Raw genomic sequence first — 288,358 nt, 5'->3', positions numbered from 1 at the left:
CTTGGCTTATTTGCAGACAAGGCCCCCAAGTGGTTCTGATTTCAAACATCCTTCTAATATATTTCATTTTTGGGGTTTGTTTGTTTTTTTTTTTTTCTTTTTTCTTTCCCATCTCAGAATTTATCTTACTTAATTTGGGCAGTCACCTTGACTCTGTTCTCTTTGAATTACTTTTTTCCACTGTTACCTGCCCATGTCCATTAGAAAGCATTATATCCCAGTGTATCAAAGCACTGAAAATCATGAGTTGAGTCAGCTGCCGAAATAGTAGATATCAGGAGCAGAATTTTACAAACAAACTCCCATATCTTGTTTGACATTCACAGATCTTGGCAGAGTGTTTATGCACTTCAAGCCAGATGTAGGCATCATTTTTCCCAGCCATGTGGTCCGCTGTGATATGAAGTCTACAGTCTCTGTTCCCTACCCAACTTCTCTTGCCTCTGGAAAATCCTAGAGATTACATTAACACTAGCACAATCAGAAGCCTTCAGTGTTGGTAATACCCAAAAAAGCACCTTCAGGACAGTCACCATCTTTCAGCATACCAGACCACCTCACTCTGCTGTTCTTTAGACTTACCACCATTATCCACCCACCTCCCCAACAGCCATCTACTGTAGCCACAGCTAATTGACTGTCTTGTACCGAGCCGCAATCAAGAACAGGATGAATGTACGCGTACGTGGGGAAACTGGTGACTCTTACCTGTGAGAATGATTCATCCAGGAGCTAGTTTTGTAGCCCAAATCTCATGGTTTTGTATTACAACCAGAAGACTAATCTGCCAATTTTCACCTTCACAAAAATGTTTATGCATTTCATAGCTGCCTATGTGACAGATGCTGCAATTTCCCTGACTCCATCTGTTTCTGCTGCTGAGTTAGACGCCCACTAGTGATAAGAGGTGTCAGGTTTCTCATCAGAGAAGTTGTCCTTACCACAGTAGTATGCAGAAGTCAAATGGGATGAAATCATCTGAAAACTTTTTTACTCTGATGCACAGAGCAATTTTTCCAGACATGTAACAACCTTTCCTGAAGGCAAACTTCAAAATTCATTCCTTTCCTGCAGAACTGGCAGGTGGGTAATTATGCATTTTTTCTCTGTAGCCTTACTATAGCAACTGGAACCACATGTAAAACTATGTCATGGTAATTGAGTTATTCAATGCAGATCAAATAACTGATTAATTTCACCATTTTTTGCAAAATAAATTATTCAAGGGTGCATTAGACGAACAGATCTAATTTCAGCTACAAGTGTTCTATAAATTTGATTCTTTTCCCCCTTTTGAGAAGCTCACAGTCTAATAACTCCATAGTTGAAAGATAAAGGTAAATATATGACTCACACCTTAAACATCGCAATTTAAAGTCCATGGGTATATACCCAACTGACGCAAAGGACTCCTATAAAAAAAGCAGTAGGTAAAACATTTAAACTTGTCTAAATCTTTGACTGCTTAAGCGTTCTGTAGGCCTTCTGTATGCCAGACAGTATATTATTTTATTAATCATTAGCATTAATATGGGACTAGGTCCAGCAAAGGATTGAGGCACCAAATGTTGCCTAATTGCCCGCCCTTCTTCAAATGAAATAAATTGAATTTAAATAGGCAAGGTGTTACAACTAGTTGTGACCAGGAGAGAGACCATCATTCAGCCTAATCATTGTAAAAAGACAAACATACAGAAAGAAATGAATAGAAGTTTTTCTGAAGGAGGTAGAAGTATGAGGGAAGGATAATGACTGTGGAAATTGAAATTATTTGCATTCTGAATTAGTAGCCCATGTTAAGAGTATGCCTGCAGTTTGTTCAAGAAGGTTTAATCAGAAAAGCAAACTGTAAGCAACCTAACAAGGAATTTATTGCCATGTTTCCTCTAAGAATCAAAGCCTTTTGTTTATGAAACAGGTTTTAAAAAAAAAAAAGGCAAAAATCTAGATTTTAACGAAAAGAGGGACATCTGAAGTGTTGCATGTTGAGGAACAGCTAATAAAAGAGATTTAAAAAGGACTTCTGACTTGTTTTCAATTTACAAGGGAGATAACTCAATCAAGTTGTCTTGGCCTAAAATTTGTTACGTTAATTTTTCTCTTAGCTTGGGAACTTTTTATGAATTCAAATATTTAATATTCCTGTTTCAGATTGATTCAAATCAGATACTCTTTGGCAACAAAAATGCATAAATTGAATACTTCTTTATTCTACTGCCCCCATAGAAAAACTACATCACAAACATTTCAGTATTTAAAAAAAATTAAGGTAATCAATATACTCTAAAATTTGAAAATTCTAAAGAGAGTTAATTCATTACAAACAAGTTTCAATATTTAAGTAATTTTTAATCAGTTAAAAATTACTGTACATTTTAAGTTTTATACTTTTAAGTTTTGCTTCATTTTTAAGGAAGAAAGAGAATGTAAATAGGAATGAGCATTTGTGCATATGTTCACCTTTTACTTCAGTCTAAAAAGCAGCTCTTTCTTCTCATTGCGCTTTTTGATCAAACATTGTTTAGGAAGAAGAAAATACAAACTTTATTATCAACAGGAAAATAATGCACATTTCAAGAGTCTTTATAGCTTAATATCTTATTTGACAATAAGATAAAGGTTATTTCATCATGTACAAAAGAATACCCTCCCTTATTACACTTCAAATTTGAGGTAGTAGAAAGTTTTCGTACTCACAAATCAAAGGAATATTAAAGTATAAATTTGCTAGCCAGTGAAAACTGTATTAAGTATTGGGCCCTCGATGACTTTAAATGGAAATATTGGACTACAACATCACATAATACTTTTCAACTTACTTTGTGGAATAAGATTTCTGATAGATATTTTATTATGAAGTCATAAAGTTCTGTCAGTCTTCTGTCCTTTGTTGCTCTCCTGCAATGTCCCGGAAGCTAAAGATTTTGTATTTCCTCCAAACGAGTTATATTTTTGGGACCAAAATACAGACTTAAATATCCAGTGAAAGGACTTAAACATCTAGGGGAAGGTCAAAGTGCACAAACTGAAATACAGGAAATTCCACTTAAAAGAAAACAAAAAAAAAATTATTGTGAGGGTGGTCAAACACTGGAACAGGCTGCCCAGAGATGAGGTTGTGGAGTCTCCATCCTTGGAGATATATAAGCTAAATTCCCCTTGCTACTGTTCAAATCAATTTTTCACCTTTTAATCCCTGTAGACACAGAGAACAGGCTATTTCCCTAAGAAATTTTATTACATATTTGTCTGTTGTCATTCCTCCTCTCATATCAAGACTTAATGATTCACTCCTTTCAGGTTTTTTTTCCTGTACTTTGTCTTTTCTAAACTTCTGATCATGCTCACAATCCTCTGGATTGTGCCTAATTAACCATTTGTGGGCAGTGGAAGGATTATTTTATTTCTTACATATAGCTCTCCTATTTATATATCACAGAAAAATGTTGTTTTTTGCAACCATGTGACATTGTTGACTGATGATCAGTTTAAGAATTAAAGTATCTCCCAGATTACATTCTGCAGAACTATCTAAACAATGATTCCACATCTTGCAGATGGAGATTATTCTTACTAAATGTAGTACCTTGCCCTGTTTCTTACTAAGTTGTTTCCTATTTTTCAAGCATTTATACAGCTTGTCATGACCATTTTGAATTATATTCCTGCCCTCCAAAGTACTTGTAGCTTTTCCAGCTTGTTATCATTACATAAATGTACTCCCAATTATTGTTAAAAAAAGAAATGGTATCAGACCCAGAACAGATATCTTCACAACCCAGCTTCATAAAGTCTTTGATAGCGAACAGCACACAACTCTACTTTCTTTTCTGGTGCTCTGTCCACCCACTTTACAATAGCTTCATCTATACCATATTTAACCTACTTTGATTATGATGTCAACTAAAACTGTATTAGAAACCTTAGGGCAACCAAGAAAAACTACATATTTCACTTTTCTCTCTTCCACAGGAATAGTTGGAAATTTTATTGATTTGATTGTTCTTAACAAATCTATGTTGGTTATTACTTACTGCCTTATTATCTTCTAAATGCTTACAAATAGATTGTTTGATTTTTGTTCCAAAGCCTGAAATTCAGTATACACATTTCATCTTACCACCTGAGGTTAGGCACCATATCTTTTTCCAGTTCTCTGATGTTTCAGTTGTCCTTCTTCATTTCCTGAAGATGACTATTGACTAGTCTGAAACTATTTCAGCCAATTCCCTAAAGGTAAAGTCGATTCAAACTCTAGTTTATCTAAGAAGACTTTAACCTATAATTTTTCCTATTATAACTTGAATTTTCACCTTTATATGATTGGTGCCAATTGTTAGTCATATGCCACAGTTAAACTTTATAAGAGAGAAAAAATTACAAAAGACAATGGCACTTCTGTTGTTTTCAGTGTTTTTTCTTATTAGCTTTCCAATCTGCTGACTGATTGAACAATTGTTCTTACTGCTGATGTACTGACTCAAAGTATTGTATCTTCCTTTAAAATTCTGGTAACCTGTAGCTTGCAATTTCCAAGTGCATCTCCTTTTTTGATATCAGCTTTTCCTCCTCCTGGATAAAAATTTTGGATTCCACGGTTCTGTGTTGCTCCATTAAAATCAGTGAAAAGATGCAGATTTAGTCCATAACATCATATTAATCACACTTAACATTAGCTATTGAGAAAGTCAGGCTACTCTAGGATAGTTCCATATGTTTTTCCTACAATAAATGATGATAAGTAGATTGAGATAAGGAGATAATCTTATGACACATCCCATCCTAAATTTGGTCTCTGAGATAGGGAGGATAAATTGTCCTTTGGAAATGCTCATTGCTGTTGCTAGTCACAAACTGTGCTCATCACACCCACGACGTGGTTCTGAACTTCAGCAAATGTGAGGGATCCAGATCCAGTGTCTTATTTCTGTGCTAGCTGTGTAACTCTCATGAAATTATCTTAAACTGCCTTACAAATATTAGTTAACTTAGGTCACAATATCTCTGAGAAAGAAGGAAATAAAGACTGAAGAACCCATCTGTTCTCCATCATAAAACAAGCCTACTCAGCACTTTAGGACGAGAAATATTTTGCATTTAACTCAATATGTAAGCAGAATACAGAATTAGGAGAGATGGTCAGAAAATGACCTGAAATAAAATGAGAAAGGCCCGAAATCAAACGTAATTATGATTTAAACCTTAACTACTCTGTTCTGAAGAATGTAATCTGTGATTTCTAATGCAAAACTACTTCTGGGATTTTGTTTTTCTGCTGCTTCTTCAGCTAGGCAGTTCTAGCACTGTACAAGCACTTGGTATAATTTTTAAAAAGCATTTTTATTTTAATGCCTATATTTTCATAGTTACTCACTCCATGTCACTAATAAAGTAGTTAGAAATTAATTGCTTTGGTGAACCTGTCTTCTTGGTTCATGCAGTTATGGGAAGACATGTATACTATACCACCAGTATAAATTTTTGCCATGCCTGGATGACCTTTACAGAACCTTCACACTTCAGACATCACATTTTGCTTTTCAGAAACAAAGAAACATAAAAGCAAAAGATTATATATCTGTTCCCACCATTTCTGAATGTTTACCAGTAAAGATACATGACACACAATTTCCTAAACAGGTACATTACAAAGTGTGGCAGAGTACAAAATCAGTGGTTCCCAAGTATAGGACAATGTATTTACTGCTGAGCATTATGATGAAACTCCTGATACGAGGACCTAGTGTCGCTGACATAGTTGTCTTATCTAAGCTAAGGTTTTATTAAAATATGCTACTTTTGTCTGTTCTGCTGATTAATGACGCTTTTGAAGGGTTCATGCTTAGGAACTGGATATTTACAATAGACAGACATGTACATATATATTCTATAACCTATACAAGAAAGTATTTAAAATATTTAATAGAAAAGGCCTCTGGCTATGTACTCGAGACACCTTCAAATCCCTTCTTCTCCTCCAGCTACCTGAGTCCAAGGACAGCTGGTGGCAAGGTAGGGTAAGCATCTGATATTTTTGAGAGCACAACTCTGCCTGTAGGAGGTCTTAGAAAAAGAGAGGCTTGAGGCATTATGAATGATGACTCAGATCAGTCCACATGCAGATCAAATCCACTGAAATTTGTATTGTCTTCAGGAAGATGGTAAGATTAAGGAAGAGGAAAATGGTCTTGATATAATCTTCTGGACTTCATCCTCAGTTAGAAGGAGATAGAATTCTTCATATTGCCAATTTGGGGCACAATTTAGTGGAGTGGGTATCTTCCATGGTGTACAGAACAGTCCTAGTCTTTCAATTACCCATATAAGGAGACCAAATGGAGCTTACTCTAGCTTCCTCCCATCCTGCCTTGCCCAGGTACCATGGTTTTTCTTGCTGTGATTTCACGAAGGCACAAGACAGAAGCAGACACATCCAATGGCCACTGGCATTCATTGTGTGGATTCACTTGTGTATTAGTACAAATCACTGGTGAATATCCTTAACTGCTGCAGCTAAATGCACTAGAACTCATGAGTCAAAACTCTCCATTTCCACCTCTGTAAAATGAGATGATAAAACTTTTAAAGTTCTGATATGTTCTACAAGGCTCAACTGGTGTTTGCAAAATGCTTTGAGATACTATGATTTAAACAAAGATTCATATGCATTTCACTACGTGTTATTATCTCAGTGAATTTTCTTGAGTTTTATGTATGGGAATATTTTCTTACAGTCCTGGCACAAAATATATAGAAAAACCCAGATCAAATGTAATAAACTTTTAAAAATATAAACTATAGTGGGTGTTCAGAACATCAAATGATGGCAGAATTTAGAAGCTTCAGCTTGAAGCTGATAAACATATGTACAGATTTTTAGAAGGAGGCTTCATATTTCAGAAAGAAATACTTAGATATCAAACCCAAACAAGCAGAAAACACAGTTAACTGATCCGCATGCTGTAATGGTGGATCTGAAATGGTATGTGTCTGTCCACCCACTATTGTACAGGCACTCAAGATATTAGTCATGAAACTATTTTTACCATCATGAGCTTGGTCTTTTAACCACCCACATTTGTCTTTTAGGTTCTCACCTGTCAACGATGTAATTCACACCTTCACTTATAGCCCTGACCTAAAGCCAAGAATAATATGAAAGTAACAACATTTTTTTATTTCATTATTTCTCAGGATTTATTTGCCTCTATTTTTTTGAGAATATTTATGTGAATTTTTTCCTGCAACAGCATTCTTAAGAAAACCAAGATTTCTGAGAAAAAAGGAAAAATAATTTTGTTTAAAATATTCCTTAAGAAGTAAACTGAGTAAACTTTCTTTTGAGTTGCAGACTGAAAGAAAGCAGATTTTTTTTTCCTGTTTACAGCATGGTTCATACTTTGCACTGATTCTGTACGGGGACTCTTCAAGAATGAAAGTAGCTGCTTCACCCTAAAGAGTGTCCATCTACTTTTCAGTACATGATAACTATCAGGATCCTTTGTTCACTTATCCAAACTAATTTGCTTTCCAACTGATCTATTTTCCAAGTCTCTAGAGAACCTTTTATATTCTGTGTGTTCAGACATCCTTTTCATAGCTGTTCATCTATCTTTCAAGTGGATCGAATCCATTAGCTCAGGGGTAGGAACTTTTGTTAACATTTACACAAAGGGATCATTAATTAGGACAGAGTTTTCTTGGCAGAAGGCTACTTGACAACTGCCCCCTAATTATGCTCTTGAACTTTATCCTAGCCTTTCTGTCCTCAACACTGATATTCACAGATTATGATATCATAAAGAACCATTGAGATTATCCAGTCTGGCCTTAAGGTAGGGGTCTTCCATGAATTAATTTTTGAACTAGGACAGCAGGTAGTAACTGTAGTCTGAAAAGTGCTAATGGTCAACAAGGCTAAATCAGGCCATTTAAAGATGATTCTCAGACCATATACAGTATTTGCAGAAAGATAAATTTATATATAGTAACATACTGCAATAGACAAGAAACCTGTCACTTGGCTATAAAAGCTCAGAAACTTCTGAATCGCAGTTTAAAAAAAGCCTTCCTTTGAAAGTTCAGAGTCATGCAGCATCTACCATAAAACTGAGAAAGTTAGTGCACTAGTCAGTTATTCCACTGATTATTCTGCCTCTGTCACTGTTAAAAAACTTTGCCTTGTTTTTAGTTTAAATGTATGTAGTTTAAACTTCCAACCATAAGCAAAAACCCCTAGTGATTTCTAATTATGTTAAATGTAGCAATCAGCTATAAGCATGTTCTTATATCTCAAAGGAGTTAATTCAGGTGTTCAACAGAATATGTGCCTCATTTTTGCTGAGTACATGGGTAGCTTGTGTAGAACTCTTACATTTATCTCATTAATTTCTCTTATTATAAAACATTTTTAAGAGACTCCAGATTCTTTCCAGCTACTATGAAGATACAGAATTGTGACTGCTACAAACTGCTTCAGAAAAGCATATTACAGAAAAAGTTGCCGTCTGGATTAATAGTGTGCACTGTGGGTTCACAGCCTTCACAGTCGGCTGGAGGCTCCATTGCTCGGTTAAATACATGCATAGCAAACATTGCATATCTTTGCCCTCTTATCCAATGTGTGAGAGTTCTAAGGCGAATCCAAGCCATTATGACCACTTTCCACATTGTACAAGATGTCTTGTTACCACCCCTAGCCTGGGGTTGACTGACATCTATGAGAAGCAACTCTTAACTATATTACTTAGTGAGGAAACAACTCAGTTGCTATCCTGCAATTGCCAGGCACATCATAGCTTTAAGAGTGGACAGCAATATGTCATAATATTAATGCATTTCTGATAATACCTGTGCAGCCATTGAGGAGCTAAATTTACTACTAGCAGCACAAGCACTTTGTCAATCACTACATACAGAGTCATCCACAAATCTTGATGCTTCCATGTCAACAACGCTTCTTCAGAAAGGACACATAAAGATTTGCTGTCACCATAAAAACACTTTTGCATGAATTACAAGCTGTATGCTTACTTACCAGTCATTCATTGTCATCAGGTGATTTGAGAAGTCTGTCCTCTAAGTCTGACATGTGAAATATGAATATAGAAGCGAATAGTCCTAGAGAGAGCGTACAAACAACAGGAATCTCACATGCTGTGAGTCCTCTGCACGAGAGCTTGTGGTGTGGATCCATGCATGCTTATGTTAGAGATAATGTAATGCAGGTGAAATGTGATGTGTTGGATCCAGTGCCTCAGTAGTCTGATATTTTTGGCTTTCAAAAGTAAGAAGGAAGTTCAATATCCCATTGGAAAAATGAACGTTTCCACCTTTTACAACCACACAACAATCCACTTCTAACACCACAAAATGACAAGAGACTGAAATTACATTTTACTTTTTCAAAAGCCATACCTCACCTAGCACATAATCGTATTCATGTCTAAGGACAGTGCAAGCGAGTTGCAGTTAAAACCTCATGAAAATATGTCCAAATAGTATTTTAAATATGCCCACTTACTCTATAGATGGGAGCCCTAATAATATACAATTATCTAGACATATATAGTTATTTATTTTGATTTCCTCCAAGCCTATTAATTACCTCTCAGATTTCAAATGCCTCCCACGAAACCTTGCGGTCTCTCTATAGCACATTGCAACATGAATGTCTCCTTTGGCACTTTCTTCATCTTCATTCTGCAGCTCCTAGCCTGCCACTACTGAGATTTCAGCTGGAAAACACTCTTCCTTCATGGTCTGCCTCCATCAGTGACTCAGCTAAGATTTAGTTCACTGAACTTTGACTAAAGTGACATCTACTCTAACTTAATCAAAAAGGATCCTTCTAAAGTCAGTGGGTTGTGTAATCTTTCTAATTAAGACAGTGATATTAAGTCAGCTTGAACCACCTACTGGCAATGCCTCTCTATTGAGACGAGAGAGAGACTGGATGAGGAGGCTAAGACTGCACGTATATCAATAAAAAAACCAGGACATGGACTGTTTTCTGGCCTGAGCCCAACTGGTATGGCACAGGTTTGAGTCCTCCACTGAAACACAAAACCTCTTGCCTGCCAAAACAGGGAGGCTGGAGTACCAAACTGCTACTGGAATGGTACCCGGCCTAGGCTGTCCCCCAGCAGTGCCTGGTTATTGTCTGGGAAAGCAACAGTTGGCCTGGGAAAAAAATGTGCCAGGATCTGTGCTTACAGCTGGACGCTGTGGATGATTGCATGCCAGTGGTAAGGCCCACATCCTGGTCTTCTGTGGTTTACCAGTATAGGTGTAACCTAAGTACATGTAGGTATCTAACTTCTACACAGCTAAAAATGAATCAAATGAATATACATTATGGTGTTAAATATATTCTGTATTAAAAGAGTGAATTATGGTAAAGGTAGCAATTTTTTTGGCATGTAAGAAAAAGAATTATTGAAACTTCACTAACCAATTTGCCCACGGTACTAAAGACATCACTTACAGAGCATTTAGCCAAAAGCTACATATCTTGAGTACTGTCTACACCAGAAAAGCCTCTGCCACTGTAATCATGCCAGTTACCAAGACTGGCATTCTAATCGTGCCAGATACCAAGATTGGCACTGGTGCTACAGTAACTCTTTAATGTAGACCTGGCTTTACTAACAGGCAAGCACTAAAAACAAAGTTCTATATCCCAGAAAAAATTAATAAAGTTCTTCTTATAGATGATTAAACGGAAGTAGGCTGTTTGAAACTGCATAGGGATTCTTACTTGAAAATTAAAAATAAATTCTAAGATAGATTTGCATGCGAAGGGCAATCGAGATACACCAAAGTTCATTTATATATTGTAATAAAATAAATGTTTTTATTATATGATTTTAATTTTTCTCATACACACTTACTGTCTGAATCTTTTTTCTTTTCCTCTTGACACAACTATAAATCCCTTTTCTGAATAACTATTATGAAAATGATATTGTCTGATTAACAGCTGTGTAGCTTCCCAATAACCTAAGAGCTCATTCTGTAATCACAGAAATAGTTTTTCTGAGTGCAATGGGGCTATTTGCATGAATAAAGACTTGCAGCCTCAGTCCCTAAATTTGTATTTATATTATCTTTAAGTATAATAAAATTAAATTACAAATGAGTCACTGATTAAGTGTCCTTTCAAGTGCTATAAAATCTTGCATTGAGCTAGAGCTCCCTACTGTTCCTGTGATAAATAAGTGTTCAGAAAGATAACACTAGAGGGTTTGGTAGGCATTGCAGATCGTGGGATCTGCTTTATCCCAGTTTTTGACAGAAAATGGCTTTTCAGGTTTACATATCATCTGAAAAGATATCCAGGGGCACCAAACCTCATTCTAGTTCCTCTTCAGACACTGCAACTACAGCTTTGGAAATGAGGTCTGGAAGGATTTGAAGAGATCAGTTCTCCTCTGGCACGAAATAGGGGACAGCTGGCCAAGCCACAAGCCCCACAGAAACAACAGGCTCTTGTCAGGACACCTTAGTTGCAATTAGTTACAAAGAATTCTGGTGAGAAAAGAAAACTCCAAGGAGATTTGGACGCTGTTGTGAAAACATCCCAACAAAAAAAATGAGGTAGGCAGCAAGGACCATGATGTTATGCTGGAAGGGCTGCTGTCAGCAGCGGTCTTAGTTAAAGCACAGGTGCTCCTTAGTTTCCTCTTTCTCTCCTATATCAACTTTCTCCCTTCAAATATCTCTGTATTTCCTGCTCTGAAAATAGTTTCCTATCCATCCCATGTCTGAGGCACTGCCAGTCTCTCATTTCTTTTGTCCAAAATATCCAAAATATATTTCTTTTCCCTCTCACCTAGTGGAAGGTACGGAGAGATGGTTTTCCTAGCTACAACCCCCATTACCACCCAGCTTTTTTCCCTGGCCCCCAGCCGAAGCAGACTTTGGGGAGGAAGCATGCTTCAATAGAAGAAGGAATGATGTGTGTTTCATTCTTCTTACCCCCTGCTTTCTCCTGCTGGCTGAACATCTGTCCCACACTCCCTAGACAGTTCCCAGATGAGAAAACACTGGTCAGTTGTTTAAGTGGTGCTTTTTTCTGTATTTAACCAAAATGTGCAGAGTTCCAATTTTTGTAACCTTAAACTGTGGATCTGATTGGATCTTGTGTCCAAAATGTATCATGTTCAATATGAGCAAATGGAAAAATCCCAGTTGTTTAGGGTCTCAGTTTGTCCATAATAAGACCAAAAAAACCCCAAACATTTTTTCAGTGAATTATGAACAAGAAAATCAATCAGAAAAGTGGTCCTATACTAATGTTTCTCTTATTAATTGAAAAAAAAATACCAACCTGTTTCAAAGGCTGAATGTTGACAAAAATATCTGCACAATATAGAAAGGATACACAATACATGCATGGGAAACATGCATAAGTCAAGCTAGAATCTTCTTCCCCTTCTGTTTGGAATCTTACACCTTTAAAAACATAATACTAGCCTGAAATCTATAACTGGGATTTCTGGTTGGAGAGGGGGGCACTAGGCACACAAAAACTTATGAAGCTCTTTAGTAAGAATCCGATTTAAGGCCTGTCATTATCATTTCAGAGCCTGTCAGCAACTGTAGTGGTATTTAGATCATGCCACAAGAGCAGAAATACTATATTTACTTAGTTCACTTCAGAATGTTGTAGAAGATCACTCCTCGGATTGTACTAATGCTGCTAGACAAATATAGAATCATAGAATCATAGAATCGTTAAGGTTGGAAAAGACCTCTAAGATCATCGAGTCCAACCATCAACCCAACACCACCATGCCCACTAAACTATGGCCCTAAGTGCCTCATCTACACGTCTTTTAAATACTTCCAAGGATGGTGACTCAACCACTTCCCTGGGCAGCCTGTTCCAATGTTTCACCACTCTTTCAGTAAAGACATTTTTCCTCACGTCCAATCTAAACCTCCCCTGGTGCAACCTGAGGCCATTTCCTCTCGTCCTATCGCTTGTTACTTGGGAGAAGAGACCGACACCCACCTCGCTACAACCTCCTTTCAGGTAGTTGTAGAGAGCGATGAGGTCTCCCCTCAGCCTCCTTTTCTCCAGGCTAAACAACCCCAGTTCCCTCAGCCGCTCCTCAGAAGACTTGTTCTCCAGACCCCTCACCAGCCTCGTTGCCCTTCTCTGGACACGCTCTAACACCTCACTGTCCTTCTTGTAGTGAGGGGCCCAAAACTGAACACAGTATTCGAGGTGCGGCCTCACCAGTGCCGAGTACAGGGGCACGATCACTTCCCTCCTCTTGCTGGCCACACTATTGCTGATACAGGCCAGGATGCCATTGGCCTTCTTGGCCACCTGGGCACACTGCCGGCTCATGTTCAGCCGGCTGTCAACCAGCACCCCCAGGTCCTTTTCTGACAGGCAGCTTTCCAGCCACTCTTCCCCAAGCCTGTAGCGCTGCATGGGGTTGTTGTGGCCGAAGTGCAGGACCCGGCACTTGGCCTTGTTGAATCTCATACAGTTGGCCTGGGCCCATCGATCCAGCCTGTCCAGGTCCCTCTGCAGAGCCTTCCTACCCTCGAGCAGAGCAACGCTCCCGCCCAACTTGGTGTCGTCTGCAAACTTACTGAGGGTGCACTCGATCCCCTCATCCAGATCATCGATAAAGATATTGAACAAGACCGGCCCCAAAACTGAGCCCTGGGGAACACCGCTCGTGACCGGCTGCCAACTGGATTGAACTCCATTCACCACAACTCTCTGGGCCCAGCCGTCCAGCCAGTTTTTGACCCAGCGCAGAGTACACCTGTCTAAGCCATGAGCCGCCAGCTTCTCTAGGAGAATGCTGTGGGAGACAGTGTCAAAGGCCTTGCTGAAGTCCAGGTAGACCACATCCACAGCCTTTCCCTCATCCAGTAGGCAGGTCACCTGGTCATAGAAGGAGATCAGGTTGGTCAAGCAGGACCTGCCTCTCATGAACCCGTGCTGGCTGGGCCTGATCCCCTGGTTGTCCCGCTCATGCCTTGTGAGCGCCCTCAAGATGAACCGCTCCATAATCTTCCCCGGCACCAAGGTCAGGCTGACAGGCCTGTAGTTCCCTGGATCCTTCTTTCGGCCCTTCTTGTAGATGGGCGCCACATTGGCGAGCCTCCAGTCGCCCAGGACCTCCCTCGTTAACCAGGACTGCTGATAAATGATGGAGAGTGGCTTGGCAAGCTCCTCCGCCAGCTCCCTCAGCACTCTTGGGTGGATCCCATCCGGCCCCATAGACTTGTGAGCATCCAGGAGGTGTAGCAGGTCATTAACTGCTTCCTCTTGGATTACGGGGGGTTCATCCTGCTCGCTGTCCCTGCCATCCAGCTCAGGGGGCTGAACACCCTGAGGATAACTGGTCTGCCTGTTAAAGACTGAGGCAAAGAAGGCATTAAGTACCTCAGCCTTTTCCTCATCCTCGGTGACAATGTTCCCCCCGGCATCCAATAAAGGATGGAGATTCTCCTTGGCTCTCTTTTTGTCATTAATATATTTGTAAAAACATTTTTTGTTGTCTTTAATGGCAGCGGCCAGATTGCATTCTAGCTGGGCTTTTGCCTTTCTCATTTTCTCTCTGCACGACCTATATATATATATATATATATATATATATACACACACACAAACATCTCGGAAAGGATTGTGCAAATGAATAGTCATTACTTGCTGAAGAAGTCCCACTGCCTCCAAAATTATTTCTGTAATATCAGAGCCCTGAGATGTGAAGGGGCTACTCCCTAAGGCTAGCAGGACTTAGCATTTTGCCATTTTTTAGCTGGAAAAGGTAAGCAGGGCAGATTCAAAGAATCACTTTCCTGTGACTGATAAGTGCTTTGCACTCCCAAAATTCAAGCAAGTTAAAAGCTAGAGTGACGGCTGGCCAATATCTCACCTTAAATTTTACTTTGAATCTCACCCCACTCCATCTTGGGGTTGACATATGAGTGCAAGTAGATTAAACTTGTCTGGCTGGAGCGGCTATTTCCTGCTGTTATTCACCTTGCCTCTTGCAGAGGTGGCCACTCGCAGCTGGGAAGGCTGGTCCAACTCTAATGCTATTTCTTGAATATCTTACCACTGGCACAGTAAGGCAAAAGGCCAGCCGTAAAATGATGCCATTCAGGAGCAGCCTCACATGGAGCCAGCTGTCCTAGCCATGGGGACAGCACCCGCAGGGAAAAGGGTAAAGCAGGGTGCTCCAAGACACTTCATCCACCTGAGTTTAATCATCCTGTGAGTCAACACCCTTGATCACCCTGAATATCCTTTGGACTTGTTGCTCTTATTACTCCATTTACACACTAAGCCATTTTCTATGTCCTGCTCTGAAACCCCTTGCACATGCAATTTCTCTGGTGTTTCCACTTTCAGACTTAGCAGAGACCACAAAATTTACTCTCTGTTATTTAGTACCACAAGCTAGACAGCAACTTGGCTGTAGAAAGGAACAGTCAGTGTTTTATTCACCATTAAACACAGACACCTCTTAAACTGTTCACAGTGCATTTTTATTAAACAAAAGGCATATTATTGGCTTAGAGCCTTTTCACATAATTTTTTCTTGGTCAAGATCTAATAGTGTAAAACATCCTGAAAAACACTGAAAGAATCGTATAACAAGATTTGTATGTCAGATCACATAAAACTGAGAAATTTAAGGTTGATTAGTTGGAAATTATTGTACTGTATGAATTGAATGTTGCTGAAATCTATAAAAAGTATAAATTAATATATAAGCAGAAGTTCTGATATCTATTCCAGATGTATCATTTTATCCTGGTTTCTTGGTGCAGTAAGGCTTATGCTACCATGCTGTCTGTCCTACAAATAACTTTTGAAGTCACTCACCAATTTCAACCAATTTAATAAAGAATTTAACTTTTCAAAGTTCATATGATAATTGGAATCTGGATAGAGGAAAGAGCCCCAAATTATTGTCTCCCCTGAGGGAAAAGCAAACATAACTTATCCTTTTACCTCCTTTGAGAGAAATCAGACATCTGGCCATTCAGCATCTGTATATTGGCAAGCAATCATCACAAACGTGACATCAATCCACTATAGCAAGAATAAAAAACTGCCTAAATGAATTTGAGGAGGAGGGAAATACTGTCTGTGGCAAGAAGAAAGGATAAAATTCACAGGACAAAATTCAAAGGAAAGAAGGCTTTACTACTACCACTATCTGTTGAACAACCTTTTCTTTCAAAACTTTCTTTTTCCCTCTCTTTTTTCTTTTTTTTTCTTTTGTTAAACCCCATTAGCATCTCTCATTTTTTGTAAGGAGAAGGAGTTTTCATTTACAAGCTAGTAAACAGGAACCATCAAATAAGATGTACAAGATTAGGGCCTTTTTTGTGTGTGTATGTATATGTCTTGCTATGACTTATGGGAAGATCTTAACACATGAAATTATTCGTGTGTTAATAATACTGAACGCAGTATTAGAGATGCAAACTAGAATAAGGTTCAGGTTGTCATTCATGGATATACTGAAACAGGATTTTAACATGGTTGCATTTATCATGGTTTGTTGGATCAAAATGTCAGGATGACCAAGTTAAAATATGGAATATTTTTCTCATGAAGATTAAGAATGGACCAGCCTTTTCAGTGTTTCGAGGACAAACACTGAAGGTGTTTGCTCCAGGTTTGGGATACTTCCATGAATCTCTCTTTGAAGTGATAACAGCAATCTCCATCTCTTCAGTGGCACAGACACCTAATTGCTTTCTAGATTCACCAGAAAATATTGGGTACTTACTGGGTTTCATATGCTTCTAGCAATAGCTGATCTCCTCCATCTCCAGTCCTAGTAAAAGGCCTCAACAGAAAAGGCAGCCAAATGGGCTGAAAAGTGGGAAGTGAGTCACTGGCCACCAAATGACTTGATTTTCCTCAAGGACTATGCTCCAAGGTAAAACTAATGCTGGAAGCTGTGCTGGAGAACAGAACCAAGTAGGTACTATGTGTACCTACACATAGACAGTTAGGGAAGTTAAGAGCAATAATTAACAGCATAGTAGGATGTGAATTTAAAACCTATCAGCATGCCACACAAACATTCAGTGCAGACCTTTAAACTATACCTATAGTATTAAATTCAGCCATGCCTGGGAATGTTTCCAGATGCTGGAACACAATTGTCTGTATGAGTAAATGCTTAAATGTTCCTTGGCACTAATTTGGCTCATGCCAACTAGCACGGTTCAGACCGTGCCCAGACAATTCATGAGCTTGTACAGGCTAGCTCATTTCCAATAAACAGTTTACATTCAACACCCCGTTCTGGGGCTAAGAGCGTTTGCTACGAGACGTGTGGGCAGCATCATGCCAGTTGGCTTCAGCACCCAAAAGTGTTCTCATACACATATATAATTTACTAGTATAGACACAGCATTAGTGAGAACTACGAATAATGTTGTGTGTAGTAGCTACACCATCTTGAATAGTGAGTAGTTGATCCCAGATAAATCATTGTGTACATCCATAGTAGGAATTAATGAAGAACAGGTATTATTCCTATGCTTGATTCTTGCTCTGTGACTCTTCCGTGTATACAGGTCCTAAATAGTGATGTCAGTGTCAATTTAAAGCATACATTGCCATGTAATTTCTCGTATTTCAAGAGAAAAGTGGTAATCAAGGATTTCTACAGTAACTTTTTAATGAAAACTGGAATATTCATTTAAAAATGATCTTCTCACTAGCAATCAGTAAACATGAAAAAATAAGGCTCATCCAGTAAATTAGTCAGTACAAATTATTCTTCCACTCTGGTATTAATGACTCAACATCAGCTTGGCAGAAGATATTAAGCTGGGTCTCTCAGGAATCTATTCTGGCTTCAATATCATTCAATATTTTCATTAATGACTTGGAGGCTAAAGTTGGGAATATGTTAATTGCATTTGTAGAGAAATACAGTGCTGAAAGTAATCAAAATATCGTGGTGGTACAAGACAGATGTGAATGGCGAGCCTGTGTCTACCTCATCAGTATAGAGTATGGCAGAAGCCTGATAACCACGACCAGGGATTCTGGATATGACTGTCCTACCGATAATAAAAAATAACTGTAATGATGATAAATAGGATATAATTCCTGAAAAAGAATACAGAATCCAATGAGATTACATTAAGTATTCCTGATAAGAAGAAACAACCAGATGCACACATAAAATATGAGAATCAGTAACTTTGCAGTTAGAGAGAAGGATCTAGGTACTTTAGCAGATGATGAATTAAATGAGTCAACAACATGACATATTTCAAATACCGTAAATGCTGTCTGGGTTGTATTATTAGGAGTGTCATGTTAAACAAGCTAGGCAATTATGCTGCATTGCTTAGCAGTACATCAGTGCACTTCAGAGCACTATTTTCAGTTCCAGTTACTCCTCAAAAAAGTGCAGAAAAAGAGAAAAATTGGAGCAGTTTTCCTAAGAAAAAAATTAATCAAATTTGGAAGAAAGACTCAAGTGGAGGAGTTTGAAAAACAGTAAAATATGCAGATTTAGTAAATGTTAAGTTAAATAAATTGATTCTGTAAATACTACATGGCTCAACTATCTTTGCATATTAACCAGAACTAAACATAATGTTATAGGATTAAATTTGAGGATTAAGATAGAAATCTGAGCATAAATATTTTGTAAAGCTTTGACTTCAAGTTGGCAATGAAAACAACTGCCAGTTGAGTCAATGAAAACACCACTCAGTGTGAGAAAATAGGCACATTATATGGGGTTAATGGGAAAGTCATTCCTTTGCTACAGAGTTTGGGAATCCTGGGACCATAAACCAGATATGTGTCTTTTGTGAAGGAGCCACAGCTGTTCCCAGCAGAAGGGCTAGAAACAGTATTACCCATGAATCTCGTTGCTACTGGAAGTCTCCCTGGAGGAAGTGCATTAACTGGTATAGTGACAGAGATTTGCAGCCAAAATGCATAGAGAAAATCTTTACATCACCAGTGACCAAGGTGGAACAGAGGCAGAGCAACCCAGAGGATTACAAATTAAAAAAAAAAAAAAAAATAGTTTCAGGAAATTTAATCCACAGCATAGAAGCAGATTAGTGTTTCATGTAGGATCAGAAGAAAGGGTGGATGATAAACAGGAATAAAAGGCAGTTTGAAAGAGGTGGCTGAGTACACCAAGTCCTATAAGAAGCCCCACAGAGGTGAGTTTCAGGAGCAGGGGCTATGGGGAAGGCAAAAGACAGTGTAGCAGCGCAGAAGTGGAGATGATCCCTAGCACAGGAAAAAGAGATTTTTGCATAAGGAAGCTGTGTAATGTTGTCATTTGACAAACATACTTCAAGTCAGGATGCAGGGATGGATTCAAATAGCGTGCCTATTATCTTTCTACAGGGCTATGTGGCCCATTGCAATTACAAATCTTTTTACCTCGCTATATAGAACAAGGAGCTCCAGAACAAATGATCATGTGGTCTATTGCAATGCAAAATAATGGATGTAAGCTCACTTCTTTTCTCTTGCATCTGTTTTGAACACTATTCCACTAAGACTGAAATTTATCTCATTTTTTTTAGCTGTCTACCAATTAGTTTTCTATTGTTAGTCAATTGTTTGGATCCCTCTCTAGTCAGCAAAGGAAAATATACTCTCAGAGGACTTTCCCTATCTCATTCGCTTTTTCTCTTTCTCTCTTTCCCTCCTCCCTTCTTTACTGGTTTTCTCTCTTTCTTTTCTTTCTTCCTTTCTACCTTTCTGTCTTTCTTATTTGTTTTTGGGATAGTTTTCTGCAAACTTTGTGTATTGAACTGGCTCCAGAGGGATCTGATGAACACCATAGCTGGGTGCAGTTGCTGAGTGAGAAGTGAAGAAAAATGGTTATGTATCTGTCAGTGGTGTGGAGCTGTCAAGAGTTCACTGATAGCTACCCAACAGAAACTAATGATAGCACTAAGTAAAAGCTACCGCTTTTTTCTTTAAATACTTACTGAATACGTCCCAAAACCACAACATGCCCCACCATGCTCTCTCCTTATTAACCAGAAAAGCCCATTCATTGTTTTTTCTAATAGCTTCATTATGTTTTCTCTTTTTTTTTTTTCCATGCTGTCCTTTGCATATAACATTCTCCCTAGACTGGAAACTTGCTATCATAGACAGTTCACTAGGTGGCACATGGGAAAGTCTTGCACACATAATTACATGTTTTAATTAGTACTAAAGGGAATTACATGTATAAATACCACATACTTTTGGAACTCTGTTTAATGCAAACCTGGAAGGTTACTGAACTTCTCTATTAAAACAAATGAACTATTTCACGAACAAAAGGAAGAGATGTTTTCCTTTAATGTTAAAAATGTTTACCTCTTGGTTACAGTCTCTAATCCAATAATCTGTACTAAAGTAATGATTCTATGAGGAAGAAAGGGACTCAGCTTCTCCCAAGAACAGGTTATGTTTTTGCATTTCTTATCAAATGATGAATGATTTCTTTATATCCATTTAAAAAAAGCCATTCACTGATTTACCAAGTGAATAAACATGTACCTGAAAAATCCTTATACTCCCTTAGAATTTTTATGATTCATATTTATTGCAATCAGAAACATAATTTATTGCTGATACTATTTAGAGGTCATGATATGGGAGAAGGAGACAAAAGCAAGTTGACAGAAACATCAATGTATTCCGAATACAATGGCAGTCTTGTGTACCATAGACTAACAGAAAGGATTGATTAGTTATACCATACCATTTGAAATCATTTGCTCTACACAGAAAAGCAAAATAATAATAGGAAGAAAAATATAATTGTAAGCAACATATGTGATGAATGATAGGGAGCAATTTAGCTCTTCAGTGATATGTGATCACTCATTTGGAGGGAAATGTTAAAATTCCCAAAGAAAAAGAATTCTCATATCTTTTATGGTTGTTTTTTTAAAGTTAGAAATTGAATATTAATCAGAAACATAAGTATGTTTAATAACTGGTAAATTCAGATGCTTAATGGAACTTTCATGAGCAATCTGAATAGAGGAAAATACTTATATTATTTAGGAATAAAACTTACAAATCTCCTCTTACAAGTTTCTGAAAGAAAACAAGTCCTTTTGTGACTGATTATACCTTAAGATCTCTTAACGAGCAGCTACTGAAAGCAATTTATTTTACAAACTAACCTTTTTTGTATGTATCCTATAATCTACAAAAGGAAATGCTTGGATATATCACAGAAAGATCCAATCTACCAAGCTGTAGATGCATTGTTAACTTTAATCACTGTACACACATACACAAATGTTTGCAAGATCAACACTCAATTAAGTATTTAAAACTACAAGGACTGAAGCCATATGATTTTCAAACACTAATTACTTTTTCATTTACAACTGTGCAATCCACACACAATATTTTCTCAATTAATATGGATAGCTCATTACACTGGGGGAAAAAAAAAAAAGAAATTTATTTCAAATGTCTTTCTCTTGTTAAAAGAAATATGAAGGAATTCAGCCCTGGAATTTCACTGAGCTTGATAGATAAGTGACATGGTTAAATCACACCTGTCATTTTACAGATGAAAGGATTTGCCAGGATGTGAATTACAACTATAAATCTTCTATATATGAATAGGATAGTAGACAGTCTCAGGTTCAGCTTTCTAAGCCATGATTTGTTGACAGTAATGGCCCTGATAATTAGCAGCAAGTTTTTATAATATTTAAGCAGCAAACTTCGAGGGTCACTGCTTTTAAATCAAACCTCAGGGTTATTTGAGTTACCTTGTGTTGTGGAATCAGAAGGCAGGCACCTCATAAATCCCCTTGTATTCTTAACTGGTATTGACAGGACTCTGTTGCAGCATTACATGACTTCTGATTTATTTTGTATGGGATATGCTGTACTCGCTGTGGAAGTATTGCAATACTGGAAATTCTCAGAGGGTGGTTTTATTGTATTAATAGAGCAATACAAATAGAGTTTAAATTGTCTATTGTTCCATAACCTACAAAAGAGGATCTTGAAAGGGTACTAAATGTTTCTTTATACCAAACGCAGAAGAAAGCTTAATTTTATGACTACAATCTGACAGCTAGATCCTGCATTATGAAAGCTACCTTTATAGCAGATCAGCACCAAGTCAGGCAATAAGAACTTTTTTCCTTCAATGTTCGATATGCCAGGAACTGCTTCCTCCTACACAGTCTTCTCATAGGGGCCTAGGTTCATCCACCTTATCCTCAGAGAGAAAGCAGCCATTTCCAGAATGAAATAAATCAGTCTTTGAAGGTGCCTTTCCCTACACTGGCTATAAAGGGAGCCTAGAGTTATTTTACAAAAGGATAAAGTAGGGTGTGAGGACTTCAAGCAAAAGTATAAGGACTGCCAGGCTTAGACTGAAGCTTTATCTAGCTGACATTGTTGTTCCTAACAGTATATGACAATAAGACCTATAAAATCTTTGGAGTAACTATGTTCCAAATTGCCACCAAAGAGGGGAATCTTGCTGAACTGCTGCTGCGCTACATTTACCTACATGTATATATGGCAGAGATCCTCTTGGCGTATGGAAGAATGGTGTCAGCAAGATTGGAGACCTCCTGGACTACAGTCAGTGGGTATACGTGGGCCCATACTGCCTGATGTCTGATACACAGCGTTCCCCATCCTCTGCTCCAGAAAATGAGGGACACCTTGAATCCCTTGATCCCTTCCTCCCTCAGGAAAGCCTTACAGGAGAGTGGCCTCCAGGCACATGTGACTCTTGGCTACACAGGTCTCCTTATTGGCTTTCTGCCCTTGTACGCCTTTCCAGACAGCGTGAGCACACCACAACCCCACATGAGCAGGTCTCATGATGTGTAGCTGCTCTGTCACTGTCTCTGCACTGTGAGAACACTTCCTCACACAGATAATCCTTTCACTCTGTTTCCTTGCTTTTGTGCCCCATCTAGGCACAAATAGGCTTTTTAACTATCAAGAGGGTAAAATAGGCCTCTGGGGCAGCATGCTCCACATTTCACTGAATGAATGGAAAATTGTCCACACGTGGACATGTTCATAGACATGGAGCAGTTCTTGGCGTCCCCTGCATTTCCTGCAGCAAGAAGACACCCTGGTGCAAATGTACACCATGTAAACCAGCTGCAGTCCCTCTTCCACCTCCTCAAGAACCCCTTATTGATGTTACCTTTTCTCCTTTTCCTTTTATTTATACCCGTGAGGCTTGAGGCCCCGCCATGTCCTGGCACCTCCTCATCACATTCCTGCTGGCCCTGGCCATTCCTGGCACCAGGAAAAGGAAGGTGAACAGGGAAAGAGGACAACTGCAGACTCTATTTCTGTTGCCTTGTCCTGTCACATCTCCACGCATCGCAACAACAGGCAGTGCCCATCTGCTCCTTGGATGATACTTTCAAGGAGCAATGAGTGCTTTTGGGGGACTTTGGTGTCTCCTGCTGTTTCCCTGCCTTTATGTTTGTGAGCTTTTGAATGTTACCCCCCTCCCCTTTCTATTTATTCTTTCCCCCACACTCATTTTGCTTACTCCAGGCTTTTTTTTTCTGTCTTCCCTTTGGGAATAGGATGTGGGTTTCGAGGCAAGACCTTTTGGCTAGGCATGAACCTGTCCATAAGAAAAAGAACCAATAGGAGCACCAGCTGCTAATTTATGTTAAGGGAAGAACATAAGAATAAGGTATTCATAATCTTTCTTCTGGTACTATTTTCCTCTTTTCTCCCTAAATTGCCTCTTCTACCTGCTACCTGGATTCTGGCAGTCATCAAAGTTAGGGATTTTCAGATTTGACAACTATGTTAACAGGTTTAAAACTGTCAATTGACTTCTTCTTCATTAATTTGTCTTAACCCCATTTTGACCAACCCTACACTTCAGCTCTACAACTGTACGTAGCAAAAAGTAATGCAATGTAACAATACTTTGTGTGGAAAACAATCAATCTTCCTTTTCTTTGTTTTATACTTGCAATTTGATAATTTCATTGGATTGTCCCTAACTTTTACACTGTGAGACTTGGTGAATAATAGTTCCTGATTTACTTTTGCTATACCATGTATGATTTTATAGGCCTCCTTTACATATCTTTCTTTATACACCACCCTCAGTTCCCATAATTTGTCTTTCAAATGAGACGTTTAAAAGTATTTAGTTTATTGCATGTGGAACTGATAGCTCAGATGGAACATCTTTTTTTCTTCTTTTTTTTCCAGATGGGATAATGCTAGAAATGAATGTGGTATTCATTTTGGAGTCTCGTTATTCATTTTTGCAATACATGATTTTTCCTGTTTATTTTCTTCCCTTCTCTGAATAATCACCCCCTTCTCATTCTAGCCTTTTTCCAAATCATCTCAATCATTGTTAACTCCTTGATTAATGTGAAGAGAGATGACCTTTGCATATAATCACTGTCCTATTGGTAGTGGTGAGCTAACTCTCCTATGTAATTATGGTAAAATTATAAACAAAATAATTCTGTGCCAGTGTTATATACTTATTTGCCTTTCCAGGCATTGCCAAAAAATCTTTTTTACCTTCTTATTGGTATTTTCTCTTTTTCTGTTCACTCCTTTATGTTCTTGTTTCATATATTATCTTATTTGTCTGTATTTACTTATGGCCATATTTTGCACATTTGCTCATAGTGAGTACTTGTACTGAATAAAATGTTACTTCTCCATCTTACTAATTTACCTCATTGGAGCACATATGTCAGCATTCAAATAATGATATGATTTTGTCCCTACATTGTAAGTTCATGAACTCAAAGAAAATATCTTATTCTATTTTTGTTAAGTATTATATCAGTTTTCAGAACTGTAAGAAATAATAAACTGTACATTTTTTAAAAAATGCATAATCTTATAAATAGAATAAAGGCCAATAGAATCATTAGTCCTTATCCTGATGGTCTAAAGAAAACAGCTTAAAACAAAACCATGATTTCTTTCTCTCACAAGCCAAAAATTCATGAAGCAATATGCTGCATCTCCTGAAAGAGTTTAGGAACGGTTGCTTTCCTCCTGGGCATTGCAACTTCATACCACTTTCTTCCTCTGAGCTGTGCCTAAGTGGAATAATTGAACCCATAATTTGCAGTTACACTAGTGGGAATACAATTATAAAGATTCTCACTCCTAAACCACGTCTTTTTTTCATTTGATTTAGGCACTTAGGAGTCTAATTCCTATTGACTTTCAAATGTGATTTAGCCTCTTGTGCCAGATTTGTAAAGGTATTTAGGTTCCTAATTCCTGTAATCAATGGAAGATAGTAGCCTTTAAAAATCTGACCCTGAGGTGCATAATTTCTATTGACTTTCCTAAGTGTCTAAGCCACTTTCAAACTTCTGAGTCATGCAGGTGTTTTTGAAAAGTCACTAAAGTGTCTACCAGAACACCCTCTCCAGTCACTGGGTGAGTAGTAACTGCAGTTACAGTGTGAATACTCTTAGCCTTTTATGGAGGGAGCTGACACTGCCTGCAGTTGGAGAGATGGCACAGAAATAAGTGATTCATTGATTGGATGCAATTACTATATAAGGCACGACTCCCAGACTTATCTTGCTCACATACCATGATCACCATTATTGCTATTGCAGCTGATGGCATTCATATAAGCAGCAACTTTTACCCTTGTCTATACAGGAAGCAGAACTGGAGTTTTAAGGCATCAGTCATATTTTGCGCTGGTAAATTTAGTCCCTTGTCAGCAGTTTATTCTATGCAAAATGTTAGTTATTATTCTCTCTGAATGCTCAGTTAAAACACAACTAAATCTTTCTGAGTAGAGATCCAGATTAAAATAAAGAATATAAAAAAGACATTTGCTAATTAAATTTATTACATTTTGCAGCTGGCGGAAGTACAAAGCATAGGCCCTGTGCATGTGTGTGTGTCTTAAGAAAAGTGTGGGCAGAACATTTGTTTTCCACAAACTGTGGACCATATGCTAGTTTTAGTGCATGTACTTCCACTGATGTCAAATGGATTTTCTGATTCATATCTGAAGTTGTCTGTGGCTCTTTATATGCAAATAAGAATAGACATTGTCCATTTTTTATATAAATTATGCCCAGATTGAGTCTGTATGCTTTGAAGCCATATGTGTCTTCAGGCACTGATGAACAGGCACATATTCCATAGCAATATGTTGGTAAGAGTCTATACAGAGAGGCAGCATGGATGGAAGGTTAGGCTATAAGGCTTAACAGGCTTAAACTGATTCTGTGTTAAACATTTTATAATAAATGTGGCTCTGAAAGCTGAACAAAAATTTTATGTTTCAGACACATATTTCTCTTTTCTCAAATGAATAAAAAACAACCAAACAAACAAAATTCCATGTACACATGCACCAGAAAACAGCTGTGATTTTTATAATGAAATTTTGCAGGCAATTAGCCTGGAATGTAGAATAATTGGTTTAAGTAATTTAAATTGGGCAAGATGCTGTGGTTTTAAAGCAACTACTGCACATTCTCAGAAGCTACTTGCCATTGGGATATTTACTTTGCATTGAGTACTGCAGGTTCATAATATGCAATCTGTACCATTATTACAACACAGTGTGTCCATGTTCAAAGGAGCCATTACCTTAATGCTGCAAAGTAACAAAAGTAGTGATGGCTTTTCGTATATATAAAACATAAAAGATACTGATGTTGGAAAAGCATTCAGTGAGCTTGCTTTGTAACTGCAGTAGGAACTGCAGATCCCCTATAGCTATTTTAAATTATTGTGCATACACATTCATACTACATGTGATAATGACCCTTGGGAAGAGCATGAAAAATAGAACTCCACGTTACAGAAAATATCGACATTGAAGAAGCCTGAAAACCCAATGCATTGTAACAGAACATCCTTATATCTATTTTTAATTTCCATGATTAAAGCGATAAAAGAAACAATAAATAATTACCCTAAAATCACATTGACAGGTATGCTACATTTCCAACACAAGACAGACAATACAAAATACACGATTTATTTTAATGGGCTGCTTTCATAGTTAACTATTCTGATTGTACTAGGGCTGCCATATGTCCAGGTTTTTCCTGACATGTTCTCTTTTTCCTCCCGGAAACAGTGTCCAGGTGGAATTCGAGTATTTTGGACATTTTTTTGAGAATTCCAGGTGCCTGGCAGCTCAGCTGGAGGAGCAGCACAGGCAGATTGGCTACATATGGGCAGGTCAATGCATTTGATTTTATGCACACATGCAGACCATCTGTACAGCTCAGGTGCAGCAAGCCCAGTGCTTTCTAGATGTATTTCTTCTGGGAAATCCTGCAGAGAAAGAAGGTAAACCTATAAATTACTCAGGCTGAAAGCATATCTCCATTTATACTAAGTTAGAGAACTTCAGAATGAAGGACTCAGTCCCAAGCAATGTTCTGGACTATTGCCATACTATGGAGCTCTTCACCAAATAAAGTTGAAATTGTCATCTCCTGCAGTGTTGTCTCTGCAGCCCTGTTGAGGTGCTTACAAAAAGATGAAGAGTGTAGTGCAGGGCCAAAAAAGTTGACCTGTGTAAAGCAATGGATGGCCTTTTAAAGCCATCACACCACAAAGACACAGCTCGGATAGCACCGTAGATCAGACACAGCTGAGGGCATACCCTTAACCGGTAATTCACTGTTTAGCTGCTTCACTGTACGTAGGTTATTACGGCAAAGACTGAATATAATATACTACTGTTCAAGACCACTTCAGTACTCAGTCACAACAGTGTGAGACAATTCTTTATAAAATATAGCATCTTCTGCCCCAAAGAAATCTGTCAGGTTATATATAAAGTCAAGAATCTATTCACCACTGACACCCTGTCCCAAATCTAGTCTGAACTTTAACATTCCTGACTGTAGTGGGTTAAGTTAACACCAGCTTAACACAACTTTTTTAACTTAGTGATTTAATAATGCATGGGGTCTTCAGCTCCAGAATTAGTAACAGATGGTGAGGCGTGATTCATTCCCAGTCCTGAGGAGCACTTTGCTATACTTTCTTTGCTCCAAAAGTGATTGAGAATGCAGCCCAGAAATATAGGTGTGCAGATTGCTTCTCATGGGGAAAGCCTGGTTTGTGCAGAATCCCCTTAACCATTGCTGTGCCTCGCTCTTTTCTAATATGTAAATCTAAGCTCAATAAAGTTATGGATGAAAATTAAAGGGATTATTTCAATAAATGTTATATACTCCAATATTTCTAGCTAGTTCTGTGTCAGTAACATACATTCTCAGTGCAGCCACAGCACTCCGAGAAATGTTTTAACACATTGCTGTGAATAAATCTTTTTCTTAAGAATTACCTGGCTGTGTGTTATATATAAATGAGTGAGAAGTAAAGGTTAGTATTTTTTTTTTCTCTTTTTTGCAGAATTTCTCCAAAATACTTCATGGTACCATACAAGAAAATTTTTACAACCCAAGAGAACATTTTAAGGTAATCTGTGTTTGAAGGAAAAAAAAAAAAAAACCAACAATATAATTTTGAACCAGTATCCATACAAAATATCATCTGATAAAATACAGCATGACTTCCTACCTACCCTTCTTTCCACTATCCTGTCTCAGAAGAAGCGCCTTTCTTCTGTTCACCTCTTGAATCGTAGGTACTCTCCAATCCCATAAACCTATTGTTCATTTTTATTCCTTCCTGTTATCCACAAGCTCTCAATTCCATTTTGTTTTTCTCCTAATGACACAAACATTAATCTTTCCACTAAAAAAAAAAAATCAATCTCACTTTCTTCTGCTTTTGAGTTAATTGATGACCATTTATAAAATCTTTCTTCATTTTTTTCTCCAACCTAAAATCTGTTTTCCAGCTTTTTCCTCTTTTGTACAGTGAACAATTCTTACTGCAGTTTCTAATTACTCTTTTTTTTGCCAGACCCTGTTCTATCTTAATCTGTCAGCTGTGTTTGATATTGCTGACTTTTCCTTAAATCTTGTCTCACTTAGCTTTTCTGGATCCTCTCCTGCTTCTAACAACTGTTCTTTCAGTACATTCATCAAAGGACAAACCTCAGTGTGGTAGATCTACACACTGTATTCTAGATTACCTTCTTTCTTTCTTTCATTCTCTCCCTACAGTTAATTTTATCTTCAGATGCAAACTGATTTTATTCTTTCTCTACTATGACAAATCACAGTTTTACTTTGGCCAAACCTGTCTTTTCCTGTACAAATCAAAATACAGTTTCATCTCTCATACATTCTTGAAGATATCTAGTCATCAGCTCAGACCCCATATGTCTAAAATCGGATCTTGTTCTTCCTCCTAAAGACTTCCTCCATTTTTTCCTTTCTGTTGAATAAAGCAACCAAAGACCTATCTGTCAATCAGATCTATCACCTAGCCATCACAGACACTGGTATGAACAATTAAAGCTGAGCAGTCATTGAGATTTCCTTAATAGTTAATGAAGATTAATAGATACTTCTAGGCCAATTTAGATTTTTCTCTAGAGCTTTGTTTCCAGACTGTGTCTAAACCTTTTGAAATATCTCTCAGGTGCAGCCTTTTCTATCTTTTCTAATTCAGCTGATTCCTGTCATCTGGCATTTCAGTTAGTGTCACATCCTTCTCCCAGGCCCTAAGACAGGCAATCTTTCTCTTTCAATACATTCAAAATGGTTCTATAAAGATCTTTTTGATAGCTTGGCACTTTGACCAACTCAACCCATTCCTTTGTGTCTTTATCTTGGCTTTCCCTTCTTTCTTGCACTGAACTCTGGCTACCTGCTTTCACATTCAAGGAAGGGCCTTTCATGGCTTATCTTAGCCATTTTCATTCTGCTAAATGCAGTTATTTAATTTTTCTGTGAGGTCCTTTATGGTTTTGTCTCTTTTTTTTTTTTTTTTTACTCACATTTGGAAATATATCCTTGGGAATATCTGCAATCCTAATTCACTATCTTCCTTTAAATCTTAAAGCTCTCCTTTTCCCTGATGCCTTCAAAACACTTCCCAACTGTCCAGCTGCTAGTGCTGAGCCAACTGCCTGCAATGTTGACCAATATGCCTTATTGTTTCCTTATTTTCCTGTTGTAAAAATCTGAACTTGAACATTTTCCCTAAAGGTGAGTTCAGTTGTTCAAAGTGGTCAAAAATTCATAAAACAATATACTTACCATTTGAGGGAAGTGGTACAAAAGTGGGGAAAAACTAATTTATTCAAATGACAAGGAATTTTAATAAAGCTCAGCACCTATGTGAGGATTGGGCTGAAAATAAGACTGAAAAATCAATGAACCAAAACTAATATTACAAAAAAAAGGGTCTAAATATTGAATGAAATAGTCTGGGCTAGTATATTCCATCTGTAACCTCACTTCTCAAAGTTTTGAAAATAAAAGCTTTTCCTGTCAAATGGACTCAGTAGTGAGTCTGGAAAAAAAAAAAAAGATGCTATTACTGTTGTTGTTATTGTTATCATCATTATCATCAAGACTCTTCCATTAAGCGCTCATGATCAACAGGATGTCCACACTAAGGGCACCTGACCAGTGGTCCACACAGTTACAAACACAGAAAAAAGAGATATTCCTCCTCTTTCATTCCTTCAGCATATTTCTATGTTTTCCCCAGATTCTTCTTATTGCTGTCCTTCCTTTTCTCACTCTCTTCCTTTCTGCTTTTCAATCCTGAGAGCAATCACAATGGCAGCAGAAGTGGAATGGCTCAGGTGTTTCAGCCCAGCCTCAGCAAGAGCAATGAAGGAGATGGACCTGGCCAGATCAGTCACACAGCATCCTGGAGTAGCTAATGAGAGTCTGGAGCAGAAACTGTGATATTAGAACTGACTGAACCTCTTGAAAACATCTTGTGAAGACAGACCTCTAAAAGATCTATTACACCCAACTTTTACTTTCCCATCTCTATTTTCATTTGTGTCTTTTAAAAAAAGGAATTATCACACTGATTAATTCAAAATTCACCAGCAGAGGTAGTACTATGTTTTCCACAATGAGAGAATGAGGCTAAATCTAACTTGCTGAAGGTATTCACCTGTGCTGGTTTTGGTTGGGGTAGAGTTATTTTCTTCATAGTAGCTAGTATGGGGCTGTTTTGGGTTTGTGCTGAAAACAGTGTTGGTAACACAGGGATGTTTTCGTTACTGCTGAGCAGTGCTTACACAGAGTCAAGGCCTTTTCTGCTTCTCACACCACCCCACCAGCGAGCAGGCTGGGGGTGCACAAGAAGTTAGGAGGGGACACAGCTGGAACAGCTGACCCCAACTGGCCAAAGGGATATTCCATACCATATGACGTCATGCTCAGCATATAAAGTTGGGGGAAGAAGAAGGAAGGGGGTGAAATTCGGAGTGATGGCATTTTGTGTTCCCAAGCAACCATTACATGTGATGGAGCCCAGCTTTCCTGGAGATGGCTGAACACCTGCCTGCCGATGGGAAGTAGTGAATGAATTCCTTGTTTTGCTTTGCTTGCATGCGTGGCTTTTGCTTTATTTATTAAACTGTCTTTATCTCAACCCACGAGTTTTATCACTTTTACTCTTCTGACTCTCTCCCCCATCCCACCCGGGGGGGTGAGTGAGAGGCTGTTTGGTGCTTAGTTGCCACCTGGGGTTAACATACTTGATTTTCTGAGACCATTCATTTCTTTAAAATGAAACCAGTGGGTATTATTTGCTGTTCCTTGGTTCTAGACTACAGACTACAGACTTTCACTTATGATCATGCAGAGCCTTACCATGGAGGTCCTGCTCCACAATAATAATAATTGTTACAAATAGCAGTTAATGCTAGTATCTGGGCCTGTTTATTCTGCTACAGGAGTAATGTTACTGGAATTATGGGAACAACTTTCAATTACAATCAGAGCCTGTGTGTTTTGTTCTTTACAAACAGCCCCAAACCTCACCACAGAGAGCCAACACCTTCTTCCCTGATGGAAAGGTCCCTCCATCTCTCCCCAACAGGCAGAGACACATATACAAAGCCAAGGCTACAAAGGAACGAGCTGAAATAACTCTCTTGAGCTAAGCAGCCCCAGGTTAAGGAACAGGTGTTTTCAGGAATTAGGAATTTGGGAAAGGAGGAAGAGGTGAGTTCATTTCCATGAAGAGAGCTTGCCCCAGGCAGTCCTGTAACTCACTGTGAAAGGCTTTCTCAGGGACTAGCCATCTGTCTAAGGTTGACCTATACACTGAATAAGTCAGTCTGCCACAGAGCCATGTCTGTAGCCGTTGAGGGCTTGCTTGCACAACCTGAAATATATTGCTGCATTTGACTCATCTGATTCCTTTTCCATAAGAAAAGTGAAATTTTAGTTTCCAGATCACTTTGAAGCCCAATAATAGAAAAGACCATCATTATTTATACGTTGCCAAAGGCAGATAAATCTATTAAGCGACTCTTGAACATGTGATTATGTTGTTATGTTTACTATATAACCTTATTTTATAGCATGGGGGATAATGTTAATTTGTATAATTAATTCAATGATAGTACAATCAAATTTCAGAGACAAATTAACACTTAACTTGTTCTAGAAGCACAAATATTTCCTTTAGGGCACTTGGTAGTCTTTTCCTTTTACTGTCTTCATTGTCCTAGAAGAATGTAAGTTCCCCAGTAATTTAAAGCTGTGGTTTTTTATGGGTTTTTTTTTTTTCAATTGTTGCCCATTGTATAAATAATTAGCTATTCACTAGGCCACAGAGAAAAAATGAAAGTAAGTCTAGGACCTGCTAGAAGAGGAGACACCCCAGCAGGGATTTGTATCACCCTACCTTGGCCTACTTCCATAAAGACTAGTTTTAGGTAATAGTCTAAACCTCCTTTACCAGCAGCAGAGAAAGATTCACAGCTCAAACTAATCCTTAGATAGGTCTTAAGACTGCTTTTCTGACCTGACATTGACTACAGAAGGATCCTAGAAGATGGTTTAAACAAAATTACTACTGTTTAGCTGCCTAAAACTAAGCTGCATAAAACTTGCTTTTAAATTTTAGCTTGTGCCTTGATGATAATTTCAGTGCTGTACACAAAACAGAAAAGCTGTAATGTGGGAGACTGGAGGAAGAGCAATGGATTGCCCATATCCATGGAGTTTGTGTTTCTGCTTCAATTCAAAGAGATAATACATCAAAACCTTGGCCTCCCAGGTCCCAGAATGGGCTTCAGCAGTACCAGAAGCAAGTATCACCACTTCTGCCATAAGGGGACTTTCTTGATTTTCTGAATGGTGCTCACACCAAAAAAAAAATTGTGTCAGGAATGCTGAACTGAACTATTACAGAGTCTCTTTTTCTCCTTTTTTTTTTTTCATTTTTTTGCTTCAGCAAAAACTATTTGTTAAACTTAATCCATGTTAAAATTTTTCCCAGTGCCCTAAGGTTTTACTTTTTGTTAGAAAAATGATCCATTAAAGTACTTTCACCTAGCTCTGAAAATAAGAATGCCAAATATAACTGAAAGAGGACGAAAAATATATTCTGTCTTGGAGACCTTCCACTGTCCAAGTGAAAATGTGGAGATAATATCTAAGATTGTATCTCTTTTCCTCTCCCCTTAGCAAAAATTATTTCCCCTTAGTCTGATGCAAACTGGTAGCATTTTACTGGTTTGTATTCTTGAACAAAAATACAAAAAGGTTTGTATTACCTTTTGAACCACAGGAGCTTTTAAAACCCTTTGATTCTTTTTTCTCTTGTCCGTGAAAGAGCTTGAATTATTCCTTATGACTGCTTCCTTGGGCAAAAGACTTACTGGTGGCATATCTGATAGATGGACTAAAATGCTGGACAGTGCTAATAGAAAGCGCAATCTGAACACAAGTCAGTTTAATCATCCTCAGGAGAAGCAGAACACGCTCTGAGCCCTGCTCAGTGACCATTAGCTCAGCAATCCCAAATCTGGAATACCTTCTAAACTGTAGGCCTCCATCCTAATGTTCTCATGATCTTGCCATAATCCATCACAGCTAATTATATTAACTTTCTCAATTTCATGCCATATGCTTCCCTATTTCTGTAAGAGAAGTCAAGATTTCCAAAGGACAGCCTCTTATTTAAGGTTGAATGTACTCAGATTATTATTTTTTTATTTTATCATTGTATCCCACTTAGCTTGTCCGTTTAATGATATAGCCACATTACCATCAGCAGATAACAAAAAAACTATTTTTGTCTGGCTTTTTCTTTGTCCTCCTTTTGTAAAACTCAGTTAAACAGTGTTTTGCCTTTCATAGCTGAGAACCCTGCCCAATGACACGGATGAAGTTAGAACTAGTTGAAAGGGAGTGCGAGCTTTTGTTGGGATCTGGCTGGAAATCGTTGCTTAGTGGAAGGCAAAAGTGTTCCTACTTTTTCCACAAACACTTTACAAGGCAAGGAACTTTAAAGAGGAATGACAGCAAAAACTACTGGAAGATTAATGAGGATCCCTGCAGCCTGGTCTTTTATGGATCACCAGCTTTTCTTTCATCAGCTATATTTACTCAGCAAGTAAATCTATTGCTAAAAAATATGAAAAGCTCTTCCACAAGCCTGCTTAAAGGTAAGAGACCCTAAACAAAAGAGTTAACAGCATTCTACCAACAAAGAAAGCCCTGAGGGCGGGGAGGGGGAAAAAACCCTTAGGGAAACCTTCATTTTGCTTGTCAATTAGTCATTTTGCTATTCACTGCCGTGCAGCTCCTGAAACACAAACGGAAAGAAAGCAACACAGGGTGGTTAATCATATTACTGCATTGATCTTTTATTAAGCAATATGCTGAACCTCTTGGACTGTTATTAAAACTAAAATGCATTTATGGCATACAGCATGTATATCTAGCCTTTTGGATCAAAGTGTCTCCTGGCACTGTCACATACTAATGAGGGGAGTTGAGCCTAGCAAACTTTACATTTATCAGGGGAAACAAAATTGTGTGTATTATATATTTTTAATGGCTTGTTTCAGTCCTGATGTTAACTCATAATAAATTACATTTGTAACTTATTAGAGCAAATGCAATTTGTAACGATACAACGTAGTCCATGGAAATAGCATTCTATTGTCAGAATTTTCTCATGCGTTTTTGCTATATTCTTGGTGACATGGTGGTGATTCACACCCTATTAAAAATGATCATTCAAAACAGACCACTCCTATTTCAGGCCAAAAGCTCTTTCCTGTGCTCTGCTTATCGGCAGTGAGGCTCCCCAACATGAGAAAAGCTCTCTAATCACTGAGGATCAAGACCAGCAGGTAAATTAAGCTCCTACCAGAATTTTAGCAGAAAGCTAGTCCCTTTGCTACATCTTTTCTAGGAAACTAAGCAGGGCCAGGGCATGGCTTTAAGCAGGGAGCTGTGGTCACCTAAACTCTATCCCATCCACACTCGTAATTGCCAGTGGGGGCTCTGAGATGGGGCTGCACTAGCTTAGGCTATGCTGGGGCACAGTCTGGGTGACAAGGTGGCCAGGACTGTTTGCAGGAGTCAGTAAGGCCACCTTCTTTTAGGAGGGAGGAGATGCAAACCATGTTGTGCCACTTGGTTTCAGGAGTAAAGAAGAGACCATGGCCTGTTTTATTTATTAGTGTGGATGTAGCATTTGTTTGTTTTCTGCCATACCTAGAAGCTACATATATATTTGGTGATGTTGCCTCACTTTTTAAATCACACTTGTACCTATTTAGCCATTCTTTTTGCAATATTTTCCCCATAATAATGTTCAATATATAATTAGAGTCGGTTAGGAGTTTGTTTGTTTGTTTGTTTGTTTTAAATAACACTTCTTTATAAAAATTAATAAATAAGCAGATAAACAGTTTCCACCAAAGGTACTTCTCTGAAAAAAAAAAAAATCTGATTTTATTTTTCTCATTTCTCTTTGAAAGAAAATAAAATACCACCAAAATGAGATAAAATACCACAAAAACACTTAAAATATAAAAATATTTTCATTTTTGAGTTTTCCTACAAAAAATATGAGAAAACCAAAAATGTGGAATTTTCAGCACAAAGTTAAGCTTCATTTTTATGCACAACCATCAGCCAGGTGCCTTAGGAGACAGAAAATCCTGCAGAATACCAGGTTCACTACAAATATACTACCATAAGATACAAAAGCTATGTTTGTGTTTAGGTCCCATGGTCTCTTACAGAGGACGGGCTATGATACTAGCAGAAAATCAGACGATGTGAGGTAATCAACCCAGCAGAGTTTAAACAGTAACATTTTCAGTTACAACGCATGGCTGGTGAGACGCATGGAAAAGCTGTGGCGATTTAAATATTTTTTGTTGTTCAAAACATGCAACAGAAGGCACAATCAGAGAATCTTCTGTATTTTCTTCAAAGGCACATCAGAGCTTCTCTCTCTCTCCCTTTTCTTTTTTTTTTAAACTGCCTTCAGCCTGCACCGTACAGCACTGTATCCACAGATATGCACAAGTGTGCATACAGGAGAAGAGTGGCAAATCAAGCACAGCCTGCTAGTTATCCACCAAAATCAGCTGAAATGAGACATTCTCACAAGTTGATACCATGCTTTCCTATCATCCCAAGCTATCCTATAGGGCTGTTTCCATTCCAGTTATGCTCCTAACTTTAGTCCTATTCATAGGCAAGAAATTCTTTAACATATGTTCATTGATGCTTTCAGTTTGATGCAGCGAGCCTGAGAAATAATATAGGCAAAGATTCAAACAAACACAACTCAGCAGCTACTCATACGACCAGGCTGGGGGAAACACAGTCAAATGTGGTCAAGTCTGCTGGATCTCCAGGGTCTTGTAATTTTCTCTGTATGTCTATAAGAAGCAATTTCTCCATCAATATTTTGGGTGTGCTTATGTTGCCATGCCCAAAGACTTAGTACCACAGACACCGAGTACTGGGCCAGCCCTGCCAACTCGCATGGTACTACTATGTAATACATAGCTTCAGTCAAGCTAGGCTAATCAAAAAAGAGTAATTCAAATGCAGCATATTCAAATGGACTCTGCAGAGAAAGAATGAGCCAAGTGACCTTTTTGATAACAGTTGCGGGTGAGTCATTAAGCAACTGCAATGCTTAGGAGGAACGTTGCTCAATAATGCCTCTTCATTTCTGCTGATTAGACTATTGGTTGACAATACTCCACAAATATTTAGGTATGTTTTGACTAATGAATCACTGACTGCTCTTGTTAAAGTTTGGATGGATCAATAATTTTCAGGCCAGAAGTGATGTGTGTGAACCTCACCTGTGTTATGAAGTTACTTCTGTTAGTCAGTATTCTCAGTAAGTGGCTGGTCACCTAAGTAAGTCCCACAGTATTGATTCTAGTCCATGACAGAGACGGTTGAAATAACGGAATAAAGGGAAACAATCCTCTTTTTAGGAATACTAATATGTGTTAAAATATATGTAACTTTTGAAATCAGTAAGGATCTGCACAAATAACGTTTACATTTTTCACATATCACATCTTTTTCCAGTCTCAGAAATCATCAGCAATCACAAGTTAACATACATTTACCTGTGAATGTTTATGAAAATTTACTATTTGACCACTCTATTTCTGGTTAACCCCAAAACACAGAAGAGACCCACTGCATACTGCAGACAGGCCTGTACTCCAATTTTAACTTTTACAGGTGTTCAGTAAGTTTATTTTCTTAATAAAATACCACTGTTTAAATGTCTGGAAAAGAAGAGAATACTTGCTAAAGAAATTTCTATTAAATACTTATTAGTCTGTTCACTTGACCCACTTCTCCTTATTACCATTTTATTCACTTTCACCCCTTTTTGATTTAGTTTTTATATTCTCAGATGAGAACATCATATTTTAGTTTCTACTGTCCTCAGCATGGACAATGTTGTATAAAGACAATCAAACAGCAAATGAGAAAAAAATAACACAACATAACTACCTCTACCTGTGGAGAAACTGAAATATTAAGTAACTTACTCCTGAACAAAATAGAAAGTTTTATTTTCTATTTCTTCACAATACCTTAAGCCTCAACTGTCCAAATGAACCAAGCTATCAGCCTAGTCTTTAGCTCTCACAAATACAGTTTCCTAAATAAAATAAAACACAAGATCATACATTTTGTTCTTCTGAAGAACAAAACCAATAGGTTTGTAATTTTCAGCACAACAATAATAATGCCATCAATAATGCCGCCGTATCTTTAATATCTTCCTTCTGTGAGCATTCTTTTTTTTTTTTTTTTTTACTGCCTATTCGAATCTAGTTTCTTGGTAATTCAGCTTGAATTTTGGCTCTAGGGTTCCTATTTCTCATCAGCCAGCCAAGCTTGCCATGCAAGAGGAATTGAGGGGTGTGTTTAGTGGAAGCACATGCCATATTGTCATACACATAAATCACACAGGCCAGCCTCTCATTCAGTCACCGAAAGGACTGTCGGGTTCACTTGCAGGAGTCAGTAGGTTCATTTGCTAGGTAGCAGGCAGTGATCTTTAGCGTGTGCCTATTCCAAGGCTACTATTACGCAAAGAACACAATTTTTCAGCAGTAGTGGATGAAAGACTATCTTATTCTTCTCTTATGAAAGCACACCCAGGTCAGCCAGAGGAATACTGTAGCTCTCCTGAAACAGTGTCTTTGCCTGCTAATACAGCAGGAATTTGTTAGATATATGATGTGCAGGTATCAGCGTATGTCTATGCACTGGTCATTCAAGGCTATCAGCTCTACAGGTAACATGACCTTTGTCAACTTGAAGGTCTGGCGCTCTGAAGCTGGATCCCCCCATTTGCTACTGGCAAACTTCACCTTGATTGCAGATTTTAGTTCAGTCCAAACCAAACTCTAGCTGTCTTGTCAGTTTGAATGGCCTCAAAGTCTATGTCTGTATTAGTGAATAAAACAGCATTGGGGAACGTTGTCAAACACCGATTATTTGCGCTGTTAGAGCAGAATCTGGCCAGACCAGATAGCACTTTCCTAAATGATTCCTGGGCATGGGCAGGTGCAATTCCCCATGGGCAGCCTGGATGTGGCTGCCTGATCTGGTGGTTCAGCCAGCTGAGGACTGGGATACAGAATCTCCTCTACCAGACAACCCGTGCCAGACAACAGTCACAGATGTGACTTACCAAGACAGACTTGGCCAAAATGGCTAAAAAAACTGCCAGATCCCAGAAAACTGGGATCTCCTTATTGTGTTCTCCATATGTTGTGGGTAGTCCTGTCTCACAGGTAGGGAGCGGTAGCAAAGGACTACTGCATCACCTCTAACATCTTTGAGTAGTGAATATGTACTCATGGGTCTCACAACATGGTTCTGATCCTCCTCAAAATGCCCTTAAGGAATTCTCACCATCTCTGTCAGAGAATTCAAAAGCCTAACAGGACATCTACCTTCCCGAGCCATAATATTGAGGAACCACAGCACTTGAGCTTTAGGCTTGTTGGACTTTCTAGCAATACTTATTTTGTACCCTATAAAATAGCTTCACCTTTCAAAAGGAACACAGATGTGTGTTGATTAATTTAATCAAAGCATCAAGAACTGCTAACTTTACTTCAGATCATCAGTTCTGCAGAAATAGTAAAGACTCTGCTTCAAAGTCCTATGCGATCCCGGTGGCAGAACATATTCTGGGCTAGCATAAATTTGGGTGAGCTGGAAAACAGGTGTCAAATTCCTATTAGTAATAAAATTGGAAGAAATAACCCAAAGGAGTTAGAAAGCTGAGGGGAGAATTTCAGCAGCCCTATTACAAGCTGAACTTACACTAAAATGGGTGATCCTTTCAGGGACAAAAGGAAAAAAAAAAGGCGAGTTAGACCCTTTATGCCATTGAATCATAGTTCTCCTGATCTATTAAATTGTGTCATCTTTTAAAGTTATACAAACAAACAAACAAGTCATCCCAAACTTCTCACTTCTGGTGCCTTTGCAGCCTTCCAACTCAAAAAGGTAAAACGGATTTTCTTAAAGTTTTATGAGGAAAATGTAATCCTGTATTGAACAGTGTGAACACCAAATTTCATCCCAGACTTAATTTTTATAGCCCATTTATAAATCTTTGAAATATAGGTTTGTAATGGAAATACTGACAGACCCTTAGCAATAGTGCTGCTATAATAAGATTTGTCATTTATGATTAATTGAGGACAGTCTTAAAGCATCTTTTCTAAAAGCATCTTCTTTCCATCTGCTTTATTTCCCATAGAGCTATAAGTTCCCCAATTTTGTCAAGTGCCAGAGACATTCTGCTTATTTACCCTTAATGATAATTCAAGCTTCTGACATGTAATAATTTCCTGTGTGTCACTTCAATCAAACTGATTTCATTGAAAACCTACAAAAGCAGGGTCTAGGAATCTGCAGTGTTTTTAATAACATATTTGAAATTGCTATATTGTTTTTAAATCTGTAAAATACAAATGGATTTAAAATAGCTGTGTGCCTAACTACATGATTGAACTAAGACACAAAACAAAAAAGATTGGTTAGCTGAAGACTATTTAAAAAAAAATGTTTCATTCTAAATGTTTCACTTAGTGTATTAATACCACCTTGTGAATGCAGTTCGTTTACTCTAGTGTAATTGACTTTGCTTGTTAATCTGTTTCCAAAAGGTGTTTAGAGATACAGCTGTACAAGCAAATGGAATCTTACAAAAATGAATATTGATGAAGATCCAGACTTCCTTATTCCCAAAGGAATGTTAAAATTTTACTCTAAATCTTTAAAAAGATTTTTTATCTTGCTTCTTGCGTATATTAGTGATGTGGGCTGCTTATTAATCAATGTTTAACAATGTAATTACAGCTGGTTTTAGTCTTACCAGATAACACAGATTAATAAATGACCTGCAACTAGTGAAGTGTGTAGAAAGGGTAATGAATTCCTTCCATCAGCACATTAATTTATTAGTAATAAACAAAGAGTATGATGAATTAGAAGAATTTGTAGAGTTTCTGAATATTGCAACGAAATTTCCAGATGAAAGCATTTAATCATGCAGTTTTCACTCATTTGTTTCACTTTGTGTGCTATACTGTGCTGGGATTTGCTTTTCTGAGCTGCATTAAGCAGTCCATTGAAAGCTAGGTTTCCAGAGTTTTGTATCAGTTTACACTGATTCAGCTCATACTGTTACACACCAATTTTACCTGTCACTGAAGGTGGTGTAAGTTTGATGTGAACTAATTAAATTCCTTCCATATAGCAAAACAACTTAATGCAGCTGAGCAAAGCACTGCTGAATTAGCCCTGTCTCCACACTGGCCATAACTGTGTGGAATTCCTTTGGAGAATGATATGCAGTTGCAGGTAGAAAGAAGCAGTTATAGAAGTACCCTGATTAATGTGACCTAACTGTCAGTTAAGTGGGGTTATCACACATATCTGTGTGCTAGAGAGACATAACAGTTAAAATCATAAGCAAATGTAATTTTAAAATAAACTTGTTATTTTAGCCTCCTTATGAACTCTCCTGGCTTACCATCATTCGGATACAGACAGACACCTTTTGAAATCAAAGTTACACCTTTCTGAGAATTGGATAATTCTCTATGAATAGCAAAACTGAAGGTGAGAAAAGAAGGTAAGACATGGATAATACACCATACTCAATGGCATCATCAGAAACTACACCAAACTAACAAAAGTGTTAGGTGACTATCACGGTATCCACAGTGATAACCTGGTACATCCCTCTGCACAGCACAGCAGCCTCCCCTTTTTGTGGTTTTACTCCTGCTACTCCCCTTCCTTGAGCTGTCCCTCTCCTCAGTTCAGCAGGGAGGAGGTGGAGGCAAGCTGTACTCTTCATCTTCCCTCACTCCTCTCGTTTTTCCAGCAGAGTCTGAAACAGAGCCAGAACAGTGAGCAAGTGGAGTCACGTAGATCTGCTGTGCCCTTAGGTGAGAGAGGGTGCTTCACGGGGACAGGCAGTACTATATCTCAATGAGGATGTGCAGAAGAAGGCAGTTCTAACATCTGCAATCCCACTGTAGGTTACTGTCTCAACTGCATGGCAGATTTCCCCAGGAACAAGTCTCAGCCTCCTAGCAAAAGCCGACTGGTGGGAAGCTAATGGGAGAAGAGTTGGAGAGAGAGCTCTCCATTCCCACAAAAACCTGCAGAATTCTTGTTAAAAAAAAAAAAATAAATCTAATATTATCCAGATACTTGATATTGTGGGTTTTTTTTTTATATCTATATAAACACATGCCCTGGTTTCGGCTGGGATAGAGTTAATTTCCTTCCTAGTAGCTGGTACAGTGCTGTGTTTTGGATTTAGGATGAGAACAATGTTGATAACGCACCGATGTTTTAGTTGTTGCTAGGTAATGCTTACACTAGCCAAGGACTTTTCAGCTTCCCATGCTCTACTGACTGAGAAGGCTGGAGGTGCACAAGAAGCTGGGAGGGGGCACAGCCAGGACAGCTGACCCAAACTGGCCAAAGGGACATTCCATACCATGTGACGTCATGCTCAGTACATAAACTGGGGAAAGCTGGCCGGGGGGGCCGCTGCTCGGGGACTGGCTGGGCATCGGTCGGCGGGTGGTGAGCAATTGCATCGTGCATCACTTGCTTTGTATATTCTTTTATTATTATTGTTGTTGTTGTTGTTGTTATTATTATTATTATTATTATTTTATTTCAATTATTAAACTGTTCTTATCTCAACCCATGAGTTTTCTCACTTTTACTCTTCCAATTCTCTCCCCCATCCCACCGGGGCGGGGGAGAGTGAGCGAGCGGCTGTGTGGTGCTCAGTTGCCGGCTGAGGTGAAACCGCAACAACACAGTTTGAAAGATTTAAATAGTATAACTCATCATAAGATAGAAATCTTAACAGGTGCATAAAGACATTAACTCCATCGGCTCACATCAGGTAAGGCTCAGGCTCACAGCACGTAGTAATCAGAAGCATGTGCAGAGGACTACTAGAAGAGCTCAGAATCTACCGTGCTTTGACCAACATCCAGCCCTGTTACCTATGTGCATCTAAATCCCGCACTGACTTCTATGAACTGCATAGATGGGAGAATTGCAGCAGTGACTCTCAAAGTGACACAGTGACAGGAGCATATCCAGGGGGAGTCTGAGGGCATGTCTAAAGGTAATTCGCAAGCAGAAATCACTGGGACTGTACAAGCTATGCCTAAAAATATGCATAGATTTCAGTAGGTTAGAATATTCTGTAATGAATTATGTAACTGGCATGAATTCTTGCCAAAAAAACCCAACTAGAATAATGTTGTTGCAATTATGTCGATTCACAAGAGATAAGGGACTGGCCCTCTGTACACAGTATTGCATGCATGAAACTGTATTATCTCTACATTCCATTTATCTACGACTATTGAATTTATAAGGAAATTATGTATGTAGACATATACATATGCATCTTCGACAAATAAATGTACTGAAAAGTCTTAGTCTGAACAGATACAGTACAGTACTTGTTTTGAAAGAAAAGTATCTTAAATTAATCTAGTAAATCCAAATTCAGATGAAGCTCTTGCCATCTGACAGCAGTTACTCACAGGTACGGTAGAGGCAGCGCAGACTTAAAGCTATGTACTGATTTCAGCTGTAAGGAATGTGACAAACTATGTTATTTTGCTGAGCCTGATTAAGCACCTAAATTCTAGCTTAATTATGCCACAGCTGGTTATATGCAAGGCACATTATATGGCAGGACAAAGGGACTGGAATAGCATTGAAGCCCTACAATCACTGTTTCTGTCTGAGAGAGGAAAGCTTTTGCATAGGCATGCTAGAAGACAGCCTTCAATGCACCATCTTGCAAATCACAGCAAGGGGCAAAGCTAGGGGCAAGCTGGGGGAAGGAAGAGTGGGTTGGGACAGGGCTGCAGAAGGCAGAGACTGAAACTGGTCCTGCAGCGCACCAGGCAGCCTTAGGAGTGTGCCATAATTTTACAGGCCCCCAGAGCACTTTTGGATACACTGAGGACATTTTCAGCTTACCAAATCAGAAGGACACAAAAGTGACTTAACGTTCTCTCAGCCTGCCATGCCCCTTGACTGTAAATTGTAAGAGGCTCACTATGGTTTTGTTGGGTTTTTTTGTGTAGCAACATTCATTGAGAACTCTATGCCCATTCTGGGGAAAAACAAACTCCCACCACCCATATGGGATGATTAGGAAGATATATGTTAACACTGAAGAAGGAAAAAGTAGCGTAGAGGTTTTCTCCTAGAATTCAAGATGATTTCTGCTGAAATGTCCTTGGCAGATGCCCTGATGTGGAAGACTACCTTTTCTTCTTTTTCTTAACACTGGAAGTTCAATTAGGTAAGTTGATTTCTTAATGTGGTGCTTACTACTGTAATACAGAAATTTGCCTGGTAGTTTGTGTACTAATAAAATATGTGAAAAAATACAAAATCGTATTACCTCACAGACAGCATAAATCTGAATTTTTTGTTTTTAAGGTTCAGTCTGCCAGCTATACTAATTCATTTCCTTTCATGTAATGTTATTTGAATATTTGGTTATATTTGAAAATGGGATAAAGAACAAAATTAAAAAGCAAAGGGAAATAGAAGATGTTGTTAATTCATGTATTACAGTTGCCTTTTATTTTAATGTTTTGGATGGTATTATGCAAAAGGAAAAAAATAAAATTTCAAATAAAATGATACAAGATAGTCTGTTGAGTGTCCCCAAAGATGACTGTTAAGACCTAAATAATTACAGAGTACAAGGTAGACATCTGTCAAGAATTACAGTCTGGCTATGAGATGGAAAACAAAGTGCATTAACAAATAAATGGTTGATTTCATCATAAAAACAAGCAAATTACAGGACACTCCAAGATATGTACTATGAGTAGTACAGTTTAGTATATTTATTACCTATTGTAGAAGTCATAGACAGTGATGTGGCAAAAGACTATTCAGGTTAGCCAGGATTAAGAAAGGTTATGCAGTGGGTTAGAAACCCTACCTCTAAGCAACTGGGCAACACAATAACAGATGAATTACTGTAGACAGCTGCCATGTTATTCACTAGAAAGAAGAAAAAAAAAAAAGAACTATTCAGTCACATTGATGGGCTTTAAATTTATTGCAACCACTTAAGAGAAAGACCTAGACATCACTGGCAACACTACAGCTCAGTGACAACTGCTTATTGTACCATCATTGGGGAAAAAAAAACAAAAAACAAAAACAAAAACAAAAAAACCCAACCTCAAACAAACTAAAAAACCCTACACCAACAAAAAAATTGAAAAAAAATCAGTTATTTTCTTGAAAAAAATTGAATTGTTCAAAAAAGCACCCCCCACCACATCAGTTAACTCTGCTTACTGCTTACAGTTCAAATCACCTCCTCAAGAAAAACATGTACAAAAGGACAAATAAAGGATTTCTTGAAATGAAGTGTTTTCCATCTGAAGGAGCTTTAAAGATACTTAGTGTTTACCTAAGAGTGTCACTCTCATTCAGCTTGAGTAGCACCTAACTCTCACCTAGATCAATGCAACTGCTTACAAGAGGAAAACATTGTCTGAATAGAGGCTTTAGACAGGAGACAACTAAGAAATTACTTGGTAAATGTACGTGAAATAATAATTAAAAGAAAAGAACCCACTCAGTGGTGACTGGGGTGAAATTATCCATTTTGTGGTGCACATTATCGTGGGGACAGATAGCTAACCTGGTTGCATGAGGGACAGGAGGGGTCCAGAGGCAGTGTTGCAATACTATGGTTTATTTCTCAGTCTGCATTTAATGATCCAGGCAGGTGTTAGCTTGCCCTTTAGGGTCAAATATGGCAAAACCTTTTTTCTTCATTATACAGTCATGTAGCTTAATTTTACAGAGGCTTTGCATCATCCCTGCATTAATATTACAAGATTATTACTCTAGATAAACCAGAGTTGACTATATAAAGACAGTTTGTTAGGTACTTCTGTTAACCTTTGTCACACTACAGTAAACACTAAAGAAATCATATCCTGAAACTACAGTTGGCAAATTCAAGCCAAAAGTAAATGTGTTCTGAATAAAGCATTACTTACCCATGAAACTCACTATCACATGAACTTCCACATTTGAAGGAGATAAAATAAAGTACGTAAGGTCTTGTGATTTAACATATCTGCTAAGCATCAACTATCGCAGGATAAACCAAACTTTCACACATTGGTATGTGTATTACTTGTCAGAAATCTGGTTTACCTGCGTGGATAATGAGAGACATCAGTTTTGGGGGGAGGTACATCTGCAGACCAGGATAGAAGTGGCAGTATGTGTGCATGGAAACTTGACAGAGTATGAGAATATGTGAAAGATGGCAAAGAGGGAAATCTGCGGAGGGTTGTACTCCTGAGGGATGGAATTCTTAAATTATTCTACTTCAAGGAACACCTTCTCCCATACACTTTGGCAGCTTTCCTGTCAGTAGTGATGCTCCACGTCACTACACTTCCTGGATCTAGAAGTGACAGCACTGGAACTCCTGCCATTGCAATCTGTAGTTTATCTTTCAGAACTAAATAAAGGTTATTGCATCTGTTCTCTTATCCTTCCCCCTCCTACCTCCTAACACAGAAGGGAGATTGAGAGGAGAGATTTTTTAATTATTTTTTTTCCCCTTCCATGCTCTTTCACAGAACCATAAGGAAATTGAGAGATTGAGACTGACTGTAAGAGGAGGTAATATATAGAAACAGGAAATCTATTGGGTCTGATTTTTCACCTCAGCTGGGCAGAAGGAAGAATCTAGGACTGTCGCAGATGGAAGTGATCAGATGTCACTTGTACTGAGGAAGAACAGGAAGATACTAACCTCACTGGAGCAAATTGCTAGAGTTTATCTACTACTTGCAACTAATTAACTAAAATAAGAATTAACTACCCTTACGATCAGGCTCTTCTGTGCACAATTTTTAGTATGACAAACATCCTAGGAAAATTGAAACTTTGAATCTTACAGAGTATTGAAGTCAACAATGTGCTTATGTGTGCGGTTACTTCTTGTTGCACCTGGGCACAAAGGCATTCCTTTAATTCACAGGTGAGCAATGGAAATTATCTCATTTTGGAAAATGTCCAGATGCTATTGCAGGATGATGGCACCGGCTTGACCTGATCGGGCTTCCCAGAGGAAGGTCCACAGCACAATGAGATATACTAACAGACTCTGAAGAGTGATCAACACAGAGACATATTCTCCAAAGGCTCTTGTTCCTCAGTAAAACAGTTTTCAAATTCAGATTTATCAGTGGAAGCAGTCTTACTGGGCCCAGATGCAGCATATTTTTGGACCCCATACAACTCTTTGCTACTGTTCCTCAGGAAAGGCAGAGGCATTTCATGTTCAAATATGTATTTAACATGAATTTAATTTGTGTTGTTCTATAGAAAGTATTTAATTTCCATTAAATGGCAAGATGATACACCATCTTATCTCTGTTTCTGGACAGTAATTTCCAAGCGTATTGAAAATTCATAGATTTGAAAAACAGAATCTAAGTTATCTATTTAGCATAGTGTATAACTTTAAATCCCCCAAGAGAAAATTTGACAGTAAATTGTTATTACCATTCTGATGTATGTGGAGACTTTAAAGCGTGAAGCTTTATAGCACTATTTTTTGATTTGTGCTAACTAAAATAGTTTAAGAGAAAAAAAAACACCTGAAATTTCAGCTATAGAAATGACTTTTTATATGAGCATGCTTTTCAAACAAGCCAGTCCCAATTCTCTACAATTTCTTTATGAACCAGTAATATTTATTTAATGTATTGCCTTCTTTACTATAATAGAGCTACTCTGACTCATAAATCCACCAGAAGATCTGAAATTGACACCGTATGGAAAATTCATCTCTGGTCCAGATTTGGAATGTAAGTAAGTGCCATTACATCTGGAAGACTAAATGCAAAGTCTCATATAATGATCTTATATAATACACTTATTACTTAAAAGTCAAACGTCATGAACCCACTGCATTTTTATATGAAAAATTCTAAAAAAATTCAACAAAAATTGTACAAAAATGTGTATTGCATATTTCATGGAAAATCTTGGGCACAGATAAAGGATTGCTTAGGGATTGCTTAGATTATGACCATGAATGACAAAATTCAGGGTTTAAAAAACCTTCTTCTATCACCTAAGCCTGATTTCTACTTTTACTACTGTAAACCACGTTTCAAATGTTTTTGGTCAAAACCAGTTTTAAGGATCGTTCTTGTGTGGGCAGAACCAAGACTCAATATCATTTTCATAAACTATGTCTGAGGCTAACCTTCAACACCTTTTTGAAGCTATTGAAATTTTGCTTCAGCCCTGAACAGAATAACCAAGAAAGAATGTTTGAATCTTGCAAAAAGGGAATTTGTGAAAACAGAATTTTATAACTACTTTCAAACCATGCTCGTTTCCTTATGTATGCTTGTATAGCCTTAGAATCCATCCCATATTTCTTGTATCACAATTTCAGATTGAGTTATGTGGTGGAGATAGAGTTAGCCAATTTTAAGGAGAAAATTCTTTAAATATTTCTCCAAAGTCTGCTTAGACCATTGCAATTCAATATAGGGAAGCTCGGCTAGTATCAAGCTAGTATCAGTATAGGGAAGCTAGGTAATACCGAGAAAGCCATTCTAACTACGCACAAGTTTAAATAAAAAGCAGAATCTGGCCTACAGATTTTGAGTAAGAATAAAGGACAAAACAGAATAAAGCAAAAAAGCAACATTAGTATCTTTGATTACATTGTTCTGTTCCAGTTAACCATTTACTTTGATGGTGTCTGAATTGTAACACATTGAGTTGAATGAAGTTCCCCTTGCTTTTTTTTTTTCTTCTTCTCTCGGAGATTTTGATACCAAATCTGAGGGCTGTGGTCCATTTAGCTCGAGTATTTTGGTTCAGTTGTAATATTCCTCTTTTCTGTTTTTGTTCGCAGAAGATCCAATGCTCAGCTGGATGAGATGCAATACAGGCTGTGCATCCTACAGAATACAATGAAGTGTTAGAAAACACTACAAAGAAGCAGATGAAAAGGAAAAAATCAAATTCACTAAAAAGGATTTCAAATTCTGAATCAATTTCACAAAGATTTAATGTGCAAGAAGCACAATTAAAAAAACCCACAGTGTAATATACCCTCTCAATGTATATGGATTGTTTTGGTGTAACTGTGAAAACATCCATGACTGTTTCAAGGAAGCAGTACATATAATATGTCATCTTTAGCTCAATTTACGATTATCAGGAAGACAGGGCATTTAAAATGAGTTGATCGGGAAGAGAAATATACACTTTTTTTTTAAAAAATCTCATTTAATTTTTTTATACACTCAGTCATATGCACATATATCCTTTGTGTGGTTAATATATTTAGATAATTTTAAGTATCCTTATATGTGTACAGACCCTATACACATATTATACTCATACAATATTAGATTGTACAATATAGCGCAGTACAGCCTGTATAAATGCAGGTGACAACGAAAATGAGTGTCTGGCCTAATACTATATGCAGGACATGGATATATCTCATTACCATTTGAGCCTTTCTCCTGTCAATTTGTTCATTTAGTAAGTTCCTGCATTTTTATGAACATAGTCATTCAAAGTCTCAATACAAATCATTTTTTTAAAAAATACATTCTGTGGGTTAAAAATTGTCTTTTTGAGTTAATGATGTTGTAGTGAAATTCCTGCACTTTATGCTAGGAAATTGTAGAGGACTAACTAGGTTAAGGGCTTCCTACATCTGCTTTAATCACTGTTACAACATATGCCACATGAAAACTAACTTTACCTATGAAAACTTGCAAGGAAGTTACAAAATACCTGCATGTAAGTATTTAAAATGAAATAGTCTTTTTAAAGGAAGATAAGCAAACTCACTGTTCGGTACAGCTCCTCTTTCTGAGTACGCATGTTACGAGGATGGGAATGACAGATGAGAGAGGACGAGAGAATCAAGAGCGCGTACTTTGCCTACACTCATCATGGTATCCAGAGTATCAAAAGAACATTCTGAATGAAACGTAAGAAGTGTCATATTCTAAGCCATGGGTATTAATTATTCAGCAAGTGAAAGGAATACAGTGCATTTTTGAGGCTACCTCCACACCATTCTCAGAAATAACGAGGAGACCGCAGGGAAAGTGCTCAAAACCTGGAGTATGGTGGCTGTTTATCCGACAATGTTGAGCATATTACTATTATTATTATTATTAATAATAATTTTTAATTCTAATTTTGCTTTATGTACCTAAGGATCCCATATACAACCCCTCCACAATTTAGATTTCCAGTTATGGCATAACATTTTCTGTATCGGCGTCCCCATTTGCTCAGGGATTGTTTCAGATTCTCGCATAATCTTGCCACCGAATTGCAATTACACCCCCTGCGCTCCGCCGTCTTCGCCTGCTTCCAAGACGATAATCACTTATTCCGTTTACATCGCGTTTCTGCCCTCCGAAAGGACGCGGCGACGCACTTTTAAGAGTTGTAGAAAACCAGCTCCGCGCCGCACAGCATCAGCCCCGGGACGGTGCACAGGGCAGGGTTAGAGGCAGGGCCCGGGCAGGGGCTCCGCAGGGGGCGCCGAGCGGGGAGCGCAGCCGGGGCCGCCGCCTCCCGCCGCGGGGGCTGCGCGGTCCCGGCCCCGGCCCCGGCCCTTGCCCCGCCGCGGCCGGGGAGAGGAGCGCTCCCACCGAGGCCGCCGGAGGCACCGTGCCCGTCGCACCACCCTGCGCTCCGCAGCCTCGCCCGGGGAACGGTAAGTTTTTGTGTCGCTCTGTTGTTTCGCTCGTTGAAGGAGCAAGGGTGGGTTTTGGGAAGGGAAAACGGAGGGGTGGGGGCATAACGGATGCCGGGAAAAGCACTCCCGGCCCGCAGGGTGAGCGCTGACAAAAGAGATTTGGCAAGTTCCTCTCTCCCTCGGGTTTTGCTTTTTTTCTCCCCCCCCCCGCCCCCGGTTTAAATTGTCTCCTTGTCAGCGGATTGCCCTCGCTTCAGGTTACACCCGACGGGGAGGGGGGGAAGCAACCGCCCCTTCCCCCCCCCCCCAAGATCTATATTGTCATTAACCTGTTCTTCGTATTTGGGGAAAATCGGAGGCGCAGGACGGGAAACCCAAGTAAAACAAAGGGGAGGGAGCCCAAGTGATGTCAGCCCTGAGGAACTTGACTTTTGGCAGAGGAGCGTCTCGGGGCACCATCCCGCAGCTCCTGCCGAAGTTTCCCTTTCGGTGGCAGCAGCCCAGGTGCGCGCTCAGCCCGGCCACGGCCGGGCACCGCGCCGGAGGCAGCGCCGGGACCCGCCGGCGGCGGCGGCGGCTCGGGCTGGGGCTGGGGCCGGGCCCCGGCCGGGACGCCCCTCGCTCCCTACCCCGGCAGCCGCGGCACTGGGCGAGCACACGGAGCCCTGGGGGCCGGCGGTCCGGCCGTCCCGCTCGCTCGGAGGACAAGCCGGCCGGCGGCCTCCAGGCGTGCGGGGCAGCCCCCGGGTGCCGGCCGGGGCCGGGGCCGGCGCCGCGCTCCCGGCTCGGCCCGTCCGTCCCGCCGCCGCCGTCGCCCCGCGCACAGCCCGCGGCTCCCCGGCACCGGCGGCAACCCGACACCGCCGCACGCTCATTGGGCGGCACCGCCGACCCCGCCCCCCCGGCCGCGACGACTCAGGCGCCGGCTCGGCCCACCGGGCGCCGAGGATCGCTGCTGTTTGGCCGACGGTGGCTGTCAGTCAGGTTGAGGGACAGACCGCCCTGCCGCTGCGGTCCCGCCCCCTCGCCCTAATTGATATTATCGGAGCGCGGCGCGGGCGGCCGGGCTGCAGTCGGGGCTGGCGGGCGGCCGGCCCGGTGCGGGAGCCGGGCAGCGGCGCGGAGGAGGAAGTGGAGGAGAAGAAGACGAAGAAGAGGAAGAGGAAGAAAGGCAGCCAGGAGGGAGGGAGCGAGCGCCGAGCCAGAGACTAGCAGAGCAAATTCTCCACCGTCCTCTAGCACCCACCAAGCGGCGGCAGCGGCAGTGTCTAGAAATATATAGCTAGAAATATAAAATCACCCCGCTCCTGCACCATGGTTTTCCAAAGTAGGCTCCCTTCTTGGATTATTTTGTGCTCCGTCTGGCTGTTCCGGTTTGCACACACGGGGGAGGCACAGGCTGCAAAAGAAGGTAAGGTGATGCGGAAAACAAAAGTTTGAGCTTATTTATTGCTTTTGTACACGAAGTCTGTGTGGTGGCTTAGCGGAGGACCTGCCTGCCACTGCGAGCTGCTTGTCAGCCCCCCCTTAAAAAAAAAAACAAAAACACAAAACCAAAAAAAACCCAACCCAGACATTTTTTTAGTTGAGGTGGGAGGGAGGAAAAAGCAAGGCATTCACTGGGGGTGTGCGTGTGTATGTGTGAGAGACCGGGACAACTGCCTTTGCTCGCAGGAATGAGGTTTGCGAGGCATTTGCACGTGATGAAAAGGCATGGGGCTGGGGAGACAGCCCCCGGCCTGGGGATCCGTGCAGGGGAGCCTCGCTCTCCTGTGGCTGCCTTAAGCCTCCCGACGAGGTACGGAGAGGGCGGGTTACCTCGCTGCTCCCCGGGAGGGGGCTGCAGGGGCTGGGGGCCGAGTTTCAGGGCTCGGGACGTTTCGGGGGAGGCACGGCACGGCGTGGGGCTGAGGCTGCGGGGCAGCTCCGCGCCACTGCCCGTCGGGGGCCTGCAGCGCTCCGGCCCCGCGGGGCTGTGCGCAGCCCGTGGGAAGGAGCATCGGGGTGCAGTTTTGCACCTCCCGGCCATGTAGGCTGGGCATGCATTTAGAGGCATGCATACATACAGCCTGGCGTCGTGTCTCTGCAACGTGTGTGCTCTCCCCCGGCATCGCTGGAGAGAGGGAGAGGTTTAGGGATGGATGTTTCACACCATCTGCGTATCACAACGGGGCTTCCCGATTCCCATCAATCCAACATTGGTATCTGTGTAAGGCGAACCCCGGACATTTGTTTCCCCCGCGCACAGAGAGAAAACAGGCAGTTTTATATCAGAGACTAATGGAGGTGTATAAAATCAATTCGCAAAGTCCATCTGGGGATCTCTTTTCTCAAGCTGAGAAAATCCGAAATGATTTAAAGGAGCGCCCTGCTCGCGTTTGACAGCCAAAGGCGAAGGTCCGTCTCCATCTTCGAGGGTGGGGGACGACGGGGAGGGGGGGAGTCAGGGGCTTTTTCGGTGTCTCTGCATATGTATGTCTTTGGGGGGTTTCCCCCCTCAGCTGGATACGTCAACATTTTTCATCAAACCGTTGGCATGCAGTAAAATACCATTTCGAGCCTGTAACTGGAGCTTGAAAAAATCCCTCAGTTAAAATGTCCTCTGCCCTTAAGAGAAGGCGGCGATGGCGAGGTTAGAGAGGGAAAGAGGAGAGACCCTGTCCTTAGCAGCATTTCGAAAGTTTATTTGGAGGGGCTGTAAAGCCCAGAGACCCCCACACGGGGAGTGCTAACGCGTGGCCGTGGGGTGGGGAGCGGAGGCGGGCCGGCCAGGCAGGCAGGGAGGGTGCGGGCTGCCTGCCCTGCTCTGCCCTGCGGATTGCGCCGCGATCGGGGCTGCGCCGGTGCCTCCCGGCGGTAGCCTGCCTCGTGTTTTGTGTGTGTAATGCATGTATGGATGTGTATATACATATGCATCTATACATATAATGTGCGTGTATAATGTGTGTATGTTTGGGGAAAATCAACCTAGCCAAAGGAGGGTCAGGTGGGGGCAAGCGGCAGACAGGGATTGATAGCGGCTACCTGCTGCGAGCGCAGAAAACTCCCGCGGAAGAAAGAGCGAGGGAAAAAAAAAAAGTAACTCTGCGGCTTCACCCCCTGCCTCGCCGAAGGGCCGGTGGCGGCAGCAGCTCCGCGTCGTTTCCCACCGCTCACCGCTGGGTACGGGGGGGGTGGGGGGGGGGGTGGGGGTGAGAGGCTGGAAAGTTTTCCGAGTTTCCTTTCTGTAGCTAAATGAAAGCCGCGGTGAGTTGCTGGAGAGGAGCGGGGCAGGGTCCGCCTGGCTCTCCAAGCGAGGGGGTGACCGCGTTACCTGCGGAGCCCTCTGCCGGCACCGCGGCCGGGACCCTCGGGGCGAGCGCAGACGCGGGGGCGCTGCGGACCGCTCCCCTCGGGGAGGAGGTCCTGTCCCTCTGCCCCGTGGCTACGAGACCTCGGGGCTCCGTTCCGGGGCTGCCGTCCCGGGCGCTCCCTCCCCAAACCGGCGGCTGCCGGGCTGGGGGCGTGTGGCGGCGGCGGCCGCGGTACCGGTGCTCCGCTGCTGCTCGGCCGCCGAGCCCCGCTTCTCAGCGCGGAGGCGCGGCCGCCTGCGCGCAGCCCCGCGCAGCGCCCGGGGTGGGTGCGCAGCTGCCGCTCCCGGCGGAGGCGAGAGGCCGCTGCTCCCCGCCTGCGCGGCGCCCCGCGGAGCCCCTTCCCCGCGGCCGCGCCCCCCGCGCTTCGCCCGCCGGTTTTACGCCTTCTTTCGCTCTCTGTCCCGCCGCGCCGCGGAGAGGGGCCCCGAGCGGCGTCTCCCCCCCCCCCCCCCCCCCCGCCCCCGGCGCGGAGCGCGGCCCGCTGCGCCCCCCGCGGAGGGACCGCGCTCGGGGTCTCCGTGTGCTCCGCGCTCGGGCGGCCGCCGGCGGGGTGCGCGGAGCGCGGCGCCGTCCTCCCGCGTCGCTGCCCAGCGCTGCACAAGGAGCCCTGACGGCCGCAGGGCTGCCCGGGCCGGGAGCAGCGCACCGGCCGCCGCTGGCCTGGGAAGCTCTTCCCCAGTAACTTTCGGTGCAACACGGAAACTCCGCGTTTTCTTTGCAAGGGGTGTTTGCAGAGCAGGGTTTTATGTATGTATGTATGTTTGTTTGCTTGCTTGTTGTCTTTTTTTTCTGGGATGTGCCCACCCGTTGCTATGTGATGGAGAATTGCTGCCAAATAAAAAGCATAATGAATTGCAGCCGTGGGATGTTGTGCTGGTGCTGAAATGGTTAAATTTTTCGTGGACCATTACATTTCTCCAGGACCATTATAAATGTTCTTGTTTAACAAACCACCACGTACACCACCTGCTTTTCAAAAGAAAGTGTTACAAAGTAAAGCCCCTTGAATGCAAGCTTAATGAAATAAGCGGATAATCTTTCTAGAGAGAGACTATCAAACTTCCTTAATGAGTAGTTCCACTTTACTACTGAAATATAGGCCTGGAAGCTACCGTTTTGTGTTCAGCTAACATTCCAGATATTACTGTATGAACCTTTAAATAACTTTTTCAGTCATGTCATTTTATCTTTCTAGTAATTCCCTGAAATTTTGTGTTAAATCCTACTAGGAGAAAGGGCTGAAGCCAGAATTATAACCGTTTCAAAAGACCTGACAAAAGTTGCTTCAAGTTACAGCCTTAAATCATGCATTGAAATATCAGTACTTAAATGCTGTGTATAAAGTTATAAATAGCTTTATAGCTAAAAATATACTGAATAGATTTAAATTAGAAATGTTACTTTTTATTTAACCAAATAGAAGTATGAGGTTAAATGTGCAGCTTTAAAGAAGGAATCTTCAAAGTTTACCAAACCTAGATATATGGTTGATCACTTTACAGCTTTGGCTGTTTGAAAGAAGGTATTACAGCAACTTCACTTTTTTTTTTTTTTGGACATCATAGATTAACATATGTACCATTTGAAAGTCTTACAGAAACTTATAGTAATATGCTAAGAAAGAAGCTTATAGCTATAATTGAAATATAAGCCATATATAGAAATGTATGTTTGGAGGTAACAGAACATCAGTAATATAACCTCCAAGATGTACTGTAAAATACGTAAGAGTTGGTTTATTAGGCTGTGATTAACCACTTTCGGAGACGGGGTTACAGTTAGCTGAAAATAATTGCGGTGCCACTAGAACTGATGTCTTTTTGTATAGAAGTGTCACTGGGGTATAATGACATGAAGATTTTAGTAAAGCCATTACCATACAGTGAATTAGTCTGATTTTGTGTGTGTAGTATTTTGTGTGTGCAGTATGAGGTAATTGCGGAGTCTTTTATTTTCGGTATTCCTGGTTGCCATTTGTTTATAGAATTACTGCTTTATCACCTAAGGGACATACATTTTTTTCTTTCAAACTCAAAAAGACCATTGCTTTTTCAGTGCAACTCCTGGTAAGGTATAGACTACTCCTGTCTAAATCAGTTTGGAAAAGTGTTGAAACGTTGGTGTGTATTTGTTTTAAGCTCATTGTAATAACCAGCATATGGGAAATGTCCTCCTTATGACAAAGGAGATGAAGGGAGCGTGCATCTTAATGACTGATTAGTAACACTTTAGAGCACTAAGAAAAACGATACGCTTTGATTTAAGCAATGAAATTGATAAGATTAATATATATCTACTTATATGTGGATGGTACATAATCATCTGTTTACACGTACATGCATAGTTGTGGTTGCAGATTTTTTTTTAATATGAAGAAAAAATATTAATTTGTACAAAAATTGTATTCTTTTAATCACTTTTTTCTTATTCAGACTTTCTTCTTTGGTTTTATATTCCCACTTATTTAACAAAGTGGAAATTATTATTTTCTTCTTTTTTAGTAATATTGCTGGACTCTAAAGCACAACAGACAGAGTTGGAATGGATTTCCTCTCCTCCCAATGGGGTAAGTACTCCAGGCAAAAATTAGGTTCCTACAGATGAGTAGTTATTTATCAAAGCAATTGAAAGACTTGCTTTAAACTAGCTCCCCTTCATATTTCTCTCAGTAATCATACCAAGCGTTTATGGCTTTTTCATTTTTAGAATGGAAAGAAGCATACCTCAGGTTACAGTGTACAAATGTACAGCTAATTAAAAGTAAGTCTCTTTAGAAACTCACCTAAATGTTCTCAGTAGCTTTATGTTTTGCAGCGTAATCCTTTGCGCTGTACCAGAAAGCTCTGTATATTTATAACACGGTATTTTAAATCACTTTTTCCTTCTTCCTTTAGAAACAGCAGATTTAATTCTGTGTGGAAACTTTCTAAAAATATGTTTTTCATTTTCTGTATAATGGGTGATCATAAATTTGTTTACGATGTTTTCTTTGTAATTGAATAGCACAGATTGAAGTGCTCTAAAATAAAAACATTTATACTGCAGATGTGTTTGAAATGGCATTCCAAACTTGAAACATCCCCAAGCATTGAGGAGCTTGATATCTGGAACTAGGCATGAGTTATGTGGTTAAGGCCACCTCCAGCTTGCTTACAAATTAATCTCATGGTACTCCATGAAATGTACCATTGTAAAGTACATCATTATAAAAAATGAGAAGTTTAGAAACATCGGTGTTACTGTCTTATTTATTATACACGTAAAGTTGAGAAATGCTGCTTTCAGTCTGAATTAAAAGTGGCATAAAACCCCTCTTCCTCAAGCCTCGAAGAAGAACATTTTCAGAAAGATATAATGGGTATATTGTCCTACCTTAGCTCAGTCCTGCCTTAACTCAGTCTGACAAATCATAAATTATATGAACAGTTCTTACTTATGGAAGCGGTCCTGCTGAATCCATTGCGACTCCTTGCAAGAACAAGGACTTGGGGGATCAGGCCCTTAATCTTCAGCACATTAAGAAATCTGGAGCCAGAAGAGCGTGAAGTGTGAGGGGGGATATACAAGTGTAACAAATCCTTTAAATAAGAAGAATGAAAATCTGAAAGTGTCTTTCTTTAAAAGCAAGATCGTAAATCAATGCAAGCATAAACTGGAAACAAATCTAAGGACTTCAGAAAGAATGTAATGCGAGCTCAATGCGTATGATGGCTAATAACCTCGGCATTAGGTTTTGCACTGACTGAAGCCTTTACCAGAGGTGTTTAAAAGATTAGCTTGGTGGCAATTATATTAGGCTAACCTGTAGATAATGAAAGACATGTCAACACATGTTACACATGTCAGCATACTTAAAGATGAAAGTAGAGTCAAATTCAACAAATAGTAAAAGGTGACTTTTAGAGGTAGAAGCCAATTTCAATCAGGAATTAAAAGTGAATCAAAACTAATGACCGGATTCGTATGCATGAGAATGTTCAGAAATAGTTGCCTGTATATTAAGGTAAAAGCACCATTTTAATAATGTTATTCTGAAAATAAATGTTTTCCTAGTTTTAATTACTGAATTTTCTACTATGCAATAAAGACTTCATGGGAATAAACACAGAAAAACTTCTTCTTGAGAGAAACTACTGCATCACCACAGTACGGAATATATCAGCCAGACACTCGTTAAATGCCTCATTCAACTGCAAATGTTACATCTAACGATGATCTCAAACATTGTTAAGATAACTAAGAAGTTAGAATACCATATATCAAAACCAATAGAACAGGATGCATTCAAATAGAATTGCATGTGTATCACCATATGTTGCAGCAGGACAAAGAAAAGTTAAATTTTCTTGCTGTAAAAGCTATCACAGAACTGATCACTTCAGAAAGACTTTAATGAAACGTGACCTCAGATGGCACAGGTGAAAACATGTCCTGAAGTACTGAAGTATTTTTTTTTCCCCCGCAGAGAAGCAGGTACACCTCCAATGGACTACTTGAAATAATAGCTCTGTGATTACAGAATTGAATCATAAGTCATATTTCCTTAACTTTTTAGGAAAATCATATTCCATGGCTTTGGGAAAATACGGAAAGCTAGACTTCAGCGTTTAATGCTAGGGATAACGTAAAGTAGGACTTCTTATCTGAATTTAGCGTTTTGTATTGTTTTCCTTGACTGTAGCATAAGAATCTCTCTAATACTAGCTAGCCTCATGTACTGGGCTTTTGACTCCAAGAAGGCTCATTTGTGTTGTATTACGAAAAATGGTTTGATTTTGTTAAATGTATTTTGTTTGTTTGTTGTTTTTTTTTGTTTTGCTTTCTGGGTGGTTTTTTTCGGGGGGGTTGGGGATTTGTTTTGATGGAGCAGTCCACATCAAAACCCGAGGAGTCAGATTCTGCTGTGTGGTGCATTAGAGTTACTTTCACTTCAAAGATAGGATATGTCGTCTAACGAATATCTCATTGCAGAATCTGGCATGGTGTTTTGAGGGAGGACTGCTTACGCAAGATAAAAAATAAACCAAACAAAAAAACCCAAACCAACCCAAAACAAAAAAAGCCCAACACTACCTCATGTGAAATGGGGAATATGAAAATCAGTAAAATTTTAGGCTTCATGCTTTTTTTGTCATCTTTGTGGTTTTTTTTTTTTTTCCCATTTCTTTTTTTGTTTGTTTGTTTTGCCTTTTTTGTTTGTTTGTTTTTCAATGTGGCAGAGCCAAAAGCCTCAGTTCAGGGCCCCTTTTTTTACTTTCCTTGTTAATACTAGTTTTACAGAGAGGGAAAAAAATCTTACTCATTCATATCTAATAAATCTATTATGAAGATAGACTTTCTTCTGTTCTGAGATTAATACAGTTCCATATGCAATCAGTTCAGTTAACTCCATGAGCATTTGATAATATATTTCAATAATTTAATACCATATGCATACATAATACTATGCATACCACATCTATATTAACTGTAGGTTTTTGAAATGCGCTTTGATATTTACAACTTCTGTGCATTTCAGGATCTGCAGCCGAGAGATGTTTTGTGGTGATAACTTCCAGCATCAATTCAGCCACATCTGCTTTTTCTTGGAGCAGTAGACCAACATTAAAATGATCTCACTTGCTGTCAAATAGGCTTGCAAAGTACTGTATACTGCATGGATCCTAGTCTGGGAAACCAATGCCCTCCACGCTTGGTTACCGGTATAAGGAATGTCAGTGGCTGCTCCATCCTGCAGACGCGCGGAGTATGCTAGTCCCACAAAGCGCTTAAGCACATGCTTACCATTAAGCTCATAAGTACTGTCATTGATCTTAAGCGTGAGCTTAAGTGCATTATTGACACAGGGCCAGAGGGCTAAGTGCCATACGGAGAAGTCGTGGTTGCCTGTATCATCGGGTGAGGATAGCTCAAAAAAACCCCCTGATTTATTATAGCTGCGGTTTCTGCAGTGAATTAAATGTTATAAGAAATGTGAAAAAAGGTGAGAGACAGATTTTGTTTTGGTTACACCTGGCAGATCCGCCTGGTTGATTTCAGTGGAAGGTTTGCCATCGCCGGAGGTGCAAATTCCCACGCCACCAAAGGCCGTTAAAGACAACGGGGCTGTTACTAGGCTTACCAGTTTGTTACATAGTTGTTATCCTACAGAGGGAACAACAACAAAAAACAGGCTTTGAACCAGTGAACTTTCAGTCATGTGGGTTGTTCTTAATTACGTATGTAATCTCATGGTTCGTTTGAACTCCCAACTAAATGAAGTTTGCTCCTTTTCACATGGATGCAGCCACTGAACAAAATGAGGTGAGGAGATCCTGCTTACCTTCTTCAGTTTGTAAGTAGAACAGAAGGTGGACTGAACAAAACCAAAATGTTTTCTTGCTTTCAGATTTTTAATTCTGTCCATTTTCTTTTGCCCTCTCTCTCTATGCCACTTTCATCATATAGGAGTGAAAATTGTACGACTCACAAGTTTCAGGACCCGGTTCCATGCTTTCTATACAACTGAAGGTTTAACTGGAAGTTTTATGTACACAAGTTTTATGTACTGTAACACTAGGCAATTTCAGTTTCTAAGACTCCACTGATTTTAGGTTTCTCTGGAAGCGAAGCTGCCTCCCTCCTTTTGGTCTTTGCTTACCCAAAACTGTCATGACCTTAATCAGAACTTGGTACGTTGAACAGCCTTCTCTGAAGCTTCCCCTTTACAACTGTGCCCATGATGTGACAATGATTTTTAGAAGTTATTTATGTGTGGGAGAGATGTGGAGGGAGAAAGAGCCTGCAGCTGCGTTAATATGTATTTTCCTCATTTGGGTGCTTAAGAGTTTTTTAACAATAACCTACTTTTTATGAAACCATACTGTAAAAAAGGAGGAGACTTGAGTTTTGTGAAGCCTTTTAAAATACACAATAGTTACATCTGGTGGCATACTTGTTTTGTATTACTAACTGTTTGTTATTGTTTTAGTGGGAAGAAATTAGTGGACTGGATGAAAACTACACTCCTATACGAACATACCAGGTATGCCAGGTGATGGAATCAAACCAAAACAACTGGCTTCGGACTAACTGGATTGCAAAAAGCAATGCACAAAGGATTTTTGTAGAACTGAAATTCACTCTGAGGGATTGTAACAGTCTTCCTGGAGTTCTGGGGACTTGTAAAGAAACTTTTAACTTGTATTATTATGAAACGGACTACGACACTGGCAGGAATATCCGAGAAAACCAATACGTAAAAATAGACACTATTGCAGCAGATGAAAGTTTTACCCAGGGTGATCTCGGGGAGAGAAAAATGAAACTTAACACAGAGGTGAGAGAAATTGGACCTTTGTCCAAAAAAGGATTCTATCTTGCGTTTCAGGATGTAGGGGCCTGTATTGCTTTGGTCTCTGTCAAAGTCTACTACAAGAAGTGCTGGTCCATCATTGAGAACTTAGCTATTTTTCCTGACACAGTGACTGGCTCAGAGTTTTCCTCTTTAGTTGAAGTACGAGGAACTTGCGTCAGCAGTGCAGAGGAGGAGGCGGAGAATTCGCCGAAGATGCACTGCAGCGCAGAGGGAGAATGGTTAGTGCCTATTGGAAAATGTATCTGCAAAGCGGGATACCAGCAAAAAGGAGACACGTGTGAACGTAAGTAAACACGCAACTTGTTGTAATACGTACATTATAGGTCATGTTCTACCAGCCTTTTTTTTTTTTTCCCCCCAAGAGAAATATGTCATCAGTCTGCTTTTAAAGTTTTTGGATCCTCAATCTGTAAACTTCACACTGGCTAATCCAAAGCAGCCAGCTCTTCTGGATAGGGAAATCAGCAGTTGCATACTGCATTTTAAAATTTAAACAAGAAAATTTAAAGTTGTATGAAGTATAAATATAGATTCAGGATTAACATTTCAAACTGGTTAAGGTTATGTTCCTTGTACCTCTTGCTGAGGAAGTCATACCTATCACAGAACATTGTATAAACAATCTGGGATATGAGTAGTTAAACGATTTGTTCTTTCACATGGTCTGTGACAGAATTATAAGGAAACTAAAACTGAGGAAGAATGAGGTGTGGTTAGTAATGGGAAGAATACACACACAATAAAAACTGAGTTAGAGGTTTGTGTCGTAAGTGTGTACAAATTCAGACAAAAGAGTATCATTTTAGATCTTTCAAACAGAATCTGAAGTTTCCAGGGTAAAGTATGTTTTCCTTGCTACAATATCTTTTCGCATAGAACTAACTCTAAACTTTTGGCTTGCCAAGGTATCATGGTGATTAGTTTAAAATACTAGAAATTCGGAGACTACTGAGTTGTACTTTCCAATTCAGACCGGTTCAGTTACCCATATTCTTAGAATGATACTTACCCTTAGCATTGCTGTCACTGGGGCTATATGTGTAAGACGCTTCTGCTTAGCGTGAGAAAGGTTATTTCATTGTCTTTGCTTACAGTAAAATCAAGAAAATAGGCAGTTTGTTTGAAGACAGGTATTTTCAGGTACATTTAACACAAGGTCTATCATTTTTATCATAAGATGATGCAAGGAGTTATATATTACCATATTTTTTACCATAAGATAGGCAGACATTTGTTGGTGAGAAATGTTGTAAGTCAAAAACTGGAAAAAAACCCCACAAATCTGTGAAGAGGAGAAACCTACAGAATCTCAAAAAACAAAGCTGGCAGCAGTCACTGATTCTGAGATGTCTGTGTGAGGACTTCAAAATCCTTTACAGAGGATTACGAGCACCCTAAAAGAAAAATAATTGTATCTCATTATCAATAATTTGTCCTCAGGAAAAAAAGAAAAGATTGTGTTCTTGACGAGTTTTTACGAGGAAAATTTGGTACAAGGTGAAGTGAGAGGAGTTGATCTGATGCCTTTGTAGCCTTGCACAAATCTTTCATTGTTCTGTTGGGAAGGGATGAGGGCTCATATGCTGTGGAGGGTGATCTCATTAGGAGTAATTGTAATATGAAAAACTGCCCCCACGAAACCATTCAGTAGACTGTGTTAAAGCTCTGTTAAAAATATTAAGCACTGTGTCTCATAGAAGCCTGTTTTGAGGTTTTCAAATGTTTTTTTGGAGCGACTGACTTTTTTCCTTTTCTTGGTTAACTTGCTCTTGATTACAGACCTAGTCATGGTTGATGTAATTAATATACTAATTTAATTTGACTTTCAATAAAAGAGAGAAAGTATCCAAAAAAGAAAGCAGTGTATGTTGGGAAGTGGGTGGGGGACAGGAGCTGAGTGAGCGTGGGGGGGATGGATAGAGAAGAAATTGATGTTTGGTAACTGGAATTCAGGTAACCTGTTTATTAAACAGGCTTCTTAATTTCTAACCGCGCTGATGTTGACAAAAGAATTAAATGATAACTTGTACTTGAGTGTAGTAGCGTGCTCATTTGCAAGAACACTTCCCATTTTTGGCTTGCTTCCAAAGCAATCGCTAAGAGAATACGCTACTCTGGAAACAGTCCAGAGGATCATTTATGGTATTTTTCCTCTTTTCTTTCAGTGATCCTGTTAAGAGTTTCAAAACAAACTCTGGCTCCATATTGAGGCAAGTTAATGTATTTGAGAGAGAAAAGGTGGGAGGCAGGCACTCGCCGAATGCGCGCCGTTGGCAGCTCTGAGTCAGAACGATCTGGGTGACTGTGGCGCACAATAGTAATTGCCTTCTGTGATACTTGTTAGCCGTGTCTGTGCTCGAGGATGTTATTAAGTATGATCAACTACGTAGTGACCGATAATACAGCTGGCACACTGATACCACGTCTGTTTTTTGTGACAGATATTGAGAGAAACTTATCTGAACATTGACACTAATGCAACTGGCTATCTGTTACTGTCAAGCTGTGTAACAGATCAAGCAGGAGCAAGTTGGCGTGTGCTTCCTTAACCCAGAGCTTTTATAGCCCTGTCTGAGGGCTCACTTCTGCAAATACTTTGTACCTGGCATGCTGCGTGACTTCTTTGGGACTACTCATGGCAGAAAGCATTGTGCTCTGTCAGGATGGGCAGAAGTCTGTGATTCCTCTCTCACACTTCCTAAAGCTCAGCTGAATTAACTTAACACAATGGGAAGGTCTTTTAAAGATACAGAATAATACCTTATCTGGCTGCATTGTAGCAAAGGTAGGAGTAGATGGCCACATTGTAGTTCCAAATAGCTCTTCAGCCTGTAACTCAGTGGGGATTTTCATTTGTGTTACGCTAGCTTGATTGGCTGGCTGTGATTGAAGAACGTGTTCCTTTTGCATACAGCTTCTCTCCTGTGTGTGAAATTTATTGAGTTCAGATACTAAAACAACTGAATTTTGATTTATACACAACTCTGCACTGGATGTGTTGCCAGAAGATTTTTTTGTTGCATGAATGTAAGTAACTGGTAATGCTGGGAGGGATAAGGAAGAAAACACTCATGAGTGGTGAAACACGTAACCTGGAAAATGAGCTCCCATGTGTTCCTTCTTCAGTACTCGATCTTTCAAGCTGAATTAATCTTTTGTCTGGACATACACTGATTACTTCTCACTATAGGTGTGCCAAGGAGTCCGTGCCACCTCAGTGATCTATTGTGATAACACACATACATAAGAGAGCCAAATTCCAGAGAGATCACAGTTGTCATTTAAAGCAAAGTCTTAAAGCTGGGTGAAACAAACATAAGAAAACTAAATGAGCCTCTGAACTTTGAATTACAGATTCTTTTGCTTATGTGCAAGGACACTATCTCCTCAGCGTTGATCTTATGTCTGCTGGTGTGTGGCACTAGGCTGAGGTGTGGAAGTTGCACATTTTAAAGGATTGTCTTGAAAGGTACCTAGCAAAGTTACTTGGAAATATTCCGTTCTTCCAACATCATGTACTGCATCTCTCCTGGCAAAAAAACCCCAACAAAAATGACCACAAAACCACAATAAAGTTCTCACTAACTGTAGTGGACTTGCAATGGGTCTAACTTTGATTTTTTTTCTTACAGTGGAGTCCAGTTGATATGTTGTGCATGTAAGGACCACACTGCAATCAGTGATTGGTATTTGAAGGAGAAAATAATTCTTTGAGAACTTCTAGTGTAATGTATTTTCCATCTGTTTCATGTTAGTTGGGGGTGGGGAGGGAAAGAATTAAATTTATTCAGTCAGAGCAGTAGAGTGATATTTCAGAAGGTAGGAAGCATCTCTTAATATGACTGAACTGAGAAATTACATAGATGATTTGGCACCAGGTCAAAAAATTCAGAATTCTAGGGAAAACCAAATGGGTGCATTTTACTGTTAAACATTTTATAATACCATATGCATGAACAGTTGTTTTATTGGCCCCAAAATGGGGAGGGGATTATAGTTATTTGTACATTTTGTCTTGGTGAGGTAAAAAGGGAGCTACGGGCTTTTCTTTCCAAACTTTGTCATGTGCTGTACACTGTGCCAGACTGCAAGCTGCATCTGTTTCTTCTTTTTTTTCTTCTTGGGACAAACGTTTATCTCTCAACTTTGTGAAATATTACTTGATAACAGATCCAGAAACAATTTGCCTTATGCTTGGCATATTTGTGGTAAAGTATGTGTGGGGTTTTTTTGTTTGTTTGTTTCCTTTTTTTGTTTTTTAATATTACTCCACTTAGGAGCTGATATGCCACAAGTTTACTAGTAGAGGGCAAGGAATTAAGGCGGGAATGTGAATAAGTTGTCACTAAAAAAATGTTACCATGCTTCTAAAAAGCCCATGTTGTGCATATTGTGAATTGGGTGTAGAGTTTAGCCCAGGTATTTTGTCCCAAAAGCTGTGGGTAACCTGCAGCTTGAGTAACCTATGTTGATGTTGCCGCATTTTCAACTTGAAAATGTTTTGCTTTGTGGAGAAAGGGCAAAATGGTAGAAAACTTTCTCAATGGCATTTATATCATCAAGAGTCTAAATGTTTCCTTTTTTGAAGAAGAGTTACCTTTCTTCTATTTGCCTCCAAAATTACTCTAGGGAAGAGAATGTAATTATTCTCAGCAAACTGAACCAGAGCAGAGAATGAGGATATCTCCGAGTCTTGTAATTTTCTCTGAAGCCAGTGAAAGTTCAACAGGAGAGTGTTTACCTCCTTCCCTTTTTATCCCCTAACATATTAAATAATTTCTCTGTCCCTTTTTAAAGAAAGGTCAATGTGATCTGATATCAGGTCCCAGATACAGCTGCATAGGAACTATTGGATTTAAAAAAAAATATCGTGTAAGTATCTTTCCAAAGGATCCTAGCAGGGTTCAGAAAAGTATACCAGATACTTTTAAAGTGAAAGTAAGACCTTCTAGCTAGATGGTCAAGAATACTGAAGGTGTTTCTACTGTGAAATACAGAGCTGTGATTTCTGCTTCCAGCCTCCTTTGGAGTTTCTAGAAAGTTGAACGTCTTGGCTTTCTTTCACCCTGGAGCCTTCTGACTGCCCTTCTTGTCAGAGAGATGTGGTAGAAAGGTATATATTTTCTTGCTATATCTTTCTTTCACAACAGTCTAGTGTTCGTAAAGAGGATGATTTTCACACATTTGTCAGTCTCCCTAAGTCATTCGGGTTTCTTTGACCTACTTTGTTCATGTCCTTCAGCCTTTTGGATGTGTCAACACAGAGAAGAGAAGGGGAGAGGAGCTATGTCTACTGTTAAACACATCCTCTTTGAAGAGTGGTTTCCAAATTAAATCATATAAAATGGCTTGTGTTCTCAGTGGTCAGGGGTAGCTATCACCTGAAGAAACTGGTGCCTTCATGCTTCATAGCATTTGTTCCCAGTCTCCTCTAGGCTGCCTTTTGGCCCTAAGATACACTTATTTTTTTGTAGTGTTCCTTTGCCTGAAGTGTATGAATTAGTTTGATTAGTATGATTATAGGCCATCATGGTTTTGGTGATACAGCATCCTCTGTCAAGTGTGCAATGAAGATATGTGAGAAGTAAGGTGATGTTAAGTTGAAGTGATCGAGTGGTGGAGGCAGTCAAAACCGGCTAGTTCTCATCCATAATGCCATCAGAGTGATCCCTAAAATGAATTAACTGCAGAGCTGCTGCCGGGTTTAGTTTCCAATGAACTAGTTGTTTTGCTCCAGTAGAGCTGACAGGAGTGAAATAGCACATGCAGGTGGGCAATCAGGAACCCAGATCCTAGAAGTGAAATTGTTGGATAATGTAGCTGCATGTAGAGCTCTCTCCCTTCTCCAGCCTCTCTTCTCCTCCCCCCCCACCCCACCCCACTCTGTTCCTCTTCTCAGATTCTGTTGTCTCCAAGAACTAATTTTATTTTTGCATTTTTCTAGAACTTTGCTGAATATCACTTCCTTAAACTAAATTTGTTGTACTATTTTTTTTCTTTTTGTCAGATTCACTGCTGTGCACAGATTTTGAAAACAAAACAAAGCCAGCAATGAAATCTAACAGAATCTTGGTAATTTCTCCTTTAGTTACAGAGGAAGCACTAAAGCTGTCTTTTTACGGGTCTGGGATGCCACTGCTGAATTAGCTACAGTTGCTCAACAGCTGGGCTGTTAACTCCTTAGCCATAAAGTCTATCTTCTGTTTGTTCTAAATGAAGCTTTAGTTGGTATTTAGAAATGGAATCTCATCGTGTCAAGTCTGTTGCCCAAGACCATACATCTTGCTTCTGAAACAAACTTTTCTACTCAGAAATCTTTTGTGAAAGGTGCAATAGGCATGCAATAGTTTTGTTATAATTTTCTAAGTATAAAAGATTTTCCTAGATGAAAAAGCAACTGGCTTCCTTGGAAATTCTGAGTTTTTTTGTTTTGTTTTTTTTTTTTATCCAGGGTTTCTGGACAAAAAAATGTCTTCCTCTGAGAATTAAGCCACTAAAAATAAATTTAAATATTCTTTCATTTCTGAGTACAAATGGGAGAAGTTACACATATAATCCTTGTTAGGGAAATCTCAAGTGTACATGCATTCTATTAAATATCACTGTTAACTTTTAAAGAAAAAAAAACAAACAAAAAAAAAACCCAAACACCCCAAGCAGAAAACAAGGCTCCAGGAACTGAAAAAAGGAGAGTTAGTAGGTTACAGAGAAACTGAAAGTAGAGATCATGTAATGGAAGGGCTGATCACAGAAAAGAGAGAAACATGTTAATAAGTGTTTAACTAATCTACTTGATGTATCTGTAAGACATCTATTATATGGATGGTGAAATGCTGTTCAAAGTTGTTCAAGCAAACTGTGCAGTTCAAGGTAGAAATTGTTCTCTGAAAACAAAGAGCCTTAAGCAAAGGAGTGAAGTGGAGGTTCTTATTCGAGAAGTGGGACAAACATACAGAGATAGCCATGTTTGGTACTGAAGTTGAAAGAAAATAAAAATTATGTGAACAAAATGTTTGCTTAACTAGATTAGCTTTTGAATTTTGCTGCATCCCAAACTATTTCTGTTATCATGCAAATGTTTGCCCCCCGCACCCCAACAGTTCATATATATTAAGCAGTATTAAATCTTTAAGAATATCTGTCTGTTTTTACTTGGGAAACTGTGGAGATAGTTTTCTCTTTATGTGGGTTTTCAAGTTGTAGTAATCATGATACTAACTGAACTACGGTGTAAAAATTAATTGTTCCATCTTGACTTCTCAGTGTTAAATCTCAGTGTTTTCCCTGTACCGTGCAAGCTCTGTCTGCAAAGCTAATTTTGTTACTAAAAACAATAAGCTGTACACAGCTTGTGGATTAACACTTTTTAAATTGAAAACAAGTAAAATATTTTCAAATTAATATCTGCAAAGACAAAATGGATCTTTTGAAGTGTACTCAATACATATACTTCGTTTATGTCATGATTGTGTTGGTTTTTTTCCCCCATAGAAATACTATAAATACTACTTTGTTAATAAAAACTTGAGGCTGGAACCAAGTTAAGAATAAAACAAGTTGCAAGGGGTTTCCTTAAAAGAATTAGAAAAGTATGTTCAGGGAGCTTATTAAAAGACAAATATGGTTCACATGACAGGAAAAACATGCAAATGTTTTCTACTGTAAGCCTTCACAGAATGTTGTGGCATCAAGCAGGGGGGGGAAAAAAAAAGGAAAAAAAAGGCAGGTTCACTGTTTAATTCAGCATTACCCATCTTTAATTTAACAACAAAGTAACCTCTTTTTACAGGATGTTGTATCTAATTTCTTCTATAACCTTGTCTTATTGAGAAAACAGCAGCAATAGCAAATACATTTAAGACATTTTTATGAACCGTCTTCTTACTTAGAGAAGCTTCTATCCCTGTGCACTTCCTAATCTTTCTGTTGCCTGTATCTTGTCCCTAATATTAATGAAAAATATGTTATATGTGAAAGTGAATAGTATCCTAACTTTCTTTTCTGTGGGAATCTCATATTTAATTTCTTGTGGTCAGACACATCAGCAGTATGTCCAGTGTTTTCCCCAGGGTGTCTCTGGTGAAGGATTATTCTCGTGTACTTTTCCATTAATGACTGTTTCTGACTTCATCAAGTCTCCCTAATAAACACAACATGCCAACATACTGCAGAGTGACTGTTCAGTATTTAATGCTTTTTTTCTTACTTCTATTTTTCTCCATTAAGAAGAGTTTTTTCTTTTAGGAAAAATTATCTTTTAGAAGCTATATGCATTTTAGGGAATTTGGCTTAATATTAAGCTAATTTGTAAGTATAATTCACAGTAGCAAAGGCAACCAAGTATAAAACTTGTGTGAGAGAAGAATTGGGCTCAATTATTATACTTCTAGAGTCCTGATCCTGTCAATGCATATACCTGTATAGCTTTATTTAGCTTGGTGGCCCCGCTGCCTATCCTAAAGTGGATAAAGTTGCTCACATCTGTAAGAAACATCAGGTTTTTTTACCCAAGGTAATTTGATACTTCAACTTCTTAATTTTTATGGTTTGGATTAGTTACATGTGACCCTTGGCAAGACATGGCTCTCCTGCAATAATGATATCAAGCATTTTTCTAATAAAAGTCTAATTAACTGTAATTATTAGTATTTTCTGACACCTGACATACCTCAAATGTGTGTGATTGATGGATAAAAAGGAAGTACATGATTAAGAAATATAATTACTGCTATTATTTCACAATGTATTTAATATACATAAATGCAAAGATAATTTCTTGCTGTAACTGTGAAGGAAGTAATGGGTCCAATTTTGAGAAGCTGGTGCAAGTCTAGAGCCCCGGCTTGCTGGTTGACTACTGATTTTTTTGTTTTGAACAAAAAAAAATTCTGATAGTATGTATTACCGTAAATAAACATGCTGTAGAAAGTGTAAAAATGGGCCTCCTACTTTTCAGTAAACAAGTTTATGACTATTTTAAGGAAGTAATGCCTAACGCAGAAAACTATCTGTCGGACTGCGGGCTGAGGCATCATCCCTAGAATTTAATGGCACAAATCCCATTAACTCAATGAGAGTAACATCGCGTGTTAATATTTTTCTACTGAGGAAAGTGCTAAAGTTTTAAGTAACCGTAAGCATATACATAAACCTAAAGCTTTTACATTGATGAAACATATTTAAATGCATGTTTGATTAAGTGTGCTTTTCTGAATTGTAGGTATTGTGTTGGTATAAATGTGTACAGAGAAACAAATGTAAACGAGACTCACAATGTATGTATGTTCCCTTCACCTTACTAGATACGTCCTCATGATGCGACTAAATTGCAAGTGTCCCCTGATGCTTGATAGAGCTTATTTTTCTCAAATGACCATGTATATGCTTTTGTTTTAGTCTTATGACATAGCGTACATGTGCGTATTTCTCTATAGAAGTCTAAACCCCTGTGTAGGAGAGGGGCAGGATGTCAGAGTTCTCCATCCACTTCTGATGGACCATCAAGGAAAAACTCAGGAGTTGTCTGGAGCTTGGATTAATGACCTGATCCACTCCACCTGAAAAGTTGGTACTGCCTGTGGCCTCCAACCCTCCAAACCCTCAGTTTCTCAGCTTACTAGCCAGTCTTAATTTATGAGTAGTAAGCATAGAATTTTTTGAACTCCCTGAATGTACCATCTTTTTCTACACTAAACTATTGTATGGGTAGATTTTGAGAACAAATGATACATTTCATGAATGTCTATGTGGTGCCTATTTGAATCAATCCATTTGTGTCCACCGAGGGACATAGTTGGTGTTGAGAATACCATTAAATCTCTAATTTAAAATCTTGGACCCCTTGCTTAGCTACTATGAAAATGCTTGAAGAATGTTGGCAATTGAGATTCTATAAGTGAAGTTTATTGTATTCCTAAAAGTTTGGCAGTTTGTGTGCCAAGCAGCTCAGCCCTGTTGGTGCTGGAGCAAATTACATATTCAAAAATTTGTCTGTGGAATATGGTCTGCGTGGGCAAGATGTGGCTGTGACCACTGATCATATTTACATTAGCTCGTTCAACTCAAGTTTTCTGGACTTAGGTCAGTTATTTTTTTTGCTGAGGAGAATTTGAACTCAGATCTCTTGCTTCAAATAGGGCATGCCCATTAACATGCAGTCAATCGTAGAAGCTTTTATTAGCCCCTGCTGAAACTTGCTTTTCCCATAGCCTAGCAGTTAGAACCACTGATATGGAATGATGAGTTCCGGTCTCTTAGGTTCTGAACTTTCTTCCATATATGTATATATTTAATATATAAAACACACACACACATATATATATATAAAAAATATAAACCATTTAATCTTGGATATTTGAGCTCTCGTGTTTCAAAATGTTAGCGTATTTTTGTCCTGATCAATTTATTTGCACAATATATGTATGTATATATTCCTGAGGTGAATGGTAGAACTGGACAAAATGTTCTACTGATTTTTCATTTGTTTATAAGGGTGATTTGTTTATATGTCAGAGCAAATGGAGACATATTGATCTTTTTTCTTTTTTCTGTTAGACTATAGTTTTGTTTGAAGTCTTAAAATATCAAAAGAAAATGTAATTAGAAAGAAAAAGATTGCATGAAAGTTGTTTTTTTTTTTAAAGATCATCTTTGGTATTTCTTTTTTAATTGCTGAATAGAGATAATTTTGGAATGTGATTGGAATCCTATTGAAAAGAGGGTATTCTTACTTGATTTTATTGTCTTAGATCAGGCCCATGATACAGTATCTTAGCTGAAATCAAACATTGAATCTTAGATGTTTGATTTCTCATGTTTCAAAATGATAACATATTTTCCCTTGATCAGTTTATTTGCACAGTAAATAAATTAGATAACTCTCCATTTTCATTTTTGTCCAACTTATTGAAAAGTGTTGTTCTGTACCGGTAGCTCTTCAGTAAAAATTAACATTCATTATTTTCTTTCTTGAGTATATTATAATTGTGACATTGTTTTGTGCTGATTGTGTAAGGACAATATGTTTATACAGACAAATGGACAACTTTCAAAATGTGGGCAGTTTTATTGACACTAACTAGAAAAAGAAGTGGTGATAAAGTCCCCCCAAATGATACTAAAGGAAATGGACATTGTTTTAACTGTTAACAAAACCCAAGACTCCACATTGTCACCTAATTATCTCACCTATGGAAGTCTCAGCCACATTTAATCTGCAGCCTGCTGCTGGGAAGTGTGATGTATCATGTGCTTAAAACCATAAGCAGGGTTGAAAATCATGTCCCCCAGTGCAGATTGGATAGAATAGTCAATCTGTGATCTGTGACTCTCTGCTGTTCACTTTCAGTTATCATTAGTTGCATATCACTTAATTTTCTGATTAAAAGGGGGAATTCTTTGGCTTTACAATAAGTTTGCTTGTCTGTCTGCTTTAGTTTGTCAATTGAAATAAGTCTCTATTTGGCCTATTATTAAAAAAGTCTCGTCAGTGGAATTGCTAGTGAATAATGCCAGTAAATGAGGGAGAGAAATAACATCATTTTAAAACACACTTTTTCTTTTTCCTGGGTGAGTGTGACAGAGGAGGAGACAATGACATGCCTACTTTTGATCTTTTATCTTAAAGATTTTCTGTCATATGTAGAAATGTACACAGTCACTGTATTGTGTATTACCCTTGTAAAAATAATGTATCCAGGAGTATAAGATTCAAAATTGCATGACACAAGTAGAAATGAATGTTTTTTAGAAAATAAAACACATGTTGATAGTACGAATGATGTGCAATCTTTAAGTGGAGAATTTTATTTTTCTCCTTAATACAAGGACTAAATGAAAATACAGTCCCTGTTCTCACAGAACAAACCCCATTTTTTAAATTCCACCATTTAAAGACATTTTGTGTATTTAAGCAGTGACAAGGGTATTCATTATTAATTAACATTCAGGAGATAACTTACTGTCAGTTGCCAGTCAAAGTGGAGCTTGGAAGAATGTTGACACTGATTGATGGACGTGTTCTGGGACTATGCCCAAACAGGCTGCTCAGGTCATCTGAACACATAAAAACATCACAGATCAGCTCCACGTACACAAAAAGATCTTTTGCCTGGGCTGTCCTTCTTTCTAAAGGGAGGATATCCTTCCACGTATCCTAGATTCACTTGATTTGTAAGTTCAACCTTAGTTTTCTAGCACCATGGTCGTCAGTTAAGAAGAGTCCAGTTTGGTCTAGTGAATATGGGTAACGTGCAGTTGTGCTGTTTCTAGCTGTGAGTGGCTGAGGTGCTTAGGCAGTCAGACTGAAACAATATTTTTGGGTGTTTCTTTATAAAGTGCTATACGTACTTACCTAATGGATATATACTCATGTAATTTCTTCTTTAGGATGAAGAAAATCCCCAAACCCTAATTTACATTACATTGAAATGCAGAGATGGAAGAGGCTTTTCAATCTTGCAATCTCTACAATCTCTTCAGAAGTGAGTTTTAAATACCTGCAGCCATACCAGTTGTCTCCATTTCCCTGAGTCAGTAGTGTATTTATATTCAGTGAAATGAAGACCCAGCTTGTGGCACCCTCACACCTCCTTTTCAAGGAGGATATAACAAGCCCTTTGTGTGTCACATAAAAATTACACTTGCCCTAGGCTGGGTAGCCTATGCCCCGCGGGAACAGTGGCTCAGCTCATCCTGCTTCTTGGGGTGGGCATCTGATCATACAACAGTGGTAGCAGTTAGCTAAAGAAACACAGTATGGTGGTTTATGGACAGTATAGCCCATATAGAGATGATACTTTCCTGTAGAGGTGAACAGCCTGGTCTCCTTCAGCGCATGATAAGCACCTGCTTCACAGGTACTTATTTCTTATAATTTTTCTTCATTTTAATTTTCAGAATATGCTTCCAAATATATCATGGTTGACTTGGATTTGTTAACTCAAAGAGATGGAGGGCTGTTCATTAAGGTGATGGAAAAGGAGAATATCTTCTGACTGGAGCCCTTTTCCTGTGATTATCCATGGGGGAAAACTCCTGTGCTGTACTACACGTCTGTGTAGGTTAACAAATGGATCCGTCTTGTCCTCTTTAAAATCCCCATAGCTACCTGCTTTGGGAGACACTATAGTTCCATCCAGTCCAGATGGAAGTAGCGTGCTGCTGGGGATCCCTTGCCAATCTCCATCCCTGATAGCAGTTTCTGAAGCATGTTGGGGAAATCTGTTGAGAGCTGTCATCATTTCATACTTAACGTGCCAGTTCTCCCTCTCCCTGTTCCTTCCAAGTACCTGCAACTGGAGTTCCTTAACGCTTCCTTCGGGGCTGGCAGGGCGTGCCGACGAGGCAGAGCTCCCTGCTTTTGCCCAGTGGAAAAGGGGACCACAAACGTTTTTGTTGCAAAACTGCTTATTTTCCCTTGGGTAAAATCTTGCTTGCTTTATTCATAAAAAAATAATTAGTCCCTTGGGACTACTTGTGAGAGTAAGAAAAACAGGAATTGGCCCCATGTCATAACCATCTGTTATTAACACAAAGAGCAAGGGCCCAGTCTTGCAGCCCTTGCTAAAAGCAGTTTGTTTAATAGGAGTTACTACAAATATGAAAAATGTGTGTTTTCCTCATTACTGTGGCAATATTCCCTACCAGTAGTGTGTAAAAAAAAAAAAAAAAAAAAAAAAAAAAAAAAAAAAAAGTCATCATCTTGGTGTACAATCGTACAATTGTGTTATTTTATATTGTGGTAGGCTGTATGCAATAAACATCTAATTCCAAGAAAAATATGTATTGCTCTATTTTCAAAAATCACTTCAGCTACTTTCACGCATATTTTTTCATAGTACATCTTTTCATTTTATGGCTGAATTATGACTGGTTTTTCTTTTCTACTGTTTTTATGACTGAGGTAAACTTCCTTTCTGATTGCAGCTAGTTTGAAAATGGTGCCATTTTTCCCTCTCCCCCCGCAGAAAATGTTTACCTTTTTACTTGATGACCTCCCACTCCCCCCCAACCCCCTCCCTCAATTATAACTACAGGCATTATTGGAAAACTGAAATAATTTGATCCATCCTGCCACACTATTTTATGGCAGAGAGGTAGTTTTGGTGGCTAATACTTCCATTCACCTTTATAGGCTGGACTGCCAGGTTAGATTACGTTTTTTTCCCACCTTTGTGACCTCCCCTGTATTTGGCATTTCTACCTTAATATTTGAGAGAATTACTCCATAATATTTACTAAAAAAACTATAGCTCTGTAAAAAATCAATTTTGGTGCCCACCCGCCCATTTTTTTTCGTCAGCTTTTATATGCATGGTTTTTAGATCATCCTTAGTTCTGAGAGTTGTGCCAGCCCCTGCTAGATAACTTGAGCCATGGGTTTTAATAGGGGCATTTAATCCGTGCTCCTTTGCTTCTGGCTATAAACCTATGTTAGGCATAGCAAGGGTTGTTATAATCCTGTTGATTTCACCTTGGTGGGAGACCAGTCCTCTGGCTAGCTATACTGCCTTTAAGGGTGGCTTTGCACAATCAGTCTGGCACAGAGCACATGCAATGCAGCCCAGAATCTGGGAAAATATATAAATTATGATAGGAGGCTGGGTGTTTCCATGATGTATGCAGAAAGACAGGAATTGCTGTATTGGATCAAACAAGTGGCTTGTCAAATCCATTACTCTTTTGCCAGCAATGTCCAGTAGCAGATTTAAAAAAAAAAAAAAATAAAAGAACATCAGTTTTGTTTTTCTTCAATCCCAAAGCATTCTATACAGTTCTGTTACATTTCCTTTATATCCTTTCTCCAGTCATTCAAATGTTAAAAGATGTCTGATTGTTTTCATTCTGTGTAATAGATATGTTCTAATCTGTTTAAGCTCCTAATGTATTTTTGTGATTTTTATTAAGTTTGTGGACTCAGATTTAAAAAGACTAGAAATTCTACAGATGTTTACGTTATTAACTATACAAGCCTCATTGTTTATAAAATGTATACTTTGAACTTGACTGAAAATCCCCTTGAGAATCTGACATAGAAGTGTACACAGCAACAACACTAAACTGATTTCTGTGCATTTAGAGATGTGTATTTCAAATAGTTTGATTGAAAAAAAGAATTCATCATTTGTGAAGTATGTGTAGGACAAATGCACTGGAATTTTATTACAGCAGCGTTACAGCAACTTCTTTTTCTGCATTTATAGACTCTTTGAGCCATTGAAGGGTTAACCCCCCCCCTCTCCCCCCCCCCCTCCCCCCCCCGCAAACAGTGTATCACTTTCCTTAAAATGCCATTTGGAAACTGAGATAAATGGTGAAGCATTTTCGGTGTTGACATGATGTTCGCCTGTCCGATTGCATCCTTCCCAACAGACAGCAGAGAAGCAATTACAAAAAAAAGACATCTGTGCCAAGGTTTGGCTAGCCAGGGAGGGCAAGCTCTTGTGTTTAAGAGGCAGAGAATCCAATCGATGAAAATGTCTGGGACTGTTAGCACCAATAAAGCTGAAGGCCACTGGGAAGCTCAGAGAGGGTCTTTTGTTGTGGAGATAGAAAAGAGGCCAAAGCTGTGACACTGGGGGAGGAATAGGGTCAGCTAGTACGATCATCCATCTTCCTCAATGGCAGCTTTCTGTCAGTTTTTAACCCTGCTCAGCAGAGGATCTAAACCTCTATTGTTGGCACCAGCCAATTCTCAGCCAAGTGTAAATGAAGTTAATATTCACTGACCTTATGCATAGCCAATGAAGGCCCTTGATGTCATCCTGGAAATAATGTTATCTGACACTTCAAAAAGCAGATGTTGGCAGGTTGTTTGTGGTTTTTTGCTGAGCCAGTATGCAAAGACGCATTGTTTAGCCACCTCGCATTTAAACTGATTTCCATAATAACCACAAATAGGCCTTTTTGACCTTAAATTGACATAGTTATGGTTTTAGTTTGCATATTATTATACGTTGCTCACAAAGCCTGGCTAACCTGCACTAAATGATCTGGGAGAAGTAGCTCGGTTCACTGAGATAAGAAATATATGGGTCAGTGAGCAAATTTTATTTATGCTGATAAAACAGTGAGTAATTAAAATAGTTTAAATAGTTCAAAGCAGACATTTTTAGAACACAATGAAGAATAGCATTTATTTTGCAACATACCTTCATGGAAGGAAATATATCACAGAAGTAAAAAAAGTATCACTTTCATGGGTATGGCTTTTATTTTGAAAGGCCTATTACAAGCAATGGTTAAAGTCTTCCTTTGTCTCCAGTAATATTTTGTCATGGTGAAACATGATTATTGTAATATTGTTTTAATTACAGAAAGTTAAAGAGTTTTCATAGGTTCCACTTTGCCAGAAGTTTATCTAAGACAGAAGCATACTGATGATAACTGCATATTTATGTCGTGGTTTAACCCCAGCCAGCAACTAAGCACCACACAGCTGCTTGCTCACTCCCCTCCTTGGTGGGATGGGGGAGAGACTCAGAAGGGTAAAAGTGAGAAAACTCGTGGCTTGAGAGAAAGACAGTTTAATAGGTAAAGCAAAAGCTGCGCACACAAGCAAAGCAAAACAAGGAATTCATTCACTACTTCCCGTCGGCAGGCAGGTGTTCAGCCATCTCCAGGAAAGCAGGGCTCCATCACGCGTAACGGTTACTTGGGAAGACAAACGCCATCACTCCAAACGTCCCCCCTTCATTTTTCTTCCCCCAGCTTTATATGCTGAGCATGATGTCATATGGTGTGGAATATCCCTTTGGTCAGTTGGGGTCAGCTGTCCCGGCTGTGTCCCCTCCCAGCTTCTTGTGCACCCCCAGCCTGCTCGCTGGTGGGGTGGGGTGAGAAGCAGAAAAGGCCTTGACTCTGTGTAAGCACTGCTCAGAGTAACGAAAACATCCCTGTGTTATCAACACTGTTTTCAGCACAAATCCAAAACATTGCCCCATACTAGCTACTATGAAGAAAATTAACTGTACCCCAGCCAAAACCAGCACAACAGTGCATTTCATCCAGATAGATCCCGAAACCTTCCACAGACTTTTACGAACGGAACACATCCACACTCCTTTTCTGTAAAAGCCAGTGTCAAACACTTGTAACTCTGGGGTGACACACTATAGCTCTTTTTAAGTCACAGTGGTGTTTCTCAGCAGCCTGTGGTTCTGATTCGAGGAAGCACATAAGCATGTACCACACATGAGAGGTGAAAAGTAGTTTGATTTGGGTTTTTTTCTTGTAAATTAGCTGTAATTCTGGCTCACGTGCTTACCTTATGAGAGATGAACATAATGGCTTGTGGTAATAAAGTGCAGATGCAGGATGAGTAGTCATTATTAATCAAAATTTTCAGCTGTATCCAGCAATGAACTTCACAGAAGTGTGTACAGAACACAGCAGCAGGTAACAGAAAACTAGAAAACTCTCTATTATGCCACAGTATTGGTTTTAAAAATACATTTGAATGATGATTGTAGTATAGCTAGCACCTTTCAGGCTGCAATCCATACCTGTCCTTTTGAAAAGAGCTCAAAGTGCCATGGCTTTTTTTTTTTTTTTGGGGGGGGGGTGAAAGAATGAGTTAATGGTTGAGCTGAGAGAGGCTGATCACTAGGGTTGCTTGGGAGGCAATTATCTGACAAGCTGGCAAAGATGAGAAATACCAGAACAGATCTGCATCTAATTGAAATCACTCAGATCTCATCTTAAGATAAACATCCTAGGATTTTTGGAAACTATTTTATTGATTGTGTTCTTCCCATCAGTTGTGTTTGTTTGTACCTGTTAAAGATGTGAACATGTTTCCTGTAGTAACTGATTTACTTAGCAACTCATCAGTTAGAGTTTTCTCTGTATGCCTTTGCTTGATATAAACTCACATCAGATGGGATTTAAAAAAAAAAAAAGAGAGAGAAATAAATTCACTAGGTTTCTGGATGAAATTTTAAGAAATTGGTGATTGATTTTGTTTGAAGTACAGCACCGTATTTCATTAGCTTCTGGTTATTTGTGTGCTAGCTGTGACATATGATGGCTCAGTCATGTAGCTCAGATGATTAAAAGGCTACTTTTAGTTTGGACAGATTTTAATGGGGTATCTGATAGGACTAATTTGTCCAGATAGATTAACTTAGATTCCCCCCCGCTCCCAATTTTATATTCAGTCCATTCTATAATAATTCTGAAATTACCTGAAGTTAGAAGAAAATTTCTGAAATACAGAATTACTGCCAGCTACTGAACAGTGTGGAAAGAGCAATGAGCCAGAGAGCATTGAAAGCAACGAGGCACCTTAGTGGGTGCCCTTTAACAAGCCCTAAGTCTGCTAAGCAAGCAAATTAATTTGTTTAAGACTTTACAAAGATCCATTTCTTCTGTAAGTTATATTGAGTAATAACCAGACTGAGTCACATTTTGATTTTACTACACTGCTGTAAATCGATTCATTTCTGGCTCAGTTTTGATAGTCTGTCCCTTTGTCAGGCTTTATCCTATGAAAAGTGTAGAATGCCAAAAAAACCCACCAAACTGACCCAATTCTGCCCTCTCCTCCAGCAGAAATGGATACTGAAGTACAGAAGTTTATTTCCCATTTCTGGGACAAGACTGTGGAAGAGAAATTTGCCTTTGTGAATTAAGCCATGGGCAGATTGATTCATTTCATCCTGTCGGTATTGAATATTGTTCCTGTTCTAGTTGAAAGTTTGCAAAATGCTAGCTTTCCATGGGCAGGCCACTGAGAAAGTGATCCAAAAATAATGTAAATTGAAAGTGTTTGGTTTAATGTTGTTTGTGGGTTGTGGTTTTTTTTTTTTCCCTTTAAACAAAACAGAACAAAACGAAAGATGCTTTGGACTAAATGTCAGCAGGAGATTCATTAGGAGGGTACTGACACAGCTAGCTGTGAGCTGCAGGGGTGTGGGGAGGTTGCTGGTGGTGCCTCTCTTGCTATCTGAAGGCAGGAATAAGCCTGGTAGTACCAGCAGCTGGTTTGCCGGTGACATTGTTCTGTGTCCGGCTGCTCTCATGGAGGAAACCTGGCAGGAACTGGGAATCTGATGTTATTGCTTGGAGCTAGGTTGATTTTGCTCGTGATTAATCTCATCCATAAGGGGTGAGGTCTTCAACAGAAGATTTTTTTGGCCGGTTCTGTTGTTTAGAATAACAGATAATTTTCATCTCTGGACTCTGGGCCTCTGTATGGATCCGAGTTCATTCTGTATTGCTTTGTCAACATAGCTGTGATTTTCTTTGACAGTTACATCAGTGGGGAAGAGAAGAATGGAATTAGGTATGAAAAATTGCATTGTTCTCTGGAATTTCTAGAAACAGTCTTTGAAGCTGTAGCGTGAAATCTCTACCACATCTGCAGATGATTTATACTAATGAAGACTAACCAGCAAAACTGTGTTGGAGAAAATACTATTGGAAGAAAAAAGCACAAAAAATCAGTTGTATGAGGAGACAGAATATTTAGTACTGAGTCATCTTCCCTAAACAGTAGAAAAATGAATTATATGACTAATAAAGAATCACCTCAAAGAGAACAGTTAAACCATGTACCATTTTGTTGGACAGATCAGAAATACTGTACATAACCTACCAGTAATGAAATATGTGATTCTACAACAAACAAAATTTGCCATATGGGGGGAAAAATGTCTCAATTAAATGTACCACTTTATTCTTTTGTATACTAACAAGGCTATCCATTTGGCTCTTTTTTTTTTTTTTTTTAAGTCAGTAATATTATTTACTCCACCCACACAAAGTATTGAACAGTTCAAAGCACCTGCTGTCAAACTGAAGCCTGGGGATATATCCTCGAGGATAGGGAAGGGGATGGTATATTGATGAGGAGGGACTGCGGACAGGTGAGGAGATGCAATCTGAGGGCACGATTTTAGGCAGGGGCTGAGCTTGGGGATGGCGATGTTTCTTAGCCTCTGCCCTGTACTTCGGCGTGCCAGGCGGTAGATGTGTCAACAGGTGAATACAAGTGTAAAGCAGGAGTTTTCATCAGTGTGGTAGGCATATCATTTAGCAGTTTGCATACCACAGCAAAGTGGCATCTGAATGCTGCGCAAATAGCCAGTGTCTCAGCCAGCGTGTGGTGCGTGGCTGGGAGCTGCCATTGCTAATGACACAGGATCACGCAGGCATCCTTGGTTTGCACAACGAGTTCTTTACTTAGGGCTTTGCCTTTGTTTCATAAAGTCAATAATGCAAATGCATGAGAATAAAGGTGAGGCCTGACCTTGTCCCCTTGAAGTGACTGGGAGATTGTCTTTCATAAGAGCTAAGGCCTACTTCCTTCTTTTATTTTTTTCATAACAGTTTTCAAAGTGCCTTTCACACACACAAAAATAACTGTTTTAATAGATTAAATTTCAGTGGTAAATGTTGTGGAAATACCTTTCATAAATAATAAAAAAAGAAGGGCTCATTTGTAAGCGCAGACATATTCTTACTTAGTGGAGGAGAATAAGGTGTATTCTTCCTCTTCCCTGCTGCGTGCTGCTCCTCTTTCTTCTTGAACGGCAGCGGGTGTGACAAAAGTTAGATTTTTGTATTACACACAAAAGGCTTCACTGTGTTTTTTCCACAGAGTAAGAGGCAGGAACTGTGTAATATCACTTTAGGGGGGAAAAAAAAAAAAAAAAAAATACAAATTAAATTTGTGATCTGGACCTAAGGCGATTGAGCTCTGTGCTTCTCATTAAGCAAGTTGGAATGTCTCTTTTCTCTCTCCACCATCCTTTTAAGTGCCTGCAAAACTGGAAGTTAAAAGACGAGTTCAGTAGAAGAAGAAGGATGCTGAATCTGAGAATTTACTGCTTTTTTTTTTTTTTTAAACTTTTTAACCTTTAGACAGGCTTGCATAGCTCATGTAGCGGAAATTAATTGGGTCCCCACTTTTTACAAGGGCATGTAGCGATAGGACAAAGGGTAATGGCTTTAAACTGAAAGAGGGTAGAGTTAGACTAGATAGAAGGAAGAAATTCTTCAGTATGAGGGTGGTGAGGCACTGGAACAGGTTGCCCAGAGAAGTTGTGGATGCCCCGTCCCTGGAAGTGTTCAAGGCCAGGTTGGACGGGGCTCTGAGCAACCTGGTCTAGTGGAAGATGTCCCTGCCCATGGCAGGGGGGTTGGAACTAGATGATCTTAAGGTCCCCTTAAAATAGATTATCAATTGCTTTAGGATTAAGAATAAAAAAAAAATAGAGGAATTGGCAACTTTATATGTTCAAGCATATTTCATTCTGAAGTCCACATATAAAACCCGCAGGTAAAACAACTGCAAAGTTCTTTTTTCATATTCGGTCAGGTCAGTTTGGGATTCTTTTGCTGTTTTTTTAAAACATTCTTTTAGTCCTGATGAATCAATATATCTCAAAAGAGTAAGCCAAGGATCCTAGTTCACCTCATACACCAGCAACAGGACTGCTTAGGAAGTTGTGATACCATAATCATAATGACTTCGAGCAGCTTTTACCTGTATAAAACCATCATAGGCAAAGTGTCTCAAAGTCCGGGAGAATGTATATTTGTTGCATAGGTGTAACTGGGGACATAATTTAACTTGTGGGAACACTGTTACCACTGATGAGGAACGGGGAGGAGAGAAGTCCTTTGGGGCTTTGAAAGACCGTAAGTAAAGACTGCATTTGTATGGCTGGTGAATAGCAAAACCATCCTTTTTCTTGCAACTGAGTATATTTGCTGCAGAATTCACAAAGCAGACCATAAACATGGACTGCTGTCTCTCTCTCATATGACTGTTTCTAGAAGCCCTTTTGGAGTGAAATCTTGGTACAACCTGTGTGTGTAAAATACCCTCAATGGCCAGACTGCAAAGGACGTTGAGCACATGAGGCCTGGCTCTTTCACGGCTCCTTGCGTGCAGCGCATCAGGGAGCACAGGACTTGCATTCCAATGTCTGTGTAATTGGAGTCTCCCTATGGGCAAAATTTAGGTTAAGAACAACAAAATATCCTTCTACACTGAGCAACAGAAGGTTTCTAGTCAGGGTACACCTGTTCCTCCATGCTGAAGAGTGCAGGATAAAACAGGGATTGTTGGTGGAGAACAAGCATGTCAAGGGGAATCTAGGCTTAAAAGCGATTTAAACTAAACAGGAGCAAGTCTTATTCTGTTTGCATGGATTTAATCAGGAACAACTGCATGTGAAGACCGCAGTGATCCTCAGCTTGCAAATCAGATGTTTAGCTATGACTTGCCATGTCTGGTCTCTTTACCACTGACTGCTAAATGGAAATAAATTGTTGGATATGCAATACCAATCTCATTATTTCAGAACTGAAATGTATTCCACTGCATTTTCTACTTTGCATGTAATTGTTTACTTCCACTTAAGTAATGCACAGTGCTCTCAGCGTACAGCCCTAGAATTTTACAGCCTTGCTGCTGCTGCTCATTTATGTTATGACATCTAACCTTCCTGGACTGATCAACTCCTGCCCTGCTGTATTAACTAAAATGCTCTATCCTGGTGATATTCCATCGTTCACTGAATTCCTTTGCAACACTGGCGGGAAACAGAGAGGGTAACTTTTAATTCTGTGCTAAAAAATAAAGTGCAGGAATTCACTAAAGTTATGCTGGACAATAAAATAAGTCTGCATTTGCCTTATTGTGTGAAGTGCCTCTTGCCAGCTCTTGTAGTGTTATCACGAGCTTTATGCCTACTTGCTGCTGTACAGTATCAGCTCCTGCAGAAATATATTTCAGTTTTCTTTTCTTGAATTTTTTAAAGGTAAGCTGTCAAACACTTCCAATAATTAACAAATGCTGTGTAGTTAAGGATACTAAAAGAAGATAAAAAGTGATAAGGTATAATCAAAAACGGAAAATTGATATGGTCATATTTTAAAGTCTCCAGTGCAAGTAAGTAGAGATCAACCTCCTGTTGTTAACCTTTCTGTATGCCCATCGTTCGTTAGGCAGGGAGTTTAAAGTTTTTTGTTGAGATGTGTTTTTCAGATGTGGGCTATTTGTTTGGGGCTGTGTGAGAGTCCAAAGTAATCTGCTTGCTCCGGAGGAAGAAAGTAATGTGTTCTAGGGAGTATACTTTTAGGACTAAGAGAATGTCTTTCTATTTTTGTTGCAAAGCTATCATCTACAGTGCCTTCAGGTCTGAAGGGGATCATGTTGATGGAGGAAAAAATGGTTGTTCTTTTATTAATAAAACACAGTGTATTATGTTTGTGCCTGTCCTTGCTGCTGCACAGAGGCATCCCATTTAAATTCATTAAAAACTCATTGGTACATTTATTCTTACCACAATGCACTAATAGCATTCAAAGCCATTAGTAGCTGGCTATTGTGCATTTGTAAAAAGTTGCAGTGCTAGGTCAGCATGCATGCTACTTTTCTGTGATAAATGAGCAATATTAACATATCAGGCCAGAAACAGATTAAAAACATTTAGTGTCAGCTTTCTGTCTTACATTTCACCTGTTTTTTTTTCTCTTGCTACAGTTCTGAGGTAGATGCTAATTAGTGTATCATATGGGTATAGTAATTTTACATTATTATTTTAAATTTGAAGTAATGATTAAACATAGTTTGACAAACTTGCAAAATGAAGTGATGTAGTAAAAGATAACCCTCTAACATGATCAAAAGTCTCATACTCCTTGCTGCTTCAGTAAGCACAAAGAGTTAATCTCACAGCACATTGCTACAACAAAACAAAATGATGTGTAATTCAGGGACAAGCAAAATAATTTTCTGCCCATTTGTAGCATGACCCCTTTTAATTTGGCCACTGGGACAACTAAGACGTTCCTAAAATCATAAGCTTTGTGTGGAAAACATCACTTTCTACAAAATATTCCAATGTATGCATGTTTTTCTGCCCCCACAGCTTATTTGCATGAGATAGGTTCATCCATGTTTCCATGAAAACAAATGCCAAACCTCCTGCTGAATTTATTTATCAAATGTTGCATAAAAACTGGATGCCATGTTCTGTTCAGCTATTCCCACTGGGTTTTCATTGGTGGAAGTTAAAAGGTGAAATTTTGGCCTTGCTGAAGTGAATGGCATGAATCTTAGTTTAATTGGACCAGGAGTTGACCCAAAGTATTCTGCTTAGTATTTCATATTCATTTCCATGACAACTAATTGTGATGTCACAAAGCAGAAGCATCGTGGGTAAGACAGACATCAAGAGGAGGTACATTTCTAAGCAACACAGATAATGATTTATTTTAAATATATCCTATTATAAAAGAAAATAAATGGTGGAAAATCAGTGACATTTAAAGGTATTTCACAACTTGCTATTAGAAAGACTTGGTATTTTTATTAAGTAGTGGTGAAAATGAAAAGGCATATTATCAATTTCTTAATGATTTTTAGCATAATTGTAATTAATATCTACATGCGCCACTTAGTTATACTAAATTTTGATCTGAACAATGTGCAGGACACTGACTGATACAGGATCAAGGTTTCTCTTTCTATTTTGATTCCAGAAGTGTTGTCCACTGTCACAGGAGAAGTGAACTTAATCAGACGTGACTGGACTTTACATCTGCACAGGAGGTTATCTCTTGTAAAAGGGTAGACTTGTGAATGAAACCTTTGTCTTCAGCTTCCTTGTAATCCTGCAGTACAGTTGAGCATGTTAGCTCAGTTGGAATAATGTGCTGATTTTCTAAAGATGAAAAAGAATTTTAACCCCTTTCCTCTTTTTAAGCAAGTTCTCAGTTCTGTACTTCCTTAGATTTCACACTACCTGCCTTGGTTTTAGCAACTCTGATTTCAGTCTGTCACCTTCCCTGGCTAAATATAAGAAATGATATGCTCCTCTCCTTGAAGGAGAATATTCAAGAAATGCAATCCCGGAGAGAGTGCTGTTTTGTAGCAGCAGGGATTCTTTTTTCCTGTCATTTTCTTAATTCAGTCTCTGTTTCAAATCTTTATCAGCACCTGTCCTTTTAAGGAAACAGATTAAAATGTCTGAGGGTAAATGGAGGATTGATTTGGTGTGAAGGTACAGCTTCTGTGCTTTTACAATATGCAGTTATGAACAGGGATACCACAAGCTTTAGCATTATTGACTTAACTCCTTTGCTTCCTTGCCTTTGTGCATGCTGATTTTAGTTCTCCTTGCACCATACTAGGCATAAGTTAAATGTATATTTGTAAAGAAATTATATATATTTTTTTCTTAGAAAAGGGAGCATGTGAGGCTGTTGTATGAAACGTTGGATCATCCAGTCAGTGCTGGAGAGGGGTCGTCTGTTAGGAAACTATGGAGGTATACAAGGAGTAAATACTAAAGATATTTGGTTTAACAAAATGATAATGATACTCTGAAATATTACAGAATATATTGCTGTAGCTTGCATATATTGATGACTGTCTGACTAGGTTAGAGATAAATGCAGGAGACATGCATTTGCTCTGTTTGCTCTCATTTAATTTCATCATAGTGAGTCACATAGGCATCAAGATTTATATGCGTCTGATAAGTAGTCGGGATAGAGAGTGCTAATGATGGTTGTAATGCTTTCTAGAATTCTATTTCTTCTGACTTTGGTTGACATTGTGACTCTAAATACTGCAGACTGTAAATTAGAAAGTGGAAGACAGAGGAGGAGAGAACCTGCTTCAGAATTCACACCACATTCATCAATATTTAGTCATCCATAGGTTGATTTTTTAAATTTATTTATTTTTTTCCCCTGTGTGTCTGGACAGGCAGAATGCATGGTGCTCCTCAGGGAATATTTATCAGATTAGAGTGTGCTTTTATCAGGAGAAATTCAGGGAAAGTAAGGCATAAAACATGCTGAGGTTTTCTTGTACATACAAGGAACTTTAGCATTTATCCTTCAATTCAAAGAAAATCCTTTTCATCAGTGATCAGTGCAGAATGGAGAGAATTGACTGAGTCTTACTGATTCACATGGGACAACCGTCTCTAGCACAATCTGTTTATGCTGATGGCCCTAGCACTGACACAACAGATGCTTGGAAAGCTGCTGTCTCTACTGCTGCTGTTGTTGACACCGTTGCAAATTCTTAAAGGAAAGTTGCAATGAGTCTTACTCTGGTTGAAAAAAAGACCCACAGTAAAAACAAGGCAGTCTTTTACAGCCTGATCTTACGGGATCTCTCCTGCCATCATGTGCTTTTGGATGGTCTTAACTATAGGTATTGTGGGTTGAAGGTCTTCACCTCTTTAAGTGACTGTGGTGTTGATTAATAGGAGAATTCGGAATATTGCAAAGTAGTTACACATCTCTTACTGTCTTCATTTATATGACTTGGGTGTCTGCTGCTGTTGTAGCAGTGGTCCTTGGAGGAACTGCTTTTCCAGGACATGAACACAGACAGGAACAACAGCATTGCAGCCAGAAAAAAACATGGAAAAAGATAGCTATGGGCAATTTCCACAGCTCTTAATAAGTAGCAAGAACAAGTATAACACACAAAATCAATAAAAGCCCCTTGTATATCTACACTCTTACCTCCACAACCCTCTCCTGAAATCCACAAGAAAAAAGATGCAGGAATAAAGCATTTATCTTCAATGTGCCTGTCTGTTAGGTATATCCTATGGCTGACAGCGAGGCTTTTTTTCCACTTTATCATTTCATGCTTGTTTTGGTGGAGGTGTAGAGAAGAGAGTCAGTTCTTCCATTTAATTCTATCGGCTGTTAGAAAGTATTCTCTAACCTAGTGATATTTTCCTTTGAACAGTTTAAATTCTTCTGAAATTGCACAGATTTTACTGAAGGCTGTTGTTGCTGTTTAATGTATTAATGCCTACATGTTTCAACCAAACTCAAGAAGAGCAAACAGTTGATTCTGAGGTGCTACTGTTTGTACACCCAATGGGAATGCATCCCCCTTTGCTCCTATTGTTCATTATTTAACCAGAGAAGATAGAGAAAACAAGAGAAATGAAGTGAGTTGGCTATGGTCACAAAGCTGTTAAGTGCCAATGTGGGGAATGGATCCTAAATACAAATTTTGACTTAGTACCCTTGTTACTGAGCAATACTACTTCTCAATAATTTTCTTCTATGAAGAAGACTGCTTAGCCTGCAAAACTGGCCGAACACCTATTGTAGTTAGCAGAGTAGTAGAATGAAATCTCAAAATGAAATAAAAACAGGTATGGATTTGGTCCACTTCTACTTTATACCTCTGCTTAGAACAGAACTGAGGCCATAAAAACTAAATTTTCAGGCTATACCGTACCTCATCATGACTGATGAAAATTGAAACAGAGTAGGGTACCCACCTTTCTGCACCTTTTCCTATGAAATCTACTTCTAGTTTGATGGTTATCATCACAGAGAGAAGGATACAAAAATGGACATTAGGCTTATAGACATTTGAATAAATTAATTTTGAAGAAAAGCCAGTATTTTGAGTTTTGCTCATATTTAAACATATGCAACCAGCTGGAACAATGTAGGAAAAGGATGACTAAACTTCTCTTTTTAGACACTTTTCATGATGTGACATAAGGACATTGTACATATATTGTTGTCGACTCAGTCACTTCAGAGTAAGGTGCTATGATGAAGACAGACCCAGTGAAAAAGTATATGTTCCCTAGTGAGGGAATAGTCATTTAAAATTGGCAGACAGGTTCAGTGTACTCAGTGCCAGGAAGTCAGGCTGAAGATGAGGCAGTAAGATGCTGGAAAGCCTGGAAGAATAGTATACAGATTCTCTGATATAAAAATGAGAAGCTAGAAGAGATAAGATGAATTATCATGATGATGAGTTACTGTGGTCATCTTCATCCAAGGAATAGGTACTTCAATGGAAAATTTACCCAAGTTCATTGAAAATGTAAAATAATTTTATTTAAAGAAATGGAGAATAAAGAAAATGACTGCAGTTTTAATCTGGTTTTGATGCAAAGAGAAAATTAAGACGATAATGCAGATGTATGGGTTGCCAAATGTTATGTTACTCTTTTATGCAGAAAAATTGCCTTTTCCCATCCCACTGAAGTATTTAAGCATGGCTACAGCCTTAATAAAGTAAACCTAAAAAACCACAGAATTAAGGTAACTCTCCAGAAATTTAGGAACTAAAAGCAGCAGAAGTTTGCATCACCTGTTTGACCTTCATGAGAACAGCAGTGCATCAATCTTCTAAGTTTAACAGAACTGGTATAAAACTTGAGCAGGAGACATAAATTTTGCTGCATATGCAAAAAGCTGCATGTAAATGGACTATATACCTGTCGAATCTTTAGCTGAACAATATAGACTGAGATAATACCAAAAGTCAATCCCTTCCTCAAGTTTTGTGTTACTGGATTTGATTTAATAGTAAAACCACATAAATCCTATCTAATCTTCTTGCATTCTGAGTCTGTCTGAGGTTTTTCTTTGTCCCCTGTTCTCTTCTGATTTTCTCATCTGAAAGAGGTGCTTCACATTTTTATATTGGTGGGAGCTACTCATCTACCAGCATGACTTGGCATTTGTCTTCATTCTTAAGGTTGTGAGATTTTGGGGGGGATTTTGGGGTTGTTTTGTTTTGTTTTTTTTTTAAGCAGGGCAGAACACATGAACTCTTATTTCTACACAAAATCTTAAGTCTGCCAACCTGTTACAGAGTGTTACAAAGGGAAAAAGAGCATTTTATTTTCATATGTCAGTGGACGTAAATAAAAATGCTATGTGCTTAAGCACTGTCAGGAACAATTTATATTAAGTTTTAGGACAATTACTATAAGATCGATTAGACTACGGGCTTTGCTGCCAAAGGATGTTGTAGAAACATCATCATGGAAAAGGTCAAGAATCTGTATTTCTAAATTGTACAGCAGTAGCCCTTAATTCTGCAAACCAGCTACGGCTGACAGAAAATTTTATAGCAGCTTCACTGCAAATAAAAAGCAGAGGCTGTAAGTGAAGTCAGTATTTAAAAAAAAAAGAAAAAAAAAAGAAAAAAGCAATCAGTACAGTAACCCTAGCATTACCTATTTTCACATTAAATTCCGTTTCTTTTTCCACTAGCTCCCATTTTCAGACTTTGATGAAACCGTTTTTTTGATTGCTAATCCACAATATGTGCTATGTTCAGGACTGAAGGAGGATGAGTGAAAATCCAGTACTAAGTCCAGGCTGTTTGAAACCTCTGGTACTACTGGAAAAGCCTAAGTGCAGAGGACAGATGGGAGAATATATTGGTTTAAGTCCACCCAGAGGTACTTGTTGGGAACCTTGCTGGTTGAAAACCAGTATGCCTGCAGTGATGATATACATTTGGGCTCATTCTTGCAAATATGTGCAATAAAGTCACCCTGTGAGACACTGATGTCAAATGTGTGGGTACACGTAGTCCAAACCTCTCCCTGCATTTGCGTAAGATTCCAATGAGCTTTGTGTTCCTTTTACATCTTAGAGCTCCTTGCTCTGAACAGCATTTTGTTTTATTTTGGCAAAGTTATCAGTAATTATCAGATATCTTAAAAGCTGCAGGTTAAATGCAGAATAGAGTTTCGACCACTTACGGGCCTTGCAGAGCAAGGAAACCAAAAGGGCACAAAAATGCACAAAAGTGCCTTATTAATTCAACATGAGAATTAGTGGCTGGGCAAAGGGGTTGGCACCCTTTGTAGTGCGGGAAGTAGAATGTTAATTAGGGATTCCCAGATCCCCCAGAAGAGTCCATAATTAATGCTTGTTGTAGCTTCATGCATATAGTGGCAAAAAGCCCAATATATGGTTTTTGCATCTGCTATTTCAGTGATGTCATATGTTAGTTTGTTCCAAAGTTTGAAGAAAGATGAGATATGGAAAGACAAATAGAGGGTTTTTTTCTTTTAAGAATCAATGTGTACTCGATAAAGTCTTTAATAACTCAGCTTTCCACAGTCACTAATAATTAAGAATGTTTATTTGTTCTTGGCTTCACCCAAACTATTTTCTACTCCTACCATTCATTTTTGGACACATAATAGGCCAGTAGAGAGGGTTATATCATTGAAATATGAATGCTCGTGAAGCACGCACATGTGTACACACATGCCCACAAATATAGAGACGCTCACGTTCATGTAGAATTAAGATTCTTCAAATGTGTGTTCTGTCTATACTGCTGCTGTAATGCAGCAAATTGCCAGCTAACATTTGCATTCATACCAAATTAATTTTCATCATCTTCCACATAAATGTCATAATAGCCTAACATAATCACAAACAACTTAACTTCACCACGATTTTATTTTGAATTTAGATAACTAGTTACAGTACACCAGTTCTCTACTCTAAGACTCAGATATGCCAGCCTCAGCTTGATATCTCATTCCCTGTAGGCAGACATTACTCATTTCAGTTCAGTCACTGAGACTTTGTGTGACAAGCTATAAAAATCTCTACACCACTATGTGTATGGATCTATTTGGTACTTGATAGAGGCAGATCTGATAGAGAATTGTGTGTAATCTACTGTTCTCATTTCTCATTGCTACCCACCTATCATAGGATGCTAGATAAACTGCTTGCATGTGAAAACAGGAGATATTTTATGAGACTATGCAGTTGGGTGCCATTTGAGGATTACTGATAATTCTTATGACTGGATGTTTTATATGTTGGCATGCCAGGACAAGTAACTAAGAGCAAGATTTATTTTGAAGCTGTCGCCTGGAGAGCCATTCCACTGACCATTTGCAAGAGGCTGGGGTTGGGTTCATAAGCATTGTTTGGTCTTGTTTGAGGTGGTGTATAGTATACAAGACATCTGTGTGGGCTGGCAGATGTGATACAGGAGTCACAGAAGACCTATACTCCTTTGGACCATTAGCTGGGGACCTGGCAGGATAGCCTTTCTCAGACTGAACTAGGCAATTGCATTTAGGCAGCTCAGAATTGAGCCCTGGGTCTCCATAGACTCCGATGAGAACTTAGTTACTCATTATACATGTAAGCACTAACATATTGACACTGAAATTTAGGTGTTGTAATCTTGGGAGAAATGACATCCATAATATTTAATCTGTGGCCTGTTGTCAGCTAGGCAGTGGAGATCAAGGGATTAATTTGGATGACTCCTTCTCTAAAAATATTCCCGCTCTGTATCACATTGCTGCAGTTTCTGTTGATGTTTCCCTCCCAACAGCCCCTTTTTTCTTGCTGAAGTCCTCAAGGCAGACTCAGGACGCCCAGGTCCCAATCTGACTTTGTATTTAAATCCAGTGTCAGAGTTGGCCAGCCTTTTTCCTTTGTGTAGCTTTCCTGTCACTGTCTCAGAGGAGACCCATTTGAGATCAGTAGGTCTGTTGGATTAGTGTGCTTGCTGGTGATAAGGAGCTGGGTTGTGTAATGGAAATTCATCTGGCTGAGTAATTAGAAAAAGTTGGGAAGAGAAGGGGGGGAACTGAGCCCCGAGTGAGGACTACATGCCTGATTTGTTTCCTGTTGCTCAGCCCCATTCCTTGACTCCCAGTGGACCTCCACAGCCACTCTACTCTCTGAATTTGTTCCATCTTTGTTTTTCTTATAAAATTAACTTTAATTAAATTTTAATTATATTTGTGGTTTTATCATTCAGAAAAAATGTTAATATTTAACGCAGAAAATTGCAAGAATGGGGAAGAAGGACAGTGGTACTAGAGGACGACCAGTGTGCTTTTGGGTAACGTAGCAGAACTGAAGATGGAAATGTATTAGAGGCCAGGGAGATATCAGGGAATGCTTTCTGTCAGTGACAATATCTGCTGTCTCCTGGGCCATTGCCATGACTTTCACACCTTCTTGAGTTATGTTTTATTTCTTCCTTGGCAGTCCATCCTTTTGAGAATGAATGAATGATTTTTGAATGGAACTGCCTAATTGAAAGCCTTAAAATCCACCCTAAGTGGGAAACTGAATTCTGCCATGGGCTGTGAGGGCACTTCAGTAACATGGACAGTATTTCTTCTGGGAGCTGCATACACATTATGCGAGGACAAACTGGGCCCCGTTGCCTGTTATTGAACTTTATATAAATTTGCTTTTTCTCCCCCCACTTCTGTAAACCATCTTTTATTTTCTTTGTTTTTCTTTTTTTCTGTTTTCTTTTTTTGTTTGTGACTATAACAACTTGCTTCCTTCATTGTTTCTCTTTCAGTATCTTGCTCTTTTTCAAAGAATTGCACGGTTGCTTGAGCACTGAGGAACCAACATCTATAAATTTGTCTTTCTAACAAGCTACACAGAGCTGTTTGAAGAATTACAGAAAAAAAATCATTTGAGTTACAAATTTTTCACAATTAGGATGCTGAGCCAGTTCTATGTCTGTTAGATAATTTATGTACTGATTTGTCAATCAAAGCCAACAATTAAAGCTTCTCCAAATAAAGAATTCATGTTTTCCCCTCATGATGGTGTCACTAGCAAGGAGCATGGAACAATATGAGTCAATCTGTAAAGCAAACCAGTTAGTCCTGAGGACTTGATGTCCACACTAAATAAATTTCTGGGGGGTTTATTTGGGATAGGTTTAGTCTGATCCGATTGTGGTTGGAGTGCATTAGTTTCACTCTTGGAGCGCATCTTCTGGTTATTTTCCTATGAAAGCAAACCAGTTCACATGCTCTGATGTGAACCGAAACATGGTAAGCAGGGATGACCAGGAAATCACTTCAAAAGTGCACTCTGGATCCAAGCAAAAGTGGATGCATTCATGTTATATTAGCATTCTTTCTATTCCCTTTTAGTTTTTAAAAGTTGAAACCCAAGACACAAATAAATAAAGATAATAAAAAGCACAAATAGGAATTCTAAGTTTCCAAATCCTTAAAAGTTTTGTAAATGCCTTGGAATATCGGTATTCTTGGAAATATACCTGACAGCTGGTGAGATGCAATGGAGATTGTTCCTGTGTCTATGCTGCAGTCTCTGCAATGACATACCTGAGCTGGCTATGTAGTCAGTGACGCCTGCGCATAGCCCCTGTAATGGTCGGTGTTTGGAACGTGCTATTTACTCAGCTTCTTGGGCTTTGAAAGCCACACAGAGTTGCCTGCTGCTGTGGCATTACTGTCAGCATTACCCAGATTCAGTGTTGGCGTGACTGTATCTGTACAAGCAACAGCTATGTAAGGAATTGTGCGGAAACATGAACTATGTGTACTTTCTTATAAGAAATAAAATATGTCTTAACATTCAGGTAAATAGTCACTTGGATGAACTCTGGTAGTTTATGAAAATAATTTGATAAATTCAGGAAAGAAAATTTTGTCAGGAGATATTAAGCAAAGAGATGGAGATGGCTGATAGCTCACAATTGCTAGCGCCTGGTTGTTGGATGCAGGTCCCCTCTGCCTTGACCCTGCTCTTCCTTTCCTTTTGTAAGCATCTGGCATAGGTCATGGCCAGAAAAAAGCCAGTGGTCTAGGTGGACCTTTGATCTTCCTCATTTGCCTTGTCTTTGTTGGATGATTCAGGTCATCCATTGTCCAAGACACCCATTACTTCAGTGGGTTTGGATCAAGCCCTCGGGGCTGTAATTGCTGAGCTGAGTAATGCCACTAAATTTTCAGAAATTTGTGGAGAACTATGATTGCACACAGTTCCAGTGAACCTGGGCATTATACGTGCACAGAGCTGTTCTCTTAGGGGGTTTAAAGGATTAAATGTAACAGTAGTGTACACTGAAACAGAAAGTGTGATAATCTTAGTTAAAGAGCTTGATCAGGTGGCAGAAGCAGTGTGGAAGTTCACAGCGTTTTCAGTGAAAAAAATCTTTTCTATGGTTAGATGAATGTCCTCTTGTCTTCTCTAACAAAAAGAAAGTTCTTGTTTTAAGATTACTCCATGCTGGCTCCATAAAGCTTCCTCAGGTATCTAGCTCCTTTGTTTTGCAGTGAAGTTTAATCACTTGCAGAAAATGCTTGTTGTATCATACACTCTTCAACCACGCACATTATCCCTTAATTATATGCGACTAAGCCCCTCTTGACTGTAAGACATGTTGTTTGTTCAAATGCACTTACAAATCCATTTTCTTATCAGTTCTTTGCTGTACATTTACACAACGGGGTACTGTTTAAATATGAAAATAAACCTTTTTAAAAAAAATTGTTTGACCCACCCACCTGGCCTCCATCTGTGATTGTTCTGTCTCTGCAATCTGCTGTCTGCTTTTCCTCAGCATGTTCTTTATCTTTTTGCATGGCTGCTATCTTTGAGCGGCTTTATTGCCCCTCCCTGTTTTCTCTGTGCTTAGTAGAAAGTGACATTTCCAAATCATAAGGATCAGCCAGGCAGATTTGATACACTCTGCTATAAGACACGCTTCTGCTCAGAGCATGCAATTAGTAAAGACAACTTCATTTCACAGTATCACAACTCATGCCATACTATTTGGAATTAAAGCATTGTGTGAATCTGGGAAGTTTTCTCATAAAAACTTGTAGCAGATAGATAAACTGTCAGAGTTAGCAATGTTTTTTCTTACCACAGACTTACTGAAGCAAACCCCAAAAAAAATTCTTTATGTTTTATTCCAGTCAGTTTCATATCAGTGAATTACTATGGTAATGCTTTTCCTTTATATTTTTATTTTTATTTTTTCATTAAAGGGGAGCTGTGTGTTTGTAATCTCTTAATAAACTGATACTCTAATCTTTAGATAAAGAGGTTAAATCCATTTTTATTTTGAAAGATTATAGTTGAATACTTACACAGACAGTTTAAATTTCCAGTCTATGCACTGATAAAACTGTTGTTGGCTTCAGTGAACCTGGAAGGGAATCCCTTCTTAAAGAAATTGGAGTGTATTTTTTGTTTCCTTTCTGGAAGTATTTCTATTTCTTCCCATTCCAAGCCAAATGTAACTGTGGAGAACAGTTGCTTTTTTGCATTAAAGTTCCTCCAAAAGCACTGCAATGGATTGATAGGCATGAGCATATTTTTCTGAGTAAGCAGGACAATCAACATTAAATGTAGGAATGTCTGAGACCAGGATATGCAACTAAAGTTATTTTTAGATTCTGTAGCACCGTTGTGCAGAAGTGGAGTAATTTCTCTCTTGCAGGTTCTTAGAAGCTAGTCTTTTGTTTGGATGGATTTGCCTGTTGTATAATGATAGCCTTGAGGAATGTGGTACAGAAACCTGTGAAAAATTTCTTCTGGATTGAGGCCTGGAATGGTAATGGTAGGTCCTTGTCCAAAGGACACAAAAATGTGTTATTAAGTTGTTATAATTTTATTTCAATTGGAAAGCTTTCTTGCCAGCCAATTATTAAGCACCATTACAGTTAAATTAAATTAAACATCCACATCAAGTTGATTGTCTCAAAGCTTCAGGAAGTCTACAGCAACAGATCTATTTGCACCACTTCCTTTACAGAGAACTTGAGCCTGGAGAAAAGGAGGCTGAGGGGAGACCTCATTGCTCTCTACAACTACCTGAAAGGAGGTTGTAGTGAGATGGGTGTCGGTCTCTTCTCCCAAGTAACAAGCGATAGGACGAGAGGAAATGGCCTCAAGTTGCGCCAGGGGAGGTTTAGATTGGACATGAGGAAAAATTTCTTTACTGAAGGAGTGCTTAAACATTGGAAGAGGCTGCCCAGGGAAGTGGTGGAGTCCCCATCCCTGGAAGTACTTAAAAGATGTGTAGATGAGGCGCTTAGGGACATGGTTTAGTGGGCATGGTGGTGTTGGGTCGATGGTTGGACTCGATGGTCTTAGAGGTCTTTTCCAACCTCAATGATTCTATGATTCTTGAACCATATGATCTAAGACTCCCCCAAAACACCTCTGTTATTTCACAGGGGACAAAACGATTTCATGAAAGGATTTCAGATTATCTGAGGCCTTCATAGGAAACTCTTCCATTATATTTGTATCTGGACAGTTGTTGTAAGGCAGGATTTTGGGGCACCAGGAGGGAGTCATCTGTGTGAAGAGGAAATCTATGGCATAAAGATAGACAGAATGAGTAAACCTAGTACTGTTCTCTCCACAGAAGTACAAGAAGCTACTCAGGTTATATTTTCACTATCTTTACATTTTATTAATGCATCACTTAAGCATTAGAATCATAGAATCATAGAAACATTAAGGTTGGAAAAGACCTCTAAGATCATCCAGTCCAACCGTCAACCCAACACCACCATGCCCACTAAACCATGTCCCTAAGCACCGCATCTACACGTCTTTTAAATACTTCCAGGGATGGTGACTCAACCACTTCCCTGGGCAGCCTCTTCCAATGTTTAACCACTCTTTCAGTAAAGACATTTTTCCTCACGTCCAATCTAAACCTCCCCTCATGCAACTTGAGGCCATTTCCTCTCGTCCTATCGCTAGTTACTTGGGAGAAGAGACCAACACCCATCTCACTACAGACTCCTTTCAGGTAGTTGTAGAGAGTGATGAGGTCTCCCCTCAGCCTCCTTTTCTCCAGGCTAAGCTACCCCAGTTCCCTCAGCCACTCCTCATAGGACTTGTGCTCTAGACCCTTCACCAGCCTCGTTGCCCTTCTTTGGATGCGCTCCAACACCTCAATGTCCTTCTTGTAGTGAGGGGTCCAAAACTGAACGCAATATTCAAGGTGCGACCTCACCAGGGCTGAGTACAGGGGCACGATCACTTCCCTCCTCCTGCTGGCCACACTATTTCTGATACAGGCCAGGATGCCATTGGCCTTCTTGGCCGCCTGGGCACACTGCCGGCTCATGTTCAGCCGGCTGTCAACCAGCACCCCCAGGTCCTTTTCCAACAGGCAGCTTTCCAGCCACTCTTCCCCAAGCCTGTACCGCTGCAGGGGGTTGTTGTGGCCCAAGTGCAGGACCCGGCACTTGGCCTTGTTGAACCTCATACAGTTGGCCTGGGCCCATCGATCCAGCCTGTCCAGGTCCCTCTGCAGAGCCTTCCTACCCTCGAGCAGATCAACGCTCCCGCCCAACTTGGTGTCGTCTGCAAACTTACTGAGGGTGCACTCGATCCCCTCATCCAGATCACTGATAAAGATATTGAACAAGACTGGCCCCAACACTGAGCCCTGGGGAACACCGCTCGTGACCGGCTGCCAACTGGATTTAACTCCATTCACCACAACTCTCTGGGCCCGGCCGTCCAGCCAGTTTTTGACCCAGCGCAGAGTCCACCTGTCTAAGCCATGAGCCGCCAGCTTCTCTAGGAGAATGCTGTGGGAGACGGTGTCAAAGGCCTTACTGAAGTCCAGGTAGACCACATCCACAGCCTTTCCCTCATCCACTAGGCAGGTCACCTGGTCATAGAAGGAGATCAGGTTGGTCAAGCAGGACCTGCCTCTCATGAACCCGTGCTGGCTGGGCCTGATCCCCTGGTTGTCCTGCACATGCCTTGTGAGCGCCCTCAAGATGAGCCGCTCCATAATCTTCCCCGGCACTGAGGTCATTGCTGCTGAAAGAAGTGTTTCCACCATTTCTCAGCCCCTGCTCCTGTACTGTGCCTTCACAGACATTTAGCAGCTGTAGAGTGAACTGGATTAAGGAACCAATAAAACTAACAGCACAAAGTTAGTTTTACAGTAGTATGCCAGGAGGTTTTGTAAATAAGGCTTTAGTGACATGTGAATGATCGTGACGGTATAATAAGGTATTTTTATTGTCTTGCAGAAGTAGATTGCTGTTGGGGAACTCCTTTGTCAGCATAGGTGCATCTACATTGTACTTTGGACACCAGTGTTGAGCCTTTGAGCAAAACCAGACTGGCTGAGTGTCCAGGCTTTTAGAGACAAGTGTTAGGTGAACTTCATGGCAACCTGGGAAGGAAAACTTGGCCTGGTATGCTCCAGCTGGCTTGAGCCAACACTGTCCGACTCATGCCTGCCCATGGTTGGGATCAGGCAGGCAGGTCAACGTACGGACTCTCCTGGAAGGTCTCAGAGGGGCAGATCCAGTCTGTAGGCAGCCTGAGAAGTTCCTAGCTGCAGGCATCTGCTCTTCCTTGGGCAGCATAAGCCATCTGTCCCCCACGGCCATGGGACTTCTCCATTGAGGAACAGCTCTGAAGGATGAGAGGCAAGCTGGAAACTTCAATCTCTGCATACCTAGATCTCTTTGGCTGGCAGATCTGGCTGACATGTCTATGATAGACCAAAACTTACCCCTATTTCCACTCTCCCTCTGATGATAATTTAGAAGGAGCTCCACCAGAAAAGCTATCACTAGTCTTCTCTTCACGAGTTCATGTTTCTTCTCCTGAAAGTTTCTTGGTGTTGCTCCCAGGAAGGGAGAAAAGGGGCAGCCAGGGAGCGAGAGGTTTTTTGCAGGTATTTGGAAACTGCTTTTGTGGGGTTTGGTGAAAAACACAGTGACTTCCTGACCAGAGGACTCGGACAGCCAGACTGGCAAGACTGTGACTGTTCATTTGGCAAGGGAGATGAGAGACTTTGGGGGGCTTAATAGGCATTAGAGATGCTCACGTCAGGGGACGTGTCCGCTGCTCCGTATAAAAGGTCATTGTCTCGTAGTTGTGTTGCAGTGGTGCTGTGTAATGAGGTTGCTATTTAGAATGAGATGGTCTTTTTTTGTTTGTTTGATCTGAGGTAATGAGGCTAAAAGATTCTAAAATAATGGAGTTGCTTAAAAAAAATCAGTAAAAGAGGAAAAAATAACAGGTCCTACCTAGTAACCAGTACTTTCAGATTCCACTGTACATTTCTACCTTTAATTCCATAGAATCATAGAATCATTTAGGTTGGAAAAGACCTTTAAGATCATAAAGTCCAACTTTAAACCTAACACTGCCAAGTCCGCCACTAAACCATGTCCCTAAGCACCACATCTACACGTCTTTTAAATACCTCCAAGGATCGTGACTCAGCCACTTCCCTGGGCAGCCTCTTCCAATGCTTGACAACCCTTTTGGTGAAGAAATTTTTCCTCATGTCCAATCTAAACCTCCCCTGCCGCAACTTGAAGCCATTTCCTCTTGTCCTATCGCTTATTACCTGGGAGAAAAGACCGGCACAACCTCGCTACAACCTCCTTTCAGGTAGTTGTAGAGAGTGATAACGTCTCCCCTGAGCCTTCTTTTCTCCAGACTAAATAAGCCCAGTTCCCTCAGCCGCTCCTCAGAGGACTTGTGCTCTAGACCCTTCACCAGCTTTGTTGCTCTTCTCTGGACACGCTCCAGCACCTCAATGTCTTTCTTGTAGTGAGGGGCCCAAAACTGAACGCAATATTCAAGGTTAAAGTTTTTTTTCATTAAATCCAAAGGCCTTTGCTACATTGGTAAGTCAAGTAAGAAGACCATGGTGTTGTGGTTTAACCCGGCAGGCAGCTAAACACCACACAGCAGTTCACTCACTCCTCCCCCCCGCAGTGGGATGGGGGAGAGAATCGGGGAGAAAAAAAAAAAAAGTAAAATTCATGGTTTGAGATAAAGACAGTTTAATAAGACAGAAAAGGACAGGATAATAATAATAATAATAATAATATAATAATAATAATAATGATAAAAGAATATACAAAACAAGTGATGCACAATGCAATTTCTCACCACCCGCTGACCAATGCCCAGCCAGTTCCGAAGCAGCGGTCACCCCTCCCCTGGCTAACTCCCTCCAGTTTATATACTGAGCATGACGTCACATGGTATGGAATGTCCCTTTGGCCAGTTTGGGTCAGCTGTCCTGGCTGTGCCCCCTCCCAGCTTCTTGTGCACCTCCAGCCTTCTCAGTCGGTAGAGCATGGGAAGCTGAAAAGTCCTTGACTAGTGTAAGCACTACCTAGCAACAACTAAAACATTGGTGTGTCATCAACATTGTTCTCATCCTAAATCCAAAACACAGCACTGTACCAGCTACTAGGAAGGAAATTAACTCTATCCCTGCCAAAACCAGGACAGTATCCTCCCCTTATTCTATACCATCTACGTCATGCCCAGGTCCCCACACTTTCCAATACATTCCCATTAATCACCACCACTTTTCCTGTCTTTTGATATATGCACACAGATATCATTCCCTTAGCCTATGGGCCATCCCTATAAAATGTTTGTTGTGTTCATTTAGTCCATGACTTTGGGCTCCATCTGTCATAACAGTCCTTCAGGGCAGGAGAGATGGTGTGTGGTGTTGGACTGTTACATGCTGAAGCCAGTTTTGGTTCCATCACCGCTGCACTTGTCCAGTTCTATCATTGCTGCACTTTGCTCGGTTTCACTAAAGTTCATTCTTCATTAATCTAGGTGATTCTTACTGTTATACTGTTGATACGACATACAGCCACCACAGAAGCGAAGATATACCATGTATAGCAATTAACATTATACAATTTAATTCACTGGCTATTCTCACCCAAAATCAAATCCCCTTGAGGTACACATCGGACTTCCCCATCCTCCTGCATCCCCCACCAAGTGCACCCAGGTCCTTGAGCAAAAGCAATCCCACGGATGGGTTTGCCTTTGCCTAAGGCAGGAATAACCCAGACTGTTTTCCCCAGCATATATTTATGTGCACTACAGGGACTTTATATCCTTCTACAGTACGGAAAAGTTTTGACTGGGCGGGGCCAGCTCGATTGGCAGATCCCCTAGTGTTGACTAACCAGGTGGCTTTTGCTAAATGTGTGTCCCAATGTTTGAACGTCCCGCCACCCATTGCTCTCAGTGTAGTCTTTAACAGTCCATTGTATTGTTCAATTTTCCCAGAGGCTGGTGCATGATAGGGGATGTGATACACCCACTCAATGTCGTGCTCTTTGGCCCAGGTGTCTATGAGGTTGTTTCGGAAATGAGTCCCATTGTCTGACTCAATTCTTTCTGGGATGCCATGTCGCCATAGGACTTGCTTCTCAAGGCCCAGGATAGTGTTCCGGGCAGTGGCATGGGGCACGGGATATGTTTCCAGCCATCCGGTGGTTGCCTCCACCATTGTAAGCACGTGGCGCTTGCCTTGGCGGGTTTGTGGGAGTGTGATATAATCGATCTGCCAGGCCTCCCCAGATTTATATTTCAGCCATCGTCCTCCATACCAAAGAGGCTTTAACCGCTTGGCTTGCTTGATTGCAGCGCATGTTTCACATTCGTGGAGAACCTGCACAATAGTGTCCATGGTCAAGTCCACCCCTCGATCACGAGCCCATCTATATGTTGCATCTCTTCCTTGACGGCCTGAGGTGTCATGGGCCCACCAAGCTATAAATGATTCACCCTTATGTTGCCAGTCCAGAACCACCTGAGCAACTTCAATCTTAGCAGCCTGATCCACCTGCTGGCTGTTTTGATGTTCTTCAGTGGCCCGACTCTTGGGTACGTGAGCATCTATGTGATGGACTTTTACAACCAGGTTCTCCACCCGGGCAGCAATATCTTGCCACAATGCGGCAGCCCACATGGGTTTGCCTCTGCGCTGCCAGTTGCTCTGCTTCCATCGCTGCAGCCACCCCCACAGGGCATTTGCCACCATCCATGAGTCAGTATAGAGATAGAGCACTGGCCACTTTTCTCGGTCAGCAATGTCTAAGGCCAGCTGGATGGCTTTCACCTCTGCAAACTGACTCGATTCACCTTCTCCTTCAGCAGTTTCTGCCACTTGTTGTATAGGACTCCACACAGCAGCCCTCCACCTCCAATGCTTTCCTACAAGACGACAGGACCCATCAGTGAACAGAGCATATTGCTTCTCATTTTCTGGTAGTTTATTGTACACTGGGGCCTCTTCAGCACACATCACCTCGTCCTCTGGCAATATTCCAAAATCTTTGCCTTCTGGCCAGTCCATGATCACTTCCAAGATTCCTGTGCAACGGGGGTTTCCTATTTGAGCTTATTGTGTGATCAGTGCGACCCACTTACTCCACGTAGCATCAGTTGCATGATGTGTACAGGGGACCCTCCCTCTGAACATCCAGCCCAGCACCGGCAGTCGGGGTGCCAGGAGGAGCTGTGCTTCAGTGCCGATCACTTCTGAAGCAGCTCGAACCCCTTCATATGCTGCCAATATCTCTTTTTTCGGTTGGAGTATAGTGGGCCTCGGATCCTCTGTATCCCCGACTCCAAAACCCTAGGGGTTGACCTCGAGTCTCCCCTGGTGCCTTCTGCCAGAGGCTCCAGGTAGGGCCATTCTCCCCGGCTGTGGTGTAGAGCACATTTTTTACATCTTGTCCTGCTCGGACTGGCCCCAGGGCTACTGCATGAACTCTCTCCTCTTTAATTTGTTCAAAGGCTTGTCGTTGCTCAGGGCCCCATTCAAAATCATTCTTCTCCCGGGTCACTTGATGGAGAGGGCTTACAATCAGACTGTAATTTGGAATATGCATTCTCCAAAAACCCACAACACCTAAGAAAGCTTGTGTTTCCTTTTTGGTAGTTGGTGGAGACATCCATTGGGATCTGATGACGTCCATCTTGCCATTTTATTCCTAAAAACTGGATCTCCTGTGCAGGTCCCTTGACCTTACTTTGTTTTATGGCAAAAACTGCCTTCAGAAGGATTTTGACTATTTTCTTGCCTTTCTCAAAAGCTGCTTCTGCTGTGTTGCCCCATACGACAATGTCATCAATGTGTTGCAGATGTTCCAGAGTTTCACTCTGTTCCAGTGCAGTCTGGATCAGTCCATGGCAAATGGTGGGGCTGTGTTTCCACCCCTGGGGCAGTCGGTTCCAGGTGTACTGGACACCCTTCCAAGTGAAATCAAACTGTGGCCTCCACTCTGCCGCCAAAGGGATTGAGAAAAACGCATTAGCGATATCAATTGTGGCATACCACTTGGCTGCCTTTGACCAGTTCGTATTGAAGTTCTAGCATGTCCGGCACAGCAGCACTCAGGGGTGGCGTGACTTCATTTAGGCCACGATAGTCTACTGTTAATCTCCACTCTCCATTAGACTTTCGCACTGGCCATATGGGACTGTTAAAGGGTGAGTGAGTCTTGCTGATCACTCCTTGGCTCTACAGTCATGAAATGAGCTTACAGATGGGAATCAGGGAGTCTCGCTTCGTGCAATATTGCTGCCGGTGCACTGTTGTGGTGGTGATTGGCACCTGTTGTTCTTCGACCTTCAGCAACCCCACAATAGAAGGCTCTTCCGAGAGACCAGGCAGCATGGACGGTTGTTTAATTTCTTCCATCTCCAAGGCAGCTATACCAAAAGCCCACTGGTACCCTTTTGGGTCCTTGAAATACCCTCTCCTGAGGTAGTCTATGTCAAGGATGGACGGAGCATCTGGGCCAATCACAATGGGGTGCTTTTGCCACTCATTCCCAGTTAGGCTCACTTCGGCTTCCAATACAGTTAGCTGTTGGGATCCCCCTGTCACCCCAGAAATACAGATGGGTTCTGCCCCTTTATAGCTTAATGGCATTAGGGTACACTGTGTACCGGTGTCCACTAGAGCCTTATACTCCTGTGGGTCTGATGTGCCAGGCAATCGAATCCACACAGTCCAGTAAACCCAGTTATCCCTTTCCCCCGCCTGGCTGGAGGCAGGGCCCCTCTAGTCCTGGTCATAGTATCCATTACTCACTTCTTGTAAATGTGAATCCAAAATCCCTTTATTAAGATCGGAAGTAAAATCAGCCCTTCTACTCTGTCTGGGGAACTGCTCACTGGAAACTGGAGCAGCAATTTTCCTGGAAGAACCCCCTTTTGTGATTTTTTTTCCTTGCAACTCACGTACCCGTGCCTCTAGGGCTGCAGTAGGTTTTCCATCCCACTTCCTCATGTCCTCTCCATGGTCACATAGGTAAAACTACAGGGTACAGGGTGGCCCATGGTGTGTATCCACTATATCCTCTCTCTCGAGCAAAGGGATGCTTACTCCTAATGGCTGAGATAGTGGTCTGTACAGGTAGAGAGTAGGACCTATCCTCTTCAAGTTGCTGAACCTTCCGGGACAGTTTCTCCACAGCCAAGACAAAGGATGAAGAGAGACTTTCTTTGTATTGCTGGAGGTGGCCAGCCAATTCATCCACCGTTTGTTCCTCTCAGTCTTTCCAAGTCATTACTGCCAGTGAGTTGGCATATGATGATGGTGTGCTCCGTACAAACTTCTGCCACATAGGTCGTGTGCACCTGACTTCATCTGGATCTTTGGATAACTGCTCATTGTTCAGGTCACCATAAACCACCTCCAGTACAGCTAATTCCCTCAGGTACTGGATACCTCTCCCCATGGTAGTCCACTTGCCTGGGTGACTTATAACATCTTCCTTGAAGGGATACCTTTCCTTCACCCCTGACAGGAGTCGCCTGCAGAGGCTGAGGGCTTGTGCCCCTTCTCCAATTGCTTTGTCAATGTCCCCTTCCCTGGAAAGGGATCCCAGCTGCTTGGCTTCTTTACCCTCTAATTCCAGGCTACTGGCTCCGTTATCCCAGCATCGGAGCAGCCAGGTGACAACATGCTCGCCTGGATGATGACTGAAATCTTTTCACATATCTCACAGTTCACTCAGGGATGGGGATCAGGTGGTTACCATCTCATTTATGGGTTCTGCCTCTTCCTGCTCCTGTTCTCCTGATGGCCCTGGTTCATCTTCATCCCTTACTAAACGAGTTGATTTTCTTATGTATTTCTTCTTCTGTATAGGGGTGACTGATACTGGCACGGGTTGGTTCTCTGTTTCAGCCGCAGTGCTTGTCACCGGGGTTGGAGTAGCCACAGTGCCTGTCGCTGGGGTTTGAGTAGCTGCAATGCCTGTCATGGGGGCTGGAGTAGTTGCAGTGCATGTCACCGGGGTTTGAGTAGCCACAATGCTTGTTGTGGGGGTTGGAGTAGCTGCAGTGCCTGTCAACAGGGTTTGAGTAGCCACAGTGCCTGTCCCTGGGATTGATCTCTGGATGGTATTCTTAAATAATTGTTTAACCTTAAACAAGATCACAACCTGAACCACATTCAGGAGACATAGGAATAGGACCATGCTGGTTTGAACATCCCAAGGATATTCAAAATTCTCAAGAGCTGTTGTAACTCGCCTGAAGGAAAAAGGGAAGGTGAAGGAGCGGGGGAAAGTGTCCCCTCCTGTCTCCCCCATAGATTGGTTCCCCGAGGAGAAAAGGTAAAAGGTGTAATTATTAATAGTTTCTGAAAAGTGACTCCCGAGGTACAAAGATGATGGCAATGCCGAGTAAAAATACAGAAGTACAAATACAAAAATTAGTCTCATGACCAATAATTTTATCACATCATAAACCAGTAGTGTTACACAGTGCAGCAAACTGATATCCTTGATCCAGCTCCCAGAGATGGACAGCACAACAGGGAACATATACAGCAAGTAAGGTTTTACATAACACAACTTTGAGAGCAAGCACAACAACTTTGAGAGCAAATTAATCAACATTGTGACCAGCAACTATTAAACCAATATGATGAATGCTTATAACAAATTTGCCTTAACACGCTCTGGTCAGATCTGTCGTTATCTCAACCCTTTGAGCCCCATGTTGGGCGCCAAAAGGACTCTTGTGGTTTAACCCGGCAGGCAGCTGAGCACCACACAGCCATTTGCTCACTCCCCCCCACCCCAGTGGGATGGGGGAGAGAATCGGGGAGAAAAAAAAAAAAAGTAAAATTCATGGTTTGAGATAAAGACAGTTTAATAAGACAGAAAAGGACAGGAAAATAATAACAACAACAACAACAACAACAACAATAATGATGATAAAAGAATATACAAAACAAGTGATGCACAATGCAATTTCTCACCACCCGCCGACCAATGCCCAGCCAGTTCCGAAGCAGCGGTCACCCCTCCCCTGGCCAACTCCCCCCAGTTTATATACTGAGCATGATGTCACATGGTATGGAATGTCCCTTTGGCCAGTTTGGGTCAGCTGTCCTGGCTGTGCCCCCTCCCAGCTTCTTGTGCACCTCCAGCCTTCTCAGTTGGTAGAGCATGGGAAGCTGAAAAGTCCTTGACTAATGTAAGCATTACCTAGCAACAACTAAAACATTGGTGTGTCGTCAACATTATTCTCATCCTAAATCCAAAACACAGCACTGTACCAGCTACTAGGAAGGAAATTAACTCTATCCCTGCCGAAACCAGGACACATGGGAATCTCGTTGGCTTTAAATTAAAAGATATTTTTTCAAATTGTTTTTATATTTTCCAGATGATTTATCAATGATCAGATTTTACTATATTTTAATCAGAAAACAAGCAAACCCAAAATATGCCCCCCCCTCAAATTACATTATTTTCACTACTGCTTGGAGCTTTTTTGATGTATTTTGTTTTCTGTAGAAAACAACAGGGAACCTTCCCTAAGACATGTTTACAATCACAAAGCCCGAACATGCATTAAACACCTCAAAGTGTTCATTTGTATATGGACAGATAAGGTAAGCCTGTACAGAACCTGTATGACATCAGCAGAGTTGAGTCATAGCATTGCCACTGTCAAAGTCCTTACTGAACTCAGTAAGCTCAGTTTATTATTTAAGTGGCAACACTGTATAAGGCAAGCTAGCTACGTTGTAGACTATAAGGAATTTTTTGGTGCTTCATTGTTTGAACTACACCCCAAGAATAGGGAAGAAAAGTGTTAAAGAAAAAGGTCATGAAAACGATCTACTGTATTAATTTCATCACCAGTATTTTTCTTTTATTTTCTTATGGCTGTTAGAGTTGAATTTTGTGCTAGTTAAAAAAAAAAAAAAAAAAAAAAAAAAAAAAGACATTGATACAGGCATGTGACTAATTTAGCATAAATTTTTCATACATCTGTTTAGAAAAAAAAGCACCACTTACACTGTAGTTTGCATAGCCAATTTCTCTTCATTGCAGCAATGTCTGTTTTCTGCTGATGCATCTAAGGAATGTGTTATTCCGCTCAGTTAGATAATCATACAGCTTTTATATTAGAACATCATAACTTCCATAACATAAGTTAGTTGGTGGTCTTAGATTTACTGAATTCTTAGTCACTGTAGTTTTAGCAGATTTTTTAGTAAAAATTAAAAAAAGTTCATAATTAAATATTACCAAGTCAGTAAAAGAAGAAAAAACAAAAACAAAACCCACAGATGCAGAAGCTATGAGCAAATCAAGTGCATTTTTCCATTAATTCTCCAACTGGTTGAGAACCTTCTGAGGAAGACAGATAAAATTTCTACTGCTGACAAAACTTAAGGCATTGATTCATTGTTTTGTGATGAACCTACACCATGTCCTGCAAAGTGTGGAGCATTTGTTCCCAATCCAGGTAATCAGTCGAGCTGTCACTCAACTCCGCGCAGAAGCTACTCGAGCACCTTGCAAACCTAATCTTGAGGGAAGGGCATGGTGGAAGAAAAGAAAAAAAAAAAAAGGAAAAGAATGAACAGGAAAGCCAGAAAATCTTTTCTTTCATTTCTCTAACCCACCTTTCACTTTTGAAGTCCGTTCAGTAATAGAGTTGCATCTGTCTGCATTTTTGTGTCTTTGTATGTCTCACATGTTAATTTCCCCCAAATTTTCATGGTGGCTTTATATTTGTACTTCCCAAGAAAGTTAATGAGAGGCACATGCCCAAGTCCTTGCAACTCTGCAAATGTAGAGAAACATTATGTCATAGCCTCAATGCACAACTTTTAACTTACTGAATTAATTAAATCTGCTCAGACTATGCTAGAGTTTCTTTAATTGCCATTTAAATGTAGTCTTTTATGTACATTTTTTATGTATTTGTACATAATTTGTACATTATTATGTATTTTATTATATTTATGTATTTTATGTATTCAGAATCATTAGATTCAAAGTAATTTTCCTGTTACAGTATAGTGACATTGGGTATTCTTTGATTTGTGGGGTGTGTTCTTCAACCTGATTACCTTGTCCTTGTGTATAAATTAGACAGGAAAACACCAGAGTATTTCTTTGTGCCTATGTTTCTTTGCAACTAGATAAGTTAAAAAGGCACACATGATGACATACTCAGGGGTTTTTTTTAAGCAGATGTGTAGAGAGATAAAGGTTTCACTTCATTCAGTGGAAAAATCAGAATAAGTTTTCTTATAATATATATTTTTCTTAATAATGTCTGGATCTCTGTTTGTGTGAACAGCAGTATGTGAACATCTCTCAAAAGACATTAGCAGGACTTTGGACAACAAGGGCATATTAGGCTTGGGAAATGAATATGAGGTCTGAGAGATTCCTGACAGGCAACAGCAGACATTCAGCGGATGATGGTATGCAGCCACGGGACAGCCCTATTTAGATATGTCATTCACACTATAGCTGAGGCACCATTAAGAGTCTTGCGTTTACTCTGGCTAAACCATACAACAATAATTCCTTGGCTGAAACATGAATAATCTTTAGATGCTATTGCAGTTTAAAAATCAAGCTAAAATAAACATCTTTTTCAGCTAGACATTTATCATTGCATAGTAGTTAGACAAATAAAATGCTACAGTCTAAGCTCCTTATAAAACAATATATATTAGGTGCCAGAGAAGGCATAACAGATGCCATCTCTCACTATAAAAGTAATTTACAATTTCAAACATAGTCATGACTTGAATGTACACAAATTATTGGAAAAGGGGATCAGAGGTTATAAAGTCTCCTTTTGTTACTGGTTTTCTTATGTCTAATATTTCACATTGAAATCCACATTTGGGAATTATTTTATAATGGTCTACTTTCAGTTTATCTAAACCTTTCAGATATGTTGGCTAAAACATGCCTGTGGCTGATGTTGTGATCTACCAGCCAAGTATCTCATAAGAGAACAACATCCCCCAAATTATTTTCAAAATTTTATTTTTGATACTGTGGAAGATTAAACATTTTGTATTTCTGGTGTCTCCCATGCCAAATTGTCACATGTTTGTAGCAGGTTAATACAGAAGGGGGTTGACAAATCTTGCTATAATCACTGCCCCATGTTGTTTTCATCCTCCTTGTCTGCTGCTCATTTTTGTTGTGAAAAACCTTAATATATCAGTGACAGGAGGTCTGAATTTGTGGCTGACTGTTATAATTACTCCCACTGAGGCACTGTCAATAGGATTAAAATAAAGATTCTGGACCTGTCCATTGTAGATGAGGTCAGCAACACTAGCAGTAGGAGTACTGTTTCTGCAAGCTGTGCTTTCAGTCCAGAGTTATGGAACCATAGACATTAATATGAAGCAAATATTTGAAAGCTCCAGTGGAGAAAGACCAGCCTTTTTTCTGCATTAGCTAAAATATCCATCTGTAATAAATAATCTAACAGCATCCATCTATGTCCTGACCATACATATATGTATGTTAATTTTCAAATGTATCAGAACCCCAGAGAGTTTCAATTACAGAACAATCCATTTTGCATTTTATAATTAATAAAGTCTTTGCAGCTGCATAACTTCATCCAGGAAACATCTGCACAAACTCCTTGTGTATACATAATTTCTGTGAAAAGGGGGTTAGTTGAATTGTCTTTAATGTTCGCAGGCTTGGGGAGGGTAGAAAGATAGGGAGTTGATTAAGATAATGCAAAGCAAATCACAAGAATGGAGGCTTATTTCCACACAGATATAAAACAAATTCTAGCCACTGCCTGTAGGAAAAAATACAATGTATAGGATCACTTTAACATACAGTCAACTTATTTTATTTGTTAAGAGGAGGGAGGAACCCAGAGGAAAACCTGAGCTCCCCCGAGGTGGGCAGTCATTTTGCCGTGATTCTCAGTGGGACCAGGCTGTTACCCCAAGTTTGTAAGTAATACGCTGTTGTTGAAACTCTGTGATTACTCCTTTGCCATCCTTTGACACTGACTTTGAAAAAGTATCGGGTTTTAAATGTTAGTTTCATCTTCTTCAGTGTGCATGTATGCCACTGAAACTTACTCATGGCGGCAAACTCGGGGAATGGTGAGCAAACTGGAATAAACAGACAAGCTCTCTTGCTCTGCTAGCACAGTACGTCATCTTTATTTTTCTCCCCTCACACCAGTCTACTTTTTATAATGGGATCAAATGATAATTAGTGCAGTCACCTCCTTGCAACTCATTATGTTTCATTATTTTCACATAATCTCAAAAATTATTATCAAAAGCCATGTTCAATCAAGTGCCTAACATGCTGAAACAATTGCGTGCCCTTTCAGTTTTAAGCTGATATGTCACCTGGAAGCCTTGCACTTCTACAAATAGAGATTTCTTTTTTTAATTTGTTTGTATTATTGTAGTAGCAAATAATTTTCTTGATTAATATGTCACTGCCCTACAACTGTTTACTCTTTCTCCTTTAGTTATATGTACATTGGTTGTTACAAGTCCCTCATAGCCCTTACCATATTGCTATAATCCCTCCCAGTTTAAGTTTCCTAGCTCTCCTAGAAGGAAAATGAATCTCTGTAGTGTTTAGAGTGAAAAGGTTACATAAAAATGAACAGTATTTAACACATCCCTTTCTTCCTTTTTCCTGTCCCACAAGTTGGACTCCAGACTGCTGTTTGCTGCTCTCTACATCTGCCTTTGTTCCCCCTTCCAGAGTTTCTTGGAATTTTTTTTTTTTAATAATTGTGAAAAGAAAAATATACATTATTTGATCTCTGCCAGGCCACTAAGGCTTGTGATGAGCTCACAGCACAGAAGCTGCTATTTTTCTACATACGCTGCAGTCAGCACCTCTAGTTACAACAGCTAATGCCTTGTTGTGCCACTGATGTGGCATCATAGTTCTTAATAGTGTGTGTTAATTCCTCAGTATTTGCTTATGGCTTTGCAATATTCCATTATTTACAGTATTTGTATAGGCCTTTAAACAATATCAAAGACATTGGCTCAAAATGTTTGCAATGGCACTGACTACAGTGGCATATGCTAAACGTGTATTCAAGCGAGTACCGCGCAGTGATGCTGCAACTTTGCCCAGCCGTGTACCAGACCCTAGTGTCATGATATGTCCTTGTTACGGTTGAGCACTACTGGATGTATAAGAAGAAAGCAGCTTAGTCCAAGCCAAGACGGACTGCTAGTGTCATCTTCAGCGGGGCCTTTCATCATATACAGACAGAATAGTGTAGCTCTTTATCTAGGGCTTCCAGGGAAGGAAGTTTAAATGTGAAACGACAATGCCCTGCTCAGTTTCAAGCAGCAGCTCCATGGTGTAAGGAGGCTCTCCCATCCGAGGGCCGTTCACATCGTCTTTGTATTTCACGGTGGAACTCTGCCAGCTTCCCAACAAGAGAAACCTCTTTGCTTCGCAGAGGAGGTGGGAAGATTTTCTCTGAGGAGCAGCCATGGCTGTTGTAAACAAATCCAAGGTGCTGGGTAGCCCTGGGAGGGTCACTGGTGGTCAGTCCCTGACAGAGGCTAAGATACTAAGCAAGGGATTGTGCCTTGGCTGAAGCATAGCTTTCTTCTATATTTATTGTTGATTTCATAATATGTGGGGAAAGAATTAATAACAAATTATTTGAAGACTGGTTTAGGTGAGGCCAGTAGCTGTTATTCTGTGCCTTTGTGCTGTCAGTAAAGTTGACTGCTCTTGGTTTGAAACCTTTTTCTGGATCGTGTAAGACTTTGGAGCAGCTGTTTGAACAAAATGGGAGCTTCATCTGGGAAGAGCTGTTCTATTAAATTAGCAGCTGTAAATGACACACCACAGTGAATGGAAGTAAATCTATTTTGTGCTGCCTTTCTTCCCTTTCCTCCCCGCCCCCCTGTCTTCTCCAGTACCCCAGAAGCCCTTCAGTAGCAAAAGTACTGCTGGATCTTAACTTGCTTGAGGAAGGTCAAACGAGTTCACATTTTACTCAGATCAACAATAATGAGGATTATGGCTACAACATCAGAGTGCTGCCTCACCAGTTATACCCTCCTGCATATCTCCCATTGCTTGAGTTTGGTACTTTGATTTACAATATAGGCTCCCTTTATAGGGAATATAGGGAATATAGGGAAGAAGTGCTGCTGATGAGTGCTTTCCTGCACTAATGAATTGAAATATTAAAATGGATGTGTTCAAATGCAATTTGAGTTGCCTCAAGCTCTGCCATGAGATGCTTTTGTGGAACAGTACCTGCATTTATCTCCTTTAGATTTGCATGTACAGAGCTCCAAGTAATGTTTGGCTAATGTGTTGTTTGGGGTTTTTTTAAAATTAGCATTTTTTTAAGGTTGCTTATGGAGGTAGTGGCAGTGGGGATTTTATACCTGTGATCTTAAAAATATTACATAAAGAACTAAATTGGATCAAAATAGGTGGATTTAAAATACTGTAGAACAAAACGATGTATTTAAATTACTTGTAATATAAAAAAATTCACGGTGGCAATTTGGCAAGATAGGACAAAAGGGGGGAAAAAAAAGGAGTCCAAAAAGTATTTTTGAATGGTTCTTTCCCATCTGTGATCTGTAATAGCTCACTGCCAAGTTACCACACCTTCATAAGTGGTCCATGCAACACCCTGTCTTGGTAGAGTTTTCAGTTGTAAGTTTCTTGGCAAGGACAATGATGTATGTTAAAAACAGATAAAGCTTCATAGCTCCCCAATTTTTGAGCAGTAGAAGTATTCCACTGCTAGGCTGAAAAAACAAATTTTTGTGACAAATTTAAATTTATGAAGAAAAATGGGAAAATAATTTAGTTGTATTCTTCCAATGAGTACTTTTAATTATGATGTGTACCCCTGCGTACACTCCTTTCTAAAGAACTATAAAGTTTTTAAAAATCCTTTTTAAAAGTGCTCTTTTCATACTGTTAAAAATGTCAATGCTGGAATATTCTGTGCCTTATGTTTATGGGGTGTATAAGTTGAAAGGATGGTTATTAAATGTCGTCACAAGCCTCTTACTGGAAAAAAAGCTAATCGAATTGTAACATGGTATGAGTGCCTGAACCTGCCGCCTGTGGTATGCTGTGCGGGAGAATAAATGGCTTTCAGTCATGTAAACTAGTCGCAGACACTCAGATCCTTTGAACTCTAAGAAGAAATGCACACTTACTTTAAATAGTAAGTGACTAAGCATATAAATGTCTTGATCAAGTCATCAGAAAAAAAAAAATGAAAAGGGGTTTTCTGTTTATGTTTTGTTATTTCTGTCTGAAATCTCTATTTTACCCTCTGCGTCTTTGCTTTGTAATGTTCCCTGCTGAGAAGGACAGACTGGAAACACAGTAGGGATCTTTGCCTTTTAAGTTGCTCTTTGCTTTGCAGAGGGCTGTGTGCTGGAAGACCCGGTGTATTTTTCCAGTGTTTTGCTCAGTATGAGAGGAACATGATTATTTAAGAAAGGCAGGAAACTGTTATTTGGTAATTTTAGCTACATTTCAATTGCAAGTACTGAAAGAGCAGACAGAAGTTTAAATATATGTCTTAAGGTACACGCATACAAATCAATTCAGCTTTTGTGCTCTTTGTCTTTGGTCAGGAAATTCTGGAACAATTTTGAATGAAGGTGTAAAAGGATAATTCCAAGTTAAATTTGCCACAACTATGAATTCACGGGTCATGTTTGTCCAAAGTGTTTCTACAAAATTCTTCCTGTCTTCTTTTCTAAATAGCATATATAACAGCTACTGTGGTAGAATCAAACTATGGCATGTTTTACAAGCAGGGCTAGATTTTCTTCTAATGCAAACTCGTGCCCCTTTGTCAAAGTCAAAGGATACATGCTTTGCATGCTAATTTTCTCTGCCAGGTAATTTAGCTTCCATCCACTGTTTTTTTCAGCATGACAAACTCTAAATGTTATGGCGATTTCTGTCCTTCAGGCATATTTTTCTTTAGAAAGTTAGTATATTGATAGAGAGCAACAGAGGGCCAGAATTTCCTGTCATTTTATACTGGTATCATCCACTGTTGATTTACCTAATTCATCAACTTTAATCTACTGTTACCTTAAGTATTACTACCATTTTTTTCTTTCAGATGCCTAAAATTCATCAGATTAATAAGAGTCATGTGGCTGTAGCTACACTGTGAGTCCAGTCCAAAGGCTATTAAAGTCAAAGACACTCCTCATTGACTTCAGTGAGATTTGGATAAAGCTCATTGTTTTCATGGTCTTTCCATCACTGTGGTACCAGACAACTGAAAGAAATGTTCCAAATATCAGTGTCTTCGGACACTTTGCATTTCTGTTCTGAGAAAATATCCAAGTAAATATGAATATAACCAAAGTAAATTCTCTCTCTCGGAATTCAGAATGACTATTTAACTAGCTTTAATATTTTGATACCGAATACTAAGTTTCAGGTGCTGTCCCTTTTCTTTGCATACGGGTGATGGCTTAAGAAGGTTAGACTATCCGTTAGGGTTGGAAAAAAAAGAATAAAATAGTGTGGTTGAAAAGGCCTCTGCTTGACTAGAAAGTTCTGGAGGACTGTTGTGTTCTGTTTTTCATGTTGACAGTGTTTGTAAGTTTGCCCATAACCTCAGTGCTGAAATGGAGTCTTAATCTGTTTCCAGTTTTAGCATTGTCTGATCCCCACTTGCTTCCTCCTCGTCTCCTACAGCTCTCATAGTTTATCCATTCTTAAGCTGGCTGTCTAGGTTGCAGTTCTCTGCTTGTAAGAATCCTTATAGGTGTGTTTTATGGGTGTTTCTGCTTTGGGAACTGTGGCAATAGCTGATAAAAGTATTTCTAAACACCAGTTTTGGAACACAGCACATTTTTTACTTCCATGGGTTCACAGCGGGCAAACCAAAGTATGAAATGATCTTATATGCATATTTCCAACTATCTACCTTTTAACTTTCCCTTGAAAGTTTTAGTAAATTCATTTCAGCCTAGTTGTCTCTCTCTGTGAAACTGGAAAAAACAATCGTGCAGCTTAGGCTCTCTGCCCTCCTCCTCTTTCTGCTTGTTCCTACCAACGTCGTCTGTCCAACAAGTGTTCACGCCTCATTCTTTCCTCGGGATCAAGGTTCACCAGTGGGTTGCAGCTTCTTTGGGTTTCTCAGATCAGGGAAGAGTAGCCTTTGCTCCATTAATGCGAAAGGAACTATTTCAGATACCAGAAACACTTCAGCGGCGTTAAAGCAGAGCTCTCCAGACTGTTTTTCCCTTGTTTAGGCCTATTGCAGGCATCCAGCTGTTTCACACCATTATTATACTCTTCTTTGGTGAAAAACAGATGCTTGTTATATTTCTGTGGCCCTCTGTATTAAAATATTGTGCTGCCAACTGCTGAGGTATTTGTAGTGTATGCTTGAACTCATAAAAATGCCACAAAACCATTAACAGCATCAACTGAAGAAAAAGAAATTGTGATTTCTTTTGGCTTGCACCAACATAACAGAATGGATAGTTTAGATGTTTACAGGAATGTGTAACTCATGTGACAGAGACAGAAAAAAGATCAGAATAGTCCATGCAAATCTAAACCTTAATTTGTTTTGTTCTGCTTTAGCTTGTGGCCGTGGGTTCTACAAATCCTCCTCACAAGATCTGCAGTGCTCCCGCTGCCCTACTCACAGCTTCTCTGACAAGGAAGGATCGTCAAGATGCGATTGTGAAGATAGCTATTATAGAGCACCTTCTGATCCACCATATGTCGCATGCACAAGTGAGTCAGTCATGAATTTAACAGTAAAGGACGTTGCTTAACCAACCAGGTGCAGCCACGTGTAGCTAGTAGTTTTGGTTGGCTTTTCCTATATTTGAAAAGTACATTTACAACAGTAAATGAAATTGAAAGGCAGAGGGGAAAAAAAGTTGACATACATATAATTTTTTCATTTTGCTTGATATAACATTGGAAAAAAGTTGCATGTTGGGTGTGTAACTCATTGTAATAAATAGAATACAGGCATAGTTTTCCCATGGCTGTAAAACTGTTGTAGACAATGTGCTTTATGCGATATAATACCAAAATGAGTAACATGAAAAATGAAAAGTAACCTGTGCAGATCTGAGCTTTGATTGAACTGTAATTGGATCTGGCTTAACCTTCAAACTGCAAATAGACTAACCTACACAGATTGGTGGTTCAAATAGTGGAAGTCTCCTAAATCCAAAGCAGCACCAAATATCTCTGTAAATCATATCAGAGCTGATAACAAAGGACTAGATGCAGTTGGTGCAGTATGTTTAGAAGAGAAGAACAAATCCCATACTTGGGAAAACTATAAAAGACAACCTTTAAGGTACATTAACCAATCATTTTAATTGCACGGAAGAGAAACGGCTAAAGTCAGTTGCAGTAAATATACAGACAATTGTTATTCTGATGCCTTAATGGAAAATAAATAAAGCTCTTGCCAAGTGAGTTCAAGGAAGCTTTTATGCAGCTTGTAGTAAAAATAATGAAATGTTTATGTGAAGAAAAAAGCTTCAGCTATTTTCTGTCTCAGTAATTAAAATGCTAGCTACACGTCTCACCATGGTTCTGTGCAATTACCCTGGACTTTTTTGTGTGTTACATAGGACCTCCATCTGCACCACAGAACCTCATTTTCAATATCAACCAGACTACCGTGAGTTTGGAGTGGAGTCCTCCTGCTGACAACGGGGGAAGAAATGATGTGACCTACCGCATTTTGTGCAAGAGGTGCAGCTGGGAGCAGGGCGAATGTGTTCCCTGTGGAAGTAACATTGGATATATGCCCCAGCAAACTGGATTAGTAGATAACTATGTCACTGTCATGGACCTGCTAGCTCATGCTAACTACACGTTTGAAGTTGAAGCTGTGAATGGGGTTTCTGACTTAAGTCGTTCCCAGAGGCTTTTTGCAGCTGTCAGTATCACCACCGGTCAAGCAGGTAAGTTTTCATCGCTTATGAATCTCAACACTGTGAGACTGAGAGAAATTGGGAACATGCAAACTACAGATGCAGTAAATCAGGAGCATGTTTGGTGTGTTCTGGCTCATTAATCTTTTCACCTTGCCAACTAGTTAATTTGAGCTTGTACTATTTCATGATAACCTGTCCTGTTTCTTGGCCTCAGGATTGCTTTCAGAAAGCATTCATGAAAGACTTAAAGAAGACATACCGCTTTATTATTAAATAGATTTTCTTAACTCCGCAACTTTTTTTTTTCTTCTTACGTCATTGTAGGTCGTTCCCTAGTATTTGAAGAAAAAAACACATAGATGTGGCAGTCCTGTGCAGGCTTCTTTTCTGCATTTTTTAAACCTGTATGGGAGTCCTAGGTCACTGGAAGATGATTTGGATATCTGATGGTGTTTTCACTGTTCGTGTTTTCCCTCAGGATAATGTTTCTAATTTATCTTATATTTCCAGATATTTGATTATCAGATTCAGTGAGAATGTGATTATTATTCTTTGTTTCTTCTGCTTATCATAATCTGACAGGTGAAATGTCAGGGAAAATAAAATCAAACTAGCGTATCACCCCAGGGGAAAAAAGGGCTTTAGTTGTCTGCATGCTGAGTGAAAAAAATGAATTCTCTGATTTAAGTTTCTGAAATGACGAGTTGCTTGTTGATAAAAATTATAGGCCTCTGAATCTACAATAGTGCACTGTGAGCTTTCAGAGAGTAAATTTCAGATAGTAAAACTAACCTTTTATACATTGAACAAAAGTTCTTAAACTGAACATTAATTGCAAGATCTGGCTTTGGAAGAAATGCCTTAAAAGAAAATATGAAGTGAATAACTGATGCTTGCTGTAAGAACAGCTAACCAATGTTTTAAAGGATACTTCATACTTACTTACATCTTGGAGGAAATTTTAATGACTGTGATGAAGCTATTCTTTTTTAGTGCAGTAGAAATGATCCCCTACAGTAACGCTTTGAACTGAGGACAAACTCACCGTACAGGGGCAATGAACAAGTAGGAAAAACTGTAGTTATTTTGTACATTAAAGATGGTCATCTCAAAAAAAAGGACAAGAAATTTACTTCAAAACCTTCCCTTCCTCCCGCCAAACCTAGGACGGTTTATATAGTTGTTAAAGTTAGGCTGGAATATTTATGGGATATTTAATTTCCCCATAGTGCTTTCCTGGATACCAAATGCACGTTTTATATTATTTTGGAACCATCCCTGTGACTAAAGGATTGGTCTCTGTGCTCCTTCAGTTCTTGGAGTTTATGATGAGATTTTGAGCACAGACAACTTACCCTGAAACTATTTTTGCACCACCGATTGTATTACTTTGGCACCTTGATTTTTCATCTTTAAAATAATTCTCTATAATTCTTCAAACGTGCACAGGTGGACAGTGTTCTGCTCTCTGTAGATGTCTGTACAGAACTACCACATGAAGAAGAGGATTTGGACTTTTTCCTGTTCAGCTAAATCAAATTGGCTTTACTTTGTGTGCTTTGATGCTTCAGTGGCACACAGGGTAAAGGAAGAGACAGTGCAATTTGGTGGCTAGTATCACATCTCAGGAAGATGAAAAAGCCTTAATCAGAAGTTTGTTGTGTTACCCCCAAGATAATTCATTATAGTTAATTCTCTTGTGTTCTCATAGTCATAGATGTATAGGGTTTTTCAGGCCAGAAGACATAATATCGTTATCCTGTGTTATCTCGTAAGTAACGCAAGCTATATGATTTTATGAAATGATCCTCACATCAAGCCCAGAGATGTTAGTGAAACTATAGCTTGCATACATACTAGAGACATCTAGACTTTACCTAGTGATTTCAAGGAATGGAAAAACCTTCACCCTCCTAGACGAGGTTGTACGGGGCTCTGAGCAACCTGATCTAGTTGAAAATGTCCCTGCCCACAGCAGGGGGGTTGGACTAGGTGACCTTTAAAGGTCCCTTCCAACCCAAACCATTCTATGATTCGATGATTCTATAAGTTTTGTAAGACCATGCAGCAGGAAGCAGGAGACCTTACTCTGTTCCTTCCCTGCTCTCCAGTTTGCTGTGGGATTATGCGCAAGTGAGCGTTTCCCAGTGCTACAGAATCTGACACTGTCACTGTTGAGAGTGAGGGTACTCTTACAACTGAAGCTTTGTCTGTTTAGCACTTCTGAATATCAGGATTTAAAGGCTTCCAGTTGGGCATCTGAAAGGAATATACATACATAGGAAACAGATTTTGGAAGAATAAAATGGCTTTAAGCTCTCTTTGTTGCAGTTTTCTCTGTCTGTAAAATTAAGGTAATCCTTACCTTTCCTTACCAAGGTCTTCAAGATTTTCTGATTACAAGGGCCATATAAATGCAGCATCTTTTTTCACCCAAATTACAAAATTTGTGTTAAAGAAAATACAGTCTTTCAGAACAAATGGATTCACCAAAAGGAAAGACCTCTTTTACATTATTTTTGCAACAGCATATTTTGGATCCTGATACTGATCTCTTTGGTTTCTCAAGGAGGAAAATATTTTAGGTGGAACAGATTGATGACTATAATTGAACAGAAAGAGACTGGTTGCTCAAAGGAGACTGTTATGCTTCTGTGCTCCTATTTTATTTTACCATGAAGAGAAAGAAAATGTTGGATTTATTTATAGCTAAGTAAACTAGGATTCATGCAGCTTTCATTTGTTACTGTGTGACTGTTCTATACTTTTGGCAAAAATGACTTTTTCTATGCCCATATTGCTTTTTATGTGTGTATATGTGTCTAACTAAACCTTCTTCACATGTTATTATGCTAACACAATAGGTGGCTATATATAATTACTGGGTTCACCAGTTGCACAGAGGCTTGCAGTGAGATTTTCCCTTTGTAGTTTTGGTTTAATTGAATTGATCCTTTGTGGGCATATTCGCAAAATTCAAATCATTGTGTAATGATAACAGGAAATTATTGATAAAAGAATGGGGTTATGGAATATATTCAGTGTTTCTTCACCCACATATAACAAGCTTCTGATGACACAAAGGAGCTTGTCACAGAAAAGAACCAAGTGGTTGATAAAAAACTATTTATATTTGTGGAAATAACACAATAAAATGACTGCAAGTGAGTAGGTAGAATTTCACATTGCTCACATATATAGATATGACACATCACTATTCATTCCGTGTATTAAAAAGACTTTGTGACTAGGCTATCAGCTGTCATATGGCTTATTTTTTATGCTGCAGCCAAGAACCATGAGGCTTTTTGTTTTTCTTTGTTTTGGTTTTTGACAAAAGCATGAAAGAACTGAGCCGGAATCAGAGGTAAAAGATTAAGTGCACTAAGTCCCCCAGGAGTAAACCATCTTGTTTCGTACCTTGCCTATCCAGCATCATATAAAGAATACAGGATGTCATCCTGGTATTGCAAGCTGATCTGTGTGAACCCCTGCATCCTTGCAGAATTCAGATTTAAATGTGACTAAGGCTCAGTTACAATAGGTGAATGTACTGAAGAGCTGCAGCTGGCAAACAGCTGACAAACACTACCTTTGCAAGCTTATTGAATGGTTGTTTACCAAAGATAAAGTTTAGCAATTCCCTAATAAGATATTCACCTTTTGGTGGTACTGGTAGTTCCTTTTGATCCATCAAATTCCTTTCCAAATTTTACATTTTTTCCATACAACACTCAAAAGGCTAATGGAATCGGGTAGGTTTCACAGCAGATGAATATTTTTCAGATTTTGGCATTTATGCACTTTCAAACCTTTAAAAAAATATCTGTTTCAATAACAATTGTGTAATTTTTCTGCTGACACTTTTGCAAAGATAGTGTGTTTTTAAAACTATCTTTCTACATCCTTTCCTCTGGAATTTATCTGAATGGACAATGGACTGGTCTCTGATAAAGGGTGATATTCACCCAACTTAGCCTGACTTTGAGAAAACTTAATGTATGTTGGATGAATCCCAACTTTTATCAGGGTTTGAGAAAATTTAAGTATCTGTCCTGAGCCAGTTCGAGTTGTCTTTATAGTCATTGGAAAGAAAGAATCATATCCAAGGGGACACTCATCATGTCTTATTACCATAACCAAACATGAAAACCAAAAGTTAAAATGTAATGCCAATACCTGTTCCTACATGTACGCTCTGTTCTTATGCAGGGAGCACTTGCTAATGCTCGCTGCTTCTTCACAGCAAGAGAAGGTGCCCCACAGCACTCTTAGGTCACGCTGTGCCTTCAGATGCACTTAGTGCTGACAACTTGAAGTGGTTAAAAAACCCTGATTCGGTTCCATAATCAAGGCTTACTCTTGAAAAACCTTTTTTAGTAACAATTGATTTTGTATATGTTGATTTGCTTTTCATTTTTTTTACATCTTAGAGTTCGATTTTCAGACCTTTTCCTACAAAAAGCAGATCCCAAAATTCACAGTTTAAAAAAAAAAAAGGGAACTGATTTTTTCAAAGTTGCATTATCCCAGCAACTTGAAGAGAAAAAAACATTACATGCTATAAAATCATGACTATTACCATCAGTACCGTTGATTTACACGGCAAGAAGAAATGATAGAATGCATAAAGGAAACAAGCCATCCCTTATGTAAAGCTGTGTGATGGGTTCTGCCTTTCTTAGATACTTCTGAAGTCTTTCTAAACAGGGGAGACACTTTGCATTCTCCCCTACTCTACATTCTCCTTTCGTCGTTGCTGCTCATCATTTTTCTCTTCTTTGCTTCTCTTCGCATTTTCCCCAGCTCTCAATTATCTCTACTCATTTTTTAAAGTCTCCTCCTTCATAGTCTCTGCACTGTTGACCATCTATTTGTTTCCTGTTCCCTGTCAGTCTCACTTAAGCCTGACTTTTCTTCAGCGATGAGCTGTCCCCCAGCAGAGGCAGCAATCAAGAAGATTTATGCCTATGGCTTTCCCAATAGCTTTGACCTCTCCGTTCTAGTCCTATTCTCACTTCTCTCCTTTCCTCAGACCATTTCGGTGTCTTCCCATTCTGCCACCAAGTTGTTTTGATCTGCCTTCCTCTATGCCTTCTATCCAATGTTCACTTCTGGCGATACATGACAGCTTATTACAAATAGCTTCAGTGTTCAGTTTAACATTGCTTCTATGTTTTCCCATTTCAATGGACTTCCTTTAGCTTCAGTTTTCATTTGATATTTCCTGCTAGTGACTTTACTTTTTGAGCTATGCTTCATCTTCTAGGCTTCAACTGTAGATCAGCTTTCCCACATTGATATGGCTACATCATCTGTACATAAATTTAAAAACAATGCTTCATGTAAAAAGAATTCCCATGATAAAAATAATCTTTTTCTTTTCTTTTTACCAAATGTTCCACCTGTTGAGCTGGGAGAATTATTTTATATAAAAAGTCACTTTTCAAAACTGATATTCCCTGACTGCTTTCATTAAGCTGTGGTTTTTAGAAATGTACATGTTATGATGATTGTGCTTTGGGTTACCATTTTGCTTAGTTTATTTAATGGGAGCTACAAAGATGTTAGTGCTTATCTTAATAATATTTAAGATATATTTTAATCTGTTTAAACTTTTTTCTAGACCAGTAGGCAGACAGTATAGTTCTGTAAGTGTTCTGTACTCCATGGCCACCAACTGAAAAGGGTAAAACTAGAGAAGAAATTAATTACATGTGGTAGTTATTATTCTTCTAGTTTTTTACATGTCTTTTCAGTACATTTAAAAAATGGATTGGGTTATTTCTGTGGAGCTAAGACTGCCTATTGATCTGCAATCACATTACCCTGGACTAATATCACAGATATTTTGACAGGAGGTGGTAACTGAATTTATGCCTGAATTAAACTGATGGATAAAAACTTGATAAGAATTCCAGTCTCTGTATAGCAAATACCATCAGATCAGGGAAAGCAATTTGTTCATTCACTGATTGTATCAGGTCATATTTAATGTAGTGAAATCCACAAGGTTATAGAGATACCGTAGAATTGCTAAGTTGCAGCACTATTGTAAGATTGCTAAATGTTAAATTTTTTTTAGGATTTTCACAAAGAAGGAATCATCTATATAGGATATAATATGGTATGCATATATGATATTTGACAGTTTTGATAATATTTTATATACATATACAGAATATATAGATATATAAAAATTTGAAATGACAAGCAATGTGTTTTATAAGAAAACCTACCACAGAATAGACAACTGATAGTAATTTTTTTTCCTAATATTTAGTTCTAATTTGTTCTAATATTTTTCACTGAAAGATAAGAGAGAAAGCAAGAAAGCAGATGTTAGCTGTGTTGCTTAGGGTCTGATCCTGCACCGCTGAAGTCAATGGAAGTTTTGTCATTGACTTCAATAGGAGCAGGATTTGAACCTTATGCTCTATCAGAACACACAGGAACCAAAGCAATGGGCACTCTGTCATCCTGAAAGGAAACTTTAACTTCATATCACATTTTGATTCTGACTGTAGCAGGTTTTTGCACATCAGTTTGTGGCTGAATGTAATTTGATTTTTTTTTTTTTTAGTATACTAAAAATGTTAATTTTTTTTCCAAATGGGTATTAGAACTCTTGCCTGTCCAGCTTCACCATAAAAGCTTTTTAGAAATAGATGTAATGATTTTTTGCTAAAAAACTAAGCAAGTTTTTCTAGTAGAGACTGTGTGAATTTTACAATATTTAGAAATAAAAATAGTGGGAAGCTACACTCTAATGTAGCTACACAAAGACGAAGTAAAGCTTCAGCTTCACAGAACCAAAGCTCTGAATTAGAAATAGTCCGATTAAGCTTCTCTGTATTTTAAATATTTGGTAGCAACCTGTTAGGAGGAGCATGACAGCCACAGGGCTGTTAACTTTCCTGTGCAGTAAGCTATTGAAATAGCAGGTTATGTCACCACAGTCAAATGTGCACTACTAAAGCATAATTCCACCAGCTACTCAACAAATAACTATGTACTTGAGGAAGAAAATGAATGATATAAAGTACAATTTAGCCAAAGAAAGGAGAGATTGGTTTGCTAATGTGACACAAAGGACTAGGAGCCACTTTTTCTTCTAATGTTACAAACATGGGTCAGACATCTCCTTGATGTTTATGAGTTACACCAATTGTCTTCTTAAAAGTAGTGATGAAATCCTGACCTTGAAAAGAAAGTATGTGTGTTTACTTCACATTTTCTATGACCAATCCCAGAAAGGTTTGTAAAATAAAAGAGCTCTACTTGTGACACCTGCTGGGTGGGTTTTTAGCCCCTCATAAAAATGCCTGAGTATAAACTAAATAGTAGAAACTAAACAGTACTCTTTGAGCTTTATTATACTCTTTGGGGACTCTTATACATAGTTCTGCGAAGACTTGGCCGACCTCAAAGACTTTCAAGATACGTGCAGTACAAAGACAAGAAATCACTTGATACATTTATACATGGTGATACACAGTCTAGTGTAGCTGATTAACTCATGTGCAAAGAAAGAACAATTCCATAGACCTTTGATTTTGGCAGCGGAACTGTATCTCCAGATCTTCCTTTTTCTACTTCCTGTGAACTGTAATATGGTAACTGCATGCAGGCTCTAGATAAGTGCTGAACACCATCAGTAGGATCTCATGAACTCAATGTTATTTGTTTGGTATGTTGGCCACATGTATCATTCTCTTACCAAGATAATGTCCTGATGATGATTCTGAAATGTAGGCAAATATTTGTCTGGGAAGTTTAGAATTTCCATAGGAAATCATTTTAGGTGAACGCTGTCATGACTGTATTGAGACCTAAGAGTAAAAGAGAAACACAGTGGGAAAATTGGCAAAAAGAAAGGCCTGTTCTGATTCTATCATAAAATTTCTCAATGATGTCTTTCGCTTGTTTGGTTGGTTGAGCTTCCTGCTTCTTATTTGTAGCTAATTGCAACACATAGCTGGCCTCATAAAAGCACAAGAAAGATTTGGTTTTCAGCATTTACGAAACAGATTTGAACTCCTTCAGTGAACAAAACTTTGAAGTATTGTTATTGGTAGGACAGAATAATACATAGTGTTTGAATGAGTCTAGCCAAAATCCACTGTGCTCATGAGTTCTGAGATTTTACTTCAGTACAGTGTAATTTATTATTAAGGTGTTTCATTTCTTTGTTATTTTGCCTAGAAAGAACAAAATTCAAAGAAAAAGAGTATGATCATATTTGTAGCAAAATAAGACATTAGAAGTTTTGTCCCTGAATTTCCTAATATTTGATGGTTTGTTTCAGACCTTTTGAAGAATTCAAGTACCATTGTCATTAGAACAAACAAAACCCTCTAAATGCACAGATGCTTTTTCGATGAGAAATGAGCATCACTACTGAAAGGCACTATTGCAAGTGCGTGTCACCAGATGTGAAATCCTAATTGAGGCTGTATGTAGTAAATTAAAAAATTCTTTAACTGTAACATCTCTATAGACTGAAGCATTTGATGACAGCATGGTATGGAGCCAGCCTACTATAATGAGTCCTGTGGAAATCTTTGAAAGAGAGAAGATAGCTTATACAGGAAGAGCTAAAGATGTTTCTCCATTAAGCTTAAATGATAGAATAGCTTAAATGTACAACTTCTAGATGGGAGAGATTGCTCACACTAGTGCCTATTTAATAGCTGAAAGACCTTCGTGGTGAGGCTGTCACAGCTAGTGTAGTTACTATGCCAAAAATGCACTGCAGAAAGGGGCGAAGAATGTCTTGAATCAAGAGCTTTCTTAAGGGAAGGTTGAAGTCCACCACTTAGGGATGAAATTCAGTCTCATAATTAACTGTCTAGAAAGAGGTGCCATGTAGATTTGTCCAGCATTTTAAGACAGTGTATTTCCAGTTTGCTTTATATATGTATTCTCATTAGAAATAGAGTCAGAGATTCTGCTGCTGCTCTTTTGGAACAGATCATATTTTATTCAGTTACTTATTTTTCATTTATTGCATGTGCCAACAAGCCCGCTTTTTTAGAAGGAAAAACAGAGTTTTGGCTAAACAGGCCCTCAGGCGAAAAATACAAATCTTCCCCTTCTGGCCCATGGCCTTCTGGCAGTTTAGGGAGTATTAATGGCCCAAGAATGAATGGTTCACTTCTGGCAGGAAGTGAAGGTGGAGATAGCCGAGATGGGTTGGAAAATCAGGGTAAAATAAAGGTCTGTGAAGAGCTGGGCTTGATTTTTCTGATGCTACTGGGGTAATAAGAAGAGGAGGCATCTTCCCTAATAGCAGTAGCCATTGCTGACTTACCCACTATGACAGCTCCATGGGTGGCAGCAGATTTTTCAGGTGCTGGCATAGTCCGGGTAATTAATAAGTCTGGACATTTTTTGCCATCTCTGACACATTGCTGCCTTTTGTAGTTTCTTCTGCTTTGCATGTGATAGAACCAGCCCTGACTCCATAGGGCATATTCCTAATTCAACAGTTATATCTACTACTCTTTAATGTATGAATTGTTTTATACAGTTTGGCATTTCTGTAGTCTTTCCCCATTATAGTCAAAATATATCAGTGGATCTATTTCTAGAGGAAATTCCTAGGGCAATTTACTGAGGAAGCCATGGTTGAAGGCTGCAAATTGACAATAAAAGTGTTATCCCGAGTTCAATAGCTAATGTTAAGATAGGAGATGCTGATTATCTTTTTCTTTGCTTCGTTAGTGATGAATGGAAGCAAATTTGATGCAGACAGCAATCTGGTGGAATGATGCAGAGCTATCTATGAAAACATCTGTACTAATCCACCAATGCAGTAAATTATAGCTACAAGCAAAAGACATTGATCCAAGAGGATCATTAACAGCTTTAACCAACTGATCCAAGTAATAGGGTAAATGAGAGAACATTATCAAGATCTGATTTTTACAGCTGTCAACTACAATTGCTAAAACATGGTTACCACTTTCTCTCAATTTCAACCAGTTTATGACTTAAGTTTAGTATATTCTATTGTGGGCAGCCAACAAGGATCAATTAAGTGGTAAAATATACAGGAAAAAATTGCCCGGCTATCATGCACTCCATTTACAGGAGGTCAGTCACAAAGGGAGAGATAATTGCTGCAAACCAGCAAAATTAATTGAGGATGAGCCAGAAAGGATGATGTATGTTCTGTGACAAAGTATGTGACAGAGATGTACGCATAAACCTGTAGCTGCTTGCCTTGTTGAGGACACAAGGACGAGAGAAGGAGACCTGTGAAAAACAATTAGCATGGCTTCAGAGTGAGCAATTCTTAATTATCCATAACATGTCGACATCAGATAATTAGTGTCCCAATTTTTAACAATATTTGGTCATTAACTACAGTAGAATAGGGAAGATCAAGAACTGAGCTATTTGTCTGAACTAAGTGTTACATAATGGTGTCTGCATGCGAACGTAAGTCAACTAAATCCTGCTCATGATAATGACACAGAAATCTTCTTATTGTAGGACCAATATAAAGGTCCTAAATTCGAGCTTATAACAAGCTGCATTTTGTTTCCTTAAGGTAGGTTGTTTGTGATAGCAATCCACAAAATAAAGCAGGCTTTAATGACAGCTGCAGTTTAAACTTGCTGCTTTTTCATCTGTACATTTAAATTTTTAGGATAATCTACACAGCAAGCAACATAAGTCATATGACTCAGGCCATTTTAGTATTAATGCTAATTAACAAAAGGTTATTTTTAGCTCAGTTTTCTGAACATACAAGGCTACGTGAGCATGCTAAATGTGTATCTCTGGACAATTTTCTTTCAGCTCCTTTGTCCTCTATCAACAGTTTTTGACCAGTTTTAACTATGTTTGATGGAGAGGTAGAAATCTTAAACTCCTACATGAAGTCAACAGGTCAATGAAGACCCTTACCTTACTGAATGAGCTAAATCATGTATCAGACATAAGAGAATCCACATGTGCAGAAATGCAGAAAACTGGGAGAAAATTTGTTCACAGAACTGCTGGTATTTTTCTAATGTTAATGAAAGAAATCTTAGAAGTGCAGAATAGGATGTTTCGTATCTTACTTCTGTCTGGTTTCTGCCGTATACAGGCACAGAGGAAGGAAAAGAGAGGGAGAGACGTGCACACACATGCATGCGCACACACACATGCATACATGTAGCTTAATCTCTTTTTAATCTCACTTTCTTCTAGCCTGTTAGTGTAATTTTCAGAATTTTTAAGCCAAATCTCACTTCCTCTGAAGTGAGCTTAAGACTCTAGGGACAAGGTCCTGTCACTGTGATTCTTAGCTTTTCTTTTTAAAGATGGCCCTCCTAAACCTTTACCTACATTTCAACAGCTTGTTGTACACCATAATCCATTGAATCCAGGGTTACGTCTCACATGTATGCGTTTGCAGCAGCAGACCCTTCAGTTTCTGTATCTTCCATCTCATACCTGCTGATGGATCTATTTACCATCTCTCCTTTTGACCTTTTCTGTCTGTCTGTCATCTAAGGATTTCTCTTTTTTGAGTACACCATTTCCTAATGCATCGCGGAGTGCTCATTTTTTTCCATAGTGGCTGAGTCAGCAGGCCAGATTCAGAGCTAGTAAACCCTGATACTTATGTGGAGAAATGTCATTTACTTTGCTAAAGATTCTATTTAAGTTCATAGAGCCTCTAATCATGGCTGTGAAATGAGGAATTGGATGTTAATATTTCAGAGCCAATACTCTAATGATCTGTCTCTGTGGACCTCCTGTGGAATTGTTCTAAATATTCCCTTGTGTAGCTGAGATCAAAATTTCACCCTTAGTTCTAATTTTTTGTATTGCAGCTTAGCTGGTAATGAAGAGGGAAAACTGTCATTGCTCTTTATATTGTGTAGAGTTAATCACATGAAGCATTTTAGGGCTAAATGTTCCGTTCTTTGATGTTGGCATTAAACATTAGAGTTTAAATCTTTGGTGGATATTTACATTGTTGTAGTCAGTGGAGTTTGATAGGTTTCTTTAGGGAGTGATTTGGAACAGGAGCCAAACTTAGGAATTGTGCATTGTCTCATCCTTAATTACAGAGGAAGCTTTAGATTACCTTCCCTGTTTAGCCACCTAAATTAACTGCCAAAAGTTGATGACATGAATGCCCTCTTCCTCCTACCCCCACATATGCAAATATTAATTTCTGCCACAATGTTAGCATTAAATATTTACATGCTTCTGTTTATTTTCAACAAAATACTAAACAAGCAAGCAAATTTAAAAATAATTTTTTGTCTTCAGGATTTTAAAACTCCTTAAAAATAATTTGCTAGTCGTATTAATAATTCATGTCATTAAGATTCTTTGAAGCCTTTTACCATTGACGGAATTAACTAAGGTGCTTAGTGAGGAAATGCATATACAGGTGTGTCTTAAAAATAGGGATCTTTCACTTGATTGCATTTTATAGCATTAATGTTAAAAATGTTTCAAAAATGTAAAATACTTACTCTATGCTTTCTTTTTATTTTAATGCTAGTTAAGAGTCCCCATTAGGAGGGCTGCAGGTGTCTTACAGTTTATCTTGCCTACAATAATGCAGTGATGACCACTCATCAGTATTATATACTTTTGTGTACAGAACAGTTACAAACAGATAACCTTCAGTGAGCAATAAACAGAGCAAGTGAACTCCTTCACCATCCTCCCAGGAGCCGTTTCTCAACCTTTGCCCTAGCAGGCACCCCATGCTCTCAGAATATTACCACATTCATGATGCTTTGGAGAGTAATTTCTAGATGCCAAAGAGGAAACTACCTTTCACACCTCTGCTGACTACAGCAGGGGTAAAGGATGGTGGTGATCTCTCAGGCAGACAAGTCTCATCCCATTTAGCAATCTATAGATCTAAATCAATAGCGCAAACTCCACTTGGATACTAGCAGACAGGCGGTGGGACTCTAAAGAAGCTAACGTGTGTTCCCTGTTTATCAAAGCTATGCCTACATGAAAGGGATCAGGGTTCCTGGCATGTCAGGGCTTACGCTTGCAAAGTTAAACTTCCTTATCTCCCAAAACAGTGTGCCCACATTGAGATTGCCACAACTATGCCCATCTGGCTAACCATGCTAACGAATTAATGGCATGGGCAAGCATGTGTTCATACTCCATCCTCAACTCTACCACAGTTTACTTTACTAGATTAAGTTTACTAAGTTTACTGAGCTATATTTGTAGATTAGAAGGTCTATAAAATTTGACTTCTTGGAAAATATTGTAATAAGCTAATCTCAAAGTGATGAAACTATGCACAAAATCAGCACAACTCCTTTTCTGGGGGAAATGCCACAGCTGCCAACTGTGGTGAAGTTGGTAAACTAGTACCATGCCTCTTTTTGTCACATGATCGTATAAACTTTTGTGAACATAGAATACTCCCCAGGACTGGGAACAGTCATGGCCAGTGTCATAAATTCTGTTTTGAAAAAGGTTTATGCTTTCCACTGGGCACACAGAAAGGACTTCAGTTTGTAGTTCATATTTGTGAAGTTTACATCACTTTTCAGTACTCGCTTAAATTTTAATTTCCTGTGCTCACTATGAAGTCTAGGGAAGGGAAACATTCAGAGGATGCAGAAAACAGTTTTGAAGTTATTTATAAAACATGCAGAACTGTTGTTTCAAAATGTGGGAAAGCCTTAAGTATATTTTTGGGAGAAGAAATTAAGTAAAGGATTAAAAGAAAAAAAATCTTCTTGCCTATTTATGCTCTGATTCAAAGTCAGTGGTAAGTTTTCCTTTAACCCTGGTAGGTATCTAAGCCCTTGAAAATGGCTATTTGTTATTATTAAAGACAAAAAGGGTGGCAGAAAGTTGCTTTCCATCTAACTTCCACTGAACAGTCAGAATTATCCTAATATCACAACTTAGAGAGTTAGCACACATAAAAAAAAAAAAAAACATTGAGAGAAGGTGGTAATTATTCAACTATCCATTTTCATACAATTTAAATAATCAGATGTTACATCCAAAATAAGGTTGTTTTGAAATTTTCTGTAAAAATCTGGGATCTGGGAAATGCTTACCCGTGTAAATAGCTCAATTTTTTTCAAGTAGGGAATAAATACTCAAGAATTTGCATAAGCTAGCTGTAAAAAATGACTTGATCGTCATTTTTTTTTCTGTGTTCAAAAGTGCATTTAGTCGAATGTTTTGAACTTAATCGGTACATCTCAAGGGGAGCTTTGGTGTAAAAGGAGTGCAGTTTGACCCCTGTAGCTGTAGAAAGTAAGAGTCAGTGATCTCCGTTAGACTATATCCCGCTGGGTAGTATCAGTTGCCCTTTTGTTATTGTAAGCTCTTTCTCTTACTTTTAGTGTTTAAATAAATATATTGAAGCTAAAGAGTTAATGACAAATTCAGGAAGTCTTGACTTAACGGTGATGAAGTGAGACGCATTTTGTGCCATTCAATGTACACAATTTATAACCCCGTTTGATTACCACAGCATGTCCTCTGCCTATAAGGATTGCACCCGGGGGACTAGTCAACTTATTAATTCATCACTTGCCGCCTTTTACGGTTGCAATACCGCTTTATGGCATACAAGCAGAGAGATCTAGTAATCCGAAGGCTGCCAGCCAACTGGTTCCACTCTAGCTGACCCTTTGTCTGCAAGCACAATGCTGATAAATTTTCTCTGGGTTCCTCTTTCTTGGAAGCTGCGTTACCCTCCCGCCTTTTGTCTCATGGTAGGAACAAGCAGCTGCTATTGCCGCGACTTCCAGGGAGGAACGGCCTTCCACAAGTTAACCTGTAGCTTTTTTAAGTGCCTTTTGATTTATCTGTCACCTGATCCATCAGCAATGAATAATTTTCATGGAGGGTGCACTTTAATTACCTTCCCATTTGACTAGCATTATCATGCCCTATCTAGGTAATTAATCTCACGAAGTATCCAATTTCAGTCTTTATTGCTGGCAGGCAGGCCTTCTGAATTATATGTGCTTGAATGGGCATTAGGTCTGTTGTTAAACCAAATAGGCCATGAAACAAATTTTGGGTTCCTCTTTTTTTCTTTTTTCTTTTTTCTTCCCCCCCCCCCCCCCCTAATGTTTTTGTAAGGGTGTTGTGGTCTAGTTGCTTTGGTTGACATAGTTGAGATTTGTGCAATGTAAAGCAGGAAAGGGCAATGGTAGCAAATGGTGGCTGATACAAAAACCATTAAAATAGCACAGATCATAAAAGTCAATCAGTCTCTGAAGAAATAGTTACCAGGTTGTGAAACCAGGTACCAAAAATAATAATTTTTTGATCTTGAATAATTATTTGCTTTCACAGTATGAACTCTGTATGCCAAAGAGTGAGTTTGTAGAGCTGGTGCATTCAGAGGATAAATTAGAAGTCCTCCTCCCAATATCAGATTAGGGATTTGCAATTGTATTCAGTTTTGTGTTTCATTGCTCTGTGGGTGAAAGATAGATCTTTAAAAATGTACTGTTGAACCAGCAGATTAAATAACATGGTAATAAATTTGTAGGAGAGGTTATTCTTTTTTCTTATGCCTGTCTCATTAAAAATGGTGAAGAGTTAAGGTATTTAGAAAGCTGAACAAAAATGCTGTCTCAGTGGGTAAAAATAAATTCGCAAAGTGTGAATCTTTCATTCAGTTGCCTATACTTTAGACACACTATGTCTATTTTGGAAATTCCTTTGTAATTTTTCTGAAAGTGTTTTTTCTTCTCTGTCTCCTCTCAATTCCCTTCCCATTCCTTAAAGAAAAATTTTAACAGGTTAAATTTTAGAAAGGTTTTGACAGAAACATCTTACCTCAGATACAGCTGAGAATTCCTTGAGAATTTTCACAAGTCTATTTCCTGGAAATAAATTTACTCACTTTATCACTGAAGCTGATAAGAATGTGTGTGTTAAGTTTCATGTTTTGAGTACAGAACAGAATTGTTGGATTAGAAAAAAAACTTCTTTAAAGGAATTAAGAAAATATGAAGATTTCTGAAGGAAATTATGAAATCTTAACATAGGATTTTTCTTTGTTGTCATAACTTTTAAGTTGGCCAAAGCAGGCTGTTTGATACTCTTAACTAAAAACCCTTGAAATAAGCAGACAGTTTTAAAAATGCACAATTGAACTTATAACATTGTTTTTTCTTTACTATTTGCAGGACCTCTTTAATATCAAAATTTGACTATCTGCCAGAAGTTTATTTTCTTATTTAATGGAGGTACATTTTTTTTTAATCAGAAGTTCTCCATACATGAGAAAATTTGGTATAATTGTGGTTTACGCTTAGAATAATTTTAAGGGAAAAAATCTGAAAATATTTAACTGGATGAAAAGTGGAGGCAACTGTGTTTCACCATGTAACTCTTGCTTCTACCACTTTGAACTTCAGAAAATGGGAACAATGAACAGCATGGAGATTGATCCTGGAATGCAGAATCTTTCACCTTTAGGTCACCAATTCAAATTCAGTCAACCCAAGCAGTGACCAAAAATTGTAACCATATGAAAGTTGTTTGTGAACTGTGTGGAATTTAAATTATGATCTCAGTTCATTTTCTTTTTCATAAACATCATCATAAGCAGTGCTTTTGGCAGTCACCCAAAAAAGAAGGTGAGATTAAAGAAGCGTGACCTAGTAAACTTTTCACTCCTGGTCATGATCCCTTCAGGTGAACGTAGTGGCTGGAGAATTTTAGGTTGCTGATGTGAATTGTACTTATTCTCTGGATAAAGACAGAACTTTAGTAGTTTTTTCTTTAAATATCATATTTCAATTACTTTGAATCTTTAGAGGCAGATGCTGACCCAGCGTGTCAGACTGCCAGTCTCATGGCTGCTCCTGCAGCTTGAATTGCATTCCTTCCAGTTGCAACCTTTCATTGAATATAAAAAGAAAACAATTTACGTCCTTTTGTTTTTAAGCAGCTTTATCAAATGACAAACTGATCTCTTCAGTTTTGTTTGCAGTCTGCCAGGAAAGAACATATTTTGGTACTTACCGAATGGCTCCTGCCATATATTCAGACTTACATATTGCTAGTATAGTAGCTGTTTTCAGTCACAGGAATATAAAAAGCCTTGAAAAAAACCTGTAAAGTGCTTTATTAAAGTGTGGTCATTTGCAGAGCATGAAGGATCTTTGCCAGCTGCCAAGCTGCTGAGCTTTAGCTTTGCTGCTGCCTTTGAAGACAAATGTAATATTTGGTCTGAAAAATATTTGTGTTCCCAAGTTTCACAGCTGATGTTGAGACAAGATACAGAGTGCTTAATTAAGCTTTCTCAGTCTGTTGCTTTAACAACTTTCTTTAGAATGGTGATAGAGCAAAAAACATGTAAAAAATAGCTATTTTGAAAGGTCATTTAAGGTACTGTACAGCAGCTCTTTTCTGTTAAGAAGAGAATGGTCTACTGGTTCAGGCGCTGGACGGGGGCTCTGGAGATCCATGATAAATTACATAGTCATTCCCATAGGCATCTTGTGTTACTTCGGATAAATGACTTAATCTCTCCATGACGCTGTTCTTCATGAGAAGAATGAGGATAATAGGACTTCTTTGCATCAAAGGAGCATTGTGAAGAAAAATCCATTAGTGACTGTGAGGTGTTTAGATACTATTTTGCTAGTGGCTATATAAGTACTAAGATAGGTTAAAGTTATCTATCTTCCTGTGTTGTGTGTTTGTTTTTTTTTTTTTTATTTTCTTGTTAAAATGTATAATAGAATTAAACCCTTGTTTTCATGTTAATCTAGAGCTGTTGGTCTTCTTCGTTCAGTAATGGCCAAATTCTTCTTGACTGGAATTCCCATAAACCTCCCTTAACAAACTTTTTTATCCCTCTATATTTTCACTGAGAACTGTAATGCAAAAGAGATTGTGAACAGGACTAGTCCAGTATATCACCAGCTTTTTAAGAAAGCTTGGGTCTCCTGCAGCTCTGCTGGATGCACTGGGTAACTGCCAGTGTTGCATAGGAAAGAGAAACAAAACTCACCAGGAATCTGCGAGTTCTCAGACAGTGAGCAGGTAGCAGGGTTAGCCCTTAAGGCTGTTTTGATAATACATTTGCTTCTTAAAAAAAATCCTCAGATTGTGACCTTTCTGAAATAGTTTGTTCTTGCTGGAATTTTGCTTTTAATCAGTAATCATTGTGACATTTTTTTGGCAACCTAACCCTTGTGAATCTTTCTGCAGTGTTCTAGGTAAGTCTCCCATGGGACAAAGCAGGTCTTTAATACAGCAGTTTTTAAAGTGTAATAGCGATGCATTCCTCCATTCCCTAATTGCACCTGGGAAGATCTGGTTCTTGTTGCAGTTAATAAGCTGTTCACCCAGTACTCTAAAATAACAAGACTGGTCACATTAAAGTGCTTTTTCATAGCTCATGTTTTTTCTCACCCCACTACTCCAAATGAGAGGAATAATTTTATGGAGACCAGCACCATTACTCTTTATCTTTTGTGTGGAAAGATCTTAGGTTTATTTTATATTGGAAGTGTTCTAAAACTTAGGTGTCACCTTTCTGCCACATTAGAACAGCATTAAAGCTCAAGAGGCTGTTCAGACATATGGGCATAAATTTTTTTAGCTTCTGTTCTAATGGCTCCAAGGCAGGCAATTTTAAATCTGATGGTCTTCTAAGATCACACAAAAGTAGGTGTAAAGAACAACAGAGGATACTAAACTTTGGGGACCAATTTTGTTATTTTTATTTTGATTTGAAATATAGTTAAAGTCATTTATAGTCCAGAAATAAAACTGCAGACCATCAGCAAATTCAAACCGTTAGTAAGGAGGTAATCACAAGGCAAGTTTTAGGTACAAACACTGAGGACAATTTCCCACAGCTCCAGATGGTGGTGAACAAAGGCAGAAGCATCAAGCCTTGGCCTCCTGGTTCCTCTTCGACACTTTCTCAAAGGCACCATCCTGCCTCATACATTTGCAGTGTGATGCTGTGATCGCTTTGCCACCTTCTTGTTCCACATTACATTTTGTTGACCCAACCAGAAGGGAAAAGAGAAGCTCAAATGCTCAGCTGAAGCTTTGAGAGTGCAACCTTTTTGCATCCTGTGATGAAAGGACTCCCACTTAGTGGTATATTCCCCTGTTCTGGCCAAGCACTACCATTTTGCTTTTCTTCATGATCAAGTAACTTAAATGATTCTCTCTAGTGGAAACAGGGATCTTCAGAAAGCCATTTCTTTATTCACCTTGATTTTGAAAACTTTGGGTAAAAGACTGAAGGAAAGGTAAAATGTGTGCTACTGAAGAAAAAGGTCAACTGATAAACTATTTTAAAAGAATCCTCTAGATTCTTGTTGAGGTGAAGGAAATTTCATGTATTTGGACAATGGGCTAGTAACATCTATGATATAGCTGGGTTTGTAATGGTACAACCCCAAATGTGTATTAAGAATAGATAAAGCTCAAATGAATGCCTTGTCTACGCTCCAGGGGTTTATAGACAACTTTGCACTGTCCTGTCACCATGGGAATAAGGAGTCCTTGCACATGTATGTCCTAACCTGAAGTTTCACTGGTGTTTTTCTAGTCCTCTTTCCTTTCCCTTCTCAAGCCTCTCTTCTTGCCCCTTCTCTTCCCCTTCTTTCCTGTCTCGGTGACAGCGTTGTTCTGTGAAATAACAGTGCATCACCAGTGTTGCTGGCATTTTGCAATTACTTAAGTCATTAATATCACTCAGAAGTTGAAACATCACAGTCCACTTACAGGTCAAATTCCAAAGGTTTTCAAAATTACTGTTATTGCAGTTATAAATGAGGGTTTTAGCTGACACCTCTATCAATTAATATAGTTCATGTTCTTGTAAAGCAGTTAAGATTTATGTGAAATACAGAGTTGTATCTTCCTCGTGGTTTTTGAAACACAGAGAATAGAACTTACCAGTCCAGTAAATACCACATTTTCTAAAATTTTTACTACTATAGTGAGAAAAGCCATTATTTTTTAAAAAGAAGACAGGAATTGTGGCCTCTTTATCTTTTCCCGTGCAGCACAAAAATGTATTCAGTTTAATGGAATGCCATAATGCACTTCTAAACTGTCAGATTTCTAAATATGAGCCATACATCATGACAGTGCAGAACAATGTATTTTGTACCAAAGCAGTTCTGTTGGAGAAGGTGAAAATATGTTAATCCTACCTCGATCATCAGGGACCCATATGAATTTGCATTATTCTTTTAACCTTGAAGTGAGTAGGTGATATAATTTTTAATTTTTTAAGAAAAATATGTTCAACTACAAACAATATTTTTTGTTTGACAATATTATTAATGACTTCATAGACATCAGTAATTATTATTTGCACATATGCAAAATACTAAAAATCTCAGAGAAACTTTTGTTACACCTTTTTATTTTTTTTTTCCAGGGGAATTCTCTGAGTGTTTTCAATTTTTTTGCTTGTAATTTGTATCCATTTTAATTTAGAATACTAATTGTTTTATTGTACTCTATGAAGTCTGGACATAAAACTGCTCACAGTTTCTGTTACCCACAGATTCAACTGAAATGCAGGCTAGTGTTGGAAAATCTGGCCACATATCTGTTATATCTGTATAACAGATCTATAAAGCAGATTTATAGATTATTGCATTGAGTTGTCTCAAATGTAATGTCATAGTAGGAACACCTGAAATTACCATTCTAAAATATATTTTAACCTTTCAGGAAATGATCCTGTTAGGTGACCAGAGCTAATTGTATTATTAAATCCATTTGGGGGGAGGGATGTGAAGAAAAAAAAAAGAAAGTAGTAAGGTAAGGTGATTACAAGTCTTACAGTGGATAAAATACTTAATTTTTTCTTGGAGTTTATAAATTTGAAGTACTACCAGACAGATCTCGTACTGCAAAATATGAAAGTAGTTAGATTTTGGTAACTGGTTGCGAATTAAATGAAATCTGCTCTTATGTCCTCATCACATGAAACATCTTGGGGAATTTTGATTTTTGTTTGTTTGTTTGTTTGTTTCTTTTTGTCATGAACATACACATAACAGAAAAGCTCAAGATAAATATGGCTGTGGTACAGATTTAATATAGTGTAATATCTGCAGAGATTAACTGTGATAAAAAATGAAACAGAAGAGGCTCAGACTCCTATAAGAGTTGAAAGCAAATTCTTCACTTTTGTGGCATTAGGTGCTGTATTGTTGTTATTGCTTTGTTGTCTTCAACTGATCTTAAAAAAATAAAAAGCAGTTTGAAACTAGAAGCCTGGTAATGGCTGTATGATTGATGACAACTGCAGATCAGTTTTTAAAAATAGGCATGAAACCATTTATACTTTAGATTTAGTTTCAAAAAATTAGGTTTGGTTTCTTTTTAATAAGTATGAAGTCATTTATATTCTAGAGTTTAACAAAATTGTTTGCTTCTGAAAAGTCCAGGAGTGGCCACTTGGAAAATAAAACTTAGTCTTCAGTATGAGTAAAATAGTCTTTAGTATGAGTACAATGTGGACTCCATCAAAGATGACCCTCATTGTATTTCTTCAGCACCATGATCACATGTGAGCCTGGAGAAACCTCAAACAGGTAGTTTAACTACATTAAAAAGTGCTGATTAGCTCCATTATACAGGTAAAAAAGAAAAGATACAAATTCCTTGAGAGGACCTGAGTGCTGGGTCCTGCATTCATAATCCAGACGCCAGTGTTAAGAAAGCAAGAGAACAGTTTCCTCTTATTCTCAACCGTGGTTCCACAGATCTCATGTAAAGGAAATGATGGGATAGTGTAGTTTTGAGCACAGAGGAGAACAGGAATATCTTATCTTATCAGTACCCCATTATTAGGAGCGATCAAGAATAGTATGAAATTTCACCCTTTGCTTGTAGAAAGTCAGGTGCCTCAGGAGAAGGGTTCAGGAGAAACGTGCTGGAATAAAAGCTGTTGGACCTGGTTAACTGAAAACATAGCTCCTTTCCTTCTGCCTTTAATTTGGCACTGGAGTGTATATGGGATTGAGAGCCAGAAAACCTGTCCAGAGGTGAGTGTGCCAGTATTCATGATTATTTTTGAGAAAAGAACAGGCTCAGCCTTCTGTTAAAATGGGGTGCTATGGGCCAGAAATACTGCTGTGGCATTATGCTGTAGCCTGTGAAATGGGAGGGTCAGGTTCAGTTCCCTTCTTTAACTGGTGAGTTTAACTGTGCTGCTTCCATTTCTCTAGGAATATCCTAAGTTTTAGGCCACTGAGTCACGTTTATGTGTAGTGCCTAATTTTCTTCCTCTCCTGTTGTCTTTCTTTCACATGACAGAAATTCAATAGGAACGACAGAGAGAGACTCCTTACCACCGCAAATTTCGCTAGTATTCAGAAATACACTGGGAGGGAATGTGGGGAAAAAATCACGAATGAAATGCCAACTTAATGGAATGATTAGTACTGATGTGAAAACAAATGGTTGATTTTGTAACATGAGATATCTAGGCTGGAAATTATAAGTTTTCTAGCCATCAGACCAGTGAGATTCTGGAGCAGCCTTTTGATGGGAGTAGTGGGAGACATAATCTGATTTTAAGATGGAACTTGGTCATTCTTTTGGAAGGAATGACATCACGTGGTTGCCTGAGATGACAGGTGACTGGATACATAATCCCAAAGTACCCTTCCACTCCTACCTTCTTAATTAGGAAAATACTTTATATTTTGTTATGTTCTCCGGTTTCTCAGAAACGTTTTACCTGTAATTTGATGGTGGTATTTTTTATTACTTAAGAGAGGTTGGACATAGAAAAGAAAAATCTTTGTTGAGATTGCAGAAGTCTGGTAATTGATATGTGAACTGGAGATGATGAAATAGCTGCATGTAGGGTAAGAAACAAGGAGGACACTGTTCACATTGAAACGGCTGGAAGGGATGTATAAACAATTATGGCAGTTTGTATAGCTGTTTTAATACTGATGTCAAGACTGATAAAGCATAGAGTAAGTGTTGTTTCATTGGGTAACATAAATTTAGAAGGTGAGCAAAGACTTATCCCCAGTTTGTTTACTTTTAAATGAATGTTGCATTTGTTAACCTTTTAGGATCTGTAAATTTTGCATCATTGATACTAAAAGTACATTTGACTGTATTTTGACTTCACTGTTTTTTAATCAAAATGCTTTTTTTGTATTTGTGGGAGGACAACCTATGTTGTTATGTTTTAGTCAGTAAAAGGAGTACTCCAAAATGTTGCTTTACATAGGTACTACAGTTAAATGAGTTCAAATCAGATTTTTAAAGAATTTTTTATATTATGCCATCAATGGTTCAAACCCAGAAGACAAATTTATGATCCTTAATAGTAACTGATTCTTATGATGCATTTTAAACAAGTTTTGCGATACTTCTAGATGCTAAAAGGCTTTTCTGCTACAGAAAATAATAGTATAGTCTTATGTAGTGTCTAAGTTTAAGGGACTCTCTGGAAGACTGTGTTTATCCTAGCTTTGTTAATGTTATATATCTAACATCTGAAAAGCTTCTGCTTTCTTATGTTGTGCTGCTAATGACTCAGCACCTTACTGGCGGTGAACCAAAAAGCATGTCATTCATGATCAAGGTGCTAAAATGAAGTTTTGAATCCCATTATAAGGAGGTGCTTTGCAATGGGTCATTAGCTTGCTCTATGGCATGAAACTGTTGGAGGAGGGTCTGTGAGGTTACAGATTATAAGTAATGACATAATAGCCTGATGATGTAGAAATACAACCAACGTTTTAAAATGTGATTTCTCTGAATGCTTCAGGTGCTGGGTGCCCACTGACTAATGCCCATGGCCTGGTTTTCAGCAGTGATTACTGTGGGGAACTGTTCCTTTCAAAGGGTCAGGAAGGAAGATGTGGCGATAGGACACAAGTTCACCTTGCACCGAGTTGCTCAGTCAGGCTTCAGGGACACAACCAAGCAGACACCTGCCAGACTCCTTGGCAGGAGTATTTACTGCATAATTGAAGTGCTACTGGACTTGTAGGCAATTAACATCTCTGAAAATCATTATTTGAGTTACAAAAACAAAGGAATTAAAAAGTAGAGGCTACTTCTGAAAAATTTGGGCATTGGTATGAATTGCTTATGTACATCTTTTTTTTTTTTACATATCATTATTTGAAGTTTAGATAGAAAAGAAAATGGATTTCTCCATTGCTGATCATGGTTAATTTATAAAAAAAGTAGAGCTCTGAAAGGAATTGCTTTTTAAAACATTGTGGGTTTTCAATCCATTTTTCTTCCTTTAACAGATTGATCTGTCATTCTTGAAAGATCAGCAAAATCCCACAAAGACATAGTAGTTTTTGTACAGCTTTTGAACATCATAAAATTGATTCTTTTGTATGTGTGAGAGTGTGTACATTTATATGGGTTTTAATAACCTGCATTCATCTACTTACCACTCTTGTTTAACCTTAAAGTAACAACCTAGAAATTTTCCAGGATATATTCTCCAGTGTTTAGTTCACTGTGTACTGTTATTTAGTTTGTTAGTTAGTTGGCAAGGTTAAATTACACAAATATTTGACTCATGGTCTCTGTAACTACACTTCTTTAAGCTGTTTCTCTTCACCTATCAGACCAAGTAGGGTTACACTGGGGAGTATTATTACTTGAATGGGATATCTGCAGTGAGAATCCAGATGTTGAAAGAAGTGCTGAGGATGATCAGAAGACAGTTCTTTCTCACTGTATTATGCTGAACCCATTGTCCCTTGTGGGAAAAAGACTTTTGCAATTGGATTTGTTGCTTTTCAAATGAAATAAAAAACCTGAAGTCCTGTCAGCTGTAGCCTTGACACAATTTGCAAGAGGAGAGGTGTTAACCTCAGTGTCCTGAGCAAATTCCAGTTTGAGTAATTATGTCTCACATCCCTGTCATTCCCTCTGTAGCTTCAGGTGGATTAGCTATTCATTTCCTGTCCCAAACCTTTGTGTAGCATTTCCATGTGCTCTGTAACAGCTTCCACATTTTACCCTAGAGCTAACTGTAATCATCTTTCTTTGTCTGTCCCCACATACAGACCCAGAATAATTGTGAGACTCTTTGCAGGCTCATAGAGAAGCTAGCCAAAGGCCAGCTGCATTAACTAAATTAAGATAAAATTCTAGATCCGGCACAATCTGAATTTAAACCAGGGCATGGAATGGCTTTAGTGGCATGTGTAATAGGTAATCTGCTGCTGTCAGTGGAGAGAGGACAGACAGCTGTTCTCATCAATTTAGACATATCTGAATCATTTAACACAGTAGATCATGACATAGTACTTTCTTGCTTGAGAGAGGTAGCAGGATCCAAAGTAATACACTAAAATGTTTGGCATTCTTCCCAGACAAACAAAGCCAACAAGTAGTCAGGGCAGACTGCCTTTCTGTTCTTCATTCTGGTGTCCTTCAAGAGTCGGTTTTATTGCTGGCTCTTTTTGGCATCTATACTCAGCTACTGTGTGAACAGGTCGGATGGTATGCTTGAGAAATATGCAGATCGTATACATTTCTTTTTGTACTTTGAGACCTGTAATCATTCCAGTTTCACTGTAGTGGCAACTGATTGCAAGAAAACAGCACAGAGATGAAGAATAGTTGGTTGAAACTGAACACAAATGAGGCAGAGGTGGTACTAGCAAGAAGACAAGGACAAGTCAGTGAGTTTCCAGGCCCAGTATAGTAGCTTCTGGTGAAAGTTATACATTGTTTTTTGATCAGTGCATTCCATAATTTAGGAGTACTTCTGTATTCTGTGTTGACACTAAAGCTGCCACAGAGTGACATCTCGTAAATAAAACTGTCCATCTTTCCTCTTTGGGTAAGAGAGTCTATCTCATCCTGCTGGATGTTGAACTGGCTGCAGTTATTCATACGTTTACTGCTTCTCCCTTTGATAATAGTACACAGTATACCTGAGCATAAAGCTCTTACTGGGTAGGGAAAGTTATCTAATACAAAAGGTTACAGCAACTCAGACTACCATGAGCACATCAGACTGCCTTACAGTGTTTTTTCAGAGAATTAGGCTTAACTTCAGTCTCCACTCTTATCTTCAAGACTTTCTGGCCTGGGCCCAGATATCTAAAAGGCTATCTCAAGCCTCAGTGCTTGATAGCTTCACTGCTGGAAGTTCTCCAGTAGATTTCTTCACAGTAAATATAAGGCTTATCTGTAGGAGAGAACATACAGCAGTACAGTTTGCATCAAAGTCTCTGCGTTAATTCCCAAGGAATCTGATGACTATCAAAATATTGCCTTATTTCTCTGTGTGATGCAAATTTCTTGGACTTGCCTCTATCTTGATACAGTTACACAGAAACAGCCATAGTAGAAAAAAAAGGCACTTTCCAGCTTAGATGTTCAGTTACTCTTTCTTCTACTCCTTGAGAAAGGATGAGAAATATATATTATATTTATATGCTTCTATGTTTGTAAAGATCCCTCGCTTTGTAAACTAGTACAGCTCAAAGGAGTACAGTGAAAATATGCCAGTTTATAACAGATGAATATATAGATGGGAAATCATTATTACAAGAACTTGCTGGATTATATGGCTCATAAGCTTTTCTTCTAAAGAAGCTGCTAGACTACTTTTTGTTCTGTTGTAAATCACAGACATAGATAACTGCAATATCTACACTGAAGCTAAATACTAAAATAATGAAATATGACATATATATATTTTTTTTTTAAACATTATTCCTTTCTGTTAGCCAGTAGCCAGAGATGCTGGCTACTGAACAATAGAAAACCCAATTTATTTGTGTACAATTCTGGATATTGATCTTATTTTTTAAACTCTTCATAATTTTGTTTATTTTACAAAAACATAGAATCATAGAATCATAGAATCATAGAATAGTTTGGGTTGGAAGGGACCTCTAAAGGTCATCTAGTCCAAATCCCCTGCCGTGGGCAGGGACATCTGCAACTAGATCAGGTTGCTCAGAGCCCCGTCCAACCTGACCTTGAACGTTTCCAGCGATGGGGCATCCACCACCTCTCTGGGCAACCTGGGCCAATGTTTCACCACCCTCAGTGTAAAAAATTTCTTCCTTCTATCTAGTCTAAATCTACCCCCCTTTAGTTTAAAGCCATTTCCCCTTGTCCTGTCGCAACAGGCCCTGCTAAAAAGTTTGCCCCCATCTTCTTTATAAGCCCCCTTTAAGTACTGATAGGCTGCAAGAAGGTCTCCCCGAAGCTGCCTCTTCTCAAGGCTGAACAACCCCAACTCTCTCAGCCTTTCCTCATAGGAGAGGTGTTCCATTTCCCTGATCATTTTCATGGCCCTCTTCTGGACCCACTCCAACAGGTCCGTGTCTTTCTTATGCTGAGGGCTCCAGAGCTGGACGCAGTACTCCAGGTGGGGTCTCACCAGGGCAGAGTCGAGGGGCAGAATCACCTCCCTCGACCTGCTCCACTCTTCATTGTTCTCTGACTGATGCTAATAGTACTTCCTTTGCAGAACTTCAAAATACAGAAGGTAGTAAAATGGATTATGTACATGTGCCTCTGCATATAACTTCATAATATTTGGCTTATTTCTGGAACTCATGTCTCAATTTGGTTTATTACTGAGATTCTTTGTAATGTTTCTTGAGTCAAAAATGTGAAGGGAAAGAAAGATATTAATTTTTCACAGTTTAATTGCATTAACTTCTTAGATACAACAGCATTAAGTATTAGATTGCAATGTGTTCATTAGTAAGAACTGTTAGGTGATAAATATATTCAATATAATATAATACATTTTTCTAGCCCAAAGTCCTTTTCTACTGATACATAGAATCATAGAATCATAGAATCATTGAGACTGGAAAAGACCTCTAAGATCATCGAGTCCAACCGTCAACCCAACACCACCATGCCCACTAAACCATGTCCCTAAGCGCCTCATCTACACGTCTTTTAAATACCTCCAGGGATGGGGACTCCACCACTTCCCTGGGCAGCCTGTTCCAATGTTTCACCACTCTTTCAGTAAAGAAATTTTTCCTTACATCCAATCTAAACCTTCCCTGGTGCAACTTGAGGCCATTTCCTCTTGTCCTATTGCTATTTACTTGGGAGAAGAGACTGACACCCACCTCGCTACAACCTCCTTTCAGGTAGTTGTAGAGAGCGATGAGGTCTCCCCTCAGCCTCCTTTTCTCCAGGCTAAACAACCCCAGTTCCCTCAGCCGCTCCTCAGAAGACTTGTTCTCCAGACCCCTCACCAGCCTCGTTGCCCTTCTCTGGACACGCTCCAGCACCTCAACGTCCTTCTTGTAGTGAGGGGCCCAAAACTGAACACAGTATTCGAGGTGCGGCCTCACCAGGGCCGAGTACAGGGGCACGATCACTTCCCTACTCCTACTGGCCACACTAGTTCTGATACAGGCCAGGATGCCATTGGCCTTCTTGGCCGCCTGGGCACACTGCCGGGTCATGTTCAGCCGGCTGTCAACCAACACCCCCAGGTCCTTCTCTGCTGGGCAGCTTTCCAGCCACTCTTCCCCAAGCCTGTAGCGCTGCAGGGGGTTGTTGTGGCCCAAGTGCAGGACCCGGCACTTGGCCTTGTTGAACCTCATACAGTTGGCCTTGGCCCATCGATCCAGCCTGTCCAGGTCCCTCTGCAGAGCCTTCCTACCCTCGAGCAGATCAACACTCCCACCCAACTTGGTGTCGTCTGCAAACTTACTGAGGGTGCACTCAATCCCCTCATCCAGATCATCAATAAAGATATTAAACAAGACCGGCCCCAGTACTGAGCCCTGGGGAACACCGCTCGTGACCGGCCACCAACTGGATGTAACTCCATTCACCACAACTCTCTGGGCCCGGCCGTCCAGCCAGTTTTTGACCCAGCGCAGAGTCCACCTGTCTAAGCCGTGAGCCGCCAGCTTCTCGAGGAGAATGCTGTGGGAGACAGTGTCAAAGGCCTTGCTGAAGTCCAGGTAGACCACATCCACAGCCTTTCCCTCATCCAGTAGGCAGGTCACCTGGTCATAGAAGGAGATCAGGTTGGTCAAGCAGGACCTGCCTTTCATGAATCCGTGCTGGCTAGGCCGGATCCCCTGGTTGTCCCACTCATGCCTTGTGAGCGCCCTCAAGATGAGCCGCTCCATAATCTTCCCCGGCACCGAGGTCAGGCTGAGAGGCCTGTAGTTCCCCGGATCCTCCTTCCGGCCCTTCTTGTGGATGGGCGTCACATTGGCAAAACTCCAGTCTTCCGGGACCTCCCCCGTTAACCAGGACTGCTGATAAATGATGGAGAGCGGCTTGGCGAGCACCTCTGCCAGCTCCCTCAGCACTCTCGGGTGGATCCCATCCGGCCCCATAGACTTGTGAGTGTCCAGGTGGCATAGCAGGTCATTGACTGCTTCCTCCTGGATTACGGGGGGTTCATCCTGCTCGCCGTCCCCGTCTTCCAGCTTGGGGGGCCGAGTACATGTATCATATGAATGAATACATGCATGTATTCATGCAGATAGACAAGGCATTGCTGACTGAACCAGAAAGGATAAAATGCACAAACCTAAATCTTTATGCAGAATTTGGATTCCTTTCTCATGACTGTTTTAATTTGTGTTATTTAATTTCAGCAGTTGGAAAAACTTTCTGGGTTCCCTATGTACTAGGCTTTGGTAGTAAGAATAAACTCAGAAGGAAATCATGAGAAAGCTGTATCAAAAAGGCTCAGAAGTCTCTGATGTAGAGTCTAAACTGTTAATTGCTTGCTACATCTAAAACACATTCCTGGGTGACATTTTTTTAATTAGAAGAAATTATCAGATGTAGCAAGATTTTTTTCTTTCATTTTTATAAGGAACATATATAACAAAATAGAAGAAGGTGTGATATCCAAAATACAATTTAACTTTCTAAAACAGAAATGTATTCAGTTGTCAAGGAGTACTTCGGAGCTAAATGGGTCTGATGTCTCTTTAGTATGAAAATTTTGGCGTTACTCCATTCACTTCAATAAAATTACTCTTGACTTTCATTAACATGAGTTACAGAAGCATCACACTTTTTCATCCCTCTTGAGTTTCCATTAGGATGTCTTTGAATTTTTAACCATGGTATATAGTCTATTCATCCATTATTTTGCTGTTTTCTTACTTCTTATGTCACTGCAACTGTTTCAAAGCCCTAACTGAGGTGGGGAGTTGTTCTCTTTTTGCTTTTAAGATGACACTGTACAAAACAAATGCTGGTCTGAATCAGCTGGTCTTTCAAGTTGAAAGACTTGTATCCATTATTTTCAAAGTGTTGCTCATGAAGGTGTAAGATTATCTCAGGACTCTGGCATGTGCAGTCGAGGACTCTCAGAAGGAGCAATTTACAGGCCCTAGCAGGTATAGCAGGAAAAAAATACTTGAGCTTCTTGTGGCTAGGATTAGTCTTCTCCTTCTGCTCAGCCACTGTGCTATCCCTGCTTCACAACAGCCGCTCAGGCTTTCACGGTGACAGAACTGGGGCTGCCCCACACCTTCTGTCGGGTTCCCAGCAGGGGAGTGGAAAGTCAAAAACACTTGCTTATTGCAGTTTAAATCTCGGTCCTTGTTCAGACTCGGTATATTAGGGTTATTGCCCTATTACCTAGCACAATGGCAGGTAATGTTCCTAGCGCCCTCTTATTACCACGCTGAACTTTCTAACATGATTTTGACAGTTTAAGCAAGAGCCACATTCACAGTGTTGCTTTGCCTTTTCTTGAGGACTTTTATTTCTTTGCTCAAGAAGATCTGAATGTTCAAATGCAAAAAGAGGAGATTAACAGCAGTGGGCTAGACCTCTATCTGGTACAGAGGCACGTACACAGCTATCACTTCAGAGCGTGTTGTACATGTGGAAGTCAATTCAGACTGGTAGGACTCCAGTAGGATGTTGGCTTCGCTGCTCCTCCAGGTATCCCTGCTCACAAAAAAGGGGCATCTTTTGTTCTCATAAAAGGCTCTGAAACACTGCAGCTACCATACCAGTTTGCTGAAGTACCAATTTCAACTCTGGGTTTGCAACTGCAGTGCTTTGGGAGCAGGCTGACAAACACACCAGCCTTGCCTGCCTCCGGGGTGGGGCAGAGGGACCGGGAGCTATTTATAGCTGCCACTGCACATCGGTCAGGTCGTGCAGTCATGTAGGCATTTGCAGGGGCTCTGCAAGAGACAAAGTGAAGGTTTATCAGCTCTGGATTTCTGTTTTATTTAGCTGTTCTTTTTGCACCAAATTCCTTCCGTTGGATTTTGTGGGTTTGAGGCAGACTATAAATAGATGGTTTTGTTTCTTCTAAGTATGTTCATCAGAGGAATAGAAAAATGAAGGGCCACCTGGAGTTAAGATTTTAATATTTCAGTTGTTACAAACCAACTCCAAAACCAATATTTTTCTTCCCCGGCAGATTTGGTGTGAAAATGTTTAGTTGAGCAGATGGAGCCACAGCTGGTAGTGTACATGTTTATCGGGATAGTTGGCATTTAGCTGCATCCAAAACTGATGTCAGGCTCAAAGATGCTAAAAAGCAGGAATGACTGGAAGCTGAGATGGTACTTCATCAGATCGGCTAGGAGCAAATTTCTTTAATTTTTAGTACTTTGGCCTCATAAGAATAATTTTAATCCAGTGGGAAGTTAACATTTAAAACAAAAATTAAAAAATATGTCAAAATAGGTAAACATTTGCTATTACTATGCTTTAATAAATAGCCTGAGGAGTGCAGAACATAACCCAGAACGTATTGATGTTTAAGGCCTAGTTAGCAAATAACACACATCTGCTGATGTTTAATTATCATGTATGCTTTGCTGGCAGATTTCAGAATCTGCATAGTTCCTATTTACTAACGCAGTCTCTTGTTTCACACATGAGAACATTCAGCTGGAAGTTTGAGAGAGGAGAGGGCACATGAATAATAGTGAGGAACCAAAGAAACAGAACAGATATGTGTAGATGATAATGATTTTACAGTTGTGTCTAATGCACACAATGAGTTTTGATGTCCCATTGTGCTAGGCACTGTACAAACAGTGGGGGAGAGTCCCTCTGCCAGGGAGTCTACAGGAAGGAGACAGATTCAGACACTGAAAACTTCATTTCAAACAAAGATTTCAGCTTAAAGCTCCTTAGGACAATCTTAATACGAGCAAGTAGTAGAAATGTACTCTTTCTGTGGCCCGGGCCATGCAGCAGTCTTATAACAATGTGGGATATTACTCTGTTTAGGTTAACAATATTGTGTACATTTATATCAGGGATGAATTTGGACCCCGGATTTCAAATGTATTTCTGGGATTAGTTTTTTAAAAGTATGAACAGTTTCATAATTATTTTTTTCTTCCCTGTATGATTATTTTTCGCAGTACAATTGTTCCTCCTGTGCAACTTTTTCCCAAATATCGTAGATGCATCTTAGACTCTGAAGAAAAATGGAGTGTGTTTCTCTCATCTCCATAATACACAGCATTCAATAGCAGTGGCGCAGTAGAGATCTGTTCCAGTGGCATTCCCGTACAGATGGGGTAACGTACAGGCAGTGAGATTTATTCACGTATATTTCTATCCTGTAGGTGGCAAAGAATTTTTGCCTCATTTTTGGCATGTGATGTTCTGAACCAGACTCCTTCATTTGTTGTCATTGCACAGGTAGCAGAGAAATGTATCTCTCCAGGCACAGAAAATGGCTGCATTATAAATTACAATCTAAAGGGAACCAAACTGCTTTACCAGATGACCAGTGATGCCTGTCACCTCTTTGCTGGTGGGTTGTGAATGCACAGTGTACTAAAATGTAACGGTGCCTTCAATAGCAAAATAACAGCATGAGGCATCGTGCAAACGCTGAGCAATTCTGCTTACCTTAGGGCATCCTTGGAGTCTGCTATAATACAGAAAGCCCCCCTCCACTGTCATCTCCTGGAGCCCGTTCCAATTTCCATCATAGTCCAGCCTGGGAAACATGAAAAAGTTCCAGAAAGGCATCCTAATCCTACATTTCACTGAATTGGGCTTCTTAAAAATATAAGCTTGTACAGAATTCAAGTGTCATGTTTCTTCCTTGTTGGAAAGTTGCATTATATATTTAATTATAATACAATAATTATGTAGCAGCATTTAAAGATGTTTCAATCATATATTGTACCTGAAAAAGATTAGTAGAACATTTAAATTGGTGATGTCCCATTTTAATGCACAATGATGTTCATTTTTAAAGCACATATGCACTCACGCACTCCAATGCACTCACCCAATGGCAGGACAATAGCATAAAATGAAGTTTTAATTATGCAAGCTTAATGGTGATGAAACAATAGTACTTTATGAGATAAACAGCCATGGTGTTTTGTAAGGCAATGGGTTTGTTACACATATTTGACTCTTGCTAATTTCACAGGATGGAAAATACAGTTTCTGTAATATAGTGTGTGGAGACATGTGAACCCCTTACAAACAGGATGATCTCCTAGCTATGTCCAAATTCTTTTGGGGACATATGAGTCAGTAAGCTTATTCTTATCTCACCCTTTAGCTTTTTAATGCTGTCTCAGGACTTCACTAATTGTGTTGGACCATACTGGCTCCAGAGCACTAAGCATCACCACAAGTATGCAAGCTTTGGTCAAAAAATATTTTTAGACTGGCATTTATGCAGTTTAGTATATTATAGTTAAATCTGATAACTGGAAAGGATATCCCACTTTTTTAATTTTTATTATTTTTCAATTTGAGCTTTATGTTGATTTTTCAAGAACATATAGCCATCGTAGCACCTAATTATGAAAATTCTATTATATGACATCTAATTATAATGAAAATTTAGGGGATGTGTTCTTACCTCGTGTAATGAACTTGATGAAAATGCTTTGTACACTACTGGCTGCACTCCTTTTAAAAAAGCATCCCCAGGGTATAGCATAGAAATATAAAGCTCATCTTTTGGTAGTCCTTTTTCAATGGGGAAAATGATAACATACATTTTCACTAAAATTAATATATGCTTTTACTAAAATTTCACTATATTAAAAACACACTTGTTCTTAATTTCTAGTGAAACCCAGCATTTAATAAACCAGTATTTTTTAAGGGCAGGTATGAAAAAAAGGAATTTTCTAGTCTCAGCTGCATCTCTCTACTTTATTTTCGTGGCAGATCATGGCATACATCAAACTGAAATTTAGCAGATGGACTTCGCGCTAAATCCAGATGCAGTTTTCACTAACAACTGGTGGTGAATATTAAAGTATAAATAGATAAGAAAATATATATCTGAGATTTAGGGCCATATCTTTCTTCATGCAAGTTTTTGTATACAGTATGCCAGCAGGTTTTAGCCTTTTTAGTAAGGTATCAAAATCAGAGGTGTACTCCAAAATAGTGGATAACAGAGACAATAAGAATTATCTAAATTAGGAAAATGGTCATATTTCACTTGGGTTCTATAAATAGGTGGAAATATTGGACTGCTAGTGAGAAAAACAGACTAGAGTGGTGGAAGGTTCAGCTGTTATAAACAGAGAAACAAAAAAAGTCCTTGCATAATCTGTCTGTTATGATTAGGAGCTGAAAATTAAAATTTAATATAGCAATGCATAAAGAAATGAATATGAATGTGTTCTGAGGAAGAAAATGCTTTACATAAAAAATATTATTGCAAGGGATGTTTTAGTCCTAGTGAAGACATAGCAATTTATTTTACTTTTACAAATGTATAGTGTTATACTTGACTTACCATTGCTATGGGGACATTAATGGTACAACGATGGGCTATACCTGGAAAAAAAACAGTGAAAGTCAGTGGATAAAGGAAACCAGTCTGCTAATTAAGAGTCTTAATGTATATCTGAATATGTTGCCAATAAAACAGAGACTGCATATTTTCCTCCTGTTGCTTGAACCTTGAGACACTGTTGTCTCCATACCGTCTGCTTTCTTCATAGCAACCAGAGTTTGAATCCACTTCTTTTGAATGCAAGAGATACAGGCAAGTGCAGATTAGTTGCTGAGTACAGCTGCCTTCACATTTTCCCTGGCTTATAAAGGCAAGCCTGTTGCTGGTTTGCAGTGTGTTTGCTTGTGTTTTGGGAAGCCAAAGTCATAGATAGTTTTAGTAAATTTGATCTTTCATGTTACCATTTTGTTTGTTTATTATAGGTTTTTTTCATTCTTCATCACTTCTCTCTGTTTGCTAAATCAAAACAACTTGTTTATCTCCTTTTATATATCGTGAAGAAGAAATCGGCATCAATAATGTAAAAATGGAAATTCTTTGCTGTATTTATTTCTGTTGTACAGAAAGAATAAGTCATTTTAAAGATATTTTAAACTGGTGTTCCTATGTCTTATTTCTTCATTCCTGATCCTGGTCATCCACTTTAGACTAATGAACGTTGATTTTCTCATAGTAATTTTATTAGACTGGATTTCAAACACAGTATCTCTTACTGTTGTGGTACATGTCAGCACACTCAGTTGTAACGTAAAATATATCCATCTACATAAAATGAAAGGTTAATGGTTGTTTGAGTAAGTTGCGACAATTGAAGGAAGCTTATTCTGCACCCTGATTAGTATAGTTTGCTTTATTTTGATAAACAAAGGTTTTTATAATAGTAAACAGCCTTTTCACAACCTACCAATCGTGGCATGATGGATTCATTCATTTGCAGTTTCTGGAACCAGCTGCTCCTTTCTGCTGTTGCTGCAATTAGATAATCAGTCTGTTAAAATATAATGAATTTAATACATCTCATGCTTTCAGATTTATGTATTTATTATCTGCTAGTCATGATAGAACCTATAGCTAATACAGTTTTTTCAAAAGCTAAATAATAATAAATAAATCAGAAGGATGTCTTGTATTACAAAGCAAGTCTTTTTCATGGTTGTCATCTCTGGGAGAAGAAAAATTGCTGGTGAGTGTAGAGAGGCAAGGATAATCTCAGTACCTCACACACTTGCTAAATACAAATAGCAGTAATAGTCTTCTCTTTGCAGAAATGTTCTTATTAAATAGACAGAGTTGGGTCAATGAATGACCTTTTTCTTTAATGCAATAATTACATTATGTTTTCACAGAGATATGCCTTGTAGGGTTCATGTCCTAAGTATAGGAAAATCCTCAGGAAAATACGAGGTACTGATTATTTTCTAATCTTCATATGCATCATAAATAAGGGTAAGAATTATTATTCAATGTTGCAGTAGAAATTTCTGATGGAGAGATATCAAGTGTTACTGAAGATTTGAAAGGAAATCATTGGCAGAGTGTAGAAAAGAATCCAAACATCTCAACTCCAAGTTTTGTTCCTTAATTATTTAATCATACTGATTACTTAATGTGAGCTTTGTGGCTAATTTATTATGTAACTACTTTTTCTTATGGCATTGTCTGGTTATACTACACACATAGACAACATTCACCTAAACTGTTAGAAATGGGAAGGCAATCTGGCTGATACATGGTTCATATTTTGGGTAGACACCTGGAAATGCCGTACACTATTTCAGCAAAAATCCCTTCATCTCTATTGCTATTTTCCTTTCTTAATTTTTTTCTCTAGCTTTTTTCTCACCTGTTATGAATAGTCTATCATCTATTTTATCCTTCAAATAGTGGATCAAGAGCCACCTGGCAGCCAAGACCAGGCCAAGATCAGCAAGAAAAAAGTTACGTGCACAGCCAAAGCAGCATTATCCCCTCTATCACTGCATTGATGTTGGCAGATGTTTGTTCCACTCATAGGGCAGATTCTCCAAGGGAAACTCTCAGAGCTTGAACAGACTTTGGGAGCATCCTGGTCACTTCAGCTCTGCAGCTGGCATGCTGTGCAGAAAAAGGGAACTATAATTTGCCTGGATATATTCCACCTCTCTGCACCATTGGAAAAGCCTGTGTTGCAATAACACAGGGCAGTAAGAAGAGAAAAGGAGGGAGACTGCTTTCACTTCTTTGGGATGTGTTACTTTAAACTTGCCTTCAGCAGAACTTTGTCTGGCAGTGGGTTGTCCAGAAAGCAGCTTTGTAAGAATACTTCTGTTTGGGCTATATCACATACCACAGGGGTTTGGGTCTCGTAAGGAAGACAGAGTTCAGATTTTGCATTATACTGCTTCCTTCACTTCCTTCCCCTCCCATTGTCACTTCTGCCTCCTACCCCTTCACCACAGCACTTTTAGTGTCAGGCTTCCTAGGCAACCTTTCTCTCCCACTCAAATTTCTCTCCTACTAAAAGATAGTTTAGTGACTCCTCCCTAAACATTTTAGGGATGTTAGATATATGCATTTTGCCTCACCTAGGTGAGGAGAAATGAAAATACCTAGCTTGTTTAGCAAGAGAAAGGCAGATAAGAAATGCTCATAAGTTAACGATGCATGCATCTCTTTCTAGAAACAATCTTCCAGTCAAAAAAAAGCAGCAAACGTTCTGATATTTTACATCTTGATGTCCTGGCCACATAGTGTTACCAACAATGTAGTTAACTTTAAGCTTTATGACCCAGAGATCTCTTTCCAGTCATAGAAGTGCGATGACTTGTCAGGTAAGATTTATTTACTGACTGCTAGAAATTCTAAAAATTGAACAACATATTACCAAATAGAGGAAGGACAGAAAGGATCTCTAGAAAGTGTGTCAGGCAAATAGACGTCTCCAGATTATCTTTGCCTGTTCCATTAGGGATGGAGAACTTCCCAAATCAAAATATGTAAATCAAGCTGTGACTCTCAATGGAAGTGGCATTTCTTAAAATATTTATCCATTGTGATCAGAAACATCAATATTGCCTGGATTTTAGAGGACATTAAAAAAAAAAAAGTAGAGTAAAATAAATGTATTTTTAATTCAGATGTTCAGCATTTCAAAGGAAATAGTTTATGACAAAGAACTAACGAAAGATTGATAAGCATGTTACTGGTCAGGCTATGTGAACATAATCGCAAGAAAGGCAAATTCATGCCTTCTGTCAAAAAGAATATAAAATGCTTACTCCGTAGAAACTATGTGGTTGCAATAGAAGCTTCTGAGGCTTCTTTTTGAACAACTCCTGATCTAATGGAAGGTTTCTCAAGAAATAAAAGAGAGGGTGGAGAAACTCAAAGTCCTGGTGTGTTAAAGTCTTGTATCAAAATAAAAAAAGCCCTGGAATGAGTGTCAGATAAGTCTTTTTACCAGATAGTTTGCAATAGAATAAAGAAGGGAATCTGAGCAGAATGTATGGTCCTTATCTGGCAGAGGAAGCCAGGGCTTGCCCGGGGAAAATGATTCACAGAAGGAAGATAGTACATATGCCTCAAGGGTCACTTTCACATAGATTTAAACTTCAGATAACACCATCAATTTACATTTGGTATGACATAATGGAAAAGACAAGTTTAAGGAATACCTCTGTTAAAAAATTCTATTTCCTCTAACCCCAAACTAAATTAAACTCAGTATCTCTGTATTCTTATAAGGAGGATTGTAAATGTTCCTTGGTTTTTTTTCCCCCCTTCCCAGCATCATAGTATATTTAATAGTCTTTTTCTGTGCTCTCTCATCCTTTTCTTCATTTAAATTCTATTTACTCCATAGATAATTTTTATTGGCCATCACAGCAAAATAACTTTATTCCCAACAATATCCTGAGAACATTATGCTCAAATATCAGAGGGCTCCAGTTGTAATAAGGAAGTTTTTTTCTGATATGCAACCATCCATCCTTCCTATACAAATGTAACAATTTAAGGGATGGAACAACATGATTGCTTCTTCAAATGTTTGCATTATGTGCAGCTTTTTGAACTAATAGTGCAGAAATTTTTAATAATTTTGGTTTTGGTATAGTATCTGAACCTGCATTATGAGAAGGGAGGCTGAGTGGTCTTCATTTGTAGAAGAGCTTGGTGGAGGAAGACAAGGTACATGCAGTTTCTGCTGAAAAGGAGATATGCATTTTGTGGAGTGCCACAAAGAGCTGACATATGAGTGTCACTTTTTCTATTCAATAATCTGAACTTTTTAAATGTCTCCATGGCTCTTCTTTGTCCCATTCACATTTCTTGTAATGCAGAAACCTTGTTTGGTATGTTGCAGCTATGACCAATCCCTGTTTCCTGAGGCTAAAGAAGGAATGATAGTCAGAGTCAAGAGGCGTTTAGCAAATTTTTATTTCATTCCTCATAACGTTCTGGGGACATTGAGGAGGAGGGGTGAAGAACAGTTTATTAGAAGTGAATAACCAGATCTGTGTAAGTGTTTAGTTAGTTCAGCTTGTGACTCATGTCTGCTGTGTGCAAACAACTGAAGACTCATCTTGCGAGAGGCGACCTGGTATTTTAATAGTTGAGCTTTTTCCTGTGAGAAGCACAGAACAAAGGATTTTGACAATTGAATTCCTTCTTGAATATCTTCTATTCCCCTCAAAAAGAAAGATGAGAGAATTTAAAGATTGGTCTGAATCTTTAAATGAACTCAGTCAAGTAGTTCTCACGGGTGGTAGCCCTGTTATCTCTAGACAGGGTCTTCTTACATGCCATGCATACTGAATTAATAAAACGATAGCCTGCTACTTCAGGAATGTTCCTGTGTCTGTACTTACTTCCTTCAGAGTCTGAATGTCAGTTATGACTTCTGGTTTCTTCAGGTGACTCAAAATAAAAACCCGTAAGACGATGACTGCGGAAGGGTAATTTCACATTATAAAAATTCATAGTGTTGATTTAATAAAACTAGCTGGGTACATTATTTTAATTATTGAATTAAACTCGAAACATTAGTGACAGTAACAATCATGGGGCCTTATTATGATATCAGGACTTTGTTGCATATCTTGTCAGGGACAGAGCATGTCATGCTGCCAGATTCTATTGGCTACACCATGGCACAGAGGTCAGCCCCTGCAGGTTTGATTAGACCTTAAAAAAAAGCTAAAACCCTCAAAATTACCACTCATATCCTCTGGGATTTTGTCATGAGAACTTAGGCAACACATTCCACATTTTCTTAAAGGGTATTTTCAAACCATACTTAAAGTATTGTGCTTGATGCAATTTCACATCTAAAAAATCTGCATAGTCAAGGAAAAGGAAATGAAGAAGAGAATTAATTTGATCACACATTTCTGGAGTGTAAACTCAGGAACCCCAAAGGTATGCTTAAGATACAAGACTAACCCATAAGATTTTCATGGCATGGATCTGTTCTTATAACTAATACTTACGTTGATGAGCATTTATATATCTGTATACATCCCTTTGCGGCTATTATAAAAGAAGCTTTCTTAGTATAACTTCAACTGAACAGAATCAAAATAGGTTTGATTTAAACCAAGACAACTCTTTATAAGCCTCAGTGATTTAAGACCAGTTTTGGGTTTGGGTTTTTTTTTGGTGGTGGCGGTTTTGTATCTAAATATATTGAGACACCTTGAGAACATGTAGAGGTGAAGTTTTCAAAATAATTAAAAAGCTGACTGTGAGAGCAGGAACAGTCCACTAATCTGATATATATATTTTGAGGCATCTAGAACCTCATGCAGACAGATATTAAGACCCGAAATGGATAAATGTGTCTTATCTATGAATCCTTGATAACATATAGGATTCTTGTAGAATTGACTGTCTACAAAATAGATCTTGCCAAAATAAGAGTCATATGCCCAGGTTATATAGGAAATTGCACAGAATCTCTCATTTCTTAGGTAGGATTTATAAATGTGAAACTATTTAATGAGAAGTTAATAATCATCTTTGCTGGATTTCTCGTTTGGCCTAATCCTTTCTTCCCAAGAATTTGTATGTAAAAATGCCTCCAAGACTCCACTTCTTCTTCCTTCCAAGGCCCGAGACTTGAAAGGGAGAGCTAAGGAAGGACAAACCACAAGAAAATTCACCTTGAAGTTAATGTGGCAACAGGTGTATTCATTTCTAGATGGATTCCCTCCATAGTGTTCCCTCTGCAGCGTATATGAGACCGATGAGACATGAAGCAAACTTCAAGAAATGGGACCCTGAATGGAAGAATGCAGCAGAGCCCAGAAATGCCAGGCAGAGATCTTTCCACCAAGTGCTCTGGAATCCATGTTTAAACCCAGAGTAACTTAACTGAGAATTTGCTTAAGCACAGTTTGCCTAATGTTTATTACACATAGTTAAAATATAGTTTTTAATCCTTTGTCTGCAAAGGATTCAAATATAAAGGACAAATATATCTGCTTTGTGTTCATTCATCTTAAATGTAATGAGAGTATGGGAACATAGTGGAATAGATTTAAAGTAGGCAGTTGGCTATGGGTGGGTTATTTAGTTTGGACTTGATCCCACAAAATACCCATTTTTAACAAAATAGGTAAGCAAAAGTCAGCAAATTCTTAAATCTCATTGACTTTGTCTGAATGTTTAAGCACAGGCTTTCAGAACTTAGAGAACTGAAGCTTGTCAAGGTATTCACTGACAGATGGGCTGGTTAAAAATATGTTTACCTCTCCTACCTATTTCTTACATCAGCTTAAACAATTTCAGAATCAGAAAATGAAAAAAATTGTTTAGAACGGGATAACTTTTAAATATATGATTTATTTTCTACCAGTGCTATCCTTCAGGAAGAAAACGGCAACAAAGAAAAAAATCAAAAGCAGAAAACCCTTTCTCTGGCTTTGTGACTCATTTCAGGTAAATGATTGATTCATGGTAGCTCAGAATCAAATCTAGTATAACCCAGAGCTGTATCAGGGTGAATTTGGCTATAAAGTATCGCTCATTCCTGGAAGCATGAGTACCAAAGCACTGATTCAACAAACAATCTCTGTGATAGTTTGTATTAGAATTAGCATTTCAACAAAGTAACAAGGTTTATGTAGAAAAAGGGTGGTTTGGAGTTTATTTATTTATTTGTTCATTTATTTTTTGCCCACGCTAATCTGGGAGAGACAGTGAGTGTAAATCATCTTTCTCTTCGTGTATTCACTCTCAATTCATTTGTTGAAATACAGAGCTAAAGCTGCTTTTTGGAGCAGCCCATACTTTAGCATATTGAAGACTTTCAGAAATTAAAGCTTTTCAAAATGTAATCTCTTCCAGGAGGCAGGGAGGGAAAGAATCTTGCCAGACATTCATCTTGTTAAAGAATGACTGAATGATTTATAAAGTAACATTAAAACGGATTTCATTGTTGAGGCTGGAGCAGATCACATCATGAATTTATTGCAGATTGGGCTAGATTAATTTGCAGGCCAGCATTTCCCAGCTATGAGCTTTGCTGATTCCACCTCTCGCTTCTTTCACCTCTCTTCCCCCTCTTCCATTGCCCCTTTCCCCTTCCCTTTACCCCTGTATTTTTTTTTTCTTTTCAGCTTCAAAACAAAGTGGATTAATTTTGATTTAGTTCGAAGGGGTAATGGAAGTCACATTTTTCTTTCTAAAGCTTCCTGCTAATAAAGGGCAGTGCTTGGATAGGTCTTTCTTTGGGTTTATTCAAAGCTCTCGCACTTGCCAGAGCAGGTGATGAAGAGTGTATGTGAGTTCAATTCAGTGAGCTAGTGAGAAATAGGTTGTAGTTTTCAGGAGCAATAAAGGTTTGGTTTGGGTAAATCCTGAGATGGAGCTTTGAGTTATCATATGGCACATCACTCATTAGTGATTAAGCCTCAAAAGCTTCAAAACAGTGACCATTTCATGGAAGATAAAGAATGTATTGTATACTTGCACCCCTTCAACTTTCTTTGTGCCTTCAATCCTATTTTCTTGTCTCTTTTAAAACAATACCTTTAGAAAGTCTCTCTCTCACTTTGTCCATTTATGCTGTCTGAAATGAGATCCTACCCCCCCAAAAAAAATCCTCTTCACCTTTCATAAGGAAAAATGCTGAAATTTAAGAGCTACAAAAAGGTTTTCAACATTTTCATATGGATACAAAGAATCTTCGTCCTCTTAAAAAAAAGTGTTCTCCTTCCCATCTATCAAAGTGCATAAACCTGCTTTCCAGAAAACATATCCCTGATGGTAGACACCAGAAAACTAGTAAGAAACTATGTGTATCTTTTTATAGCAGTAATTGTACAGTGTTTGCTAGAGTTGACTAGCATGACATTTCATTTGCACTTATAATCTGGACGTGCCTAGCAAAACTTAATAAAGTTTACACATTTAATGTTACTGCAGATATTTTAGTTTTGATACCTTGACACATACAGATTTCCTTCTCTTAGTCTTGCTTGTGATATTGGAAGCTCAGAGAAATCCTGAAAATTTATCATATTTGAAGTGTCTAAGTAAAGTGAGGATGCAATAATGCATTTGTATTTGCATTTGTATTGTAAAAATCTCTTTGTTTTTGTTTTCCGAATGTTGTGCTGTACCCTAGATGTCATCCTGAGGTAGGGAGTAGGACTGATTGTTTAATTCCTTCTGTGTTTCTGTGCAAGCAACTGTATTCTGGTCTAAGAGCACACAAACCTTCGATAAGTGTATTACCAGAAGGCGGCAGGAAACAGGAGCGTGGCCCATTTGGCAGCCCAGGATCTGGGGCTCCTGTTCCTGCCCCCTGTTTGCACATGGAGGCAGGCAGACCGCTGAGCTGCAGCATGCTCAAAAGGCTGATTAAGCATTCCCGTTCTTCATTGTGCTCCTCTTTTCCACTCGTCTATGCTACGGAGTCAAAACAAAGCATTTGCGCAGAATTTTTGGCAGACGTAAAAATCCAAATCTTTCAGCCCAGCCTCAAAGCCTGGAAGGAGAGAGGGAGACGTTGATCCACAGAGAGGTGTCGGAGCCACAGCGCTCCTTAGGAAGACTGCTGGGGCATTTCCAGATTTCTCTTTGTTTAAAACTGTGCCGGCATTTGAAATCTAGCTAATGTGAAGAGAATTCATAAACTGATAGCACGCAGTGCTTCCCTTGTTAAGGGTTAATTATTATGTGCCTTTCCTTGCACCATATGGTGGACTTTTTTTTTCTCTAAAATACCTCTCCTTTCAACAACTCTGCAGATCAGAAAGTAAAGCTCATTAGCTAACGAATGCTGTCATTTTTACTTGTGATTTACATTGTTTTATATGCATACACTTGACTCATTGTCAAGTATAACCAGATCCAGTTAATGAAAATTAGGGTTTATTTTTAATATTTCTTTTATTTTTTTTTTCTTTTCCTATACTCTCTGTACTAAGAAGAAAGGTTTTCTTTCTGTACCTAATTGCTGTGTTTACGATTAAGTATGACCATGGACTTACATACTCCTCAAATGACAAAAGCTTAAATCACTTGTTGCTGCAGCATCAATGCCAAGCAGCTCCAAGTAAAACTGGTTTTATGAAGCCAAAGCTGCCTTAAACGTATTTAGTTTTATGATAATCCTAGACTAGATGTGGGTACAGATAGAACCAAGATAGAGCAAAGTCAATTAGGCTTATAGTTGCTTAAGCATTTCCATTCCAGCTCTTAATTTTTGGCTAAAATTTTTCAGACTGATGAAACTTCTGTTTTTTTGCTTAGTAGTTTGTGGAAGAAGAAAACTGGACTTTTGAAATAAAATATTAATCTTTTGTATTAAGGGAAAAGTGAAAGGGTGGAATGTTTTTTTATGACTTACGTATATATACATATTTATTTGAACCACACTTGTAGAAAAATAACCAAGAATAGTGAGTTGAAATTTTGGCAAGGAAATAGTGATTATTGATTCTTTTTTTTCCTTTTCAATATTCTGATGAAATTCAGTTTTGATCTGGCATAATCACAAGTCTTTGGACAGTACACATTTTGCATGCACCTTTTATGGAGGTATGCCTTATTGAGTGTTACACAGATATTCATGAACATTCATGTTGATGAATTCTGGCAAACACAGGATAATGGAAAAATTTAAATATTGCACATATGTTACCATGCCCTTTATATTGTTTATATAATATTAAACACATTTTAGGAGCTACTGGAAACAATCATTACTGTAATATTAAAATATTTATTCCATCGCTATTGCCATTACCACGCACTACTGGTAATATTGCTGTCTGGATATACCACTGATATTATTGATTATTAATGGTAGAATAAGAAAGGGAATTCTCCCAGTACATTATAAATATTTGGAGAAATGGAATATGAATTCTTGTAGCATACTTGTGGTACACAATTTTGGAAAGCATGCCTTTATTGGAACTAGCTTTAAATGATTCTTTATCCCATTTGCTGCTCCATTTTCATATTTTTCTAGCTATTTTTATACTTTTTCTGCTTGTGACCCATTTTTTCCTAGCTTATTGTTCAAAGAATCTTTACTCCAAAACCTGTGATAAGACCTGTTACACTGAACATTATTTGTGATGTCACAAATCAACTTTATGATTTTTCTGCAGGACTGAGTCCTGCTAACCCAGATGGAAATAGAGGTAGCCTATCTTGTTTCATACAGCTATTTCTGATAAAGGAAGAGAATGGCAAGGAGTGATGTATAAAGCAAGGGAAAGTAGATATAATTCTGTTATTTTTCTGCTGTGAATGTGCCTTATTAAATCCATGGAATCACTGGATTTTTCACCTTATTTTTGGAAGTATACTTAAAATTATCTCTCATCTGCAGGGCCATATAAAACTTTGCTACCAAACTAGCTGAAAGACAGTGTCATTATCAGGGGTTTTCTGCATACTGTTTTTTCTTTTCTTTTAGAATAGTGTTGAAAGGCTCCCATCAGACTTCAGACTGACTACATTAGTCATTAGATACACATATAAAAATGCGTTCTCTAACCCAAAAAGCTTTTACTCTGAGTAACAATGGCATGCTTTGCCAAGGACAAGGTGAAATGCTAATGTCCTGTTTAGCACTCGTTCCAATGTACTGCGTGGTGAAGTAGACAAATGTCCTTACTCTGAAGGACAGCTTTATGATTCTAATTTCTGGAACTTCCTGAGTAATTAGGACATGCTCATTTATTATGCCAATTTACAATGGTTCTGTCTGGGAAACAATACAGATTCTTCAAATTTCTTTCCACCATTTTAGATGAAAACCTTTATCTGCTGGTTCAACACACATTTCCCATGTCTTCTTTCCTAAATCTCTGCCATAGACAATTGGTTTTTTGTTGTTGTTTTTTTTTTTTATTAGGCATGACAGAGAAAATGTTACACAGCTGTTGAACTTTAGATTAGGAAAAGCAGTCAAAAGTTAGTTGAGTGTCTGCAGGTTTATTTGAGGTGGCTTTGATATATGTCTTATGTGAAATTTCTGGGACTTGGAAAAGTTTAATCCAGCACATTTTTGTGATCTAGAGCAGTTAAAATATCACTTCTCTGGAAGACTGATGAAGTGCACATTTAACCAGACTTCAGGTTAAAAACCTTACAGTAAAAAAAACCCAGAAAAATATATTTGTGCTTTCTAAACAAGTCATTATGCTAGTCATTTTTGATTGTTGTGTTTTTTTAAATAAGCAGTTCTAATACTTGAAATAGTTCTAATATTAAAATAGTAGAAATAATTACCAGGAAATATTCTCATGACAATGAGAACTTTGCTGAAAACAGATATATTGCAAAGGATTGAATGGTATTCTTGATTTTGTTTTGGTTTTTTTTGGTTGTGTTTTTGGGGGGCAGCTAAAACCAAATAAATAAAACAAACAAATCATTAATAGAGATTTTTGTCAATTTATTTGTAACTAGGTTATTCATTCCTGTATTTTTAAAATGTATTATTTATTACATATATATGTATTATATATTTCGAGTTATATTATACAGACAATAATATAATATATATTAGAATATTCTTTTCTATATGATTATCTCCTATAGTGCTGATTTTTTAATCTTAGTATTATGAATCATTTGACTTACATTAGAGCAGAATTTTCTTTTCAAAGAATACCCTAGTGTTTCAATTTATACATATGTAACAGATGTGTACCTTATTAACCAAACACACTGAGTTATTTCTAAAGAGGTTTAAGTTATATTACTGTATTTTTAAAAATTTTTATTCATACTGTAATGAAGAAAAACAAATCTTATGTGTAACATCAGAACATGTGAACTTGAATTCTGGTCTGAATTAGTCATTCAAGGAAGTTGTATAACAGTGGGCTTAATTTTGTTCACTGTGCAGAAAAATGAAACAATTTACAGATGTAATACATAAATAGAAATTAAGTTATAGCATTCCCTGGCACTCTACTGATTTGTGCCAGCTAACAAACTAACCTTATATCCCCATGGCAAAGGTCTATATTAAAATAGAAAAGAGCAGAAAAAGTATCCCTTAAGTTGTCACTTTTAAAATAAAATGATGGCAGCCACTTTTTCTTCTGCCTCGGAAAGTCTCTTCTGTATCAGGTGGCCAGATCTTAAGAGCAAGATTCATTTTTGGTGAATAAAGAGAGTTGTAGTGACTGTAACTAAGGGAAGGTATTTCATACACAGCTGTGATACGGAAGTGTCAGGGCATCTCACCCACCCACTCGCTGATTCCTGAGATACTCCAGCTCCTCACGCTCAGTGTCCGCTCGTCCTTTCCTTTACAGAATAATTCTCACAGGCAGTACTAGTAGTTGCTAAAACATGTCATGTTTTCTCTGCAATGCAGGACTTGTAGTGATTTTACTATGAATTGGATTTAACCTTTAACCTATTTAAAGGAAATAGCAAGAATAAATGGGTATAATTAATAAGTAAAAACTGAGCGTTTAATATTCAGCATTGTGTAAGCTAAAATCATACAAGCAGTAAATGTTAGAATGACATTTCTGAGACAGCTTCCTTCGAGGGGCAGGAGCATTTTCTCCTTGAGCTGTGGCCAAGCCATAGATATACAGAGGAGAAACCTATTTGGAAGAGATACACAGCGAGCTCACGCTCTTGTTTTCCTGCATTTTGTTAGCATATATCACTAGATTGATGTTGAACAACTTGAACAGACCGAGCTTTTAGCAGGAACAGCACTGTGAATTGAGTGCCCTGAATTCTCCTCTCACCTTGTTTTAGAAAGGGATGCCACCAATTCCACAGTTAAGAATGAAGTAAGGAAATAAAAAAAATTGAGGAAGTGAACGCTGTTAATTCCAGCCTGAAATATCTTTTTGTTAGGCTGTTGTTCAGTGTTTTGTTTTGCTTTATCCCATACGCTAGCTTTGCTGACCTTTGTGGCCTGCTTTGGCCAACCAAGATTGGAATTGCACAGTAGATCATATTTTGATTAAAAAACTGCTTTTCTGGACTCCCCTGGGACAATATATCTGTGTAAGTTCTGTCACATACACTTTCTAGATAAGGACTCAGGCCTAGTTTTAATTCTTTTCAGTTTAGCACCTAACCAGAAGTCTGTATGCTAGTGAGAAAGTTTTTTTTTTAAACTCTCCTAAATCCATCAGCAAGACATAGGGATGTTAGATCGGAATGTGTCTTTACTTTAAGGAGTCTTGGAGACTTTATTTTTAACTTTGGTGTGCCACTTAGTGTCTAAAATTGCATGATGGTGAATCTGGGTTTTCTGGTCCGAAGTCACTGTTAGAGAATGAGGCACCCAGACACCTTCCAGTCACTGGTGCAGATGCTGATGCTTAAGATACTTCAGTTCCTCAGCTCCATTTTAGTTGGAAATCTATAACATCTAAGAAGGCTGTATTTCTGTTAGGACTTTTTTTAATCAACACGCTTCAAACGTAACATTTCACAGAACAGTTTAATAAATGTTAATAAACAATACATATTTTAAGTGGAATTATGACTAAGAAAATTTAGATAATTAAATGAGAGAACCAGTTTAAAATATATTAATACTTGCTATGGTAGCACCTGGTCACTGTAAAACCTGTATTGCAAAACTCAGGCTTGCCTTCACATGGGCATATTACCATTTTTTTTTTGTCAGGGAAACATAATGTAGTGATCTGTTTTATTATCGGCATCACTTTGATGGGTTTTGTTTGTTTGTTTTGTGTTATTTATTTTTTGGTGGGTTTGGGGATGATAATTATCCCAGCAAATTCAGTTCACTATTTCTCACAAATAAAAGAACACTAAAACGAAAAATTACAGTATTTTCCCAAGAACATCTCTATGTTTAATCAGAGATCTGTATCTAGCTCAAGAAAGAATAACATTCTCTCAAGATACAAAGATTCATTAATTGGCAAAAATCAATGTCCTGGCAATATAAAAGTCCAACAGCATTTATAAATATGCTGCCATTGCCTCAATAAAGATGTGATAATTAGAGGGTCATCAGTTTAACACTTTTTTGTTTATGTCATTAACGCATTAGTCATTTGTAGTATTGATTGTTTCTGGTGAGCAGAATTATTTAACTGGTGAGCAGTTAAAACAAAGCAGGTGTATTAGCTTCTACTCACGGCTAATGTTGCAATGAATCATATAGGCCAGAAAATAAATAAACCAACCAAGCAAAAAAAGTGCCAGGTGATATGTCTTGAATGAAAGCCCATAACACAGCCTTCATTGGGCAGAGAGTTTGGGTTAAAAAGCTGTATCCTGATAGATACATAGGTGAGGTTGTTGTTTACCTCAGGGCTGTGAAAGAATGCAAACAGTAAAATAAACTGAGAAAGTTAAAAGAAAGATGGAAACACCAAGTCAGTAAATAAAATTATATGTCTAAGAAGGACATAGTTTTACAGAGTGCATTAAATAAAACATTGTTAAGGCTGGCAATTTCAGAACTAACTTGAGAAAAAAATCTTTTGAGAATATGAAAAAAAGCGAAAAAAGACACGTAAGTTTTATTTAGAAGAAAACTGTGTTTGAATACTATGACAAAAAAGTTAGGAGAAAAAAGTGAGGACAAAAATGAATTTCATTAAGATCTCCATTTTATTCTAGTCACGTAATTTTCTTTTTTTTTTTTTTTTTTTTTTAATTTGTATCTGTGATTTAACACAAGGCTGGATGATTCCAGTGATTAAAAGACATAATTTTTTTTTTTCAGCCCTTGGCAGCATTCTGCTCTTGGGGCCTCTCTCTCAAGTGGTACACACCACCTACCTTCCAGTCCCTTGGGGGGTACAGGCTAGTAGTACAGATGCTATCTACTGGCTAGATTTAGGTCATTGTGCCAAAACTGAGAGGGATGGAGAGTGGTACTGTGTCCTATTTATTATTTTAAAGTCAATTCACCATTTACAATTAAAAGGATGAAAGATAATTGTAGGATATAAAAAAGAACCCAATTTGGACAATCTCTGTTCGGACACAGTTGTCTCTTAAACGAACCACTCAACACCAGTACATCCCTGTTTTACTTACATGACTTTTAATCCTCTTCTTCATCTGCCATGGGCAAAGATCACAGAGAAAAGTTTTCTGTAGTAAGATTTTCTGTAGTAAATAAAAGTTTAAGTTAGGTAAGTTTCAGTTAAGTTACAGTTAAGTAAAAGTTTTCTGTAGTAATATTAGAGGAGACCTAGAAGTATAATTTCCTGAGATTGCTCTAAACTATATGTAAATTTGGGTCACGTGTCATACTCATCCTTCAAGCAGCTTGATATAGCCTTCCTTACAATGACTCTATTTTGCTATACTTAAGAAGTTTGTCTTTTCCATGCTCTTTGGTTCTTCTATAATAGAGACACTTAAAGTCTTTGTCCCCATTTCATACTGCAAATTCTGTGGAATTTAGGTTTTATTAAGCTCTACCATTTTGTTATTCAAACTCCACAACTTTATTTTAAATCTTTGAGTGCATTTAAGTGCATGAAACATAACATAAATGATAGTTGAGTCAATACTAGAAACACTTTGTCATTATTTTTACTTTTCAGTACAGACAAAATGAGAAGGTGGAATGAAGACAGGAATTCTGTAGAGATGAAAATTCGGATCAGTCTTATCAGGCGTTCATAGCAAAGAGATAATAGGATAACAGATATATAGGAAGAAGGTTGACCTTTCTTTTTCTCTTGTCTGCATTATTTTGGAAAGAAAAAGAGAGGCTTGCCCATCTCAACTTCCATTCACAAAAGACTGTGGCTCTATCCAGGAAAAGTTGATGCAGGTCAGTGGACATTTCTGAACCTCAGTGATGCAGGCCAGTGGACATTTCTGAACCTCAAACTCATAAATTTGGTTCTCAAATGAAATTATTCTCTTCCAAAGTCCTGATTCCTGGCAAAGGGACTTTGTTGTGGAGACAAAGGAAAGAAGGGAGATTTACTCTCAGTCCCAGCATGACTGGGGCAAAGGGTGCTGTTTAAGCAAAAATAGCATTTCTGCAAATCTGCCACTGTCTGGATAACCAGTGACAATCTGGAAATCTGTATCTGGAGCAAATGGTAACACTGTTGATCCACCTCTCACTCTGCTGATTAATAGCCTAATTAAGAGTAGTGTGTTCTATTTGTTATAACCTGAGTGTTGCAGTGCCATGTTATAAAGCACCAGTGATTAGACTATTCTTCATTTCACCTTAAAAATAATACCACTGGGTTTTTAAAAACATTAAGTGCTACTGTCACCATTTTATTTTTATTTGTATTTTCTGCCTTTGAGCTTTATTCTTTTAGGTGTACCATTAAAAATTAGTCACCTGTTAATGTGCTGAAGGCTTTAGGTACCTGGATGGTTCTTTGAAAAGAACTAAAGAACACCTGCAATGTCTTAAGGTAATAACCGTCAAACTGTCAGAGGTAAAAGTAACAAGCAAAAATATTTGCAACAAAAGAAAGGAGAAGACAGCCGTTGGAAAGGGAAGCAAAATATATTTATAAAGCAGATTGTAAAAGCGGTTAATGCTAAACATGTGATGTTTATGCCAATAGAATGAGTCAGATATGCTTCAAGTGAAATACTGTATTTTGAGCTGCCTAATGTCACCAGCGCCTGCAGGGACAGTTTGCTAACTCTCCATGAACACACAGCCAGCTCTTCAAAGTAATTTCCATTATGCAACAGTCGAGCTTTAAAGACATTCTCCCTTATTGATCTTGTTTTTGCATGATTCAACTTGTTAAGAACAAGATAAAGTTCCTCTGATAAACATTGATATTCTATAGGTAGGAGAATTTCTTTAGTCTAACATTTTTATTGTCATTGTTTGTATCTATGCAGACAGCTTAACCTGCTCTGAGACTCTGGTAAGTCATTAAAATGGCTTTTTTTTTTTTCCCCAACAGTTAAGCTTCCTTTAAACTCTAGCCAACTGCTCACATTCCTGACCTTCTGGAAGTACTGAGCCAATACTCAAGACCAGTCATGGCACTTTACTTGCTGTTATACAGTCCGGGCTGGGCCAGAATTTTTCCAGAGTTTGCTTTCTTCATGTTAAAGTCAGTGAGGCAGATGCAGGCATCTGATTTCTCAGAAGGAAAGCACTGATTGAAAAAACCCACATCCCTTCCCTTCCCTTCCCTTCCCTTCCCTTCCCTTCCCTTCCCTTCCCTTCCCTTCCCTTCCCTTCCCTTCCCTTCCCTTCCCTCTTCCTTTTTGTGCCATATTCCCTGAGCTATGGACTAGTATGAAAACTAAAGGAAAGGAGCAAATAGGATAAGATCACACTAATTGAATCCATCGTGTGTAAAAATGCTGCAGATTTGGATTTTCTTTCTTGGTTTGTTTTTTTTTTTTTTTTTGGGTGGGGGCGGTTGAGACCTAGCTTGTTATTAAATATATATACCTATAAAAATGTATTCTAAGTATTTTAAAATACCATATTGATGAGGTCTTTTATTTTTTGAATTCTTTTTCCAGCAGCTTACCACAAAGTTGAAAAGGGGAGGAGAAGTACATACTTGACATTAGAGTATGTCATCTGGATAGACTGGCTGTACCGTAAAATGTAGAGTTTAAGTGCAACTTTGGGTGATCCTGTAACTTCAGTCCAAGCTCGGTCACTTAACACACATATATATGGCTGTTGTGCTGTAGGTGAGCTGGCTAGCTGTTTGCATATTACACCTCACAAACCTGCATTAGTCACGATCCTAATTTATCCTGTATATCTACGTACCTTTAATGTGTGTTTGATAGAATACAATCTTGTGGAAATTAATTGCAGAAACTCAAAAGTCTGTTTGTATCTAGGGGGTGAAAGTGGTTTCTAGGGATTCTGGAGAAAAGTTAATGACTGCAGCAGAAAGGTGGGTAGGTGGTAGACTCCACCTGCCAAACTTTGCTGTGTATCCCGTATCAACACAAATCTTAAGCTCTGAGTAAACCAGACTCCTTAAAGGACATGCCTAGTTTACCTCCTGAAGAGTGGCAGATGCTTCCGAGGTCCCTCAGAGGGAAGTCCTGCCTCCCTAGCTGGGTGCCTGAGCTGTACCAGATAGGATATCGCTCTGGAGGCCTTTTAGGGCAGCCCTTTTCCTTGATTAGATTTCTTCTTGGGAGAGTTTTTCATTAGGCATCTACTGCATAGACTCAAGAGTTTAAATTAGGGAGGCCAGTTCCCAGCTATGGGTAATAAATTGATACAAATACCAGAAATTAGCATCTCTCTATTTCTATCACAGAAAACAAATATTAGACTAGCCATTTAAAACTGATTAATGATAATAAAATAATAAAAAAAGTCAAACCCTACAAAAGATGTAGCATGAAAAAACAGTCTTACCAGTCAAGTAATGTAGGTTCCATCTCAGGACATGCCTGGAGCAAAAAAAATCTAACTTAAAGGCCCACCTAAGACTTGCTTACCATAAGATCTAAATGACCAGCAGGATCTCTTTCTCCACTAACTGAAAGGATCTTAAGGAAACTAGACTTATATTTTAACATCTCAGGTGCCAAGTTAGATGGGATCAGTCCAAGCAGGTATTGCACACTTGGGGAAAGGGTGAAATTTGTCTTCAGATAAGGAGAATTGTATTTATTGATAAATTGTACACTACCTTAAACATTGCAACATATGCAGCCAATATATAGTAAACGCTCTTTTAATAAAGATAAGCCTGTTAGGTGCTCCACTCTTAAAATCAGTTTGCAATCATGTCCGTTTGAAGGTATTTATCCTATTTAATCTGCACACATACTGCATGTATGAAGCTCTGATTGGTTCCTGTGGATACAAATGTTATTATAAAAGTGCCATGAGTCTTTATATTATCTGACTTTACATGCGTATTTCATAAACCTTTAATTTAGTTTGGATTAGAGAAATTACAAGGTTAAAGAAAGAAAAATCCTTCAAGTAGACATTTAAAATAAGACACGCCCTTATCATTGCAGGCTTTATTTTATGACTAATTCAACCACTGTTGGCTAATCAGAACAAAGGGGGAAATTTTTTTGCTTTTTTAATTATCCCTGAGCATGTGTGCAGTACAGCTTTGATTAGTTAAGTAACTAATCAATTCCACCTTTTTCAGTGGGGCTCACGTAAAGAGCTACAGGAACTCATATCTAGGTAATGACGAGATTGAGTATTTTCATCATTGAATGATCACGAGAGGAGTTTCTAAGTGTTTTAGCATAGCTATTTTCTAAGGCAGGGTTTTTACATGCACATTTAAGGGAAAGTAATGAACATTCAGTATATTTATTATCATGGGAATTTCCAGTACCAATAATTTATTTTTTTCCTTTCATACACTAAGCAGTGCTGAGTCCAGTGCTGTTAAGGAAACAGTCTATTGATGTTCATGATTCTGTTGCATATCCATCTTAATATGTGTATTATAATACATTCATGAGTATAAAGAATTACACTGGAGCTTTTTCAAATGAATAAGGCAACAGACCAATATTCAGAGGATATAGTCCTATTTCTATTTCTGTTTACATACTGTGCAACCTTGCACATTCTGGTATTTAATACATTATTGGTCTAAATTATGTCATATTGTTTGGCTAATCTAAACATGAACCATATTGTACACTGTGCTCACTCATGTAAATTGAGTTGCTCTACTGGTGATGTGCCTTGGAATCACTAAATTGAAGTCTTTTGATGTTGGTGGTGAATACAACTTTTGTGCTATATATACGCGTAGGTAGCAATAATTTCTACTGTGGACTTGGAGCCTCTCATAGAAAAATAGTAACTGAAAAATGATCTACACAGTCTGTGTAGGAAAACAGTAATTTTCTTTAAAACACAGGATAGTTCTGTGGTTATGACACGTTTAATTTCTTTTGTGACATTCTAGTTTTACTGTCTTTTTGATGTATCCTTTACAACCTGGAAAGACTCCTAAGATGTGTAGACAACATTTTTCCATACTTTTATATAACAGGACAGCACATGTTGCATGCAGTCTGAAAGAAAGACCAACCCTGCACTCTCCCAATACCTTCACTATGAGTGAGGGAATGGAGAATCAGATCTAAAGTTTATTATTTAGGATAAATAGAACCATAATAAACTATTCAAGGATGCTTATGCAATTTTGCTTATTTTTCCAATATATTGAGTAGTTCTGCAATAAAACAGAACCAGCTTTGTATCTTTTTCTTAAGTTTAACCTTTCTGACTAACTGTTGCATGGTTTTCTGTTACTGCAAAGAGCTCCATTTTCATCTTCTTTGTCCTGGATATTGATTAAACATCCAGGATGAAAGGAGTCAGTGCAGTCACTACTTATTCACACCATCAAAAATTGAAAGAGAATCAGACCCAGAAGCTGTTGTTCTGGTTTTGTTGTTTTGTGGGGTTTTTTTTCTTATAAAAATGTTAGTTCACTCTTCAATTCTACTTAGGAATATTTTCAGCATTAAATTGATTCCCTACAATTGTGAAGTTGGAGTTATGTAAGTAGTTACAGTATTTAGCTAGCAGCTTGCTAAAATACCTCTAAGCTCATAAAGAATTAGATTTATACTGTTGTATGTAGAAACCTGGATCCTACAAGATTTGCATGAGAGGTAAGTCAGAGCAGACTCCATACTAATTACCTTAAGGTGCTTTAAGGATCAAAGAATACACCTCCTTAAATTCACAAGGAAAATTTAGGAGATAGGAAGAAATTCTAGATAGCGTGTGAGGAAGATGGGGTCTACCTCACCTAAAAAGTATGTAAATGTTACATGTCACGTTTATTTGGTGTGCCAGGTCATCTGTTTCTCCTAAAATCAGTGCCTAAATTCACCATGTAGTCAGTGGAGAAAGTTTTTCAAAGGCCTTAAAATGGAGGTGTTTTCAAATTTATGGGTCTCAGTTTAAACAGGCAGGATCTGTTTCTGGATCTTTCCAATGCACGTACCTCTCTGTCACATGGAGCAAAGCTATTTGGGGGAACTTAAGCACTTAATTTAGGAGAGCTGTAGTCGCCTAAAGGGTAGGTGCACCCAGCTGCCTAACTTAGATTGTCTGGATCCCATCCAGAACTATTTCTGAAATAAAAGAGCAGAAACCTACCTCTGTGAAATTGGCAAAGTTTTAATCTTTTTGTTAAAAAAAAATTGTAACTAATTAATGATGTAGCTACGTTGCATGATCAGTTGTGGTAATTACATTTTTAATTACTTTACCCTTAGGACCTGATTCTGATCTTATTTCCATTGGTATAAAGCAAGGACAACTTAGATAAAATCAATGCAGCTAAACTAAAATGTAATTGATAAGAGGTCAGAATTGAGCCCTAAATGCTATGCTAAAAGAGGAACTAATCAGAAAGCTAAATGGGTTTATAATTTGTGCAATTGACATTTTCGTAATCTAAATCTCCAAGAAGTTAACCTTTGGATGTAGAACTTCGGTTTCCCTTAGAGCCTCATAGCATTCAGGGATGTAAAGCCACTAGAAAGTCTGTAAAAAATGATGATTCTGTACAGCTTTTAAAACCACGTAGTAAATTCTTTCATTAAATGATTGATGTCTTTCCCGTTTAATATGTTTCTGCATCAGACAAGTCTTTGTGCAAGGTTTTCCGGTGAGCAGGCGCTGAAGAAGCATTGAACCATAGCATGTTCTCAAGTAACAAAAAAATCCCCCCGAATCTAAGGTTATATTAAGAAATAGGGAGATTTAGGAACCAATGTCTACTCAAAGTCAAGAATATATAATATCTTTTGGAAATTATATTTAGAGTTTACTGTTTGTGTAATAGATGATAGGGATAAATTTTTTAAAAATCATACCAATTTATCAGATATAGTTGCGTAAGTCCTAGAAATGTGTTATTCTTGTTACAAGTTTTAATATAATTGGGGGCAAAAAAGAGAAAATATAAACAAACTGAAGATATTTTCATACAAATTTTGTGTATTTTATTATTAAGTAAATATGTGCATTATCTCTAAAGTAATTCTTGCTGTTTAATAGGCAGGCATTAATTTATGTTGTATATTCAAATTAATCAACTAGCTTCACTTTACAAAATATGTTCCACCTAAGATAATGGGTTTTCCTTCTGGTTTTGCATGACAGTATTTTTTCAACAGCTCGTGCATGCTCCCAAAATTATTTCATTTGGGACAATCAACATTGTATCAAATTGATTTTTTCTCAGTTATTGGAATGTACATGAATTTTTATACTTCAAGGGAAATTTTTAATATCATATTTATGTCAGTGGCAGTTCTCCACAGCGGTGACCTCACTCTGGTCAATGAAACTGCTTCTTCCACAAGCCCTGACCGAGGGAGTCATAGGCTGACTGCTGTGCCTGACCTTCCTCTCATGAACATGACTTTCACTCCTGTGCATAGTCACTAACTTCAGGCTTGTTGCTTCTGATATTTTTCACTGTAGCAGAGATTCCCAGACAGATATTTATCTATCTCCTTAAATTCTAGAGTTTTAATGCTCTTTGGGAGAAGAAGTACAGGCTCATAATGTGAAAAAAAAAAAAAAGCAAGCCATTTTTGCAAGGAATTCTTCTTGCGTTCCCTGGGAATACCACCCATGCTGCTTTCAGAAATATGCCCATCGTTAGCAGTGCCATTATAATGCATTTCACAGGAATTTGGAAGGCTGGAACAGAAGTTGTACACATTTTAGGAATGTTAGTAGAGTAATATTTTTTCCCCACTGAACAATTATGTCTTTGAAAGCATCAATTTCATCAAACCTCTGGCACAGTGATAATTATTGTTTTGTGCTGACAACTTTATAGAATATTTATATGCTTTTCTGTTAATATTTGATCAACTGTTTTTATTTTTTTGGCATGGCACTTTGTTTCCACATTTTTGTTGGCTATGTCTGAAACAAAATGTTTTGTTATGGGACTGGAATTCATTTAATTGTCTCTTGGACATACTATGCTAAATAGACATAATCGTACTAGTCTGTAGGCCTCCAAACCCACAGTTCTAATCGCCTCATATCCTCCAGCAAAAGCAACTTTTACTTTTAGACAAGTCAAACTTGTGGCAAACAAGGGTGGCAATATTAGCTATACAGTAGCAATGAGAATGTATTAAGGGTTTTGTGGGGTTTTTTCTCCCATGAGTAGCATCCTTGAAGCTGACATCTTTTTGTGACTGAATAGATGACAGCATGAAATTCAATTACAGCAAACAGTCTCAGTCATTACACCTGTCTGCTTCCAGAGGAAAGTATTTGTAAATCGTGCTTTATCCTTCTGTTCCCTAAAACCTGCGTCTGTAATTGACACTTGCCAGCAGAGATGACTGGAGACAGAAGGAGAATGTAATGTGTCTGAGTAGCCCACCAGGGAAAAGAGTATCCTCATCTTTGGGAGTTTTGTGGTGTTTTGTTTTCTTTAATGAAGAATAATACCTGTGTGCCAAGGATTTACTGCAAGGCTGGTGGCAGATGTTTCTGCTAAAAAAAAAGTTATGAAAGATGAATCGCAAAAGAAGGCAGGACAAAAGAAAAATCTAATTAATATAGAAATATTTCTTCTGCAAAGGAAAACAAATGCTTCAGGAGAACAAAAGCCCCTCTGTGTTATTTGTAAGGCTGGTTTGTTACTCTAACAGATTTGTAAGAATCAGGTTTGTGCCTAACATGTCAAAACTTATTCACAAAGCAAGAGTTGTGGATACCTTGGGAGTCGCTGTTGTCACTTGTTACGCAACTCAGCATCCGTTCAGCACTGATTGATGCCCAAGTCACCACTTTTGGAAGAAATGGGATACAGACATGACAATAATATTTGTACCAAATGTCAGGCAGGAGAAACAGGGGAGTTCACAGTATGGGTCTAGACGTAGACTCTGACCAGAAGAAAACCAAAACATGATAGACAAACTGTCAGCCCTGATCTTTATAAACTGTTTCATTTCTTTCTGGTAAATTCTTTTTCTTTCTTTTTATTGGTTTCCCTCCCCAGAATTTTGCCAGAGTAGACAGCATATAAAATTGATCCAGCTGGTGAGTTTTGAGCTTGATGAAGGAATTACCAAACCATTAACTACTTTAAATGCATCAGATATATAAAAGATATGGACAATTAATAAATCACTACATATTTGGTAAGAATGCTATTTGAGCATAAGCTTTCTTAGAACTCCCCTAATAATATTAGGGGAGATCAGAATGTATTTATTGTTTTTCCTCATTTTTTTACTTACATTTATTAATTGATTTGCACAAGTATTCGGGTAACTACTGCTTCTGTTCCTCTCTGTAGATCAGCAGGTAATTTGAGAGTTTCTCAACCACAAAAGCAATGGCAAAAAATGTAATGGAGTAATGCAGTCAAGTATTACTTGACTACATTGCCTGTTACCATGTACTCAGGACATCCCCAAGTGGCCCAGAGAGCTGTGTGCCTCTGCTCTTGGCTTACAGAGCATTGTGAGCACACGGTGTTATATTTATGAGCCGGAAAGTAAAGTGTGTCAGAGAGGAAGTTAAAATGGCTTCTCTGTAGGATATTGTTAGTGTAAAATATCTGATTTATTTGGGTCTCTTTTTGAATGCTGCAGCTTGTAAACACAGTGGGGAATTTCTCTGTCATTGATCCAAAGCAATGGGTACTAATGGCATAATACAGTGGTACTCAATAACCTTTTATCATGGGCTGCTTTGTCATGTGGAGACTTAACCGAGGGGAGAGAAATACACTGTAACAAAAAAGGAAGGTCTTATGAATTTACATCTATCCATTTAATAATGTTCAGTTTAAGAGCTATCATATTCTTTTCTCGTTTTTGGGTTTTTTTTTGCATGAACTAGCATACAAAATAACATGAAAATTATTGTACATATTAGTGTAAACATGAAGAGAAATGTAGGCATTTTTTCCCGAGAAATCAAAGGACAAGGTGTGGCAGATTTCTATCATGGCTTGAGTAGCACTGCCATATTACGGTGCTCTAAATTTTTATATATATATATATATATTTATTTTTTTTTTCCCCCACACAAAGCCTTTGTATATTTATGGGTGTCGTGGTTTAACGCAGTAGGCAGCTAAACACCACACAGCCATTCGCTCACTCCCCCTCCAGTGGGATGGGGGAGAGAATTGGAAAAAAGCTAAAACTCATCAGTTGAGATAAAGACAATTTAATAGGACAGAAAAGGAAGAGAAAATAATAATATGATAAAAGAATATATGAAACAAGTGATGAACAGTGCAATTGCTCACCACCTGCTGACACTGCCCAGCCAGTTCCTGAGCAGCAGCTGCACCCCCCGGCCAACTCCCCCCAGTTTTTGTTCAGCATTACATCACATGGTGTGGAATATCCCTTTGTCCAGTTTGGGTCAGCTGTCCTGGCTGTGCCCCCTCCCAGCTTCTTGTGCACCTCCAGCTTCCTTACTGGCAGGGCAGTATGAGAAGCTGAAAAGTCCTTGACTTAGTGTAAGCACTGCTCAGCAACAACTAAAACATCAGTGTGTTACCAACATTATTCTTATCCTAAATCCAAAACACAGTACTATACCAGCTACTAGGAAGGAAATTAACTCTATCCCAGCCAAAACCAGGACAATAGGAAACAGAATAAACAAATAAGGGAAATATCTACACAGTCAAGCCTTAAAATTTTCCCAGTACCTGCAGAACCTTGTCAAGGTACTTGCTTCAGACAGCATAAAAACCAGTGTGGTGCCACATGCTGACCTCAGGCCCCTGACAGCGGTAGCTGCAATTCCTCAAGGTGTATAATCTGTTTGCCTACCACTCTTATTTAGTAATTTCAGCAATTCTGATGCCTAAGTTTCCATTCAGAGCAAACCAGAGCACAGTGGGAGGTCAGGTTATGACTTCATTTGCACACTTTCTCTTGGGAGCAAATTAGTATGCAAGCCAGTGCAGAAGGGTGCCATTTGGGTAATCTTAGTGCAGGATTGTTAATAGAGTATAGGGAGTTTTGTATTCTCTTCCTGAACAACCATTTAAGAGCTAACAACAGTATAATTTTCTGCTACTATTTTCATATATATATATATACATGGGTTCATTTTGTGTTTGTTGTTGGTTAGACGCCAGATTCCAGTCTCACTTAAAATAGATGTAGAGTCAAAGCAACTCTGTTATCCAAAGATTTTTGCCAAGAAAGGAGACAGCAAAGACATTTTAAAAAAAAATAATAGAGTAGGTTATAACCGTTGGGATGCCGATATCTCTGTTTTTCCATGGTTTGCATCTATTAGCAATGTCCCCTTCAGGCTGAATACTCAAAACACCCCCCAACTGCTGTAGAACATCGTTGCAGAAAAATGGTGTTAATGCTTCATGTAATGTAAAACTTATGTTGGGCCCTAAGATACAGGTTTACAGGGATGTAAAAATTGATCTCTGCTGCTGTATGAAAAGCCGGTGGTTTTGAGTGATTGCTGCATATCTTTGCGATATGAAAAGGGAAGAGGCTAAAATCCAAGAGTTTTTGTCCTTCGGGAAGTGCTGTAACAGTCCCATGCTATGAAAGTGAGAGTGTTACTGTTGATTTCAGCAAGTACAAGGCGAAGCTCAGATTGTCTTAAGCACATTATTGCTATTATAAAATAAAGAAATATAAAAAATAGTTAAGGAAGGCTGATAGCCCATTCATTCATTAGTCTTTGTATAACAAATGATGAAACTGTAATTGCAAACATAGATCTGGTAGCATTTATTGATATGGAGTAAATGCTGGGAGCATTTACTCATGTTTGTTTGTGAAACTTTCTGCATGAAGTGGGACTGTAGGATTGAAACCCTTATTTCTGAGGATTTTTAATAGTTTGTTTTATACACATGAACTACTAAACACCCAGAATGCAGCTTCTATAGAGACTTTTTTAAAAGTATCAAATTAAAGGTCTCCATGACTGATGCTGTTGATGGAGTTGAGACACATTCAAGATGCAGAATTTTAAGAAATCTCAGAGAAATAGCTAAGTATGTTTCTTTTGCTGAGTTATCTTTTTTCAATAAAAAGGTGTTCCAGTTGATTTTGTGCTAGCAATTGGTGCATTATGCCTAATTCCTCTTATATGTGAAAGTCCAGCTTCACATGTTTTCATTTTTCAGTTTTTATTGTTTTGTTTTAGTATTTTGTACTTTTTTCTCCTTTCTTTTTTTTTTTTTTTTTTTTTTTCCTGATACAAAGTGCAAAAGATTTAATTTTGCATCTGTCTTTGTCTTTTGGAAAGTACACTGTGGATCAAGGGAAATGTTAGGCTTGAGAACCAGAGAATAGCTAAGCATAGAGATTAAAGGTATGAGCAATATTATGTTATAACATTTTCACAGGACTCTGGACTAAAAGCAATGTCTTCCAAAACAATCAGTACAGTTTTCTGTACATAAATATTTGCACATATTAATAATATACCATATGCTTGGCTTAGCAGTATAGATGTAACACATCAGTCTACCAGGTGCAATATTCTCTCTGGAGCAGAATATTTCCTTGGAATATTCTGCTCTTTTTGACACCTGAGTTTTAACTTTTTCTATAACTTGATCTGAAAATGATGACCAGCTTGAAATCTATATAACTTGAAGGCTTTATCAGTAAAGCCCAGCAGAGTTATATTTCTCTGTGGCTGTGATGTTGAAACCTGGTGAAAAATCAATTTTTTCCTTTTGCTGAATGGTATATTTGAAGCACTTAAAAAAGGTGAATGAGTGTGCTGAGGGCCTGTCATTCTCGAAGTACTTTCTTATGCAGCATGTGTAGGTACATCTGCCTGTTAGCCCTGAGAGGCTGTGTGTGTTTGATGCATTGGATGTTGTGTCAGCAGGAAGGAGAAAAAAAAGAGATGAGGTATATCAGAAAGAAAGTTGATAGCAAATGGTGTTTTGAACAGCCTGTATCCCCCAGTGTAATATATTATGGAAATAATGATTCTGACAAGTGATGCTTCTCTGCAACCTGAAGTGATACAGTAGGGATTATGCATGCTCAAGTCATTCAGGACTGGGTACTTCGTTGTCTAGAAATGCTGTAAGAAGTGTCTTCATCATGAACAACTTTGTTATAGATGCAGTGGCAGCAGCTAGATTACTAAAAGAAAAAAATACCTGAAACATCATTATTATTATTATTATTATTATTATTATTATTATTGCTACCAATGGGAACAAAAATGATCTTTTTAATTCTGTTTTTATAGAGTTATCTTTTTTGTGATTTAATACTGTATTTTATCTTGTATTTAGGGATGAATTGTATGCTTTAACTAATTTTCAAGCTTGCTCAAACATAGTTGTTTCAAAACCATAAATAGGTTGTTAGTTAATTAACAAGGGTAGGCAATGAGAAGTGGGCTAAAGGTTTAAAACAAGGTGTCAGGAAGCCAGAACAAATAAAACAGTCTGTAAGAAAGGCACAGAGGCAACACGGAGGAAATTATTATACTAGAATAAAGAACAAAATGCTTCTGACCTGTACACTCTCATTAAGCACAGATCAAGAAATGCAACCTAAAAGTCAGGACAAAGATAGCATATACACCTAACCTCTAACGTCAATAGATTGGCTTACGTGGTTGATCTAGTTTACAGAGATTTCCTTGCAGTAACAACAGACTGGTGTATCTTGCCAGAGGAGGATACTCTGGCTTCAACTGATTTGATGATTCCCTTCTTCCCCCGACAAACATGGGGACACAAAATAAGCTTAGGTAACTTACTGCATTTTAGGAATATCTTGTGGTATGGGAATTATATACAACATAATTGTCTTCAGAGCTACCAACGTATACAGTCTACAGGGTTGGACTTTCTCTTCTTCCTCATGTGGTTCGTCTACCAATGAAAAGTAGCACAACGTTTTTAGTTAGGGGGGGAAAAAAGCCAAAACACAACCAAAAAACCCAAAACCAAAGCCAGCTTTTAGTCTGACCATTCTTGAATGAAAATAATATTAATTGACAGGAAATATATTTAGGGGTGCATTTATTTAAGAGTTTTGAATGTTGTCTTGCAATGTTGATAAATCACTGAGATTTTGTTTTGAGTGGAAATTCCTTAAGAACAGAATATGCCTGTTTGTGGTGTACTTTGTACAGATGTTAAGTAGGAATCTCACATCGTATATTTCACTTCCCCGATTAAAATGTTCCCCCTTCTTTGTTCCTCCTTCTCTGCATCGCTGTTCCTTCCCCACATACGCAGAGTTAACTAATACCAGAGGAAGCAAGTTCATTTTGCATCACTGCTTAAAAAAAATGAATGCTATGACCGACGGAATGAATAAATTTGATAAGCTAAAACAAAAGGCAGCAAATGTTGAGAACAAACTCCAGTGACCTAGGTAATATAAAATTGTTTCATGATAAGTGTGAACATTAACAATTTTGGACATCTAAACATGTAAAATTAGCAATTTGAAAACATTTATCTGGATGAGATAGAACATTATACATGAAACATAATGACCTCTCTGAAATTCAGCCAGGATGCTGTGGTACTCATTTAGACAAAGAAGACAACTAGTTAATCACAGCAAAGAAAACTAAACAGAGTAAATTAGTTTGCTGCATTCCAGACTCTTAGCTACGAAAAAGAATATATTTCACTAATTAGAGACTGAAAATACTCTAAGCTTTTAGAAAGAGAATGCAAGAAGAGCGAAAGAGAGAGATCCTGGCTTTGGAATGGTGTATCAACCCATGGTGTTTGCATGATACAATTTTGTGATTTTATCAGTTAGGCAGCCTACATTAAGGGGTCTTCAACTTTGATTATATTGATTACATACAACATAATAGTTCATAATGAAAATTATCTTGCATGGTTTCAGTCCCTAATTTTCATGGACTCTTGGAGCCTCTAATGAAATGTAAATGAATTTAATTTAAAAACCTACATGAATATACATGTTATAATAAAAAAGGCTAGAAACTTCACAATTTAAATAAGAAGTTAACAATGAAAGTTTAAGGTTTTTTAGAGGATTATTGTCTTGATTGTGCTGTAGATCTTTTTACTTTATCATTATATTTTTATCCTTATTGCTACAGGAGTGTGCATTCTATATGTTTTACTTCTGTGTTCTTTAAATTAAACAAAATGTGTGTGCTAAAGAATATTAGAATGGGAATTATTATAATTAGACTCAAGGTGAATGGTAAAAGAGAAAGTGAAGTTCACCTGCTTGTTGCATGGCATAAGAATCCTGTTTTATCTGAAGACTGTATATCATTTTACATAGTGAAAGCTTTATATACAGTTCTGAAATAGGGTTGTTCTTTTCTTTACCTAGAAAAAGATTTAAATTTTTCAGAATTTTTGTTGAAACATTCAAGTATAGAATCAGCACTAGATTCTATACTTAAAAAGATATAAATAAATTTATCTCTAATTTTCCTTTACTTTCCTGTGTCTGACTCTGCTCTCTGAATATGACCAGGTTCCTGTACACATAAATGTCATTTTGCTTTTAACTGCAGGGGGCTGAGGATCAAGCCATCTCTTTATCTATCTTTTGCATGAGCAGTGTTACACCCTTGAATTATTTCCACTGAATTGAAAGAGAACCCTTTTACGCTGAGGGTGGTGAAACACTGGCACAGGTTGCCCAGAGAGGTGGTAGATGCCCCATCCCTGGAAACATTCGAGGTCAGGTTGGAGAGGGCTCTGAGCAACCTGATCTAGTTGAAGATGTCCCTGCCCAAGGCAGGGGGGTTGGACTAGATGACCTTTAGAGGTCCCTTCCAACCCAAGCTATTCTATGATTCTATGAAGATCAAGTTCTGCATGGTTCCAATGCCATAGTTGTTTTTTAAAAAGCTATGGTTTTACAGGACTTCTGTGCTACATTCATATGGGCAGTATGTATGTTTGAGGAAAAGTGTGATGTTGGGCCTCCTTTGGAACCGCACATCAGCAGAAAATCTGTCTCTCTCTTTTTTGATAAACATGAGATAAGCTGATAAAGCAAGTTACTTTTTCAGTCTCTCACATTTTATTAAATTATTTCTTAAAAATTTTTAAATGAGAGTCAATGGCTCTATAATACTTGTACATTTTTTTTTTTAAATTTTAAAAGGTGCTTGTTTGTGGGTGATGTTTATTAGGAAACTCTGTGTGTATGTGTGCACGCGTGCAAGCATGCATGTATTTATGTCTGTAGAGTGAGGTGGAGGAAGACAGTGTCCCCTTTGTTTCATAAGTTCTACTTCTTAAATTGCCTCACACTTTCAAAAAATGCCAAGACCAAATATGGAAACTTCAGCTCTAAAGAGAGAATGTCCTGGAAAGATTTGAACTAATGAAAAAGAGGGGGTTTAGTCTCTTAACAAAGTTGTTTACATCACCAAGTCATGCCGTAATCAGATAGTGCGACAGATTATTTTTAAAGCAAAATTGGAATCAGTTATATTAAATCAATCTAAAATGTGATTTTGTTTCTAAAACTTTTTTTTACGTGCATTTCAGAAACATATGCAATAAATATTTAGACTTTTAATTTAGTACACATCAATCGAAAAATCTACCTTGCTATCTTAATCAGAATTAATTTGCTTAATTGTTATTCCTATCCCATCAATCTCAGTTTTGCACTAACTTGAACAATGCCACTTTTTGCTGTTTGCACTTTAATTCAATTTCCATTCTAAGTTTATGAACAGTAATAGGGTCCTGCTTGAATATTCATTAGCTTTGAATTGTGAACTATGAAAAGGTGCTTTCTTTTACCTTAATGAAAGTGGCTCAGCATGGGGCGGATCAGTAATGACATTTGATTTTAGGCATCCAACAAATTTGCTTTTTATTTATTGACACATCTTGTCCAAACAGCTCCCTCGCAAGTTAGTGGAGTAATGAAAGAGAGAGTGCTGCAGAGGAGCGTGGAGCTTTCCTGGCAGGAACCAGAACATCCCAATGGAGTCATTACTGAATATGAAATCAAGTATTATGAGAAAGTAAGTGCTAAGATTATCTGTAATGTACAACAATGTGCTGTTTGCTTCGTATTGTCTTGCTGTGTTGTGGAACAATGTTAAAGCCATCAGCTATCAACTATCCTGTCTCTTCAAAGTCACAGTGATTTTGCTCATTTTTAATACCTAGCAAATTCCTGCAATTATTATTGCTATCATACGTCCCATATATTGTATTTTGGTATCCTAAAAATGAAATATCTGCTTGAAATCTGCCCTTTTTTCCACTTTTTTTTTTAAATTGTTAAGTTGGACTTGGGTATTTTACCATCATATTTGTCATTTTCCTTGTCTCTTCTACATTGTGTATAAAGCTTGTTTCATTTCCTTCTGTGTCATTGTAACTCCAGTCTTGAGATGATATATCAAATACAACTCTTGACTGCATTTGGTATTTCCTTATGAGCTGGGCCTCTTCGACTTGATGTCTGAAAACTTCCAAAGCACTTCCTATAGTTTCAGCTGATAAATATTCCTTATTTGTCCTGTTAAAAAGTCCCAGCATTGTGAGATTTATTTTTCACTTGTTTTCTCAACACAATAATGAATTGAGGGCAGCTTTTCAGTAATAGATGAAGTGATCTCTGTTTCTGGTAGAGTGAAATTGCAATCTTATTGATGTCAGTTGGAGTTTTGCCATTCATTTCAGTGTGTCTGGGGCTTCATTCATGATAACTTTGAAGTACTCTAGAATAAAAAAATTCTGACAAGCATATAAGTAGGGCCACATGCAACCGTAAGCTGGATGAAAGCAGAGTGAAGGCAGGTTGTGCAGCTACATGTTTGTCATGGGACCCAGACTAAGTGTGGCTCCTCCAGATTACCTGGGAAATTTACTGTAGCACGTAACATATTCCTAAATTTTATAAAACATTCTGGGAGAAAAAAAGAAATAATTAAAATGCAAAGAAATGAACAAAGGATCTCCTTTGTGATCCCTTGTGAAGACATTTCATCTCTGCAAACAAGGTAATAGCATCTCTATATCAAAAAGACCATGTCAGCTTACTAGGTAACATAGAATTAGGTAAATTCAGACCAGATTGGATCTAATATCAAGTGTCACATCTAATTTTAAGTGCTGAATTACACAAATATACTTATCAAAAGATCTTTATATGATTTGGGAAGGGAATAAAATGTTTATTTGTTGATGCTAACTCCCAGTTTAAGTTGTTCACTTTAATGACTTTTATAACAAAACTTACCAGATATGTACAAATAGCTAAACAATTCTTTTAAGGGAATTTTATTGATTTTAGCAGATAATTTTTGTTCCTCTAGCATGCGTGTGTGTGCACACACACAAAGTCCATGCATTAAAAAAAAAGTTTACATATTTACCAAAGGCAAAACTGTTCTCCACACAAAAAAAACTTAAAAAACAAAACTACAAACATAAAAATTGTTTTTTTAAATATGCAGAGTAATTTCTAATCTGTTACAGTAAAACAAATAATTTAAATAGGTAGTGGAAAATGACAGAAAAATGCTCAAATACTAGACTTTTCATAAAACAATAACTTTTAGAATGTGACTTTTATTATTTTCCCTGTATATTCATGTTACTTTACATGAGCAGCAGAATTTCATTGCCAGTTTCCTATGTTTGCAAAGACAAGAACTGATGTTAAACTTCTTTTGTAATGGAAAGAACCCTACCAGTATTATACTTATTACAGTGAAATTCATAAAAGAGAATAAGAAGCTCATCCTACAAACAGTCACAGATAAACTGAACTATATACCTTTAATTCAGTGAGACAATTTCAACACAAATACTTAAATGCTTGCCTTCCTTCCAAAATAACACAGTTCCGCTTGAAAAGTACTTCATAAGCTTCTTGCTCAGAACAAGAGAGGCAGTTTAAGTTTTGTTCCATTAGTTTAAAAGAGAAAAAAAAAAGATCTGAACCTTCAGCCTCTTTTAGAGCCAAATTAAATCAAACATTTTTGTGGTTCTGAAATATTCTGATAAGTGTTTTTTTCACCTCTCACTTCTGGCTAGGGCTGGAATGGAAACTGCCTGAAACCTCCCAAGTAAGCCTGTCCTGTGAGATTTCTAGCGCAGGTTATTTTTATTTCTTTGTTATTTATTTATTTTGAATGCAAGAACTGTTGGCAATTCAAATAAGCCTCATATGCATCAAAAACCAAACTCTGAAATTCCACTGTGGAAATTCAACTCTGAATTTCAGGACTGTGGCTTACAGTCCTGAACCTGACTGTTTACGGTTTCCTTAACTTGTTTCTCATCTCTCAAGCATTCCTGTTCTTTCTCACATACCAACATACATTCCACCATGGTCCTCACTTACAGATGATTTAAACCTTCTTGGAGAAAATATGAAAAATTGTTGCTAGCCGAGCTGGCGGGCTTGCTCAAATGACAGACTGGGCAAGACCCAGGAGAAGCCAGTACTGAATCTCAGAAAAGAAATCATATATGTTGTATTTAACCCTGTATTTCAGCAAAAGTCTTTGCTGCTTTACTGACTGCGAAGGGGAAGGCTCTCCATCATTTTTGGCTGTGAAGTGCTATTGAAATGAGTTACAGATTTATTCCTTCCCTCTGTATCCATCTCATTAGCACTGCCTCGTGCGGCTCATGCTTCTTTGGTCATGTGGTGCATTCAGATGGTTGGTTAATTCATCTCTTCTGCCCTTCAAATCAGGGTTGCATCTGCCACCGAAAATCAACAGGGCTGCACATATCTATGCTGAAAGATAATCTGGATCAGTAAATGTGATGAATAAATAGAGCTTTTTGAATACTGTAATGATCTGTGATACAGCTTTTGTAGTATTTGAAAGTGAGTTATTACTCATAGGGTTTGTAATCTTACAGCTTCAAATCTGGGGGGTGTCATACTGAGCTTCTTTCCCTGGGTTCTTCTTGATGCCATGAAGTCAAAACCTGAGAAAAGACTAAAAGACAGAGAAAAAAAACTAAGTGAAAACTGAGTTAAGGACCTCAGAATTTGGTGCAAAATCCAGCCAGTTATACATTGGCAGTACTGTATTTTTTAAAGCTATTGGAAGGTAACAAGGGAAGGTGTTCTGACCATGAAAGAACAGATTTTCCTGTCCTTGAACTGTTTAGACCCCGCAGATCCCCTGGAAAGATGTGGTCAAGCTATTTTCTCATCAAAAGTACACAAAATTTAGTCAGAGCCAAAGAAGCAATCATTTTATGTCTGGATGTTTTATGAGTAACAACATGAGCATCTCATTTGAATTTTATGTTACACTTAAAGCTCCTCATTGCATTGACAGTGTTTTGTAATACTCCACAGAGTACGCTTTGTTTTTTATGTTGGGAAAAAAAGCATTCAACAAATTGAAATAAACTACCCAGGCTGGCTGTCAGTTGCTGATGTGCAACCATGATAAAATCTGACCTGTAAATGTCTTTTAATCTTTTGTCTTACTGTTTCCAGGACCAAAGGGAGAGGACCTATTCAACAGTGAAAACCAAGTCCACTTCAGCTTCTATTAATAACCTAAAGCCAGGAACAGTGTATGTTTTCCAGATTCGTGCTTTTACTGCTGCTGGTTATGGAAATTACAGCCCCAGACTGGATGTTGCCACACTAGAAGAAGCCACGGGTAAACAATTAGATTTATAGGAAATTAACACTTTCAGTAGAAGTAGTAAGTAAAACAAGAAAGGAAAGAGTCATAAGCAATATTATTAAAACTAGAAAGAATGAAGTTCTACATGAAGGTGGATTTTCGTCACTGTATTTTGAAGGATGAACTTCAATTAGTTGTTTTACCACAGAACTACAAATTACACTCTTGGGTAAGCTGTGTAAAGAAAAAACAACCTCTCAAAAACCCTCACAATGGAAAGTATGAAGCTGAAGTACAAACTCTCTCAGTACGGTACACCAGAGAACCTGGCTGGGACATCTCAGCAGAGGCATAACACTTTGGGAGAGCTTCCTCTTTCCTTGATGCTGAAACCAACCTTGTGCCCTTATTTGTCTAAAAATCACACTGATACCTTTTTTCCTCACCAATGTAGATATGTGCATGCATGCTTAGAGAAAATCTTCCACATTTTGGGTTTTTGGAAAGAAACTCTTGCATCACTGAGACCTGGCAGCCGTGAGCCCATTCACGGGAACTGCCTGTGTCCCTGGTAGCTTCACTGCTCTGTCGCAGACCCAAATTTGGTTACTCTGTTTTGGGTCATTTGCTTCAGGTCGACTTGCCTGACAGCAAGTCAGCCAGATCTGGAGCTGAGGATACATAGCCTACAGGTTCAAAGGGTATGGATGCCAACTGCTCTCTGCGCTTTGTGCAGCGTATCTAAGGTGCGGACACACACTCTTGCATCTTATTAATTGCAGCCAGATGTCACCTGAACAATTTGTGGGTATTCTTAAAACACAGTAGTTAGGTCTTGATTCCACCTTGATTCCACACAGAATATGAAAACTATCAATAATGAATAATAGCACATGTCTAATAGACATAATTGAAATAGTAATTATCATAATAGCAGCAATAAACTGTCATTACTAATATTGTTAGCTCTGTGTCCGATAGCATGCTTTCCATCCGTAGAGTTCTGCTTTAGAAAGAGTCAGTAGCAGAATCCCCATTTTGCAGAATGGGAACCTGAGGTACAACCAGAAGTAATTTCTTCTTTTGAGTAGATTTCTGGAAAACAAATTAAAAGTCTGTCATAATCTGTCATAAGTTTCTGCTAATTAGATACTTTATTGTCTATAGTGGTTTAAAATTAGTAGACCAAAATATTTCCCCAACATTTCCTTAATTACCTGAGTATTTTTTATATACTGAATGTAAGCATACTGGTATGCTGGTACAATACTGGTAGTCGCTAAGATTAGCAAAGATAATTTCAGAGGTAAACAGTCTTGACTGGGGTTTGGCCGATGTATGGAAGATTAGGAAATCCTAGAATAAATGCATCACTGACCATGCTCATGTATCCTTTTTCTGACTCAGGTGATGAAAACCAGCATATAAACCAGTGACATACTTGGCCAGTATGCACAGCAGATTTTTCTCTTATCACAGGCCAGCTTTGTGTTTTGATGTGCCATGTAAAATGTCCTATGCTTTCATTAAAGAAAATTTTAAAAGTGGCATACTTTCCATTACCTTGAGAGGACATTATAGAATATAATTCCCATCAACGATAAGCATCCACAATTTTCCATATGTGGTTTTCAGAAATCATTAAAACGTTGGTAAAAAGATAGTAAATTCCATTAAATTCTTCTAGAATTGTTTTACACAAAAATACTTGTTTCTCATACTTTATTTATAGTTTTATCAGAACTTGCAGGCTAATCAAATTAATCTTTTGTTAACATTTTAAAGGAAGACCTTTATTGGATCATTTTTAGGAAATATAGCTCAAGTGAAGTACTGTACAGGTGACTAGTAAACCAGTGTTATGCTACAGTTAAGAGGCATTGGCTTCTCATTAGTCCAGTGGATTTCCAAATGCAGCTTTTAAATATGTCAAAGTATTTTAAGAATATATATATAGTGAGAGTGTGTATACATATATATACACACATATATGTATATATATGTAAGAATATATATAGTGACCATCACAGTCAGCTACTCATGTTGCTTACCTGAATTTCTTCTGGCACTTCAACTGGTTGGCACCTTTTGGTTGGTGCTGTTGATTAAGTAGATTTTTGTATTATTCTCCGGTTTCTGAATTGTAATAGAAACTGCATGGCCACTTTTCAGTATTTGAGGAACTATGTCCATTATATTAATAGTATCTGATATGTAGAATATGCATATTTTATACCTGTATTTGCACATATTGTACATATTGGGCATTGCATACATATTTATGTAAAAATTTCAAAATTATGAAGTAAAAATGCTTTATAAAGGCAGGATATTTCTATTCTATATTGTGTTTGCCACAGATAAAAGTACTTTAATCATTGTATTTTTTTGTTGGAATCATTGCTGGTTATTAGAGACAGAAGTCCCTCAGGAAGAAAATATAAATCCATAGATTTATTTTTTTAATTATATTACCACTTAAGTGGTAATTTTATCTTTTGATTCACTGAAGTATTTAAAAGTTATGTTAAATGACTTGTAGCCAGTGGATCTAAAGATGATCCTGTGCTTTTTGTAATTGAAGGGGTTTGCTACTTGTTACAGCTCTCTCTGTTAAAGTATAAGGACTCAGCGCAACCTGGCATGAAGAAGATTTTGCTTTTTCCTTTTGCCCTGAATCAGTTTCAATCAAGCAAGGTTGAAGTAATATGCAGATGTAAATTTATTCCTCATGTCTGAAATAACACTACTACAAATGTTTATAGAAGACATAAAAAATAATATTTAAGAAAGTGATATTTGGCCTACATGAATCCAATTTCTCATTAAAGGTTTCATGGTGGACTTCAACAGGAATTCTTTTCTGCAAATCATACATTTCAGGTTGCTTGCATGAGAAAATGTTGCTGAAGGAGCAGCACAGCTTTTCCATCTATCACCCTTTTTTAAATCCTCCAGGGTGTTTGGATATCCATTCCTCTTCCCTCCAACCATGTACTTAAAAGGTGGTTTTAAGTCCTGTAAATTAAGCATTGCCTCATTCATTTGGATATGCAAATATCATAACATCAGATTAGGTATCACCTGCAGCTGATTGCCCAAGTATCAGGTCCCTGTCTTTCTCTGAGCCTGAGCACAGCTTAAGCAGAGGTAAGGGCAGACTTCCCTGTCCTGCTGGTGGTTCCCTGCCATCACCATTGTGGCAGCACCAGTGACAGGTATCCATGCCATGCACCCCCTGAAAGGATCATCTGCACCCTAAAATCATTCCTCTAAGGACACTCTAGCATCTTTATTTCTGCCAAACCACAGTGATTATTCCAGAAGCTGGGTTCTGATTCACCCTTACACTAACAGACTGAGTTCATCACACAGAAGGGAGAAGCAGCACAGAGTACATGAACAGAGGCAGATGTCTTAGACTGCTGTCACTGAATTCATACCAGACCATGCCCACAATCAGACTTTTTTTTTTTTTTTAAAAGATGTAAAACTACATCATACATTGCATCCCACCTATCTTACCAGTTGGCCAGTGTACCACGTCCTCAACATTTTCCAGAGCCTAAATAATATCCTCGGCTTGCTTCCAGAATGTGCCAGTACCCAAAATCTGTGAGGCAGTTATGCAGAGCAACCCACTCACATATGTCAACCTCTATGCACTCAACTTGGCTGCTAGATTAGGTGACAGGCTGGGGTGGGTATTTTTCCAAAGTCTGTTAGATAGAATCATAGAATCATAGAATCATTAAGGTTGGAAAAGACCTCTAAGATCATCGAGTCCAACCGTCAACCCAACACCACCATGCCCACTAAACCATGGCCCTAAGCGCCACATCTACATGTCTTCTAAATACTTCCAGGGATGGGGGCTCAACCACTTCCCTGGGCAGCCTCTTCCAATGTTTAACCACTCTTTCAGTATAGATGCGGTTTCACACCCTGGCCATTGTGACAGGATGCTGCCTTTTCTTGACTTCCAAGTGAGGTTTGCAGTGAAGTTCAAAGAGAGAACGGCAGAGTTTTAGGAAATGCTGTATTTTACATAGACTGTGCATTCCCATGTTTGGGTTTGTCTGCTTTGATGGCCTGGTGATGTTACAGGAGCTGAGTTGTATAACTTATGCCCCTACGTTCTTGCACAAGATAGTGACTACTGATTTCCTAAAAGTTCCACAAGTGGGATATATGCAGGCCTGCGGTAGCACCCTACTGACCTGGGTATCTCAGAAAGTTACAGCTACTCAAAAATAAGCATTTGTTCTTTTCAGTTAACGACTGATATGAACAATGAGATCTTCCTTACCTGCATTAGGTGCAACATAGAAAAATTACAAAGTTTCTTTAGGAAATGAAACTGGGGCGGGGGGGAGAGGAAATTTCCCCTCAATGCATATTATTCTATATCTGTGTAGAATAATAAGGGATTTGTTATTTTGCGGGAGGAAGCAGCTGGTACAGGTCAGTGTCAGTGACAAATAAATCATGCTGATTGGCTCACTTCTCCCAAGACAGAGCAAAGAAAAGACTGGTTTGTTTGTTTGTTTCTATGGAAACTTCTGAAGTCTGCAACAGGAACCTGATTCTGTGGAATTCATAAAATCCTTGTGTAGACATTCCTGTTCAGTTACCACTACCAGCAGTTAACCATATTAACATACCTTCTACAATTTAGTTAATCAGCTATCAGTTGGGTTTCCTTTTTTTTCCCCTCTTTTATCTCTCTACTGCTTCCCGATGACTCACACTTTCACAGTCCCTTGCTCAGTATCACTGCCTGATGTCTTCTCCTTTATTCTCAGTCTCTTGGGCTAGATCCTCGCTGTTACAAACCAGCATAGCTCCATGGAGTTCAGTAGAGCTGTACTCATTTAATGTGACTGAGTATATGTCCACCCTCATTAGAAGTTGGGCAAGCAATGTATTTAACAAACCTTGAGGTTTCTCAGGCTAAGTATTTACATCCTCAGTTTACATTAATGTGACATGCAGACATTTGCATATATTAATAGCATTGGCATATCTGAATAAAAAGAGTGATAATGTGTGGATATTTTAGCATGTAAATTCTCTGAAGCATGGAGAATTCCATTTTGTATATGTGGAAGCACCTTTTCATTGCTAACAGAAACAAATGATAATAATAGTGATTTACAATGATTAATAACAGTAAGAAATAGAAATATGCTAACTAGGAAATCTGTGTTAATAGTGTTTCACCTCAAACATTCTTCTTACAGTTAAGACATTATTTCCTTGGGTACCATCAAAGTCACATCAACCAGTTTTAGCGGGGAGGCTAGGAGCAGAGCTCTTCAGGGATTATTCTCCTACTGTCCCCCCTTACAGCGATACCCAGGTCTTCCCTTTTAGGCAGGAGTCAACCACTGAGCAAAACAGAAGGCAGCACAGCAGTAGGAGGGAGTGGAAGTGGCTGGTGCTGGCTTTTGGCTAATGGCTGTGCCACTTTGATCAAGTCAGTTCCAGCATAGCTCATTTTTATTCCCTGTAGACGATCATTAACTCATCCAGCATTTGGATGAATTTCCAATGGAGGCCCTCTTTAGACTAACTTTATCAATTTAATAGTTTCAGGCAACTGAAAATGTAAACTAACAGTCTGCAATTCATGAAGGTTGACTTAAATTTTTGCAGTTCCTTTGTAGAGAATAATTTTAAACTAATCTCTGCTCTGTGCTCTGTTTGTAGCCACGGCTGTTTCCAGTGAACAGAATCCTGTTATTATCATAGCTGTCGTTGCTGTGGCAGGAACCATCATTCTGGTCTTCATGGTGTTTGGATTCATCATCGGGCGAAGGTATTGCACCTTGTGTAGGCATAAGAACATCTGACCCCACGCTTGTGAACTCCTGAGACATAGCCTAATCTGGAATGGTAATTTGCAAAACTGAAACAAGTCATTTTTAGTAAGGACAATTTTCATTTAAATTCCATTATCAGTTATGCAGTTCGTCCTCTTACTTTGGCAAGACACACTTAAATCAAGATGTTCTTTTTGTCCTATGTAAATGTGCTGTAAAAGGAACCCCCAGCAGGTTCTTTACCTGTACTCCTCAAAGTTCCTCTTTCTGTTCAGTTTTCTCACGTGGAGAAGTCTGACACTTTATCTGATCAGCCTTTAAATGACTTTACATTCAAGAAAAAGAGGCACAGCAGTAAGTTTAAGAATACCCTCATGTAAAACTGTTTTCTACTTTCAAGTTCTTTAATCCTCTGTTTTATCCGTAGAAGCTTTTCACCAGAACTAGAATTTTCTCTTAGGACCTGTCCCAACTGGTATTTGATACAATAGCCTTTTGATTGTAACTGTTCATGATTTATTTAAAACTCTGCTGTCAAGAGAATTATAGCTGAAACTTTCAAAGGGCCTACAGGAGTTAGGTGCTCAGTGCCTGAAAATCCCAGCCTGCAGAACTGATGTTGTCAGGACTTTAAATGTGAGGAAGGAAATCATTATTTACCAGTAAAACTGGCGTCTTTCTTTTCAGGCATTGTGGCTATAGCAAAGCTGATCAAGAAGGGGATGAAGAACTTTACTTTCATTGTAAGTGTTTTGCCTTTTTTTCCCCCTTTCAAAAATTCCCAACTGCAATAGTGTAGACAATACTAAAACAACACTCCATGAAAGACAAAGCCATAAGAAATTTAAAAATGTTGTGTAAATAGCAAGTGGGAAGTTAAACACTGTAAATATGTGACCTGCACAAAAAGAATGCAGATTAAAGTCAATGTTGCTCACACAGATGGTTTTATTTCTATACAAGTGTATGATATACTATTGTTTTCGTTCTGCATTTTTTTTTTCTTTTGGTTGATTTGAATACATTTCACACCGTCCTAATGATCTCTCTGAGGTGCAGTATTTGAGAGACCTTTGGCTAAGTAACTGTATGATCTTTACCTCAGGCAAACTTCAGATTAAGAAAGTGTGGGTCACTGCATCACCCTAACAATGAAGCTGTTCTACTCAAAAGCTGTTTTCTGCTACTGTGAATATGGTAGCATCAATATTTACAAAACATAATGTCCTTAAAAATAGAATATTTAATTTGAAAAGAAAGGTCAGCTACTTCTTTACTGATCTCTGTTCTAGAATCACTTGCCTAGCTAAGAGTAGCACCTAAAAGCTCTTTTGTTAAAATCACAGCTACCGTCTGAACTTACGCTAGAACCCTGGGAAAATTCAATAAAATACATCTTTCTTGGGTTAATGACAATTGAATATTTAAGGGCAGAGGAAGGCTTATGCAAGAATAGTTTCAGTTTTATCAAAATATTGTTTAAAAAACTGTCTTATTTTAGCCCTTTCTCATTTCAGTTGTAATACCATTTTGACACGAGAAATTAAAAATGTTTGAATTTCTTTTAGAATCAGTCATTAACTCAGGAAGTATGGTAAAACTAAGTAGCAAATTTATTTTGAGCATCCAAAATTGCAAAAATCACATAATAGAGTTAAACCGAATATAAGTCCCAACACAAAACAATGCCTGGGTTTCCAGTCATCTCCCATACCTGATAACTCTCATATCAATAGAACTTGCCATTTAGTCATGCTATGCTGTATGTAGCCTTTGTTGTCTACCAATAATTGCAGCTGTAGCTTAAATCCATCAGATATTTTTTTTATGAAAGCAATATGGTGTATCTTATTTTACATATGTTAAAATCATGAGCTATTATCAGAATGTAATGTCACATGGAGAATGAAGTAGCCACTAGTCACAAATTTGTAGCATCTTCTCAATGCACACCTCTTTAAACGAGTAGTTCTAGCCAAAGCTACACTCAAAATCAGATTAAGGTTTCTGTTTCACCTTTCTGCCCTGAAAAAAACAGATCAGCTGGTATCTGTTCATGGTCCCTGAGTTTGGGTGTGTTGCTACCTAAATAATTGCATTTAAATGCAGTGAGCATTAAACTAAGTAGTGACATCATTGCGGCTTTAGTCAATCAATTCATCATCTGTGCAAGAAAGGCAGAAAATAATAATGGGATAAGAATTATTTATCATGCACTTTGCAGTGCAGCTGATTTTAAAGAATTCATCAAAAATCTGATGTTACTTAAATATTACTATTCTGGGAGTGATGGATTTGAAATTTGCCACTCATAGATGCATTATAAGCTTTTCACGTCTTCAGAAGAGCTACTGCGCTCACTTTTAAAATGCCCATTATGTCCTTGAAGGAAAAGATCAACTATGTGTTCTTGTATTTCAGTATATAAACAAAAGGAATATGATAGCTAAATAATTCCTTTCCTCATCTCCATTATCTGTGATATATTTTGTTTCAGTGAAAGTATAAATGAATTAATATGAAAGCTTCTACTTAATGATTAACAGTTGATCCAGAAATGGTGAGACTTTATAAGTGCTCATTTCCCTCATTTTACCTTCAAGAAATCTGGTTAACCAGTAAATCACAGAACAGTTAGCATACACTGTCTTTTTAAAATCATAGCACCAAATATAAGTCACTGTTTGCCAAGCTAGTTTTTCATCATCTGTTGATTGAAGGTTTAGTTTAATTTTATTTGGTAACTATGCACAAGATGAGATGGAGCCCAGTGCTGTGGTCACCAGCTTGGTCACAGAACTGTGAACACCGGTTTGGTGTCCTTTTGCTCCATAACATCTAGACAACCTTCTGTGCTGCGGTACCAGATCAGATTTTCAAAAACGTAACTTACAACAAACACTTAACACAAAAACTTAGAAGTAACCATTTTTTTAAGGCAGGTTTTAAAACACTGTATTAAGAGTATCATGTATTTCACTTCAGTCCCCCTCAACTCTCTGTGACCTCAAGTGCTACACTTAAAGATACAAGTACAATGGAGGAGTTTAATCAAGCAATTCAGATTTATATTTGGTTTCCTCCTACCATTTTCTTCTAACAATGTCTTCAAATCCAGACCAGCACTATTTCACGTTGGTATGTCAGGATAGCCTTGGCCTGTCAAAATGTTTTATGACAGCTTGAATAAAGAACCATCAGAGGCCCATGTGAGATTCGCAAGGTTACCTCCAATCCAGGCCCCTTATCACAAACACAAGGGGATGGCTCCTTTTCCATCTCCCTGCCTGAAAGCACTATTGTAGGAGGTTAACCTATTGCTTTCTTCTCATTTCCCTCCCCTTTTTGGTTTTAAGAAATAAATATTTATAATTTTAAAAATTTGTAACATTATCAATACAATTGGAAGAACATCTATTTAAATACATATGGCAGAGAATAACATCTGGGCAAAATTTCAAATAATTTCTCTGGATGTAAATTCATTACATTCCTCAAACAGTTTCTCTAGCTTTTTCCTTTTTATGAAGGTTTGGTGTGGTTTTGGTCAGTAATACCATCTGAAACATAAATACACATGATTACTAAGCTGTTTTTCAATATATTTTCAAATTTAAAATATTTTATGTTCAATTAAATGATTACAAAGCAACCATAAATTATTTATGTTTTGTATTGACTTTTGATCCTATTCTTGTATATCAGTATATCAATTAGCAGAGAAACATTCTTGCATTTTCATATTGAGTTTTAATTCACTGATTTAATTAAAGCTCAGGACTGTAATCCTTGTGAGCCAAATTTATTTCATAATAAATGCTTTGTTAATAGATTTCCAGGGTTGCTCTACTTTCACCAGAAGTTTCTACTTTCACCAGAAGGGCAAATAATAATTTTCCTTGATCAGCAGCAAACTAAGGGAAAAAACTACATGCTGGCCAGAGCGCTACACTGCCTGAGTTGCACTAAGTGCTATACTGGAGAAAGAGGGAGCAGAAACCAAGTTGCTGCATATCATTCATTTAGGTGCTTAAGAAAGGGAATAATCGTGCCACAGAGCCCACTTTCCCTTCCTGTGCCTTTACAAGTTGACTACAAGTGTTTCTCATGTTCATATTCTAGTGCAAGAAACATACCTAAGGATATAAATTCCAAGTGCCGTGAATAGTTTAGCTTGGCTATTGCCACAGTCTGTAAATAATAATATATTCAATAGTTTAAGCAAATTGAAGTAGGTGGGAGAGCCTTTCAAATCCCACTAGAAGACAGAGATAACATAAAGAAATGCTGTTTATGCAAGCTGGGAAAAGAAGATAAGCTGTCCTTACATGGAAAACGACGATTCACCTCCTCTGCTGCTCTTACACCCCTTCCCCTGCTTTATTTTTGTTCCCACTCAACCCTTGCATTTTATTCCATTGAGCACTATTTAATATTTATTACTTCTTTCACTTCAAGGTGGAGGTGCAGATGCTAATGTTAGTCATTTTTAGGGATGGGATTGTGTACTTGTATCAGCATGCTTGCAGATGATGCCTAAAACTAAGGTTGCCTCTCAGAGCAACTCTGACTCAGGCAGTGTGGAAGCAGGTTCATTCTTCCAAGGACCTCTCTGCATAGCGAAATTCCTGGGCTGACTGCACAATAAGTGCTTTTGCTTCATCACAGTCATGCTTTCTTACATCATTACAGTTAAATTTCCAGGCACCAAAACCTACATTGACCCTGAAACCTACGAGGACCCAAATAGAGCTGTCCATCAATTCGCCAAGGAGCTAGATGCCTCTTGTATTAAAATTGAGCGTGTGATTGGTGCAGGTAAGGCTGCCATGGCTTCCTGATTCAACTGTTCCATTTAGCTAGGATCGAAACTCATACATCATAATGACAGGCAAATAATTATACCTCAAGTATAGAAGAACTTTTTGCATTTGCCAGAGTGGTTAAGAGCAATGACACTGCACTTGCTTCTAAAATGTAAAAACAAATGGGGGAAAAAAACAACAAAAACCAAATAAATAAGTAAATGAAGAGTCTTGCTTGACATTGAAAGCTTGTGGGTTTCTAATTCTGTATCTGCTGTTAAAAATGTGATTGGGGGAGGGGGGCTGTTTTGCTGCCTATTATTTACTGTCAGAGTAAAGGCGTTAGGCATGAGTGTAAATTCTGCTCACTTTCCTTCTGCAAGAGGGCTTTTTGACCTCTGAATTTTTGTTCATGTGAGTAAGGAAAACTGGCTGCAGCACAAAATCTTAAATAGAGACTAGGAAGGTCTTGTTTCTGTATGACAAAATCTTCCCTAAGGCTGTTTTTTGTTCTACCATTTTTCTTTTTGATATTTTATGAATACAAAAAGTTATTGTTTAACTTCTCATGACTGATTGTAATTGCACCAGCATTACATTGCTTTTCTTCCTCTTGAACTGTCTACCACCTACTTAAGCCATGGTGTTCATGCTCTAAAGAGTCAGTTTCATTTGTTTGCATTAATAAGATATGTGACATTTTTATTGCACTACTTCATGTAGTGAAATTAAGTTTCCATGGGTAAGAAAAATATCCAATACTTTGGATTCCTGGAGGAAATGTTCTTTTGCTTTCCTGTTGTTTTATAAAAGTATTAGTAGAATACTTTTACAATCACCCTGTAGTTTGGCGTGCACTGTGGTATTATTTAAAAAGAGAAGAACAAATATCTCTAAAATAAGCTGGTTTACCTGTAAAAAAATCTTTACATTTAGAATTCACAATGCCCCTTTAAAGTAATCTCATTCATGTTGAATCATGTCTTAATCAAGGAGTAGTACTGTTGAAATTAACACCACTGCTGAACAAATTATTCCTTCAGATGAGTAAGAGCATAAGAATCCAGCCCTTGCTAACTAGTAATTTTTGTGATGCTAGAATGGCAGCATTTCTTCTAATAAATACACAATATACAAGATTTAAATTCAAGATTAGCATAGAAAAATTACTGAGCTTTATCTTTTGCTTTGAGTTAAAAAACTATCAATCAGCATCGCAACAGTTCAGAGCACAAAGATATATTCAGTTGGACTTTGCCAATGCTTTCTGAGCAAAATGCTGAAAATGCTTCAGTTGCAAAGAGTATACAGTTTAAAACATATTTTCACTGTTATGACAAAGTAGTTCCAGAATGTTAATTTTGTTGACTGCAGATGAATTTATTCTTGATTTTAATGAGTATAACTGATAGCAAAAAAACTAATGTGTGTTAGTAGTCATTCTGAAGAAAGTTAATTAGAAGTGCTATGGTGAAAGCATATTGTGTATGTGGTTTAGCTATGGCTTTAACCTGTTGATGTAGATAGCAAATAGGAGTGAAATGAAATGCAGTTCAGGAACAATAAAATGTTAAAGACCTGAAGAAGCAGCTGAAACTCATACATCTAAGAAGAATATAGAATTTCTACTAGTGACAGCACCAGGAAAGCCACTTAGCAGTCTCAATATGCATCAGCAATGCTGGCCACGTCAACTATTGAGTAGTGCCATGTCTCTCTCAGACAAACAGGGTGCAAGTATGCTTGGGCTCAATTTGCATGAGGGGTATGTGCTTTCCTTGCCAACGTTTTCATTACCACCCTGCTGTGGCCACCTGTCAGATACAGAATATGGTGTCCACTATGCTGAGTCCTTGTTTGTGCCACACATCCTTTGTTTCAGCCTCTTCCTTGTTGACATGCTGAGCTGGTGGCTGTGCGGCTGTGCAGTATTCCCACTCTTGTCATATTTTCTGGATCCTTTTTGGGCATCATTTCAGCTGAATACACTATTTTCTTGAGAATAAAAGCAGTTCATTGGCTAGCATCCTGGCCTGAAATGCATAACATACAAGCTCAAGTTTCTGGTTTGGCCAAGCGTGAGTGATCTGCTTTTGGAAATCAGTCAAAATCAGATCACAGAGAGCTGCAAAGGAGTTAAGCCTTAGTGTCTCCCATGCCAAGTATCCTAATTACCTGGCTCTGAAGTATCACATACACACACGCATTTATACTCACGTCTTGTTTTCGGTGTGGAACAAAAACAATTTTGGAAGGTACTGCTAGAGAAAATTGTTATCCTTTAGTAAGTTCATGTGGCTAGGAGCTGTGAGTGAGGTGAGTGGTGAATTCATTAGTAGTCATCCATATTGCTAATTAAGTGCAGGAGGGAGGTTAAGGCACTGAGATAAGAGCATGAGCAGCTAGTTGTTATGTATGTAACAGCTATGCCTCATGGTATTCATGGCTATGGGATGGATATTCAGACCACAACTCCAGTGCCCAAGGATGGTTGAGGCTAATACCTCACCTGTGCAGGCAGGAACAGTTATACTCTGTCTGGCCAATTAGCTCAGGTACAGCATGGTGTTAACAGAGGTATATGGAGCTGATTGGAGCTAACCTTAATTCAGCTAGGGTAGAACGGGTGGGAGAGGAACTTGATTCTGTATGCAGTCATCTCCTATGAGATTCATAAAACCAGCCATGCTGAGTGGAGATTTCTCCAAACAAGTCAGTAGGAAATACTAAGTTCCGGCCAAAGTTCTACCCTTCTGGCTGGAGAACAGTGAAGCTGAAGCCCAAGCACTGCCTTTTTCCTTCTCTAAGCTCTGCTGTTGGGGGTGACAGGAGAACAGTAGCGTTGGAATGGTGACAGTGTCCTAAACAAGATTTCTCAGAACTCATCCATTAGGACACTTCAACTTTCGCCTCTTCAGGCATTCAGCCCCATTTCCAAGCATACCTCTCTCTCCACTGCCAGCCAGACTCCTTGCCAGTGTGGATGTGCCCTTAAGTCCTGATCCCACCAGGTTTCTCAGGACCTCAGCCTATGTCCCAAAGGGATTCTCTAATCAAACTCTCTGTGTTAGTCTTTCCTAATTCAATCATTTTTTTCAGCACTCACCTTAAAACAAGTCCTGGATGTAGGTGTGTCTGCATACTTGTGTATACTCAATAGCTTAATGTTAAGGCACTCCACAGGTATGCAGGAGATAAATTTCAGACTTGATTTGATTTGGAGGAGGGACTTGGATCTGTATCTCCCATACTCCAGATAAATTTGCAAAGTACCAGATTATTAAATATTTTTGTGATGAATCTTTCTCTTTTTAAAGAGATGTTCCCCTTTATTCCGTATAAGATGTGTTACTACCCTTTTCTCCTCTATATCCCAAGATATTTTTCTTCCTGGCGACAGAATGGGGGGGTCTCTCTTTCTCTGCTGACACGGCTGTGAGGCAAGGGACAATCCTTAAATCTTTCACAATCTCAATAATAGTGAGGTAGTTGTTTTGCCATTCAGCTCCACATCTCGCATGCTTCCATCCTCTTTCCTGTCCGATGGACTCCAATTACTTCTCTCCCAAATTATGGTTGTTGAGGCTTTTTTTGGTATTCTTGCTGGCTGGCTGGCCATTTTTTTAACATGCTTCTTCAAGTTCCAATTGTCTGTTAGTTTAGAAGCCTTTTACAAACTTCCAGCATTTGCTTGTGTTTGTTTAATGTAACAAAATTATTATAAGTCACACCTTTCATTTCATAATCTGCAAAGTAAATTATCCTGCTTGAAGGTAATAATGTAGTGCTTCATTTAACACCATAACGATGTTAAATTAAAAGCAGCTCTGAAAGAGCTGCCTTTTGAAAGAAAAAACCCCATTGGATCTAAAGATAGCAAGAAAACGATGTAGAACACAATGACATTTTCACTTAGAGATAGTATTACTATTTCTGTAATAGTATTTTCTTTTGAAAAGCTACTTCATTTTTACTTCCTATTTTTGAAAAAATGTTACAAATTACTAACAAGTCTTTTAAAAGATTCAAATAACAGTCCTGTAGATTGGCTTAACATGAAGTGTTTACTCCGTAAGGTACTTAGTCAGCAATTCATTTAAAGCACGTGTCTGTCTTTGTGTTCCTAAGCAATCCATTTCAAATATGAACATTCACATGTTAAATTTAAACACACACTTAGGCAGCTAGTTGAATCAAGGCCTAAAAATAATATTCATATTATATTCAGAGTAATTCAGCATCGATCTACTTCATTTTAGGAGAGTTTGGTGAAGTGTGCAGTGGGCGTTTAAAGCTTCCTGGCAAGAGAGATGTTGCAGTAGCCATAAAAACTCTGAAAGTTGGCTACACTGAAAAGCAAAGGAGAGATTTCCTGTGTGAAGCAAGCATCATGGGACAGTTTGACCACCCCAACGTTGTTCACCTAGAAGGGGTCGTTACCAGAGGTAAGCAGTGGCTCGATCTGTCAGTCAAATAACAACATAATGGCAGAAATTACTTTAGCTTATTCATGGTCAAAGATTCAAATTATAAACAGGCTGCACACTCCTAATGGATTTTCTCCTGATGCGTAACTAACTAAAACAGTATTTACTTTATGCTACAACCTAAGGAAAAAAATTAAGATGCACGCATGATTAAAAGATGAAGTACTTTGAAATATATTATTTTTCTAGTTTCATTTAGCCTCAAAGACCATGCAGAGAGATAAGGTTTCTTATGTCCTTTCATATTATCTGAAGTGTCTTTATTCCAGAGTCCTGTTCACACAGCAGGAGTTAGGAGAACACACTGACATTTTGAATTATATGGTTTACTTTTGTGAATCATGACCATGTTCCATGCAGACATTTAAGAACTTGTTAGAGCTCAGTAACAGTGCTGGAGGCCTCAGAAATGTTCGTTGTCTCAATGATTCAGTCCTTCAAAGGAATAACATGTGTTTTATCAAAAAAAGGTACTCCATTTGTGTTACAGTTTCTCAAACAAAATCTGTCTTCTTTTCTTTCAGGGAAACCAGTCATGATTGTAATAGAATACATGGAGAATGGGGCCTTAGATGCATTTCTTAGGGTGAGTACCAAAATGAAAATATATATAAACGTATTTTAAGTGACATATATATTATATCATATATTGTCACTTTTAAAAATATGGTTTTATATATGTGCATATATATATGTATACCTACATGAAATTCATATAATTAACATGTTTTTCAGGCTGAAATGGAGCTTGACAAATAATAGCAGTTCTCTACATTATTTCAGCAAAACCACATCAGAAATGAGGGGATCAGACAGGATCACATGGGAACATTCTAGGAATTTAAGTGATTTAATGTGGCATAGACATGGTGGGTTTTATTATTGCCACCAGCTGAAGTTAAAACCACTGATACCTGAAGCCCAATCTTCTGCCTTTTGGGAGCAGAATTTTATTGTGTCAGCATGGTGGAAGTCAGCATATAAGAATCCCTAAGTGAACTATGGTCGTGTTTAAAAAAAGAAATGCAAGTTCACAACAATTTAGCATTTTTTGAGTGTGTGTTCTGAACTGGCCAGTTCTGACTCCTTACCAGGTGTACAAGACAGTGTGAAATGATGTATAAACACTCTATAGAGAAGAGAAAGATTTGATAAACTCCAAAGTTTGTTTGATAAACTCCAAGCTATGAATAAAATTATCAGTAGCTAGGGTTCCAAAAGGAGATAGTTCTTATTTTCTTGATACAAATAATTATGCTGAGAGATGAAGGGCACAGAGGCAAACTATAAAGAGCTGTGCATCAGGTAATCTCTCAGAAAAGACTTGCCATGACTTAGGCAGAAATTTATAGTGATTAGCAAGTTTTGTTACTTCTAGTACATTAACTACTCACACATTTCTTAACTGGATGTACTGCTTTATCTCTGAAGAAAATAAAACTTGTGTTTGAAGTGAGTTTCTTTGCCCCAGTATGAATTGCTACAGAAGTAGTAAGTAAGCAGAAAGCTAAAGTTGTAAACCTAATTCTTATTTCTCTTCTCAGCTATACTAACAAGAATTGCTACTCCTTTCTTCCCTCCAGAAACACGATGGGCAATTTACAGTCATTCAGCTAGTGGGAATGTTAAGAGGAATTGCTGCTGGAATGAGATATTTGGCCGATATGGGATATGTACACAGGGACCTTGCAGCACGCAATATTCTTGTCAACAGCAACCTTGTTTGTAAAGTGTCAGACTTTGGCCTTTCCAGAGTTATAGAAGATGATCCAGAGGCCGTCTACACTACTACCGTAAGAGCAATTGATGGGTTTTAGTAGTTTTGAGATGTGGCTATTAAGAAGAAGCATATCTTCTAGAGAGTATAGATAAGAGAAATACATTAATTGCTTGAGAAATGTTAACCAGTCAAAAGGAAAAGAGTCTCTGCAGAAATCTGGCTCTAATTAGGGATTGATATTTTTGTAAGAACATACAAAAATACTTTATTTGGTAAAGTTCTAAAAATTTTGCACAGTATCTTCATTATTCCCTTCCTCATGATTTTCTGTTTGAACAAATACAGAAGTTTTACGCATAAAAATTTTAATCATCTCATTTACTATGTGTCAATTAAAATATTTGTAGGCTATTACTATTTTTCAGACTAGATTTTATCTCACCAAGAAGCTGACTAGCTTGAGGCTACACTGTGACAAAGCTTAACTCCTGCATTTTCCCTTGCTTTTGGGTGGGACGCTTTTCTTAAATAAGCATTCACCAGGCACACTATGCTCTTTATTCTTTTGTTGAGCCAGCTCCACTTTCCCACCCATGGGGCCTCGCTGTACCTATTTTCTCATGCTGAGGGAAGGAGGGGCCCCTGGAATCTGCTCTGACAGGCGCAGGGATCCGGGAAACAGCACCAGTGTTCACGGCTGTCACTCTGGCTGCTGTGCTCTAAGTGGGATCCTGGTTTAAAAATGTCAGACCGAGATTTCAGAAGAGCCACATGACAAGTCAATGGGATTTATATGCACAGGATGAGATTCCCCTCACCTTGCTTCCACCAGCCAGGAGTTAAATGACTAGTGTAAATCAGACATCTAAGCAGCCCCTTAAAATCAATGGAGAGATAAGCACTTCCAGAGAAATGCATCCAACTTAGATTAGACAGGTATCTAAGTTTCTATGGTCCAAGTGTTTTAAGAGCCTAAACTTCCTTAGCCTCCTTTGAAAATTCTGCAGTTGGCCAACTACAGTAGATGATATAAGTGCTGCTTTTGATGTTGATGGAAATAATTATAAATACACTGTACAGAAGATGATATGGAAATTTTGTGGAGAAAAAGAAAACTTCCTTCTTTTCTTTTTTTTCATAGGGTGGAAAAATTCCAGTGAGATGGACAGCTCCAGAGGCCATACAGTACCGCAAATTTACATCAGCCAGTGATGTGTGGAGTTATGGAATAGTTATGTGGGAAGTAATGTCTTATGGAGAACGGCCTTACTGGGACATGTCAAATCAAGATGTAGGTTATACTTTGTCTGTGAGTGTGTGTGTGTGTGTGTGTGTGTTAGAAAAACAAAAATTACATATTGTAAACACATACATATGTGTTTCACTATACATACATAAAATGTTGGTTTAGAAAGAAGATTTATCAAAATACTGTAGGGTTCTCACAAAACGAAAAAGTTACAGAGCTTTCACTCTTTACCTAAATCTCTAAGTCATTCTTCTGCCATGTGGATGTTGTAGGTCTCTGTCCCAAGTATGAAGTAAAATTAGAACATCAAAAATACTAATATGTGCTCTTCACTTTATTAGACTTAAGCATAGAAGGAATTAATTTTTTTCCAATAAAAAATAATTCTGAGGTTTCTGAACTCAGAGCAATGATCGATCAGTTGAAAAAAGTTGTTAAAAATCTGAGTAGCAGTTAATGGCCTACTTTGGCTTTTTCAAGTTAATTATGCAGATTTAACAATACCCTTGTTTGCATAAAATATGACCCAGAGCAACAAGTCAGCAGTAACAGAACAGATGGGTGTTAAACTTGATTTCTGACAAAAGTATCTATTAATATAGAAAGTACACAGGAAAAAGCCGTGCAGGTGAGAAAGGTGTCAGAAAGAGTCTCATTTAAAGTTCTTCAGGTCAGGGGCTTGAGTGGTTTTTTAATTATTATTTTATTTTTTGATTGAATGATTGACACCAAAGTTGAAAAAAAAAAGATAAAAGTATAAATGATGAGTCAGTTTGGCACAGTGCAAAGTTGTTAATATTTGACAGGTCTCAGTGTCAAAGATTTCATGGACTGTCAAAATATGGGCAAACAAGTCCTTGGGGTAGAGAAAGAGAAATATTTACATTCCCTAGACACCCAGTAGAGTTTCATTTCTTTTGACACCTTCCTTCTGTACTAGATTCAAACATAAAAGAAGTCTGACAGGAATATAAGATGCCTTAAAGGCAAACCTTACCTATCTTTCCTGGAACAATAAGGAAAAACTTTTATATAGGGGAGAAATTTTAGTATCATCATGCTTCTTGTTGGATTTTGAAAAGTATTCCCTCTGGTGAAAACTGCAAGTAAAGTGCATGAATGAACCTTTTTCATAAAACAGCTAATTACCACTTCTTGCAGTTTCATCTCTTTTTAGCATCTTACATAATACTCTTCAAGAGCACATAGATAAAGATGCATCAATTGCTTGGTAAAATAGTTTCAAATATTCTTGTATGCTGTGATCTTCAAGCGTGTTCTGAAACATACCTCCCAAAACATATACACATCCTACCAATCCCATAGATAAATCTATGATGCAAAAATTTAGAATAATCTTATGGTTAGTTATTTATTCTCCTTCACAGTTACCAATGGGAGTATTTAACTGGAATAAAAAATGCTAAATGTGTCTCTTCTAATTTTGTATATACACTCAGGCAGTTTATATATCTTAAGTGTATAATTTTGCCTAAAAGTGGATGTGGGTGTAGTCATAGACCAGATCAGATCTCCTAAAAAATATGTCTTCCTGACTTTGGATCTTTAGATGGCATTTCTTTAAATCTGCCCCTCTTCCTTTAACTCATTATTTTAGATTGATGGAGGATGCGAATTTGTGTTGTTACCATTGTCCAGTTACCTGTATTTAATACTTCTTTGTTGGCAACCAGTATATACAGTGAACAGACCTGGCCCCCTTCTAGTCTACTTTACATCCTCAGATAGCCTGATTATGCTAAAAGCATACTTGACTCTTAATAGTATTCCCTTTTTCTCTTTTTGCAGCAAAAGCAGTATTTGAAAAACAAATTGTGGAAAGTGTAAATAATATAAATCAATTCTATTACTAAGGACTCCAGCTGTGTTCTCTTTGTAGCTTTGCTTATTTAAAAAAAATAATTTCCTGCACCTATTTCATTATCTCTGAGTACTGATTTTTGGAAGCCCACCCCCACCTTTCTTAGCAGAGTAGACGCTTGTAGTACCCTTCAAAGTGCCCGAGTTTTGCGTAACCTTTTTTTTTTTTGAAAAAAAGAAACTTTACTTATCAATATTTTAGAATGTTTTTTCAATGTTTTGGATATTCCCAGCAATTCCATCCATCTCTAGCTAACTCAGTATTTTATATTTCCCAGTTTCATCCTTCTTGCTCAGAATACACATCAAAGAAGCTGGTTCTGCAGTATCCCCAAAGCCTTTTAAAAATAACATCATCATCTTGATTCCCACCTCTCTTCAGGTTTCCCTGCAGATCGTAGTGAACGTGGAAAAGTCCTGTTCATGATCCTTTCATTCATGTTTTCACTATCCGTTACAGTCTTGGATGTAGTCTCATCTAGATGGTTTACCAGTTCTAAGAGTCTTAGATATTTTGGAGGTTGTATTGCTGTTGGTGTTATCTACTTTTTCATTCCTCATTGATTGTCTCTGTGTTCTGACCTCTTAAGCAACTGCTTCATTTGTAGTAAATCATATGTAGTATGCACAAAGGGTTTAATACCTCTTACCTTTTAGAAGGTCAGAAATTTCTGCATTACTTTTCATAACACGCCAGTTGTCCTATATACACTGTAGCTTATTTTTCACTTCTATTCCACTGCTACTTCTAAGTGTAAGGAGCTGTTCTTTTGTTTTTCCTATTAATACTTCTGCAGAAATCCTCTCTCCCCACACTGTCTGACAGATAACTTCACTGTCTCTAAAAGGTCACCGCATTCATTCTTCAAGGTATGGATGTTACTGCAGGAATTGAATATTTCTCAGTCATTTTTGAGTTGTAGGACAGTACTGTCATTCTAAATGTACAGATAGAAAACTGTGGCCCAGGGAGATGAGGCAACTTCCCTGAGGTTAGAAGGACATTCTGTGACACAAACCTGCATTAAGTACCCTGCCACTGGGCTATGCCTCCTCTTTTCACAAAACTTCTTTTCTGCAGAAGGTTTTGATACAAACATGGATTTCAGCCAGCTTTTTGAAGGTCATTTTGTATTCTTTGAAGTTCTGTCTACTTTGCAGTCCACTGCTTTTGCATTGTTTCATACAACCTATGGAATATTTTCTATCTGGGTTATTATTTTCACTAAACCGTGGATATTCACCAACTTTATTTATTGTACCAGATCTACTTCCTAGGGCTACACCTGGAACAGCTTCTGATCTTGCTTTCTGTACAAACCGAGGGAGAAGACGGTCCTATGCACTACCCTTCAGGAACAAGCACCCTTAGCAATTCTAATACTGCTATGTCAGTCAATGTCAGTATACTTGAAATCCCCTATGAACGGTGTTTCAGCCCTTTTTCACAAGCCTTTCTTATCTGCCTTGCTTCCTGATGTGCTTTCTTATCCTGCCCTCAAGCTTTACAGCAGTTTCCTGTGATTTTATTTTACCCATTTTTATTTTTTACTTAAATCCAAATGGACTTGGCTAAGGAAGTCAACGGGTGGGTATAATTCTTGCTTCAGACATTTATGCTCTCCTTTGATCATATCATCATCTAGCAGCATCTCTTATTAAATCTAACTTTCTGTTTAGGTGATATATTAAAATACCATTCAGCCAGGTCTTCCTCTCACGTGGCACATTTCTGCTACTTTATCATTAATATAACATGGCTAGACATAGAATATAAGTTTTTCCCCTAACAATTTCTGTCTGCTAAACATTTTTCTTGGATCCTTTTATAAGCTCTTCAGGCTTTTTGTATTTTATATGTGCATGCACAGATCCCTATCCATTTACAAGTCAGTTGCTTCTACCACACACTCTTTCATAAAAGCCTTGGGGCAAGTAATAATGCTTTCTGAAATAACTCCATTTATCAATCTATCTGTTGCTCCCTTGGTGAATTTAATTGTTGTTCCTTGCTGCTCACTTGACTAGGTAATATAGCTATGTTCTGCACATATAGAGCAATATGCTTAATAAGCCCAAAGATGAAGTTGGGGAAATTATTTGAAAACATGAAGGCTCGTGTCAAAACAACAGACTCATATTTTTGCAATACTGATGGCAAACTTTAGTTTATTGATTTTTTTTTTTCTTCTTCTTTTATTTCTTGAACTGGGTAGCAATATATATTTCTTAAATAACCCTTGATGAAAAATGATTAAATATGTTGGCTACTAGGTTATAAAAGCAATCGAAGAAGGCTATCGTTTGCCAGCACCCATGGATTGCCCAGCAGGACTACACCAGCTGATGCTAGATTGTTGGCAGAAGGAACGTGGTGAAAGGCCGAAGTTTGAGCAGATAGTTGGTATTCTGGACAAAATGATTAGAAACCCAAACAGCTTGAAAACCCCACTGGGAACCTGTAGCAGGTAAGAAAAGCTTCAGTGTGAGTTTGTATGATGGTGCGCGTGGCTGGGTTCTGGATATTCTGCTTGGTGGCTGGTTCCAGTTCACACTTACTCCATGTGTGTCTCAGTTCCTCCTTCCTCCTGTTTCCTGTTCTTCCCTTCCCTCATTTGCCCTTCTTTTTCACCATGCTGAACAAAGCCAAAAAGAACTTTCTTAAAAAATAACCAAAATAAAGTAAATATAATGGAACTAATACACTTCTCAGTAAACTACTGCCTGCTTGTCACTCTTTCCACACTCTCACCACTAGCAGTCTTTGTTTTCCTTGTTTCTTAAAACTATGAAGTCTGGAGGGCAAGGATCATCATCTACTGTAGTTTTATATGATGCATCCCTTGCCCTAGGAACTGCCACGGTATAAATAGTAATTAATAATACACGTGCTTGGCCAATGTACTTTGACATTGCTACACTCTAGATTTTTATCTTTCATTTTCTGGCTTTAACTCCTTTCAGTGATTGCATCTCATTGTGTTTCATGGTGTAGCTTTTAATGGCTTCTTCATAAATTTCAGGTGAATTATTTAATCATGATAATCTTTTGATCTGCTAGCTAGATCACTGCACTAGGGAATCAACTGGCCTGTGTTCTGCTCCTGGTTCTTCTACTGACTGATTTGCTGTGTGACCTTAAGCAACTTACTTTGTGTCTCTGCTCTTTCCTTGTCTTTGTTTTGTCCCATCCAATTGAATAATGGGAATAGCTACTACTATATTTTCTAAGATGCTTAAAAGAATAGCATCTTTATTTTACTCAGCAACTTTAGTTGCAGCTGCTGTCATGCTAGGAAATAAGGTTGATTTTCTGTTGGTAATAGTCCATTAGGCTGATTTTGCTCACTCTGACCTTTCATCTTTTACGTGAATAAGCTTAGGAAATACATATTGTGAGCTACAGAGTAGTCGAGAACTATTTGCAGAATAATCTAAACTGTGTATAAAGGCCTATTACTTTCTACTCTTGACATTTTTAATACCCCAAACTTATTTGACTCTCACCTTGCTAAATACTCCCTGATGTTTTACTCTTTTTGGAAACAACTTACTTTCCTTTTTCCTTCTCCGTAGACCAATTAGCCCTCTTCTGGACCAGAACACTCCCGATTTTACCACTTTCTGCTCCGTAGGAGAATGGTTACAAGCTATTAAGATGGAAAGATATAAGGATAATTTCACAGCAGCAGGCTACAACTCTCTTGAATCAGTTGCCAGGATGACTATTGAGTAAGTTAGTACTGGACATGTTTAACTTGCATTTAGGGAATTTCTAGGTAAAATAATACACAATGTTCAACTCCAAAACTTTACCCTGAGTACAAACATGGTACTTGGGGTTAAGCCAGCCGGTTTAGCAACTGATGATGTACTAGAGCATCCCATGAAAGGGCAAATACCCTGCTACTTATGTGTGACATCACTTTTTTCCTTGCTTTTGAGACCAATTGAAATAACATCAAGGAGCTAGAATTTGAGGGAGAATGTGGCCCATTTCAAAATATGTATGTATAGGAAAAGAACCACTTTGCCTCCACTACCTAATTGATACCTTTTTCCAGACATGTACTAGGAGTATGTGGAATTTTCTTCTAATTGGCTGGGGGCTGTCTGTGTCCTGGAGGAAATGACTTTGCATCAGGATAAAAGTCTATAGAAGCCAATAATTTTCTGAAGGCAAGCATGGCCTGTATTGGTGCCGCCATCTTAAACAGGTCTTCTTGACACCCTGCAAAGAACATTCTTGTCCTGGTGGTTGCCAAATGTAATTCCTCTTACAGAGACAGGGTTTTTCTAAAACAAGTTTCTAAACAATATTCTCAAGTTTGCAACCCTACTCTTATCTGCCTGGTATCACTAGGGGTCTCAGCCTATAGCTTGGGAACTGTCATCAGAGCCCACAAGCGTCTACTAGGTTGGTAGCACTAGTAGCAGTGGAATTGAAACAGCTGCTCCTCTTTCATTTGCATGATGGGTATGGGTCAATATGCAAAAGGTTTCTCTAGGCATCTCTTTAGGAAGCAGAATGTGATCCCCAAAATCTTGTATTTATACATAACTTTGTCCTGAAAGCCACGCGAAGTGTTTTACAAGAGAAGTGTCTCTTTCTTCGGGTGTCCTTAAAAGCCACAGTAAAAGATTATCATAGTACAAAACATACTGGCCTCATTCTCAGATGTGGAGACGCATGCAGTGTAATGACATGACACTTGCCATGTAATTGCACTCCTCGCTGAGAAGTTGAACAGCGCCTATATGAACTTCACAGCTCTGACCTGAGGTTCCAGTGTAGCTTCAATGTTAGAAACCTGTAGCCCAGACCACTACGTAGCTTTGACTCACAGTTGAATACCATACAATAGCAGTCTAAGTTGAAAAATTAACAATGTACGCATTTATCTTCCCCAGGGATGTGATGAGTTTAGGGATCACGTTGGTTGGTCATCAAAAGAAAATCATGAGCAGCATTCAGACTATGAGAGCACAAATGCTACATTTACACGGCACTGGCATCCAAGTGTGATAGACATTTCTCCCTTATGAGGGAGGTGACAGACTGAGAGAACAGCACTGGCCTTCAGTATATATGAAGTGCTGCTAGAAGACACTTGATTTCCTGGGTCCTTCCTGCAGTGAATAGAAGAGCTACAAGAAGCACCTACAGACTTGAACTCCTAAGTGCCACCAGAATTTATGAAAAGGGAATTAGGATCCACCAGTGGTGGCAAGGAAAACAGCAGTGACAATAAACAAAGTACTACCTGAATAAACATACAAACACCTTGAGCTCTCTAACCTCCTTTTTATCTAATAGACTTTTTAAATGTACATAAAAATTTAAAAAAGAATATATTTGTCAGATAAAATCATGATATTATTGTTGAATTCAACAAAATATTTTCCTTAAATCTGTGATTTCTGAATCTTTTTTTAATAATTTGTGTTTATTCTTCATAAAGACTTTCTTTTAGTATGATGTTTATATCTTTGGACATTTTTAGTGCTAATTCTATGACACATTACTACACTGGGTACCTCTGAAGGATTATTTGAGTTCCTAGAGATTTAAGAAGCATGACCAAGCAATGTATATCTGTCCAAACTTTGGTATCCTTTTGTGCCATTTACTTTTGTTAAATCAGCACTGTATTGACATGGCTAGCTAATTGGCAGGGAGTCAGGAAAATGCAAGTTGCCAAGAGCTCTGATATTTTTTAAAGAATTTTTTAAGGTTACACATATACTATCTTTTAAAAGAAAATAAAAGTGAAAAAAAAAAAAAAAAAGAAAAGAAAAGAAAAAAGAAAAGCAATAATGATCCCTAAGTAGTTCTAGGCACTTTTAGCAAACTGTTTGCAAGATAATTTTAATGGACTAGAGTGAAATTGAGATATATACTAAGATGTAGATCTACAACTGTAAACCTGCTGAGACACTGCATTGAATGGACAAGTGATTGTAGGAGTGTCTCAGAACATGGGTGCAGTTCTCCAGTGTTAACTAAACCATTTAATCTGAGCACATCATGGTTTTTTTCAATACTCTGCTTTAGCAAATCTGAGAGAAATAGCCGGCAAATATTTTATATGAGTTTAAGCTGAATGCAGTCCAGCTGTCAGAATAAGGACATAGATTCTGTAGAGCATGAGGCAAGGGGCAGTTCAAAATTTTCAAGTTTTTTACAAGCTTTTGCTGCTCTGAACAAACAAGCGTGTGTGTGCTCACACAGACACAACAGTCATTCGTCAGGAACACAGATGGAAGAGTAGTTGCTCAACAGACTATCTTTTTACACCATTTACTTATGTACGAATTTTGTTTGATTAAAATATTTAACTACCATAAGCAATAATGAATGGTCTCTTTACAGATATTGCAGGAATGTATATGAACCAGAGAGAAATGCTTTAAAAAAACTCTGAAAATTGTGAACTACCCCAGCAATGAAATGCTGTACTTCCAAAGAGAATTGGGCTGCTTCTATTGATTTTGATAGAGAAAGATCCCAGGGATCAGTCATAAATTGGTCTTGTTTGATAATGTGGGCATCCACACAAAAAAAATAAAAACAAAAGAAAAACCCTGTAAATGTTCCTTTGTAAAACTTGTAAATTTTATTTATACTGTCTTGTTTTGTACACACATTTATGTGTAGTGAGCTCTGAAGACATTGAAAATGCACTATATTTTTCTATTTTACTTGCAGAGCATCACAAACAAACACGTATATTCAGTGCTACATAATGTGTTTTCCCACATTTAGGACCAAAGATAGTTATCAAAAACTTAAATGCATCATTTTCCCCCTCCTTTTTTCTCACCCTTTTTAGATCACTGTACAGTGTTATATTTGTCATTTTATTTATTTGTTTCATTAGAAAAATCAGTTTGGTTATACTAATTTTTGTCCCCCCTGCCTTTGTTGAAGAAAGTCTGTAAAAAGCTTTTAACTAGCATAATCCCGTTACATAGACACTTCCATTTGTAATCTTTGTAATAGACTGTAAATATATTTTTGGAACTATAATGCAATGTGCATAAGGTTTATTTTTCAGTGTCCATATATGATTGTTTATACAATTCACAGCACTTTACAGTCATGCTGAGAAGCCTAATTTATTGCCTGGATTTGGGCAGAGTAAGAAAAAAAGGTGAATATTCTTATTTCGTATTAGATTGTCATTCAGTAGAAATGGAGTTATTTTCATGTATGCAGCTCAAGATGGTTTTTTAACTATTAAAATTAATTTTCTAGAAATGCTGTAGAAGTAAGACGCAGAGTAGACTGCATGCCCAATATTGAAATTCGTGCACGCAAGCACTCGGCCAAGGCACTTCGCGTAGCCATTGGAACACTCTTAGTTAATAAACATCCATTTTGTGTTATGACAAATGCTAAGTGCCTCACTACTGGGGTGAGCATCTGTGGGCAACTGCACAGGGTGCTTGTCAGTTTTGCTGCTGCTTTAGGCACCCAGCTATGAATTTAGGAGTCTAAGTTCAGACACCTGCTTCCTTATAAATCTTGGCTATTGTTTCTAAGGGCTTGGTGATTACAGGTGCGATGCAGCAATGCTGGTATTGCTGAGAACCAACAAACCCTAAATGCAAAAGAGTTGAGGCCAGGCTTCACCTTTAGGACTTGTTCAATATTCTGAAGCACAGAGGCCTCAAAGCATGTGTGGTGACCTGGGCTCACACATGTAAAAGTGAGGGCCCTAATGGTATTTCTTCTTTATTGTTCCTTGTTTGATTTAAGCCATCTTCTTTGAATAGTAAATCTATATTAGCATTCATCTATATACCTTGACTGCCTTAATGTTGCCACAGATTTTTACACATTTGAAAGTGGTAGAGTAGACCCAGAAAGCACAATCGCTATCAATACTCCTGTCGTATCTATCTGTTCAAAACATTACTGCAATTTAGAGCACGTGCATGTAAATGGATTTATAACTGGTAGAGCAGCAACATATTGACGTTGGTTGCAGTTCCCCAGGTTCCAGGAAAACATAGTCCAGTGTAAGAAAAATAAAGTGCCAGAGAAAGTTGATGTTTGTGGGAGGAACTGAAGAAAAAGTTGGGTCAGAGGGAGAATTAAAGGCTAAATGATGAAACAAAGAAATTATCTCATCTCAGTTCTGGCTTAATTTCATGGAATCTGGAAATTGTGCATCGCTAAAGACAGATTGTCAGGCTGTCAGTGAGGCTGATCATTCTTGACTTTATCCATCTACAAGCATCTAAAAGAGAGATGCCTAAGACAAGCAGGATGAATCTCCCTCTGGGAATGCTTATCTCCATTACCTGTAGAGGGAACCCAGATGATTAGCTTAAATTAGGTGTCTAATGTCTAGATAGTTAAAGTTAGGTGAGGTGATTCTTACCCTGTATGTCCTTGGCTGCTACAGTTTCCCCCACAAGCTGAGTGTCATAGAAAGGCAGTTTCTCCACTACTAGTATGTCCCAGAATGTATTTAAACTGGGCTTTATGACAGAGAGGTGATTTTTTTTTTTTTTTTTGGTTCAGAGATTTGTAACAGATCATCTAAATGCTTTTTGTATATGGGTATTAATTCTTGGAAAAAATTGTGACTGTTCTGAGGAAAACCTGCCTAGTAAATGACAGTTATTGAATATTTTAAATAATCAGAAATATTTGCTGACATACTGCTTCAGTCCAGAGGTTATGTGATCAGATATAATAGTTGCTGTTTGCAAAACCATGTTTATCTAAAGCCTTGTCATGTAAAAATCTCCAGGAGGCAAAGATGCTTAAATGTATCTCAAATTGAATGTTGCCCTTAATATCTCAATAATTGAGCTCTGTCTGTATTATTCTCCATTTAAAATGAGGTTTTTTATATTTGTTTAAGCTGGAGTTATCTGGCATCCACTGAGGGAGTTTGAAAAGATGATTTTAAATTAAATTTGCTTTTCTCCACTAATAGTACTATACAGTAAATAGTTTCCACTGTTTTGAATGTTACAAAAACTATTGCTTCAATGTGGGGGATGAAGGGGTTTATTTTTGTTTTGTTGTTGGTATTTTTTTACATTTATTGGTTAGTAGTTGAAATAAAAAAATAATAATTTGTCCTTAACTTTCTAAATAATTCATATATAGCAATTTTGAGAATGATTCAAATTCCACGATTTTCGGGTTACTACTGAGACGGTGATCATGTCACTACAGCCATAATACCAAGCGATGCCGAGACACTCTGCCACAGGGGCGGGTTCAGCCGGCATTCTGTTGCCCAGTAATGGCATGAAGCAGTCCACTGGTTGTGTGTGAGGAGTGAAGTCCAACTCAGCCAAAAAAGGGTCATTTAACCTTTTAAAAATATATACGTGACATGTTAGAGTTAACACGTCCTTAATGCATTACTTCCCTGCATGCAGTTAGAAACTGATATGCTCATCATATGCATTTGGGTTTTTGGTGGTTTTTGTTGGTTTGTTTGTTTTATTTTAAACAACTGACATTTGGGGGGCTTGTGGAAGAGAACAGTTCCAAGACAGGACAACAAGCCCAGTTTAAGAACAGTACAATACAAATTCTTGCCTAACAGTAATTCTGGCAGCAGGTGCTCCAGGGTTATTCAGGCAGTTGGTGCTACGATTTGCTGAGCAACTAGCACAGCAGGGTTTCTACATGTTCAGGACCTGTTAGGATTGTACTTCTGATGAATTAACTGATATGTAGAAACAGGCAAATTTTTTCCCTCACTAACTTGGAATGGACTTGCTGATGGTAGATCTGGGATTTGCAAGACTACTCAAAAGTTGTAGCCTCAAACTATTTTCTAGTAAAACAAGAAATTCTGGGCAGCAGCCTATATTTTCTCTCCTATTCCCTTAAGGGTTGTCAAACCTAGCCAAGAATTACTTTTAAACAGAGATCTTTATTGTTTGCATAGTGCAGCCTTCTATTTACTTGGGAATAGCCAGTTCTGTAATTAAATTTCCTGCAAAAAGGATTGGGGAGAGATGGGGGAGGGGGGAGGGAACACAGAAGTTTGGGAAAAAAACCACAAAAACAAAGAAAGAAAAACCCAATCCAACAAATGACCTGTGAAACCCAAAGTATGACTGGGCTCACCATTTTTGTAACACATTCCATATAGGAATTTGAAAAATATAAGAGATTAAACCATAGGCATAAAATCTGCAATATCCTGACAAAAGAGTAGTGGCAGAATGCAAGCTACATTTGTGGGAGTTTTTTCCTCTCTGGATTTGGTTTTGTGCGATTTTTAAGTTAGGATAATTAACACATGCATTTAAAGTCTGTTGGGACAGGCTAAGGGACAAAATTATTGTGTCTATAATATCCATTAAATTCTCAGTGCACTTTCAGGGTGGATAAGAGTCAGGCAGCTTGAAAGTGAAAGGAATCATGTGGAGCTTATATGCTGTACAGACCATGTAGGTTATGTCCAGTGAGATTATGAAAGTTTAAAGGTTAAAGAGGAAAACCCTCACTTTTGTACCTGGTGAAATGTCAGAAGATGGGAGTGAATGGAAAGAGAGGGATGTGAAGCCATTCAGAATGTGTGAGTCTAAGTCGTAGGGCTCTGCAAGACATTGCTGGCAGAGGAGTTAAGGAGTGTCGAGATTTTTTGTTTAAGTAAAGAGACACTGTTAATAAAATATACCTAATAATCTAGTGTGGAGCGGTTTCAGTACTCTGATTTTTCCTCAGGCCAGATTGGAATTTGTCAAAGAGACTAAATTGAGACAGATGGGAAAGCAACTGGTAATACACAGCTTATTCAAGCAGACTTGAAAGAGACATGAAAGGAGAATTTTACATTAAAAGCCTGAAAATAAAACATGAACTCTGATGATATTTACTCTCAGAAGGTTTTAGAGTAGTTTTCTTTAAGTCTAGGGTAATGATGGCAGATTTTAGCACTGATACTATACAAATTGGGTGAAATTAATGTCTAATTAGAGTGACCAAAAAAGAACCACAAGTCAAAAAATAGTTGATGTCTTGATAGACTTCAAAAAAGATGCGATACAGCCATGCGAAACTTGTGTAGCCAGCCAAATGAATCTTGGACAAAACAAGACATAATGCCTAATGCCAGAAGAGCTAAATTAGGAACAGAAAATCTATTCATCCATGGACCAAGGCTTCTGTATTTAATTGAACCAAATAACCAATTGTAGAACTGCGATGCTAATAATAATTAATACTAATAATGAAAAACTACAACTTAGAGGTCATCTGATGGATCATAATATGGCTAACACTGAAAAACACACTCAGTGCTTAAGCCATAGCTATGCCCAAAGACTTATGTGCGCTACTGGTATTAGAGTTCCGTGACTGAGTATTCCAAGTCATTTACAAACCGGAGACATTATAGCCCCAAGTCCATAACTAAAGCCTTCCTCTTTTGTGCCAAGAAAAAGAAGGAAGGAACGCTGAGGCATCTGTAAGGTCTATCAAGTGCAATAGAAATTATTTTCTGATTATTTCCTTAGAATTACTAAGAAAACCATGAGTTTATCTCTTACATTAAGAAACAAACTTTCTGCTCCAAAGATGCTGTCTCACTGAGAAGAAAAATCATCCGTTAGTTTTACTAGGACATCCAAATCTGGCTTGAAAGAGGCTAGACTGAAGAATGATAGATAGAATATATCCACGTTGATCCCTCGCATTTCATGTCTGTAGGAAAATTACTCAGGCAATTTCTTGACTATCATTCAACCTGACTTACTATGCCAGCTTCCACTGGCTTCCTGAAGGGCTGCATGTCCATTTTTAAGATGTCTGCTGGAAAACATGTCTCAATTTCCTTTCCTCAGGGACCAACCAGCCTATGCCAAGAATGCATGTGTAGCTTGAGAGTAAGAAGGTGCAGGAATCTCAGATTAGTTCTGTCCAGGGTGTTATTTTCAGTCAGTTGTAAATTAAATGTGTTCTCCCACTGAGGTTGCACACAGTAAATTACATGAGAAATCTGATTTGCCTGGAATAAACTTAGTAAAATCACCCAGATACCTCCTGAAGGCCACTCAGAAATGGCAGGTTTTAAGTGGTGTTTAGGATTTTGTTCAGAAAGTGAAAGAGCTGTGTCTATGGAAAGTCTGTGTGTACAGCTTTCACACCCTATAAAACACTCTACCTACCAAAGTATGGAGCCTTCTGGGTAGTAGATATCCTCTGTCATTCTCACTGAAACTAGACCACAAATGCAAAATCTATGAGTCCATAAGAATAAATTAATAAGAAATTAATTCTGTAACAGAATTAGACCAAGACTTCACCATTTATTCAGTTTGGTCTTGGCAGCACTGGTGCTTCCACGTGGGGTCAGTGGAAGAGTAAGATGGGTCCAGACAATAGAAGAGGAGAATGGGATTGGGTGGAGTGAGGGTACTCTCTGGGTGGGAAAGGAGAGGCTGAGAGGAGGTGGGGGACCCGTGGGTGACTTTGGGCAATCTTAGTAGTTCTCTTTCAGGATCTTTGCAGTGCAGAGCCCTTGCCCTCAGCCCATTTCATCTCAGGTCTCTCTCCTGGCTCTTTTACTCGAGTAGCCCCTTAAGTCCTCCCTTATATTACTCTATACAAAATAGCAGTGTCTTCTTCCCCAATAGCCAGTGTTTGTACCCTCATGGGCTGCTGGAGAAGAAGACAGGGTTAGATTCAAATCCAGGCAAATATCATGGTCTGCTGGAGAAGACGACAGGGTTAGATTCAAATCCAGGCCGATATGCCTACAGGAAGAAATTGGCCAGCAAGGCACTGAGAGAGATTCTTAATGAGGATTTTCATTTACTATTACTGGGCCTCACTACTATGGACAAGTGATTGATTGCTGTTGTGGAGAGAAAGGCTGCAGCTTACTATATAACTTCCCTACACACTCCAGTTCATCCACTGCCAAAAGCAGGAAGGGAGGCAGGGAAGAGAGGGGGGGGGGGGAAAAAAAGCTCTCAGGCATTTCTCTGTAGTGCTCTTTTCAAGAGAAATAATTGTGTTAATGCCTACATTACCTAAACTTCTGCAAGAGACAAATCCTCTTTGATGCTTCCTACTTGCTGCCAAAAGTGTCCCAGATAGACTGTGTGCTGTCTGTTGCAAATCTCAGTCATAAGCTGCCTCATCTCCCATGAAACTACTTGCCTAATGTGGGGGCATACATTCCAGTCCCCCAGACAGTATCTTTCCAGTGGTAGTTACTTGAGTATCACAACACCAAGTCCCTCTGCAGGTGTCCATGTTTGTTTCCTTGTGCAGAGATGCCTCTGGCTTTTGAGGGATATTTCCCCAGCTGTGAGGAGGGAAACTATTTTTTACACTATGCTCTACTTCCATTTCTCCCCAGCTGGCATTAGTCATTAATAGTTACCTAGCAGCACACATGCTTCACTGGGAGGTAAGTAGAAGATGACAGTGAGGAAGGAACATTTGGTACCCCAGCAACAACAAATGCAACATCTATCTGTTACCAACAAACTATGGGTCAGGGAGATCACTCCAAGTGATCTGCACTCAAAGTGCAGAAGTCGTTAGTGTTGGTCAAAACAAAACAACAAAAAAAACAACCAAAAAAAAGTGTGTGTATGGGGGGGGCGGGTGTTGAATACAGAAGAGCTGAATCAGCCAGGCTTACATGTGAACTGCCCAGTAACACCAATGATACAAGCTAATGGAGTATGTTTAAAATAATATCCGAATCTTTCTATTGGCAGTACAATCTAAGAGGCAGCTGAATGGCAGAAATCAAAACACCTGGTGAGGGGACTATTTCAGGGCAGTGGGAGGAAAGAGTTACGTTCTGTGATTTTATACTCCCCATAATGAATGGGGGGAAAGTCTCTTCTTATTCTTTTATACTATTATAAACCTATTTCTTATAGATTTTATGAAATGAATATAACTGGATTAATGAAAATCATATGGAAACTAATGCTTTACCTGTGTTATCTGCTTCTGAATTATTTGCTGAAAAAGAATGAAGATATTCCCTAGAAATATTACCTGCTTTCGGTATAGCAAAGTATCTTAATAGTTGTGGAAAAGGAAAAAAAAAATCCTTATAAAGTAAGACTTCAAAACAGCTAATACCATTTTTACACTTGTATTTTGAAATAGGATTGTATAAAGCTGAATTTATCTTCTTTTTTGCATCAGATGCTGTCAAGTTATTTAAATCTAAAATCCTAGTGGAATGGATATTATACATTTCATAATGCTTTTACAAGTGGTTGAATGATATTTAAGGTTGTATTTTCAGATCTAAATTAACAGTGCTTCACTTTAGATACCAGAGAAACAGAAACTACATATCTTAGCATACAGTTATGCATCTGCACGTCTGTCATTGAGCCATTGCAGCATATTTTTGCAAAACAGAATATTATATTTGGCAGTGCTTAGACCATAAGTTCTATTGTGTTGTTGCTATTGTTTTTGTATTTAAGGCTTTTTGGTGATGTAAGCCCTCGTTAGCTAAGGTCAGTGAGCACTAGTAAGCAGATGAATATGATGTAAATTGGTAGAAGACATTTGCTGAAAGTATGGACATATCTCACAGAGGTGACGTCCAGCTGTTACTGAACTCACCCTCTCTGCTTGTCTAGCATAAATGCCAGAGCAACCCAAAAGACTGACTCTCCTCATGCTTATTGACAGCTGAATCGTGGCTACCCATAGTTCAGGATACATAGCTGATGGAAATGTAACACCTACCTGGCATCCTTTTACCTCTGTTTCCAGGAAGGCTCACCTTATTTTTTTGTGATTCAATGAATGCCTTATTTCTTTTCTGAGAACACATGGAAATTTTACATATCTCTTGGATGAGAAAGACTGACTTTGCAGCTTTGGGCTGTGAGAAGGTAGTACAAGAAGGCCAACATGATACTTTTAACCTCTGTGTGGGAAGGGAGAGACTCTATAGGTATTCATATACTGGCAAACACTTTGAGCTGCAGCTGCTTGCCTGGAAAAAGGTTGGTTAGGCTAAGCCTAATCCAAAATTACCTCTGAAATTCCTTCCTGCACTGTACAATCTCTTCCCTTCCTGAAGCACCTTTCCCTTCCAGAAATCCCCTCTCTCTTACTCTGAAATTGGTGTTTAGGCCATTTCTCTGGGAATGAGGAGACTGTTGTTCTGAGGAAGATGGATTTTTTTCATGGAAGAGGTTGAGTGGTCTGTCATGTCCCAGAAGAGCTAATATCTTGGTTTGAAGGCACCGCACTTTCCCGTATCATTCTGCTATTGCTCAACTATTAGATAAAATGCATATGATCTCTTTGATACTTCTTTTACATGTGTTTCCTGTTGAAAGGATGAATTTAGACATCTACTTTCAGAGAAGTTTTGGGGCTGTGAATCCCTGAAAATAGTTTCCTCAGGACACATCCAGATTTACTGCTGGGATACATGATGGCATACCCAGGACCCTCTGAGAACTAGTTCTCATTGGGTTTCCTATCTGTGGAAGTTACGGTGTGCGTGGTAACTTGTGCGTGTGCTAGTTTTGTCCCATTATTGACTACAGGTATGGCCTTGGCATGCATCAGAGACTGGGTAAATGAGTACTAAATCTGACCATACAGCTATCCCAACCAAGAACTGAAGCCCTATCCTCACCTCAGCAGGGCTTGTCAGCTGGTTTATCCACTGTGTTTGGCCTTCAGTTTCTCCAAACTGTTTTAGGTTTCTATCTCTTCCCAGGGAGATAGAGTATCTAATTCAGGCCTGGAATGACACTGGACAGCAGGGCAGATAGAAATGAAGCATTGTGATAATGAATAGCTAGGCCATACAGATGCAAGAAAATTATCAAATCGATTTGCCATGTGTCACACAGGGATCCTCATCTCCCATTTGTTGATGTTTCATACTTGCTAGCTTGCACCTGGTCTCCGCTCTGGTGAAACCAGTACTTGGCAGTGAGAACAAGGTGCAGCCCAGAGTAAAGCCATGCCACAGTCCAGGGTATACATACACTATCTCATGAATCTCTTGATCCGGAGACCTTCATCCTGGTGCTAACCAAAAAATGTCAGGAGAGACAGAGCCAATACAAATATAACCTGAGGTTTTAAACACCTATGCATCTAAGTGCTATTTGTGACTACCATTTGCCTTTAGCTTTGAATAAATTCACATGTCAATCATTTTTACTAATTCAAAGACTTACTTGCCTTCAAAATAGTAAAAAGAAACTATCAGAGTCAAAAAAGTCTTCCTTTTGGAAAGGATTTCTCCTCAGAGTTCCTTTTTGCTGCATTCTTTTCTCACGCATTCCTTGCATTACTAGGGTTTCAAAGGGCAGGTGCAAAAAAAACTAGTAGGAGTGAGATTTAGCTTAGTTAATACCTTCCCTTCATATAAAACTAGTCCCTAGGACACTACACTAGAGACAGAAAAAAACATTCTGTCCCTCCATCAGATTGCTTCCTCTAGCTTTTCTTTTTTTTACTAAGCCTCAGACATTATGGCTATTAATATTGTCAGATCCTCTTCTCAGCTTATCATAAAACATCTGCTCCCATTTTGTCCAGTTTGGTGACAGAGATGTATGGCATGCTACAATGTATTAATAATGCTCTTCTCTTGAATGAGTATCTTCCCTTTGATTCACACTGTTAAATAATCTAATCCATGTGCTGGAATGACAGATACAACTTTGGAATCAACTGCAAGAATATTGGTTGGTATGGCAGGGGGACATTCCTCTGCTGGTTTATTTTTCTTTAGCATTAGTGTTACATTGGCTTGTCTAAACGTCTGTAATAAATTGCTTTTCTCTCAGGAATTTTCAAATAATTTAGTTAAGAGACTGTTAATCATATGTAAAATAATTTCTATTCAGTCCTGGCCTACATCCATTAGTCCTAAAGTTATATTGTTTTAGAGATTTCATATGGCTAGCCTGTCACTAAATGTACAGTAAAATCCACATCTTTTTCTTTCCTTTTCTTTTTTAAGCTCTGGGGGTTTTTTTGGCAACACAAGTAACATAAACATTGTCTTGTGGTGCCTAATATCATGTAATGACTGAGACAACTCAGTTAAAATATTTTATAAGATTCTTCAGCTATACTGAGAGCTTCTGATAATATCAGTTAGGCTAAAGGAGAGTCTACTTTATTAGTTTACATGCTAGAATCTAACTACCATGTGTATGCTTTTTTAATTAAGCAGAGTTTAAATTGAACACACCCATTCCACCCTTTTCCTGCTTCTCTGTTTTAAAGAGTTATCTACATCTTCTCCCAGTCCTTAATTTTATACCCAAACACCCATCTGAAAAACTGCATCTCATTCATTTATTTCCTTTATTTCCAATACTGAAATTGTCAAGTATAACCCTGTGGCTCATTGAGATCCAGTGTAAAACACAAGTACATTTCCTTCATGTTAGAGGTGGTTGCTTGGGAATCTTTGGGTTTATTGATGTTTACCTAGCTAGTCAATGAGAATTTCTGTCAAGTAGTGGTGTATACATGGCAATGACAATGATAGTGTAATTTGCCTCTATTACTTCCTGATATCAGGATTCTGCTGCACTGCCAATTTCATATCTGTTGTTATTATTTGTTTGACAGAACCAAAAACATGCCAGGTGCTTTGCAAAACAGAGAACAAGAAAAATCCCTTTCCAGAAGAGATGACAGCCTGAATAGAAATGACATAATGACAGGAGACAAAGGAAGCAGAAAGGGGAAGCAAAACAAGAGTTATAACCATAAGATCATGAGATTGGTTTGGAGGCACAGTGAACGCTATGAGGCATTTTTTTAAAGCGCATAAGGACTGTAGTTGGGATTAGAGAATGGAAATGTAGAAAAGAAGCATGGAAAGGAATGGAGAAGAAGGGAGGAACAGACTGGCAACAGGAGGAAGAGTAAACAGAGGTGTATGGGAGAGGCCAGAACACACACCTGACAAACTGAGGATTATGACTAATGCCAAGAATGAAAGACCACATCTGAAGAGCATGATGATTTCAGGAGGATGGCGAAGCAGGACATGGTGATGCTGCTAGGGAGAGAAGAGCCAGCAAAGCTGCCCTGGAAGCCTGCCCTGGAAGCTCCTCACACTAATATAACCCTGCTTCCCCATCTTCTTTCTAGCTCCCCTCTTATACACAAAATATGTATATAGAAGAGCAAAGGAGAAGGAGAAGCAGCTAAATCAAACATTTCCAAAGATCCTGCTGGGGAAGAAGTTAAGCTGGGATGATACAGATTTACTCCTACTGATGCTGCTGCTGGTAGCAAGTGGCAGAGAGCATCCTCTTAGCCTTTCTCATGCAGACAAATCAATGGGAGTGTTTGCCACTACTTACAAATAGGCCTTGCTGAGAAATACTCAGCAAAATTATAATATGCCAGCCAATCCAGGACATTTTAAAATGTCCTTTCATTCTAGATCAGAAAGAAGCAGAAATTATAACATTCACAGTGAAATGGAAACAGGGAAGAAAAATATCTGAGCAGTTTCTTTTAAAGCTGAAAATAATCATTTCAGTATTACAGCAAAATATAAGGGGGATTGTTCTCATTGAAAAAATACATTTTATAACTTCATGAATATTTCTGATAAAATTGGGAATTATTTTAATTATGTTGGCTTGGCTTTTTTTTCCTTCTATAAAATTGGTGGTATTTTTAGAAGAAAACTGGAAAATTGCCATTTTCAGTCTGTCAGACATTTTAAACTACCCTGATTTCCAAGGTAAGAGTTCTTCAGGAGTAAGGAAGCTGCAAAGTGTCTAATCTCTTCCTCGCTTCCTTCTCCTCTGCTTTGGTGATCAGACATGTCTAATGATTAGGCTGCAAAGAGCAAAACCAGTTCCTATGTCTCCCTGAGAAAAGGCATTTTGCCAACTTCTTTAAGAATTATTAACTAGATCTGCTTACAGGAAGACACTTTTTTGCTGCAGACTATGTCTCCATTTAAATCCTCCTCACAGCTCTTCCATTTTGCCTGGGAAAGTTTATCAGAAAGCACACTGGAAAGGCTCAGATCTTTCTGTCTCCAGTGAAAATGGTTTTAGACATAGTTATAGCTTGGCAGATGTACTGATATGACAGTTGAGAGACCACCACTGGTAATGGAGTATTCTATTACTTTGGCAAATATATAGACACTTTTTGCTTGGTACTTCTGACCACAAAATATTGATGTTTAGGGTACTATAGGTACTTACCCATTGTATTTTTTCTTACAAGTTTTAGAGGACAGCACTGGATAAATTTTTCTTCTCCTTCAGGTAACAGCTTTGCATGAGTCATTCATCTTGAATGCACACCAGAGGGATATCAAGTTGGTTGTTGTGACACCTTATCAATATGATGCCCATTTTTAGTCTCTTCTAGCAGTGGAATGATTTAAGTATTGCCTAGTGGAGACAATGGCCTCATTTAAGACTATCTTGGTGACTCCGGATAGGATTCAAATAATTCATCTAGGTGAGGAGGAGACAATTGAAAGTCATAGCTGAAATATTACCAAAAATCCTCAACTGGTTGTGTTTGTCCATCATTTGCTTGAAGATTTTGGTAAATAGTGGCTTACTGGATTCTCAAATGGCAGCAATGGCCAAGTACATTTTTTTTCATTGCCTTCAATTTGAACTTTGCTTAAGTTAATTAAACTCTTGTCACCTCAGGGTACCATTTTAGCAATGAGGTTTACAGGACCTACTCTGTCAATATAGAAACTTCAGCTACTGAAGAATATACCAGGTATAGAGTTAACACAATGCTCAGCAGTGCTTGAAGAATCAGGCCCACCTCAGTAATTTCTCTCCACCGTTATTGAAATAATACTGGATTTAAATCATATAGCCATGGTGTCAACTTACAAAATCTACCCTGCTTAAATTCCTCTTACAATCAAATGTAGCTCAAAGTTTTATAACAGTCCGCATATCATTAAAAAAAGAGATTGCAAAGCAGTGTCATAGTATCTCCCTATAACACAGAATTTTTTACATATCATTTTTACGTATTTGAAAGAACTCCATTAACTCAGTTGCATACAACTTTTTGCAATAATAGACTCAGCATAAAGCAATATCAAAACATAGTTAATATTTCTACTAATTATATTTACCCAGGCTCCAGATTTTGCGTAGTTTTGCCCCTGCTTCTGGCATGATAGCAGATATGGAAGATGTGTGTACCTATCTTTTGGCCCTGAGAGAGGATTCTGTTGTGTGGCACCTTCCCACCCTCTGCTACCAAAAAGAAAGACAATTTCAATGAAAACTGCAGTTTGACCTACCTTCTGAGTTCAGACACTGAACTGGATGCATGATTTGGGAAGGGATTTAATACCAGCTACCTCAGTAGCCTCATGGTGTTAAAGGAAAAAGGCTGAAAAAAAAAAGAAAAAAAGAGTATTATAATGTATCCTGAGAGTAAAGGACAGCATGGTTATTTTGCCTATATTTTTATTTATTTTCTTTTTAACCTTGCCTATACTTTTCCTGCCAGTCCTTTCCTATTGTTATCTACCAGCTTTCCCAAGAAGACACTTGGTTGTGCATAAAGTAAGAACGGCTGCACTGACTCAAACCACAAGTCCATGTAGCCCTGTGTACCTGGCAGGTGTCCTGCCTTGGTAGGGGTACAGTCCTGTTGTTATAAGGCCTCCACTGTCCCCTGCAGATTAGGGACACCTTCAGCTGTTGACTTCCAGACATCTTCAGGGCTCTGTATCCAATATGTACAGTTTAAATGCTTCCTAAATCAGAGGGTGCACTATGTTTAATAGTCTGAATTTATCTTAGATCCTGTGAATTTACTTCCTCCTTCTGTCTCTCTTTCTCTCTCTGTCTTGCCCTTCTTTCTTCTGAAATAGAATGACCAGGGCTGCATGAATTATTCAACATAAGAGTGTATGATGTATTTATACAGTGATATAGCGATACAGTGTATTTATACAGTGTTATATATATGTTTTCTATTTTGTTTACAGTTTCTTTCTTAATCATCCAAATAGCCTGTTTCACATTTTTACTTGATACTGAGTGCTTGACTTGATGTTTTCAGAGCTGTCTAATATTAATTCATTATTCTTTTCTTCTCAAGCAATAGTTAATTTGTAGTCCCTGCCTGTGTATGTATAGTTAGACTTATTTTTCCCTTGTGCATTTCTTTCTGCTTTATCAAATTTCATCACCACTTTATTGCCAATGGCATTCAAAATTGTGAAATCATTTTGCAGTTCCTTACAGGCAGCCTCTGATTTAACTTTCAAAAATCATTTTGTATCAAACTTTCTCATCTGACAGTTGTTAGATATCACATTTCCCTTTACTAATAATAAAAGTACTTTTGCTTAAATCCTTTGTTTTAATTCATGCCTCAGTCCAGGAATCTTTGCACACACTTAAGTGCCCAGATGCTATAATTTACTTCTGCATTTTTCAGGATGGGGGAGGGAGGCCTTCAAGCTATTGTCATTTATGTTTTATTAATTGGAAACCTTAAAAGTAGAATTTAGACCTTCTTATTGCCTACTGGTTCTGACAGAGTGGTTATACAATCTTCAGAGTGAAAAATTGCTAAGGGCTAGATCCATAAAGTGCATTTAGGAATAGCCTTTAGCCTCTTAGATGTCCTGCCTCCTCACAGAAGCTATAAACCCAGATTAGGCACATCCCTCTACACTGAAAGAGGACAGCTGGGTATTTAGCAACAGCCTCCACCAGCTCTGGTATACTGAGCAGGGGACAGTCTGAGTGAACTGGAGAAACAGCCAGATGGGGGATACAAAACAAGTGAATGTTGTACTGATATTGGCATATTTTTCAACACTGCCTTTCTCATGGGACTAACAGGGTGTTGCAAGGTGAGACTTTCAGCATCTCTCCCAAAGTAGCTGTTCCTCTTGTTTATCCCACTATTCCCTGCAGAGAGCTCTAGCACCAAACTACAACACTGAGGTGCCAATCGCTCTCTTTCTCTCTATCCCAGTAAATATTGAACTTTCAGGGTTAGGCAACAACTGAGTGAACTTCGGGGAACTACCCTGTCAGTGTGAGCACCCAAAGCTGCATTTAGCCACTTCTGTTTCATTGCAGGTCTAAGCGGGGGTCTGTGTTACAATACCAGTGAAAGCAGTGAGAATAATTTGAACTCTGACTTAGCAAATCTGTTAAACTTGCTTGTGTAAAAAGGTATCACTTCTGTTTGTCTCATAACTTCACTGAAATGGCATTTTAGTAATTCTCCAAAACCTATTCTCTGTCTACACAAGGATTATGCCATGGCCCATGTTACCTTATATGAATACTGAGAGTATGTAATTGTAGACAGGTGAGTAGACCCTATGAGTTATTAGTATTCATAACATACCAGAAATCTTATATAGTGGAGGAAGTAAGTGGGCGGTATAAGTGGGTGATGACTGACATTTGGTGTTTCTCAAGCCGAGTTGCATCTTGGATATTTGAGAGGAGGAATTAAGAGCTTTTTTATTTATTTATTTGTTTTTTAGAAACATCTCCACTTGCTTATATTAAAAAACCACACAGAAATATGTAGTACTGTGTTTATTTTTCTGTAGTTATAAAAGTAATTCTTTCAAAAGCTATAGCTGTACTTGCCTGGCCAGTGACAAAAGAGAACTAGTTGTCAGAGGAGATTTGTGATGTTCCTAGAGAAAGTGTTATGAATTTCTATCTGTTCCATTACAGTGTAGATGCCCGTAAAACTTTCTCTGAATCAGTAGAACTTTGGAAACTAATAAGCCAAAAATTAAGAGACTCCACAAACTATCAAATCAAACTGCCATGCAATGTTTTAAAAATGAATAAGCCCTGAATGACTGCTATCTCTCTCGATCATTTATATCTAAGTATCTATATTGATAGAGGCTAGTTCCCACATTTATAATTAACTTCTTACTTTCTCAGTTTATTAGACATATATGTTAGCCCAGTCTCTCCACTGCTTCAGCATTTTTTTGTATTGCTGACGTTAGCTTTAATGGGTTCTGCTTTTTAATTGGCAGATATTAATTGAGTAACAATGGCAGGTAGCAATAAAATAAAAGAGAGTGAACAGAAATCAGGGATTAGAGGAAAAATCATAACAAATCCCAGGTCAGCCAGTCTTTTCTGGTATGTACTGGGCAGGTACAGCTCTTTTTATATACAATGCCAAAATGGCAAAGAAAGTGGATTTTTATGCATTGATGCCAAATAACAGTAAAGCTATTTCTATAGCTGAGATCTAATATACTCAGTGACACAAAAGAAGGAACTGGTAGAAAAGCTGTGGCTTTAAACTTCGTCAAAAAATTCTAAGTAATAACTTTAAGTTGATGAATTTTTTTGCCAGTTCTGCCATTGTATGTTCACACCAGGTCCTTTAGGAATGTTCACTCCTTGTTCACAGCACATCTCACCAGACCTTTCTAGCTTTTTTCTTTCTATGTAGACGGGGATCAAAGACTGGATGTCCACACCCTTTTTCAGTACAGTCTCTAGGCCGCCTTCTACCTTTACTTGGACTTGTTCTTGCATCACTTCATTGGTTGTTGGCCTCATGTTTATTTAAGATTTTTCTGTCTTTTTAGTTGTGTTTTGAATGTAAATTATACTTACATTATTGAAAGATGGATTTGGTTCAATCTTTTGTTCTAATCCAAACCCCCAGGATTTAGGAAGTGAGAAATGATTGATTCTTTTGAGGAAAAAAAAAAAAGAATAATTTTCTCTAGTTCTGTAAAAGCAAAACTTTTCCTGTAACATAACTTTGCACGAAGGTTTCCAAAAGTTTGGGAACTCAACTTGAAACCATTTATGGGAATCTAACTTTTTTTTTTTTAAAGTACTGATTTCCAAACCTCTGAAATACAGGAATTCTCAGTTTATTACAAACTGCAGAAATACAGAAAAGATGTCTTTAAAATAAAAGGAACAGCCTAAGTTAGTGACTTTTCTTTGACATTTAGGGCCTTGATTTATTTTATCCTCAAGCTCCCTCTTTCTTATAAATGCATAGACGTCTGCACTTTCATAGAATAGAATCATAGAATCGTTTAGGTTGGAAAAGACCTCTAAGATCATCGAGTCCAACCATTAACCTAGCACTGCCAAGTCCACCACTAAACCATGTCCCTAAGCGCCACATCTACAATTCTTTTAAATACTTCCAGGATAGTGACTCAACCACTTCCCTGGGCAGCCTCTTCCAATGTTTAACCACTCTTTCAGTAAAGACATTTTTCCTCACGTCCAATCTAAACCTCCCCTGGTGCAACTTGAGGCCATTTCCTCTTGTCCTATCACTTGTTACTTGGGAGAAGAGACCGACACCCACCTCGCTACAACCTCCTTTCAGGTAGTTGTAGAGAGCGATGAGGTCTCCCCTCAGCCTCCTTTTCTGCAGGCTAAACAGTCCCAGTTCCCTCAGCTGCTCCTTATGACACTTCTGCTCTAGACCCTTCACCAGCTTCGTTGCCCTTCTCTGGACATGCTCCAGCACCTCAATGTCCTTCTTGTAGTGAGGCGCCCAAAACTGAACACAGTATTCGAGGTGCGGCCTCACCAGGGCCAAATACAGAGGCACGATCACTTCCCTCCTCCTGCTGGCCACACGATTGCTGATACAGGCCAGGATGCCATTGGCCCTCTTGGCTGCCTGGGTACACTGCCGGCTCATGTTCAGCCGGCTGTCAACCAGAACCCCCAGGTCCTTTTCCAACAGGCAGCTTTCCAGCCACTCTTCCCCAAGCCTGTAGTGCTGCATGGGGTTGTTGTGGCTGAAGTGCAGGACCCGGCACTTGGCCTTGTTGAACCTCACACAGCTGGCCTTGGCCCATCGATCCAGCCTGTCCAGGTCCCTCTGCAGAACCTTCCTACCCTCGAGCAGATCAACACTCCCGCCCAACTTGGTGTCGTCTGCAAACTTACTGAGGGTGCACTCAATCCCCTCATCCAGATCACTGATAAAGATATTGAACAGAACTGGCCCCAAAACTGAACCCTGAGGAACACCGCTCGTGACCGGCCGCCAACTGGATGTAACTCCATTCACCACAACTCTCTGGGCCCGGCCGTCCAGCCAGTTTTTGACCCAGCGCAGAGTACACCTTTCTAAGCCCTGAGCCACCAGTTTCTCCAGGAGAATGCTGTGGGAAACAATGCCAAAATCTTTACTCAAGTCTAGGCAGACAATATCCACAGCCTTTTCCTCATCCACTAGGCGGGTCACCTGGTCATAGAAGGAGATCAGGTTAGTCAAGCAGGACCTGCCTTTCATAAACTCATGCTGACTGGGCTGATCACCTGGTTGTTCTGTACGTGCCACGTGATGGCACTCAAGATGAACCGCTCCATAATCTTTCCCAGCACTGAGGTCAGGCTGACAGGCCTGTAGTTCCCCGGAGCCTCCTTCTGGCCCTTCTTGTAGATGGTCATCACATTTGCTAACCTCCAGTCAACTGGGACCTCCCCGCTTAGCCAGGGCTGCTGATAAAGGATTGAAAGTGGCTTGGTGAGCACTTCTGCCAGCTCCCTCAGTACCCTCAGGTGGATCCCATCTGGCCCCATAGACTTGTGTGTGTCTAAGTGGTGTAGCAGGTCGCTAACCATTTCCCCTTCAATTATGGGGTCTTCATTCTTCTCCCCCTCCCTGTCTTCCAGCTCAGGGGGCTGGGTACCCGGAGAACAACTGGTCTTACTATTAAAGGCAAAGAAAGCATTGAGTACCTCAGCCTTTTCCTCATCCTTTGTCACTATGTTTCCCCCCCCGCCCGCATCCAATAAAGGATGGAGATTCTCCTTAGCCCTCCTTTTGTTGCTAATGTATTTATAGAAACATTTGTTATTGTCTTTTATGGCAGTAGCCAGATTAAGTTCTAGCTGGGCTTTGGCCCTTCTAATTTTCTCCCTGCATAACCTCACGACATCCTTGTAGTCCTCCTGAGTTGCCTGCCCCTTCTTCCAAAGGTCATAAACTCGCCTTTTTTTCCTGAGTTCCAGCCAAAGCTCTCTGTTCAACCAGGCTGGTCTTCTTCCCTGCTGGCTCATCTTTTGGCACATTTCGGCTTGCTTCTGTGCCTTTAAGATTTCCTTCTTGAAGAATGTCCAGCCTTCCTGGACCCCTTTGCCCTTCAGGACTGTCTCCCAAGGGACTCTCTCAACCAGCGTCCTGAACAGGCCAAAGTCTGCCCTCTGGAAGTCCAAGGTAGCAGTTCTGCTGACCCCCCTCCTTACTTCCCCAAGAATTGAAAACTCTAGCATTTCATGATCGCTATGCCCAAGACAGCCTCCAGCCATCACATCACCCACAAGCCCTTCCCTGTTTGTAAACAAGAGGTCCAGCAGGGTGCCTTCCCTAGATGGCTCCCTCACCAGCTGTGTCAGGAAGTTGTCTTCCATGCACTCCAGGAACCTGCTAGACTGTTTCCTCTCTGCTGCGTTGTATTTCCAGCAGACATCTGGTAAGTTGAAGTCCCCCACAAGAACAAGGGCTAGTGATTGTGAGACATCTCCCAGCTTTTTATAGAACATTTTGTCTGCCTCTTCATCCTGGTTGAGTGGTCTATAACAGACTCCCACCATGATATCTGCCTTGTTGGCCTTCCCCCTGATTCTTACCCATAAACACTCAACCCTATCATCACCGTCATTAAGCTCTAGACAATCAAAACAATCCCTAACGTACAGGGCTACCCCACTGCCTCTCCTTCCTTGCCTATCCCTTCTGAAGAGTTTATAGCCATCCATTGCAGCAGTCCAGCTGTGTGAGTCATCCCACCATGTTTCCATGATGGCAACTATATCATAGTTTTCCTGCTGCACAATGGCTTCCAGGTCTTCCTATTTTTTGCCCATGCTGCCTGCATTCATGTAGATGACTAGCCAGGGAAGTCCCTCCACTTTAATACTACAAACGAACTTTTAACCAGTGGACAGAAATTCTTATCAAATCTGAAGTATCAAGGAAAACAAATTCAGATGGTCAGTTTGGAGGCAGGTTTTCTATTAAATACACGGAGTTGGTTATATGCTTCATTATATATTTCAGCTAAGTGAAACTTAAAAGAAGATGCATTGTTATCAATCATAATTAATACTAATTTGGACAAGAATATTTCAAACCCTGCTATAGTTCCCTGTTGAAATAACTGTCTCCAGAACAATAACACCATTTCAAAATTGTATGTCAATAACTAAAGCCAGCAGAAATTTCTTTAGACAATTTAAGATCTACAATTTTCTTACTGTAAAGTATTTATATTGTCAAAAATTTTCCAATTAATCTGTAAAAATATATGGAGCACATTCTTCCTGAAAACTTCATGCTGTAGTGTTTTCTGATATCTGTTGAAAACACAGTTTAAGCATAACTTATAGAAACAATAGGCAAGACTCACAGCAAAAGAAAAGAGCAGACTTTTGTAGATGAATCAAATTAAGTCTAAAACTAGTACAACATATTATCTCTGTCAAACAAAAATGTAGGAATTGTCACACTAGTCCATTCAATATAATATTTTATCTGTACAGTGATCAACAACTGTACATCCATTTTGATGGCTGAATAGAAAAAAGAAAATGAGGGATTTACATACTTGTGTCATCATATCCTAATTTTCACCAAATCTGTGCAGAAATCTTTAGGTAGATCTAGACCAAATTCTTGGGCAAAAGCTAAAAAGGTCTTGCCCTAAGTTTACCAGAAATTTTCTCTACCTACCCATGGGTGCACACAGATTTCAAACACACATGCACAAATAGACATACAGAGGCCAGTTAAAAGGTCTTATCTTTGTTTCCCTACTCAGGAACTAGAGCCATGTTCAGAATTAAACAACTTTTTAAGGAAAACTTTGCCCTTGAATGATATCTGAATTGAAATTGCATAGAAACCTTCATGTGTATAAAGTGTTATTTTCTGAAATCCAGCAAAAACAAGCACTCAGAGATGTAATCTGCATTCTTGATTGCCTGTGTGTCCATCTTTTGCTTTTATTTTAAGAACATCTTTATTTTCTACCCCCCCATTCCCATGCTTTTGGAGAAGATTAACAGAATCACTGACTAACTGCATTCCCACAAGGGACCCAGGAAAAAAAATCAAAATTCTATAATGTGTACTTTAAAGTAATGAAATAGTCCCTCTGTCACCCTTGAAAATAAGGGGCACTACTTTCCGCACTTCCTTCCCTCCAGGCTGCCCTCATGTGCATTTTTATACTGAAGTATTCCCAAGGGAGAAAACAGTGCAGAAGTTCTGAAGCTCTTTTTTTTTTTTTTTTTTTTTTTTAATCATGATTGCCAGTGGGAATGGATTTGGTAAGGAGAATGTAACCAGGATTAAAAATATCAGGTGCTATTAGGTGACATTAAATGTAATGAAAACTCAAGGTCAACTTAATTTCTTGCCTCTCCTTATCTCTCTGACACATAGTACTGTATCTCAGTAGCTGCCACCAACAGCTACCATCAGAATGCTTGGCTAATTAGTAATCAGTCATGTCACTTGGTGTGATCTCATCCAGTCTGACTATTGAACCTGAATACAACAAAAAAGGAAATTGGAAACTCTTAGCAACGATGTGTTTAGTCCACTTATTTTCAGCAGCATTATGTGCCTGCAGTTCAAGCTTTCATTATGCTACACTAATAGGCATGTTTGAATTTGATGGTTTTGACAGTTATTCATTTAGGAATAGTCTAGCACTAAGAAGCACGACACTTAACTACCAGCCAAATAACCCCATCACATGCTAAAAGATAAGATTTCTTAGCAGTTCAACAGCATTAAGATAGGGAAAAAGCTTTTTAATAAAATTCTTAATCATATATCCTTTCTCATCAGTAACCATTTCAGCATAGAAAGTACCAATCATAGCTGAATGAAAGCAGAGAGCATCTCATTGCTGGGGCCTGATCCAGCAAAGCGCTTAAGCACACCTACAATGTAAGTACAAGAATATCCCATCAGTTGCTATGATCACCCACATGATTAAAATTACACGGAAATGCAGGTGCTTTTCTGGATTAGGGTCTAAGGAATGAGGCATTTAAGATCAGCCTTTCATGTAGTAAAAATATTTACAAATCTTTTTAAGAGATGACGTATAAATAAAAATTACTATCTTGCCTTGTGACTGCTAGACTCAGGACAGTTTCATATGTGAAAATCCTGCACATTAAATGATCACTTTATTTCCAAACTAAGCGGTTGTCTGAAATGGCAATTGTAAAGTGCTAATCTCTCCTACCAATAAACAAAAGTAAATCACGGCAGAAAACTCGTTTATGTGCAGTAATCTCCAGAGGATTAGCATTTCAAGGGATCAGATTTCCTAAAACTCCTCTTTCCTGATAACAGCCTCTGCTGTGAGGTGACACACCAATAGGCATAAATTATCTAGAGCTGCAGATAAGCAGAGGCCATTTGGGGGTTCGGAGTGCAATATAAATAGATGCAAAACAGTAGGGGAACTAGTGCTCATCACAAACCTCAAAAGGATTAGCAGTTCAAGCTCTGATTTCCTTGCTGTTGTTAGCTGTGATTTATCATCAGACAGTGACTGAGAGTCTGTCTTATCTGTGATAATTTAATGGCTTAATGGCAGTCCCTTTATCCGGGGGTCATAATTAAGCTTGTTTGATCAGTTTCTTAACAAGCACCTCGCCTGTATTTTTAGCCATGCCTATTTTTTCTCTGGCTGTAGGAGCATTTTTGCTAATTAGTATTAACAATATTATTGTTAACAATTACTGGTAATGATAACAATCTCATAAAAGGTTAGCATTTTTCTGGAGGAAAAATGCAAGCCAAAAAAAGATGCAAGACTCTTTGAATTTAAATGCATCTATGGGAGATTTTAACTGCGGTGTCTCAACAACTTTGGCTTGTCGGCTTCAAATGTAACTCAAATACATAACTGAAAATGAAAAACCACTGCATAAAATAATTTTCAATTTAATAATTTTCACTGGTACAAAATTAATATCAATTTGAAAGTAAAGATGACTGCTATCTTACAGTGCATTTACTGTCCCTCTCTATCATCCTACTAATGAGCTGTTTCTTCCACTGTCATGAGAATTTTCTCAACAAAAGATGAACTTTAAGACCTTATTATGGCTGTTTAAGAACTCAGGTGTCATCAAAATGAATCTAGTGACACTTTATCTGTTAACATCACTACAAAAAGAAGCTTTTTTTTTTTTTTTAAATCTACTGAATATTAGATATTTGAAAGGAAAACTTTCTAAGGTTTTAAATCTTTTTTTTTTTAAATACAATACAGTGACAAGCAAACAGACAACTACATAAAATGTGAGGGTTTTTGTTTTTTTTTAAGGAAAACCAAATAAAAAAGAAAACAAATTCAGATCGACCATGTTACTTTCTTAATCGTTGATGTAATTTTCTTAATGAAATACCTAAGAGGCCACAAGGAGAGGTGACTAGGTTACTTACTGATATTTAGGGAAACAGAATGACTGGCTACAGAAAGACATCTAAAAAACCTGATCACACATATATAGACACGAGAGGTATGGGTGTAATATGTGTGTATATATGTATATAAATCTATGTATATGTGCATTTATGTGTATTTGCACATCTATGTACATGTTTATGTATTATATATTTTATGTTTACGTATACTTTTAGTCATATACATAAATTTAAGTATTCAGATATTTATTAAAGTTTGTCTTTAGAATAGGTATTATTTCTCTTTTGAAGAAAAAAATTAATAGTGGGACAGAGAATCTATGTTTCTAGCCTAAATTAATTATTTATGTACTATAATTAATGCAGAAAGACAAGGTTCATTAAAGGGTGAGCCATTCCACTTACCTGAGTTGGTTGTTTTAGAATTGGATGTGTTGCTTTTCTTCCCTGTGACTATAGATAAACCCCAGGTGACATGGCTAAGTGTAGATGGCTGAAGATTAGATGAGATGAATTCCACCCACATGAATGAAAGAAACAGTAAATTTCAGAACAAGAATTCCCAATGCTTTCTTATAAAGAAAGTTACCTCCCTGTTTGCAAATGGAAGGACTGTCACAGAAGAAGTATTATATATGTGTGTGTATATAAATATATTTCCTGCCTCGTGTAGAACAAGGCTCACCTGAGACCCTCGAACCTACCAAACTTTCCCTCCAGATATTGTCAAATAACCTATAATAATAAGTAGTTGATTAAATAGACAAAGACTTGCAGGCAGCAGCAAAGAAAAAAAACCAAAAAACAAAAAACAACACTTCTGTTCATTCTCCTATCCTAGTAATGTAATGTTACTGACTTTTTCTGAGTTTTGCAGGTGGATCAGAAAAGGCTTGTGTTCAGCTGTTTGGGTCTGGCAAGCAGGAATTTGATTTTAAGCTTGCTATCTGACCAAGAGCATAGTAGAGGAATTTACTGGGAGTATTATAGAAGACAGTCTCAAATGAGCTTTGTTCCACACAAAAACCTTGATCCAGATCTTGATGAAATCAATGAGAAACTTTTCATTGACTGTGGTGGGATCAGGGTGAAGGTGCCAGCCATATTGAAGCAGGAGCTGGCAGTTGCCTGGGAAGCTGAAATTTTACTGAGATATGAAACAAGCAAAATGTGTGAAAGATAGAAATGACAAGGTGTAAGGGAGATTGCAATATAACACACTGAAATCCTTACCCAGTATCTGCAGCTAAGGCCATTGACACTTGGGTGCTGAGCTGACTCTGGGAGGCCTTGATGAGATAAGCCCACACAGTCACCAAGATGTCTGCTTTACACATCTGACTTCTCAGATAACTTTCCAAAACTAACAAGATGGAAACATTTCTTGATGAATATTATTTTTGTTGTTGTCAGTGTGTGACCAGTTTAGATTTTTTTCCACCACTAGAACAAATTGTTAAGGATACATAAAGTAGGAATCTTTGTCCAGCTCACAGTGAGAACAGAGACAGCATCGTGCAGTCACCACTGTGCTATGTTGTTAGTTGTTCACCAGCTAGTGCCAGATATAATATAGCCAAATAAATGTCCAAGAACAAAAACATCATGAACCTTGTGAAATGCTGAAACCTTAGTTTTAAGTTCACCAAAGGTTTCAGTGGATCTTGCTGTTGTCAGTATAGAAAACAATAAATATCCTAAATATATCTCATTGTTTTAATTTTGGCCATTACTTGCCATTACTTGCAGAACTAATGCTCTTTCTAAAAAGAAATCATAGCTATTACAAAAAAACTGCTCACATATCTGAAAACTGAAATAAGTTTTCAGTTGAAATAACACATCTTATTGGTTTCTGTCTCTGGGTTCACGGTCAGGATTACAGCTGGGTTAAATTTGCTGTTTTGGTTTTGTGTAGTTTTGCATGAAAATTGTCATTGTCTGGTAACATTTTTAGTCCCATTGTTCTTCCTGTATTTGTAGCTTTAGTAACATGATTTTATTGGCTATATGTATATATAAATATAAGTATATTCGTATACACATACATAGATAGGGATATATAAAACCATAAATTCTGACTTGTTCTTTGATGTGCAAACAATTTTCAAGAATCTATTTTCACCCACAAACAGGCGTGTTATTACTGGAAAACAGTCCCAAATGTGATTTGAATAATTCCATCACAAAGATAAATTTTGTTCCCACTAACATATAAATATTGTTTTCACTAGATTGGATCCAATTATATATCTATAACAAACAATCTCCTTGATATTTAAGACATTTTTTATTTCATTATGAAAATTTTGCATAATAAGGTCTTCTCAGCCAAACTCTTGAATTCTATTTTCAGCTCTTCCACTGATTTACTATTTTATTATAGAGAAACCCTTTAATCTCTCTGAACTTCAGTTTACTCATTTGAAGTAGATGAGGAGACAAGTGTGATTGAATTGATGTTTATAAAGCACTTTGAGACCTTGTAATGAAAAATAAGACAGAAGTGATAAATATTCTTAAAGGTACACTCTTTTTCTTTGCTCTGTTTTTTGCCAAAAATCTATATATTATTGCTAAATTTAGGATTATCTGTTCAACTCGTACTCTTTTCACAGTTAGAATTGTTCAAAATGTTACAGCATGATGTATTTTCATACTCATGTCACCATTTTCACAAAAATGTAAAATATTGTGGGCATGGTATGGTTCTTAAAAAGTCAGTCTTTTTAATGACATATTTCCTGTAATGTCATGATGCTCTTATTAAATTCCCAAATTTGCAATTCACTGTGCATTGGCAGACTGTTGTATACATATGGAATCCCAGTAGTATATGGCTCAAAACGTTCAGCAGAGAAATCTACTGAAAATTCAGTTGTGGGGCAGGCAATGCAATAAGAATGAGCCTGATGATAACATAAACCAGCATCCTATGATCTGTATACACATGAATAAATATACATAAAAATCAATATATATAACAATCTCTATCTATATATATGTACAACAAAGAGTTTTTTTCTTTAAAGTGATAATAACGTTGCAATGTTCAAATGTGCTTACATCTATTTATGAAGAATAATCATTCAATGTCACAAGGTATTTGGTAGTGAACTAGCAATAGAAATTCAAACTTTCTTTTGGATTTGGTGGTCTCCAGAAAAGCAGGGCAGGCAGTGACATATTTGCAGTTTTGATCTTACCATTCCAGAGGGACAGGAAGTGTTGGTTCTATTCTGGGTCTATTTTATATTCTGGAATAGTTTCTCCCACGATGACCTAGTTGCATAGTTGCAGGATATCACAGCCATTGGTGCTGAGGACCAATATCTAATACTGGAACTTAGGAATGAGGCAGATCAAAACCTGGTCTCTCATTCTTATAAATGGCCCACAAAACCTGCTTCCTTGGGGACAAAATATGTAGAGTTTTCTTCTATAATAACTCTTCAGGCCCAATGGGGGTCCTAAAAAGGTGTGGGGGGGAGGACACATTAACTCATTTTATGGTCAGAGGTTTTTCTTAGACTTCAAGCAATAACTTGCTATTAAGGAACACCACAGAAAGGATAATACTATCCACAACTGTATTGTTATTTCTTTACAATTTCTGTTGTGCTGATGGGGGAAGCAATATCTCTCTCAGGGATTGAAGGAGATGACAAGTTGGAGCAGGTTATTAATTACTAGTTACTATTCATGGGTTTTCTGTTTAAATGGGCAGGAATATGAGATGGGGATGTGAAATCAAGCTCATATCTGCCAGGCAGCTGTGCAGAGCAGTATCACTGGACATACATAATTTAGAACACTTCTAACTTCAAGCTCTTGCATGTCATTTTAATGGCTCATTTGACAAAATGATGCAGGGGGAAGAACAAAAATATTAACGCCTCCCAGATGAGAATCAGAGACATCATTCCTCTTTTCATAAAGTTGTGCAGGGATACTGTTCTGAAAAAAATGAAGAAGGAGAGTACAAGTTGTAGGTATTAAGTAAAAAATAAGTCACTATAGTTACCTTAGTAGGTGTCAGCTACTCTGTGTAGCACGTAAGCCCATGCTGACCTTTAAGTTGCTGAGCGGACTAAGGAAGGTCAGCAGCAGTTACTCACATGCTTACAAATCTGAACCTACCACTGGCAAAGAGAATCTCTCTATATGATTTCTGTGACAAGTGAAATATTTTTCATGTCTTTACTACTGCAATTTCAATAAGTGGGAAACTTAAATAAGTTTCCATATTGCAAATCTTGACATTTTGCTTAGAAAATGTCCTGCCAGGGACAACGTGTGAAGCATTATAACTTACATTTTGAAAAAAGCCAGATGCTCAGGGAGAAGTGATGAAACTTCGCTCTCATCGAGATTCTCCCCCAAACACAAGAAAACTGATACACTGCTCTGAAGAACCGTGGTTATTAGTTAAAAGCAGGCCACCACAAAGGGTCAAAAAAACAGTGTACAGAGGCCAAATGCTTGCTGTTCTTGAAAGTAGTTAAGGCTTTATCAAACCTTGGTACAAGGTATCAGTAGAGCTGGCATAAAAATAAAAGAGTCCTCATTTTGTGAAAAGATGATAAAGATTAGCCTTTACCGAGAAGCCTCCCTGTGTAGTACTGGGGAAAAACCCAAACAACTCCCTTAAAATTCAGCTTTATTTATCTCATTGACCCTTTTCTTATTGGTGTTATGTCAGTGGGTTTACCTTTTTCTAATTTGACAGATATGTCTAGCCTAATATTATTATTCAATTTGTGATAACAGCTTCAGAATGCTCAGCTAGACCTGTTCTTCACCTCCTTTGAATTATTATTGTTTCTTGCAAGCAGATAAGTCACTTTTAGTGGCATAGCATGTTCATTTGGGTCTAAATTTACCCTTTTCCATGGCCAAAATAACTCACAAGGAACATCAGAACTCATATACATATGCGGTTTCTCTTGCATTCATTGATTGAAAAGCATAATTACCTCTTCCTTCTGTGCAAAGTGAGATGATGATTTTTCACAAAACCTATAGGTCTCCTGAAAGAAACAAAATACCTATTGCTTGGCCATGTTGGTTCATTGCCTTTACTACATGCACGTAAGGTTGGAGATGTGTTTTCAGAGGCTTTTTCTCATATTCCTAACAGAGTGCAAAAAGATCTAATGTTATCGAAGGTTGGTGACAACAAATGGTGATGGTTTGTGTTTTGTTATTAAGGGGAAATATGGAGATCTACAGGCTCCTTTCATTCTCTTTGAGCTCAGATTTTTAATCCAATGTAGACAAGTAGTTCATCCCTACAGAATTAGGACAAAACCTTATCTTATTGACAGTGCTTTCCTCTCCTGTGCAAGAAAGGAATGATTCATACCAAATGGTAGTATAGGTGTGAGTTGGCTATGAAGTTCTCTGCAGTTGTTTCTCAGGCAGTGTACTTCAGTAGGAATTTTATCTACACAGAGACCATAGTATCATACATAAGAAAACAAGCCTTCTGGTCGGTTTTTAAAGTCAGTATTATTGCATACATTGCTGTTAAAATGTACACTTTTACACTGCTCCTTCCTTTTCTATGTTTGCATTACCAGTATTTGAAAGCACAACTAAAAATAGAACAAACATGGTCTGTACTAAAAATTATTTATAATCTGAAGAGCTTCCAAAGTGGTTAAAGGAGAACCTGCTTGTGGTCTACTGAGGACTGGTTGGTCCAAGTTCTCCTCCATGTTCTACTGCAATTAATTAGAAATCTCATTTAATTTGACTGGAATTATACTTCCTCTTGTTTTCAGATGCTGTCACAATAAAGCAAGCTCAAAACACATCAGAAGCATTTGTCAGTATTTTTTTCTCTTTTAGAAATCTGTGTAGCAACCCCAGTACTAGTATTGGTGGACAATTAGAGGAAAGGAAGTGAGTCAATCCAGAAATTATGAGATGGAGCCATTCTCAAGGCAATCTTTCTATCAAACAGGAGAGAGAATTTCAAAAATTCATTAAATGCTTTGCAATTTTCTTGCAATTGTCTGATCAGCTACAGGAAGTCATGATTTATGACTGATCTTTTAGCAGTTTTCCTTTCTTGTTAAGAAATAGTTTTGGAGAAAGTCCCCATTGAGGGAAGGGAAGGGAAGGGAAGGGAAGGGAAGGGAAGGGAAGGGAAGGGAAGGGAAGGGAAGGGAAGGGAAGGGAAGGGAAGGGAAGGGAAGGGAAGGGAAGGGAAGGGAAGGGAAGGGAAGGGAAGGGAAGGGAAGGGAAGGGAAGGGAAGGGAAGGGAAGGGAAGGGAAGGGGGGTACTTTGAGCATTTAAAATACCATAGCAGAATCAAATACCATCAAAATAAAGAGACACAGATGACTTGTAGAATGGCCCATTTTTTGTAATTACATGATTAGATTCATTCAGTGCCACTGATCTCTTCAGATACATGTGTAGGTCTATTGATCACAAATCTGCCTCATTGTTATACTAACAGATGCACAGTTATTAATCTTGGAAAGAAACCACATCCCCTTTTCAGAAAGATCAGAGAAGCCAGTTAAGGATGACATAGCATCTTGTGTGGAGGAACTGCTTTGCCCTTCTTATAAATGCACAAAAATTATGCTAGAACCTGTGAAAAAAATGCCAAAAAAATAATTGTGCCATACATCATAATCTTTTCATTCTTCTCTGCCATTTTAAGCCAATATCTTTCTCAGATTACATGCTCAGTGTAGCAAGTGCAGCTCTGCAAATGCATGACACCTGCTAACTGTTCTCTTCCGTTCTCAGACTTCTCATTTACCAACCTTTGTTAAGTGCTCCAGTGGGTTGACACAGCAAAATAAATGCCAAAAAATGCTTTCTACAAGAGCACTAATAGCTCAACAGTATGAGCCAGGGTTATTAAACCACATCCTAAGTGGTGTCTGGGCTATTTGGAAATATAAATAAATAATGAGGAAAATACAGGAAATCTGTGCTCAGAAGAGATTAGTATTTAGATTGTTGGGGTTCAGTTAGTGCCAGGAGCTATATGATGTATAAAACATACTATTTGTATATTTATTTTGCAAGATAAAATCTTAGATCTATTAGCAGAATTGCCTTGGTGAAGAATACTGAAATGACATACTTTATAAATAAACCAAATCAAAGATTATATCACCTTTCTGGTCTGCTTTTGAGATTTTGGCCTATCTTATTCAAACAGGTTATTTTTTTACCATACTTATACCTGTTAAAACTATGTTCATATATGGTTCATGTACTTCCTTGGGGATGACTCCTTCAGACACTTAAATGGCAAGACAAGTCATTGGCAACAAAATAACTAGATTTGCACTGAGTGAACAAAATCCCCTATGAAAGAAACATAAGGGCAGTTTTTACCATCATTTTGGTCATTTAAATGTTGGTAATATTCACATTGTTTTTCTTTCTCTTTTTCTCTGATAACTAGGACAAACCTTAAGAATATGGAGGTAAGTTATTTCTTGGACTTCCAAAGATCCGGGAATGTTATTCCCATGTATGTCCTCTTTCTCTGTAGGATTTCTGAAGGAGCTTACTCCTCCTTCCTGAAAGGGTAAGGATTTCAAATCATCTACCATGTGCTACAAGGTCAAAGAGACATTACACAAATTATTCTCATGACACAACTGCTGTAGTAACATTTTTAGAATGACAGCAGTGCCCTACATTGCTTTTTCAGTGACTGAGCTTATGAAATTCCTGGGGCAGATCAATGACATTTGTACATTAGAAGCTTTAAGACATCTGGATATGTGGTTAAGGAGGTAAGTAGATGAGGTGTAGCATCTACAAGGTTGGAGTCCTGAACTGGGGAGGTAAAAAGTACAGCAGGATGGCAAAAATATAATCACCATATTGGAGATCAGGACTGTAAAATAAGTTCTTGGAAAGAAGAACAGAGGAATTGCAGATATTACAGGATAAATTAGGGCTTGGCTTCTCAATTTTACTTGAAGTCTTCTATTGCCTAAGGATGACAATGTTAAACTTAAGTCACAATAACCTAAAAAAATGAGAGAAGAATGAGGAACTGTGGCTATAGTGGAATACCAGCTTTGGTGCAGGTACCGGCTCTGAAGTGTTTGTTGAAGTGATTTTGCCCACAGAATCCACGTTCCTAATTAATCTGTTTTACTTAGCTCAAAAGATTATAAATTCTCACAGCAGTTTGTTTTGTTTTGCTGGGAAGTAGAAGGAAAAGAGAAGGAAATAAAGGGGGGGGGGGGAGTATGAAAGACAAGATTGATTCTGGAATCTGTAATGGCAGATTTATTGATTCTGACTCATGAAGTATGAAGTTATAGATTTCTGTTATGTTACAAAGCCAGCTAAAACAGCTACATAATGTCACACGCTACCCGAGTATTGGTCAATTAGATTCCTGCTTTATATCTTTTGGCTGTTTATGATATGTAGTAGACATGATTTAACAGCTGGATCAACCATCCAGCTTTTCTGTTTTAGTAGCAAACAGTATTGCGTACTCTATAAAAATAGGGGCAAAAGAGCTATATGATTCTCCTAAAGATAAGATTTTAACATCAAAATTAAGAAGAGAGATGGCAGTGGCATTTACACATTTTTAAACATTTCTAGTTAAATGCAAATCATTCTGTATTGAATAAAATTTTTGCTTTTCTATAAATAAAAAAAAAATAAATGTACTGTTATCTCTTCTGCATACCAGTGATTTGCCTGGGAAGATTAAATCTCAGTGAAATCTCAGTTCTTGGTGAAATAAGGAGGGGGGGCAGCAAAACCACAACCATGGACTTCCGGAGGGTGGACTTTGGCCTGTTCAGGACACTGGTTGAGAGAGTCCCTTGGGAGACAATCCTGAAGGGCAAAGGGGTCCAGGAAGGCTGGACGTTCTCCAAGAAGGAAGCCTTAAAGGCGCAGGAGCAGGCTGCCCCTGTATGCCGTAAGAAGAACGGGCGGGGAAGACGACCGGCCTGGCTGAATGGGGAGCTTTTGCTGGGAATCAGGAAAAAAAGGAGAGTTTACCACTTGTGGAAGAAGGGGCAGGCAACTCAAGAAGAGTACAGGGATCTCGTTAGGTCGTGCAGAGAGGAAATGAGAAAGGCAAAAGCCCAGCTAGAACGCAATCTGGCCGCTGTCGTTAGAGACAACAAAAAAAGCTTTTACAAACATATTAATGACAAAAAGAGAGCCAAGGAGAATCTCCATCCCTTATTGGATGCGGGGGGGAACATTGTCACCGAGGATGAGGAAAAGGCTGAGGTACTTAATGCCTTCTTTGCCTCAGTCTTTAACAGGCAGACCAGTTATCCTCAGGGTACTCGGCCCCCCGAGCTGGAAGACGGGGATGGCGAGGAGGATGAACCCCCCATAATCCAAGAGGAAGCAGCTAATGACCTGATACACCTCCTGGATGCTCACAAGTCTATGGGGCCAGATGGGATCCACCCGAGAGTGCTGAGGGAGCTGGCGGAGGAGCTCGCCAAGCCACTCTCCATCATCTTTCAGCAGTCCTGGTTAACGGGGGAGGTCCCGGAAAACTGGAGGCTTGCCAATGTGACGCCCATCCACAAGAAGGGCCAGAAGGAGGATCCGGAGAACTACAGGCCTGTCAGTCTGACCTCGGTGCTGGGGAAGATTATGGAGCGGTTCATCTTGAGGGTGCTCACAAGGCATGTGCGGGACAACCAGGGGATCAGGCCCAGCCAGCATGGGTTCATGAAAGGCAGGTCCTGCTTGACTAACCTGATCTCCTTCTATGACCAGGTGACCCGCCTAGTGGATGAGGGAAAGGCTGTGGCTGTGGTCTACCTGGACTTCAGTAAGGCTTTTGACACCATCTCCCACAGCATTCTCCTAGAGAAGCTGGCGGCTCACGGCTTAGACAGGTGTACTCTGCGCTGAGTCAAAAACTGGCTGGACGGCCAAGCCCAGAGAGTGGTCGTGAATGGAGTTACATCCAGTTGGCGGCTGGTCACAAGCGGTGTTCCCCAGGGCTCAGTTTTGGGGCCAGTCTTGTTCAATATCTTTATCAATGATCTGGATGAGGGGATCGAGTGCACCCTCAGTAAGGGTGGCACCACCAAGTTGGGTGGGAGCATTGACCTGCTCGAGGGTAGGAAGGCTCTGCAGAGGGACCTGGACAGGCTGGATCGATGGGCCCAGACCAACTGTATGAGGTTCAACAAGGCCAAGTGCCGGGTCCTGCACTTGGGCCACAACAACCCCATGCAGCGCTACAGGCTTGGGGAAGAGTGGCTGGAAAGCTGCCTGGAGGAAAAGGACCTGGGGGTTCTGGTTGACAGCCGGCTGAACATGAGCCGGCAGTGTGCCCAGGCGGCCAAGAAGGCCAATGGCATCCTGGCCTGTATCAGAAATCGTGTGGCCAGCAGGAGGAGGGAAGTGATCGTGCCCCTGTACTTGGCACTGGTGAGGTCGCACCTCGAATACTGTGTTCAGTTTTGGGCCCCTCACTACAAGAAGGTGCTGGAGCATGTCCAGAGAAGGGCAACGAGGCTGGTGAAGGGTCTGGAGAACAAGTCTTCTGAGGAGCGGCTGAGGGAACTGGGACTGTTTAGCCTGGAGAAAAGGAGGCTGAGGGGAGACCTCATTGCTCTCTACAACTACCTGACAGGAGGTGGTAGTGAGGTGGGTGTCGGTCTCTTCTCCCAAATAACTAGCAATATGATGAGAAGAAATGGCCTCAAGTTGCGCCAGGGGAGGTTTAGATTGGACATGAGGAAAAATGTCTTTACTGGAAGAGTGGTGAAACATTGGAAGAGGCTGCCCAGGGAAGTGGTTGAGTCCCCATCCCTGGAGGTATTTAAAAGATGTGTAGATGAGCTGCTTAGGGCCATGGTTTAGTGGGCATGGTGGTGTTGGGTTGACAGTTGGACTCGATGATCTTAGAGGTCTTAGAGATTGTAACAAGAGTGATATTTAAGTTCGATTCCCAAAGTAAGCTGTTTGCTCTTTGCTTCATTTAGGTTTTGGATGTTTTTCTTTTCACTGACAGTAGAGCTGGCCAGGTATGCAAATATTAACCATCGCGATCCAAAATTGTCATTCTTTATTTGACTTGGGGTGCAAAAGTATCTGTAATGCTTATATTTGACACCTCTAGAAGGTGGTATGAATACAGTCATTTACTATTTTTGTAACTGTGATGGCTGTAGGGAAAATTGTTTTCAAAGAGAAACAAGATAATAAACAGTCTTCAAAAGATATAATTTTTTTCTACTATTTTTGTCTAAAGCAAAGACAGTGCCATTAGAAGAGTATATGTTTCCACAAACATGTAGGGATGAATCTTTACAAGGCCTTTAAGAAATCTATGTGCATGATTGAGCATCACTGTACAAGTCTGTGCCATGTTCAGCTTCCTAACATGGATCTAGCTAATGTGGCCAGAGTAGCAACAGTCAGTACATGAACACTTTTTACAATTAGACAAAAAATATTTATTTCTCATACTAATAAATATTTCTATCTATTTCTATTTCTAAAAATGTGTGCTGCAGCATTATTGTCCTAGCCCTATGAATGCACCTGTGCAGGCACACACACATGCACACACACACATATACACACTCCTCTGGACACAAAAGCCTTAAGGTAACAGTTTAAATACAGAGAAAACACAAAGCTGAGAGAAAGCTGTTACTGCTATTCCTATTTCTGGATTGAACTTGGAGACATGAAGAGGTTACAATTACTTAATTGGCGTTTCACAGCAAATCTGAACAATTAGAACTAACTATTCTATGTCCTTGTCTGGTGGATTTGAGATTTTCATTCATCTCCAGATCACAGGAACAATCATGGAAATTTTCCTGATGGATCAGGCTGGCTGTCTCCATGAGGACCTGCTTAGAACATACCAAGGCCTTGTATATCCCAGTTTCTTTCTTGCAACGGCCAGGATATAGAAAGCAGGTGTGTGTCATGGCCAGAACATACACCATAAGCTCAGGTGCACTTTTAGGTCCCCCAGTTCAGACATGGTCCAGAAATCACCCTTTCTGGGTGCTGCATCTGTTCTGTTCATGGTCTAGCAGAATAAAAAATATCTTTCAGGGAAATGAAACTCCAGAGGTAGCAATCAGTATAATTACATTCAAACTACTACTTGACATACAGGTCATAAGAAAATTGTTTTTGTTTACAAATACATTCCAGAAGTATTTCGTTTAGCTGTATGAACTCCATAGCTCTAAATGTGAAAATATACATGCAAATTGTTCTCTATTCCAACAGATTTATGTGAAGATTCATACCCATACATATTGATTTCCTTGCCCACTGCAATCCCCTTTTTTAGGGTAAAACTACTAAGAAGTACTTTCCAGCAGAGTTTTCCCACACTAATAAAATGAAGAGATGCTAAGAATTTGTAGAGCGATCATGTGGACATGTTGACTAATTTGGAACAACAGATTTTCTAGTTGTCTTAATTCAAATTCAACAGAGTAAGTGGAACACACAAGAAGCCCCAGAATCTTCAAAAAAATATTTTCCAAATGAGGTCTGGCCAGATACCTGTCTAATTTTCTTCAATTTGTCTCAAGAAAACATGGATTAAGAATTATGAACTCCTATCTCTGCATTTTGTATTTGTTTCATTAGGCTTCACTGCTCCTGAGCTAGAAGTATCTGCTTCTGTAAGTGTTCCTTTTAAATGGATCCAAAAAACAGTGAGCAGTTTCTGAGTAAATTTTATACATTCAGTTCTTCAGTTAATGGATTTGGGGTCCTTCCCTCTTTTCACTGCCATTTGATGAACAAATGTACATGCTCCTCACTGCAATTTAGTAAAGGAGTTATTGCCATGTAACTTTTATGCAACAGCAAAGCAAGAACAATACTTACATGATGTTCCACAAAATAAAATTTGCTCATACCAGCTGTTGAACTTGTCTCTAGTTGTTAACTACAACATCATAGACTAATGTAGAGAAAGAGATGCCCCACAGGAAAAAAAAAAAAAAAAAGAAAAAGTAAAACCAGGAAATGTTTGGATGACAAACATTTTATTAAAAGTGATTTTTGATAATTAAGATATCATGCTGGAGGTGGGTTAGGTAAGTGAGGTAAAAAAACATGTATCCAATGAAGAATTTATTCATTTTCCAGAAACCAAAATGTGATTTTTCGCTATCTCTGTAACCCACCTAACTAATATGGATCTCCCTGTTTCTTCCATTAAATTATGATAATTAGCTGTATCCTGGGCTGCATCAAAAGAAGCATGACCAACAGGTCAAGGGAGGTGATTCTGCCCCTCTACTCCGCTCTGGTGAGACCCCACCTGGAGTACTGTGTTCAGCTCTCGGGCCCCCAACTTAAGAAGGACATGGACCTGTTGGAGCGAGTCCAGAGGAAGGCCATGAAGATGATCAGAGGGCTGGAGCACCTCTCCTATGAAGAAAGGCTGAGAGAGTTGGGGTTGTTCAGCCTGGAGAAGAGAATGCTCCGGGGAGACCTTACAGCAACCTTCCAGTACCTGAAGGGGGCCTCCAAGAAAGCTGGAGAGGGACTTTTTACAAGGGCATGTAGTGATAGGACAAGGGGTAATGGTTTTAAACTGAAAGAGGGTAGATTTAGATTTGGTATAAGGAAGAAATTCTTCACTATGAAGGTGGTGAGGCACTGGACCAGGCTGCCCAGAGAGGTGGTGGATGCCCCATCCCTGGAAGTGTTCAAGGCCAGGTTGGACGGGGCTCTGAGCAACGTGGTCTAGTGGAAGGTGTCCCTGCCCATGGCAGGGGGGTTGGAACTAGATGATCTTTAAGGTCCCTTCCAACCCAAACAATTCTATGATTCTATGATATGATTCTATGAAAGTCACAGTAATTATGAAAGCAAACTTGGAAATGGAATTAAAATTCTAGGAACATGTAGGGAACTTTACTCTAATTTATTCCCCTCCAAAATCTCTATGATGGTGATCCTTCAATTTCAGTAGAATCTAAAGACAACAAGGAAACCCAGAGAAGCTGAAGAACAGTCAGGATCAAATGCTCTTTTTCCAACTGATTTTTATACACCATTCCTGGGCCTGGTTCTCAACTAGTGATATATGATGAGAGCATGGTGAAGTTGAGGAAATGACCATGCCTTACTTATTCATTTACTGCTGCTGCAGTTCCAAAGCGTATAGATTGCATCGTTATCTGTATTGCTCTTTCCTGCTGGACCCGATAGGCCTTGTATGAGGCCAGGTTGCTTTATGTGAAATGGAAAAACAATCACAGCAGTGGTTCACTTGCCCTTTTCCCTAGCCAAAATAACTGAGCCAACTCACAGTGGGAGCATAGGTATTCAGTGTTGAGCCTCACCAGTAATAAGTTATTAACTCCTAGGATGTAAAAGGAAACAGAGGAGGAATTGGGTCTGTGAGCTACAATGCCTCCTGTGGTTGTGGTGGGAGTGGGCACACTCTGCACTCAGAGTTGTGCCTAAATTCAAACTCCAGCCCTTTGTAGTTTTGCATGGATCTCATCAGTTTAATGTTGCTTACCATGAACCACAGCAATAATCTTACTTTGAAGGGGAAAAAGAAAAAGGTTACATTGAAAAAAAGTTCTCTTTCTCTTTTTTTGGACATCCGAATAAGTTAAATGAATGTCATGGATCAGACCCACAGCTTGTGTAAATCAGCTCCACTCCATTGATTTCAGTTCAGCTGAGAATCTGGCCCAGTAATTTTTAAGTCAAACAACAGAATCTGATTTGCATGAAATGTTACATGCAAGAATGAACTGGGAAACATTATTTGGGATCCTTATATTCAGCTTTTTAATTACTTTTCCATAATTCTACAAGGCGGAGATTATTACATTCAGAGGACAATGTTTGATCCCCTTTGGTTAATTTAAATCTCATTTAAAAGTTCCTGCGGGAGTGTTTTGGATCAGAATGTCTGACACCACAACTGTGTTTACACCAACTGCAGTAAAAACATTCAAGACGTATAAGACAAAATAAACAAACCCTGTTTAAAAATCGAAATACTTTTCAACATCAGGCTACACACATATATTTATTAATTTTCCTCATACAACTCTTATGAGGCGAATAAATACTTATCTCCAAATTACATATGGGAAAACTCAGAGAGGTAAAGTGAATTACCCACTGCTACAGCAAAGTCATTTTCAGATGCAGGTTTGGAACTTGGGGAGTTTTTGGCTATTAGATGTTGTGCTCCTCTTCTAATTAACTAGTATTTGGGTTTTTTTTCAGTTAGCAAAAGAGAAGAAAAAAATTTCCCCCATTCTTTCACTTTCTCAACATTTCTACATTACTCTCTCTACACATCATTCTTTATCTGTATCTCTGCTTCTGGTAGATTACTTTTCTTCACCTGTACGTCTTCTCCCTTTTCTACTGCACACAAAAGATGATTGCTTATGATCTATTTAAAAAAAATAAATGAGGTTATTTCCTTCCTATTTACACATACACAACAACAAAGATAAGAAGACTTTATATCTGTGTGAAGACTAATAGGATGATTAGGGATATATTTAAAAATGTTTAAGTCTTTAGATAGCCAGTGTCTTGCTATCACACATAACTTTCTTTTTTAATTATTTTTTTAAAAAGAGTTTATATACTGGAGTAGGAGCATGGGCACCTCGGAATGAATTTGTTTGTTCTAAGGTATGTGCAGACATATTCCTAACTATTCAACTTTTGTCAGACCTCCAGACTCTCCCTTCTCTTGCACTTCACATTAACCTATTTATCTTTTGATGTAGTTCCTTTGATTACAAATTTTTATGTCCAGGTTACATTTTTTTTTTTAAATGTTGGAGGATGGCCAGGAGAGTCCTTTATAATATATGACATGAGTGAATAATACAGGACTTACTTACCCATTCTGGCAGCTGCATCCTCCCAAATAGTTTTAGATATATAGTCTTATAATGAGCCAAAGATTGCCATCATGCTCAGGTATGTCTCGAGAAGAATCATTAGAAGCCAGACTTCTATAAAATATTGTCTGAATAGCTGAAACATACAGGTACTTTGAAAGCAGCCCCAATAGGCAAGTCAAAGCTCAGAAGAGCTGACAAAATAACAGTGGACAAAAGGAGGAAAATGGAACCTCTGGAAATATTTTTAATACCTGTAAGAATACTATAAGAATATGACAGCATTTTTGCAAGCAACTTGTTTCTTACTAAAGGTTGCTACAGCTGATAATTTTCCACAAAGAATTAAAAAAAAAAAAAAAAAGTACATAGAGCAGATAAGCTAGCGTGGCTGGTACCCAGGAACCCATTGTGAGATCCCTTGACTTCATGCATGTCTTGGTGTTCAACCAAGAAAAGATTCACACAGGGCAGCCAAGAACTATATTACCCAGCAGATTTGGAGATTACACAGAAACCTTAGGCAATCAGCTAAACAGAAAATGCTGTGCAGGACAGTTCTGCCAGCAGCCAGCAGGAAAAAGCTGCATAGGGGAACTCTATTAATAACACTTATTCTTTTATCATGATTCAACGACAAAGACGAGACAAACAATCTGTATCTGTGTGAGTATCTGTGTACTGGATATCCAATGCCATCATTTAGTCAAGGAAGAAACTCTGGGTTGGATTCAGTTTGAGACTAAGACACCTAAATCTAGGTGTCTATCTTAAGGTCTCTATATCCCCTGTAGACCACAAGATTGTATTACTCTCAATGGAATTCTTGTCAGTACACTTAGTGGAGGTGAATGATTCTGCTAAGTTTAGATTAGATTCCTAGGTATTGCTAAAACACAGGTGTCTGGAGGCACTTTAGGAGCACTGGAATACCTAGTATCCATCCAGGATAAACCATAGTGCTCATATCGTATTTGCCAGCCCATGCAAATGCATTGGACATGTAGTACACTGTTACTCTCTTATAGCTGCGACATTTACATGCGCTGGCAGATCTAACACAGGATCCATGGGAGAAACGTGCTTTCCTGCAGCAGTGGATGGAAGCCAGGTAGGAGCAAAAATACAGTTTCTCAAATGGTTCTGGATGCTTGTCTGCAGGAAAGTACGCTGGACTCTTTCAGTTGGCTATTGTCGCATTTGCCCATTTTACAGCTGCCATCATGCACAGTGGCATTCCCACCAATGATGGCAGGAGTGCAGGGCAGGGGGGACAATGGCAATGTGCGTCATTATTCTGAGGAACAGCTCCATGATTTTGTCCTCCTTTGTCTCCACCACAATGCCTTCCCTGGCTATGCATCCCTTTTTGAGGTATGTCGTCCTTCCCAGTCCATTAAAAATGTGTCAGAAAACCATTCTTCTATAGGTCTACCTTCCAGTCTCTCTGCTAGGATAGATAGCTGACTCATTAATAAATCTTTCACTTTTTTTTTAAAACCAGAAATTCATCAGGTTCTTTACGACTAGGAATAATTAGATAACACTCAACAATTGTATAGAGCTTTACAACCATCAGCTAACTAACCTTCCTGACACCCCTGTGCAGATATAATTAAAAAGTCTACAACCTATGTACAAGAGTATTTCTTATTCTAAATATAAACAACACCTTCTAGTTACTGCAAGTAATTTGTTTTGGGGTTTTTTTGGCTATTTTTGTTTTATTTCATTATTCCTGTTTTTAAAGGTGAAGACAGACAAGGAGACAACAAAGGATATAAAACTGGTTTCTATGTTAGTGGGAACACCTCATTCAAGTCAAGGGCTTTTCTTCTTTTTTTCTTTTTCTTTTTTCCTTCTTTTTCTTTTTCTTTTTCTTTTTCTTTTTCTTTTTCTTTTTCTTTTTCTTTTTCTTTTTCTTTTTCTTTTTCTTTTTCTTTTTCTTTTTCTTTTTCTTTTTCTTTTTCTTTTTCTTTTTCTTTTTCTTTTTCTTTTTCTTTTTCTTTTTCTTTTGGTGTTCACAGGTTACCCTGTCACTGATTTACTGGAAGCTCAGGATGTCTGAAAATAACTTAGATTTCATGAAAGACATTGAAAAATTTAAGAACCTAAATTTGAAAACTGTTGTTAATGTGTTCCTTTTAGTATTTTTCCCTGTAGTACAAATCTAGCTAACTGAAAATGATTTTTTTAAAAAAAGCCTAGCTCCAGTCAAAAAGCATATGGTCGCATGGTAAAAAAATGTGAGATCTAAATAAAGCTTTTTCCTTTAGGATCACATAAGATAACTCTAGTCTTAATATTAGAGTTTATTTTACTTCTTCTCTTAGTCAAATATGAAAAAAGATAATTAAAGTGAAAATTAGGCAATAAAAACTGAGCAAAAGATGAAAAGTACAGTAAAATTACCTATTTAGACTTAAATGGAGCACAATTTTACCTTTTCACTCAGCAGAGGATATCAAAAGCACATAAGTGAAAGAAAAGCATATTAAGAATGAAAACAATTTTTCTACCTAAAATTAGCAGCTAGAGAGTTAGAACTTGGCTTAGTATTAGCAAATTGTTTATTGGTCCTAACACTAGTGATAGTCCCAGAGCATCAACTGTAATCAGAGATCTGTTTGCAAAGGTAATTCATTCAATTTATTCTTTTCTTCCCCTTCTCATAAAAAATAAAAGCTTTCTCTATCACCGCTCCTAAGTCTTACTCTTATAAAAATGTGACTGGGGAAAAGAAAAAAAAAAAGAAAAGAAAAGAACAACATAGACTTTTAGACTGGTTAAATTTCATTAAAAAACCTCACAGCTGACAATTATTTCCAAGTCTGAAGGGACTTAAGAATATTATTCCATTATAAGTTCACCACAGAATTATTTGAAAAAAACATGTAAAAAGCAGTTTCATAACACCAAAATGAGCAGGTAGCATTGTGGGAGTGAGTATTCCCATGTTCTGTCCCCATTCTCTGCCCTTATCACGCTTGTAACTGCTTGTATGGTCAGGAATTCCTAAGCTCAACATTAAAATGAACTGCAAGAGCTAGTATGCCATCAGAAGACATTATCTGAAAATATCTGTCCATCAGTCAGGAAGGGAAAAGAAAGTTAACAGCAGGAAGCTGGATTAAGGTCAATGGTACAAATAATGAAAAAAGGGTATCCCATATACAGGCATCAAGCAGCTTTTAACTTCTGAAGCGAGCTGTGAAGATATGCTTACAAATGTGTGTGACACATAATTTAAGGTCCAAAGTGCATAGCTGTATCATGGCTTTCAGTGATGTAAGAAACCATAGTGCTTTTCCCCACAGACTTCCCCACATTTGACTGCTTCCAGGCTGGAAAGAAGAAGCTGTACATCTAGAACTTCCCTTACCCCCAACCTGTAGTAAAAAAGCTAGCAAAGCCAAGGGCAGCGTGGTGGCACATGGGTTGATGAAGGAGGCATGACTAGGAAGCGACAGACCAGTGCCTATACGCTATCTGCTGACTGATTTGCTTGAAACAATGGCTTCAACATCATGTCACTTGGTTGACAGCAAAGACCAAGTTTTGTCTGAGATGAGCGTACCAGCCCAGTGGCTTAGTGTACTTTCAGTTCATGTATTTGGTAAATCTGTTCCCTCTGTCCCTTTGTATTTGCACAAAGAAGATATTCAAGAAAGCGCATAGCACTATTGAAGTTCACCAAAATCTAGCTCAGTAGCTAAGGTGAGGCAGGCAGAGGGGCAGTTCAGTGTGATACCTGACCCAACTTCCATACACACACACACACACACACAATATATGTATATGTGTAACTTTCAAAGGTAAGGGTGCAGCTTTCTGTTATTTTTCAGATCCATTTCTGCATTCTATGTCCAAGACCAGTCTGTCAGATGAAAGGAAGAATAATTCACAGCCTTTTAGCTGGTCTTACAGGGGATTTCTTTCTTCCATTTGATTGTCTAGTGATTGGTGAACAAGCCTCTGCAGCTCAGCAGAGAATCCTTGAGTGGCTTCTGGTGTTATTTTGATGGTATTAAGACAATGGTGCATTATAGCATGATATGTCGGGCTTTTTCTCTGAGCTCTTCCTTTCCTTCTGAAGGAACGCTCATGTTTTCTAAATTGGAATAAGTCTTTTAACTTAGAATAGGACCTGTCAAAAGGAATCTCTCTCATTTTTTCAGCTTTGAAACTAAGTGCATTAAATGGAATTGTAGTAATTTTCAGTGATTGCAGATTTGGGATAATGCATTTTTCTTTCAGAGAAAGCAAAACACTTTTCATCAAAGACATTTGCACAGTAGTATATTAAACAATAAATTGGACTATTTGTTTCAAGTAATTCAACTATTTTCAGATTTGACTTCATAATAACGTTCAATAACAAAACTGGAGATGGTCAGCAATATCTTCTTGTAAATAAATATATAAGACAACATGTTATTTATCTAAGATAGAAACATATGACTTGAAACAAAAGGGGTAAATGTGTTTAATTAATTGAAAGAAATGGTTTAAAATTCAAACTAGAAAATCACTTTAATCAACATTCCTAATAATACAGTGATATAATTGTCAGGGAAAGTTATATATTTTTTCCTTACAGCTGTGGGCAACATTTTCACAAGGTAGGATGTGAAAAAGGCTATAAAGTGGAAATGGTGTGTCTAGGTCCAAATTTGTGATCCTGAAAACCCACATTCAACTGATACCCAACTGTCAGAGTGCCAAAGCATATAGACATAGCGCTTGAAATGAACGTTCCTCAGGTGCCTCTGCATTCCCAGCATAGGTTCTATTTTTATGTGCCAGAGCAGCTTTACATCTTAAACCCAATCAAAATCTAGAAAGCAAATTTTTTTCTCCACTTGAGTCTACTGTACCCCTATATTAGGAAACCTGCACTACAGAGAATGCAGAAATGGCTGCCATTTTCTTTTAAAACCCAGCCGCAGGAGGAGAAAACCAAGGAAGTAATCCTTTTACAATAACTTTCTTCTGCACAGTAGCCAAGGCATAAATCTGAACTTGACTGTGAAAACATTAGAGAGACTATTTTAGCAGGGTAAGGATGGAAAGTAGTGACTTAAATTTTAACATCTATTTAAGGAATTGTTAATTTCTTACATTACAGACTCATTCTTTAAAATATATAAATGTTCTTTGGAAATGGATTGGAATCCAGGTGTCCCTAACTTAGAGCAAATGCCTTAAGGATTGGAGTACCAGCGACACTCTTTGTCTTGCTCTCTGAATCACTAATTCTTGCAGTCTTTTCCCTGGAGTGGCTCAGGTTCAACAGGGAGATGTAGATGAAGCTGGTCCTGCCTAGCCTGTTATTTGGTGCTTAAGTCCCTCTCCTGGTTGCAGAAGCTGTAGCTCTGATACCCCTCACAGTGCTGAAGCTCTAGTATCCGTGTTCATATCTTTCTGGGTGAGCATTTGAATTATCAGAATTAATTGCAGTAAGATTTTTCATCTGGCTGAAGCTTTTAATTAAAACTCTAGACTGTCTGAGTGTATTGTCTTGCTGAGATCATATCTTACATATTGGGAATTCCAAACGAGCAGTGCTTCCCAGCCCATTTGTGAATCATAAAGGGGGTTAGGTGGGAACCAGGTGCTACTTTCAAACATATGTTTGAGCTTAGATTTAAGCGCATTATGAACTTTATTCTCCAAACCAAAGGTGTCTAGATTTTCATGCCACCAGCTCAGGTGGAATAGATCAGTCTTAGACATAAATGCTTTAAATTCTATCTGAGTATCAGGTTAGAGGGAATTAGGCAGTCTGAGTGTCAACCTGCATGATAAAGGACATTTTTTTAAGCTTTAAATTTCAGCACACAAGAGAAATATTTTTTCCTTTTGAATCACTTTCAGACTTCTTTTTTTTTTCAATTTTGTATCAGCCAGCAACTAAAATAATAAATAAATAACAAAGTACTTCCTTACTGATCTATTCCTAAATCAGTTAAATATTTCTCTAATCAGCTGCACATTTAATGAAAGAGGTGAGAATGGTACTGAGAGGTTAAATGGTAGTGAAAAATCTGCAATTCTCTTCACCTGTAAACTTGTAAACCTCTACAAATCTATAAAACTCTTTCCCCCTATGTGAGAGAAAAAGGAAAAATCAGTAAAGAAGAATCTATGTTAATTTGTGAATGACCACACATATCCTACTCATGAGTGGGTGTTGGTTAAGTCTAGAAAGAGCATCAACTTAGCCCTGATCCAGCCCCATGTTTAGGAGGCTACTTTTTTAGGTGTATTACTTTGCTTTTTGTGTTTAACACTGGCTTTATGGAGGGCTTAATTCATTCCTTTTTCTAAAAAAGATTGACCTTCTTCATTAGAGGTGACACAATTCATACTTATTGGCAATACTTTAACTGTAGAATTATGATATTTATATGACTGAGTTGCATACAAAGGAAGCGTAACACAATCTAAATAAATGGCCAGATAATGTTTCTTTTCTGTAGTAAGCTGCAGCTCACTCTCATGACAGAGCAAATTTATATACAAATGAAGGTTTTGTCTCTGTTTCACAGTGACTATACAATAACTACTTCCCTGGAAATGTTAAGTGTCAACAGGCATGTATTTTCTATGAAACTATTGTTTCATTTTTATGGAAGACAGAGCCTCCCCTAAGTTTTTATAAAAAAATTTCACAGTGTGTCTGCTTGTTTTCTTTCTTGCTGCTTTCTTGCTGCTTTCCTTTATTTATTTATTTTATTTTTTTAATACAACTACATTTGGGAAAGATGCAAGTGATGAGGTATTAATAAAAGATTATGAGACTTCACTGTAACAATGTAAGCTGAGAGCATGCTCTTTCTCTCTCTCTTCCTCTCTGTACACATACCGCACACATACATGTATATATAAAGATAAAGGCATTAAAAGAAGTTATAAATAGCAGCCTGCTTTCAGGTTTCAAGTGCACTAAATTTACGTCCACACTTTATAACTTACTGTTGAAAGGCTAGATGTTTTTCTATTGATGACAACAATTTTGTGTCTAGTTAAAATGCACGGTGATACACCTAACCTATTAAGTCAACTTTGTCTCCACTGTGAAGTGGCAAAAAATTTCCCGAGCCTATTAAATTGCATTACCTTTTATAACACCTTCAAGAAGAAGACAGAACAACCTTTTAAATAAGGTCACATAAGGTACAACATTTCCTCCTTTTTGTTGTTACACTCATTATTTTTGTATTATATTCCTGGATATGATTGGTAATGTCTAGATATCGGAGAGTATGCCATCTTTCTAGCAGACACTTGGAAAGTTTATGAGGACAGGAAGCTCCACTTTTCCCTGAACGCTGCCAGCAGATGTACTTGCCAATGAAACAAGAATGAATAATGAGTTGCTATTACATGTCAGAGGTTTGGAGATGTGTCCACAGAGAGAAGTTTTAGGAAAGGGATAGTTTTTGCATTGTTAAGGCTGAGCAAAGTCGATGGGGACAAATGGCAAAACAATTTGTTTATTAAAATTTGGCTTCTAAAACTGAGTGCTGTGCAAGCACATAATTGACTGGGAGATACTTCTGGTCTGGTCTGACTCTTGGCAATTTTTTACCTGCATATGGTAAGATTAGCAAATAAGGACTGTCTGCCAGTATTCCTGGAGAGTTCGAAGTGCGCTTGAGGCTTTTGAGTTTGGACACAGATCGTATATAGGTCTTTAGGATGGGTTAAGTTTTCTCCAGGCAACCTGCTGAAATGGATAGACAATCGGGAACTCATTACATGGGTGCACTAATAATAATAATAGAAAATACCTTGCAAACCAGATTCCCTGCCTCTCCCCCTCCTCCCCACAGTCTTCATTCATTCAGCTTCTATTCTCAAAATCTACCACCAAGATGTTATCCAACCTGCTCTCACTTTTTTATTTAGACTTTATTATCCAGGGCTTCACCTTGTTCTTAAAAGACCATTTATGTTAACCAAAACCCAAGCAATAAAAATGCATTCACTGTTAAATGCAAATCTTATTCAACACAGTAGGGAAGTCATAACATTCTCCAATAAGCCTGAAAACATCATATTTCAAAGTTCTTTGCAGAAATTGAACATACATGATTATTTAGTTATGACTGAAAAGCAGGTACTTATGTGGTAGAAGTAACTACTTGTTCTAGGTTGGTAACAGTGGAGAATGAAGTGTAATGTATGGTTTAACTAAATTTTCAGATGACTGGATTTACTTTTACCTCCAATCTTTTTTTTCTTTTTTTCTTTTTTTTTTGGTTAAGATATTTTTTAATATACAATACTCTTTTCCTAATGAGATTCAAAAATAGAAAAGATGTTCATGACCTTGGAACATTAGGAACCAGTTCAAAACTGACTTCAGTAGGTTTTGGACCAGAGCTGCCAATGAAACAATGGGAAAAGACTGATGAATAAAGCTCATTCGGAGTAGGGTGGGGAAATTCTGTTTTGACAATGAAAGATATTTTTCATGCCAAGATCTCTCACTTTTTTCCACATATATATTTGAAACCAGAAGCAGAATAAAAGACGTTGATATGCATTGCCAAGTATTGTCTGTCTATCAAACACCATTGAAATGCAGGAATTCTAACAATGCTTTTACAGATGAAAGCCCAGAATCATATACTACAACACAGAAATGTTAATCTGAAGCTGTTTTCAAGATACCAACCTATGGGTCTGATATAGAATCAGGCCCACAAGGGAAATAAAGAAGACTTGAAAAATAGATTACAAGTATTACTACTATTCTACAAGAAAAGATAAACAAAGTAATATTTTATAACTGTCTTCATGCCCTATCTTTGAACAACCAAAATACACATATAACCAGCATATGGCTATGTTATTACACCATTGTGTGATGCTTTACTTCTAGGAATAGCAAGCTGTAATGTCAGAAACCAGAATTTTCAATGCAGTCACATCAGCAGCAGAGTTACTTTTTCTCATTAACAATATGTGTTCAGAGGAGTAGATAATTTAACAAATCAAAAACCTGTGCAGGAAATGTTAGTACATTTAGCAATATTTGAACCACAAAAAGATGAATTGTGTGACACTCTATTTTCTGAGATCAAGACCTAGTAAGTCCTAATTTGATGAGCAGTTTGAAGGAAAAGGAATTTTTAAAAGGCCTACCTCATACCTTATTAAAAACAAAATCTCATTTACAAAAGCAGTACACTAAACTGACACCATACTTTGATTTTTTTTCTGTGGGAGCAGTTCTTGTGTGAATTGTTTGTATTTTTCATTATCTAAATAAAGATGAATAAAGAATTTTTTTTGTAAAAAAAAGTTGTGAAGTTTTAACATATGTGTATATTTGGGTTGTTATCAGCACATTGTATTTCTTCCTAATTTGATACGTCAGTGGCTTATGTAGTTATAAAGCCAAACAGGTTATCACAAATATATTACTATCCCAGAAAGCATAATGCTTTCAAGAAGTCTTTGTTGGCTTCCCGGCTTTAGACAGATCTTAAAAGAATGAATCATTCTTTTCATTGGTAAATTATTGTATTTGTAAATACAATGACCATGAAACCAATGCATTACAAGTTATGAACCTGAAAATTAAATGCTCTTGCCCAAGAAGTTGAATGATTAATATTAAATTATTTCAGTGTTCTATGATGGAATACCATTTCAAGTAGGGCATAGTTCCACACAAAACAAACACCCCCCCCCCCCCCCCCCCAAAAGGAAATCCTATTTCTGTAAGTATAACATAAAAAAAAAAGCAGAACTAATTTCTGCTGTATTCACATATGTTTGATAAAACCTGAATTTGTCAGAGATACCACTAATTTTAATGAGGTCTCTGATGGAGAGGAAGTCTTCTCAATGTGAATCAAAATCATTAAATATTATTAGAAATTGTGCTTTTGTTCCTGCAAATAGCTTTAAATGAACAGATAATGGTGAATGCTATTTAGCTAATCAGATTCCTTTATCATTTGTTTGGTGTTTTATTGTTCCACAGATTTTATGTATGAGGTTTATTTGTTATGAATACCAGAGAGCCTTGTGCAGATCCAGTTGGGGTTGGCCATAGGCACAGAAGTGCATGTGTTTGCATAAGGGCTGGACCAGCTTACATTCTGCTAACATTTTGAATCAGGATATGTGAGAACATTGCTTTTTCATTTTCTACAAAGATATTAAGACAAAGTTTCCTTATTCAGCAACATTAAAATTGAATGTCATGTTATACTCATGATATTATTGAACATCAAGTATTCTGGTAAACAGCTGGCATAATCCTGGATTGCACATCTGGTAGGTGCGGATGGAATTCATTAGAATAAGTCTTCCATAAATAATGTGCCAAAGCTTTGATATAACAAGTGCTTATGCCTGATGGCAGCCATTTACTGTTTGCCAGTTCAAATGTGCTTCCAGTATTGGAATTCATCCACACTGGCACTTGAAATATTGAGAAAGAGCTCAGTACATTTTGGAGGTGAAAGTTGAAGTAAGGGAGCCATATACTCAGTTGCTATGAACTACAGCAGCTCCAGGGAAGTGAGCAGAAGCACCTTACTTTGTAGCTGAAATTTTGGCCTGTATACTTCCAATTTTAGCCAGCTTAGTACTATTTTAGAGCACTTAATCATGGGGCATATCATTCTGGAGAAGTGACCTTGAATAGAGACGTCCCCTTAGAGAAAAGCCTAAAACAACAAGAGAGGAAGGACTTACGTGTTATCATAGAACAATAGAAGATAGATCTGGAAAGAACCTTGAGGAGTCACCTACACTATCTTTCTGCTCCAAATGTATTTACCCCATTCCCAATGGATGCTTGACTAATCTGTTCATTAATCATTTATCATTAATCCCAGCCCAACATCATCAGCAGAAAGTAGTATGCATAGCTCCCCCGTGTCCCTTACCCCAGATGCAGGGAAACATCTGACATTTTTTTCTCTTGATAGGACATGTAAGCAAATGATTATCATCCTTGCTGTTTGCAGATGTAACAGAAGTGTTCAGCTGAAGTGCTGACAAGAGGTTGGAATATTTAAATCTGACCATGAGGCTAGTGAAAGAGGACCACAGAATAACAATTCAGATATTTTTATTTGTGATTCAGAGGATAGCCTCATCTAAAAATTGATCAAAAGGAAGCATCATTCCCTCCAGACATTTCATTATAATGTATTCTTATTATTATTTGTATTTTATTTTAAACATGCTGCCTTTTCTGTAAAAAAAAAAAAAATCTGTTCTTTTATGCTGCCACATATATAAAAATTGGTTTCCAAGTACTATTAAATCTCTCTTATCTTTTCCCTGGCAATAACAAAAGGCTTATAGAATTCCGTACTTGGCTCTCAGTATGGGCATATTAAAGAAAAAGAAGCTGAACTGAAATGCATAACAAGTATAACAAACACTTGATATCCCTGGGTAATATTTTCAGAGGCACATAGGTTGTTTAGTAACATAAACCAAGAGATTTAGGCTCATAGGTGATTTGGGCACTTCCAAAAAATTAATCTCACAGAAAAATCTTGAGAGAATAATTTTGCCCCTCAAACGAAATACTTAAATTAGATTTTAGCTGAATTATAATCAATGATGAAGGCCTTACCCAACTGATTGTTCTTCCTAAATAGATTGCACATTATCTGTTTCTCTGCAGAGTAATTTATTTTTATGCCTTTATGCCCTATCGAGCCACATCTGATCAGAACATTTTTACCTGTGTAAGTGAACAGTAAAGTATTAACAAGTCACCCTTCATTACACCTTAACAATAGATACAAATAGCTCAATTTTTTTTCTTGTTGTCGTTATATTTTTATTGTTGTTGATAAGGATTTTGTATACATTTTATTCTTAAATTTCTCACTTTCGTATCACAATCTTTATCAGGATGACCTGGGACCAGAACTGACGTAAAATGCAAACATTCATTTAGCAAGATGAGAGCAGCAAAAAGCTTGTTCATGAACATAGAACAATTTTTACTCATTGGCAATAATTGCTTCTTATTAAAATTGGCAAGAATGATGAATCCAATGCTCCAAGAATTTTACTGACATCAGAAAATTAATAGAGGACCACAGGAAAAAATGCCTGGCCTAGAAAATAGGTGAAAACCAGGGCTGTGTGGGTAGTAAGCATCTAATAAGAGTTATCTACAACCCAAAGTTGAGAGGAACAGGGCAATGTTTATCTCTTGACTTGTATCTTCAGTTATTAACTGTCTTTAAAAGCATTTGGATTTCTTGTCATGGTGACAAGCTTCCATGTTATCTCTCCTGCCAACTGTAGAGGAGAACAACAGAGAGGAGAGAAAAAGGTGTTTTTGAATTAGTGGTGCTAACTTCCCAGTCTCCCTCCACTTAAAACTTGGGGGAAAAGGAGACACTGTTCTGGTGCTTACAGTAATAGTGGTTTCAGTCTCAGAGAAGTAGTGTGGAATTACAGGTTTACATTTGTGCTTGCCATCATACCACTACTTTCTAGTTCCTTTTAATTCAATAAATGTTCTCATTTACAGTTAGTCATAGTTTCCCTCTAATACATTATTGTCATTTAATACTATACGGTTCAAAAATAAGAAAGATGCTGCAGAACTGCTGTTTAAGATTATTAAAAACATTTGACATCAGCCTGAAGATACTGCCTATGACATTAATAGCACAACTTCAACTGATTTCAGACGAACCACGGTTAGGCCAATGCCATAATGTACTTTAGAAAATCCCAGCTATTATGCTTTGTCTTCATCTTTTTGAATCCTCTGCACAGTGACTATGCTTACAAACACAACAGAAGTTTAGCAAACCTAATGATGTGGCAAGTCAGCTGTAGCTCAAACTGTGATCTGATGTTGAATGTACATCTACACTGGAAGACTAATGCAATAATGAGGAGAGCAAGCATCTAGCATTTCACAAGATTAAAAAAACCCACCTTGCTTGTATTATGACTGTCTATATTATTACAGACAATAATTGTCTGCAGATTGCCGATAGAAAGACATTATATGTCAGCAAAGAGTTGCAGGATTTTCTGAATTTGTTTTTGGTTTCAAAAACAATTTGAAATTTCCAAATTTCAAAAACATTTGGAAATCAAAACTCAGTTTTGTTCTATTACATCTACTGAAATAAAGTGTTTATACATATTTTCTTAAAAAAAGAAAAAGAAGTTCATCTAGTTCAAGAAGATGCTTGTAATAAAATAAAAAAACAGAACAACTTCTAGATGCATATCTTGATGATTTTTTTTTTTTTTTTCCTTGAACACATATATAAGAGAATAAGAGATTAATAACAATTAGGCCAGAGGGAACATTGGATCATCTAGCCTTACTCATTTATTATAGGACATTAAATTTCACTCTTTACCACTGTAAAGTCAAACATGTCTTGTATTTAGTAAAAGCATAGCTTCCAAAAAGACATCCTCTCTTGATTTGAAGATGTTGAGAGACAGAGAATTCATTTCTCTGCTGGGTTGTTCCATTCATTAATCACAGCCACTTGTTTTTAAAAAAATGTTTTATTCCTAATTTAAATTTTTCTGGCTGCTTCTTGCAACCATAAATCTTGTTATGGCTTTCTTTACTAGATTTTAAAATCCTCAGTACCCTATATTTTCCATCTATGATGATAACTGTAAGTAAAAAAAGTAATTTAAAAAAAAAAAGTCAATACATGAAACCCTTTACATCTTTCACTGTAAGACATTTTCTGTAGACTGCAAATAATTTCTATGGATTTAGCTACCTCATCTCCAACTCTTAACCTCCTTTCAAAGTTGTGAATATTGGAATTGCATACACAGTTTTCTAATAGCCTTACCAATGCTGTATATTGTTATAAACCCTTAGAGAGATGCATTTTCTATTTATTTCCTTTCTTTTTTTATATGAGTAGAAAAAAAATAAAAAGAACTAAAAAATATTAGTCCATTCACCAGTTTAGTGTTTAGGCATTATACAACATAAAACTCAAACCCCTAAGAAACGTTCCTAAGTGAATAGGTGGAAAACATTAAAATAGTCACAAAAGTCTGCCTTATTCATTGCCAGAAATCTGTTTAGAAGCATAAGTTAATTCCTGCAGATTTTGTGAGGCGAAGTCCTGTAAGGAGAAGCTAGGCTTATAACTACATGGCTGCCACAGCTGCATTGTTCAGATATACCTGCCCTGAGTTTGCATTAGCTACTGGAAGAACACACAGAGAGAAATCATGCGGGTTAAGTTTCCTACTTTAATATGTAGCTTCCTTGTCAGGCAGGTAAGGCTGAAGATAAAAGGGAACTTAGCTTTGACTGGAGTTGAGTATGTATTTTTCTTGGGATAATTTAAGCAACACAGTCATATTTTAGATGCTTTTCGGTGTATGTAAAATGTGAGAGTAGGGTGGATAACCCAACAGCTTTCATCACTGAAGGTGTTAGGTCAAAACATTGGCATTTATTCCTAGGTCAGAGGAAATATTTTCCTTAAAAGCTCTGACAAAGATGCTGAAACCTGCCTGAAAGGACAATTTCAGGGAATTAGCAGTAGGTTCTATTTTTTAAAATTATTAATTTCTTCTCGGCCCCGGTATTGCTGCAATTAAGGTAGATAGCTGCACCTCTGTAGCAAATAGTTTGGGCTTCTACCAGCCTCGACCAGACTTTATCAGGAGACAAAGACAGAAGCTCTTTGTCTTGTTTTAAAATTCTGTAATGACTGAGTCAATTCCTCCAGTAAATGGAGGAAAAAAACCAACACCTCAACCTCCTCTCTCCTTCTCAAGCCCTGTTGCAAGTCACATTTCTATAGTGAAACACTAACAACATCATTTACAGCCATCAGCCTGCTGCAATAAAAGAGACACATAATTTCAGTGTGGCAAAGTGTAGCATCTCTCTTCTTATTAACATCAGCTCTGTTTCTTGTTTCATCACAGGAAAAAAATCTCCCTTGTCAAAGACCCACTGTAAGACTTGCAAATAACTGACTTCAAACTGAGAGAAGCTTAGCACAGCTATTAGTGGAAGGCTCCCTTTTGACTCACTTGGTAAACCTGCTTTCTATACACCCCCAGGGTTCTGGTTCAAGGACTGGCTGAGTGCACACACAGCAAGTTCAGTTACCAGATTTAATCTGTCAGATGCAAACAGCTGTCATATCCATCTGTGGGACATGCTGAAAGGGTGGAGAGATCAAAACCTGAGATTCCCTGTGAGTTTCCAGGATTAACAGTCCCTGAAGTACCAGAGATCTAGATGAACAAATCTAAGTGAGTACAGGGTGAATCCAGGTAATTTGGCAGGTCTGAGACAGGCGTATGGCAGGAAATATTACAGGGCAAGAAGAACATTTCTGCTTTTCTTTCAAAAGTGTTTGTGAAAAATGTTCATTTTCCTGTTATGCTTTCTGTTCACTTTTAGCAACTGGCCAGGCAGTTGTTTTGGTGTCGCTGCTGTTGTGCTGCGCCATCCGTAGGAATGCTCCTTGGCAGCATTCCTTTGACCAACTCTGACATTTTTGTCATAAAGAATACCCAGTCCCTCCCTTCTGTTGCTAAACTAATTCATGCAGCACAGTTAAGACTGAGATTTATCCTCTGCCTCATTTGCTTCATATCTGACTGCTGAGCTTTCAGCCTATCTGGTCAATATCTCAACTTGACTGCATGACTGAGTTGCTGCCTTACAATTTCTACTTTGGGGAAGAAGGTATACATTGACATTCATTCAGAATTTGCATTCAGATGGACAAATGTTTAATTTTCATGACTTCAGATATGTCTGATTTAGTACAGAATGTTTAAAAAGGTAAGTCATAGAGCATACTTTTTTAATTTATTTTAAGTTATTGAAGACCTCAAGTCTGCAGTGAAGTAATAATATGCATATAGAGAGAGTTCCCAATAACTAAAGAGACAATTCTAGTTACATTTATGTTTGGAGAGAAGGATCAACACAGTGTGTTTGTATAGCTAAGTTGCAGTTTCTCTGCAACTACTGAAGACATTTCAAATACAGTCAATGCAAAAAGGGGAAAAAAATACACGTAGCCTCTCTTGTTTGAGATAATTGCCATATACGCTCATGCAAAGGAAAAAGAAATGGGAAGAATTTACTTCATATTTGAAAACAAATTATTTTAAAGAGATAACAGAGATCACATTTTGAAAAGTAACCCTTCTTTAATAGGTACATCCAAGACACTAGACATCGCACTATGAATACAACCCTAATCACATCACTCTGCAAAATGCATGAAACATGCTTGAATTTAACTGCAGGCCAACAAGTAAAAAAAAAAAAAAAGAAGAAGAAAGCCTCTAAGCAAGGTCAAATGCTTCAACTAAGAAACTTCTAATAAATCAAAGCCATAATATTTTAATCTTCAAGTATGCTCTGTTAGTTATTTGCAATCTTAATCAGTCTTTCTTTTAAAAAACTTCTGAAAGTTTTGAACAATGACACAAAATTAGGGCTGTGATGAGCAGTTCCCCAGAGTTTTGAGTTTTGTTCAGAAAGTCCTTCAAAACCTGCAATCTAATTAGAGCTCCTAAGGAAGCAGCATTCTTCTGTGGATAGTAATTGGAATATCAGTCACAAAAGCAAGGGTAATATGTTGTAAGGATAATCAAGTTAGCTTTAAACAGGGTAGCACAGGCACCTCTAATAGTTTAACCACAGCAATAAAGAAGCTATTGTGAGCTTACAGCCATGATTTATTAGCAGTTTTGAAGCCCACACTCATCTTTGTGTTGGTATGGGTTCTCATGCTTTAACCAGTGTTAAACTAGTCAGTGAATATAGACTTGATCCTACTGTGGCTAGCACTTCAGACTTAGTCTTGAATTGCTCTCTTAGGTCTACCATTTGGACTTGAGAAATAATTGCTTTTCACCATGCCTCAGTTTTGCCATTTGTAGACTAGGAACAGTAATATTCCTTGTAAAATTGCTTTAAAGGCTATGGATATAAACTATGATAGAATATTCTTAGAATGACTGAGGGGAAAATAAGATTTTGTAGCATGAGGAGCAAGCACAATTGGGTCTGGTCTATGTTCTGTGCATAAATTTCAACCAGTCACTGGTTAGTATCCTATCTGCTCTAACTTCTTGCTTTAATTAGGCCTTGCTGAGAATAATGTAAAGTGCTCTGTAAGCATTCAAGGCATTTTAGCCAGTTTAATTTCTCCAGTGTATAGCAGGCTCCTGATGCATGAAGCAATCCCATCTAAGCCAAAAGATATTAACTGTGATTATGACTAAAATGTATGACTAAAATGACTTCTGAATCAGTCCTGTAAAACTACATGTTAACAAAACATTCGGTGATATGTACCCTGTGCTTTGTGTACATATATGTTACAGATTTGAAAAGGAGTCACAAAAGGCAAATACAACACTTGTCAAGCAAGAATCTTACTCATTTTCATTGGCTTGATATCCAAGATTTCCTTCTCTTCTCTCATCTATCCTCAACCAACATAAACAAAAGGACAGACTAATATTTATGTTCCTCAGCCGCTCAAACAGACCAAACAAAACCCCCCAACCACCCCTGTGCAAACATTTTATAGAGCACAGCAGATGTCCAAAACAGCTGACAAGACAGGAAAATGTTAACACTAACACCGTAACAAGTCGAGTAGAATTTTGCTGGTCACAGGCTGCTCAGCAAGCAAGTTCAGGGAGTTAACAGCAAAACTGCTGCATATATTTAAACTTTGTGCTGTGGGTCATGTAAACATTCCTTTCATAGAAACTGTGCTGGGAATGTAGAAACTCTCTGACCCTGCTGTGTCTTTCCTATAAGGTTTATCATAATGCTGTGACATAACTACATACTGTATCTGTCAAAAAGATGGCATCTTGCTGTTTAAGAAAACCAAGCTCGTGTTTATCAGTGGAATCTGGAGAAAAGCAATAATGCAGTCCTTTGCCATTGGAAACATTTCCATTGATATTGACATTTTTTAAAACAAATTGTCATTTGAATGTGAATGTAAACTGTAAGACTGTAATGGTTCTTTTCTAATAGTAATAAAAACAGGTATGGAATTGAATAGGCATACATGGTCTTGAGGAGTTTAAATCTCAATTAAACTTCTCAGATGGAGTACTAGTGCTTCCGCAGATAATCAGGAAAATAAATGGTAACATTTAATTGTATGTATTATTTCTTTGCCTTTTTCTTATTTTTCAGAGGCAGGGAAGTTGGAGATTATACTGCAGCATTCTAGTCATTTCACTGCAGTCCTAAAGCAATATGTCATTGTCAGACACTTTATCTGTCACTTGCACTCTTGCCCGTAGACAGCAGTAGCCTTCTGGGAGATTTCATGGTGACTTTTTTTTTTCCCCCAGGCTGCAGCAGGTGTGAAGTCACCACAACTCTATTAGCTCCACTGTGGCAATGAAAGCACATTATTATAATAGAATTGGATGTCTACTCATTACTAGGGAAGCGACTTGCTCCAGGACTTGCCCTTTTTCTATGTAAGGCCACACTTTCCTGCCAGCTTTTTTTCAGAAGAGGCCTCAAAAATGAAGACATCAAACACTCAGCTGGAATCCAACTGCATTCCACCCTGCCATCCTCACAGACTGGACCTGAAAAGCCTTCTCTTATTTCAGTCTTGACAAAAGCAGGACAATGGGTGGCTATTGGTAAAGTCTTTTTTTGCAGTTAAGAGCCATAAGCATTATCCCAGGAATCTCCATTCACATGAAGATAATGCACAGTCACTCTCTCCTTGTTTAGACTACAGCTCAGCCTATCTCAGACCACCTCTTATTTTCTTTCTTGCTTTTTAATCCTTGGCTTTACCTACTGAGCTATCCAACAACTGAACAAACTAAATAGGAAAATAATTGTGGTAAGTCTAAGTGCATCGAAGCCTTAGACAAAGATGCCTTGCCTTTTCCCCCTCAGCTCCTAAGCTATATTGGTGGGAAGGAACTTCCAAACAGACATGTTTAAGACTGCCGAATGAGCTTCTGGAGCCTGGAAGGGGTCAATGTATTCTGTGGAGAATCATCTATCCTTCAGAGGTAAATGGAGTTGATCACAGATATTCTTAGCACCCAGCTTCTTAACGGGCTTTTTGCACACTAGTCTGCATTTACACATGAGGTTATTACTATAAAAAAAAATCCTTGTGTGTTGTTTAAGAATTTCAGCTCCTGGTGTTTGTTTTGTTTTGTTTTGTTTTGTTTTGTTTTTCAATAAGGGTGAAGAATATGTTAGGAGGTTCAGAAGCAAACTTTTCTGTTGCTGAGGCTCTCTCTAAAAGGGTGACAGAGAAGGCATGGTTATGTCTAAGGAAAGATTACTTGAAGAAAAGTTTTCTTCTTTAGCAAAGATATAGACTACCTGGAGTGTACATGAAAGAGAATTCTTTTTCAGATATATCTTTACATCTTTAAATTAAACAAATACCTCAGCTAGTAATGTTTTCCTTTACTGGTTCTTCTGCTCCTTCCAGCCTCTATCCTGTCACCAATAACAGCAATAAACAAGTACTGAAAGGCTTGAAGTTTCATTTCCTATAACAAATTGGATCATATTCCAAGGAATAAGCCCTGCTGAGGTTTATTTCCTTCCTCTACTCCATTTTCTATGTTTCTAAAGCCTTATACCACTGCTTTGACAGGCTTCTGTTTGCCTGTCACCTGGATTTGACTAAGTTCTGTCCTCTTATTCACACCTGAAATCACCCTAGGACCTACCAACTTTCCAAAGGTATCCACAGGATTCAGTAGAATTTCAGCTGAAACAATTAACTTTCTGAAAGGTTACCCAACATCCTCTGTGATCCTGACTCCACCAATTTGCCAGTCGCATCCAGGGAGTTGTTCTTATACATCCTTACACTTGGCTATATAGAAATACATTTACCAGGTACGCTTGGTTCAGATCACTTTTCAGTGCAGATAAATCATGAGAGCTGTTGTATCCTACTTAGGCAGTTACGCAGACTTAGTACAATATCTGAGAAACTTCTGTAACTGCACTGTTAGAAATCACCTTTGTTTCACCATCTGCCTCTCAAAACCAAAACTATGCGGGAACATTTTTCCCATTTATTAAGTATATTATCACTATGTGTATTTATGTTAAGATAGAGAAGGTTGAAGAAGTGGGTTTTCTTTCCCATGCAAAGTTGTTCTAGTAAACTCCTTTCGAAGAATAATTACAGCAATTAACATGATCAGTTCTGTTAAAGTTATGTCTCTGTAGGGATTTTTGTCTGGACATGAGGATTACAGCTGTCAGCAGTGATGTGCCTCTTGAAGAACAGCTATTCTGGATACTGACCGTTTAGCATTTTAAAGGTATGAATTGAGGGCAAGATCCAAAACAAGATTTAGATCTCTAAGTCTGTAAAACCAACACTTACCCTGTTCAGGGAGCATATTTGTGTCCCACAAATTGTTTGGGCTCTTAAGATTCTGCTACAAAACAGGCCCCAAAGCATTTGCCTCTTATCTGATGTATCTAGGTGCTCACCAGCTGCTTAAGCCACCTGAGATCTACAAGCTCTTCAGCCTTGTGCCCAGCGTGTTCCCTGGGCTACCTGGACTAATGCATTCTAGCAATACAAAATGCAGCAGCCATGGTGAAATTCACCAAAAGGAGAATTCCAGAGGAGGAAGCCTGATGTCAGTATAGGAGCTCTGTGTATCTGTCTAGCAGCTGGCACACTCCTCTGGGAAGGAGGAATAGGTCAGTTCCCTTGGCACATGGGGTTACAAATTCTCAACTTTCATTTTCAAAACAGTGCAAAAATGACATTAAAATAGTTACCAATATCCAATTTTATAGACATTCCAAGCCCAGCTGGTGTTTGACAACTGTTTCACTTAAAGTATAAACTAGTCCAGATGTGCTCCCCGTCAGGTCCCCGCGGAGGCTGGGATATCCCCAGGGGATACCAGCCAGGGCCTGTCCCACCACCCCAGCCAGGAGCAGGGCAGCTGGGGGCACCAGAGCAGCCACAGCCATGGTCACCGGGCACCTCCTTGGGGATGGGGATGGGGATGGGCTGAGGCCAGTCTGGGATGTGGGCCTGCAGATGTGTCCGGCTTGACAGGGCCAATGGCTGGGCAGGGCAGGGCTGTGGGGAGCTGGAGATAGGCCCTGCTGCGGCATCGCTGGGGCAAGGGCTGACAGCCCAGGGTGGCTGAAATGGGGTCCTGAGCCACAGGCAGGGTGGGTGGAGCCCTTTAGAGGGGCTGGGCAGGGACAGTCAGTCCCATTAGTGCCCTTGCCTTGCGATATCTGCAGCCCAATGCATGCACAGGTAAGACATGGCTTTTTAGGCTCAGGTTTCTTTGGTGAAGGAGCATTTCTGACAAATCTGAGAGGTCTCCCATCTCTGACGTGGAAGTCCTGATTATGGGGATGCAGGGCTATGTCTTTCTTGCTGTCTCCCGTGACGCTTTCTTCCTTGGCTAGAGAGTTTTAGCAGGCAGTGCACGGGGTATGGTGAGCTAGGTAGCGTATGCGAACTCATCCTTCTGCAGCTGGTCACACATCCTCGGGCCAAGTAGCGTGTAATATTTCAACTCCCTGCTCTCACAGCAGGTTTTCTCTATACTACCTATCAGGCAGTATTTGTCACTCAACCACTCCCTTCTTTTCTCATACTATTTTTCCATAAAAAGTAAGTGTTGGTCAACTCTGTTCAGTGGCATGATTTAAGTGTCTAAGCTGAGAAGAGATCTGCATTTTCAGAAGGGATTTTCGGTTTCCCATGGGTGTCTTACTGAAGGCTACAGCTACAGAAGAGTCCAGCAAAGGCATAATTATAGATGTGTCCTTATTGTCTCGCCTGGTAATTTCTCTGCTTGACGTATCATCAGCTGTACATTTCATTCTTAGGTACCCAGCAACAATCCTACAATATATAGGCAGCTTGAGAGCCTAACTCGGTGCTAAGAATTTGAGATATTTAACTGTTAGGTGTCATGACTCTCAGCACTGTCCAAGTGCTGAGAGTCATGCTGTCAATGTCCATTGACATCTTTCTAAGCTGTCAGTATTCAGACCTGACAACAGATGGGATATGTTTTTTTGTTTGTGTACCTATTCTTCCATTTTTTATTATAATCATGTGCTTACTGTTGACAGACAATAACAAAAGAAAACGTATGATGCTACTTGCTTAGAATAGGTGTATTAGCTTTATATTCTGAATTAGTCTGGAATAAGTAAAAACCTCTCAAATTTAAAAAATTGGAGAAAAAAGAAAAGAATTTCTCTGATATCACTGTGGAATACCAATAGACTGTAAGTATGTCATTAGGAACGATAACAAAAATAGAGAGGGAAAACATAACTGAATATACAGCACTCAAAAATGTTGTTCTAGCTTCCATTCTAAGTGTCCGTGAAATGGTTTATCATCTTAATGTCCTAACTCTACAATAGCTGTGGCTTATGTCACTAAACCAACTGTTCATCAGATTAACATTTTACAGCAGTTTTATTGCTGTCTTTAGAAAGCAAAAACAAAACAAACCCCTGTAGCCCTGGTTGAATATTGCAAGACATTTTTCACTGATGTTTTAATATCTGCAATTGCTCCCTTTCATTTGGTACTTTTTCTTCTTTGCAGTATGTTAGCCATGATAATTAATAGACTCTTTAGGTTGTCTGATTTTATCAGATTTATATCAAACAGTCAGAAACATGACATATAAGCAATGTAGCCAGCAAAACTGTAAGTTGCCAAATATTTCCAATTGAGTTAATTTGTGCTGGTTAAAGCTTTTGAATTTTTAAAGTGTGAGTAAACTGTAAAATAAGTTTTAATATGTGAAAGAGAAAACACATAAGAAAATCTCAGTAAGAGATACATCTCTTTCTTCAGATATATAAAAGATGAGAATTCTTTGAGAGATTTGAAACAGAAAGTCAAGTTTGAATTAACTGCAACTGCTATTAGACTTTTGTGAATAATGGAAATAATCAATGAAATATTTTGTTTAATTTATGAAATTTAGCATAAGAAATATCTGACAAGCAAAGTTATGAAGGATCTATGACTGAATAACTTCAGAAAGGATGTGTGTTCCTTACTAAAGGGCATTCATGACTCTACTCTGTCTCTCAGCAGTCACAAGGAAATGAATCTAAGATCTTCATCCATAAAGATATGCCAGAGACATTGTGAGCAAAGACACTGTTCCTTTCCACTTCAGTTCCTTGATCTGGAATGACTTGGGATTTATTTCATCTGGTGGCATGAACTAGATAGGTAGAGAAGGGTGAAAAACCCACTACTTCGTACAATATCCCTGAACAGTAGAAAGGTATATTGCTTCAACTAAAAATAATCTTCCTCCTTCAACATAATCTGGAAATGGTGGAATGCTTTATAACATTGTATCCCCTTCATAGAGAAGGCAATCATCTGTTTCAGCAATGCATATTCAAACCCTAGCAGCAGCTGGAATTAAAGAGCTGCATATTACAATAGTCTCTTGTACAATATTTCTATAAAATTGAATATTCAGGAATGTTCCTGTCCTTGTCTTTCTAATGTATTTTTTCATCCTTACTGTTATTCATTTATCTACTTTCTTTTCCTGTTTATAGTTCTTCCTTCCTTCCTTCTTTTTTTTTTTTTTTGGTATTAGCTCTTAGATTATTTTCTCTGGGTTCAGGGTACAAAAGGAATTTGCAGAAGTCATATTAATATTTACTGTTTATTGTTATAAAAAGACATAAATGTTGAAAACATGGAAAGTAAAATTTCAAAGCAATGAAGTAGTAGAAGTGTTTTAATTTTTCAAATAAAAGACAAGCTGCTGTTTTCTAACATAACCTATTATTTTGGATACCATTACATCAAAAAATAAGGTAATTTTCATTTTAGTGAAATTTCATGAACATTACAAAATTTTGACATTAACATCTTCTTAACTTTTAATACTTTTAATAATCTTTTCACTTCATCTGAATAATGACTGACATCTGGATCTCAAAGCCATCAAGCATAATAATCTAGCAAATGTATCAGGCAAGAAACTGAAAGCTTCATTAAAGAACCTGCTTAATTAACCTACATGTCTACAGAAGTGCTATGGACATTTCAGAAGACTCCAATGGATACAACTCCATTATAGGCAAAGAAGCATTTACAGCGTTCAGGTAGGTCTGGGCCACCTTTTGCAATTTCCATCTTGCCCTCCTTCAGATCAGTGGCTGCTAGGGTATGCATAATTATCTATTTAATTCAGTGAAGTCAAATAACAGTGGCAGGATGACTGAGCTACTTCCATTTGCATGTGTAAAGGAAGCAACTGTGTACTTTTTTTTTACAGAAAGCTTTCTTAATACCTTTGTGATTTTAGTAGGTGTTCACATGTCCCCATCATGTTAATCTGTGAAGACTTTAGTAAAGTGACATGTTTTTAAAGAATCCCTTTGTTTGAAAGTAATTATTTCTTTGTAGTTATGGCTATTAAAATCAAAGTTATACCTATATCTACAGATAAAATGAAATACACTGTAGAAAAAAAGATAGTTTTTGAATAAAGAATCTTAGGAAAGAATACACTGTTGCCAGCAACAAATGACATCAATAACAGAATATTAATAACGATCTATTTGAAAAGTTTACTTTTAATTTGTTGGCAATGGATTAGAAATCCATTTCCTCATTGTCTTTTTTTTTTTTTTTTTAAATGAAAAATCTGGCTTAATTTAAGAAAAAGAATGAATTTTAACAACATTAACACTCAGAGTCTTAAAATACCCATGAGAAATATATACTTGTTTGAGCAGTCAGAATTAAAATCGCATGAAAAATTAAAATTCTATTTTAATTTCTTCTTCTATTCATTGCCGTCCATCTTGGAAATGCAAATGCGGTATTTTCATCACCAGAAGATCTGTTTCAAATCCACATTATTGCATATTGTTAATGTTTGTATAGGAATTTTAAAAAAAGGTAAAAGTAACACCCTTCAAGTCATTCCTTGAATGCTACACTGGGAAGAATATATTCTACTTCAGCATGGGACATCTTTTGCAAATAATTTCTGTAGTGCACTTTAGATGTAGTTTTTCAATGTTTAATTAATTACAGAAATATGTGCTGCAGTTTGCAGAACTTTGCCATTTTCATAATATTTCGTGAAGCTCAGCCATCCTGTGATAGTAAATCTGTCATGAGGCCAGAGGCGGCTGCAGCTCACTGTTCCTGACAATTATTTGTGTAAGACAGAAATCACATGAGTACGCAGAATTATCTGCTTCATATAAATTTAAATGTAAATATAAATTTACATTTAAATTTATATTTTCACCTTTAGACATGTCCCTTCGCAACAACAAAGAGAATGAGATACAACCATATTTCTCCACTAGCATTTGCCATCTGAATATTTGTGGAAGCTCAGGCCTTAAACGTTAGAAGACTTTTTTTTTTTTTTGAGAGAGAGAACATGGATTAAATACTTCCCAAGGCTATTCCAGTGTCTTCCAAAATAATTCTGCCGTTATGAATAGAATAATCTGTTTGAAAATCTGTTTTAACAGTGAACAAAATGGCCTCAGATGTTTAGCAATAAAGCCTTTCAGAATGTGCCTCCTCACATAGCATATCTCCTATCCAGGACACATTTATCTACCTTTAGTACTCATTTTCTTTACTTTGATTTAGAAAGAAAACAAACACAAAACCTAGAAGGATGAGTCTTCCTGACCTGAACTCCCTTCCTCACCTTATAGTTCCCAGTAACATGGAAATGACACTTTGCAACAGTTCAGCAAACCAGTTACTGACTGAAAGTCCTTTCCACCCTTTCATTAGTTAGTATTATCAGGCATCTCTCATACTTTTTCTCAGTGTTACCTGAGGGTCATCAAGGTCTCACTGCCTGAGTCTGCATTCCTTGTTGTTCTAAACTGACAATATCAGCCATTCTGAATTAGTTAATATCATGCAAATGGTATTTATGTTAATTTAACATGCACACACACACACATAGATAATAGCTAGGCAGCCGGTTTCCTGGTATGCATCACTGCTTATCATGCTGATTATAATCATCTCATTGCTACCTTATTCTTCCTCCATCTGTTTATTACATCCATCTGTTGTCTATCGTCTTATAAGGAGATTGCAAGTTCTTTGCGGTGGGGAGAATTTCCTTGTTATTTGTTTGCATGCAGTTAGGAAGAATGGTTTGATGCTGTTCAAGGTGTTATTGTGGTTTAGATGATGGTAATAAGAATGATCTAAATAACTTTTTCTCTCAGAACAGTTTGTAGGAAAGATTCATAGACAGTCATTTTAACGTATTCATGTGGTAATATGACTAATGGTGAATATTTTTTTGAAAGATTTTTTTGAAAAATGGCTCTTTTAAAATAATTTTCCCATCTTTTCAAGTTCATGGATTTTCTAGGAAAAAGGAAAATTAGGCATGCAAATAAAACTTTTGAAATTCTTAGACTTCAGAGTCTGTGCAACAGATATCTACACAAATGATGCAAAGAGTTTTCAATTTTTTTTCTATGGTGATAGCTGTGTTAAAGGAAAAGTAAAAAACATTTATTATGTTGGTTAAACCCAATTTGCACAGTTAGGATGATCTTTTTTGTTATTATTATTTTATACCTTTAAGCTGGTCTGTAATGAAAAAGTGGGTTTTGACTTAAGGATATCTTGTAGCAAAAAAAAATCTGATTTCTTGCAAATTTTTATTTCTTCATTTATTTGCTTTCAACTCTTATGATTTTAACTGGAAATGTGTAAGTTGCTGCAAGGAAGTGAAACTCAGATGAACTGGACTATTACTCCCTGCCACTTCCCAAATTCTCTGCCCTTATCCTGCCTCAAGCGCAAAATGTAGTGAGTGAGAATCAAGCCAGACAGAATTATATGCTGTCCCCATATGCCGTAAGAAGAACGGGTGGGGAAGACGACCAGCCTCGCTGAACGGGGAGCTCTTGCTGGGGCTCAGGAAAAAAAGGAGAGTTTACCACTTGTGGAAGAAGGGGCAGGCAACTCAAGAAGAGTACAGGGATCTCGTTAGGTCGTGCAGAGAGGAAATGAGAAAGGCAAAAGCCCAGCTAGAACGCAATCTGGCCGCTGTCGTTAAAGACAACAAAAAAAGTTTTTACAACTATATTAATGACAAGAAGAGAGCCAAGGAGAATCTCTATCTTTTATTGGATGTGGGGGGGGACATTGTCACCGAGGATGAGGAAAAGACTGAGGTACTCAATGCCTTCTTTGCCTCAGTCTTTAACAGGCAGACCAGTTCTCCTCAGGGTACTCGGCGCCCTGAGCTGGAAGACAGGGATGGCAAGCAGGATGAACCCCCCATAATCCAAGAGGAAGCAGCTAATGACCTGCTACGCCACCTTGACGCTCACAAGTCTATGGGGCCAGATGGGATCCACCCAACAGTGCTGAGGGAGCTGGCAGAGGAGCTCGCCAAGCCACTCTCCATCATTTAGCAACAGTCCTGGTTAACGGGGGAGGTCCCGGACAACTGGAGGCTTGCCAACGTGGCGCCCATCTACAAGAAGTGCCGGAAGGAGGATCCGGGGAACTACAGGCCTGTCAGCCTGACCTCGGTGCCAGGGAAGATTATGGAGCAGTTCATCTTGAGGGTGCTCACAAGGCATGTGCGGGACAACCAGGGGATCAGGCCCAGCCAGCACGGGTTCATGAGAGGCAGGTCCTGCTTGACCAACCTGATCTCCTTCTATGACCAGGTGACCCGCCTACTGGATGAGGGAAAGGCTGTGGATGTGGTCTACCTGGACTTCAGTAAGGCCTTTGACACCATCTCCCACAACATTCTCCTGGAGAAGCTGGCGGCTCACGGCTTAGACAGGTGTACTCTGCGCTGGGTCAAAAACTGGCTGGACGGCCAGGCCCAGAGAGTTGTGGTGAATGGAGTTCAATCCAGTTGGCAGCCGGTCACGAGCGGTGTTCCCCAGGGCTCAGTTTTGGGGCCAGTCTTGTTCAATATCTTTATCAATAATCTGGATGAGGGGATTGAGTGCACCCTCCGTAAGTTTGCAGATGACACCAAGTTGGGTGGGAGTGTTGACCTGCTCGAGGGTAGGAAGGCTCTGCAGAGGGACCTGGACAGGCTGGATGGATGGGCCCAGGCCAACTGTATGAGGTTCAACAAGGCCAAGTGCCGGGTCCTGCTCTTGGGTCACAACAACCCCATGCAGCGCTACAGGCTTGGGGAAGAGTGGCTGGAAAGCTGCCTGTCGGAAAAGGACCTGGGGGTTCTGGTTGACAGCCGGCTGAACATGAGCCGGTAGTGTGCCCAGGTGGCCAAGAAGGCCAATGGCATCCTGGCCTGTATCAGAAATAGTGTGGCCAGCAGGAGGAGGGAAGTGATCGTGCCCCTGTACTTGGCACTGGTGAGGTCGCACCTCGAATACTGTGTTCAGTTTTGGGTCCCTCACTACGAGAAGGACGTTGAGGTGCTGGAGTGTGTCCAGAGAAGGGCAACGAGGCTGGTGAGGGGTCTGGAGAACAAGTCTTCTGAGGAGCGGCTGAGGGAACTGGGACTGTTTAGCCTGCAGAAAAGGAGGCTGAGGGGAGACCTCATCGCTCTCTACAACTACCTGCAAGGAGGTTGTAGCGAGGTGGGTGTCGGTCTCTTCTCCCAAGTAACTAGCGATAGGACGAGAGGAAATGGCCTCAGGTTGCACCAGGGGAGGTTTGGATTAGATGTAAGGAAAAATTTCTTCACCGAAAGGGTTGTCAAGCATTGGAAGAGGCTGCCCAGGGAAGTGGTGGAGTCCCCATCCCTGGAGGTTTTTAAAAGACGTGTAGATGAGGCGCTTAGGGACATGGTTTAGTGGGCATGGTGGTGTTGGGTTGACGGTTGGACTCGATGATCTTAGAGGTCTCTTCCAACCTTAATGATTCTATGATTCTATGATTCTACATATTGCCCTGAAAACATCTCTGAAGTGTGGAGAAGACAGGTAACTTACAATTTCCATGGAACTGCTTGCATTGGCCCAGACATAATTCCCACCTGCTCTGCTGTCAGTCTCAAATTAACATGTAGGTTATTTCCCTTTTAAAATTTCTTTTCCCACTCCAAGTACTGTATGAGGATTAAAAAACAACAATGTGTAAATGCCAGCAAGACTGCATCTTAATGTATAAGAACACACAGCAAATTTAAACCTTGTAGGTTATCAAATGACAAGGACTTTTAAACTTTTAAACAGCATTATGAATAAGCTGTTACAGACTTCACAAACTTTTCATTTTATTTTAGGATTAATTGTTCACTGGGAAAAGGCCATTTTTCTCATGTTAAAGTAGCTGCCTACTGCTGATACTGATGAATTTTATAAAGAATTTCAAAATCCTGTATAATTACTTGATAAGAACCTATTAAGTGCCATTCACATCATATTCATTAACCCATGAAATAAAACCTGACTTTTTACTTCTTATCTATTATGATTTAACGGATCATGAGTCTTGCTTAAAAAATATTACATGAAAAATAATGAAAACCATCCCTGTAAGTCAAAATTACAGACATTATATCTGATTTTTTCTTCTTTAGAAACTGAAATTTGTCTTGCAGATGTGGATGGATGGATGGATGGATGGATGGATGGATGGATGGATATGGGTTTTCCAGACTTCTTTGCTGTTACATAGGTCTGAACCTGTATATAATATAGTGATCTCTTTAAATCCCCACTATGTTATATGTTATTATCTTATTGCAGAAACCAGGACTAATTGGAAAATGTGTGCAATATGACAAATTCTCCATGGATATAGTGTCTATACTGAGGACCAAATTCTTACAAGAGAATAGGTTTTGACATTGCCTTTTTACATAGCTGTGTCACTGACCTAGCCTGTACCGCTAAACCAACAACAAGAAATTCAGCCTGTGGTTGGGGAACCTCTGGAGTCCACATGGGGAGTGTGAGAGAGAGACGGTGTGTGTATGCTTGTGTGTGTGTGTGCAAGTTGCACAGGGGTGATACAGCTCCTGAGAAGGAGAAAGGCAGGAGGTGATGAGGGGCAAGAGAGCCATTCTTAGCTGCCCCATCAAGAATAATTCATTATTTTACTGACCAAAAAACCCTGTTCCAGCATAGCCTTAATGTTGACAATAAGCCTGCGATATGTAGATCACAAGTGAGGGAGCTCCCTGCCCCATAGTGCTGGGCAAGTGTAGGGACAGGTCAGCTGTTCTCATCTGCATGAGTGACACTTGTAAGGTGAAATATTGGCTTGTTCTAAGTTAAAGGGACATTATCACACATGAAAGAGTGACCAAACTGTCCTTCATCTTTAATGAAAGTTTGTTTTGGCTAAATTCAAGATTTTTCCTTCTGTATCAGTGCTTGTAATACAAAATAACAATACAGCAGGAACTCTAGAGGACTGAGGGTGGTCAGTGGTGGTGGAGGAGGCTACGGGTAGGTGGGAGCAGGAGGCAGCCATCAGAGGAGGTGTACACTCTGTGAAGTTGATCACCTTTTACGCAGGTTTGCAAGGAGAGTTGAAGAGAGCCTGGTGGTTTGGACAGAGGGGGAGTGAATTTTCAGGGCGCTGCGGTAACCTCAGGTGGATACTATGGATGTGCTTTTCCCTCTTCTCAGCTCTGTAACCTAATTAATTTCGTGTCTTATTTTTTAAAAATTAATGACCATTTTTCAGAAAGTTGTTCTTATGCTAAAAAAGACCGAAAGTTTACTTGAATATGCCTGATTTTTGTTTGTTTGTTTTTTTCTAAGTGAAGTTTGAGTGCATGGTGCATTTTAACCCTTATACTTACAGCTTGCCTTTGATCCACCAGAAAGGCTACAAAAGTAATTAAATATGAGTCAACTGGATTAAAATATGCACACCTATGTGTGAATGGGTATGTTGTTCTGGCATCAGTCTTCTTATGTCTATAGTTTCTGTCTCTTTCATGTCGGAATAACAGAGGGAGTTTAGAAAGCAAAATTTAAAAGATATATAAAGGCATTCTGTACATAGGCAAATAAAAAGAGAGAATCAATATTTGATTCTTCTCCTAGTAATGTTAATTATTCCTGGAAGAAAATCACACTGCATTTCTGAGAGGAAATGCACCGAAGTTTATGCCTTCGTGTGTATGTTCAAATACACATTCACTTCACACTGATGTTTGCTGCTAACCCCAAAATGGTACATGTCCTATGTCTCATAAGTACATTACTATATTTCATAAAAGTGGAGTTAATAGTGGACATGAAATTTGACCATCTGTTAATTCATCCAGCCATGGTCACCTTAAAGAACCAAAGTTTATTTTCACTTTCACATCCAAAATATCACTTGACCAGAGTGAGAAAAGTCTACACAAGCTTGCATATGTGTGCTAATATTACTAAGTTGATTGGGTTTTAGGAACTGAAAAATGAGTGTATACAGTGTGAGATTTAACAGGTATTCAGGCAGGAGAACTGGAACTTGAAACAAAAATTGTTGTCAGACACTTAAATGCAGGCAACTCCTTGCAGAAACACGTTAGAACTCTACCAGTAAGTTCCCTTAACTGTGTATATAATTTATTTTTATTTTTTTTGCTGTTGTTAAGGGATGATTGGGAATGAATAGAGAAAACTGTTCTGCAATTTATCACTACAACCAAGGTAGCTGATAAACAAGAACTCAATTTACACTGAAAGGGAACATTTTTAATTTGCAAAATCATAATCATTATTTGTTTGATACTTATGTATATTGTGTTTAATCATATATTTTGTTCAATGATGTATATAATTCATGGGAAGCTGGGAACTGTATGAAACAAAAATTGTATAAATTAATAGAGTTGTAAAATGTCAAGCACTTTTTTGTGTGTGTTTTCAATCACTAAGAGCAAAAGTCTTACTGGAAAAAAATGTACGACTAATAACACAGAAAGCCTTGACTTTCACTCGCATTTCGATGTGCATTTTCACATGACCTCTTTAGGGTAGAGCTACAATCTAAGGAGTTTTACAAACAAGGAAAACTAAAGAAAGATGTGCAGGAGTAAAGCAGAAATATAAACAAGGGTGCAAATGAGAGGAAGACATTTGAATCTGAATGGCCAGTTAACGATTCAATTAGTTTTTCACTTTGTTAAACTATGATAATCCTTTTCTACTAGCTCTCCATATTAAGCCTGTTGAAAGAAAGAATGCAAAGTATCTTAAGAAAATTCTAAGAAAAAAAGTAAAGCCTTTTATAAACCATTGCTGCTTCCCAACAAAATGCTGCTTATGAACAATAATATGGATGTAAGGCAGATATCTTACTGAGTCTAAGATTCTGAACAGGCTTGGTCTTAAGAAAAGCTATCAGCCTGAAGCGATTCCTTCAGTTATGCAGGCTGATTGAAGCGCAAGTCTGGCTTCAGGATTGGTGAGAACCTAGTAAGTCATACGTACTGTGACTTATCTCTATCCTTTCCTATTCTCATCACTTCATATTTATCTTTCCACCGTACACTTTAACTTCTTTTTCCCTTTTCCACTCTTTCTCCTTTCCCCAACTTGGAAGATTCCTTAATACAAGTTAGACACCTTCTCCATTTCTCCATAGTGCAGAGATATGGAAATAGAGCTTTCAAAAATGCACATACATAAACACATATCTGTATGTATCAACACATGCGTATATGGGTATATTACCATATTACCATTACCGTCTGCGAAGACGACATTCTGATTTGCTGTTTCTAAAAGGCAGCTGTGCAGATAGGTGACTGTTTATTATGATTGGTGCTGGCGTGTAAAAGATACTGATTAAAATATACAATGACTGACATTTGGCACCGAGGCAGCACAGCATTCCCTGCCCTTTTAAGCGTTGTGCTGAAATTAAGCAATGGTTACATGGAGTCAAATAACTGTTAAGTAACGGCTTACATTAATGGATTACTTAAAAATCCTGAGAAGTTATCCGATTACTTTACAGGCCAACAAATAATGCTATTTACTTAACTACTTTTCTTGGCAATCCTGTCATTCCCAACCACTGCGTGAATGATTATTAGTGATATCATGGTAGTCATGGTCTTCAGTATAGCCTCAGTCTCACTACATAATTTGAATGCCTCATGCAAACAGAGTTAGACACTTGTGATCTATTGCTTCTGTGAGAAAGCAATCACGAGCAGACAATTGATTGCCATTTTTGGATCCCGTAATTTATCTTAACCACTTTCAGTAAGAAACAAGGTGATGTCTACACATAACCTTTTTCAGCAAGGGTAGATGTTTGTGCTGGTATAACGTAAGACTTCTGTAGGTTCCAGGGGTTCCTCAAACTTAACCAGAAT

At 38.5% G+C, this 288,358-nt stretch overlaps 1 protein-coding gene across 7 annotated transcripts; it reads left to right on the top strand.

The window, feature by feature from the left end:
- The first annotated feature begins 50,737 nt into the window (after positions 1 to 50,737).
- On the top strand, positions 50,738 to 230,062 carry EPHA7 (EPH receptor A7). 7 transcript variants are annotated; one of them, XM_076333255.1, is made up of 17 exons: positions 50,738 to 50,752; positions 56,589 to 56,653; positions 61,058 to 61,727; positions 116,722 to 116,877; positions 117,738 to 118,073; positions 185,037 to 185,161; positions 188,620 to 188,788; positions 194,468 to 194,576; positions 195,268 to 195,323; positions 199,273 to 199,398; positions 203,645 to 203,830; positions 204,397 to 204,458; positions 205,456 to 205,665; positions 206,734 to 206,883; positions 210,997 to 211,190; positions 212,299 to 212,454; positions 226,313 to 230,062. In XM_076333255.1, the coding sequence occupies exons 3-17, from the start codon at positions 61,124 to 61,126 to the stop codon at positions 226,506 to 226,508; spliced, it is 2,835 nt and encodes a 944-aa protein (XP_076189370.1). In that variant the 5' UTR covers positions 50,738 to 50,752; positions 56,589 to 56,653; positions 61,058 to 61,123; the 3' UTR covers positions 226,509 to 230,062. The 7 variants fall into 7 exon arrangements, with proteins under 7 accessions (XP_076189370.1, XP_076189366.1, XP_076189365.1 ...); XM_076333251.1 differs by lacking the exon at positions 50,738 to 50,752 and adding an exon at positions 51,831 to 52,145 and having other exon boundaries at positions 199,285 to 199,398; XM_076333250.1 differs by lacking the exon at positions 50,738 to 50,752 and adding an exon at positions 51,831 to 52,145.
- Positions 230,063 to 288,358: the final 58,296 nt, after the last annotated feature.

The sequence above is a fragment of the Aptenodytes patagonicus genome, chromosome 3 (assembly GCF_965638725.1).
Source record: "Aptenodytes patagonicus chromosome 3, bAptPat1.pri.cur, whole genome shotgun sequence".
Classification (NCBI taxonomy): domain Eukaryota; kingdom Metazoa; phylum Chordata; class Aves; order Sphenisciformes; family Spheniscidae; genus Aptenodytes; species Aptenodytes patagonicus.
Note: the sequence above shows the minus strand (reverse complement) of the source record. Positions and strands in the feature narration are given on the sequence as shown.

Excerpts from the sequence above, each read along its gene's own strand:
- EPHA7 (XM_076333250.1), top strand. The coding sequence starts at position 52,049 with ATGGTTTTCCAAAGTAGGCTCCCTTCTTGGATTATTTTGTGCTCCGTC. Across the intron at positions 116,878-117,737 it reads ACCATATGTCGCATGCACAA|GACCTCCATCTGCACCACAG; the intron begins GTGAGTCAGTCA and ends TGTGTTACATAG. Across the intron at positions 118,074-185,036 it reads TATCACCACCGGTCAAGCAG|CTCCCTCGCAAGTTAGTGGA; the intron begins GTAAGTTTTCAT and ends TTGTCCAAACAG.